Source organism: Coturnix japonica, chromosome 1 (assembly GCF_001577835.2).
Source record: "Coturnix japonica isolate 7356 chromosome 1, Coturnix japonica 2.1, whole genome shotgun sequence".
NCBI lineage: Eukaryota > Metazoa > Chordata > Aves > Galliformes > Phasianidae > Coturnix > Coturnix japonica.
Window position 1 is genome coordinate 71,562,807 of NC_029516.1, and position 282,783 is coordinate 71,845,589.

The 282,783-nt window shown below is 45.0% G+C and overlaps 8 protein-coding genes and 1 long non-coding RNA gene across 19 annotated transcripts in view; 7 read left to right on the top strand and 2 right to left on the bottom strand.

The window, feature by feature from the left end:
* The first annotated feature begins 5,530 nt into the window (after positions 1–5,530).
* On the top strand, positions 5,531–40,074 carry FSTL1 (follistatin like 1). Its single transcript, XM_015874796.2, has 11 exons — positions 5,531–5,653; positions 5,751–5,810; positions 29,034–29,138; positions 30,280–30,409; positions 30,793–30,825; positions 31,568–31,698; positions 33,893–34,011; positions 34,791–34,903; positions 36,041–36,151; positions 37,678–37,775; positions 38,037–40,074. Exons 1-11 carry the CDS (start codon positions 5,651–5,653, stop codon positions 38,079–38,081), a joined length of 948 nt encoding a protein of 315 aa, XP_015730282.1. The 5' UTR covers positions 5,531–5,650; the 3' UTR covers positions 38,082–40,074.
* A 1,823-nt stretch (positions 40,075–41,897) lies between these two features.
* On the top strand, positions 41,898–57,065 carry LRRC58 (leucine rich repeat containing 58). Its single transcript, XM_015874783.2, has 4 exons — positions 41,898–42,462; positions 49,783–49,911; positions 51,189–51,466; positions 52,833–57,065. Exons 1-4 carry the CDS (start codon positions 41,963–41,965, stop codon positions 53,039–53,041), a joined length of 1,116 nt encoding a protein of 371 aa, XP_015730269.2. The 5' UTR covers positions 41,898–41,962; the 3' UTR covers positions 53,042–57,065.
* A 115-nt stretch (positions 57,066–57,180) lies between these two features.
* GPR156 (G protein-coupled receptor 156) lies at positions 57,181–79,643 on the top strand. 5 transcript variants are annotated; one of them, XM_032447340.1, is made up of 11 exons: positions 57,181–63,395; positions 66,744–66,951; positions 67,563–67,699; positions 67,887–68,019; positions 68,151–68,261; positions 68,354–68,479; positions 68,977–69,072; positions 71,334–71,570; positions 72,423–72,581; positions 72,815–73,355; positions 73,761–79,643. In XM_032447340.1, exons 2-11 carry the CDS (start codon positions 66,847–66,849, stop codon positions 73,994–73,996), a joined length of 1,881 nt encoding a protein of 626 aa, XP_032303231.1. In that variant the 5' UTR covers positions 57,181–63,395; positions 66,744–66,846; the 3' UTR covers positions 73,997–79,643. The 5 variants fall into 5 exon arrangements, with proteins under 5 accessions (XP_032303231.1, XP_015730223.1, XP_015730232.1 ...); XM_015874737.2 differs by having other exon boundaries at positions 57,181–63,799; positions 72,815–79,643; XM_015874746.2 differs by having other exon boundaries at positions 72,815–79,643.
* Positions 79,644–89,314: 9,671 nt separating this feature from the next.
* Positions 89,315–209,624, top strand: GSK3B (glycogen synthase kinase 3 beta). 4 transcript variants are annotated; one of them, XM_015874831.2, is made up of 13 exons: positions 109,091–109,182; positions 126,424–126,509; positions 131,902–132,095; positions 152,507–152,590; positions 160,994–161,104; positions 164,058–164,188; positions 165,716–165,822; positions 172,721–172,818; positions 182,752–182,847; positions 190,833–190,871; positions 194,606–194,792; positions 199,641–199,739; positions 204,873–209,624. In XM_015874831.2, exons 2-13 carry the CDS (start codon positions 126,449–126,451, stop codon positions 204,938–204,940), a joined length of 1,275 nt encoding a protein of 424 aa, XP_015730317.1. In that variant the 5' UTR covers positions 109,091–109,182; positions 126,424–126,448; the 3' UTR covers positions 204,941–209,624. The 4 variants fall into 4 exon arrangements, with proteins under 4 accessions (XP_015730300.1, XP_015730324.1, XP_015730317.1 ...); XM_015874814.2 differs by lacking the exons at positions 109,091–109,182; positions 126,424–126,509 and adding an exon at positions 89,315–89,627 and having other exon boundaries at positions 204,873–209,617; XM_015874841.1 differs by lacking the exons at positions 109,091–109,182; positions 126,424–126,509 and adding an exon at positions 117,978–118,017.
* Positions 209,625–212,803: 3,179 nt separating this feature from the next.
* CFAP91 (cilia and flagella associated protein 91) lies at positions 212,804–241,451 on the bottom strand. Its single transcript, XM_032447349.1, has 17 exons — positions 241,326–241,451; positions 240,990–241,066; positions 238,683–238,837; positions 236,309–236,392; positions 234,966–235,022; positions 233,911–234,092; positions 232,791–232,968; positions 232,315–232,472; positions 231,877–232,059; positions 231,623–231,765; positions 226,940–227,056; positions 224,230–224,301; positions 223,411–223,557; positions 220,247–220,468; positions 218,871–219,019; positions 217,580–217,671; positions 212,804–214,776 (listed from the first exon to the last, which is right to left on the bottom strand). Exons 3-17 carry the CDS (start codon positions 238,811–238,813, stop codon positions 214,553–214,555), a joined length of 2,139 nt encoding a protein of 712 aa, XP_032303240.1. The 5' UTR covers positions 238,814–238,837; positions 240,990–241,066; positions 241,326–241,451; the 3' UTR covers positions 212,804–214,552.
* Positions 241,452–246,185: 4,734 nt separating this feature from the next.
* Positions 246,186–248,342, top strand: LOC107319774 (cytochrome c oxidase copper chaperone). The gene is made up of 3 exons (XM_015874898.1): positions 246,186–246,428; positions 247,587–247,697; positions 248,124–248,342. The coding sequence occupies exons 1-2, from the start codon at positions 246,310–246,312 to the stop codon at positions 247,669–247,671; spliced, it is 204 nt and encodes a 67-aa protein (XP_015730384.1). The 5' UTR covers positions 246,186–246,309; the 3' UTR covers positions 247,672–247,697; positions 248,124–248,342.
* A 109-nt stretch (positions 248,343–248,451) lies between these two features.
* POPDC2 (popeye domain containing 2) lies at positions 248,452–259,568 on the top strand. Of its 2 annotated transcripts, none has more exons than XM_015874884.2 (4): positions 248,452–251,417; positions 253,457–253,565; positions 255,352–255,730; positions 258,630–259,568. In XM_015874884.2, the coding sequence occupies exons 1-4, from the start codon at positions 250,927–250,929 to the stop codon at positions 258,710–258,712; spliced, it is 1,062 nt and encodes a 353-aa protein (XP_015730370.1). In that variant the 5' UTR covers positions 248,452–250,926; the 3' UTR covers positions 258,713–259,568. The 2 variants fall into 2 exon arrangements, with proteins under 2 accessions (XP_015730370.1, XP_015730361.1); XM_015874875.2 differs by having other exon boundaries at positions 255,352–255,868; positions 258,630–259,092.
* A 131-nt stretch (positions 259,569–259,699) lies between these two features.
* PLA1A (phospholipase A1 member A) lies at positions 259,700–270,577 on the bottom strand. Of its 2 annotated transcripts, none has more exons than XM_032447350.1 (11): positions 270,315–270,577; positions 269,074–269,314; positions 266,964–267,141; positions 266,234–266,342; positions 264,924–265,025; positions 264,409–264,498; positions 264,044–264,211; positions 263,278–263,367; positions 263,075–263,183; positions 261,004–261,168; positions 259,700–260,186 (listed from the first exon to the last, which is right to left on the bottom strand). In XM_032447350.1, the coding sequence occupies exons 1-11, from the start codon at positions 270,385–270,387 to the stop codon at positions 260,102–260,104; spliced, it is 1,410 nt and encodes a 469-aa protein (XP_032303241.1). In that variant the 5' UTR covers positions 270,388–270,577; the 3' UTR covers positions 259,700–260,101. The 2 variants fall into 2 exon arrangements, with proteins under 2 accessions (XP_032303241.1, XP_015730357.1); XM_015874871.2 differs by having other exon boundaries at positions 269,074–269,275; positions 270,315–270,575.
* Positions 270,578–273,029: 2,452 nt separating this feature from the next.
* The window catches only part of LOC107319776, a 19,355-nt gene continuing 9,601 nt past the window's right edge, over positions 273,030–282,783 (top strand). Inside the window, exons 1-3 of one of the 2 annotated variants that reach the window (XR_004308861.1) lie at positions 273,030–273,393; positions 276,365–276,433; positions 278,071–278,209. This is a non-coding gene — a long non-coding RNA (uncharacterized LOC107319776). The other variant, XR_001557939.2, reaches the window with a different exon arrangement.

The following is a 282,783-nucleotide window of genomic DNA, read 5'->3' on the forward strand; positions in this document are numbered from 1 at the left end:
GAATGTGCACCAGATTCTGTACTGAGGTCAGAAAATCAATTCAAGGTGCCTCACCTGTGATCAAATTACTCCATTTCTCTGTTAATTTTCAGAAAACTATCTCTGAGTACCCCATAGGAGCGAGTGTACAAACATGGCAACACCCAGGAGGCTGCTGGGGCCCGTCCAGCTTAATGAACCCTGCTGCGGCTGAGCTCAGTGGGAGGGGGATCCATGGAACAGAGCCTGATGCTGTGCCATTTGGTGGTTTCTGTTTGGAAGGGACTTGTATGGGTCTGTGCAGTAAGTAGGTGGTCCAGCTCCTCCAAGAAGACGATGATGCTTTGAGGGGGAGATGAATGCAAATAAAAAGCCCCACTTTTTCCTTTCCTTCCTCCAACCCACTTCAGTAGCTTTCCACAGCAGGGGTAATTTGGCCTCCCAGATGCTGGGGTCTCACTGGTTGTGAGGAGGTCTCAGAGACAAAACACAAGGACCCTTTCTGCTGTATGCTGCAGAGTTAATCAGTCGCAGTCGTCTACCAGCAGTCTTTAACTAGTTCTGCACAGTGCAATTATACCTCATCAAAGTTAATTTACCAAGCTGCTTAAATGTCTGTACAGCATTTAGTGAGCCTCCTCTCACCACTAGCATCTTTTCCAGCTTCTCCCCTGCTGAGGGTGCTTCAGTCTGGGTGGTCCCAGCAACACCCTGCAGCATTTTTTGGTGTTGTCAGCAGTCTGGAATAGGGTCCTTTCTTCAAAGCTCCTGGCTTTGTTTCCCAGCCTAAGTTACAGAAGTCTTGTGGAAAATGGTTTGGAGGACAAGAGGCAGCGCTGATAATGGGAAACGTCTGTGAAGGATTGGAACATTGGCTTGTAATCCCTGGACAAAACTGCCTCATTCAGAAAAGGGGGGAAAAAGCATGCAGAACAAAGCTCTTGTTTCACTTTGTGAAACGAACACATGATGTTTTCTCTGGAATGTCTCGCTGACAAACAGGCCCGGCTTTTCCAGGGACCGTGGCTCAGAAAAAGCCATAAATGGCTGAAAGGAATGTAGATTCACAGCTAATGTTAATTTGTCATTTCCAGGGGCGAAACAGACTCAGCCACGCCTTGGACAGATTTGGATTTCATGAGGAGTGGAGCAGTGTGAAAGGCCTCTTAGTACACTGGCCCCAGGGATTCTCACCAGATCTAGCATACACCACATACAGCTTTGAATGAGGACAGAGCTGATAAGGCATGGCTCCATCCTGCCTAGCATATGGTCACCTAGGTAGGTGACAAATGACACTTCTTATTCAGTTGGGGCATGCAACCAGGAAAGATTGCAAACCCCAACAGGAGCCAAAACTGCTAAGCCAGCTCTTCTGTCTTGAGGAGGCCCTTCTAAATCTGTGCCCTTCAGCTGGAACCTGCCTGTCTTTGCAAGTCCTTTTACAGACCTTTCCTGGTTTCCTTTTGTTCATCTATCACAGCCTGTTGTGCTGCCAGAAAGGAATCTGCCTTCCCCTCTGCCATGTCATCAAACAGTTCAGCAGTCTCTCTGCCGCACTGCAGTGGCCCTGAGAAGGTAGCACAACATCAGAGCTCTCCATCCCAGTCTTCCAGTTTCTGCTCTCTTGGGATAAGTTGTCCAGCTTGCAATAACAACAAATTATCCATTTTGTCTTTTGTCACTAAGGCTTCCAGTCCAAAAGCTTTTTCTCACGCAGATTGAAATCAATGACCTTTTCTTTTGGATTAGCTTTCTTTACAGCTTTGTGTACAGCTATTTATCCTGTTCTTGCACGTAAAAGATCTGGCATAAATCCTGACCCAAAGGGACAACCTGGCTGCAGCAATTAAAGGCCAACATGTTCGAATGCAGATATCTGAAGTCAAGCATTTTGTCTATACTTAAAACATAATGAAATAGCCTGACTTGCAGGAGCTCAGCAACTACATTTGCCACCTCTGTGGTACAGCTGAGGGTGCTTATCATCTCCTGGGGAATGATAGCTCAGACTGGAATGATAACATCATGCCTCTGTGTGGGGGAAAGTCAAAACCCTTTGGTTTCCACTGCTTAGCCCAATGCTGGGAGGGGAATGTATGATTTCATAACATTGCTAAGCAATGACAAGAGCTGGTCTCTAGGGCGAGCTGTATTTACTAACACACTGCACATTTTTCTTGCTAAACGGAACAGTTTCTCATTTTATAAGAGTCCTGAGGTAATGCTTGTGCCCTAGATCAGATGCCCAGACTCACCTTGCCAACTCTCAAACTTTTTCATGGACGAGCAGAAGAGCCGCCCCAAATCTGTGTCCTGAATACTTCAACTGTCCGTAGTTCAATAAGATTGTGTAGACCTCACCTCCCAGTCTCACAGATGCCTGGTGATTCATAGATCTGCTGTTCCACACCCAGCCCCAACTGACCCAGGCCCGATGTACATGACCCAAATACATCTCAGGCAGTGAAATTCCTAAATGCCTTCTAGCAATTATCTCAGGGTCTGCTGAGGTATGGGACAAATAGCTTAATGTATTTGAGAATGTTCTGTGCTAGCAGGTTGCCCGTGCTTGAAGGATGAGAAATAGCTTGCACCATTACTCAGAGTGTGGGTGGAAGAACCTCAAAACAGCTGCCCTATGGGCCATAGGCCTGATCTGCGAGCAGTCTAGGAGATGTTTTTGTATAAGCATAGTATAAGGGTAAGGAATAGTTGGCTACAGGGAGTGAGTTTGAGATGCTCTGACAGTTCTGTAATGATGCTGAAAGCCAGGATATGTTGAAGCTATTGTTTGAATGAGCTGGGGATACCTTGAAGTTAGGAGAGGTCCCCAGCCAGAGCTGCTGTGCAGAGGTTCACCCCACAGGTCTCTGAGCTCCCATTTGTCACAACTGGATTGCATGGTGCTGAGGCACACAACTATCTCCACACAAGGTCATCCCAGATCTCACTGGGCTCATTAACCTTGCTTCCATAACCTCCCTGTGTGAGAAAGACCCTCTTGGCTCTAGTATTTGGTAGGCCAGAGCTACAAGTTCCACAGCTAAGCCAGCAGTGATAACCTTTGGTTGAAGCCTGCTTCTGTACAGTGGAACGGCAGGCACTCATTCATTATCTCACTGTCAAATGTTAAGCTTGCCCCTGTGTGAGAGCAGCGTTTGGTAGGTGAGACAAGTGAGTGTGGCACATGGAAGACCTGCGTTTCATTGCACATTCCATTCTAATTGATAGATTATAATAAGCATCTGAGCTCAAGACATCCCTGGGTTGATTTCCTGCTGCATTTACGAGCACTAACACACTGCTGTTTCAGCTAATGGAGAAAGCGCTCTTAATGGTGTGAAGCAGGATTTGCCAGTGGTAAACTACTGCTTGCTGCATAGCAGTAGCTTGCTGGGGATGGTGTGCCTGGGCTTGCTGAGTCTAGTACATGATCATAGTTCAGTGATGCAGGAAATATAAAGCTGCTGAAATGTCATCCTGTTATAGGAAAGTCCAGAAGTGATCTTAGGAATTTCTCTGTAAGCCTGTCTGCAAAATGAGGAAGATAATGGGGATGAGGTAGAATGAGGTGATGATTGTTTCCTCACTTATGGAGAATGTGTTGTATTTAACAGCATGTGCTGTGAAATGCAAGCAACGCTGGTAGGTATGGGGATCTGTCAGGACTCTATGTTCAAGTGTACCTCCACAGCAGCACCTATCTGTATGTTGGTTTGTGTTATAGCCTGCATGATGGATGACTTGTCTTACCTTGATGCTGGTCTCGAGACCTATCTTGCCAGCAACTTGGATCTGAGCGTAGTTGGAGATGTTAACCACAGTTACCTCTTTGTTTTAGTTTAGTTAGCAAAATAACTCCCTGAGCTAGTCTCTTTGAGTCAAGGAAGCCTTAAATCTGATGTAGTTCACCCATCTGGGTATGTATGCTGCGGGTTTATCCCATTTCATCTCGTTTCAGTTTGAGAGTCTTACTCACTCTCTTGGTGCTATGGCGAACCTGTGATAATGGGCTTCATCCACTGCCTCTTCCCAACATTAAGAGTATGAAGCTGCCTTCTTACTTACATACCACTCAGTGTCTTGAATGGCCATGCTGCAGGCATGGTGCTCATTGACTTGAGCACAGCACTGCAAGGACCCTCATCCCTTACAGTCTCTGCTAATGGCTGTGTCTGGTACAGCAGGGGAGAAAGGAGACGTGAGTGATGTGGGTGGTGGGTAGCAGTGAAGTAATGTGGAGAGGGTGATATCATGGTATGGGCGAGAGCTTCAGAAGTAATTTATTGGCACGAGTTTAGCCTGGTTTCCTTAGGAAATGAGGCTTATACAGTCACATTATTGGGTGTATATGTGTGCACATGCTGTAATGAGGGAGAGGCTGCAGCTTTTGAGTAATCCTTATTAGGCACCAGAGAGCCCAAAGGAGTGATATTTACAATGCCCTAAGAACACAGAAAGCTTTGGTTTATTGAATGACAAAGAATGCATCCACCCATGTACACTATTTGTCCACGATTCATTTGCTCTACTTCTCGAGCAACAGCGACGTAGACACTGAGAACTACACTGCTCAGCATCAGCAGTGGAACACTGAACATCTCTCAGGCTGGATTTTCAGGCCGGTGCCACCCTCAGACAGGAGCAGAATATGCTGGGTAGGATGCTTTATGAAAGCATAATTAGGACTCCTAAAATCAAAACAGAGCAAGACAGCCAGGCTTGAGTGAGCGCAGTGAGAGAGCCAACCTCAAAACCAAGGGAACAGCCCTTGACAGCTGCTGTAACAGCAGATATTTATGTGTTTTAGAATCATAGAATCATTAAAGTTTGAAAAGGCCTCTAAGATCACCCATTCCAACCCCAAATAATCCCCACCGTGCCCACTAACCACGACCCTCAGTGCCACATCTACAGAGTTCTGCAGCACCTCCCTCTGCATTATTCTGTGGTGTTCACAGCAGAAACGTTCCGCACAGTGTATATTAGAGATAATCAAATGCCCTGCATTAAGAACAGCAGAAGTGATTTGGCCTGTTTGCCCACTTTGAACTGCTAAGATGTGAAAGTCACATGTTGTGAAGCTTTATTTATTTATTTTTTCCCTAAATGCCTTGTTTTTGCACTGAATATTAAGAGCCTCCAACAGCCCGTCTTCTTTGTTTCCCGAGACTGGCCTGTTTAGGGCTTAAATGAGTGCTCATATATCAAATGCTCCTTGGCCATTAAGGATCAGACTTTGGGTTTGAATTAGTGAATTCACATTCTTTCTACACCAGGCTCCTTCCCCATTGGACAGCCGGTCTGTGCTGCCAGGTCCAGCCCCTGGGCTTGGAACTCCAAGCTAAAGCTATTAAAGAGGATCACAGGTATTTACGTGCAGACGACCACAGCCTGTCGGACCACTCACACCGCTATGGGACGAAGCCCACTTACCCCTCCATGGGGCCGCCCGCTCCGTCTCGAGGCCCCGCGGGGCGGTGGCAGCGGGCGGGCCGAGGAGGGGCCGGGCCCGGGGCGGGGGTAGGGGCGGGGGTCGAGCCGGGGGTGGAGCCGCGGGCTGGCGGGTCGGGGCGAGGGGGGGAGACTTCCCCTTCCCTTGCCGAGCGAGCCGGAGAACGCGCTTCTGCAACTCCTCGTGTCCCGGCGGTTCCGGCAGCCCCGCAGCATGGTGAGGGGCCGGCCGGCCGGAGGGAAGTTTGGCGGTGGTTGCGGTGTCCCCTCCCGACCCGCTCTCACCGCCGGCTCTCCCCGCTCCTCTCTTGCAGATCTGGAAAACTCTCCCGCTGCTCTGTGCCCTGCTGGCCGTCGCCCGGCTGCGAGCGGAGGTAGGCGGGGGCCGGGCCGGGCTGCTCCGACGGGTCTATCCCGGGCCGGATGGCGGCGGGGCTGGGGCCGGAGGAGGGGGCGGCCGGCGGGACGGGGACTGTGGGCTGAGAGCTCCGGGCGAGGGCTGGGAGCCCCCTGCCGCTCCGGCTGCTTTTCCTTCTTTCTCTTTTTTTCCTTCCTTCTTTATTTTTTTCTCTTTCCCCTCGTTTACCGCAATGACCTTCTTCAGGCAACGAAAACCATTAGACCCCCCCTCCCCCCAACCAAACTCGTAAACCCAAAGGTCTGTTGACAGAAAATAAACGGTGCCTGAATTCCCGGCGCTGCAGGCTCCGTAAAAGTGAGGTCAGGAACAAAATATTCGATAATTGTGGCAGGGAAATGTGGAAGTGATTTGGAGCAAATGAACACAAGCTGGGCTGGGATGGGGGGGTGGGGATGGAGGGGGGTGGTGGTGGCGGCCGGGCGTGCTCTGCTCTGCGAAGCGGTCCCGGCGGGGGGACGGGCTGGGGCGGCTTCGCATTTTTTCTCCCTACATATTTGTCCCAGATGGCCGACCCCGCCCTCCAGCATCGCAGCTTGGCTCCGCACAAAAATGTATAAACACTTCTGGTTTCCTGCTGAGTGTTGCCTTGCTCTGCTTCCCAAGCCCCGTGCCGCTCTACCCGCCTTGTGGCACAGATGGGGAGCGCCCATCCGACTCCCCCACGAGCTCTGGCCCCGTCCGACTCCACTTGCAGACCTTGAGGAAGCTGAGTGACCAAGTGGTGGGATGGTGTTTCATCTGCATGTACCTTGTAAGAGACTTTCTGCTGGAGCCGTGTTGTGCCAGTGTAGTCAGTGCTCACGTACATCCCCTCCAGAGCTGTCCTGAAAAAGCCAGAATAGTTTTATCATAAACCAGCCTTAGTTGTTGTCAGTATACAGGATCCCTCTGTAGAAAGGAAGTGTCAGCAGTGCATCCATAAGGTCATAGAATTGTTCAAATTGGAGGAGAGCCTTAAAGGGAATCTAGTCCAACTCCAAGGTAAGTTTAAGTTGGATGTTAGGAAACACTTCTTTACAGAAAGGGTAGTTAAGCACTGGAATAGGCTCCCCAGGGAGGTGGTTGAGTCGCCATCCCTGGATGCATTTAAGAGCCATTTGGATGTGGTGCTCAGGGATATGATTTAGCAGAGGGTTGTTAGAGTTAGGGTACTATGGTTTGGCTGATGCTTTAGTGACTCAGTTGCTCTCAGAGATGATGATCTGGGTGTCAAACCCATGAACATTTTGGTTCAATTCCAGTCCAAGTTCAGAAAAGCATTGGAGTAGAGAACTGATGCCTCAAACACTTTATCTGTTGGGGTTCTTAGATCCTTTGCTGCTGGGTGGTGAGCACCAGGTAGCTCACAGGAACCACCATCTGGGATATTGGGACCTTCTTGTGCTCTGGGGAGAGTGGGCTGTGCTTCAAGATGGGCTGCTCACATTCTGAGGCACCTTTGGCAGTTGGCACCTTCTAGATGTTCTTCATCGCACCCCCGTGTCCCCGGCATTTAGCAAGATTCACATAGTGTTTCCCCTCTCCTAGGTTTGGAAGTGATGACTCTATTTCTTCTGTTTCCGCCGCAATCTGCACTTAGTGCCTTTCAGTATGTACAGAATATTAACGCTGAGCCTTGAGCTTCTAATCCATTTGTAAGCAAAAGCATATCTGAACATTGCTGGCTTTTTTGTTCCAGAGCTCATTTCTACAGTATTGTTAGGTGCATAATTTGAGTCTTGAAAGAAAGAAAGAAATTGCTTCAGTCGATGTTCTTGGCATGACTTTGTGCAGACTGGAAAATCTGAGACGTGCCAAAATGTGGGAGCTTTTCTTGGCCCAGTTCAGTAATAGTCACAAGAGCAATAGATGGTGAACTGTGTGCCTCGGCCGGAGGCCAGCAACCAGCCCAAGGCAGCGTGCTGTGTCTCTTCCTGGGTCACAGTGTCAGAGGAGGCCATTTGCTGGTACCAATGGGCTCCTGTGGAGGTGAGGAGGTTGTGTTCTCAGCTGGGTCTTTAGTGAGCAGATGGGTGATCCGGGGGAATCATTCATCACAAGGGAGGAAAAGGGAGAGGCTCAGAATGTCTGATGAATGCATTGCAGGTGAATCGGTAGGGCTGTAATGGCATCGATCAGGCGTTTCCTGCTGGAGCAGTTACCAAGTTAGTGCTGGGAAGGAGTCTGCTCACTGTTGAACTGTGGCCGTGAGGTCTGTAGGTTGGTGTGTGGGAATACCGTGCTTACACCAGTGTCATCGTGTGTCCCATCAGGATACTCGTTTTTCAGCGTGAATTTTGAATGTTAATGAAGAGATTTATACCAGCACGTGTATATTGGTGCAAGCTGCGGGTGAATGTTTGCCAGTTTGCTATTCATTCAGATTAATCCCCAAGACCTGTAGCTACTCCCCTGGCCTATTCTTAACCCATTTATGGCCAAATAAGACTGCCGTTGGGAAGTGTGCTGTAAGCAGTGTGAGTTGATTTAGCTCATTCTGGCCAGAAATGACTGGAGGAGGCAGCTTAGAGGATCTCTTGTCACGAGAAGATCTACTGACAGATCTGAGGGGTTACAACCCCCAGGCAGCGCAGTGATGACAAGCATTTGGGACCAGATTTATAACTGTTTCTAATAGTGTGCGCTGCAAACACCGCACGTCTGTTGTAACCCAGGGATTAATTTTTTCATCCCACCTCCTTTTCCACTCTATGTAATCTTTCCACACGAAAAACTGAAAAGAGGTGTTGGGGGCAGAAAAAGACCAAGTTTCCAGCCAAGTTCTGTTTGCTTAACTCACCTGAGCTCTTACTTTTCATCCAGCTTGACTCCTGTACATGACGGCAAACCACGTTCCCTTCCCTCCAGGGTCTCGTGTCACTCTGCCAGCAGAGAGCCTCTGTGCCCTGGAGATATGGGGCCGGTTGTTCAGCTGGTCTCCATAAAGCCGGGTGTGCTTCCTCCCATTGGGCTGCTTGCAGGGTCTGGCCAGCAGCTTGCTTTCATTACGCTTTTCCCACGTTCTTGCACTGATGGAGATGAAAAACTGCTGTCTTAATAAATTACACTTAACGAATTACAGCCAAGATCCTGGTGTAGTTGCATAGCTCTAGGACAGGGCTGTAATTTGGACCTCAGGCTGCTGTTTCGAGAAGTGTCTGTTTCCCTCTGGAATTTACTGGTAGAGCCTCTGTGATTGTTCAGTCCTTCATCTACTGATGTTTGGTCCAGGGCAGTGGAAAGAAAGGGTGCTGCAATGCCAGCGCACAGGTAACTCAGCCTGCTTCTAAGGTTTTTAATGGGTGTGCTGTGGGTGATTTGAGAGCTTGGGGGCTGGCAGCTAAAGCACACAGTTCATTTAGGACACCTCGTGTTGAACTCCGTGGCCAGATGCCATATGTTTCTTTCTACAGGGACCATAACCTCTAAGTGTCAGTGTGCGTGGTGCAAGCTGTAACACAGAAGTGATGTGCAGTGCTCAGGTGCATGTGACACCCTGATGCTGCTCTGCAGATGGAGCTGAGGTTTGCCATTGGGCCTGAGCTGCTTTTTGCAAATTCACTGTGGTTGAGTGAATGACTTTATCTGCCAAGGTGCAAATTCCTTGCTGGTAATTAACATAGGGCTGGCTGAAAGGCTTCTCTTGCCTGTTGCATTCTCCAGCTGCTGTTATTGGTACAGCTGCGTGCCCATCAGGAGGCACGGGGGCACCTTTGATCTTTCTTGCGTGGTATTACATGAGCTGAGGAATGTTTCTCTTTGCGCAGAAGAGTGTTTGTGATAAACCTCAGCCAGATGAGTCCTTCAGGCTCACAAGACTCATGTTACCAGGCTGCTTTAGCTCACACATCCTGTGAGCTGAGTGAGATGGGTTCTCAGAAATGTCTCAGCAATAGCTGGGTTGCAGCATCTCCCTTCACAGAGGTGTCAGCTTCTGCTTCACTGGCATGTCTGAGCTACACCATGAATAACCAGCACCTCTCTGGAGAGATGAATCCCTCAAAGCATTGTCTCCAAGCTCAGCAGTAAAGACTGGAATGCTGTTAATCTGTGAAGCACCTTCCAGAGCCAGCTCTGTGTGGCAAACGCTGGTATGTATATATCAGCTTTCCCAGAGGCTGCTGATTTTGCCACAGCTGGTGTATTAGGTATGAACTGGTTAGAGAGGGGCTTGTGTGCTTGCACTCCATAGGGCTCTGATTGCAACTTCTAGGCAGCATAGTTCTAAAGAGAAACAAATGGCAAATAAACAGCCCTGGAGGCTTCAGCGCTGTGTTAAAGCACAGATAAATGCTGCATGAGCAGTGACTGCCTCACATTTTCTTTCCGCTTGCTTTGAAATGTGCTCCAGTTTGGTGAGCAGCTCCCTTTGTGCCAGTACACGCTGGGCTGAAGGCACCCAGTCAGCAGTTGCCTAAGATTACATCAGTTCTCTGTCATGTAAACTGGCCACCCAGAATTTCCTATGAAATCTTATTGTCTGCCCTAACCTGAGGTCTCATTTATTACACCGTATTTCTCTGTTTTAACACCATGCCTATAGTTGCTTGGGACAGTGCCCTTAGATGCAGGTTTCCAATGACAATGAAGGCCAGCAAAACTGTCAGCATCTGCTGGAGGCACATCCTGACTAAGAAGCCCACAGCCTCAGAGCCACAGGGCCAGGTTTGATTCTGGAGCCTCTTGCTGTTTTCCAACAAGGAATTGATCTCTAATGCAGTGCTTGTGGGGCCCCTGTGTGCTGGAGCAGCCCCTGCCATTTCAGCACTGGTAATCGTAGCCTGGAGCCAAGAGCTTTCTTTCCTTCTGCATGATGTAATGTTTCACATATGTACTTTTTGCTGCTCAGGGACTTTCTTTTCCTCTTGTGTTTTGGCCACTTTTTCATGTTTATGTTTGAGGAAGCTGACATACGAGGGATTGGAATTACTGTCTCGTTTCCTATATGCAGGAAGAAGAGAGTAGTGCCTCAGGGGATTTTTATTATGTCTGGATCGTTTAGTTGTCTGGGTGAGTAAAATTCCTCAGGGAGAACCGGAAAAGGTTGTGACCCAGCTCCGCTCTGCAGCACACTCATTCAAACCCAGGAGGCTGGAAGATTGAGGTGGCAGGAGACCAAATGCTTGCATCTACGGCTGAGGCTTGAAGTTGGCAGAAAAGCCCTAGTGTTCCTGGCTGATGATGGCATTCTCCCTCTTGTGCCAGGCAAAAGGTCTGGGCTGTTCCAACTCCCAGGTGATAAACTCTGAGTGGTGTCCACCTCATCTTCCTCAGTCGTCAGCCCTTGTCTGACACTGCTGTGGAGACTGAGGCACAGTTTCTAGTGGAGATCCATTCTGCTGTCCCCAGGACCAGGGACAGGATGCACTGATAGAGGATGATATGACAGCAAGTAGGGTGAGGAAGGGGTACTATTGGGTTTTCTGCTTTTACTTTTGAATTACCTGATTTATGCCAGGCCCACAGTTAAAGTCTTGCACACGTGCAGATGTTATTCCCTGCAGTCCAAGCTGGAGCAGCTAATGCTTTCAGAGGTGCTCTTTTTGGGATCCTTCGCAGCATCCCCATTTGTAGAACAGGCTGATTCTTCCTTGTAGTATTGCTGTCTGCCCAGGGATTAGTTGCTGCTTGTATAACCCAAAGCCATTAGTGTCTTGCAAATCTAGTCTTGCACATCCCTACTAAGTGATGTCCCCTTCCTGTTCTGTGAAAAACGATACCGTGCTCTGGAGTGTCTCAAAGTCAGTAAGTTTATCTCGATGCTCCTTTTCCATGAGCAAGCAGACCATTAATCTTGTTCTATCCCAGCAGTCCTAATTATGCCCTGTGCTCGGTGATAATCAGTGCCTCCCCTGTGCAGTTGCACACAGATCGCAGGTTGATGGGGCCCCTCTGCTCTGTGCTGAGCCCACCTCTTTTCATCTCCTCCTAGCTCCCTTCCTCCTGTCAAAGCAGAACATTTTCCCCTGGCTGCCAGAAGAAACAGGGCTTTATGTGATTTTATTCTCTGTGTACTGGCACCTTTCAACCTCCTCAAATAACTTCTAAACACAACTGCCAGTTTCGGCCATGTTTAGCAAAAGATATCAGGTTCCTACAAGGTACTGTGTTCCTTTCTGTTCTGTAAAAATAAAGGCTGGTAGTGTAGAAAGACACTTTCACTGCCCTTTCCAAGGGAAAAGCTCCAGTGTGAGATCACCTTTCACTGTGGACATGAGAGGCATTTCATGAGCATTCCCCTTTGAGTGCAGTTTGTACCTTATGGTCATTGAACATAATCAGCCTCTGGAGGGGAATTTGTAGGAAACACCTTGGAAAACAGCTTCTAGTAGCTCCTCCTTGCACTTTGTGGTTTATCCTTCGCTCTTTGACTTTTCATTGCTGCAGAACTGTGTTGTGGAGGAAACTGAGCCTACACATGCCTCATCAGGGAGCACAGGACGTGGTTTGTTACCTGATGCACACTTATGCATATACATACATGCAGAGAACCAACCCTTTTGTGGGGTAACTTGCCAATAACTCCAGCAGCCTATGCCTAGGATGTGGGGGCAGAGCAGAATTTGCAATTGATGCAGATTCTTTGTGGATTTCTAATTTTCATGGGCGAGTGCTGAGTCTTGCAGCACTATGTATGTAGCCCTAAACCGCGTGGTGTTAGTGCAGTGCCTGGGATGCTTCTGACTTGGTACATGGGAAAGCTGAGGGGATGGGAGAACAGCTGGGCATGAGTGCGTCCTCACAAATCACTGCCAAGCTGCTCTGCAGTACAGCTGCCTACATCCAGGTGCTGTCCTGGCTGCAGCCACAAGGTTAGTGGTACACTAGCATTAAACATACAAAACTATTTGCTTTTTTTTCCCCAGGTCTGTGTTTACTTGCTGTAGAGGGTTGGTGGGGGATAGATTAAAGGGGTTTCTGAACAGATGTGGTTCAGAGCCTGTGGGCATCAAGAGAATGCAAACAGCTCTCTCCAGGTCTGTTTGTTCTTGTTCCTACCATCACACCACGATTTATATGCGGGCTTTGGGCAAGGCATCTAATTCCTCTGAGCTGCAGCGTTCACATCTGTAAAATAGGAGTAACAGCTGTGCTGTGCCTCACAGAAAGGTTTATGAAGCTGAATACATTCCTCTTAAAGTTTAAAGCTCTCAGTTGGAAGATGTAGCCAGCATTGCAGAGCGTTATTACCCTTATCAACAGCAGTAGCGATAGCCAGGATGATGGAGACAGTGTTTGGAGCAGAACTGTCAGCAAGTAGTTCATTGACAGGCAGTAACGATGAGCCCTTGGCAGGGGGAAGCAGGGCACCCTGTAGCCACACGGTGTGGATGAGTCTGGGCTCTGGCACAGGGTGTGCTCGCCTGCTGCCCTGACTGGTCTGTCAGATGCTGATGAGAGAGAGGAGATGGGTTAGTGATTTCCATGGCAACTAATGGAAATCACTTTTTTTTTCTTCTTTGTCTGTCATATGTGAAGGTGTTTGTAAAAAGAACTAGGAAACATATTTCTCTGTTTCTTTTTAATATTAACTGCTGACTTCTGGTCTTGATCAGTATATTAGCTGTGTTCTTCTCAGGAGATTATGAGACTTTTTGAGGTTTTGCACTGGGAGCCAGGTAGCAGCTGGGCAGCTCTGTGTGCTGAGACACTTCTCAAGGCAAGGCTCTCCTATGAGCATTAGGTCATGCAACAGTGAGGCTGAGAACTAGGTGCCCATAGTTGCAGGTAGGGCGAGTGCTGTTTGCCGTGGGAGCAAATGATTAAGCTACTCTGACAAGTTTCAGGCTGGATGAATGGGGAATAATAACGCCAATTTATCAGCCACTAAGCTGTCAAGCTTACTGACACAGCGAGGATAAAGAGCTTTGAGAATTCCAGATTAAAGGTCTGGAATGAAACACAACGTAGTTTTGTCTCTATTTTGTGTAAACAACAGCGTATCTTGTCACTAAAAATATGGCTGTCTACCAACTCTTCTGATGCTAAAAGGAGCAATTTTTCCCCATCGATTAGTAGATGATAAGGCCATAAGGAGCTATTATGCTTTGCGTCTTCTGTCCTCTTGCCTAATGCAGCCCATATATTTAGTTTTGTGATGATTTCCCTTTGCTCTGGACTCTAAAGCATGTCCTATAAGATATCTAGTCTTGATTAAGTAATTACCACAAATGGAAAATACCACTGCGTTTGGCATGTTGCTGCAGTGGTTGATTATCCTCCTGCTGTTGCACCTCATTTCTAGCTTCTGTTCATCTAGTTTGGATCTGTGGGTGGTGACAGAAGAGACCTTCTTTACCATGTGTATGTTCCCCATCAGCAAAAGTGTGGTCTGCAGGCCAAGATTGCTCCCAGTTTTGCCTTTGGGAAGCTGAACCATCCCCCTATGCAGGATCATAGAATTGTTAAGGTTGGAAAAGACCTCTGTGGAGTCCAACCATCAACCCATCCCTTCCATGCCCACTAAGCTGTGTCCCTCAGTGCCACATCTACATGTTTTCTGAACACCTCTAGGGGCAGACTCCACCTCTCTTTGTGCAGCCCATTCCAGTGCCTCACCACTCTTCCTGAGAAGATGTTTTTTCCTATACCCAATCCATACCTCCCCTGGCACAACTTGAGGCCATTCCCTCTTGCCTTATTGCTATTACCTCAGAGAAGAGGCTGACCCCCACACAGCTGTAAAAGGCTGTGTTCCTGGCATCAGCTTCTCCATGCAAGCAAATGGTGCGCTATAAAGTCCCACATGGAAGCCAGTGCGTGCTTTGTGTGCTTTGTTTCTCGGCTTAGTGCCCCATTTCTCACAGCTAGCTAAGTGTTGATGGGAAGAACTGCTCTCCCTGGTGCTGGAGGGTGTGCCTATTTATGGGTGTAACTTGGATTGGTTTATGTTTGGGCATCGATCCTTAGACTGAGGGGTGCAACAGCTTGCTCAGGCTGTCTGCCCTGCTTTAGAGAACTCAAGCTATTACTAGCAATTCTGACCCAAACTGGCTGCAGTCAGAGGTGGAGATGGACAGCTTTCTTGCTGTTTGCTCCACCCTTCTCAGAAAATGAGTTTCTAGCCAGCTAACAATACAGGAATCTCTTCCAAGAATGAATCTTGCTGGCTTGCTGTCCCAAGGGTACAGGCTCTGCTCCAAGATGTGCTTGTACAAGGCTTGGCACAAACTGGGCTGCATCTTGACCTGGGCCTTGGGACGCTTTGGTACTTTAAGTGTGTAATTAAAGATTCAGATGTTTGGGGTTTTTGTTTTGTTGTTGCTTCCACTTTTGTCTTTAAATATGGGTGTTTGTGGACTTGCTCTTCCCTGAAAGAAAGTAGAAAGTTCTGTGAATTTCTTGTTCTTGAGTCTTTTCCAGTTCGCACTTCTGGAAGGCTGAGTACACAGGAGTGAAGGTTTGTGCTTCCATAGCTAGGGCTAAATTAACCAGTGGATGTTCACACAGTGAGCACCAGAAGCCCCAAGTTTGTTCCTTCCCGCATCAGTCCCGTTCTGCAGCATTACGTGTTCCTAAGTGTTTGTTGAAAATGTTAGAATGTCTTGTGGAGAAATGCCTGTGTTTGCTTCATTATTTTTGATGAGATTTAGCTGTTATAATTCAGGCACACCGTGTACTGCCAGCAGCTATCCCAGTGGTGATGTAGGCTGATCCCTCTGCAGCTGCATGGTTTCCAACAGGGAAGGAAAAAGGGGAAATGACAGTGTCTTGGCTGAGACCAAGGTACAAAACTCAGGTAAGATGAAGAAATGAAGTAAATTCTACACGTGGACCATATAGAAATAAGTATGTATCATGGGCTATTGCTTAGTGTGTTATGAGGAGGGGAAGGAATTACAAGATTTAATGGGACATTGATTCAACTGAAGGAACAGGGTCCCTGTGGTAGAGCTCTGCTGACTTCCTGGTGCTTTGGAGGATATGAGGCTCCTGAAAGTCATTAGTGTGTACTGTAACAGAGAGCTTGGATTTGCATGTCGTGGGGAATTAAACTTGGGGCAGCTGAGGTGCTTAGTGACCATGGATGCCTGCTCCTTCATTTGGCTGGAATTGCCATCATGCAGCAGGAATTGCTGGGCAGGTCACAAAGTGTGAACTGGCAGAGTACATTTGGGTTAGGCTTTAGCACGGGAGAAGAAGCAGTAAGCAATGACACGCCAGGTGCTGCTTCACCACCTTTCGGCTGCTCTTGCTGTAGACAGTGTTTGCTCTTAGAGGGGAAACACAAGCAGCCAGAAACTGTCCCTTTTATATACTTCATTTGAGTCTATTGCTGCACCCTGAGCTTGATGCTGCTGACTGATGTTAAAGGCTTCTCATACTGCAAATCCCTTCCCAAAGGGAAGCTAATCCCAAAGCTAGTCTGTGTGTATGTGCATGTTTCATGGAGTTAAGGTTACCAAGTGCAAGAGCAAGCAATACTTGCCATGTGTAGGGATCTACTGGTTCCTATGGTAAGTGAGAATTAGTGTCAAGTCCCCAAGAGGAAAAGCTGTTGCAGACCAGCGCAGATGTGATACTCACATGTGTTCCCTGTATGATCCTTGGCCCTTTTTGTTTAGGGCTGTTTCCTTCTGGGTTGTTGAAATGACTCACATCGTACAAGTGCTGGAGCACTTAGAGGAAAAGAAGGGATGTGCAGTCAGCAGCTAGATTGGCAGAGGCTGTCATAAAGATGTTAAGGTGCTGTGAATTTTAGTACATCATTCATTGCAGGCTGCAATTATTTACATTACTTTGCTATTGCCATAGGCTAAAGGAGCACATGATGCCATTCCTTTAGCTCAGTGGGGTGACTTTTTAGAGCTGGCATGTTAGAAGCTGTCAGCATGCTGGGTACACTTTAACATCTCTACACCTTCACACTGTCTGGGCACTTGGCAAGGAAAGACTGGGAAGTATGGCAGCTTTTATCCTAGGAGAGCTATAAGACTTGCAACAAGGAGCTGTTTGCCCTCCTCTGGGGAAGGGTGGTTTGTTTTCTGTTTTTATTTCACCCTAAGCTTGCCCAAATTGTTAGAGATCCCAAAAGTTTTCTTCAAATAACCAAGCAAGAGATTCTACTCAAAAACTGAAAGGCTTAGTTGTGTTACTAAATGTTTCATTGCACAACATTAGACTTCCCATCATTGCAACACCCGAAGGTGGCCTGCAGTACATCCTCAGAACATCTGTTTATCATGGCTTAGTGTGTTATGATAATATCAGTGTTACTTCTGAAATCACACGTGAGGAAAAACAGTTCGTGTTGTATCTGTTTCCTACAGCCTGTACGTTTGTACAAGTAGCATCTAGTGTAACTTTGTTAAGCACAGCCTGTGCAATATCAAGTGTGTGAGAATAATGTCTGCACATATGTGACCAGGGCTACTTGAGCAATTTGTTCTCAGTGTTCAAAAGGCTGCCATTGATTTCCTGGTGTGCTTGAGTCAAAGCCAGCTCTAGGAACACATTTTAATAAGTGCTTTGGGCGTGTAGATTTCCTGGGTTTTCTAAAATCTGCGTTGAAAAAGAAAAGCTTTTGTCCCTTCTGAGTTTCCTATCTTGACTTCTTCCGATGCATACCATTTTACTACTGAAACCTCTCCTCTGCACAGGAGAAGAGGGTCTGGTTACTTTGGGCAAAGGAAGGTGCTTCTTTTTCTTACAGGCAGTCTGGGCTTCTGGGAATGTGATTATCGTGGCAATTCCTGCAGACCTGTTTCTACCAACCTCTCCCTTCCCCTGGTACAAGCAGTAGGCAGCTGAACCAGGCTTTCACACAGCAAAGGACTCTAAATCAAGGCACAGCAGTGATTTCTTCAGAAACTTTTTTCTTTTCTTTTCACATAACCATTTTCTCCCAGGTCTCTTCTAAGTTACTCGCAGCTAAGGAGACATTTTGTGCTGGTCTGATCTGTTCTTCACCTCTTTGGATATGTGGCTGCAAGTCTGTGATCTTGCTGAAAACCCATGATCATCATCAGCTCAGGCCGGTACACTGGGCTGTGAGCTGCAGCAACTGAGGCACAAGTGTGTTTTGCTTACTGCTGGCTTTATTAGAGGAGCAATAAATTCTTGCAGGCCGGCAAGGTGGACAGCCAAGGCCAGCAGACAGCTGTGAAAGCTAACGTCTCCCACTTGGATTTGCCAGAGGCTGCCTTCTGAAGCCCTTAGTCTGCTTTGGTTGTATATCCCTGGCAGATCATTTTTCCCTTTGGAAGTAATGGCAGAAATCCATTTGTCTTCCTTGGATGCTGCACAGTGTGCACTCTTGCTGGGACGTTTCTTGTGTCCGTGCTGAAGCCCTGGCCATGCAAGGCCACCTCACCTTGTGCATAGACTTTGCTAACAGTGCAGAGCATGCTAAGGTTATCCCGCTCTTAGCTGAAATGGCAAAAATTGTGGCCTTTTTTTCTTAGTTATGTTCATTAAATGGCAAGTTTTCTGTTGAATACCAAAATCATTTACTCTGCAGTAAGCAAGGGAAACTCAACAAGTATTTTGTGCTTGTTTGACTTAAAATACATCCAGACTCAGTGTTCTCCCCCTGCCTTTGACGTGATTTTGACGTGAAGCGTGCAGAACACCATGTTACAGCCTGCTGCGAATGAGATGTCCGTACAGTTCCACAAACAAGGGGCTTTGTAGTGAAACATCAACTCTGCCATTTCTCTAGCACTGGTGTGAAGGGAGAACCTGGCCGCTGGGAGGTGGAGCTGAGTGCTCCAGGCTCTTGCCAGGATATTACTGGGATAACATGGTATTTTCAGGCCGTGTCACACAGATGCTGTGGGCTGGGTTTCCTGCGAGGCTGAAGACTTCTTTTGCCTTCCATATTTCTATTTGTTTTCAGCATCACTGAATGCTAGGCTGTTCGGGGGGAAATTCAGCCCTGCCAGAAGAGCCAGAGCAGTTCTGATGGGTTTCTCTTCAAGAAGGGAAGTTGGAGGGAGGCATATGGTGGGGGATAGGGAAGGGAAATGGAAGAATGTCAGTAATCTATAACATGGCTTCTGGGAGGCCAACCTGAGGTGAGCAGCCAAGCTGTTGATCAGTACATGGGGAAACCCAGTGGCTGAAAGCATTGTTGCAGTCCACATCTCAAGTACTCCCTCTGCTTTAGAGCTGCCTAACAAAGCTTCCTGACATCTGGCTTCTTGTTATTTGAGGAAAACAGAGGAAAATAGAAAAAGAAACAAGCCAAAAATCCCATGGAAATAACTTTTGCCTGTGCCAACTGAGTTGGCTTTAGCAGTCGCGGATCACAGAATCATGGAATGACCTGGGTTGGAAGGGAGCTCAAGGGTTGTCAAGCTTCAACCCTCCTACTTTGTGCAGGGCCACCAACCTCCATATGTAATACTAGACCAGGCTGCCCAGGGCCCATCCAACCTGGCCTTGAACACCTCCAGGGATGGAGCATCCACAACATCTCTAGGTAGTGTGTTCCAGGACCTCACCACTCTCTGGAAAAAGAACTTCACCCTGATATCCAACCTGAATCTAAACTCCCTCAACTTAAATCCATTCCCCCTTGTCTTGCCATTATCTACCCTTGTAAAGAGTTGACTCCCCCTCCTGTTTGTAGCTGCAGCTCCAAATGCCATGAAAAATTAATTTCTGCTGAAGGATAGATGCTGCTTGCGTGGCAGTTGCTTTTGTGATCAAAGCATGTGGCACTTGGAAGCAATGCTTTGTGCCCAGAGAGACTCTGACCCACCGGGAGCAAGCACAGCAGTAGGTGCTGGGAAAGAGGAGGCCTGGGACCAGTGGGGCCGAGCTTGGTTTGGTTTTTGATGGTACTGTTTGCCTTTGTGGTGCAGGGAATCTGTAATTACATTTTGCCTTCTGCTTCATCATCTGTCTCAGCCCATTAGAACACCTGCTGGTTAATTACTTGAGAAGCTATCAAACTTTACAGTAAGAGTTGTTACATCCTTCTTACCACAGACAAAAACAAGCAAAGAAAGCCATTGCCTCTTTATGCTCCTTTGAGAGATGTGTCTGCAACCACTGAGTCCATACCCCTAGTGAGCACGTAGTACTGTACTACTTTTCCAAGACAAAATAAAAAGCAGCAATGGCAGGTTGGTGTTGAGGTATGAATGAGCCGTCCTTGTGCTTAGCTCTTAGATGCAAGCACTTGAGTGCTTGAGGAGTTTAGCAGTTCCTCATGTGGAGCAATGTTAGTGAGTGGCAAGGGATAGCCACCATCACAGGTAGAGGGTCTGTGGTATCATATAATCACAGAATATCCCAAGTTGAATGGGAACCACAGGGATCATTGAGTCCAACTCTTGGCTCCATGGGACCACCCAAAATTCAAGTAATGCCCAATATACTAGGACCCACTGACAGAGAATCCAGGTTCCCCATCGATCAGGCCCTAGCACCAGGGGATAGTCAAGTCCTACCTGTCCTGCCTTCTTCTTACTCGCCTTAGTTGCATCCTAAGCCTGCCTCTTCTATGCAAACTTCTCCTGATTCATTTTTCCACCCTTGAACTGTTTGTCTCCAATTACCATTTTCTTCTGGCATCAGCTGTGCTGCCTGTAATGGCTGATGACCTGCAAAGTGGCATGTAGAATGCAGCGTGGTCCTGTTTTTCATTTCATAGCTCCTCAACGTACCCCAGGCAGCAGCTGCCTGTCAAATCCTGCTTTAGACTCAGCAGTCTTACAGCAGAGCTAGCAAGGTCACTGCATTCAGCCCGTGCTTGGGCAGGGTGGTCAGGATCCGTGAGCTGTAAAGTAAGGGATTATTCTTAGCGGTGACTGAAGATTCAGGAGCATCAACAGACTCTGGAGAAGAGTTTGAGCACAGACTCTACAGACTTTGAGAGAAGTGAGTAGCTTGTCTCAGGCAAGAGGCACCAAGGTGACTCCCCTGCCCGACTCGGGCTCTTGCAGTGATGCCAAGAATTGTTCTGTGTTTTTAGCAGAACAGCATCAACAATTCCTCAAACGTGCACAAAATAACTTAATCTTCTTCTCAGAAGCCACTGACCTTTTTCTGTTGACACTTAAAAAAGGAGAAGTCAGCCTGAGGCAAACACCTGGCGTGGAAAAATTCAGTTCAGTGCTGGCAAAGTTTTCAGTAGTGGAAAAGATGGTTTTAAGGGGAAGCATCCAGCTGCTTTTCAGTGTTGGGTGCTACCCATTCCACCCATAACGGGGGCTGACACCTTGACTGCTGGCTCACCACTATGCTGTTACTCAGTCTTACCTTGGTGAGGATGGTTGCATGTGAATTACCTCTTTTTACAGGTGGTCCTTGCTAAGCCCTCAGCCACATCTGAGACCTTGTTGGTGCTGGGTCTGTGGTGAACCACTCTGGGCCACACTCCTGCTCCAACAGCCGGGCTGCTGGGGCCCAGAATCACCTCCAATTTTCCCTTCCCATATAGTGTTCAGTAGGGGTATGCAGTCAGCCATTTTGTGGCTTTTGTAGTCGCCTTAGGGTATGGCTCTTACCCACTGAACTTCAAATGGAATGGCTAGGATTATCCTAGACATGGAAGATTATTGAAGTACCTGGTGAATCTTAGCTATCTGCTTTAAGTTCACTCTAAGTAGTACTCCAAACTCAAGTCTTTCTCCTTACTTTTTGATTAGCAGTTGAAGTTATTGCTGATGAGTTTATAAACACCAGCACTGAGATGGGCTGTGTCTCTTGTTCAAAATATCTGGGAAGCACTGGAAATCTGTGCAATAAAACATATCTCCTATGAAAGCTCCTTTTGTCTTCCTATCTCCCCGTGTAAAATTCCTACACCCACAGCTTCAAGGACAATGCTACATTGCTCAGGCATTTAACACTGTGGAATTTGTGTTGGGAAATAATGTAATTGTATTATTATTTTTTCATAACAAAACCATTTTACTGTCAAAAGCTGGACTTTCAGTTCTATTAGCCAACTGCCAACTCCTGCATTCCCAAAATGGAACTCACCTTTGTCCTGAAGGGACCATGTTCAGCACAGCTGGGAAAGTGAGATGATGAGGAGTTTTGGAGGGAAGAAGAGAAGAGTGAATGTGTGATCTCAATGAAGAAAAAAGAGCTTTACAAGTGCCTGCACAAAAGGAATTGTTCCTTTCAAAGTGTTCAAACACAGCTGAAGCTGCCTCCCGCAAGCAGCTGTCATTCTCTTCATTCCTAGATGGATGGATGTAACCAAAGGGCAAATCCATTCTGCTTCTCTTCATCCCTAATCTTGTGTGTCACATCCTGTTGTCTGAAGGATTCCCTCTGGAAGAAATCTGGAATTTGGCAGACGTGGCTTTATTTTCCTGATGATCATCTTGGCTAAGCTTGTGTCATAACAAAAATCATGAATGCTGTCTTGAAACTTTTAGTTGCCCTCTTCTGACCGTAAAATGGGGTTATACTGCGCATTTCCACCCTTAGTTTGTCCAGTCTCTCATGTTTCCCATTGCAACAGAAGATTTCTCTATCCCCTGCTTCTTTGAAGATGTTACTGATAACAGTGGAAACACACACTGCTTTTATAAAAGAGCATTATTTATTAAGATAGACGTCTGTTACTGCTATGTATTTTCCTACTTCTTAGTGGGTATGTTCGGGGAATGAAATGTCAAGAGGGAGATGTGTTGTTTAAGTCAAAGCTTAGAAGTAGTCTGTGAGCAAATAGGTGTGGGTTGGTTAGGAATACAGTCAGACAACATCAGGAGAAAGTTCATAGCTGTGAGAGGGATTTCAAGTCAGTCTTTCGATGGGTATAAGGAAGGCAAAAAACTAACATCCTTTATGTGGTATCATGTAAATAGAGCTATATGCAGAGGGGCCGCTGGCAGCTTGGGGATGGAGGATGATCCAGGAGGTGCCTCTGCCATGTGTGTGATCCCATGGGGAGCTTTGCAAGGACTGTGTCACCCAATGAGGTGAAGGGTGTTCTAGGAGGGCAGCAGCTCAACCTTTTAGAGAGAACCAGGGTCATGTTGTTAAGTGAAAAACAATGGAGATTTGTTACATTTCCTTTTGACCAAATAAACCCAAACCCCAAAATTCTTACCCAAAACACAAAAAGGGTTTAAAGGACTGCCCGAACACTCCCACAACATGCTGTCCAGCAGAGCCATGGCCCTTTTGCTGGGCAGGCAGGCAGCTCTGCCCCACAGCACACACCCACAGTGGTTTTGAGGAAAGCCAGTGAGCCAAGAATGCATATGTATGCTGGAGCTGTGCATGCTCACGGCTTTTCATCTCCAAAACACAGCCCGGCCAGGCCGCAGGGCAGAAAGCAAAACATCCTGGGCTGAGTTCAAGAAGTGCTAGAGAAGAGCTTGTGTTTTGGAGGCAGTTCAGGCAGTGATCTCTCTTCTAGGAGCCAGGGGCTCCAGGAAGTGCAGCGAGCCTCAGGGTCACTTGTGGTGCTGCCTCTCTAGCCTAGGGACTGGTAGCAAGTCCCCACAACCTCCTTACTGCCTCCAAAGCAGTGGAAAAAGGAACAGGCGAGTGCTTGGGTTGCCGGCCAGACTGAGATGGGCATAGTCAGCTCGGCTCTAAAGGGCAGGACCAATGAGAGGGTGCTGAGCATCAGAAAGGGGCTGAGCAGAGCAGGTGAGGAGGGCATTTTCCCCTGTGAAGTTATATCTGAGAGCTGCCTCGTTAAATCAGCGCTGTTTGCTTTGCAGGAGCGACTCAGAGGAGAGGGTGCTTTCCCCACAGCAGCATCTATTTGGGTTATTGTAGCCACCAAAGGGAACTGCGGCTTTGTCTTTCTATTTGTTTTTTCAAAGTCAAGCCATGGGAATCGGCATCAAAAGTCTTCCAAGCTAGACAGGAAAAGATTCCGTGATTGCGGAGAGCGGGGAAAGGGATGTCTGCAACAGTTCTTCCTTATTTCCAGACAGTGTCACAGAGGGCCAGATGGAAGGAGATGAAAGAACAGGAGGAATAAGTTGCTTTAGACAACGAGCGGTGATATTTTAGGAGTAAAGCCATGGGAATAATTGACTTTTTCTAATTCTTTAGCTGAATCAAAGAGTCAAAACAATATATATATATATATATTTCAGATCAGTTGAAATTCTTTTATTCTCAACAGAAACCAGAGCTGGCCGAACAAAAAGAAGTTCATCGCAGCAAAATGTGGTTTTGTTTTGCTTTCTTTAACCTTCAAGCCTGTGTGCAACACTTCATGAAACACATTTTAAAGTAAAAAAGGAAGAATAGTTTAGAAGCTGTTTGGGGATTGAAACTGTTGCCCCAGTTAGGTACCAGTTTGCCTCAGATTGCATTTTCCAGTGAATTATCCCTCTGTCTGAAAAGCTTTACCCAGCCTTAGGAATTATAGGAAGTTGTTGATCGCTTCTCTTGCTTCTTAATCGGAGGATTGTCCTCAGTGCATGTGCACTGCCATTCCCTGCAGCTCATGTACTTGCTCAGCCCTCCCCTCCTTCCTCCTCTAGCAAAGATTTTTTTCTTCATTTTTACACTGTTTTTTTCCATTCCTCTTTCCAGTACTGACAAGGAGTCGTACGTGATCTCCTGCCAGCTGTCAGGTATTCACTAGTAAAAACAGAGGTTACAAGAACCTGGAGAGCTTTTTTTTCTTGCATCTCTTAACCTCCTGAGACCCCGGTTTGCACTGTGAAGGTTCTGAGGCAGCAGAGTTTTGGCTGACTTGCTTTCAGCTCGCTCTGGCTACAGGGACGCGGTTTAACTTCGCAGGCTCCAGGATAGTGGCCCAGCCTTCCCAAACTTTTGCATCCTCGCAGCTTTGTTTTACTCTGCTTCTGCTTTCAGATTTCCTTGTTAGTCTGATAACCACCCCAAAGTGGCTCTGCATCAGCAAGGAGCTGAGCAAGTCCGTGACCAAGGCTAGAAAATGGGAAGTGTGAAACTGGCTTGTGCCCAATGCTGTTCTCACCTCCTTCCCACACAGAGGCTGACTCAATGCTTCCCTCCATTCCATAGAAGTTTCCATTGCTTTTTGTAATGTGCTGTGGCAGGAGTTGGGTAAAGCAGGATCAAGGCACGGAGCTGGGAACGAGGATCATCAGAGCATTGTGTCACTGATGGGAACAAAACTACTGAGGTCTCTTTTGCAAGAAGCCCAAGGCTGCTAGCAAACCTCAGTGCTTTCAGCTCTCCATGTTCCTCTTGTGATTCCACTTACTGGAAGAGGTGAGGAGGTGCCATAGGGTTGTAAATCCTGACTTGCTCATCTCACTGTTCCCTCTGTTTGGTGCCAAGGTGATAGCTGAGAAATGTGGCAGGTCTGGGTCCTTTTTGGAAATGAATCGCTGTGTACACCATCCCAGTAGCCTCTGAGAGTGAGGAAATGGAGATGCTGAATGATAAAGGACGGGCTGCCTGTGAAAGAGCTGCAGCCCACCATAGACTTAGGGGCTAAAGGGAGTGCATGAGGTTGATTGTATATGGTGTGAACAGCCTCACATTGGGTAGTGAGGGAGGACCATGAAGTGTGAGTGCGCCTCAAAATGGGGCAGAGTGTGTTAGGGCTCTGGTACTAAGCTCTATGGGCCAGGACTGGAAAGCACCTTTTTCCTTGGGAAAATGCTGCTGGCAGAGAAAGCTTCTTTCTACTGCTGAGCCTGGGTGTGCTTGGAGAGGGGTGTAGAGGATGGGGTCTGCGCTTCTTAACGGGAGGAGTTACGAGGCTGCTTAGGTTGGGAAGGCAGGGACAAATGCGCCATCCCTGCCTGCCCCAAGGAGCCTGAGCTCCTCCTTGTCCTCTTCTTCCTTCCCTTGACAGCAGAGGCTTCCTCTGCCTGCTCCTAGGTGCTTGTCCTGTATGCCGTCCCCTCCTGATGACTTTCAGGAGTTAATGCTGGCCTTGCTTTTGTGGTTTAAGCAAAACAGGATGGAGAATTGTGGTTCTCAGAAGTCCAGCTGTAACAAAACATAGCCTGGCCTTAGGCATTTGGGGTCTGGGAAGGAGGGCTGTGCCTCAGCAGGGACTGTGGCTTGTCTGTCACATTGCAGCATGGTCCTGGCCCTAGACCAGGAAGAGAGGGGAGCTGAGCCCCTGCCGTAGGCAGCAAATCACCTCCTGCAGTCCTCTCTTTTCCAGTCTGTCCTGAGAGGACGAGGATGCCAATCTCACCTCACAGCCCCCATCAGATTAATTTCATTAATCTCAACTATATGGGGGCCGCAGGCCGAGGGCTGAGGCACCAGGGAATTCGGTCCCTGCTCCAGAAGGACTGTGGGGATAGGCAGAGGGAGGAGTGCTGTGAGGCAGCGTGGTTTTGGCCTGTTCTGCGTTCAAGGCAGTGACTGCAAAGGGGTTTTTAGGATGAGCAGCGGAGCGAGGCTGCTACAGCAAGAGCGATGCCAGGCACAGCCTCCCTGCCTTCCAGCAGCCATTTTCCAGACTTGTTTGTGACAGAGATTTCCTCTTTCCCAGACTCCTGTGTCATTGTTCCCCTTATGGGGCCTCACCGGTCATTGCCTTGTGATGGAAAATAAGAGGTTGTAGGGGCCAGAGCGCAGACATTCCTTACAGCTTAAAAGGGAAAACAGCCCTTGTACGGAGGAATCCCTGTGAGAGGTGTGCCTGGCTGCTGCTGCTAGCTAGCGGCATCTCGCTGGAAGGGAAATCAGCTGTTTGGCAGATGACTTTGTCCTCTTTATTAGGTTACTCCTTTCTGCAGTTCCTGCCTTCCTCTCCTTACTGGCTTCTGTCTGCTCATGTGGACGTGGGTGGAAATGTATGCAGTCCTGCTTGTTTCCCATTAGTGAAACTGCAGAGGAATTGCTTTTCTCCCAGATCCCCCAGGAGGCAGAGTGATGCTGGGCTGCTGTCAGTGCCCGCCTGCCCCTCACCTCCAGTGGCTCTCCAATCCATCAGCCAGTTTCCGCCTCCACTGATGGAGTGGTTGAAACCTCTGAGATGACAGGACTCAGCTGTTCCTGTGGCTCTGGGTGACCAGCTTAATGAGAGGAACCCATGGATCAGCCCCCGAGGAAGGAGTTCATGAGCTACCCTGTGCTGGCTGACAGATGGGCTGTGCAGAGAGCTGCTAAAGGCTGGGCTTCCTTAGTTCTGCTCCTCACAGAAGGGCTTCAGAACCGCAGGGAGGAGGAGGAGCAGGGTGCCTGAAAGTGTAATGGCTCTGGGCCCCTTTGCATCCAGTGCAGAGCTCATGCTGACACCTTTTCAATAGTTTGTTGTCAGTGTTGGGAACGTGTGTCTGGTTGTAGTCCCCTGAGGAATGCAGCATTGGCCTGGGCTCTGTCTTACAAACTTGACATCTTCTCCTTTCTTCTTTGCCTGATTGCTTTGGGGATTGCCTGTTTTCAGGCCTTCTGAGCTGCCCATGGACACCTGTGCTGCTCTGAGCTGCAGGGAAGGAACCAAGGCCTCCTGGAAGTCAGGGAGATGGATGCAGATGGTGTCGCTTTGGGGCCAGGTAGTACAGAGCTTCTGCAGCTTGATGGCAGATTTCCTTCCAGAGCAGGGCATACAGATCACTCTGCAGCCCTCCACTATCCTAACAGTAATGCTGCCTGTGGGGGTACGTTCAGTGTGGTGTGATACAGCATGGTTCAAAACCCATGCACTGAGATTATCTCTGATGATTGAAAACAAACCTTCCAAGTGAGACTTAAAGGTAGTTTGTGCAGGGTTTCTTCCAGAGCTCTGTAGATGCCCTGAAGCAATAGCCCTAAGAAAGAGAAATGTCAGTGCTTATTGGACTGCTTGTTCATGGCCATCCTAATGCTGGGGATGCTTGCTTGTTTCCTTCTAATCTGTTCCGTTTATGCTGCTGCCAGATTTCCGCCCTGTCACACCAGAGTGTTAGAGAGCCAAGGGATGCCGCAGGAATTAGGTCAGGTTTGCTCGTTAGTCCCAAATGCGAGCAGTTGGGAGAAATGTGCTTCCAGAGCTAGAAGCACAAATGGCTTCAGGTGACAGACCCTGTGCTCTGTGTTCCCCTCAGTGTACATGGCACCTACTCTCCCAGCACCTCTGCAAAAGCTGTTTAGCCCAGAGCACGCTTGGGTAATGGGATGGAATGTGCAAACCAAGTTTTTTCTCAACACTTGGCTCTCATTGATTTCTGCAACACATCATGTTTCTCCCTGCAGCCCCACAACAGCAAGGAGAGAGGTCTTGGCAGTCAGGAGCTGTGGCTGCTGATAGCAGAAAAGCTTTTTGCTCCTGATGAAGTGCCCTCACTCTGTGCCCGCTCCTCTTGTCCTTTACCCTCACTGTCTGGGCTCTTACGGCTCCAGCAAGGGGAGCTTTATAGAAAGCCAGCATGGTGTGGTTGGAGAGAGAGATTCTGCTCCCTTTTCCATCATCTATTTGCAAAGGTATATGTTGGAGGTATGAAGATAACACAGTGAGCAGAGGTAAAGGATGATTCTCAGATGGGAAGGGGAAAAGTCTTTGTGTATTAGAGGGCAGATGTGGTCAAGCTGTCTCGTTGCTTATTTTACATTCCTCAGATTTCTGACTCTGATGCCAAACTGTTGTGGGAGGTAGATGGCAGCCCTGAACTGGACGCTTCTAGGTGGGATGAAATAAGAGTCACGAAAGAAATGAACGGCAAAGCATGGATTAAAATCCCAGTCTCCAAGTCAGAACCCCTGGAACCATCTTCTCCTTTAAGAGTCTAAGTAAGAAGAGACCTTAGACTGGTGAAAGGAAATGGTGTTATTTGACTAGTGCAGGCAAGATAATGGGCTGTGCAGATCTGTGTTGTTCTTTTGTGTCAGGGGCAATATCTGGTGCCCGATGGCAATTTCTTCCTTCTATTTGGTATCACACCTTTCTCCAGGGTCATGTTCACCTTCTTAAATGTCTCAAGCAAAGACATTTCTGCTGCCTGGCCACCATGGAGAAAATTGGAAAGCAGCAGTCCTTGCCTCGAAGGCATTACTCCTGCCTTTTGTGCTACCTGCTCTTTTGCTCATGTTCACTCCAGTTCTCCTAGGTGATTTTCCAGGAACGACCTTGAGGAAAGCCTTTATTGCTCAGAAACAGCTCTATTGCTGTTTCTGTTTTTATTCCTGTTTCTGCCCCTGCTTATTGTCTGAGCTGTCCATCTTCCAACCATCATGTCTGTCCTGCTCTGTCATCTGTGCCTTACCGGCTTGGCGCTGTGTGCTCCAGCATAGGAGCTATGTGTATTATATCTTACAGCTGCATTGAGGGCTGCTGCTGTTGGTTTGGGTGACTCGATGTATTCCTTGTCTCTTTTTTTATGCCTTGCAGGAAGAGCCAAGGAGCAAATCCAAAATCTGTGCCAATGTTTTCTGTGGAGCTGGGCGGGAATGTGCGGTGACGGAGAAGGGAGAGCCGACCTGCCTCTGCATTGAGGTATGGGGACAGAACAGCTCCTACACCTCCCAGCCCTTGGGCTGCACTTCAGTCACTGGGGGGGCATCACAAAGGCTGGTTTGGAGCAGCTGCAAATTCACAGCAGCTCTTCAAACAGCGGGGCCTTTCACTGCATGGTGTGAGGGAAGAGCCCTGCAGCGTGTACATTGTCTGGGACTTGCAGCTGTGCTGCTCCCACAGCCTTTAACAGGCATGGCAGACTTGGCTGGAGGTCTTTTGTTGGGAGAGCCTAGTGGGGTATTGATATCCAGCTGGCTGTGGAGGGCACTGAAGGAGAGTCAGCAAGCTCCAAGACAGCTTTCCCTCCCTGGAGGCTTGTTTGAGGAGGTTACAAGCACCCTACTAAAAAATCAGCTTTTGTAAAATGGACATAATTGTGGTGGAGTGCTGTGAGCATGAATAGTTTCCTCCAGCAGGGAGCTGGAGATGATTAGAAAAGCCTTGCCCAGCTGTGAAGACAGGGTCTCCCTGCTCTGCTCCATGCTTTCAAATGGCTCCTGCCTGGCTCCTGGGAATGCGCTCTCTGCTCCTCCCTCCCTCCCAGCCCATAGCTCAGACACAGCCAGCCTGAGCTATGGGAACAGAATTGGTCCCTTAGCAAGCAGGGAGACTGCTGTCAGGACAGGCTTGGCCAGGCAAAATGAGGCAGGAGAAAGAAGCTTGCACCTTGCTTGGTGGCACTGGTGAGCTCTCACTCTGCTGTAGGTTGAGCTGTCTGCTGCTGGCTGGCAACAAGGGCTAAATCCAGAGGCTGAAATGTGGAGCAAAGCCTGTAGAGAGCTGTAACAGAGCTGAGCAAGCAGAAGCACACACCTTGGGACGGACACATTCACTGCACATAGAGCTGCAGCTGTAGGACTGCATTCAGTGTTTACACCAAGTTTTGATTTTTTTTGCTGTGCTCTGCTTCTGAGATGCTCCTGCTGTGGTGTTGCTGACTGGGAATGGGATGCAGAGAAGCCTTTGAATCTACATGTACAGTCTTATCCATGTGGCTTTTCTTGGGGATGCAGTGGGAGGGTTTGAAAGGTTTTTGGGCTGGGCTGAACCTGGTATGTGCCTGCTCCTTATTGCTGCCTCTGAGGGGCAGTAAAAGCTCTCATCTCTGGCTTTCTCACAGAAATGCAAACCTCACAAGAGGCCTGTGTGTGGTAGCAATGGCAAGACGTACCTGAACCATTGTGAGCTGCACCGAGATGCCTGCCTCACTGGCTCCAAGATCCAAGTGGATTACGATGGCCACTGTAAAGGTAACCCTGTGTCAGGGAGCAGCAAGGATCAGCTACTCTAAAAGGTAGAGAGCTGAGGGCCCTGTATGATAACAAGGCAAGGCAACCTGTCAAACAAGTGCTCACCCATCACATTACGCCTTTGTCCAGCTGTATGCTGGGTATTTTGTGTAGAGGGATACGAATTGGTGAGGTCTCTCCCGAGCCTTCTCCATGCTGAGCAGTTGCAGCCTTCCTCCCCTCATACAGCAGTTGCTCCAGTCCCTTCATAATCTCTGTGGTCCTCGTGTTTCCAAGAGCTCCCATGTTCCTCTGCTCTTGCCCAAATGGCAGCCAGGATAGAAGGAAGTTCATATTTCTTCATGTTGAATCAGAAATGTCCTCTTCTATCTTTCCTTTAACAGAGAAGAAGTCTGAGAATCCAGCTGCAAGTCCAGGTAAGAAGCCATCTCCTTGTCTCTGGTTGAAATCTGTGTGTATTTGGGAAGAGAACTGGGAACTGTGTGTAAGTGGCACAAGCGCACAGAGATTCCCCCTTGTCTCTTCATTGACCTCTGGACAGGTGTGACAATGCAAATAAGCTGAATGATCTTTCAGTTTTGCTTCTAAATACCACGTTTGTAACTAGCATACAAAATGATACCTGTGACTAGAGAGCTTTGAGAAAAAGCACAACTTGACCCCTTGTGATTTACAGTGGACAAGCCAGGACTGTGAAGAAACAAAACCTCCTGAGATGTTAGGCCTTAAAATTCAGGTTTTGGGAAGAGCATAGGGGAAGGCTCACTCAGTCTGGTCTTCAGTGTTGGAGAAGAAGGGGGTTTTGGTACCTGAGGGCTCATAGCTGTGTGCTTGGAATTGAAAAACCCAGGGACACTGATCAGAGCTGGTCCCTCAGTCTGAGATGAGTCAGCTGGCCCTCGGCTCCCCTTACCTCAGGCATCAGGGACTGGAAGGCAGTTTGGCAGGAGTGTCGTTTTCGGGCCTTGCCACATGGTGTCACCCACAGCCCATCCACCGTTCAGCACGTGGCAGCCCTGCTTTGATCTGGCCATGGATCATCTCCAAGGGGCCTGCAGACTGCCATCAGGACTGTCTGCTTGGCTTTTATTTCTGGTAAGCTCTCTGTGGTCTCCCTGCCAACATTGTTCCTCTTATCCTTGCTTTCTCTCCCGACAGTTGTCTGTTACCAGTCGGACAGGGACGAGCTTCGTCACCGTGTCATCCAGTGGCTGGAAGCAGAAATTATCCCAGACGGCTGGTTTTCCAAGGGCAGCAACTACAGTGAAGTCCTGGACAAGTACTTCAAGGCAAGTGGAGCCGGCTGCTTCTTGACCTGTCACTGTAAGCAGCAGTGCTGCCATGAAAGAAGCTGCAGTATTGAGATGCTCCTGATGAGACAGGAGTCAGAGAGGCCTGCTGTGTCCTTCGGTGTGCTGTCTGCAGCAGCTACTGACAGAACCACTTGCATATGCCCTGGGGCATCTCTGTCTCCTGTTTGATGTGTCTCAAGAAAAAGATCGTGGATAGTCCCAGTATTCCATGGTAGGGGAGAAAAGAACTGGTCTTAGAAGGCAAAGGACTGACAGAAGAGGAAAGATAGATGAGCAATACAGATACAAGGAGCAGGGAGCTGTGGCAGAGCTACTGATCCTTTGTTCCTGACAGCCCCGAGGCCATGTTGAGGTGGAAACAGGGGGTGCTTGGTGGAATATGTGCCTGTGTGGAGCATGGCCCACTTGTGGCAGAGAGCTGGTGGTTTCCTGTTGCTCTGCAGGGAGATGGAACTGCCTGTGACCCCCCTGCAATAATGCTTCCCTGCCAACCTCACCCTATCCCCACCCCTTTTATAACCCATAGATCACACGCTTCTGCCATGCTCCTGCCGCATGTCCTGCTGCCTCCCTCCCCCTCACACCCGGCTCCTGATAAAGACTTCAAAGCATTCAAGATGGAGCTGGAGGAGCAGGTGGGGAAAGGGGGAGAGTGTTTAAATCATAAGCTGTTGACAGTAAGAGATTAATGGTGCCTGACAGGAGTTAACGCTGCAAGCAAATTTGCCATGGCAATGGCACCCCCTGGTGAGGTAGAGGAGCCAGTCCCCGCACTACGGAGAGCATCTCCACCTTTGTAGCCATTAATTCTACCTCTTCTGTGGAAACTCACTTGAAACCACTGCTTCAGGAACCCTGCGGGTGTCTGCCAGCACCCTGGCATGCCCTCACACACGTGCTGTCCCCAGCCTCTATCACAGGGGACCTGCTCAGGCCACAGGGTTTGTCTAAACACGAGCAGGCAGTAAACGCTGGAGGCTAGGAGGAGGGGAAAGTTTTCCCTTTTCTCCTTGACCAGAGGAGCTTGCAGATGTGGCGTGTAGCTCTCTCCCTTCTGGAAGCGTGCCTTGTGTGAGTCACTGGGATGTGGGTCAAACACTAGGCAGACCTTGAAGAACCCTGCATTAGAGATTAGACCAATATTGAGAAGCTGCTGTGTTTTAGCATGTCTCTTGGGGATCAGGTAAATGCATACTGTTCTCTTGAAAGCCAAGAAAACTAGCTTACCCCAGTTTGGGTCAAGAGAGCTGTGGCCACTTTCAAAAGAAATAGGGAGAAAGACTTCGACATCTCGTAGAAGCTGAAATGTATTAGCGAGGCATTTTTACACAGGCTACAGCACAGGCAGATATTTTCCTAGCCCTGCATACTTCTGAACCAGAGATAGCAGCAGGCAGCATTTGAGCATTCCTGGAAGCCTTGCTCAGGGAGGCACAGTGACCTGCCCTGAGTCACACGGCAGAGGCTGACCAGCATCTTGTGCAGCAATCTGCCTGCAGGATTCATTTTCCCTTCACTGCAATGCAGCTGTCTCTGAGGGGGCCCAGCAGTTCCTGCTGCGTGCCCTGCGCTCTGATATGACATCTCCAAATGGGGAGGCAGAATACAATTACTGCAGTGGGAGTACAGCCAGGACATTGGGGCTAAAAATCCTGCTTGTCAGTGCCAGGAGTCCTGTCGGGACCCTGTGAAGCTGGTGGCAAGGTGTTTAGCTGTTGCATTAAATTGTTCCTTCTTGGGGATCAGCAGAAAATTGCTTCCTGTGATTTTCCCTTTTGTCACTGTCACAGTCCATACACAGCTTTGGATTTACACATGTTGGAAAGCTGACACCTTCTTGAGCACAACTGGTCTGCTTTAAAGCAGGAGGTATATAAGAAAGCTGTGAGCTGGCTGGAACAAAGAGAAGGAATGGGGTTAGAGCCATAAATCAAGCAACAGGAGTGTAGCTTACCAGCGAGCAGGAAGCTAGAGCCAGGTCTCCCAGTTCTGATGCTAGTGTGGATATGTTGTTTTTCTCTAAGCCTCTGTTCTTTGTGAAAAACAGGGATGATACAACCTGCTTCATTAGTGCTTCAGAAATGCTAATTACCTGTGGAAAAGCAATAAGGAAGGGGTACATTGAGTTGGCAGATGAGACCCTCTCACGTCTTCTCATCTTTCCCTACAGAACTTTGATGATGGCGATTCTCGCCTGGACTCCACTGAATTCCTGAAGTTTGTGGAGCAGAACGAGACTGCTGTCAACATCACAACCTACGTGGACCAGGAGACCAACAAGCTGCTCAGGTGGGCAGTGGGCAGGATGCCAGAAGGAGAGGAACCAGATGTTGTACAAAGTGGGGGGATGAAAAAAACAGCCATGGAAAATAGCAGTTAGAAAAACAGAACCAGCAAACGTAACTGTGTGTGAAAGGGCTTCTCACTTAGACACGAATGCCACCAAAAGGAGCAGTCCCACCCTTAGCCTTCAGGTTGGGTCATACATTCCAACTCTCTTTTGCATTGTATCTAATAGTTTTGTAGCCAGGAGGTTAAGCTGGATGACAGAAAATTTGTCTTGTTTGTTTCCTAGTGATTTAGCTTTCCAGTGCACCATGCTTGCCTCTTACTCAATAGCTAGATCCAGTGCCAGGAAGATGGTGGGAGAACACAGCTCATGGGGAGCCTGTAATTAGAACTGGTGCAGCCATCACATGAAATCATAGCTTAAAAGGTTTCCCTTTTTCTGTGCCCCTGTGTGCAAGACGATGACTGCTTGTGGTTGAAGTGTGTTTGCATCTGTACTTGTGTGACAGCGTGTAGGTGTCAGCAGGGTGCTATTCCTGCTGCCTGATTTGTTCTGAATACCAACCCCTGCACACCTCAGCCTTCCTCCAGCCAGGAGAATGGCGTCTGTTTTTCTTCTGTTTACATCAGGGAGGTTTTCTTACAGAAGACATTTGTTCCTGGCATCTCAGAACCTTCCTAGTTGTTACTAGTTTAACTCATCTGTACTCTGAAGCCAGTAGAGGAAGGAATGACTTGGTACAGCCCTGTGCGGAACATGCCTCTGTGTTTCCTTTCAGGGGACTCTGTGTAGATGCCCTCATCGAGCTGTCAGATGAAAATAGTGACTGGAAGCTCAGCTTCAATGAATTTCTCAAGTGCCTCAGCCCATCCTTCAACCCGCCAGAGAAAAGTAGGAATTCCTCACTTGTATTGGGGAACTAGTGGGTTCCTGTTAAGGGAACATTCCCATTCCCAGAGTTAATGTTGATATGTGCCCTGCCTGCTATCTCACAGCACCCCTTGTTCTCCCATCCCTATGTTGTCAAACGTACTGCTGTTCTTGTTGCAGAGCTCCCAGAGCTCATGTGATTAAAAAGGTTTGTATTTTAGAAGCAGGGACGTAGGTCAAATGGATAAGGTATGCTTTGATCGTCAAGGCCTGTATTTAACAGCACAGATATAAATCATTTGAAGAGTTAATGTCTGGATAACTTACAAGAGTTGGACCAGAACAAAGTCCTGCTATGCTCTGCCTTTCACACAGAAACCCTCCCTGATGAGCGTCTCAAAGTTCGCTATCCTTCCAAATCCTGCTCAGTGTTACGTGGAAGCAGCTTAGCGTTCTGCTGACCAGGCATGCCAAGCCATTCATCTAATCATCTCCTCAGGGGGTGTTTTCACCTGCTGGTCCAAAGGTGCTGGATTTACATCCACTACAGTGACACCAACCCGTGCTTCCTAGGGGATATTTAGTAGGAAGCCAGAGATGACATTTCTGTCTCTGAGGGCATGGTTTTCACTGAACCACCACAATTAAGTGCTTTGAGGGTTATGGTTGTATGGTTTTATAACAGAGAAGAAATGTGAGCTAAAATGAGAAAGCTTTTCCTTTTTCCTTTCTTTCTCAGGGCTACAGCAAACACATACACCCCTTCCCCAGCTCCTCCCATGTTGGATTTGTTTCAGAGTAACCAAAACTTTCACTTTGGGTGTTCTCTTCTGTGTATAGCAGATCAGGACAGTTAAGTAAACCCAGTATCAAGATCTCATTTGGGACCGAGAACTTGACTTGTGTGCTTTTGAAGAAACAAAGCAAAGCGCATGACTTTCCCTAATAATTATTTTGGAGCTAATTTCACACACCAAATTCAACGTGAATATTTCTGTCCTAGTGGTCCACCTGAAACCTTTGGTGGACTGGTGGCCTCTTCCAAAGGCATAACCCCAACTTCTCTTTGAGAGTGAGATTGTACCTCTTCTCTCAAATTATCTCCTGAATCTGTAGGGTTACTGTTGTAACTATTGTCCCTGTTCTGTGCCTTTCTAGAGTGTGCCCTGGAAGACGAGACCTATGAGGATGGAGCAGAGACCCAGGTGGAGTGCAACCGCTGTGTCTGTGCCTGTGGAAACTGGGTGTGCACTGCAATGACGTGTGAAGGTCTGTATGCTCTCCAGAGTATTTGGTTTTGTGCAAAAGGAGTTTTATTTTCTAGTTTTTGAGGGGCTTGCTCATGTTCTTTATTACCTTCTCTGTTGGTGGGTTCTCGCTCCAAGATGGCCAGGCCCAAGTTGGTTCTGTTCTAGAGATCAGAAAGTGTGTAACTGAATTGGGAACAATGGTGCTGGGTTTTGTAGGTTGAGTTTAATATGAAAATTCAGCAATGGATATTCCAAAGCAGAGCTGCTTTGCATCCTGCTGGCTCAGGGCAAACACAAGCCAAATAGGTCCCTGTCTGTTACCTTACATGTGGGTGTGAGCTGGACACTTGTATTCTATATGTATTTATATTTATAGTATCTGTAAAACAGGAATCCTGCCCGAGGAGTACCTAAATGAGACTTAATCCACTGCTGGCAGCAAAGTGCTTTAGCTTCTTGCATTAAGAACTGTAAAGCAGAACAAAGGCGACATAGATGAAGGGAGGCAGTGTTCATAGTGAGGCAGGGTTGCTGGTCTATCTGTTCTTCCCCTGGAGGGCTGTTTTTAAAAATACACAGTAAAGTTCACCATCTCAGCACTGTGCTGCATTTTTCTGGCCTTCTTCGCCAGAAACCAGAGTTCAGCATGAGCTTTGTTTTCAGTGCTGAGCAGGAGCTGTCAGCAGCACCTTCGGATCTATAGCCAGCCAGAGTCCTGTAGCTTGGGCAGAGGGGGAGAGAGGGAAACAGCAACAGGTTTGTGTGTGCAGTGTTTCTTTCATGTCTGTCAGTCTGCAGTGCAAAGCTTTGGGATTCCCTCAGCTTGGACTTGGCTACTGCAGCAGGAATTCACCTCAGAAAAGATAACTGTTATACTTCATAGAGTTGCCTGTGGAGCTGTGAGTGGTTAAGCAATCAAATGAGAGACTCTTTTTGCTGCCTGCCCAGAAACAATCTTCAAAGCTGCAACCCAGTGTTGATGCCTACCTGACTCACTGCATCCATGGCTGAAGCACACAGTAGAACAGCAATTCTTCCACTTTCTGCCCGTGTCAGAGTAGTAGAAGGTCCAGAGGTTATTGTTAGACAGATAATTAAACCAAAGAATCAGATCAGATACACCAGCAAGATGCATCTCCACTAAGCAAAGTTACCTCTTCATTAGGCACCACTCTACTTGCATAGCACTGAGCTTCTTTCTATGTATTCCCTTCAAGAAGCCAAAATGTTTGAGTTTATTATAGGTGCTACTTTTTAAATAACAGGGGAGGAGAGCAGAGTGCAGCCTCTTTCTTATCACATTGTTATCATAGTGTAGGTCAATAGGGGGACAGTCTGGAAGCCCAGGTTCTGAAGTCCAAGGCAGCCACACACCTATTTTCTTTCAAAGACCTGGCCAGACCATGCAAAGCCTCATTAAGCTTGAGGTGTGCTATGGCCTGAGACATACTCCTGCCGGTCTGCTTCTTTCTGTTTTCTATGGTTCTGTCCATGAAATCTGCATCCCCCATTTGTGATAAAACTGAACTCCATTGCTATTTGCAGGGAAGAATGAGAAGATGACTGCTCACAGACAGCAACCTGGTCAAGACTTGACTGAGGAGGAGCTAGCTAGATATGTTCAGGAGCTGCAGAAACATCAGGTTAGTATAAGGCTGGGAAGATCAATCTGCTTACAGAAAGTCTCTCCTTGTTTGAGGTGCTCCCTCTGCTTCTGCCACTTGGAGGCTTCTGTTAGATGGAGGAGCTCGGTAAGAGAGATCTTAGTTGTCTGAGGGGAGAGATACAAGTGTGGGGCTTTGAGGAATGAAACTGTTGTCACTGCTCATGGTTGGACCGGAGATGTCAGGGCACTGCCAAACCGTGTTAGTGCAAAGCTTTACTTTTTTGCTTTCTTTCTATAGGAGACAGCTGAGAAGAACAAGAAGATGAACACCAAGGAGATGTAAGGGGCCTCCACATCGGAGGAGCCCAGGAGGATGGGCCCAACCTGCTGCTCTGTCCTCCAGTGCTGATCTCAGTATGCACAAGTGTCTGCTACAGTTGCCCAGTCACAGATATTTACATTGTATAGCGATGGGTTATTTGTTTTGTAATACACAGAGAATGGGGCCAGGAAAGGGGAGCAGAGCCCACCAGGTCAGGGAGCTTTGTTGCTGGGGCCTTGGAAGTCTTCAGGGAAACTACAGCAGCCCCTGGGACCCTTCCCCAGGGCAGCAGTGGTTTCTCCCAGGAGCTTATGGGGATTTCTTGTTCCCCTAGATCTGGGGAAAGGATGGAGGTCAGTGCTGGATATGAGGGAGTCTTCAATTCACAGCTGTCAGCACCAGCACAGGCCTGGCAGTTTTTCAGCCGAGCATGTGTGCTGCTGCAGGGCATAATGAGGCAAGGGCATTGCCTCGCTTACCTTCCTCTTTGGTTTGAGCTCCTCAAAGCTGATCAGCCTCATGTGACACCTGGAAGTCATGGTGCCATGCTGCTGGCAGGAGCCCAGCACATTCCTCCTTGCTTTCCACCAGTCTGTCCCCAGCAGCTCCTCCAGTACATTGTGGGCTACAAAACAACACAGTCCCTTTTGACCTCATCTCACTCTTACTCTCCTCGCCCCCTCCTTAAAGGTGCTATCATATTTTTTCTTATCACATTCACATGCCGACTCCCCCCCCCCCTTTTTTTTTTTTGTTTTTTCTTTGTTTTGTTTTGTTTTTTATTACTTTATTTCCTATGTTAGTAATACAGCGTTTGTATGTTTCGTAGCTCTAGGTCTTTCAAGAAAACCCAGCCTGTGGGTTTTTGTTATTGACAGTGCTGTAACGCCCCGTGCACAGTTTCTATCACACTGCATTCAGTCACCACAAGCAAATGACTTGTGAGCCCTACATTACAGGGTATTTCTTACTTGAGGATTGCAGCATCCCTCGGTGAACAAAGAGGCAGGGCTGGATGTAATGAGTTCTACTAGACACAGGTTGACACTGCAGCTCTCTCTGACTTTTGCTCCTAGCACTGATTGTGTGCTCAGAGTCTTGAATTGCCCAGAGGGACATGCTAGGTTGTCCAGAAACAGAGGGACGTGGCATCGCATTAGTAGGTTATCTACATAGAAAACTGTTCAGTCGAAGTTTGAGCTGTTAGCCATCATCCTGGGTTTTCCATCTCCCTCTGGGATAAGGCAGCAGCATTCATTTCTAATTGCAGATGTGTGTTCAGAGTCAGGGCTAGAACCCTTCTTGCTGACACAATTTTTAGCGTCTCTGATCAGACCTTTTTTTTAATACCCTTTGCGGGTCATTTCCAAGTATCTTGTTTCTCAGAGCATTGGTTCTAGTTAAAAATGAAAAGCTGTTTTGTTGACAGTGACCTCTCTAGCCTCATGCACCAGCTGATTTTCTCCTGCAGTTGTCCAGTGTATTTCCTATACTTACACCTAAGCATCCTCTGTCCACATTCCCTTCATGTCCCTGCTGTGCATCCCAAGCAGTGGCACGTCTCTGAATCAAGAGGACTGCTGTGATTTCTGTCTTCCTGTTTCTGAACAACAAATTGTTGCCAGGTGTCTTGCAGTCCATAGTGCTTACTCAAGTGAAAGTCAGCCTGCATCAGCAGAAGCATGTTCTGCTTGAAAGAAGATCAGCAGAGCTCGAGTCTCCACCTTCCCTTGTCGTCACGATACTTCCCTTGAAGAAGAAGACTGAGCTGGTGCCTTGCAAGCATAGGAAAAGACATTAGACATCTCCTAGCGCCTCCCCTAGTTAGAGGCAAAGCAGCATCATGTGTTGGTTCTGGAGTCACGGGAACATAGTTAATAAATGTTTTGCTTCATTCTGCCCCAACTCTGAAGGGTAGTTGGTGCCTCCCAGCTCTCTTCCTTGCAGCTTGGATCATTGAAGTGCCTTAAAAAAAACCCACAACAGCTTGCCTTAAAGGCTTTCCCTGGATGGGAAGAACATCTTATTGTCCAGGCAGGAAGATTTCCAACTGGGAGAAGCAAAGCATGGTGCAGGAAGGAGAGACTTAGCCATGTAGAAGGGCTTCTGTAGGCTTCATTCTCCAGTCCTCTTCCTGCGGATGCTGCAGTGTGTGAGGATGGCTGCTGGGGTAGGCTGGGGAGTTGGATGTTAGCACTCAAGATTCACAGAGCTTGCACTTGGGCTGAGGCCAGGGGTTGGGCTGCTCTAACAAGCCATGTACCATATCCTAGGTCAGCATGGTATAGGGGTGCAGTGAATGTGCCCCTATGGAAAGAGCTGCTACCCCACAGCAGGCAGGAGGCTCACTGTCAACTGCAGGTTGACTCAGCTATTGAGGAAGGGAGTGCTGAGTACCAAGTGTTGCCCTCTGGGACAATTGTAGAGACTGCAAGTGGCAGGGAAGGCATTCTTTTCAAAAGACAAATTGAAGCAACAGACAAAGAAGTCCCACTCCTCCCTCTGTATTCCCTCCTGTACGTGTGTGAAATTTATCAGTATTCTGTAGGTTTCCTTAGTGCACTTATTTTACTTGATTTTGTAATATTTTGAAGCGGGGGTGGGGTTGTGGGGGGGTTGGATATTACTGCCAAATAAAAGGAAATGTAAAAAAGGACACGTTTCTTTTTATTTTACAACCCTCACGTCCTCATTTTGGTCTTCCAAAACCAACAAGAAAAAAGCCAGTTGCCTTTTGCACATCATTACTGGCGTTCGTACACAGATCTCCATGCACTTGACAAATGTAAGACGTAACCCTCTGTGGTTTCCAGATGGTGAAGCTGTAAAGAGAAGTGGGAAGCCGCAACCACAAGGTAAGCCAGCGGCAGAGGCACAGCCTGCAGCCACAGCTGCCTCCCAGCCACATGCTCGGAGCAATGGGATGGCCTTATAATCCATTCAGAACTCTTCTTGCTCCTCTAACAGCTGCCCAGCTGTGATGTGTGTCAGTTCGGGGTTCTGCCCTCTGTGGTCTCGATTCCTCCTGCTTCATGCAGACAGGTGTGTAAGAGGGGGTTACAGAGGAAAGGGCTGTTAGATCAGATCACAAGGTGAAGGTGAGTTAGGGTCATGCTGCTGAGAGAACAGCAATACGTTGTACTGGGAAGCATGCGGGGACACAGGCCATAAAGCTCAGTGCAATTGCTCTGTCCCATGGGCCATCAGAGCGGGGTCTCAGAACCTACTGTTTTGGGCAGTGTGTTTCACAAAACAAGTGGACCGAGTGGAAAACCCAGAGAGAAGTAAAAATAATGTGTTGTAAACTTGTTTTGTAAGGACAGATCGGAAGCCTTGGGCTGGTTGAGAAGCTGAAGGTTCCAGAGCTGAACTAGTCCAGCTCTAAATGTTTGTCTTTGGTTGTGTTCTGCTCTGGCTTTCATGCAAGAAAATCATGCTGACAGGTGCTGTATTAATGCGAAGTGATTCTGGTCCTGGGTGGGATGAAGAGCAAGCAGCCTGTTGCCCACCTCTAGCAGGCGCCTGTCGAGCTCTGACCTAATGCTTTAGGCAGCGAAGCACACGAGTTTATTGGTGAGTAGCTGTACTTGTGCGGCTACGTGCCCTTGCTCACAGTGCAGCTGAGCTTCCAGCACTAACAAGGCACTAACCATATCCCACCCCACACTCCTCTCCTCAAGCTCTCCTCGCTCTCATGCTCGCTCCGGGCTGGCGGCAGAATCCCTGCCTCCCTTGCGGCGGCCGGCCGGAACCCCGAAACATGAATTCGAACGCTCTGTCCCCTTCGGCCTCGGTCGCCGCCCCCCCTCAGCGGGCGGCGCGCCCGGGATCGAGCACGGCCCCGGAGAGCGGCGGGGCTATTCAGCTTCCCGGGCGGGCGGCCGTCGGTCACGGCGAGCGGGATGGCGGCGGCGGGCGGTGCGGACAAGGAGCCGGAGCTGGAGCCGGAGCCGCCTCGCCGAGGCCCGGCCGAGGGCGAGGAGGCGGCGGCGGCCGAGCTGGCTGCCGAGCTGTCGGCACGGCGCAGCGCGGAGGCCCGGCGGCTGGTGCTGTCCCCGCGGCGGCTGTGGGGCCCGCTGCCCGCCGGGCTGTCGCAGTGGTTCCCGGCGCTGGAGGTGCTGGACGTGAGCGGGACGGGGCTGGCGGAGCTGGGCGACGAGCTGCTGGCCCTGCCGCGCCTGCACACGTTGCTGGCCAAGAACAACCGGCTGGGCGGGCCCGGCTCGCTGCCCAAGGCGCTGGGGCAGGCCCCGCTGGGCCGATCCCTGCGAGTCCTCAACCTCAGCGGCAACCGCTTCGCCGAGCTGCCGCCCGCCCTGCTGGGCCTCCGCGGGTTACAGAGCCTCAGCCTCGGCGGCAACCGGCTGCACGGCATCCCGCCCGACATCCAGGAGCTCCGCAGGTGAGAGGCCGCCGCCCCGGGTTCGGGTGTCCCATCCCCCCAGGCACCTCTTGGCCTCTTGTGGCCGAGCTGTGGCTTAATGCCCGTGTGCCGCAGCGCTTCGTGCTGCCCCGGCCCTTGGTGCGTGTGGTTGGTACGAGTGTCGGAGCACGGAATGCTCCCTAGTTTGGTTTTAATAGGGTTTTAACAGAAGCTGAACCTCAGGTTTGGGGTAGCTCGTGGCTGATGGGCAGCACGGGAGGATGAAGATCTGATTGTGCCTTATGTAAATGCCAAGGCCTCTCTGCTGATCCAGAGGCGGTGTCATTAGGGTGCTTGCTTGTGATTTGGTTTTCTTTCTCTCCACCCATCCGACTGGTGGGAATCTGACAGGTCTGAAGCATAGAGCCCTGGGCTGCACTCGGGGTCACGGCACATTTGGTGCTGGGGTTTGATCAGCCTGCTGCAGGGCAATGACACAGAAACTGAGGGCTGAATCATAGTAATGGGGAACATTTTTGGGGTAGGAAGAGGTCTTATGTAGCATCCGTGTGGTACTGGCTGCCCACGTTGACCTGGGATGGGTACCTGCCACAATGTGGGAGCAGTGTTCTGACTTGTCGGTGTCACGTGGGCACCTGTGTGAGTTCTGCTGGTATTCGAGGCCTTGGACCAACCCTGTGCTTTTGGAGACTGACCTCTCCTCACCCTGGCCCTTCGCTGAGCAACAAATTGGAAGCGGTCTCTCTGACGCAAGTCCCAGCAACCTTGGCCCTACAAGACTGCGTTCATCCTGGTGCCTCAGGAGTGCTGAAGGGAAACGGTTTTGTCCACTGCGACATAAGGCAGTTTGGTATGGCACAAGGTGCTCTTGTTGAGGATCTGGAGCAGTGCTAAGCTAGGACTGGGAGGTGCTTTGAAGCGTTTTGAGTTGGGCTGCATCCTGGGTTGGGGTTGGTGTGTCGAGTGGGACTCTCAGCTTTTTATCTCTTCAGGAGCCATTGCTTCAGGGACAACAAAGAACATGAGCACAGCAACACCAGCTTCATAGGAGAGGAGGCCGATGTCAGAGATGACTTGCATTGCCTCCAGTAGCATCCGTGGTAACTGTCTGGGTTGTGCTTGGAATCCAGTTGTGACAACCTCTGAGGCAAAGGCTTCTGCTGCTCCTTGCATGCCCTCAACTGTGGTTACGATTCTCTCTCTCATTTTTCTCCCAACAAAACAAGCCTCCAGCCCAGTTTGTGTCACACAGCTGACCCCAGGAAGGCACCTGGCTGTGTCACACACACAGCACACAAACTCCCGCTACTTTCTTCCCCTGGCCTGCCCTGAGGCAGGATTCCTGTTTGTCCCGTCCTGTGGCTTTTCTTCCACTGGACATGCATGAGCCCCAGACCGACAATTCCGAGAGGGCAAATGCGGACAAAGCTATTGAGCTGTGGGTTTATCGTTACAAAGTGATGCGTCAGGTAGAAAAACTAAACTAGACCCGGCTTGTGTCTGCCGCCTCTGTAATCGCCGTTAACTTGTTGAACTTCTGCTAATGTGTCACCGTAATAAAATTGAACTTTAGCTCAAGGTAGTAAACCCTGCTCCTCCAGCTTCTTCAACTGGACATGTTCCTTCTGTTGGTGCTGCAGTTACTGGGGTTAGCGGTTCTCCTCATCTGCTCCAGCCTCTGATTATAGAGCCGAGCTGAGTTGCAGAGATCTAAAAATACTTCTCGTCTCAAGAGAATGTCCAAGCTTTGAATATTTAAAAAACTCTTATTAACTAAGCTTCGTGTCTTCCCTTTGCTCCTCGTACAGTTTTTGAAGGGGCAGTACATCAGTTTTAATGAAGATCAGGGATGCAGTGAGTAAGGAGTCCGTGTGGTGAGGCTGACAGGATGGAAAGCTCGCGGTTCTGACCTGCTGCGGGAGGAGAAACATACTGGCAAGTGCAAATGCTCTGGAATGAGAGATGTGTCAGGTGATCTCACTCACATGAAGGTAATAAACCCACAGCTTTGCAGCAAGCTGGGGTCAGGTCGTTTTAGCGTGTTCCTAGGGACTTGGCAAGGTAATGAACTGAGATGGATGAGAACCACAGCCAGTCCCGCTGCCTTACTGCTTCCAGCCTCAGCCATCCGCCTTGTCCTTGTCCCTGCCAGTCCTTGGGTGCTGCACAAGATCCTGCATTGAAAGTGGGTGCTTTTCAGCTGCTGGTGTTACCTCCTAGGCGCATTCAGGACTGTCTGCCAGTGCCATTGTGTTTGAGGCTTCGAAAATGAATGACCGTGATTGCTGTAGTGATGGCAGCAAGGTGGTGCTGGTCATAGCAAGCTGACACCAAGAATAAAGCCTTTGCTTCTTGTTCTATGCCAGCGATGTTGTAGAAGAAGCAGTGTTGCTCTTTCTTCCAGATTCCATGATCTCTAGTCTGTGGTGATCTGGAATAGCCTTTTAAATTTCTGAGAAGTAAATGTGAGCCCTACTGAATATTATGGCTGAGCCAGCTCCTCCTGTATGCTGCTGCTGCTCAGCTAGCAGTGTGAGCACAGTGGAAGACTGCATTGTACAAGGATTGCAGCGTTGGTTGTTGCTGTGAATTGAGGGTGGAAAGTGCACTAGCTGGGTGAGAGCAGCCCTCTTTGCATTGTTTTTGTGTTGCCCCAAAAAAGGTGAGAGCTGCAGCCCTCCCTCCAGCACAAACACGTGCTGTGTTTTCAGTGTGAGATGGTCACATGTCCTCTCTCTGGCTTGGCTCACAGCCCCAGCAGCTCCTCTGTGTGATGAGCATCACAGATATCTCGCTGCTGCTGGTCCAGCTGGGGGTGCGCAAAGAACTGTCATGTAATGTGGCTGGTGAGTTAGAAGTGCAGTCATTGCTTCTGCTGGGTTTGGACAAATTCTCTTTGGTGAGGCAGGATGTCAGTGTGCAGCTCTGGTCTTCAGTACAAAAAAGACATGGAGATTTTGGAAAGGGTCCAGAGGAGGGCCACAAAAATGATCAGGGGGCTGGAGCACCTCCCCTATGAGGACAGGCTGAGGGAGTTGGGTTTGTTCAGCCTGGAGAAGAGAAGGTTGCGGGGTGACCTCACTGCAGCCTTTCAGTACCTGAAGGGAACTTACTCCCAGGAGGGGAGTAAACTCTTTGAAAGGGCTGATAATAGCAGGACATGGGGAAATGGTTTTAAGTTGAAAGAGGGAAGATTTAGGTTGGATGTTAGGGGGAAGTTTTTCACTAGGAGAGTGGTTAGGCCCTGGAACAGGCTGCCCAGGGAGGTTGTGTATGCCCCGTCCTTGGAGGTGTTCAAGGCCAGGTTGGATGGGGCCCTGGGCAACCTGATCTAGTAAAGGTGTATGTTTGGTGGCCCTGCCAGGCAGGGGGGTTGGAACTACATGATCCTTGAGGTCCCTTCCAACCCGGGTCATTCTGTGTTTCTGTGTTTCACTGTTGGTTTTGGTTTATTGGTGCACATTGTCCTCACGGCTGTGTGCTTTGGGGGACATCTTGCCCTTTAAAGGGAAGAATCCTTAAGAACTTAGAGAAATGCCTTTGGTCCCCTGAATCTCCTGATGTGAGTTTCAGACTCAGTGTTCCTCTTCCAGTCAATATGCACATGCAGAGCAGCAGGAGCAGAAGAGCACAGAAAAGAAGCCGTCTCTTTCCAGGCATTTGCCATGTGTGTCCCTTTCCTTCTTGCTTGGAAACATGTAGTAAAGCCCAGTTACACAAAGGCTGGGATCAAAGGCCTCCAGCTCATCACCAGATTTATCCAAGGTCTGTGTCAAGGCTTAGATGCAATGAAAACCAGAGTATTTGCTTTTATTCATGGCAAGTATTAATCGTGTCAGACGAGCATACGCTTAAGAGCGGTTGTTGCAGTGTGGGAAACACAGGGAGTGAAGCTTTGATAAAGATACGGCATTAGGAAATCTGCTCGCTGCCTCCCTTTTTCTTCCCCTCTTCAAACGTTTTGCAAATGGTTTTTAGACAAGTGTTTGATCTCGAATTTGCATGTCAGCAAAGGCAGCGCTCTTCTCCCAGGAATTAACGAATCCGTAGAACAGGGTGAACAGGAGCAGACTGTGGGTTGCTTTTCAAATCCTCCCTTGCATGAGCCTCCAGCTGCTGTGGAAATTCCTTGTTAAAAAAGTTTCTCCTAAACAGACCTGGAGCTGTTTCAGGGTCACCGTTTCTTTTTAGATTACCTATTTAGATGCGTCTGTTTGATGTCGGCTGCTACATGTTATCCTAAAAAGCGTCTCTGGGGAAACTGGATGGGTTGCAATGTTGTCCATCTCCTGTGCCAGAAGTGGTTTTCCCCTTGAAGCGTGATGTGGAAGTGTTACGGGAATTGACAGGGCATTTAAAAATAGCTCCAAGTGGGCTCTTCTTAGTTACCGAGTGTGTTTGGGTTTGTTTTGTGGTACAGGACAACCTGGAAACATCAAGACATATTCCAGCAGGCACGTGCAGTCTCTTGGCGCCTTGTACGTACAGAATCACACAGAATCACAGAATGACCCGGGTTGGAAGGGACCTCAAGGATCATGTAGTTCCAACCCCCCTGCCTGGCAGGGCCACCAAACATACACATTTACTAGATCAGGTTGCCCAGGGCCCCGTCCAACCTGGCCTTGAACACCTCCAAGGACGGGGACGTTTTGCTTTGCTGCCACCACCTGAGCCACTTCATGGCTGTGTGAGCATTGCCCTGCTCCCTTTCTGTATGTAAAAGGATTTACATACATCTGGCTTTTCTGAGCTCCTAGGCTGGCTTTTGGAAATAGAGAAAAATTTGTTCTCTCCCTCTGTGTGCACAGTGATGCAAGAGGCCTTAGCTGGCCAGCACTGTGATCGTGCAGGTTAATGGTCCTCAGAAAATCTGGGTCCGATCTGGCTGTGAGAGGTTATGAACCGTGTTTGAGAGGTTACTTAGTGCGTAGTCCTCCTATGGAAAGCTGTGACAAACACCACGTGTTGCCTTATTGCACGCTGTTCCACAAGCTGCTGGTTATGGTATGGTGAGGGGTTTGCTGTCCAGGTGCTCTGCAGCCAGACAAGCTCCCTCACCTCATTTCCTTGCTCCAGAAGGGATGGCTCCAATCATTGCCAGCCACCGTGTTGCTCAGCCTGGTCAGGCATGTCTCCTTGAGCAGGGCTGCTGGAGAGCCAGCATCCTCACGGCCTCCACGTTGGGGCCTAGTGCAGTGAGGTGTGAGAACAGGAGTAGGTGAGCAGCAACCCGTGACCCGTGGTGTGGTCAGCCTAATTCTAATTACAAAATGCTCGTGTCTCTTTGAAATCCTCATCTGGGTCACGGTGAGCTTTCCTCAAACAGTTCTTTTGAGTCGACTTGGCTCCAGAAATGGCTGTTAGGAATTCCTAGGTCTTGCTCAGCCAAGATGAGAGACTGAATCCTTCCTAGTGAAGAAAAAGTAATCGTAGAACTGACCTAATTTGTGCATTAGAATGCATTACACACATTTAAATTGTAAGTACGAGACTAGTGCCGGTTAGTAATCTGTAGACCTCTAAAAAGCCATCCAGAAGGTAGGGAAAAGGAAAACAGTTTTTGAAGTCCTCTTTTGCTGGTAAAAGACTTCCTCTATTTGGTGGATTCTTAGTGATGCTTTGTAGCCTGGTGCTGGGGCTACAGCACCAGCTAACATCTTAGCTAGTCACCGTGCCCTCATTACGCAGCCCTTAAAAAGAACGGACTTGAAAGCTGTAAGTTTGTTGGCAGTGTTTTTCACGCTGAGTATGTGCAGTAAGCTGATCTTGAAACGTATTTTATGGCTTGAAAGGGATTTTGCTTCCCTTTTTCCCTTCCTCAGTAGTATGAGTTTGTAGCGGTTGTGTCTTTGAGCACAGAGGACAAAGAGTTAATTATTCACTTTCCTAGGACATGGAGCCCTGTACACATCTAAAGCTTATTTAAACATTGAAATCCACATTACTGAAATTCCCTTGCCCAACACTTTTCAACATGAGCTCCAGCAATGGCACAGAGCTAAAATATGCAAAGGAACTGTACCGTCAGCAGTTAATGCCTAATGAGACCCGAGCAGCCTAAGTCCATCTTGGGAAACAACGGAGGCTGGAGGACTTCTGGTTAAAATTCCTTTGTTAGGGGATCAAAATTCAATTATAAATGTTCTCCCCTTGCACACTCTGCACAACAGCCTCCATCCTGCCTCCACTCCTACAGGTTGTCCATTAGAAGAGAGGCTGTTCTTGAATGGTGTCTGATTTTCCTCTATGTACTCCATTGCATGTTGAGCATAACCTTCACAAATGCTGTCCCAGGTGATCCCTCAGGTGAAACAAGATTAATTCCTTTATTTCAGATAGGTTCAGCTTAAGGCTTAGAAGTGGCTTAATTTTGTAGCCACTTTATCATACCAGAGTGTGTACCACAGTTTGCAGTGGGCTCCTTTCCCAGCCAGAGAAGCTAAGTCTTCCTTTGCTTCCTTTCCACATGGCTGAGAACAGGCAAGGAAGACTCTGACTTTGTTTCATCGCAGGGCCTTGTGGAGATGATGTAGAAGAGAAGTCAACATCCAGTTGCTGCCACTAAGATGCCTGGTGAATACTGGATACTTCACTTGGTCAGAGGATTCTAGTGTCTCTGCTCAGTCCTGTCTCCCATCTGCTGAGTTTTGGCAGGGAGGTGTTTTTACTATCTAGGCCTAAGCTGGAGCTAGTACAGCCGGTGTCCTTGGTAGCTTTGTGCTCTGTGACATCGGTGTGCTGAAATCAGTCTGCTTGACGTGTGTGCTTGCATGACTCCAGTGTACCCTGTGCTCTCACAGCTGGAGTGCTGTGGATATGTGAGTTGTATCAGAGAGGGATTGGAAGCCACTGACTTCTGAAAGACTGCAGTTAGTCTCCAAAGAGTCAGATGGCACCACACTGTGTGACTAGCCCTCATGCAGGGCCAGTGCCACTGGGATTTTTCAGGGGGAACCACTGCTCACACTTTATTCCTGTTGAAACTGAGAACTCCCACTGGCTGCAGCAGGAGCTGTGTCAGTGCTGCAGACTGTGTGTAGGTTGCTCTTCCTTGGAAGGGCAAGCAGGAGCTTTGTAGAGTTGGTGTCTGGTGCCTGTCTGCAGATGTAACGGTTGCTGCAGGAGTCTGGAGGTAAAGCTCGACCTTATCTGTTGTGAAACAGCAGCTCTATTGTAATCTTGATGTGTAACAGTTTCTTCTTTCCCCTCAGCAAATTATTTCACACTTAGTCAGCTGTAGGTTCTCTTTGAGAAATGCGTGAGATGGGAAGGCCTGCTGCTAAACGAGGCTGGAAATGACCTTAATGAAATGATGCAGTGTTTTCTCTTTTTCAGCTTGGAGTTTCTGTACCTCGGAGGGAATTTCATTACTTCAATTCCACCTGAGTTAGCAAACCTGCCTTCTCTGAGCTCTCTAGTGCTGTGTGACAACAAGATTCAGAGCATTCCACCTCAGCTGGCACAGTGAGTATTTGCTGTCATCAGCCAACAGCTGCAATTAACCCTTTGAACTCCTCCTTCTGCTTTTATGGATAAAAACAAGTGGGAAGACCTATTTGTCCTTCAGTGTTTCAGTCAACATGGAGATCCTTAGTGCTGCAGGCAGACTGCGAAGATACAATGTGGAAATCTCAATCAAAGTGGTGTAGGTAAAGAAGTTGCCAAGTGTACGCTGCTAAGTGAACCAATAGATGCATGCAGGGAACCCTGAGAAGTACCTGAGCAGTTGGGCTTATATAGCTGCCATGCTGCTGTGATTTTAGTGATGAGTGTTTGATTCGTCTTGTTTTAGCCAAAGCCTTCCTTTGTTTGCCTTTATTCTGTACCATCCCTTGTGTTCCCTTGGTATTCCTTATTCTGGGATCTGAGAAAGTTTTAGCATTCATTAAATCCTACAACGCAGCTCTAGAGAATTAGATACTGCTTTATTATGTCTTGCATAATGGGGAGAAGAGGATGCTTCAAATGTTGTACGGGTAGTCTTAAGATGGGAGGTGAAAAATTCAGTGTGTAGTTGTAACCCCAAAAGCAGTTGGATGGCAGCATGGTGTTTTCTCAGTTGGAATTTGATGGCTTAGTGGGATTATTCTTAATGTACAATGCTTAATGAGTCCAGGTGTCTTGTAACTTGTACTAACTTGAGAGCAGCCCTGGACATTGTGCTGGAACATGCCCTCTGAAAGCTAAGGTACTGCTTGTCACCCATGCAGACGCTGGCCTGGCCTGACCTTGTTAAGCTTTTAAGATCTGGTGTATCACAGCACAGGCTGATGCAGCTGCAAGCGATGAAAACGTGAGGCTTCACAGAGCTGGCTGCCTACCAGCATTCATCTTTAATGCATGAGGGAGAGCAGGTGACTTACTCAAAGTATCGCAAGGAACCATTTTTGGTGCATGCACTGGGTACAAGGAAACATTATCTCCTGCTGAAAGCAGCCAGTCTCTGTGCTTCTGTTTTACTTTTTTACTGGATGAGGGGACCGTGGGCTGTGTATTGAGAGGCATACCAGCGTATGGAAGACTTTCTTCAACAGGCATTCAAGAGTTGAGCCAAGCTTTCTAGGGCATTGTGAGTGCTGGGGTAGCAGCATCTCCTTTAGCATGAATCTGTGCTTTAAAAAGAAGAAAATCCGAAGGGAAGAACTTGTCAAGAGGGAGGAGAGTCATCAGGTCTGTGTGTAATGCAGCTGTGGAATGACTTTTCTTGCACATCCTGACTGCGTTTCCATCTCCATCCTTAGGCTGCATTCCTTGCGTTCCCTCAGCCTGCACAACAACCTCCTGACTTACCTCCCTCGAGAGATTCTTAACCTGGTTCACCTGGAGGAGCTGAGTTTGCGAGGGAACCCTCTGGTGGTTCGCTTTGTCCGTGACCTGACCTACAACCCCCCAAGCCTTCAAGAACTGGCAGGACGCACAATTAAAACTCGCAATGTTCCCTATGCTCCCAGTGATCTCCCAGAGAATCTTGTCCGCTATCTGAGCTTGGCCAGCAACTGTCCCAACCCTAAATGTGGGGGTAAGTTTACCTTCATTGCTCTATTTCCTGATTATACCTGATGGGTTTTCTTTCCCCATTACTTGTCATGTCTCTCATAGCTCAGCCAGGCTAGATATGAGATATGCTGTTGCATCAAATTCAGTGGCTGCAGCTCTCCTGAAATGTCTTGAGGGATCCCGATTCACTCACTCTTCTTAGGAATAGCATTTAAGGTTCTAGCACTGGTTTACTACAATTACATGGAAATGTCAGGCAGTGTTTCTGTTGGAGCCCTGACAGCTCATCCCAGCGCTCCATTGTGCTTTTATCTTCTGAATTTTCTGACCCTTCTGCTCTAAAATAGCTCAGACTGAGTAACTGACAGGAGAAGTTTGGCAAACTTTTAAAATTGGGCTGCTGAACAGAAAGCTTCCTTTCCAGACAGAAAAAAGAGAGAGCTGAAGTGCTTGGTGGTTAACAAGAGCATCTTTTTAGCTGTTGCTTGGATAGCTAATGTGTAGTACCTGTGTGAAGAGGACTTGTTGATAAGCCCGAAATCCTTGGGCTTAATTTGGCTTAATGCTTAAGCTTTATTTGGAGTAAATGATCTGTGCATTTGGCCTTGAGAAGATTAAGGAAAATCATTATTATATACCCCGCAGTCATTGTGCAGTTTGTTATCTCCATATGGAACAATATCAAAAGAGGTTCAGTAAGCAAAGGTGAAGGGCTGCAACTTGTGTGTTGGAAGAGAAAGAAACGTTTCCTTTTTTAGAGCTTTGCATGGCCTAGAATAACAGTGCATTGGTTTTCCTCTTTTCTCGCTTTTCCTGATGAATTAGCACAGCTCTGCAGTGTTGCTCTGACACTGCAGGAGAAAAGATTGCTCCGTACCAGCCAGGACTTGAAAGACTGCTGGAAACTTCTGAAAATGTCAGTGTCTAAAATCACTCTCTGTGACAGGAAGAGAAGGTAATTGTGCATTACAGCAATGCTGTTGCCATGGCAAACAGCATCCAAACTCAGCGTGGTGACTTCACTCAGGCAGAATAGAAGTGGAGCCATGAAAGAGAGAGGGTCTATTTGTGGACACATTTTTGCTAGCTGGTAGAAGTGGTTTCACACATTTGTAAACAGAGTGGGTGAATTAATTCAGCATTTAAAGAGGAGCTTGCAAATTCCCAGCCTGAGATTTTTACCAAGGAGAAATGCGCCAAGGAGAGAAGTTGTACGTTTCCATAGTCCTCTGGTCCCTTCTTTCTCCAGTATCTCTTCTGCTTCCGCACTGAGTGCTGTGTTAAATGCTGACGTAAGGCATTTGCACTAAATGCAACAACCTCATGGAGCACGTGAATTACTCCTCACACAGTCTCACTTGTTGTTACTGTGCCCTCTGCCTTTCCAGGTGTCTACTTTGACAGCTGTGTCAGACAAATCAAGTTTGTTGACTTCTGTGGGAAGTACCGCATCCCGCTGATGCACTACCTGTGCTCCCCGGAGTGCTCCTCGCCCTGCAGCTCTGCCTCCCAGAGCTCCACTTCCCAGAGTGAATCTGACTCCGAGGACGAAGCCAGCGTTGCTGCACGCAGGATGCAGAAAGTCCTTCTGGGATAACAGAGAACAAAACAGGAAGAGCAGAAGGAAAAGTGTTTGAAAAGTAATCATGGGACAGCAAAGCATGAGCCCTTGGCCAGAAGGGCTCACAAGAAACTTTCCTCAAGTCCTTGTAGAGGGCAGAGCACCTTAGCAAGCCTCGGCTTGCTTGCTGTAGCGCTACTTAGGAGAACTAACTCAGTGGATACTGCCTGTAGGGCACCTGGGGTTGTTAGAGATGTCTGCTGTCTGGGTGACCCCCTCATGTGGGCTGGGGAGGGGCTTCATCCTGACTGGCAGGTCAAGAAGCGTTTAATATGTGACACTTCACAGGACTTCAGTCATCCTACAGAGCAAAGGAAGCTGGCCAGATCTTTGAACACTGTGGTAAATCAGGAACAGGCTAATGATGCCATATGGGTATGCATGGATCCCAATGTTTTGTATAGCGTTTTGATTCTTTATTGTCTCCTTTGATTTCAGTTACAGATCTTGAACCCATCCACCGAATACGGGAGCTGGATATTTTTGTCATTGTTCAGGAGTAGATTTTCCAAACTCTGGTTACTGCTCCTTTGCCTGGAGACACAGGGTCTCTGTGCTGCTGCAGGTATTACAGCCATAGAACTGAGCCGCCTTTTTTCTCCTTCATTACACCAGGCTGTCCTTAGTGCTTCCTCCTAACGGTATTCCTTTTTATTTTAATTCCTTCTGCCTCTTCCCATTACACTTGGAGTGCTGCTTTTTTCTGATGCCTTCAGAAGATGGATCAGTTGTTCTGTTGAGACTTGAGATTGTTATCTCGGACCTGTGGCCATGTGTGCCTGTGCGTGGGACCAGATGTGATGCGCTCCATCATATGTTTGGGTCTCAGCTTGATGAAGCAAATCTACTTTCATATCTGAACTACAGGAAAGGTCTTAATTGGTGTTTCCTGTCCTTAAGCGACCATGCTTCTGTGCTGCAGCAGCTAGCTCTCCTATGCTTGCTGCAGCGCTACCATCTATCTTTAAGCTCATCTATTTAAAGCAGAGAGCACCTTAGTGAATTGGAAGTGCTGAGAGGCGTACTGCAGAGAGCAGTTTTTGGATATATGTATTCTTTTCTTGCCTTAACACAGAGGAAAAGCCAGTACAAAAAAACATAACACACCTTGTCTGTTTGTCTTGCTGGGGGTGGTTTTGAAGCCCCTTCCTTACGTGCATTTGCTCTTGCTGTGATAGAGGAGTCAGGGTGTCGGACTGTCCAAGTAATACATTCGCTTACCTGAAGCTATGCTTAAAGGAAAGCCACAGAAAAATTGTGAGTTTTTAAGTGTAACACCTGTTGGTGTTTTGCTTAGTGAGAGCTGCCCGTCTCAGTATTTCCAGCAGACAGTCCTTTGGTTGCAGTCTCAGTACAGCAAATCCAGCTGTGCCTTGGATGCATGAGCAGAGCAAATATTTCATGTTAAGAAACAAAATGAACAAGCACAACTTTACTTAACACACTTTGGTCCTAAGGGGGTAATTAAAAACCTGTGCTTCTCTCTTGCGTTCGGAAAACACATGTGCCTGTTAGGATATCTTATGGCAGCTCTGTGTTAATGGTCTTGTTTAATTATGCTTGACACTTTATTAAAGCACTTTGATAATTCTCCTCTTTGTAATTAGCTTTAGCGGTTTATTTTTTTTAAGCTACAATTTTCCTTTTAATGTGACCTGACAAACAAGGTCTGTGAAACTTTATACATTCCAGTCTGTCTCAGTGTGCAGGTTTAACTTCTTGCTTTGCACTTCCTCGACAGTACTGATTGCTTCCTTGGTTGCCTTTGCAGAGGACTTGAATTTAAAAGAAATTATCTGCTTATTAACTATTGCAACATACTCTAAATCCTGCAACCAACGAGTACATGAGGAATTGAATCACTCACGCTCTTTGTCTCTCCCAGTCATTTTCACAAGGGTATCTTTAAGACAGGTGCATGTACAAAGCAACTGGGTATCACTCGGGGAAATTCTGTGAGGTTTGCTTAGAAGGAAAACCCCCCAGTTTTGAGAAGAAAACAACTGCACACTGTTGGTGAAATAGGGATCGGTGAGTGGCCGATGGCTCCTTCATCTCTTCTTTCGGATGCTTCTTCCTGTCCTGATTGAATCTTGTCGTGTGCTGTCATGCTAAATGGCAGTAAATTGATTGCAGAGCCACAATTTTAAGTTCACTGTTATTTTTTGCCAGTTAAAGTGAATGACATAAGGTGAGATTTCAAGATCTTTTGAGCTCAGGGCTGTGGAGTACTGCCTGCCTTTCTTCTCTTGAGTAGCAGCTCTCTTGAAGTGATGTATTTTTCATTGGACAAAATTAGATCCCACAGCCACTTTGCTGCCACAGTTCCTGTTTGCACGGTAACACCTATGTGTGTGACAGGCCAAGATGAGTGGTGGCTGCTTCTCATTTAGCTCCTTCCTCAGGTGCATTTTCTTGCCTAACCAAACAAGCAGCCCATCTCTACCCCATTCTAATAGTGCTAATAGACTAATCTGTTTTTATAGCTGCTTTACCGTAGCCAGGTCAAAAGTTGACAACTTATGCAATGGATATCTATACGTTTTAGACTTGATATAATGTCTCTTTAAAAAACAAACAAAAAAAAAACATTATATATATTTGTGAATATAGCTAATGATTTTTCTTTGTGCTGCTGGGATTTTAAGTGCAATTCAAGTAAGTCAGAATTTGGAACAATCAGGGACTTGTAAGAGATGTGACTTGTTAGTCGTTTTTGCCGTGGAGGTGGATGTGAGTGCTAGGGATACAGGTTGGTACTTACAGTGCCTAACATACTGAGCCCCCCAGAAAACAAGATATTCAGCATTTTTAACCCCTGAAGACTGGAAAAGGTACTGGACAATAAAGTAAGTAAGAAGAAACTTGAATATTTGCTGACAGATGGTAGATTTCTACCATCCCTTCCTTGGAGGCCCTGGGGAGCGGGCAGTGGTTTTGCCAGTGCTCTGGCTTGTGGCTCTTTATTTTTTTGCCATTTTTCAATAGTGTATTTCAGTCGCTTCCGATGCGCCTCTGGCTGCAGTCTTCAGTCAGTGTTTTGGTATCATTCCCCTAGTTGCTACAGCAGCCCAGCACGCCCTGGCTTTTGAAAATGTTCTTAAACTGGGATATAAGTGTGTGAAGGAAAGTTGCTCGTTCCACCTTCCCTGCAGGGTCGAGGGCCATGCCGGCATTGTTCCTCCGTCTCGCCATCTCCTTGCCAAGGGGAGCTGATGGTGTGCTTCTGAATGCAGGTACTGAATAGGAACAGTGGGATCACAGGGAAAAGAAGCAAAATATCAACTTGACTGGGAGCAATTTCTACAGTTGCCAGTTCTTTTATGTTTGTTATTCTTTAATAAGAGGTGAGACCTGAGGAAGTCGGTAATGAATATTTAAACATACTCTGAAGTGGCCAGATGCAGTTTTTCATGAGCTTCTGTCCTGGTCATTTTGAGTCTTTGAAATCTTGTGTTGAATTATAATGGGAGTAGGGGGGAGGGAAAGGAAAACCAGCTCCTTTTTGGTTCTTACCCTTGTTGGCTATAATGAATGGAAGGAATTTAATCCAATGAAAGTAATGAAACTTAATCCCTGCACTGTTGTCTTTGTTAACCAGTTCAAAGAACTATTTTTAATGCATCTTATTCACACCAGGCAGATGAATTTCTGCCATTGCCACCCCCCAACTGGGGGTACTTCAAGTAGACTACTTCAGAATGCACACTAATGCAGCAGTAACTCTATCTTGGAAGCTTCCATTGATTATTTCATTTGCCTGCCTGGATAAAGGATTGGGCTTTTACTGACCTGAACGTGAAGGCGAGAAAGGGTTCTCATCTAGCCCTCTGGTTGCATTTTTATCATGGCCGTTTGTTTCAGGAAGCCTTAAAAAAGTGCCTTACGTTTTTTAAGATGTATTTTGCTAAAAATGTCCGAATGCAGGATATCTCTAACATTATTTCATTATGAGCTGTAAAACAAACCATAAACACTAAAACCAAAAATGTTATTTCTACAGCTGTGTGTGTCCATTATTTGCCTGACGTCTCAACTCGGGGTATTGCTGAAGCAGAATGCAGAGCTGTGAACGTTACAAAAGGGGCCGAGAGTGGATTAGATCTGTCCTGTGCAACCAGCAGTAGGTGAAACTTGCAGAAGGATTGCTGAAACTCTTGGCTTTTGGAGCCCATTTGTAACACATCAGAGAATGTTATAAGCAAGAATTCATTTTGCTCGTGTTCCCAAGATCTACTCCATCCCTTAAAGATAGAAGTAATTAATGGCAGGATCAATCTAAGCACAAGAGAGGGCAGTTTTCCATCAATCTAGAGCAACAGTCGTGTAGTTCTTGAATTGTTTCCCTCTTCCTTATTCTCTAACTCAGAGACCTGTTGATCGTTTTTTGAATGTTAATTTCCTGATCGTGTTAACTGTGTTCCCATGTCTTGTGTAATCCCATGTTTCCTTCTACATCCTTAATAGTTTTTTGTGTTCTGTTGCCAAAATGTCTCAGATCCTGCTGTGCAGTTACCAGATGTCAGTGCAGGAATGTGGTATATTGGAAAGCCGGACGGTGAAAAACAAGAGTTGCTTGATATTAACTTAATCAGGAACTGCCTCAGACATGGTTCAACTTCGCATGTAATGCAAACCTCTCCAATGATGCAGCAGTAACTGTGGATTACTTTCCCCCCCGAGTCCCACTTCTGACCAGTATTTTGTGGTGGGAGTGAGTGTAACTCCAGTTTCAGTTCAGTGGCTGCTTGCAGGGAATACTGTGTGCAGATCCCTTCACTCTTATCTTTGTCCTGGCCTGGTGCTCTACTGGTGGCAGCTCAAGGCATGCTGTCGTACTGCTGAAGGATTAACATGTGGTCAGAGCAGAGTGCCATTGGGGTCTCTAAAAGAGTATATCCAAAAGATCATAGAATCATTTTAGTTGGAAAGGACCCTTGAAGATCACCTAGTCCAACTCCTGCAATGAATAGGGACATCCACAGCTATATCAGGGTGCTCAGAGCAAATTTCTTCTGCAGAGCTTTGCAGACAGGTAGGAAAATTCCACCTTATCAATAGTGGTTTTCCATTATTGGTGGATGGCCTGGTGTCCATAGTAAAAATGACTTTATAACAAATGTGTGTAATAATGTTGAGAAAATGCTGTGCTTTTTGCCAGATCGTGTTATGTAGTTGCTGTCCGTGGACTTAATTTGGTAATAAAATGTCATTTACTCTGGGGAGAGCTGTCCTGCTGCACCTCAGGAAGAAGAGCTGTGTAAGAAGGAAGGCACTGACCAAGTCTTTGCCAGCCAGACAGCGGGAGCAGCGTGGAACAGGGATGGACAGCAGAAATAAAGGGCCTTCTGTTTCTCTTCATAATGGCTCTCTGCCTCAAGGTCTTTTTTGGAGATGGGAGACATCTGGCTTTGGGAACATCCTTTATGTCAAGCAAACAGGTCACTGCAGTTTCTGCGCCTCTGTCATGGATCCATTTGTGCTGCAGAGTTTCTCCACTTTCCCCTGCTCCTTAGCAGAAGGCCCACAGCACTCTGCTCGTAAATCCTGCCTGGATGTGGGTACCTGAAAGCACTGTCTGCACTCAGTGCTTCGTGTGCTGTTACGTACAGTGCTGCTGGAAAGAACAGACAGGAGGATTTTAAAACACTGACTGGATGAACATAACCAAGCGCCCTTTATTGCTGCCATCAGGAGGAGCAGCAGCAAGGGGCTGCTTGAAAAACTGAGCTCAGTGTTTTCATCTTCAAACAAACACAGCACTGTGTTTTGCAAAGTTAACGTTCCCTGGTTATTCTCTCCACATATCTGGGGTTAAACCGTGCCTGTTTGTTTGTGTCTCTCTCTTTAAAGCAGCAGCAGCAGACTTCTGTGGAGAGATGCAATCATGAAAGGCCTTGCGGAAACCCCACGTGACTGGGCCGGTTGAAACATGTTTTAAACAATTCGGGAAAGTTTGAAACTATTTTTGGTTTTCTCAGTTTACAACCCCATCTGCCCACTCCTCTCTTTCAAAGCCCTGCCTGAAGATAACCCTTCGTGATGGTCTCAAGGGAAAGAGCGGCCCTAACACTGGCTGTGCCTGGTACTGTGGCCTGGTCCTCTCTGGGCACCCTGCCCATAGACCTGGTTTGCTGAGCATGTGGAAGGGAGATGTATGGCCTTAAGAGCCAAAAGCCTTCCTCAATCAGCTGCTGCCAACCTGTGTGCTCTGGGCTTGTTATGGCAGCGGGTGTTTACATCCCTGAGCTCTGAGGGCTCTTCGGCAGTCAGCCACAAGGGCATGAGCTGCTGTGGAGTGCGTCCAGGAGGGCCTTCATCTTTTGATAGAGTGCCTTAGGCATTGCACCCTGAGCAAAGTATGGAAGCTCTGATTTATTGCTGTAAACTTAGCCTGTGCTGTAGTGGCTGGAAGAGCCCTGGTGAGGTGTATCCCAGCTCTGGGCCTCCCAGTGCCAAGCAGCTGTCTGTGGCTGGTGCCTTCCTCCAGGAAAGAGGGCAGAGGGAGGCCATGCTCACCACATGAGGAGGCCAGCCTTCTCCTTGTTCACCTTGTCCTCATTGCATGTAAATGACCCCACGCGATGCCATTTGCACAGCAGATGATTAGCAGGGCTTGCCTACCTTCAGCGTGGAAAAATGAACGTGGCTTTACCATTATGCAGTTGACTGTTTGAATCCAGAAGCTTATTTCTTGAAGGTGAAACCTAATGATGCTTTGCTGGGACAAGATGAGATGCACTCCTTCTGATCCGGATGTTACTGAAATAAGAGTGGTGTTGCCTGTGGATAGAGACATAACATACTTCATGGTGTGTAAAGGTAACAGGCAGCTCCTTCCCAATGGGTGGGCACGTAGCACGTCAGAAATAGGGAAGCATGCCTCACAAATGGCTATTTATTTCTCACTGATAGTATTAAGGCACTGTCAGATGAGTCCCCCAGTGACATCTGGGATGGTGGGGAGATTTGTAGGTAATCATGAACCAGCGAATCCTGCTAATGGCTGGTTCATCACCCAAGAAAAACCTTTTCATCTTTCCAGAGACTTCTTTTCAGACGGCCGTAATAGCAGTAGTCCTGGTCAAGGCAACCACAGGAGTGGACGTGGGTCTGTGGTGGCTTTGTTCAGGCAGCACATTAATTCCTGAACTCCAGAATAATAGCCCAGCATCAAAAAGGCTCAAATGGCACTCGAAAATAAGACTGTTCTGGTCATCTTCAGCTACTGCTCCAGGTGCCAGGACTCTGTATTTTCCCAAGCCTGCTTCCAGAAACATGGGGGATCCCTTGGGTTTGACCAACTACCGCAGGAGCTGAGTTTTGTGAGAAAGCGTTGACACTGGAACTATTGGTTAGAGTGATAAAAATCCACCATTGCTCATTCATTCTTCCTGCACTGAGGAGCCTGAGCATCATCACAGGCCTGAGAGGTTTCCACCGAAAACAAACAAGCTGTCAGATGCCTCCACGATCTTTTATCTGGTAATAATTGTCTTCTCTCTGCGGATTTCACTGGCAAACATCTATTCATAAACTTTTTCAAAGGCTCCTTTTCTTAAGGAAAGAAAAAAAGAAGGGTGTGTTTCTTTTAGTTTTAAAGGAGACCAGGCTGAATGGGTTTCAAAGCTTCAGAGGGCTTACAACGTCGGGCTGGTGTGCGTAGCTCTGTGAAGTAGGTGATTATAATGCTTTTAAATGACAGCAACCTCTCGCACCAAAAGCTGCTGCGGTTGTAAAATATTTTCCCATCTCAGTTTCTAAAGTTCGGGGAAAGCAGCCCACAGTCACTGCTTCAAGTTTCTTAGTGGCAAGGAAGTGGCAAACGTGTTTATCTGAGTGCTTTAAGTTCTGTTCTAGTGATCCCGGGCCTGACTCAACCTTAAAGGATGTGGGAAATCTATTACCTGGCTTTTAGGTGTAGGATATGGACTCAGCAGCAGGGGGTGAGCCCCAGGTCCCCACTGCAACAAAAGACCACCCGAGAGGGACCGTAATCAGCAAAGTGCTTTAGATTAGTAGCTAGAGCCAGAAAAAAAGGGTGCTTCTGTTGTGATGAGAGTTAGATCCACGTTAATAGAAAGGCTTTGGGGTTTGTTTTTATTCTCTATTGTTAGAAAGAAAAACATCACAGCGACGAAGTATTTCTTCTGCTTCAGTGAAGCGCTGAGCTGAGGTCACCGTGTGACTTCATAGGTAGTCACAGACTGCTACAATTGAAGGAAACCATCATTTACCACCTGTTATTTAGCAGATGGGCACAGCTGAAACACAGCACTGCAGGAGGCTTTGTTGTTTCCTTATCAAATCCTGTGAGGATGTGATACCCCCTGAGACCACTAAGTGCTGCTGGGCTTGGGTGTTGCTGGCCGCAGCGGGTGAACCCTGAAAGCTTTGGTGGTTCACATTAGCATCAAAGAAGCTGGCTGCTTTCCCTGGGTTCCAGCTCATGCTGAACCTTTAATAATAACACACGAGGACTCAGTATTACAGGAAAGAGCAGGCTGGATTATTGGGCACACTGGACATGAGCAGTCGCCTACATAAATTAGCTGAACTCCCGGTATCCTGTGTGGGCATGTACTGGGGCCTGTGCAAAGCTCAGATGGATTCCTCAACAGCTCTGTCCTTGGAGGTCTGTATGGAGCATTGCTGTGGGACACCAGTGTGGTTCTTCCATGAAGCACTGACAGACTTTGGAGGAGTTCAGTCATTCATTCACCAAAAGAGTTGCCACCCACCAGCTGTGGCTGCCTCTGGCCCCTCCAACCTGGCCCCAAACGCCTCCAGGGATGGGGCACCCACAGCCTGTTCCAAGATGTGCTGGGTTTCTTCCTCTGTCCTGCCACAGAAACTTGTCAGAGCTTCACAGCTTTGGGAGACTCCTCCCATTGTTATATTTGTTGCAGTTAGTTTGCCAGAAGGTTTAAATATTGCCAAAGCCACGACAACGGACACTTGAATGTGCTCTGAAAGAGACTCATTCCCTCAGGATATCGCTCTCAAAAAAGGAAATGATCCCAACGAATTGGAGAGGCTCTTGTCAGAGATGAAGCGATTGGAGCAGAATGGATCAGGGAGAGCTGAGTGCACCACCTGTCCACCAGCAGCTCATTGATTGCGGGGAAATGGCCGAACAGGGGCTGAATGATGTGTCAGGCCCGAGCCCTCTGTACCTGTCTGACCTCCCGTCAGGTGAATCTGGGATCAGCCTTGTTTGCATAGGAGACAGGATAGGTGAGCAGGGTGTTGCTCGCAAACCAGTTTCCACTGGTGGGAGTAAACTTGGATTCTGAGCACAGTGGAAACCACGCTGGAGCTGAAATTCTGGCTTCAGACTGCGCCATAGCTTCTGCCCCATCCAACCTGGCCTTGGAAGCCTCCAGAGATGGGGCACCACAGCTTCTCTGGACAGTCTGTGCCAGCGCCTCCCCGCTCTCTGAGTGAAGAATTTCTACCTAATATCTAACCTAAATCTCCCCTCTTTTGGTTTATCTTTTGGTTTATTGGTTGGTGGTTGTGGATGCCCCGTCCTTGGAGGTGTTCAAGGCCAGGTTGGACGGGGCCCTGGGCAACCTGATCTAGTAAATGTGTATGTTTGGTGGCCCTGCTAAGCAGGAGGGTTGGAACTACATGATCATTGGGGTCCCTTCCAACCCGGGTCATTCTGTGATTCTGTGATCTCCATTCCCCCTTGCTTTAGAGGACATGTTGCAGCCATTGGCTGCCACATGCTGAGAAGATGGCAAACGACAGATGTTCATAGTGCTTCATGTCCATCACGGTGCTACCTGATGTAGTGTTCGGGTACGTTGCTGCAGGCTGTGTGTGTATTGGTGCCCATGAGCAAAACCAAGAGGGAGCACTCTATGCAGCACACGTGTGACTGATGGCCTCAGTGAGTGGGGCCAGGATGGACATCTCAGGGCAGTCATAGGCGGTCAGACAGCAATTCGGATTAATGAAGTCTGATGTTCCCCAAACCGAATTAAACACAACGTGCAGTTCATCCCAAAGGAAAACTTGGACTGAAAACTGAGTAGTTTACGGGGAGTTCGGCAGGTGACCGAAGCCGTGGTTGAAACAGAGGCTGATTTTAACACTGCGGTGTAATGTGAACTTTTAGGATGGAAATCCCACCTGTAACAAACACACCGACCCCACCGTCTCCGGAGAGACGTTAGTAACAGTTCCACGCGGTGCAGCCGTTACCCAGCTCCTTGGAGCGCCGAGGCTTCGGAGCTCAGCGGCAGCGAGAGCGATCACTGCGCACATCACGAGCTGTAGGGGAGGGAAACACCCGCTTGGCAGAGCTCAGCGCTTTCCAGAGGTGATGTGGGGCCGGGACGTGAACCTGGGAGCTGCTGGGGGCTTTCGGCTGAAGGAGCCGGGGTAGAAAACCAGGTCACATAGAGTTGGGAGAGGCTGGAAGTTAACGCGTGCGCCGGGGCTGCGGGAGGCGAGAGGGAAAGAGAAGGAGTGAGGATGCCGGGGGCCGCAGGGTCTGTGGGTGGGACAGGGAGCTCCCGGCCCCCGGATTAAAGCCGGGACCGAGGGAAACCGGGACCCCGGCGGGGAGACGCCGAGCCGGGCGGGAGGAGCGGGGCCGCCCCGGCCCCTCCCCGCCGCCCGCCTCCACCGTGCCGAGCCGTGCCGAGCCGAGCAGGACGCAGCCGTCGGCAGCCCCGAGGTTCGCAGCTCGGCGGCGCTCCGCACAGCCTCGGGCCGGTGCAGGTGGGTCGGGGGCTGCAGCGGGGGGCGAGCGGCTTTGGGGCCCCGCTTCGGGGAGGTGTTGGTCGGGGGGCTCCGTGCTCGCAGCGCTTGGTGCTCGGGTTGCTCCGTGTTCGGGGTGCGGCGCGGTGCTGGAGATCACCTCCGGCCTCGCAGCGGTGGTGGGCGTGAGACGGTATGATGTTTTTTTTTCCCCCTCTTTTGAAAGTGCCCGCACCCTACGGGCTGCGCCGTGCAGGGGATGCTGAGCAGGAGCGGGTTGGCTGCGGGATGCGGGGATGGGAAGTTGTGGCTCCGGTGAGCTCGCTTCCCGGAACACACTGGGTTTCATTGGAGTGGAAGGAGCAAAGGGAGGAAAGGCTGCGCTCAGCCCCCCAGCGGGGCAGAGGGTCCCGTTTGGCCCTGCAGCATCCCCGCTCCTGCTCACTTGCTCGGGGGCAGCGTGCCGGGAGCGGCTCACGACATCCCCGCTCGGCCTCGGCTGGATGTCAGCGCTGCACAACGCCAGGGCCGCGTATTTTCCACTGCCCCACGGCCACCCTGCAGCCCCAGCGGGGCTCGGAGGAGAGCGGGGAAACCGGATCCCTGGAAACTGGCAGCCGTCGCCCGGCCGCAGCCCGGGTTGAGTTGCAGCTGGCGTTTCTTGGCGCCCTTGATGTGCCGGCATCGCCTCGCCTGCGCCCTGCCAGGGCGAGCCCGGTGGGAGCTGGCGTGGCTCTGACCCACACGGGGCACCTCCCCAGGAGGCAACAGAGACTGCTCTGCCTCCTGTTTGGGGCTCAGAACCTGTCATCCGATTTCCAAGCTCCCGTCTGATTTTAAAAGGCAGGAATCATACAAATGATGGCGAGCTGTTCTGGGTTGGCAGCATCCCCTCTGCCCGGCTTTGCGGTGCCGCCACCCTCACCCGACCTGCGGGAGCACTGCTCAGGGCCAGTGTCTGATTGCAGGAGCTCCTCTCTGCCAGCTCCTGAAATGCTGAGCTCCATCTGCAGCGCTCAGACCTCATGGAAGCATCCCGCTGTGGCCTCTCTGCACTTCCATAGCTCAGCAGCGAGGAGAGAACCTCTATCTTAATTAAGTCCCACACACCTCAGGTTTGAGTTGCTCCTGTAAATAGCAAGCTAGATGGCTTTTATGGGTGCAGTTATGGAGAGCGGTGCAGGCTGTGCCTCCCTGTGGCTGCCAGCAGTGTGAGTGCCTGGAGGCCACAGCTCGGGGTTATGGCTCAGAGTGGCGCGTTGGGACAGGAGTTGGATGGGAATGGCTGGGAAGAGGTGGATTTGCAAAGAGGGGATGGAAGCAGGAGGTGACGGCATCGGCAGCATGGATGGGCAGCCAACAATGCTTCCATATCTGGAAGGTGGATGAGGATGAATGCATGGCCACTTTGTAGGGGTGGCTGGAAATGGTTCATGGGAAAGCTGGGAGGGGAGAGGAAGAGGCAATGCTTGAATAGCTGTGTTTGGAGGTGCTGCCGTGAGCGTAGCTTGGGATTTTTTTGGCCGCCTTGGGGTTGGAGATGCTGCAGGTTTCTCAGGTCAAACGAGAAGGGATCTTGTTGGGCAAGAACAGCAGAAGGGAGCAGCGCGAATCTTCCTTAGAAGCACCAGAGTTTTCTGAATTGCAAAACCCATCTCATGTCACTCATCTTACTAGAAAAGCTATCAGATGGCTCGGTGGTTTAAGCGTGGGGCCTGGCATCCCGTCCTGCTGGGCCTGCTCCCCACCAGTAGGCCCCATCTCCCATCAGCGGGGGCATAAGATTAACAGAGCCTCCTCCTTGGACTCTCTCAGGTTGGGCATTAGGAAAAATGCCTTCTCAGAAGGAGCAGTGAGGCAGTGGCACAGCTGCCCAGGGAGGTGGTGCAGTCGCTGTGCCTGGAGGTGTTGAAGATATGTGGGGATCGTTCCGTTATTTGCACATTGACTTGTTTGGTTTTCCACCTTTGGATCCATGGAGTTGTGACACTGCCTTGTTTTTGGGTGGAAGCCTTCAACACTAGGTGAATAATGATTAGGTGAGGTGAAACCTTCATCGGGCCTGCTTCGGGCTCAGGCATTTTGCGTAGATTTTTCAGCTTCTTTAAGTTTGGGGTTTTATTCCTTTGCTTTTTCAAACAAGGATCTGAAAGCAAAGAGAAACATTAGAGAGAGTCAAGATTTAAACGTCACCAGTGTTATTGCAGGATGTTTATACACCCATATACAGTTGCTCATCATCAGCAGACAAGTCATCTTGGGACTAGGAGAACCTAAAGATGCAGCTCGACATTGAGTTAAATGCAAATTGCCTTTGACCCAAGTGCTCCCAAGGGGCAGCTTCATGGGGAGATGTGCTGGCTCTTGGGGCGGCTGGGCATCACTGTGTTCACCCAGAGGTGCCCCACGAGCTCCCTGCAGACCAGTGTCCATCTGTGAGTGGTGGGACAGCCTCACCTGGTGCTGGCCTTTTGCTGTGCACGTGGTGGTGGCAGCTTTTCCTTTCCAGGAGCTTCTGACCCACGAGGTGCACCTGAGGAAGGGGAATGAATGGTGGTGCTGGGCCCTTTAGCTGTGTTTTGGGTCTGAGCTCGGGGTTCATGTGCTGGGGCAGCATCAAGGAACACTCCTAGAAAGAGTTTTTGCCTCCCTGCCGCTACCAGTAAGCAGGGACAGAGCTTTCGTGCATCCTCCCCAGCTGCTGGTGGCGGGAGCCTCGCTAAGGGCCGTGTACGGGAAGCTAATTAAAACCAGTGACAATGGTAATTGGGTAGGGATGCTTGAGCTTAAGTATGACCTCATGTCTAAAATGGTAATGAAGCCTATTAAAATCCCCACCGAAGAGGAGCAAAGGAGGCAGTGAGAGTGCATGGGGGCCGGGGTGCCAGGACTGGCACATGCCTGGCCTGGGCTCTGCACTGGGGGCTGGCAGCCGCAGTGACACCCACTGCATGTTGTTCTGCAGGGCACCCAAAGGGGCTGGGCGGGACGGTGCGGGATGGCGCCGTGTCAGCTGGGCACCCTGCGCTGAACCAGAGGCTGTCTTGGATGAAGGCTGAGGGTGTGCTATGGAGCTGGGTTTCAACTGCTCTGAGCTCTGCGATGGCCAGCCTGGCTTCGGCAACCAGGATCAGCAGCGGCGGATGCTGCAGGAGCTCTGCACTGTCACTATCGTACGTTTCCTCCAGGGAAGGGGATTTGGGAGGAGGGATGGAGAAGGGCATGGGTCAACATGGTCCCCTCCTGCTAGAGGCTGCGCTCTGGGTGTCCTTCTCCGCCCTTGGCCTTTCCCACCCCCTGCCACTTCAAAGGGCTTTTCAAATATTAATAGAGCAGCGTTTAATTAAAAGTCACCATCTGCAATAAGAGGCACCTGTTCCCAGTGCCGGGCCAGCAGGAACAACTCGGGGACGTGTGTGCAAGCGCTCGGCTCCACGTGAGGCTGCCGCAGGGACCGGCCGAGTGCAGCCCCTAATGAGAGGGCCATAAGCTGCTTGGCTCCATGGCCCTGGCAGCTTTGCTACAATTAATATTCCCCCTGCTAGGGCAAGGATTTACTCTGCTCAGTGGTAAACAAAGCGCTCCATCAATTTCACACAGTCACAGGTCGCTGATGTGCGGGGAAACAGCAGCTGTTTTGTGTGTGTGTATATGAGAGATAGAGGAGTTTGGGAAGCATGGTTTCATGTCCTTTGGTGCTGAGCAGCCATGCCAGTGAAGGGACCTCCCTCACTGGGAGCCCCAGAGATGTCCTCTTCCTCCTCACCCCTTCCACCTTCCACAGACGTCATCTGACCGCAGTGCAAAGAGCTCCCCATCCTTCTCCGCTGCCCTCCTGGGAGTCGTGTGGACGTTTCTGACCGCAGGAGTCCTGCTTGCTCTATTCTTCCTTGCCTTCACCATCCGTTTCAGGAAAAACAGGTGAGGGCCTCCCTTCCTGCTGCAAGGTCTTGCCCTGGGCTCAGGGTACAGGTATGGCAGGGATGAGCCTGAGGGACAGCACGAGACAAGCAAGGCCACCCTCATCCCTGCAAGGGGACGTCGTCCCGGTGCTGCTTGGCCGCCGTGCTCAGTAACTGTCACCACTTCCCTGCTTTGTCTCCTGGAGGATTGTGAAGATGTCCAGCCCCAATCTGAACATTGTGACCCTGCTGGGCAGTGGCTTGACTTATGCTAGTGCTTACCTCTTCGGGATTCAGGAGCAGAGCCTGTCATCGGGGAAATCAGAAATGCTCATCCAGGTGAGCAGCGGTTGCCAGGATGGGGGCCCTCACACGTGTCTACGTGCATGGACATGGGTGGGAGCGGGATATTAGTGTCAACTTCAGCCCTGTAGACGTGTCCCCAGCCTATCTCCTTTCCCTGCCTGCAGCTGCGGCTCTGCCTGCTGTGTGTGGGGACCTCTCTGGTGCTTGGGCCCATCCTGGGAAAGAGCTGGAGGCTCTACAAGGTGTTCACCCAGCGGGTGCCGGACAAGAGGGTGGTGAGTACCGAGTGCCCAGAACGGCATGCAGTGATTTGGGATGGCTGTTGCTACCACCACATCACACTCCTGTGACACTTCCACATTTGCAGATTATCAAAGACCTCCAGCTGCTGGCAATGATAGCGGTGTTGGTGTTGGCGGATGCTGTGCTGCTCTTCACGTGGGTTTTCTCCGACCCGGTCCAATGCTTCCGGAGCTTCAGCGTCTCATTGCGGGTAATGGGATGGTACAGTGCTGTGCTGTGTCCTGTCTGAGCTCTGTTGGCAAAGTTGGCCAACAGTTTAAGCTTTTGGAGGGGCTGTTTGAAAAACAGGTAGAGAGATGAGCTGTGCAGCCTTCTGTACGCTCCAGGCTAGGCTTGTGTCTATGGCCTATTATATAGGGAAGGATCAACCACAGACCTGGAAGCGGTATCTGGTAGAGATACCGAGCAGTGGTATCCTGGTGAATGACCAAAGCCAGTCTGTGCAGGTCATCTGGGTGCCACAGGAGAGCCCCTTGCCATCTGCAGCTGCTCTTGGAAACGGCATAGGCGGCCCTGAAATACCACAGTTTCCCTTTAACTGTCTTCCTCAGCAGCACCAGGTTTGGCATTTCCCTTTAGGAGTGTGCAGAGGAGACTTGCTTGGGTTTGCAGACCCATCTGCCCATTGGCCTGTCTGCTCCTGGGCAGGGCAGCAGTCTTCATTTCTGCCTTCCCATTGCCTTGTAGGCCACAGAGAAAGGCATGACCTGCTCAGTGAACCGGATGCAGTCCTGTGCATCTCTTTATTCCGATCTTTGGCTCGTTCTCGTTTTAGGGTTTAAGGTACGTAACCCATTTATTTGATTCCCAAGCCACATGTGCACTGCAGATCTCAGCAGCTTCTGTTCACCCTGAAATCCTCTCTTCTCTATTCCTTCCCTCTTGTACCCCCTGTTAGCCACTCTATCCCTGCTGCCTCTCCAGTTCTCACCTTGTAGCCACCCACACCTCATCTCTCTTCCTCCTTACAGCTTCTGCCTTAATATTTTCTGAAGCTCACTTCTTCTATGAGGTTTCTCTTGACCGCCCACCCCAGTGATGCACCGTGTCCCTGAGTCCTCTGCCACCACATCAGGGAGGTTGAGGTGCTGACGACAGGTGCTTGGTGCCTACCTGTACAGGATGTTTATCGGCTTAATTATACCACCGAAGCTCACTTTCACTGGTGTAGCGTTGTACGCAGCCATTCATATTCCAGGAGAGTTAGTTATACTGATGTAACTATGTAAGTGTAATTATAGCTGTAATTATCTGAAGTCTCATGTGTCTTTGGACTGGCAGAGGCTGGAAGCACTTCAGCGAGTAGATTTTGGTGAGCTCACAGCTTGCCCTTGTGCATGGCTTCATTTGCTTCTGACTCATCGACCATCTACCAGGAACTATAGGAAAAAGAGTAGACAGAGACCTCCAGACACTGTCCTTCTCCCCCCTCTGCTCCATTTTAGAGACATTAGCTTACCCAGCCTCGTCTTAACAAGCCTTTAGTGCTGGAGACTTCAGACCTCTCCTGGGCAGCCACTTTCAGTGCTTTATCTCCATTCCTGATGTCGTCTCCAGTAGTGTTAGGCTTCTTCAGGGCTCAGATGGGAATGCCTCTCCTGAAGGCTGTTTTTGTTCCTCCATTCACAAGGAAACTTCTTCTGTCACAGTTAACCTTAATTAGCGGTGCCTTCAGCCTGACCCCGATCCTATCTAGCAGGTATTTCTTTAGTGGTTTCTCTGGAGTTAATCAGGACTTACACTAATGGGAGAGCAGGCTCCATCTCCATGTGTATGTAGCACTTCTTATCTTCCAAGGCATTACTGTGCTCAGCCCTTTGTGAAGCCACTCAGTGTATTATCCCGCTCTTACTGGCACGCAGCAATGGGCAGCAATGGTTTGCCAAGGTCATCAATTGAATGAGGAGTGCAGTCCTCTGCTCAGGATTTAAAACAACAACAACCAAACTTAGCCCTGTGCTTATTTAAAGCTCCAATTTACCGGATGGCAGTGTTTTTGTCTGCGTCCCTGGCAGACTATGTGAATTTTAAATGGCATTTTGGTGCTTGCCCTCGGGACGTGTGTTTGGAGGTGCCCCGTGGTGAATGCTGTCAAGATCCAGTGAATGTGGTTGTGGTCCAGGCTTGATTGACTGCCTAGATCTACTTTCTCACACTGCCGCTGCTCCCTGTGGTAATTCACAGTGATCTCAGATTGAGAGTGTATCTGGGCTCTTCTCGATGCCCAGATAACAATGTAAGATTTATTAGCAGCAAAAGGCTGGCAGCTGCACTTGCTGGGTGCTGCAGGGGTAATGTAGGAGTCACATTCCTGCTGTTTGGGTCCTTGCATTAGCAAGGAATGTGTTAGATGGCATTTCCAAAGGATGCTTACGGCTGATCATGCCCTGTGAGACAGAGGAAGGCATGAAACACTCAGTGCTGTCTGCCATTGTCAGCAGGGAGGGGGCTGCTGTGCACAGAGCCCTTCTCCAGCCCCAGCACCACCACTGGAGTCAGGCAGGAAGCAGGGAAGTGAAAAGAATTGAACCGAATGGTTTCCCGGATTTCTATTTAGAGGCACCAAGGACATCCTCTCCCCTCCAGCCTACCCCCCGTCTTCTTCCGTCCTGCTGTTTCCTTCTACACATCCTTCTGAGCCTCCTTTCTGCTCCGTCAGAGGTGTGTTGTTGCAGAATGTTCCCCACTGCCGCATCCCCATGTTGTTGCGGAACGTCCCTGAAGGGACTTGCTTCTCTCATCTACCTTGGCTGCTCCCACTGCAGCATACTAGAGAAAGTATTCCCCATCTCCAGGCCGTACCCTGCCCCATGGCATTCCTGGTCCCATCTCTGCCACTGGTCCTGCCTTCCTGCCCAGCTGATGCTGACACAGCATCCCTGTCCTGTCTGCTGCTCCCTCTGGAGTGCCTGCTACACACACACAGGATGCAGGACGTACCGGGGGGCCCTAATCAGGACATGTGGTGGGAGCTGGCCTTGGGACGCCATTTTCCACGCTCTGCCAGCTCTGTGCTGAAGGCAGACCCTGGCTTCTGCTTTCAGAGTGTGCTGCTGCTGTACGGGACGTACCTGGCCGGCCTGACTGACGGCGTCAGCTCTCCACCAGTCAACCAGTCCCTAACGCTCATCGTGGGGGTCAACCTCATCTTCCTGGTGGCCGGCACCGTTGTTTTGGTTCACCGCTTCTTCCGCACTTGGCACAACTTGCTCTTCGGTATCACCTCTGGAGGCATCTTTGTGTGTACGACCACGATCAACTGCTTCATCTTTGTCCCCCAGGTACAGTGCCAGCTCTGTGATGTTAGTGGAAAAAACAGCGAGAGGAAACAGCTGTTTGCTTAGAGTTGGGTTTGGAGGGATGTTAGGGCTCGGGGAAATGAGGTGAGGAAGGGAGGAGGAGCTGAAGCTGAAGGAAGAACAGATCTGTGCAAGAGTTGAGGGATCTCACCCAGGCACACAAATACCTGATGGGAAAAAGGTCACTGCCTGCATTGGTGACCCTCCTGTGGCCAGTCAGTGCCATATAAGCACAGAGCCCCAACCCCTGTGTTAGCAGCTCTTGAGAAGCCCCCCGCCTGCACATGCTCTCTGAGCGAGGATGAGTGGCTGAGCTGCGCTGCTTTGTGCCTTCTGCCTCTGCTGTTCCAGTGCTGCAGCCTGGGGGCCTCGAGCATTTTATTTATCCTGCGTCTGTTAATTCATCGCCTTGTTTCTCCTAATGGGCTCGCTTGTCTATTGCTCGCCTGAGATCGATGAGTGCTGTGAGCTGGGCTGTGCAGAGCACTAGACAAGACAGACCTGAAGCACTGCGGGTAGACGGCTTGTCACCAATGGGTTGGGGCCAAGGCTGTGTGCAATTCTCTCTTTGTTATAGGGTTGGAGGAGGGGGGGGGGGGTGGACTTTTGCTGCATGTTTGAAGGCTGCAATACAGGCAGGAGCTGCCTATCATGGTGTTAGAAGCCAAGCTGTGGAGAGGGCAGTGTGGCTGTGCGGGATGCTCCTAGCAGCATCATTTCACTGCCTGTCTCCATGCTCATCTATCACAGCTTTTGTCCCCTGTGCCCTGTCCCATTGTCTCCTTCTCCCTGCTGTGGCTGCCTCCCCCCAGTAACAGCTCCTTGTGCCTGCAGCTCAGGCAGTGGAAGGCCTTTGAAGAAGAAAACCAGACTCTGAGCCACATGGCAAAATACTTCAGCAGCCCAAGCAGGAGCTACCACTCAGTGTACAGCGAGGAGCAGCTCTACCAGCTGATAGAGGAGAAGAACGCCATGAAGCAGCTGCTGACAGAGGTAAGGGACTTGATGGCCCCTCTACCCCAATCTTGGTGGGGTGGGCACCCCCTCATTACACCTCCACCCTCCTCCTGAGAGGACGAGCTGGTTTGTTTCATCATTCTGTGTCCTCGTCCTGAAGCGTCAAAATTGGGGCATAGCCCGTTTTTCTATTAAAAAGAAAAAAAAAAAAAAGAAATGCAGAAATGAAGTGAGAGTGGAGAAGCTTGACGCTTGTTTGTTTGATGCAGAAAAATGCCGTGATTGAGAGCCTGCAGGAGCAAGTGAACAACGCCAAGGAGAAGCTGATGAGGCTGATGTCAGCGGAGGGTGGCTGCAGCCCTGCAGTGTTGAATCCCTGCACCCAGAGCACAGGGCAGCATAGCGACAAGTGCAGCAGCGCTGGGGATGTGCCCATGGAGAACTGGTCTCTGGATGTAGAGAAGGATGGGCAGCAAACTTCCTCTGTGCCTCACAGTCCCGTGCCTCCTAACAGCGATGCTCAGGACCTCTGGAAACATGTGGACCATGAGCACAGACTGATGGAGGAGCCTGAGTGCTCACCAGAACTGCTTTTTGACATGGGAAACAGCCTGGAATGCAGCCCAGAACATGCCCAGGAGTGTGGAATGCTCGCTGAGAAGCTTCCTCTGGAGCAGGATGCCTTAGCTGCTGTGGTTGTAGAGCATCCCCCCAAGGTCAGCTATGTGAGCAGTGACAAGCTGCAGGAAGTCTTGCAGGAGCTCAGCCTGGACAGCAGGACCTGCAGCCCAGCCCTTCCGATGCACACAGGTGGGATATGGAGGGCACAAGAGGGGCACCCAGCCGTCCACAGCTCCCTCACCCCATACCCGCCCTGGCGGTGGCAGCGTGTCCTGATGCCCCCCACCTCCACTGGCCTTCCTGTATCCCCTCGTGCCTGGTGCACAGCAGGCAGCAGGCTGGGAACCCAGAGCCACGGGGAACCAGGGTGCCACGGGCTGGGTAAGGAAAGTGAGGGGGCTGGCAGGGGACTCCCCCAACCATCACTGTCCTCTCCCTCCATCCCTGCCAAGGGTTGGCTGGGGCTGCGGGGCTGGGCGCTGAGCGGCACAGAACTAGAGGGTCACCGCAACGCTTCCCTACAAGACTGGCAGCAGCGGAGTAGCCTGGGGGTGCCAGCACGTTCCATCCTGCACTCTCTTTACCATTACCCAGACTCGGACTCCAGCAGCAGCTCCGAGGAGGAGTTTCCCTGCCGCCACCGGCCGTGTTGCCAGCACTGTCTGCAGAGTCCCTGCGGCCCTCTGGGCAGAAGCAGCAGCAGCAGCAGCAGTAGCAGCACAGAGACAGATATGGAGCCTGGCGGAGCCATGGGACGCTGGCTGGAGCCCCAGGGCAAGACTCAGCCCGTTGTGAACTTCAAAGAAGATCTGAAACCCACGTTTGTGTGAGCACAAGCACCCATGCCTCAAAGGCGAGTGCCTCCTTCCTCCCCAAACACACCATGGGGAAGGAACACATTGATGCAGAAGTGCATCACTCTTGGTTGGGGATGGCAGGAGAGCTCACAGCCTGTCCCACCTCTGAGCCAGGCTTTGTGGCCCAGTGCACGTTGGAGGCTCTCTGTTGAGGCTCAGTAGTATTGGAATTCAAGCGTGGAGTCCAAAGGTGACATCTCTGGATGTGGCCATGTGTTTTATATGGCTCAGTTGCACAGTCATAGGTTACACTCAGGTTGGCGCTGAAGGAAAGGAGAACCAAACAGTCTTAAAAGAGGATCTGAAAAGGTCCCTCTTTTTTTTATCTTTTTCTTCTCTTTTTTTCTTTTACTGCTTTTCTAAATTTTCCTGGGGCTTCTGTGCCCCACTGTATGTCTTTGTGGTAGGTGAAATAGTCTGGGATGGTTTAGGTTTGTTGGTTTGTTTAACTTAATGCGGTTTGTTTCATTTTTGTCTGAGAAATACAAAGACCAGTAAATGTGTTGTTCACTGTTCCTGTTGAAATGTGTGTGAAGGCTTTTCAGTGTGTGGCTGCCACCGTAGAAGGAAGGGGAGCTGAGAGCTGGAGCCCGGCCTGCAGGACCCAGTGAAGGCAGGAAGCAACTAGTGCTGAAGGGATGGCACCAGATGTGTCCCCTACAGCCCTGAGCAGCCCGTTCCGTGCCCACCGCCCTGTGGTGCAGCCCTTGTCCCTGACCCCCAGCTGCCCCTCCCCTGGCACAGCTCCATGCTGCCTCCATCAGGCCTCCCCTCAGCTCCTCTGCTCTGCGCTGAGCACACCACAGGACCCCAGTGGCTCTTCACACCCCTTGCCCTCCAGACCCTTTGCCCTCTACATAGCCCTCCTTTGGATGCTTGCACATAGTTTTATGTCTTGAAATGGGAACGCTCCAGAGTGTGATCCCAGTGCCCAAGGTCCACATCCTCTTGAGGCCCTGGTGGACCCTTCCCCAGCTGTGAGGGCAGCCAAATGGTGGAGACTTATGGAGGGGCTGGGCTCGGATCTATGGGGTTTGTTGCTCTGATGGGATTCAGGGAGATGAAAGCTCTCCTTGCTATGGGATCCCCGGAAGAGAGCATGGGATGTGGGGTAGGAGAGTGGTGCCAACAAGATGGAAAGGGTGTGTGTGAGCAATGCCTGGTGCTTTTGGTGGGTCACAGCTCCAGCCTTCTCCCATATCCAGCAAAGAACAGATTGAATCCAGGTGGGAAGATCCGAAGCTCTGTGTGGTAGACCAGGCTGCCTGTATGTGAAAGAACAGAGAGATTTGATGGGCTGCCTTTTATTGCCCTTAGTGTTATGGGTTTATCACATTGAGCACTGCACACTGCAGGCCTTCCTGCTGCTTATCTTTAGGTTGTGGTATTTAGTACTTAGTATTTGGTTCCCCCATAGCTCCTTATACAGCTCCTTATACACAGCCTTTTGAGGAGCCTGTCTCCTTGTCAGCTGATTCAAAACACCTTAATTAGGGCTTTGCCTAGAACCTAAGGTGACCCATGAAGGACCTTTCCCCAGTCTGCAGAGAGAAGAAGTGTTGCTAACCACAGGACATTCCTGTGGCCATGTGAAGAGCAGCAGCTGATGGCCCTGCTTCTATGGACAGAGTGGGTTTTGAGAAGGTGAGAGAGCACTGACATCCACATGTCACCTCCACAGGCCTGAAAGAAGCTGTGGAAGAGTTGTCCAACAGCCACGAGGGCTTCAGTGAAGCTCTGTCCTGAACACTCCTGCTTTCCTGAGCCCAGACACCAGACCAGTCTCTTACCCTGTTCTTCACACATGCCTCCTCCTTGGCCTCTACTTCTATGTATTCCTCCAACTGCAGCTGCTGATCTTACCCCAAATCTGCTCTTAAAGCCAAGGGCAGCTAAGCTGTAGATGTCCATCTGTGAGGCATGAAGCCCATGGGTGTAAGCAGCACCCTGACCAGAGCTTTGTGCTTCAGAAAGTGATCCCATGCTTAAGGGACAGGAAAAAAAAACAAGAAAAAACAACCATACATAAATCAGTGGGTGCTGAGATGGTAGGAGAAGCCTCTCCCAGCAAGGTCTCTTGCTTTCATGTCTACACCACTAGCTCTCTCCACTGTGCAGGAGCCTGCAGCTGAGCTGAGCTGGTTTTCCTCCATCTTCTGCACCTGCAGCTTTATGCTTTTTGCTGTCAGAGCGCAACCATTTACGTAAGGATTTGTTTTTCTCTTTTTTTTCTGTCCTAGAGCTTCATGCAGACAGGATGGGAGCAAGGGACTTTGTTCTGCCAGGCAGCTATATAAAGCGCTCAGTGATTCAGCATTTACTGTGCCTTACACAGATTCCTCTGTTATCATATCAGCAGGAATGCGGGGCTAGGAGGGATCTCCAAGTCACTGTCATGTTCCCTTGCTGTGACAAGCACTGAGTCATGAAGTCCCTCTTCTTCATTTATCACAGTCCATCTCAGAAGTCGCTAGGAGTTTTCTTGGCAGGTTATTCCGTAGCCTCACTCTGACACTGAGGAAACTTGTTTCTGATTTCTAGCCCACAATTTCTTTCCCCGAGCCTATTTTTATCCATTTGTTTTCATGCCAGTGCTGCCTTCTTGTTAATAGCTTTTCTTCCTTCTTTAACCTGCTGTCTTATATGCTGATAGAGAGTGGGGCTTTTGCTTCCCAGAATCGTTTGTCTACTCAGACAATAGATCTTCTATTTCTAGTTCCTTCCGGCAGCCCATAGCTGCTGCTCTTCCTCTAAAGAGCTCGTCAAGTACAAGAATGGGGCCACGCTCACCTTTCAGAAAGCAGACAAGAAGAAATAATCATCATTAGGGCACCAGAAGGGCATGCCAGAAGTAGGCAGCTTTACTAGGGGTCAGCAAAAACATTTTCTCTGAAATCTCATAATGGAGCAGGGGGTGCTGGTACCCATCAAGGGCTGGCTTTACCAACAGCAATGTACTTGCAGAGGGAGGCCTGTTCATCCCTCACATGCTGATGTTTCCTTCCAGCACATCTCCTGCAAGTTCCAAGAGTGCACCTGCGCCTAGTCCTGGAGAGCCTGTACTTGTCAGAGCTTCCCATGGCTTAGGACACTCAGTTGCCCAGAGAAGCTATGGATGCCCCATGCCTGGAAGCATTCAAGGTCTGGTTGAATGGGGCTCGAGGAAGCCTGATCTAGTGAGTGGCAGCCCTGCCCTCAATGGTGGAACTGGATGGACTTTGAAGTCCCTTCCAACACGAGCCACGGTTCTATGAATGGCATTCCCTTTTTATTGGACACAGTGAATACAACCAGCAAGATACCCTCCCAGAGGTGTGTGCTGGTTTCCAGGCAGTTTCACCTTGTATCTAACTCAAATTATCAGGGCAATAAAGAGTACAGCAGGAATATCGTGAGCTGACGCAATCGCACCGTGCATTTACAGCTCAGCTTGGCAGATCCACGGGCAGTGGGATACACCGTAAGTGGTTACAGCAAATTCAAGTTGTTGTTTGAAAGCAGCTGCGTTTCTTTAAACAGCTCCCAAATCCAGGTGCTGGATAAAGGCGATTCCTGTGACAGGTGAACCTTTCGTTTGCTGGTGGATTATGCTTTCACAAGTGTCAGCTCATTTTCTCGCTATTACAGCATTTTTCATACCAGTTACAAAAACACATTTAATGCTTTCCTGTGACCCATTCTTTGTGACTCCCTGACAGAAAGGTCTCATTCAGCTGTCATTCAAGTGATTCAAGTGGACGCAGGGCCAACTCCCTGAGATACATTCAGGCTTCCTTAATATGTATTTACAAAAAGCCTTTTGAGTGCTTCCCGAGGGGGGCCACAGAGGCAGGTCAACCCTTCAATGAACAGGAAAATGAGAGCCAATGCTCCCAGCCCTTGTGGCTTTCTTAGCCAGCAAGGCTTGAACCCCAGCATGAATCCCAGCATTCACTGGAAAACATGGTTGAGACAAGGGAAGGTAGGAAGGAGATCAGGCAGCGGGCTGGAATACATGCGGTGAAGACTGATGTTGCTGTTGAGTAATCAGTATTTGCTGTATTTGGATGATTTGTTCACAAACAGCTGGTTTTAGTGAATCAGACCATAGTTTTGTGCACGCTCTTGCATGTATTTGTGTCCACCCTCAAAGAGGAAACGTCCCAAGTTCCCAGAATCACCCCATCAGGAACTGACTGGAATTTGACAGCTGCAAATCAGAAGGAGCCAAGAATTCTCCTCTCCATCAGAAATTCATTCATCTGCTGAAATAAGCGTGAGATTTCTACTACTAAGCAGAGATATCTCTAGATGATGGTGACATTAGAAACAGCCCCACAGGTGAGGTAATTCCACTGTAGCATTCTGCTATGCAATCAGAAGCTGGGCTGAGGGGGGCACTGTTCTACTAGAAGGGTGATGCCCCTAAGCCAGACCCAGCAGGGGCCTATTTAATTTGCAACACTGGGCCTTTCCCCTTCTGGTCCTGATGGCCACCAGTCCCACAGCAGGAGTTAAGGTCAGTTTTGCACTGACCACCCATCTTACAGGGCAGCTGGAAAGATACGGACATTGTTTCAAAAGTTATTGGTTGGATTTTTGCATGGGTGCCAAGATCCATGTTGCTGCAAGCTGAGCAACTGAGTGTTCCTCTCTCCCTTTACAGGATTGTTATAAAATGATTTCCCCCTGTGACCAGTCTAGGCTGTTCTAACGCACACTCAGAAATGAAGCACTGACTTTTAAAAAGATCTTCCTGCCCTTAGGGTGACAGATGAAAGAACAGGTCACAGCTTTGTTCTGCTGCAACGTGTCTGGAAGTGTTGAGTGGCACGCTTTCATTACAGCAACATTTCCACTTGTCTCATTGTTTTTTTGCAAGTTTGCAACCTACCTGTAGTGTATTAAAGGAACTGCTGGGATGACCAAAACAGCTATGAGACACGGCTTTGCTCATGTCACTTAGGCAGCAATAGCCGTCTCTTGGCAGCTGTGTCTGTTGAACAGAGTACGTTGGCTTCCACCTGTAACATAAACCTGGTGGCATTTCTCAGCGGCTCAGCAGGCGTGCCCAAGCCCAGGATAACATCAGTTCATTTAATAAGCCGGAATATTGGCTTTACAAAATAAAGTCATCTGTTTAAGAGAAGTCCAAGGACGGTGCTCACATCACTTCGGCAGCTTGAGCGTGCTGCTGCTTTATCTCCGCCTTTGACTTTTGTCCCCAGTCTAATACCACTGTTTTTATGACTCTGCAGTAACCAGCGGAATCAATTAATTTAGATGTTCCAGATAACGAGGAATTTGTTCTGCAGCAAAAAGGTCTCCAATGAAGACTAAAATGTTAGAGGCCCAGAGCGTGCTGCAGTTAGTGATTCTTTGATAATGAGTGAGAACAGAGAGGAGAAAAGCAAGGGTGAAAGAAGATGAAATACCTACTACTTCATTATCTGGCATTAACATCCCAGTGTGCATTAAGGCTGCATTCTCCATAAAAATACCTTGGGTTCACTTGCCTATCGTCTCCTAAAAATCGAGGTGTTATACCAAAACGTTCACACCGAGTGTTCTGGAAGAACTAAAGTGAACGTGATTCAGGATGTTTCCAAGAACATGTCTAAAATAAATGCATTTTCTCTCATTTCCATCACATCTGATGGGGGTTTTTGTTTGTTCGTTTGTTGTTTTTTATATCTGAGACGCTTCATCTCCCTCATACTGCACAAACTGCACGTGTAACTTCTGTGGCTACTGATATTTTTATGGGCCTTAGGATTCAGCAGACAAAAAGCCGTCTCCAAATGATCCCTTGAAAGCCCTCCTGGAGCACGCTCCGTCTCCTTGCAGCTGCCAGGCTTTCTGCAGGTGGCAGCCAAGCGTGCTTTTCCCTGCAAGTCACTGCATCGCGTTGTGAAATAGGGCACTGAGCTGGCAGGGAAGCAGTGTTTTTTTCAGTTGTGCGATGACCACCATGCTGGTGCTGAAGCAAGATGGCACAAGAAGCAGATGTGAAAGCCAGGAAAGGGTGAATCTGACTGAAGAATGGGTTGTGTCTTGGGCTCGAATAGCTAGAGAAGGACAGAGGATGAAGATCTTTGTTTTCTGAGTGAGGATAGAATGGATTAAGCCACCAAGGATTCAGGGTCTAAGAGCTGCTGGGGAAAAGGTGAGGTGCTGCTTGTTTTCAAGGCTCTGGAAAAAGATGGGAAATGAGAGTGTAAGGGAAACTGTTGATCACAGCCTGAACCTCTGATTAACTGTCCAAGGCAAGCAACAGGTCAGCTGTGGGAGCACAGGTGAAGTTAGTTCAGTTGTGCTCCTGGAAGGGCTGGAGCTTGACTCCACCTCTCCTAGATCCCATTTAAGGGCTGACCACCACTAAGGTGGCATCTCTTTCTGGTGATTGCTCCTGTATGGAGTGTTTGTGGTGAGCTTTGAGATTGCTGAGCATCCATCTTGACTGAAGGCCTCAGAGTTGGTGAGTCTTTTCCTTAGATGCCCTCTGGCTATCTCTTTATAACTATACTTATATTATTCCAACTATACAGAGAGAAATGTGGATAGAAAAAATTCCTAGTGGCACATGTTGCCCTCTACAGTCTGGGAGGGAACTCAGGCACCCTCGCCTCTCATCTCATCTGCTGCCAGCACATGAATTTGGCTCCAAGGCTGTCCAGCAGCACTGTGACCTCTGTTTAGAGCCAGCCTTACCTTGGACAGCTGGAGGGGGCCACAATTGCCTCTGCTAGTCCCTGGAAGATGTTCCTATGGTTGATCTAACCCTTATAAGCTTTGGAGGGACCTTGTAGATATGTACATTGTGGTATCCTTGTGAAGTTGAGTTTGCTTTAAAACAAACCAGCCAGGATCCTAAAAAACCACGTGCCCTAATCTGTGCCAAAAAGGCTCTGAAATCAAGAAGTCAGAAGCTGAGGGAGCCTGGAATTTAAACAATTTGTGCAGACTTAATTTGGCTTTCTACGGCATGTATGATTTTGTGGAAAACAGCCCTAGAAGGGACCTTGAGGAGCCAGCTGGGGATCGCAGCCCATCTCTTTGTCCTGAGGCAGGACCAATTATTTCTAGACCGTTCTTGACAAATGTTTCTCTAATCTTCTCTTTCAAGGAAGATGTTAATGACATGATCGCATACTTTTTCTTAATAGGCTCCTGCCTCAGTGCATAAAATAAACCAGGACCGTGCAGTGAAGGAGACTGGGAACTCAGCAGGAGAAAGGGCAGTTTGTGGTTCAGCTTGCTGGCTGCTGCCCTGGAGAACTGCCTTTGCTTCCAAATTCCTGGGTGGCCATTTAAGTCAGGCCTCTCCCAGGCAATTATTCCATTTTTTTCTGTTTTATAGGTATGCAGCTTGAAAATATTGCCTCTGACTTAACTGCCCTTGTTTGGTGCATTGTCTTGATACAGTACTAGTGCTTTGACTTCACTGCTTCCACCACGCAAACAGCCCATATTGTCATAGACTGGGAAACCCAGCTGGAATTCTTTCATGCAGTACTCAGCACTGGCTGTCATGAGTCACTCATCTCCCACTTCTCACCTGACCTTGCCCCGTGTGCTCTGCCAGCCTCCATCTGCCCACGCTTTGTTTATTCTGCTGAAAGTGCACGTATCAAATCTCAGCTGTGTGTGATGATCCCCGAATCTTGTATTTTAAGGACAGTTCTGTCTGTTTTATTAAGTTCAAGATTCAGTGAAATCACCTCGTCCTCATGAGGTGTGCTCTGTATAGCTCATAATATCAGTAATACCTGTAATTACCTCGAGGAAAAATCAAGTTTAGCAAAATGTGTAAGAACTGACACCATATAGGGCCTTCTTTCCTGAGTAGGAGAGCTGCTTGGTGGTCATAAGAACAACATAGGTCTCTATGCAGAGCTTCCTTCCTAACTGCTGGTGCCTGGTATGTATTTGGGCATGGAGTTGTTTCTCCTCATGTGCAGGACTCTCAAACTTCGTAGATAGCTCTCTGCCCAATACCCAGCCTGTTCCATTCTTTCTGAATCACAGCCTGCCCCTCCTTCCAGCTTTGTATAATGTACAAAATTGTTCCAGGTGTGTAACCATCCCATCATTCAGATCTTTGCTGGAGATGCTGAACAGTAGAAGACCTAATACTGACCTGTAGGACATACTGCTAATGACTGTCCTCCAGTTGGACTGTGTGCTACTTATTATGATGCTCTGGCTCTGGACAGCCAGCCATTTTTTGCCCACCCCACACTTTGCTAATCTAACCCATGCTTCTCTGAGTGGTCCATAGGGGTGTTACGGGAAACAGTGTAAAAAGACTGACTACACTTGAAGTAAATTACATCCACTGTTCTCCATCCCTCCATCAAGCCAGTCAACTAATTGTAGAAAGCTGTCCGATTGATTGAGCCTGGTCTCACCTTCATAAATCCAATTTGGCTGTTCCCAGTCACCTTTGCTTTTCATGAGTTTAGAGGCAGATTCTATTTGTCAGTGCTTCATTACCTTTTAGAATCTAAGGTGAGGTTGACCAGCCTGTAGTTCACCAGTTCTTCCTTCTTGCCCATCCTGAAAGCAAGAGTGACGTGAAGCTGCATCAGGAGATGATCAGGTTAGGGGGTTATGAAAATGTTCTTCACCAGTGAGTGGTAGGGCCCTGGAACAGGCTGCCCAGGGCAGTGGGCATGGCCCCAAGCTGCCAGAGTTCAAGGAGCATTTGGACACCATTCTCAGACATAGGGTTTGGATTTTGGGTGGTGCTGTGTGGAGCCAGGAGTTGGATTTGCTGATCTTTGTTGTTCCCTTCCAACTCAGGATGTTCTATGATTCTGTTGTAATTTGCTTGCCTCCAGGCCTTAAGAACCTCTCTTGATCACCACCATCTTTCAAAGCATTGCCTCACAGTGACATCAGCCAGCTTCCTCAGCACTCATGGGGCCCCCTCAGGGATCTGGAATTGCCAACAGACAGTGCCACAAGTCAAAGCTTCTCCTGGGGTCACTTCACCCTGCTTTTACCTTCTGTGCACTTCCTTTCTATGCATTAGTTCAGACAGGGGCTCCTTGTCCATCCATGCAGGCCTCCTGCTGCCTTAGCTTGATCTCTTTCTTGTCAGGATGAATCACTCAGGAGCTCAGAGGAGGTGCTCCTGGAATATCAAATCCCTCAGGCCCTGATTTGGAGTCCAATATCTTGTTTGACTGTGGTCAACGTAAGATGTCTCAGAGTGTTTTATGGATTTTAAGATACTTGAAAGGCTGGTGTGTGGCCATCGCTGTAGAGTTAGAAGGTTGCGTTCAAACTTCACATTCTGAAATTGATTTCACATCACACACACAAAAATATAGTTTTAAGATTACCCCTTTCAGAGTATTACCCAATACTTGTGCAGATTCCACCATTATTACCATAAATTCGTCTGTATCGGGGATATCTTGCACCAGTGATTTCAGAGGCTGGTTATAGACAAAGATTAACTTCCATCACATAATGGGGGGTTTCTTACCCCAGGGCTCCCTTTCTAGCTATGGAAAAGAGTCTCCTCCCCATGAATTTCTAGAGCAGCCCCACTTGAGAACTTGAAACATCTCCTGGAGGCAACTTTCACCTTCCAGGGACAAGAAAAATACCCCAGCCTGAGCAATAACTGCTTTGTTTAAAACAGTTTCCTTCTGTTGCTTTTAAAAGTGCCATCATTCCTATTAATTGCGTTGTCCTCTTGCTCCCATGCCACGAGGCAACGGGAAGGTCCCTGTGAACTCAGAATGGCATCACCAGCTAGATATGGCTTGAATCCAGTCTCATTAAAAAATAAGTAACTGTAGCACTTCCCTTAAGTCAGTTGTCCTGAAACGACTCCTTTACAGAAAGGCATTGTTAATCCCACCAGGGTTTTTATGCTTGTAGGCTCTTTTCTCAGAGCTGTTTGGAGCGACTACCGTTCCAGTCACGCTAACCTTGCTTGAGCTCAGCCATTTCCTTTCCGTGTCCTTACGTGCTTCCTCACTGCTGCCTGTTAAGTGCAGCTCAGCTGCTGCTGGTTTGCAGCCTCTCGCTGGGTCTGAGACAAGAGCTCATCCAAGTCTCACAGAGCAGCCAGCCAGTTGGGCGAGATCAGGAGATAAGCACTGCTGGCCCTTAGCAAAACAATGGCCTGTACGCTCAGTTCTGCTAAATACGCTAAACAAACGGAGGGGAAAAAAAAAAATAGGTTGCTTGTAACAATCTCAGTTACAAAATGTTCAGGAGGAAATGAGATTCTGGATTATTATTATTTTTTTTAAGGATTGCAATTGTTTCCATTGATTTCTAAGGCTTTTCAGTGCTTTCATGCTGCTGGTTTCTTGTTCCCAGCGTGTTAGATCTGTAGCCTGATCCTGAGCCTCTTGAAGAAAAGGTTTTTGGATTGCGTCTAATAAGCTGAAGCAAAAGCAACACAGGCTGTTTTCCTGATCAAATTAGGAGGTGTGCTCTGTTGTGAAGGGTGTAAAAAGACTTTGCTGTGCCAAGCAGACTGTGTGGAATTAGGGGGAAACAGGCATTTTTTGTAGCGAAATTCCAGTGTTTTACATACGCAGCAGTAAGCCTCTTCTGATCTTATTCCAGAGCCTACTTTAAGTTTTTGTGTTTGCAGATCTCTTCCCTTTAACCTGTGCATGAATATAAGTTTTTATATTCAGCAACACAATTCAGCTCCATGCTTTTCCAGATGTTTTAGAGATGTGGGAGGGAACTCTCCTTTAGAAACATCTGTCCCTATTTCAGGCCTATGACAGCTGTCAACACCAGACGTACAATGCGAGGCACAGCAACAATTAGTAACTATTTGCAAGCCAAAGACGAAGGAGGTAGTGTGCAATGGTCATTAGTGAGCAGCCAGGGACAGGGATCATTAAATTAATTAGTCTGCTTGGCAAAAACTCAGTGAGCAAAATGGGAATACTGTTACAGTTTTGGCCGCTTCATAATTATCTATGTGTTTTCTCACGGGTTCTACTCGCTCTCCATTCTGTCACCTTTTAAAACAGGACAAAAGTGAGGACAATCACCACCTTTAATGTGGGCTGCAAATCAAAGACCTCAGAACCCAGGAAGTATGTGCAATAATATTATGAGCTCGCTGCTATGACTGATGTACAGAATGACCAAGTCTCCTTCAAAGCCCTTTTCCACCATTTTGCTACATGTTGTATTTGGACAACTAGGCTGGAGGTTGGCTAAGGAGGTGGGAAAACAGTGAGCGTGGTGCACACATGGGCTCTTCCACCAACACTGTAGTTCAGAGAGCTCCCAGTAAGTAGTTAGGACAATTTTTTATCACAACCCTATGGAGACTGTATTAATTTCTTGCTGAGAGCGTGACCCATCTGCTCCTTGGTACGCCCTTTGCAGAAACAGGCAGGCCTGCTAGCAGCACTGGGAAATACAATAGAAAGCAGATGGTCGAATGTCTTTGGCTGCTGCAGTGAATCTAATGTGAGAAGAGCCCAATAATTTTCTAGATTTGAATCTTTTTAAACTGCTGAGGAAACGGGCATCATTCTTGATGTCAAGAGAACAAATGTCTGGAGGGCTTGTCAACGGATCATGAGAGTAACATGGCTTTTCTGGCTCTGGATGCTGTGTTTTTTCAGGGCTATTTAGGAACAGGGTGTGTCTGGACAAATGCTGGAGTAAGGGAAGCTGTCCAACTGAGTAAAGAGTTTTGTCACCCTGTGAAACTTGATGTCTCTCTCGGTGAGTAGGAGAAACCTTAAACCTCTCCAGAGCATCGGTGGAGAGGACTTTCATAGACGGGTGCATCACTTGCATTGTGAGTCACCAGTGTTTTCCATGTGTTGCAATGTTCCTGTGAACCTTCACTGGACAGCTTGGCTTGTTCTACCATACTACAGCATTGGGAAATGGAAGCTGTCTGTGTTTCCTGTTACTTTACACTGTTCAGATCGCCTGGTTCCATTGACTCTAGTGAATGTACCAGGTGTACAGGGCCTAGGTGCACCCACGCACACCCAGATCAGCAAAACATCAGCTGGTCTCTGAAGCAATTGTTGGTGAGGACACATTTTGTGACAGGAAATCATTGCAAAACTCTGGGTTCTCAGGACTGAAAGTGTCTGTCCTGCTCAGAAAAATAAACATAACCGGTACGTTCTAAACGTGGATTCGTATGGATTTTGTACCAGGATAAAAATCAAAACCAATCTTTGGGATATATTGTCTAATAATTAACGCCTGAGCAGTCAGAGAATCTCTGGTTTTCAACTAGAAAGAAAAACAACAAAGAGTACAGTTGAAGTTTGCCTATAGCCATCGGCTCCACCTGAGCCAATTAACACAGAGACAAACCAGTACAACATCATGTTATTCTTTTCATAATTCAGTTGGCAGTATTAAGGAACTGGATGCAAAGCCGGCAAATCTCTCAGTTTATCACTTTGAAGCACTACCGTATCAAAGTGCAAAGAGACCTTGAATGAGTTCATCCTTATCAGCCCAACGGAAGTATAAAACGCTACCCTCCTGCCCTCTTACTGATGTTGGAATGACACAGCAATAGCTGCAGGGTAAGCAAACAAAAAGGCAACAGAAACATTTCTTGCTGATTAATTGAAGAGGAAACAGAGGAGAAAGAAAAGGTAGGAATTCCCTGCACTGGAACGTGTCTACTGGCTGCTCATGAATGTTGGAGCAGATCTATGCTGTGTATTCTTAAGGCGACTGGATCTGAGTTTGATGGTGATACATAAGATGTAAGCAGGCAAATTAGACAAACAAAAAAGCCTCTCCACCATTGCTACTGAGCTTTTAAAAGCTTTGTTCTCCGCAGAAATAGTACCGATTTTCTAATTCACTGCCACCTTATGGCATTTTGGAGAGATAACACTTGAGTAATTTCCATCAGATGCTTCATGTTTCCCAGGCACCCTCTCTGAGAACTTGGATGTGACAGGAACACTTTGATTTTTGAATCACTGCAGCTGTAAAACCGCCCTTTGCATCCAGATTTGGAACAATATTAATGCCTAAGACACTGGATTATTCCTGCTCGTGAAAACTGATCATTAAAGCGTCAATTCTATTTATAATTGCGGATTTTAAAGGGAGGTCATTTCATCAGCCAAGGGGCCAAAAATAAATACGAACTTTGCAATGTTATCAAAAGAGAATCTTTCAATCTAAAAAAGCCACCAGCTCGCTCATGACTTCCCCCGATGAGTTTAATTCAGTGCATTTTTGACATTGAGGATGAAAGCTTAGCAGATGCCCTTCTTTATGTGTTAATGGTTTTTCTGACAGTAGCCCCAGCTAAGGAAATAATCTATGAAAAGACTAACAGAAATTGGAGATAGATAGCTTTTTGTCTCTCCAAATAAATAATAACCCTGCTGTTAAGTACACGTGTGTGGTTTCATTCTAGATGAGAAGAAACTAGGACTGATATAGTTCATTTCTTAACCATTAGGGACAAATATGGGCAGGAGTGCCTATAAGGGAAGTAGAACTACTGGGATACCTGTAGTGTGGATGGACAGGGTTGGTGTCCATCAGTAATTTCATCAGTAAATAAGAAATTTGCATTGGTGCTCAAGACTAAAAAAGCCCCAATTTTAAGCTCAGCTCTACAGCGATGTTAGTGGGGTCACAGCACTCCAGCTCCTGCCCTGTGGAAGTCCACAGGTCCTGAGGTAGGACAGGCTCCTCCAGAGGTCGTGCTGGCCAGCTCCAACCAAAACCCTCGTGTGGTGGCACCAAGGCACGGCTATGAGGCCATTTTAGTGGCTCTGATATACACTGTGTTTCACCCCCGCCATTCCCAGCCCCTCTGAAGAGCCTGTAACCCCCACACAAGGGCGGCGGCGATAACGCCCCGCGCATGCGCACTCTGTCCGCATCCCCGCCCTGCGCAGCGGGTGAGGTCATGAAGGTGAAAGGGGCGGCGCCCGCCGCTGCCATGCTCCAATGGGAGCGGGCCGTGCTGCCGGCCCTGCATGGCGATTGGCCGAGAGCTCGCAGCTGGCTGCCGTCTTCGTGCCGCCTCATCGCCGTGAACCAATCGGCGGAGCGTAATCGAGACAGCGCGCCCTGCGATTGGCTGTCTGGCTTCGGCTCCCTTCGGGTTGGCTCGGTAATAGCCGGAAGAGAGGCTTTCTTCCTATTGGCCGCCCGACTGCGCTGCTAGGGCGGTGGCGGCGCCTTCCGATTGGGCCTCCGCCTGGCTTCGGGGGGATTCGGGTGCGTCCGTAAGGGCTTCGCGATTGGTTCCGATCCGTCACAGGCATTTCCGTAACCGCCTCGGGATTGGTCCCGACGACGCTCGGGTATTTCCGTCAGGGCCTCGGGCTGGGGGCTAACGAGTGCGTCGGGCGCTTCGGGTGGCTATTCACAGAAGGCGCCTAGGGCCGTTCCGCAGCGTAGGGCGGCGACGGGCATAGGCGGCTGCGCGGCTTTGGCGCACACACAGAGCGCAGCAGCGGGAGCCCGGCACGCAGCGGAGGCAGCAGCGGGGACAAAGGGAGCGACCAACAGAAACGGGGAGGGGGGCCCGGCGAGAGGCAGCCGGCGCCAGAAGGGAGCGGCGGGAAGCTTCAGCCGGGCGGACGGCTCCTCATGCGCCTCGGACGCCCGGGGAAGCAACAGCGAGAGCCGCCGGCGCTCTGAAGCCGGCTGAGGACGAGCTGGGAGCCAACGCCGCCGCCATGGCCCGCACCGCCGCCGCCGGCCACCGCCCGCACTGCAGCCTGCCCAGCGTGAGCCGCCGCCAGCTGCCCCTGCGGGAGCAATGAGGAGCCGCGCCGGAGCCGCCTCAGCGCCGCACTGAGAGCACACACACACACACACTGCGAGCCAGCCGGGCACACCGCGCCGCTTCACACCGCTCCGCCCGCCGCGGATCCCGCCGCCGCCGCCGGATCCCGTTGCGCGGGGCCGCATCGCCTCCCGTCGGCGGATCCAGCAGCTCCGAGATCCCTCCGCCGGGGGAAAAGTAGTCCCGCCGCCTCCCTCCCTCAGTGGCGAAGGGGGAAGGAGAGGAGAGGGCAGGAGGCAGAGAGAGGAAGGAGGCGAGGAGAAAAAGAAAAGAGAGAGAGAAAAAAAAAGAAAAAAGGCAAAAGACATAAAGGGGAAAAGGAGAAGAGAGAAGCCGAGCGGCAGGATCGGAGGAGCCGGGCCGCGAGCCTCCGCCCCATGTGACTGGGCTGAGGGTGGGGGCAGCGAGGCCTAGCACCGAGCACAGCCCCGCTGCTCGCGGCCGGCCCGGGGGGCTGCGGCTGGGAGGAGGCGGCTCTCGGACCCACCGGCACTGCGGGAGGATGGCGCTGTGAGCGCCGGGAGGAGCGAGGCCGGAGAAGAAAGGAGACGCGAGGAAAGGCCGGCGGGGAGAGCGAGAGGGGAGGGGGCTTCCCCGGGGGGGAAGGGGCCGGCGGTTCATGTGGCACAGCTCGCCCTTCGCCTCCCGCTGAGCCCGCAGCACACAGCCCCGCGAGCAGCCCCGAGGAGAGCGGAGGAGGCGGACAGCCCGACGGGACGCAGCCGGAGCCGGAGACCATGTCCGGGCGGCCCAGGACCACCTCCTTCGCGGAGAGCTGCAAGCCGGTGCAGCAGCCCTCGGCCTTCGGCAGCATGAAAGTCAGCCGTGAGTATCGGGCCGTTCCCTGCCGCCCTCCTGCCCTGCCTCGCGTTCGTCTCGGGTGGGCCGCGAGCTCGGCCGGGCCTGCGGGGGACACAAAAAGGCCGCTCCCGGCCCTGCCCTCGGCCCCTGCCGGCCGTGCCGTTTCGCCTCCGCGGGGGGCTCCTCGGGGTTACCAGCACCCCTGTTCTGCCTCCTGCCTCGGGGAGGAGGGGATGAATGACGGGCACGCGGGTACGGCCGTGACATTGGTCCCAATGAGGTGTTTTGTGCCCTCTGAAGGAGGGAGATGGAAGAGGTGGGGGGGGAGCTCTGTATCAGGTGTGGGAAGCCCACGGCCCGGCCTATTAAAGGCGGAAGAAAACGGGGGGCTATTACAAAGGCCGTCCGAGGGGGTTACAAAGGGTGTATCATACGCTGCTAATGATCCCCAACGGGAGGGAGGAAGAAAATCCTCATTGTGGCTTGCGAGTGGTTGTTTCGAGCTGCCTTGCCCAGGTTTTCTCAACGGGGATATTTTGAAGAACGAGGCCTGTGCTTTATTCCACACGGGCATGCTGGAAATGATCGGTGCTTGATGGGTGCCCACCCTTTGCATTGCAGCTGGTGGGCTCGGCCACACTATATGAATGGAGAATGGGCATTGCTTCTCGGTACGACCAGAGAAAGGCCCAGCTGCGGGTCACCTACAATGAACTATATCTCTTGAATGGCAAATAATTCCTGAAGGTTTCTTTGAATACGTGCCTATTAACAGTCAGATCATTGCCGATTCATGCTACGGGCTTTGTTTTCAGTAATATTCCCCCCTTTTTTTTTTCCCCTATGGAAATGGAGGGCTGGGTCTTTATGGGACCTGGAGCGCTTGATGGGCGTTAAGGTTTGATTGATCCGTTTGATATCCCGTGTGGTCACACCTGGCACTGCTGTGTGCGGGTTTGGTTCTTGGTGTTGGAGGCTTTTCAAGCCGGGGCTCTGCCCGGCTGGGGGTTTTTTGACAGATGAGAGAAATTCTGACGTTTTTCTGCATCAAAATGTACTTCCGCTGCGGTTGAAGCCTTGAGGAGAATATTGGGCTGAGGTTCTGGAGCTGCTGCTTTGTATCTGCATGATCAGGGTGCCTGCTGCACTCCGAGTGCCCTTTATACTCTTATATGCTGCTAAAACGGGTTGTGTTTGATCTGGTTCAAATGTATTAAAGATCTTAATTCACACGGGGGGGGAGGGGGGAAGGGGGAATATTTAAGACTCCATTTTAATGTATCGATTTATTTCACGTGAGCGTGGAATAGGAAGCAGGTTTTGTCGCTGGGTATTTCTGCAGGTGGCTGTTTAACGCTATAGCCACACTTAGCCCTGCCACGCTCCAAAGCTAAATTTGCCTTATTCGAGCTGTACGGCTCGATTCTTGAAAGGTCATTGATGCTCCTTTCCTGTTTGTTTGAGGTCAGAAACCAGACAGATGCTCGCCTTCGAAGCGGGTGCTAAGTGATGCAGACTAACAAGTTTGCAAATACGATTTGATCCCAAGTGTGGAACACGGAGGGAGAAACAAAGGCCGTAGCATAAAGCACACGCACTTGTGATAACCCCCCCCCCCAGCCCCTCCTCCCCAGTCGCTCTAGTCATGTGCTCCTGGTCCTTCTGCTGTCTGGAAAAAAATGTCAGAACAAAGCAAGAGAACCGCATGCAAGGACTGTGTGGGAAAGGCAGGCGTATTTTTCACTTAATCTATCCGTGTAAGACAGTGCAGGAAGTTTCGACTTCTTATTTTCCTTTGTAAGAGAGCAGCGCCACTGATTGCCAGAAAGGGTGATATTTTACTGGTTCTCTTGAGATTGTGAAGCAGATGGAAATGGATGGATTGCTGCTCTTTGAGTCCTGTAGGCAGCTGTTGTATCCCCATCTTGATTCAGACCTTCTCCAGGTCACCAGGAAGCAAAGCCTATCCTCTATGCCAGCCTTTTTGCTCGCCTTTGTAAGGCTGGGGTGGTGGTGAAATGAGGTGGTGAGGTCACGCTTGCTTTGGTGACCACCTTCTAGCTGATCCCGGCAGTAGTTCCATTCCTTTGAAAGGATTCAAAGGACGAGGTGGAAGCATTGAGGAAGGAATGGAGGAGGGTGTGTTGGACCTTGTGTTAGAGAGCTGGAGTGTGGTGATTGCTCTTCTGCTCAGGATATGGCAGGCTTAGGCCCTGGAACAGGCTGCCCAGTGAGGTTGTGGATGCCCCGTCCTTGGAGGTGTTCAAGGCCAGGTTGGACGGGGCCCTGGGCAACCTGATCTAGTAAAGGTGTATGTTTGGTGGCCCTGCCAGGCAGGGGGGTTGGAACTACATGATCCTTGAGGTCCCTTCCAACCCGGCTCATTCTGTGATTCTGTGAAAGGGGGGAGTGGCCATTGACTTTTCCATCTTTTTAGACTTTGTGCTCGGAAGTTGTTGAGAAGCTTGAGCCTTGAATGGAAGGGGATTCCCATCAGGGTCTTGTCCTCTGGCTTCGGAGGAAGGTGACTTCCCAGGCCTCTGTCATAGTTGTTAGTTATGAGAATTTTACAGTTGCTACAAGAGTAGGAACCCTGTGGCCTTCCTGTATCACTTCCATGATGTACCAACATCAAGAGTTCCTATGAGATCTGCCAATTTTTTTGTTATTTTGGTGTTTTTGAGATCATTTTGTGTTTCTTTCCACCGCACCATATGAATTTCTGTGCTGAAGTCATTCCCAGGTAGTTTATTCTCTGTTCAGGTCTTCGTTGCTGGCTTTGTAGGTTTTCTTCGCACAAAGAAACGTGTGTTCTTAGGTTGAGCCCGTAGGAAGTGCGTGGTATGGCAAAGATGGTGGTTGTGAGAGCTTAGCTGTTATCTTAACGTCTAATAGTGCAAGAAATCAGCTTCAAAATCAGGTGATGAATATGTAAATCAGAAGCTTGCAGTTCTCCACATGCTGATGCTATCTACCTGCTGATTATAGCATAAGAGAAGAGGTATGAGCTTAAAGCTTTGCTTTTGTTCTTCACCTCAGTGTTCTTGCATTGCCTCCAGATGGATGTTGTTTCCCAAATGGGGCAAAAATCATACTGAGTAACCAAGGGTAGGCATGCAACACGTGATCCAAAATACCTATAAAAATAGAAGTCCTGAAGTTTAGTTAGCAAATTTCCATCTAATGACTATGGAATTGATTTTTCTCCTCCCCCCCCACCCCAATCCCTTCCCTTCTTCATGAGCTTTTGGAAGATGCTTACTGCAGACCAACAAAATAACTTGCTACAGTTACAAGGAGTCAAGGAGTCTTGTCTACTAGGCTTGTTGTCACTTAAAGCAGTCTCATGGCCAGTGCTTGCCATAAAGGCCTCTTTGCTCCATGTTTGAGCATCATGGCTTTGTAACAGGCTATGCAGTATTTGTTAACGTAGAGGGTGAGGAAGGCAGGTTTATTTGCTTTAGCTGGTTCTCACGTTGTACACCTGATCTTGCTTGCAAAACCTAAAGGGCAGTCTTGCTGTAATTCATTTTGGACTCTCTGGAAGAATGTTTTACTGATGCCAAATGGGATTTTGAGGAAGATTTTGTTTTCCTTCTTGGTTCACTGTTGGTTTTTGTTGCTGTTCTATGTGTGTGTGTGCTGTATACTCTTCCAACAGGACAGTAAGATGTTAACCCTCCATTTGCATGTGGCAGAACTGCTGACGTGTGAACTTGATGCATCTCTCATTATTATAGCGGTGTTCTAAAAACCATCACTTGAAGGGTTACAGCCTGGGAATTGGTTACTCCATTCGTAAACCAGTACGTAAAGGTTTGGCTGCTTTTCAGGCAAAATGTGGTGTTTAATAGGAGATGATGCTCAGGTTGAGCTGTAGAAAGATAGATTGGAAGAGCACCCTGGGCAGCTTGAGCGAGAGGAACAAGTGGGGCTGATGAAACTGGCCCAATGGCTGGGATAGCGCTGCCTTGTTTCTCAACATAGTTAGGGTAGGGCCCTCTCTTGCTTTGATAGCAGTTTCTGCCTAATTGGTTTCTGAAACTGGAAGCCGCCCATCCTGCTCTCCTTGCTGGAGAGAGGAAGAGCACTCCCTTCCAGAAGCCTGCTGAGAGCTGTGTGGCTGTTCCGAGCCCTGTCCAGCTTTCTGACTGCTGCTGTAGGAGTGGCTTTCCTCCTGCCCCACGCTTGAAAACGGTAACAATAAGAATGGGACCAGCTGAAGTCTGCTGATGGTCACCCAAAGTCATGCCTTGAAGGCTGGACAGGAGACTGATTGCTGTCTGTGGTACCTCATTCTAACACCAGCTATTTTCTCTTTACTCCTGTTGTTAGGGGTAGTTGAGCAGAAATATATATAGTATTATGTATATAGTATACTTATACATATAATATATGTATATATATATGCAGACTGCCAATGGAATCTGCCAAATAATAATTCCATTAATTCTTCTTCTGTGTCCCTCACGTTTTGGTTATGTAGGCTGATTTTTCCTCTTGTATGTGGGTTATCCTGAACCTTCTGTCACTGATGTGCACGTTTCTTCTTCCCTGTGCTGTTTTCTGGAGGTGTTTTCCTCTTATATTATCACTTGATTTATCTCTTCTATTGCTTAGCAATACAATCTCATTCACCATTTTCTTACACCCTGTGGGTTTCTATGGCTGTGTTCCGTACCTACATGCCTCCTGGTTCTGGGAGTTGTTATAGCAGTTCATCCCTTAACTTGATAGGGTCTTGCAGGTATCACACAGTGTGTGTTTATGTACTTTGATCTCTTGAATGATAACAAAAGTATTTCCTTGAGATCTGCACCTGAAGACCATGTCCATGGCTGAAGGGTTTTCCGCTACTGTTCCTAAAGCTAATTTTGAAGTATTCTATCCGTAAGTGCCATTTTAAATAGCACCTTATTTAAATGAATTCCCAGTATCAATGTCTATTGTACTCATCACAGTTCTTCATAATTCCAAAAGTTGGGTTTTTGGCTGTTGCTGCTCCCCTACCCTGTGCTCCTTGAACTGCCTGGATGAATGACACAGGCTCCCAACATTGTCAAGAAGTCCATGTCTACCAAAAGCCTGCGGTGGAAGCTCTACTCTGGAAGAATTCCAGCATTTTCTGTTGGCCATTGTTTGGATGTGAGCATGAGAACACACAAGGTGGTTGGAGAGCATTTGCAGCTTTCTTGTTGGAGCTCTTGGAGTCTTTTCATCTCAGAAGGTTTATTGACTCCCATTTCAAGTTAAAAGATCTTTATGGTTTCCAGAAATTTCTACAGACTTGCTCGTTGAGTGCTTTTCTGGACTACTTTCCTCTTTGTTCTTGACAAAAATCTTTACTCTTAAGGACTGTACTTGTGTGCTAAGTGCCAAGGTGGCCGTCTCCTACAGTTGTGTAGCTGGTGGGACATTTGGCAGCTGCCTGAATTCATTGAGCAGCCCATCTCAGCCTCAGAAGACCAACAGGTTTTAAGGTGAAGCAGCTGTGAAAAGGAGTTCACTGAAATCTTAAAGGCCTCACCCAAGTCTATATCAAATCCAAGATTTCATGTTGTCACAACTTCCTTTGATAAGCTGGATGCACAGATTCTCATTTATTTTTGATTATGCGTATTGAAAGTAAGAAGTGCTGATTACAACTCCGTGGTGTGGTGAGAAAAGATACTGCTTTAAACATAAAGACTCAAATCCATTTGGTGCTGGACAGACCAAAACTCATTGCTTTAGATCCAAAACCAGGACCCTATCCACCCCACTTTGGCATCTGATGGAGATGAATCCCAAAGTGCTGCATGCTGGGTTGGGAGAAGGTACAGGCTTGGAGTCATGATGGTCTATGCCAGCTGGTATTGTTTAACTGATTTATAGTGTAGCTGTCTATGGAGGGTTCATTGCAACAGTCTTGTGTGAAGATGAGAAAGGTAAGTGGTGGTAACAAGGCGCACCTCTGTGAGCTGCAGCTACATCAGTCACAATCAGATGAAGTGTTCCTGGTCAGTGCTGCAGTAGCTGGTTAAGAAGAAGCCTAAACATGAGCTCTTGTGAAAGCTGCTTCAAGCAAGGTTTGTATAGCAACCATAGGTAATATCAGTTATTGACGCAGAATCTTCTACTCGCATTGGTTTTGGCTTATTGTATAGAGAGAAGGGGGTAAGTCATCTTAGTGTAATTCATGAGAGAGCACGTGTTCAGCTGGATCCTATATACTCCAGCAGTGCTACCCTTTAAAATTATGGCTGTGTAGTAGGAGAGACAATGGATTCAACAGAAATCTGCACATTGGAGATCTTACTGAAAGCATTTTTACATCACTCTGAGAGTTATCAGAAACCTGAATGCCTCGATGTTGTTCTGACGTGCCTCTAAAAGGAGTGGACGGTGACTTTTGTCTGATCGGTGCTATCAAAGAATCTTTTCATTAGGTGCTCCCGCCACGGATGCGTTGTCTGTTGAGAAAAGGAAATAAAGCAGTTCATTCTGTACTTTCATCTTGTGCAGACAGGAAGTAAATCCAAGCATTTAAAGCAATTTGTGTTCTCGCCCTTGCCTTCCTTACAATGGAAGATAGGACAGTGGTATGATAGCTTCTCAATGGTGAGCACTGTAAGCTTTTTTTCCTTAAACAAAAACAGTACAGCAGCAGATCTTTCTGAATGGATGGCACCTGTATTCCTTATGAGCACTGCCACTTCTCTGCAGCAGCAGGCTGTGAGTTTTCTGATGTACCCTCACCAACTTAGGCTCTGTGTGCTTGGCATCAGTGCTTTCTCCCTTAGAGCAGGCATTGCACACCTCCACTTACTACCAAGTGATGAATCCATTGCAGCTCTTTTCTACTTGAGTGATTTCATGGTGTTTTGCTGGGTTTCTGTGTCAGTGGTGTTGGGTCAGCTCAGCTGAAGGAGTGGTGCTGGGTTTGCAGGGTGCCTTGGTGCCTGCAATAGGAAATCCACTTTCTTGCTTGCAAGAGAACTTGAGGCAAAGAAAAATACAGTTTTCTAACTTAGTAATTGACCTGAGTAGGGCCAAATGCCTTCTGCTTGGTACAACGACCTATGAAGTTGTGTTGAAAGTAGTGGGCTGCTATTATGTATTATGCAGGTATTATGAGGAGCTTAGTTAGCTGCTAATATATTTTTGTTTAGGTGGCTTCTGTTGATTGTGTATGAATGTGGAAAACAACTCTTACAGGTAATAGATGGCAGGAATGTGGTGTAGCTGTGCTGCTTGACATGTCTCTTCAGGCAGCTGGGCAGATTTGGAGAGCCCTGCTAGTAGTCCATTGCCTTACAGGAGTGCTACAGTTCATTCAGGGAGCCCTTCTGATTAGAAGGGGAAAGAAAGATGCTCCTCACCAGCCCTGCTGGATAAGTAATGCCAACAAGGGTGTGTGAGATAGGAATACATTACTACTCTACCCGCATAAAGAGAATTATCTGATGTAGCTGCTGAAGTTGCAGTGGGCTTTTGGATCCAAGCTCTTAGACAGAGAGAAATTGGGTGTTGGCTCCAAAGCTATAACCAGCAGGGAAACTGCAGCTGAATTTTTCCAACCGAGGCAGACTTCTTAGGGCTGCAACTATAGAACATCATCTGTTTTGACTTTTTTAGTAGGAATATAATTCTTGTCAGCTACAAGCCCTGTGCTTCAAAGAACCGGCTTTTGCCAGGAATGCAAGCAATTGTTTAATTTTCAGGCAGGCCGAGAATATGCTTTGCTGAAAGATAAACTAAAATTTGTCTGCTGCTGCAAAGCAAAACTGGATTGTCTTTGCAGTGCAGAAGAAGAAAAATTACATAGCTGCAGTTGATAGAGTTAAACCCTTTGGTTTTCTTGATTCACACCTTACTGTAAATAGTTACACAAAACCTATGTTATTACTTGCATCCCACCTCTCACATGCTTCATGTGGTTTAGGTATTTTAAAAGAGTAGCACCATGAATTGACCTCTACGAGTGGGTTTCTTGAGGGAGGGAGGAAGGGGGGACACGAATTCATCAGTCTAAATGAACAGCATCTTTGATTGTTGGCCAAGTAAACATGAATCATTTGCCTGAGATCTGTATCCCCACAAACAAAGTCCATGGCCACACATTTGTGGGAGGCTGAGTAGCAGCAGCAGGAAGAATGTTTTGTGCCTTGCCGAGAGAATGAAGACTTCCTGGCAAGGCATGCTTCTTGCAGGTGAGTAGATGTAAGGCTTCTGGAATGGTTTTTCTCCACGTGTCCAATTGCTCAATTGAAACTTGCAGAAGTGGAAAATAATGTTGTCCTTGAGAAGATTGCATCTGTTGGCCACTTTGCTTCCAGTCTTGCAATCTTGCTCCGAGTTGTATGTACTGGCTTGGCAGCTGCTGTACAAAAAGCGTAATACAGTGCGGTAGAAACAGAGTCAACTTGAAACGCTTCAAGAATAGAGCAGTCCTAATAATAAATTTCAACTGCGGTGAGTTTGAAACAGGTTTCCCAGAGCTATTAGTTTTGGGTCATATGTTAGTATCGTATCAACTGCAGAGTTGAATCTTGGGGAAATGCTTTGAAAGTTAGATGTTCATTTCTTTTTTTGTTATGGAGAATCAGCTGGTGAATGTAACAGAGTCAGAAACACAAAGTTTGTGCAGAATGGAAGAGCTTTGCTGTTCCAGAAGTCTGAGGCCTGAGCTTCAGGACAACAGAAGTGAAGGTAGTGGGGCTGGTTTTGGTTGAGGTTGAGCTTTGAGCCTGCTGCTCCTTACTGGGTTGGTTTGAAGACATGTATAGATGTTGTTATGCAGGTGGTATGGGGCTGACGGTTCTGCGTGTTTGCTGGATTCTTGACGTGTCTGAACAACAAAGTTCACCAGCAGATTATCTGCATGTCATTCAGTCAGTGCTTTAGGTAATTTAGTTGCCTTAATAGAAGTTCATTTTAGGGAAATGAACGTTACAGAATTGGCAAGTCTTATGTGTTTTACGATGGACTTCTCTTCATCTGGAGATACTGTCTTTGGGTGCTGAAAAGGGTTTTGCTGGGATCTGTGACAGCAAAAGTATTGTGGCTATTTTCCCCATGGCTCACATGACATATGTATGGGATTTTGGGGACACGTGGAGAAACCTTACTTCATATGCATGAATTAGCCCTTATCTTTACAGAAGCCAGATATTCATGGGGTGAGAATCAACACTTCTTGTGTGGTGTCAGTGCTTCAGTCCACTGTATTATTTTTTCATTGGCAATGATTGAGCAGCTGGTTGTTGCTATCCACTTTGATAGAGGACCAGTTCTAAAAAGGAATGGTGCAGATACACTTGTGCTACATTCATAACTTTTAATAATCATGATACATAAGAGATGCTTGTATCAAGGGAATGATACACCCCATATCCCAAAATGAATGGTGAAAACCTAGTTTTTGTTCTGAGGTGGTGGTTTTATTTAGATATACTTCTTAATTTAGACATCGTGGGGCATATAAAATAATATGTATAGCATTCACTTTATTACTTTTTACATGTATTTGTGGTGTAGAGTGAGGAGCAGAGAAGAGAGGCATGTATACATTGTCAAAAACATAGCTGGAAGGGCAGGCCATAGTCTGTGCTTCTGGGATCTGGACTTTAAACCCAGACCATGTGTGAAGGCTTTGCTTTAGTGCTTCAGCTTTAAAGCCTTTAAACACTCCTTTAAAACATCCTGTCATATCTGTGTCGACTAAGTACGTGTCTGCAGGCCAAGTTTGGGAGTAGCATTTTAATACTTGAACAATAATTGTTTTGTCAGAAATAGAGAACCTGTTTCTCATTTGACTTCTCATGATGCATTTTGAGACTGGTAATGGCCCATCCCACTGGCATTAACACTTAATTTTGATGCTGATAAGGGAGATCTGAAAGAAACCACACTGCAATGTAGTGCTCTGCCTTCTGTCATTCCAAATATCCTTTTTTTCCTCCTTGAGTGTGGTGACTATGGGAGGCTTTACACAGAATTGTAGGGGTTGGAAGAGACCTGTAGAGGTCATTGAGTCCAACCACCTGGCTGTTAACTTTTGCCTTAGGTGGTCAGCAAACCAATTCTTAAAGAACGTAATGATAAGGTAGGAAATGGGAGTTCTCACATTGATGAATTGCCATTTGTGTGCGTGTGGCTGTAAAGCAGAGTATTATCTAAAATTTAATTAAGAAATTAATTTTCAAGTAAGAACGTAGTTGCTATAACGACATGCACCGAGGGGCAGGATTCAATGCCTGTGGGTTTTTCAGGATCTATTTGTCTATATTTTTGCATGAGGACTTGTGGTGGGGGGTAAGTGGAAGAGGAATAAGGAACTTCCATTCGACCCTGGAGAGAGCAGATGCAACTGAAGTTCTAGTAAGTTCTCTAGGCACCTGTTATGCCTTTTTCCTTCATAATTCTGCTAGTATAAAACCATGCAGTGAGTTAGGTAGAGATAATATGGCGTTTATTTTGTAACACTTGCTTAAACCCTGCTGTATGAAATTACTCTGTATGAAAACAGCTCTGCTCTTTATTGCTAGTTTTTGTACTTGAAAGTAAGTCATTGAATGTCAAATAAACAAGTATGGCATAGTGCCCTTCCCCTATTTTTTATGAAAAAATGGATCTCAACTGCCGTGTTGGATGAAAGCTAGGTGAGCTGACTGAGGAGTCAGTGCTGCTCCTGAAGGTTCAAGAGTGTATTTTCTTCTGTAGAATGCAAGAGCATTGGTGCAATTAAGAATCACTTTTGTTTCTTCTTGTTGTAATATTAAGGAAACTATTCTTTGTGATAGAAAAGAGAAATAGCTGAAACCCTTTAGGAGTTGTTCAGAACTGCTGGTAGCGTTCAGATTCTTAGAGTGACCCACCCCATGGCTGCTCTTTGAAGAAAAGGATATGTAGACCACAGAACTAAAACCTCTTAAACAGAGATCAGCCCTGGAGCATGTTGGTAAATGGAGTCAACTGTGTCACGCTTTTCTTCTCCACTGCAGATAAGACAAGTTTTAGGCTTGAACTTAAGCAGCACATGCGCGTTCAGTTAAGGTCAACAGGAGCACTGTGATAGATTAGGAAACCTGTCAGATTTCCAGCAGTGTCTGTCTTAAAAATTGAGAAGTTTGCCCAGTAGTTTTAATGTAAAGTTTGTATACGTTTGAATTGAGGCAGCTGGTAGTCCATTAGAGCCATATTTTCTATCATTCTGGTTAGTTCTTCGTGGTCTAATGAATTTCAATTGTAGGTAACTGGTACTGTTCCCATTTCTTCTCCCCTTTGGGATGGGGTAGACTAGTGCTACTTGCAGCTTGCTGGAGGTTGATGGATGTGAAGGCGAGGGTCTGTAAAATGTGCCATAGCTTTCAGACTTAAGGCACTGAGAGTTGTTTCAGTTTGGGAACATTTCTGTATGCAGTGGTTTGTCTTACCCTTGACAGGTAACTCATTCTGAAAGAATCTCATTACCCTTGGAGTTGAGGTGAGTGTATGATATTTGGAAGGGCTTACTCTGATTGGGAAGGTTTTTAGTTTAGTTAGAGGCTTAAATCAGTTCTGTATTTTCTATTTGGTGTAAGTTCTATTCACGTTTGGGCCTCCTGCATTGCAGTTGAGAACCACAGAATTTCTGCAGAGGATCTCCATCTTGTTTTGTATGGTTCCTAAGGAAAACAGTTCTTTCCTTCAAGTTTTGATCCTGTGGTTTTTTGCTTCAACACAAAAGAATTTAGTGCAAATAAGGAACCGCTCAGAGCTTCAAGTGTAGATAATTACTGCAGTAAAGTCCTGGTCTGTGTGTCTTATGATAGGGGTGTATGCCCAAAAAAGCTGACAGTGTAAGTATATAACTTTGGTGTCTAATGCCAGTGCATGAAGAGCATTTGTCCCTTTATAACTTTCTAATTGCAGTAGTCATTTTAGTTTCTACTAAATAAATAGGCACGTCTGAAAATTCTGTGTTGAAACGAGATGTTGCTTGGAATATAAGCCAAGAAGGGAGAGAATTCGTAATGGTTTGCTATAAACGTGTAGTGTACATTCTTCTGGTTTTATTAGGGTTCTTTAGTTTGAATACAGAAGATTTGATGTGGACTTTGAAAATCAAAGCATCGTCAGTTGCTGTTGTAATCCTAAATCTTAAGGTTTTCGATTGATTTACACCTAACTTACTGTTAAACAAAGAAGAGGAATGTATGAAACTCGAGAGAGATTAAGGTGCTTCAAAGCAAAACTGATTATCTCCACTGGTAAGTGGCTTCCAGTTTGGTGTTGAACATTTAAGAGTAGTTCTGGGCAAGCACTTCCTCTTCTCTGCTTCACAAAGCTTCACTCATAGTCTGTGTGCATCCGAGGCTGAAATACTGAACTACTGTTAATACAGCTACAATTATTTCATTTTTAAAAACTGATGTCTTGCTTCTTTGTTCCATGTGATATTAATATTCAAAAATAGATGGATGTCATTTTTATTCTTATTTTTTTTGGTCTGCTCAAGTGTAAGAGGAGACAGGATAACCCTGAAGCTTTATGCCAGGCTTCTCCTAAGGCATAGTAACAGTACAGAACGCCTTTTATTCCTTTTATTTTTTTTCCCTCTTTAAATCTTCAGCTGATAAAAGGATTGGGCCTTTAGCTGGAAGAGAGGAGGCTCTTGCAGACACTGCAGTACTTTGCTTAAGGCTCTAGATAGCATTTGCTCTGAACTTGACATGCACAAAACAGTCCATCTCTGAGATGGCTCAGACCATCAGGGACACGCAGATCTTTTTTTGTCTGCAGCTGTCATCTTCTGAACGATGGAATAGTTTACAACTTTGGTATTGTGGAAAATTTGTTCCTCTTCCCTGCTGATAGCTGTGAGAGACTGGGGCGCTTCTGTTGACATTGTTCAGCTTCAGAACTGTGATGGTGACAAGTCGTCAAGAGTAACCTTGCATCAGAAAAAGCCACAAGGAGAGAAATGTGGCACAGCCTCACCAAGTGGTCTTTTTTCCTTATGGGAATCATTTGGATGAATTGAGCTTTCTGAGAACCAGCTTGTGTTTGAAACACAAGCAAACAAACAAAAGAACACTCCCTTCCCTGAGCTTGTCGGGGTTATTGGGGCAGCCGAGCTGAGTTGGTACACTAACTGAAATTCATAAGTTAACGCACATCTATTGTTGAAGCAACATTTTTTCACCATGAAGAAAAATGAGAAGTGCGCATTCCTCAGCTTCTGTATTTGTCATAATAGTAGTAACTTCTTTGTATATAAAGACTGTTGGTTTAAATGGTCGTGTATCACATGCTTGTACTTGCATCTTTTTTACTTTAGTCTTTCTGTATTTTTGCTTGAAGTTAAAGGATATTACCAACAGTGTTATCCCAATGCCTCTTGAAAAGTGTGGGCCACCAACCACCTCTTTATGAAGTCTGTTCCTGCTCTTGACCACCTTCATGGTAAAGAATTCTTTCCTAATGCATGGACTGACCCTCCCCTGGCACAGCTTTCAGCCATCCCTGTATGTCCTTGTGATAGTACCGGGGGATAAGAGACGGCTATTTCCATTTCCCATGCTCGTGGAGCTGCAGGAAGTGATGAGATCACCTCACCTCTCAGGTTCCTCTCTCCAGACTGGACAGTGCACATGTCCACAGCTCTCCTCACAGGACGTACCTTCCAGCCCTGTTATCAGCTTTACTCCATCTCAGGGGCAGAATCTGACACACACCCTTGTTGACTTTCATGCCATTGAAGACTGGAGCGTTGGAAAACCAATCTAGATCCATCTGCAACATCTCTCCCTCAAGAGTCAACAGCACCTCCCAGCTTAGTATCGTCAGCAAGAGGTAATTAACATGTGGCTCGTCTAGAAGCGCCATTTGGTTTGGGTAGACAATAACAATTGCCCTGGCTGTAAGCAAAGGCAGAACTTATTGAACATCTTTCAAACCACTGCCAGTGGGAAGAAAACATGAAGTCTTGAGTCATTCAAAAAGCCATCAGTAGCAGCAGTGAGCTTTGTGCTGCTCTTGTTTCAGTGATTTACCTTTTCTGTTTTCAGAATAAAACTAATTCCTATTGGCACTAACAGGAGAGTAGAATCATGTACAGGAATTCTTTGTACAGCATGCTGACAGACAGGAAAATCGTGAAGGATCATTGCTGTTTAAGGCCACTTGTGGAGAACTGCGTGCTGGTCTGTGTTGTGTGGAAATGGAGTTTCCAAAAGCAGCGACTATCAGGGGAAAGGCAAACCTGGAAGTGAAACTGACGGTGATTGCTTCAATACAAACCTCCTTTCTTACTCTTCTGTAGTTATTTTTCCTCTATGTAAGTACTTTGGGTGAAATGAGTAAACATTAAATATTGCTTTTATTCACCTCAAGTGCAATATTTGTGCAAAAATCAAGGTTACTAATTAATGTTAAAGGGGAAAAAAAACAAACACAAAACCTTCTGTCTTAAAAACATCTCAAACTCCTGTTTTCCCACCTGTCCAGGTAAGTACCTTACAGACATACTCTGAATATAGTTGCACTGTTAGGAAGAAATTCAACTTGGATACTTATCAAGTACCCAGTCCTACTCAACAAGAGCACCAATCCCTTTTGGTGTTCTTGTAAGATGTACGTGAGAAGTTAAAGCTTCTTGCTTCAAATTGTGAAGCTTTTCATAATTTTTAAACTGCCTCCAACAAAACCTTTCATTAAAGAAAACAAACAAACAAAACTACCCAACACCCCTCCAAAACTCAAACTTCAGCCATCTTGATGGGATGTTTTGGTATATATGGGGCTGGAGGCTTGCTTTTTTGTGGCCCAAAGAGAAAGCCTTACTTGTTCTTCTTAAAGAGCAGTTATGCCTATTTCCAGACCACTACAATGGCTAGAACAAAGCTAAAGTGAATAAATAGAAACATGGTCATTTAGTTCTTCATGGACATGTATGGGACTTTCTTGTGGTTAGTAGTAACTAGAGCAGCCACCTAACTTTATCAGATGTGGAGTTGTCTTGACTCGCATTGACTATACATACTTTCAGTAGCAGCGGACTTGTTTTCCAGTCTCTGTTTAAGGCTGGAAACTGGTTCCAGAAAGCAGTTTGGTTATTTGATAATAACTCTTTTCCCCTCCAGTATTTTGTGGGGTGGTGGTGGGGACGACAACCCTGTAATTGAGTTTGTTGAAGTTATATTTTTTACCATTACCCTTCATGTAGTTGAGTCGGTTCTATGGCTTACTTAAGGGGCAGTGGTAATATCTGGGCATGCTCAGAGACTACTTAGGGGAATTTCCTCCCTATTGTCAAGTCCATAACTACCTGTGTTGTGATTGTAATCTGAATTGAGGGACTGAGCGTTTATTGCATAATGAATTATGTCTCACTTAGACCTCAGACTGCTCTTAGCTGTCACAGCTGGGCTTGGAATTGGATTATTTAACATTTAGAGGATGTGGATGTAGTATAAGAGAATGTACTATTAGTCCCATGTCAGAAGATTTAGTGGTAACCAAACTGGTACGAATATACATAGGCATGCCTTAATGTAATTAAGGTACTGTTAGATTTCTGTGGGCTTTGTAGGAACAGCGTTACACTGTTAGAAGGCCTCTGTCTGTGTGATAGGGTAGAGACTTAATTCAGTGCCTTACAGTAATTGTAAAGCCAGAATATCAGAGAAGAAAGTGGAAAGCTATTTATGTCTTGGACTTTTTCTTTAATAAAGTACCTATGTTGAGTTTCTAAGTGCCTTTCTTCCTCTCTATCCAGTTTTCTATTCCTTTTCTTTTTCTAAAGAACCAGTCTTTTAAGTACCATTAAGCAAAACCATTGTATTTTAGGTGTTGGTAGAAAGGTTTGTCCTCTGGTCATCTTCTTTCAAAGGTTTTTATATAGAAAATTTTAAAGGAAAAGAAATAGAGCAGGTTTTGGTCAGAATGCCACACTTACCTCAAATAGCTGCTCAAGTCCCTGACCTACTAACAGCAAAACCTTGTCTTCACAGCTTTTTATTTCAGTGTTAGGCAAGAATTTTAGATAAGGTTACAGGGCTCGACTGTCAAAATCTGTTTTCTGATGTGTCTGCAGTTGACTTTTACCATCGTATATGCCCAAGTAAGAACAAAACCTTCATTTAGCTAGGGAATTAAGTCTACACAAGTAGTACCAGACAGCTTTTGCTGTGTTTTTTGAGTACAGATGACTTTGATCACTTTTCTTTGGATCATGGCTCTCTATCCTCACTAACCTTTTATTGATTTCAAGTTCCATTTGGGCTTCTATCAGCATGTGCAAGTGTCTACATATCATAATTTATTTTTAATGCACTGTTGTGTTGTGCCAGTTGTTTGGTTTTTTTTAGTCCTTCCTCTCTCCTGTTGACTCTCCCACCATGGTTCTTAATGCAGTGAAATGTTTTGCAGGGTGCTGCCTGCTCATAAGTGTTCCAATCTGCAGTCTACGTGTTTAAAGTCCAGCATTTATCTGCACTTCATTTGTTATTTGTAGCAGATTATATATATGTGTGTGTATGTATACACACTTAAAAAATTAAATAACGGCTTAATATGCTGTTTGAGAGATTTCTGTTGCTCTTCCGTATTGTGAAGCTTTTAATTAGCAGGCAGCAAAATGAATTGTATGTACAAAGTAACCTCTTGGCCATTTGGAGGAGCTTCCTCACTGTGTGGCAGCTTGATCATTTCAGGGTTTAGAAGGACTACACTGAACTCTTGGCACAGCCCTTCTTGAAAGCCTGGCAGCCCATGTCTTCTGGCTATGAGGTGTCAGTCTCTTCCAGTGTTGTCACGTCCATACAGCTTATGACTGAATGTAAACGGGTTGAACTTCTAAACCCTTGCTAGATGGGTGTTATAAATATGTTATATATATATATATGTGTATATATTCATGTTTTGTGAAACCAAAATACTTAGCCTTTTGATGTAGAACCATGTTCCGCCTTGTAGGAAGGCCATGAAATAACCACACTTATGACCAAGGTGCAGAACACTCATGTGAATTTTGCATGTGGTCCACCGTGGCCCTTCTGGGTTTCCTGCAGTTGCTGGTGTGTTTCCTGCTGGTGAGTCAGAACAAGATGAATTCTGGTTGTTTGTTTCATGAACATATGGATTCAAATTTAAATATTCATCTACATACAAGGAACTGAATTCTTTTTTTTGTATGTGCTTTATCATTTATTTGCTGACAATCTCAACTCTCCATTAGATTTTTAGATGAGAGCCATAGTTAGATAAGAATTCTGATGCTTTGAACTGGTATTTTAAAATATAAAATAAACACTTAAAGTGTTTTACAACATGAGCTAGTTGCTTTCTCATTAGGAAATGGCACAGAGGACATGGAGCTTATGTCTTTCTAGCTCCACATAAGTCTTGGCTTTCCTATTTCCCTGAATTTATGCTTAAAGTCCTCTAGTTTGCCTCCATTCTTAGCACACGCCCTTGATCCAGTTTTTACTGCAACAAGTAAAACAACAAGTAACAAGTTTATTCTGGAGCTCAGAATTTGTTTTGCAGAAAAACAGCTTTTTGTTTTCTCCATAGAATTCTTTGAAATACACTATGGCTGCCATCAATTGTTCTGAACATGAAGCTGTTGCTTAAATCATTCCTACTCTCAAAATGTCCCTTTTTCCAAATGAAGCTCTGTTGCCCTCATATAATCCTTGGTGATCCTTGACACGCCACTTTGTGGTGGATTTCATTTTATTTAGCAAAGTATCCCCATTGAAAACTGAATAATTACCTGCAGAATTCTGTACAGAAATAATTTTGTCTGAAAAGGTGATACTTGAAATAATGGCCGTAATTATGGTATGAAGGATTTGAGGTCTTTCAGTTTAGCTAGCAAAGGACTTGACTACATTTGAGCTCTGTAAACTGTCTTAAACAGCTAAGATGTCTGGGAGTTCTGGCTCATATGGGGTGTTAGGCTTTTAGAAGGCTGTTGGAGGGCTCCTTTGCTTTTGTATGTATAATATATCTATTCGGAGCTTGGAAGACACGGCGTGCTTAGGGAAAGCCACTGTTACTTGTTGAGGATACACTTGTTTATTTACACAGCAAAGCGGTTGAATCTTCGCTTTAACGGTAAAAATTTAGCTATATATTTAGCTAAAATGTGTGGATTAACAAATGTTGCTTCTCTAGACTTAAAAATATCTTCAGTATTTTTAGCTTGTCCTTAGAAACTCTCGGTGTTTATTGCTGGAATGGAGCTTCTTGATATGTTTGGAATACAGAAATATTGAAGCGCTTATTTTTCTCCTTTGGGAAGTTTCAATACCTGAAGGGAACTTACTCCCAGGAGGGGAGTAAACTCTTCGAAAAGGCTGACAATAGCAGGACACAGGGAAATGGTTTTAAGTTAAAAGAGGGAAGATTTAGGTTGGATGTTAGGGGGAAGTTCTTCACTAGGAGAGTGGTGAGGCCCTGGAACAGGCTGCCCAGGGAGGTTGTGGATGCCCCGTCCTTGGAGGTGTTCAAGGCCAGGTTGGACGGGGCCCTGGGCAACCTGATCTAGTAAATGTGTATGTTTGGTGGCCCTGCCAGGTAGGGGGGTTGGAACTACATGATCCTTGAGGTCCCTTCCAACCTGGGTCATTCTGTGATTAGCGATGTGGTGTGGTAGGTTCTTCTGACAGTAGCCTTAAATATGATACAACTGAATGACTGAATCAACTATCTTGGGTTTTTTTCTTCATTTGAAGAAACAAGAAGTTCTTGGGCAGTATGTTTATGAAATAAGTAGTTATTCTGATATTTTTGTTAATGTTCTACTTGACTATTAAGGTTTTTAGCTCTTTCATTGAAGAATTGTGTTTTATAAGTGTGATTATCAACTTGACCTTTCCTTGCTGTGGAGATAGAGCAGGTACATTGGTTTGACCTTGGCTGATCAGGTCAAAGTGTGTTAAAGGTGAGTTGTGCTTGCCTAATTTGGCAGAATACCTGTGTACAACATCTTCAGTCTTTTCTGATTTCCTCTTTTCTGAGCCTGCTGTAGTTAAATAAGCCTTTAGAGTGATTTCTGTACTATATTTTACTACCTCAGGCAGCTGGTTATGGTCTTAATGCAGACCAGAGAGTAAGTGAGAGCGGCTGTCATACCTATTGCACAGCTGCATCACAACTGAGGAATCCAGAATGAAAATTGGAGTAAATTATGCAGTGCGGACTGAGGTTTTCAAGTCATGAAGTTGGACAAAATAAGAATGGCAAACGCAGTGATTAGCGCTGATAAGAAACTCCAAGCATATTGGAAATGGAAGACCAGCAAAGAAGATATTACCCAGTGTCCTAATAACCCAGTTTCCCTAAACCAGTGACTTGCTTTCCCTTTCCTTCCCACTTTTGATCTTTAAATGGCCACTGCAGCTGGGGAAGGACGCTTTCTCCCTTGTCACCCAGCTGCAGCCACATAAGGCAGTGGCTGTCCGGAACTGACCCTTGCCCGGTGCTGTGAGCTCACAACCACCACGCACTTCTAAGAATGTGACCCTGCAGAGTCGTTCCTTACCCAGAGCACTCGCTGTTGAATTTCACATCCTCCTACAAAATGTTTACAGGCAGGAGCAGCAGGGTAAGCAGACAGAAATAGAAAACCAAATTGTCAGTTCTGTACATCTCAAGCACTTTTAAGCATGTTGGCTTAAATTTGACTTACTTAAAGCAGCAGGCTGTTCTGAACTAAACATAAAAGGTTAGAGAATTGCTTGTTCTGCTTTTATTGTCTTCTTGATTAAAAGCAAGAGCAATTGAATTGGTTTTTTAGAGATTCGTTGCTAAAGATTTCCTTCTCTCATTTGGAGTTACTTCCTGTCTAGTGGTGTTCAGCCAGATTGTGTGAGCACTGATTTTCCATGCCGTGTGTAGGTTGGTCCCTGCCTGTCTCCCAGAAAAGTATGAAGCTTTGGTGGGTTGGCAGCTTCCCTCTGAAAGCCTGTTAGATGGCAGTACAATTAAGAGAATGGAAGCAGTTGATCCTCAACAACTGAGGATATCTTTTGGGTTCTCTGTAGAATACAAGAAATGAGTCAGATTTATTATGAATCTGGTTAATGTAGATGGGGTCCATTTTGAATTATTCCAAAAAATAAGATAATAAAGCTTCATATACCGCCCCACACGATATGGTTTCAACAGAAATTCTCACATTTTAATTCTATTTACATTGCACCTTTGGCACCTGCCTGTTACTAAGATTTTCAGGCTTTCTGTAGGCCTTAGAAAGACTCTGGCACATTTTATCTACCTCTACTTGTGCTGCGGCTTGTCCTGCTTAAATTCATGCATAAAAGTAATAATTGGTAGCAGAGATCCCCAGTGATGGACTAAAAGCACACACCGGCTGTGTTTATAATTCAGTTTGCAGTCTGAATGTCCGTAGTACAAATAGAGCATCAACTCCAGCACAAATACAAAGGTGTAAACGCAGAATGACCTTACTCCACAAGATGTAGCTCTCACTATTACAAGTTTCCTAAGGGTGTGTTGCCAGGATTTTAAAGCAAGTTGGGTGAGACAGGGTGGGTAAAGAAATGAGGTCAAATGTAGGTGGTAGCAGAGCTCTGGAATGCTTTAAAGCAGAGGTTGAAGAGGTTTTCTGTGGACATGTATGGCACAGACTTCTGAGCTGTGGAACTAATGATGCTTTCTTATAGATCAGTCAGTTTATGTATGTATGCGCTATAACTCAGTGACCTTAGTTTCCTCCTCTCACAGGCAAAGAACGCATTTACTTCGGCTTGCTGGGAGTATAGTGTGTTTCTGTTGGTGCCTGGTAGGTATGGGCTGATGGGTTTGCTTCCTGTTGACAGCTAGTGTGCTAGAGCTGACCCCCGCTACCCTGCTTGGTGAAAATGTTGCCTTATTTGATGGGGTATCCGAAATTTCTCAGAGGTTTCTGCACAATGTCAGTAATGGCCAATGAGTCTTTTGGTGGTGGTGAGAAAAAACAAGCAGGCCTGAGTGTGACCACTTAAGCTTAGTAAGTTCATTTACTAAGTTCACCTACACTTTGCACAGTGTGCCAGTTCCCCTCCTGGAGCTGGGCTGCAACATGCTTTGTTGTGCAGAGCTTTTCTCTACATCAATGCCATCACCGCGTGTTTAACGTGTACACACATCTGCCTTTTTTTTTCTGAAGGTTGTTACGTAGCTGGCACATAGTTTGTAAATACAGTGAACGTGGTAACTTTAGATAGGGTCTTTTTAATTGAGCGCTGAGAACCTGCAGCCCCGCATGCATTGTTTTATTCAAGCTTGAAGTAATTCACTTAGGAAGAGGTAGGGCATTTTCATGTCAGTACTTCTGGGAGGTGCTGACTAAACATCCTCTTCCTCCCCCTCATCCCTGCTGAGCACAATTCATATTCCCTGGCTGTGGTCTCCTCCCCTCCTCTCCCTCGCATTTGTTGGCTGTAATCTGTTTCTGGTAGAGTGTTTGTATTTGAATTTGCTTCTGAGAAGTCTGGGTGACTTTCCTTAAAGCCAAAGGACCCACCTGCTCAGATTGTCACACAGGAAGCAGCTGAACTCAAAGCCACACTGCTCAGGCTTTCACCTTGCCCTTGGTTTCAGTCTTGCCAGATGTAGTGTTAACACAACAGCCACTTGTTTGTGTAAGCGATTCTTTCTTAACACTTGATTGGCAGTAATTTCATGTATGTACTTCTGTATTTACTTTCACAGTAAAGGATGTGGCATTTTATTTTTCTCCATTTCCTTACGCTTACGAAGCACACTTTCATTTTCCTTTTTGGCACTTGAGCTCTCTTTGCTTTTTCTTCACTCTTCTCTGCTCTCCTTCAACAAGAAACATTCTCTTTTTCTCCTTTCAGGATGGATAATATATTTTCCCTTTTTCAGTATCGCTTTTCAGGTATCTGTTTCTGTTCCTTTCCATCCTTGGCTTGTCATCTCGCACATCAGGTTACGTTGATCCTAATGCAGTTTTCTTGTTTCTATTTGTAAGGCGTGTGGGATGGCAGTCTTTCAGAGCAGCCTGTTTGATGCATTGGCTACAATGTCTATTTTTGCTGCTGCCTGTTTATCACCGCAAGTAAAGATGATGAGAAATGGTGCCTATCCCGACTGACTTAAGGATGAGTCACACCGCCTAATGTACAGACAGATTTTCAGCACTTGAACTAATGAATTTTGGTCATAATACCTGCAACAAAACACCTGATGTCAGACTTCGGATGAAGTCAGTTTTTATGAACCAGATTCCACAGGAGATCAGCGAATGACAATGAAATAATTAGTCGCAGCAACAAGATAAGTTACTCCTTTGTGTTAACACCTTACCCACAAGATAAGAGCAGCAGCACCATGTTCATCTCAGCCTTGCTCTTATTTTTGAGCTGTTGAGCAAGTGAAGCGAACACACTCAGAAGGGCATTGCTGTTGCAGGTTAACGTTTCCTAAATGCTTCTATGCTAAAGAATTGCACCTCCGGTGGACTTGGCCCTAGAAATCATTTTTCAGCCCCTTTTCTAGTGGGTGAGCAAGTTGATTGGGCTTATTTTTAGCTGCGATGACAAGGGATGGGACAGACTTCATGACTGGGGGAGAGGAGGAAGCAGGAGGGAGTGTCCCCTGTGATGGCAGCACTGCATTATGTCATCTTGTCTGGCCACACCCATGGCAGTGTAGTCAAAGGCTGAAGGCTCCTGCGTGTTTGCCCTTTCCTTGCCGGGTAGCACTTTCCTTCCTTAGCTGGAAACCTGCAGGCAGGCTAATATGTCTAATAACATTGCTGCCTATGTGACATGAGAAAAACACACGGGTGATGTTCATCTCATGTCTGCTTGTGAGGACTTGGTCTCACCAACTGAAACTCAAGCATAAAGGGAGGAATTGGGAAGCTTACCTTTCTTAAAGCTTTTATTCACCTAAGCCTGTTAGTATGATTGGGTGCTTGGGCACTGCTCAGGGCTTTCTCTGTACACGGTGCTAGTCTGCGTTCTCCACAGTCATTTTGAAAACCCATTTAAGTATGTTCTCCAAATATTCTTAGGTCTCTAAAATGCGTGTTGGGATACGCTTAATGTCTAATGCTGGGATGAGTGGGAAGATCTGCTTTTGTGAAATGCCAAAAAACTACAGTGTTTGAGGCGAGATTTTTCTAAAAACGGATCCTTATTGAAGACATTTTAAACAGTTGTGTGAATTACGTGACTGTGTTAGAAGTATATACAATTACTGTAGCACTTCAGGTACACATTTAGTATCCCTTTTGGGAGAAGATAAGAAACATGTTTTGCTACACAGAAATAGAAACACTTGAGTTTTCAGTCCCCATCCTATACAGGAGAACATAGCTTACTTGAGGCTTTCTTGTCTGTCTGCTCAGAAAACATACATGCTGAAGGCAATCCAAACAGTTGTCTGAAAGGTGTTGTAATTGCTTCTATAAACTAGGATTAGGGCTTTTAAGATGCCCAGTGGATTGTGGGATATTTGCAAGTCCTTGCTTAACCTCTAATAGAAGAATACATAGCAAGATAATAAAAATAAAATAACGTCCAGAGCAGTAAACGTGTTCAGGTAACAAAGTGACAGAGTGATGATGCACTTGGTCACCCTGCCCTTCTGAGGACACTGTCTCATCTAAGTGAGTGCTTGGCTGCCAAAGGTGGATGGAGGCTGGAGTTCAGCTCCCCAAAGTGCTTCTGGGAGAATTTAAAGCCTGAAGGAGTAGTTAGCATCCCCACCCCTTGACAGAAAGGAAGATGTTTTACCATGCTTTACCTGTGATGGCCTGATTCAGTGAAGCACTGTGAGTGTTAAATAGCTTTTCTAGGAAAGGACTTGGCTGCTGGCACACAGCTGTGTGCCAAGGTCTATAGGAGCATGAGTTGTGATCGCTCTTTCCCAGCTGGATAAACAACATGTAGCCCAAAGTTTTGTTGTGCTTATGCTTAGACTGAGATGACTTGTACACAAATTCAGCTTTGCTTCTAGTCACAGGGAGGCTATGTGGCTTCAAGGAAGGCTGAGATAATGCTGATGACTTCGTCATTGACCTCTTGATACAGATTAAGAAGCAGGTAGGACATGCTGAAGGAAGCTACTCCAAACTGGAGGGAGTTAAAGGGGCAAACTCAAGGTTTGTGCTGTAGTTGAGAGTCAGGGACAAGGAAGAATCTCAGAATCACAGAATCAGAGAATTGTAGGGGTTGGAAGGGACCTCTAGAGATCATCGAGTCCAACCCCCCTGCCAAAGCAGGCTCCCTACACCACGTCACACAGGTAGGCGTCCAGGCAGGTCTTAAATATCTCCAGAGAAGGAGACTCCACCACCTCCCTGGGCAGCCTGTTCCAGTGCTCCATCACCCTCACCATAAAGAAGTTCTTCCGCACATTCATGCAGAACTTCCTATGCTGTAGTTTCATCTCATTACCCCTAGTCCTATCCCCACGCACTACTGAAAAGAGACCAGACTCACCACTATGGCTCCCACACCTCAGGTATTTATAAATAAGAAGCAGGGCAAAAGAGAAGCAAAGAAGAAGGAAAACAGATGTGAAGGGGTGGCGAGAGTAAATACGGAGAATATACAAATACTCCAGGAGCAGACTCTGTAAAAAGAATACCAGCTATTTAAGTTGGTAGTAATAAGCATGGTTTGTAGTTTTAGTATTTACTCTGTGTGTGTGTGTTTTTTCTTTTCCTTTCCCGACCTATATTAGCTGTGTGACCGAAGCTAAGTGCTACTGTTCTTTCCTGGACTTCTGTGCTGTTCTGTCATGTCTGCCCAGTACAAAGATAAACAGTTCTTAATGTTTTCGTTTCTATTTTTGTTACTGTCCAGTTCCAAAAATTTCCCCAAAATATGGTAAACTTTACTAAAATAAGGCGTCTATAGGTGGACTACCACACATCTAAAACAAGCAAGGAAACCCTTCCTTCCTGCTTCCTTAAGTTGAATAGATGGAGAAGAAAATACTGTAGAAATAGATCGTGGACAGAAACTAACTGTTTAAAAAATAATCTCATATTTACTTTTAATAAGACAAAACAATAAGAGAAAAAAATAAGGCCATGGGGTCTGCATATTTCACTGATTCTGTGCCCAGTGAGACTAATCGAAGCATATGTGTCAGATACCAGTTTTGGGTCTGTTTGTGTTGCCAGCTTTCGACTCAATTTTGCTCTCCAAAACCATTTTGCCTTGTATGTGGCTGTGGTTTAAACTGTGTAGCTCCTTCTCAAATAAGTAGTTGTGTGCTTTAGGGCTGTCTTACAAGTTACCCCTCACAACCATGCGTTGTTCTGAAGACTTTTTCCAGAGCATCTGTTAGGAACAAGTGAACAAAGCAATTTTAATATATGTTCTCCAGATGTTCTGGCTCTACTGACACAGCCACAGTGGAGATGGTTCTGCCCAGCTGTGGAGCACCCAGTAACAGAGCAGCTCTCATCGCCTTGAGGTATTTCTCCAGGGATTGTCTGTCCCAGTGCTTTCAGAGCCTGCTTCTCTCCTCCCACCCCCATGGGGGGAGCAGAAAGTAGGGAAGCAGTTTAAGTAGCTGCTTTTGGAAGACATGGGAAGGAAGTAAGCCACTCTTGTCGAGTGGACTTGAGAGGTCCAAGTCAAGAGAACAGCAGAAGCTACAGTGAGAGCCTTGCTATCTCCTGCTTTATCAGGGTCTCCAAGGTGGAGAGGAGTACCACTGAGACTGCCATGTTTGCTGGGATTTGGATCTTGCCCTAACTAACTTGAATCCAGCCAAACAGAATCTGTGTTTACTTGATGTGGTCTTGTCTCTTCTGAAGAAACGTGTGTCTGGAATACCGGGCAGTGACTCAGTTGTTTTGTGCTCATTCTTCTGTCCCTTCTTATTTTAAGACTTGCCTGGAGGTGAAAGAGGTATTACCTTTTAAAGGTGTATTTTACTCAGGGTGGAATTCCCATGAGATGACATCAACCATAGCTGGTCACACAGCTGGGCAGTCAGTCCACTTCTAACCTGGGCTGCCTTTGCTGACATGGATGCTTTCAGAGATGGTGCTTGTGGCACAGAGGTAGGTGTATTTGTAGCAAGTTTTTCCTGACTGTAAGTGCCTGGAGTAAGATATAATTGACACAGCTAAACTTGGCTTCTTCCTGCTCTTTCTCCCATAACCCAAAACCCAAGTTCCTCAACCGCATCTAGCTTAGCATCTGTCCGTTTTTCCTCTGAATTGATGTTCTTACAGGAGTATTATGGAAATTAGTTCATTAAATCACGTTCAGAGGTTTTCCTGCTGTTAAATCAGGCAATACTTCGCAGTTAATGTTTCTCCTCAAAAAGTTGTGATTTAGAAGGTGAAAGGTTACGATACTGCGTCAAATCAGTAGTTCATGTAGCCAAATATTTTGTCCTCAGCAGCAGCAGTGATGGCTTTGTAGGGACAACATGTGGATGTTGCTCATGATCCTCCTCCTCTTGTAGCTTTCGGTCATTGTTAGAATCTGCATCACCAGCTGTTCCTTCAGTATCTGCTCATGACCCTGAGGTAACAGCTGGCAAGGAACTTCTGCAGTCTGTGTTGATCTTATCTGCTGTCATGAGGTTTTTGTAAGCTTTGAATATATTCCAGTCCTCCAACTCAAGTTTGAATCAGAGAGGCCTAGTTTCATCAGTCTTCTCAAGGGGTCACTCCTCTGTGTCTTTAGTCCTTCAGTTGTCTCCTTTCTAGATAAGATGTCAATGCAGTGCCTTTACATAGCAACAGGATAACTTTCTGCCTTGTTTTCTGTCCACACTTATTGATGCTCAACTCAACAATGGCTGAGGTCCCTTTTGAAATAGTAAATTCAGGTACTAATGAGGTATGGAAGCACATTTTGCTTTTTCCTTGTATTCTTTGACATCCCTGCACTGAAGCTCACCCATCAGACTTTGCTCTTGCCTTCAATTTTGTGAGCTCCTTTCAAAGTTCATAGCTTACCACTGCAGCAAGTTGCCTGAAAATGCCTGGCTTTGTCTTCAGGCTTCAGCTATGATGTCTCCAGGTGACTGCAGATAGATAGTGAACAAAATTGAGGCCCAGCAGTGCTGCCAGCTCAGTGCCATCGCCAGTTCTTCTGCCTACTGGAAAGTTGGCTATTAAGTCTTATCCTTCCTTATCGTTAGCCAGCTTTCTGTCCAGGGATGCTCTGTAACCAGGCAACTTGATTTCGTGCCGTATGCTATTAAAGAAGCGGTCTGGGCTTTCTGAAAATCCAAATATGTTTTCTTTGGATCCTGTGTGCCTGTCTGCTTGACGTGCCAGCATTCTAGTGGGGCAGGGTTTCCCTTTTTCAAGATGTTATTCGCTTTCATCCAGCAGACTGTGTGTGCTGTGCCCTTCTTCTCTGGGGTTTTGCCATGGAAAGAGGTCACAATTTATCAGTCTCTGTCTTAGAACACTCCCACCGAAATCTATTAGGTTAATTATGAGAGAACTTGAAAGCATATATGTGAAGTTTCATCCCCTGAGTCATTACACCCAAGAGCACGGGTTTGGTATAGCAAGAAGTGAGAAGTTACAGTGCAGCTCTGCAGGTTTTAACTGCTTTTTCTGTATATCACATTAGATCTAAATTAGGCACGTGCCTTCATGTAAAAATGTGATTTACAGTTCCATTAAGTTAATACTGCTTCTGTTGCTTTTGAAAATAATAACCCAAGCAAGCACTGATCTGTTCTTAATAGTTACCTTAAGGCCAAGTGCCTTAAGGTAACTATTCAGAATAGTCAGTTCCCTGCTGTGGCTGATGAACCCTCACCCCTTGCTGCTGTTTGGCTTTGATTGCAGTTCTAGTGGCAGGGCTGGTTTCATTCTCTTGCCTGACCCTGGTCTTTTTGGTTCCCCATGCTAGTTACTTCTACAGCTGTGCTGTGAACCCCACCAGTGAGATGATCCAGACTTAAAAGTTGTATGTCTTTAAATGAAAAACATAGCTTGGTTTCCTTTCCAGATTTCTCCATTATGGTGTAGTCACCAGCAGTTTGGGCAGCGTGATTTAGTGAGTGATGAATTACTGTAGTAAGAGCAGGAATAAGCTGCTTATAAAAAGCCCTACCTTTTGTGTTTCATACAAAATACTTTGCAGCTGTGGGTACTGTTCCAGCTGTGGGTTGTTGCATTGCTTTGGTGAGGTGAAGCTGCCTTTTAGTATGCAGTATCGATATTTAAGTGAGAATATGCAATAAGCAGTAAATATTCACTCGTTGCCATAAGGTTTAGTAATAGAATATTGCACTGCTGTAGTTTGGTTTTACTTCAGAACTACGAGTATTGATGACAGCAAGTCATTATTGGTAGGAAGTATAGAAGGTAACGCATTGCTTATCTGCTTCAGGTGACCTTCGTGCTACATTCAGATTGTCCTCGCTGATGCAGAAAGTTAAATAATGGACAGTAGAAGAATACATGCTGGTAATCCTGAAATACACTGAGCCAGTTCTAACTCTGCTTGGAGGGACATTATAGTACTGCTGCAGAGCCTTTGTGTTGGAGATGGGTTGATGGCCGTAAAACCCTAAAGCTCAATGTGGCTGATTGGAAGCTTGCAATTAATAGACATCTGCATACTAAGGAATTCTTACTGCAACAAAAAGTCCTATTGAATGCTTTACTTCTCATCGTCAGACTGTCTTAGGATGTGATAGGATACTGCACAGTATCGATCTTCTTTTATTTGAGAGGTGGATTGTCTGAGTTAATGCGTTGTGTTGAACATTGGTTCAGATGTTCTCTCGATCTGAATGCATGCACTTTGCGGACAGTGTTGCATTGATCCATCCTGACTGTGGTTTCTGTGGGGACTTCTCTATCTCACAGGACAAACAATAGGGTGAATTGTGAAATCGAAGGAAGTAACCTACAACTATTAAAAACCAGTAGATACATAATTTACTTAGGTTTCAAACCACCAATGTTGTGTTCCAGGGTGTCTTTTTTTTCTTCAATTGTGTGAAAATCTGTTAATGTCAAAATAATTGTGCTAACAGATGTTTTACCGAGTAATGTTTCTCAAATTAATGTAGAGAGGCAGACACTTGGCTCATTTTGTTTACAGTCAGTTTGCCGAGTCTGTATTTAAAGAACATATTCACATCCTGGCCACAGGTCTCCCTCATCTCAAGAAAATAATTAACTTCTTGGTTTTCAGAAATGGCCATGTAGTTAATTGGGCAGCACTTCTTGGTTATTGCATAGGCAGCTTTCTGCTTCCAACTCATAAAGGTCCCAGGCCACTGCAAAGACCAAAACCATATTTCCCTCAGGATACTGTTTCTAATTCTAGAATAAACTTTCTTCAATTCTGACATAACTTCTTATTTGGATTTTTCAGTGATGAAGAGACATTCTGAATTACTTTGATTTATTCCATAATTCCATCTATGTATGTACTCTGTGAAGTATGATGAGTGTTCATTTCTTCGTGTAATTCTAACTTCCTGGGGAATAATTCTGCTTTCTTGGTGAATGATCTAAGGGTAAAGATAGGTGAAGAGCTGTCATTGGGATAGATGATGATCACTCATTATGAACCTGGTTTTTGAGTAATTTCAGTATTGCCATAGTCTTTGGTTTTAATAAAAGGAATGAGTTTGAGTTTGAATATTCCCCAACCATCTAATTTTGAACCCACATGTTAACCCCCCCCCTTCTGATGAGCAAAAAAAGTCTAAAGGTTTTCCTTTGGCCCTCGTTCCTATCTGCTGTATGAACTATCAGGCTTAGGATAGGATGAAGTTTAAAACAAAAACCAGACCAATGATTGGGTTAAGAAGTGTATCGTTTTCAGGTCATCTTACAGAAGAAATGAGTCCTTTGAAAAGCTGCTCTTCCAAGTTCTGAAATTGCATGCCAACTCCATTGCGTTTCACTCTTTCAAAGGAAATACTTGGGAAAGAGCTGTTTTCTCCTTAATTGCCTTCTGAATTGCAGTTCTATTTGTTTTATCGAGGATCTAAAGTGAAATATTAGAAGTTTCTTTACATGTCAGCGTAAGGGGAAACAAAATCCCAGGTTCAGTTCTTAGCAGATAAAGGGCCATTGGTCTTTTTTCTTAAGGAAAAAAAGCCTTTATTCAGAAGAATGCTTTTACTAAAAGAGGAAAGTACCCTTTATAATAATTCTATATCTAAACTGCAGTACAAAGAGAATATTCTGCTCTGTGTGAGCGCCGTAGCTCAGATGATGACCGTCATCTTTCCTTTGCTGAAGTCCTTCAATGATAAATTGGGTTTTGCAGTCATTATCTTCGTTACAGTGCCTGGCTGTGATGGCTCAGTGTAATTTCCCTGTGGGTTTGTGGGTGAGTGGCTGCTACTGTAGAAAATAACTCCTATTCAAGACTTGACTTCCTGTTTCAGACAGAATACAAGCATCCAAGCGTATTCTGTATTCTCCTTTCCAATCTTCTGTTAGTGAGAACTGCATTCTTCTTGATTCTTCAGAAAAATCAACCACCACTTTGCTTTTTTTACTTCTTATGTCATGGGATTCCTCTCCTGTTCCCTAACTCGTGTGAAGTAACTCCTTTAGTCGGTCTGTATGAAGTCCTCAGTTGATTTTACATATAGTTTCTGTACAACCGTAAGGTGAGAGATGACTTTCTGAACAAAGTGAAGACTAATCCTGTGTATCCTACTGTATGTATTCAGATTAAAAGTAATTCATCTGTTTGCCAGACAGCCCTGACATCACTGTACTTTAGAGATGTCACTTCTGCCTGTTGAGGAATGGTTGTCTTGCTGGATGGAGTATCTTTGGACCTTGAGGTGGGTTTGCAAAGCCAGAGAAGAAAACGCAGAGAATACTGCCTTGGGCATGGTAAGGATCTGAGTCACACATAGGTAGGGACTGGGAGAGTTTACTAGGATGGCTGCCTCTACAGGCTCATCATGTTGTACATTCTGCCTTAACCACTTGCTGTTTGCTACTATATGAAATGAGGAAGGCGGGACGGATGAACCTTTGCTTTATGTGCTTCCAGCGTCTCAATAGATGCAAGATACTCAAACATACCTGGTTAATCTTTCTAATAAAGGAAATGTGTTACTTAGTACTTTGTTTATTTGCCCTTTACTGTCTTCAGAGGCTGGTAAATAAGCCCTCCTGTGGTGAGGCGCCATAACACTGTTCCTCTGTATTCTTATATGTGGGTGTCTGCTGCTGTGCTGAAAGTAACCTCCCTAGTTGGATCAAGATTATTGTCGTCATTATTCTCCTGTCCCAGCAGCACTGAAGGAACAATAGGCTCTGTTATCTTCTAGAAATAGGAGTCCTTTGCCTATACCTTCTAGACTCCTAGGATGAGGAGTAGACATAAGAAGAAAAGGAAGAGCAAGCAGCGTTGAGACCTTAAAGTCTGTTTTCTCTTTCCTCAGAGATCAAACGTGTAAGTAAGAAGACTTGTGGCACTGTTGGCAAGACAGCCTCAAGTGTTTTCAAAACCTGTAGAGATTTGACGCGGCAGCACTTGAAAAACCTCCATTTCTGGCTAGGTCTGCAACTCCTGCACAGGCCTAGGTAGAATTTCTCAGCGTTTACTTTCAGGAGGTTTTAGGTCAGTTTTCTACTTACTATTGCTTATTTTCTGCTTCATACCTTTAGAAGCGATACACTTTTAGCCTAGTATGGAGTAGCAGAACTGATTTTGTTCTTTTTATTCTCTAAATGTCATAAATAAGAGGAAGTTTTTTTTAAAAACAACCCTGATCTTCTTTCCATGCTACCAGCAAGCTGCCTCTATTTCAGGATTCCAAGCTGCAGCAGTCTTCCTTAACAAACAATTACAGGAACACTGTTGAGAACCTCAGTGGTGTGTTTAGAGCTTTTCTCCCAAAGCCCCATGTGCTGGCAGGAGGGAATCGATTCCCCAGGTGGCTGCTCTCATTCCTACAGAGAGAAATACTCCTTTTGATCGTGGCTTTTCTTTGTGCAGATTCTCATTGTGTAGGATGTTGTTTTAGTAAAATCTGTAAACTACAATAAAATTATGTGAAAACAACTGCTGTGGTTTAAATCACACTATTACTGGCCTCTCACTGAAGGAGAAATTCTTGTTAAAATAGGTTGAGGGTTCTGTATTGTTGTTGTGACCAGCACTGAGGCTGTACATGTTCCCCTGTGCCTTTATTCCCCACCCATGAAGGGTGTCAGCTCTGAGCAGCTGCTTATTTTCTTGCTCCTCTTTGAGAGTTAAAAGGTATCAAATAAACGCTTTTCATAACCGTCTTCATCTGTCTTTCTGTTGGGATTTTGGCTTCTGTGTTAGATTCCTGGCTACCTGTTTCCCACTGTGATTTTATCCTCGGTCTCATTGACACCATAGGTTGGTCTCTGGTTATCTGGTGTTGTTTCCTGGCCTTACAGGTAGTAGTGTGATAAGTACATACTGTGTTCCTCTCCTCTATAGAGTAAACTGGGAGTGTAAGGGAGGCTCCCAAAGCTGCAAATCTTTCCTTTTGATTAATGTAGTTTGCACGACACAGTTATGAAGGGTTTACATCTCAGACCCGAGGGGAAGATTGCAGGTCTTTCAAGAATTCCCCGAAGTTGTGTGCTATTAATTAATCGTTAGCCTTTCAGAGAGGGAAGGTGTAGAACCTCTGCCAGAGCTGGCAAAGCAAGTGTATCGGTGGGTGTCTGGATTGAGTGTCAGCTGTGCTAGAAGTCACCAATGGATGTATTGAGGATCGGCTGTTGAATGGCACAAGCAAGTGTGTAAATACGATCCGTTTGTAACTTGGGGCTCTTCGGTGCCCTGTCAGGGCTCAGTTACAGAGTGGTTATAAGTTATTATGTGTCAGCTGAGCTGCTATAGTCGTCTTTGGCGAACGTTAGCTAAATCATGATCCCTGATGATGTAAGAGGGAGGAATAACTAAAGGGAATTTCAAATGAGAGATCCTAGTACTGTATGGTCTTTGGGGCTTGCCTGGGTCTCTCTGATGGATGTCGTCTGATGCAGCCACAGTAATATTGTGCTGTTCCATGTGCTCCCTGTCCTCGCACATCTCATTCTGCTTGTAATCTGTAAGCTCTTTGGGGCAGGAATGACCTGACCCGAGACTATTCAAACAGGCACTGTTGTGATCGCTTTAGTACTCACTGCATAAGCTCTGGAATCACCTTATGGAAATGTGAAGTTGATCTATGGAGCCAAGCAGCGTGTGTGGAGTGGGCTTGTCTGCATGTGTGTGTGTGAGGTGGGTGGGCAGAGAGGAGAACAGAGAGAGGACCTGCTAAAAATAGCTGCTAATGTCTGCCAGACTGCTTATGAAACACCACTAGCAGCCACTGCTAAGATTACCTTAATTGTATGTTTCTGTATTTTTTTTCCAAAGCAGAAGTTTAAGTTTAAGCATTCAGGTGAACGCTTTGTTTAGTCATGGGAGAAAGAAATTCTTTCATGTTGTAGGCTGATAGTAAGCTAGTTTTTTTTTTCCCCTCATTTCGGTGTCCTCACTGTAGCTCAATACAGCTTAGGTCTGTTTGCTGTGCTGGGAGGAGTGCGTGGAGGAAGCTGCCAGAGATGGTGAAGCCAGAAAGGTGTGGGCACTGGCTCACATAGTGATAGGAAGGAAGGCTTCAGGAAAAAGTGAATATCCCTTAGAATATGACTGCATGACTTACTGCAGGTGATGACCTGCTGGGACTTGGTGGTGGCCATCTAGCAGCTGGCTGCTGCATTCCCTTCTGCCTCTGTTGGATCCAGAGGAGTCATCTGATGGCCAAAGCGATAGGGTCTGAGCTAACACAACAGGGCTCTTCCCCTGCTTTTTCTTCCCTGTGGGCTTTATATTTTCAGGGATTGTTCTGAGTTAAGCTTACGCTGGGGAAGATGAGCACACTGCAGTGTGAAAGTTGTGCTGTGTTTGCCTTGACTTCCTTAGCAGCCTGTAGAAAGTAGATGCCTTAGATCTACATGTGACCCTGCAGTGAACGTTTAACAAGACTATCACGCGAATGTACTTGAAGCTGAGAAGCATCTTGTTATTTTTTAAATGCTTGTTAGCAGTCTTCATCGTTAAGCTTTCAAATAGACTAAATTGAACTGCCTCTCTAAAATGGGGGCTTAGAACTCCAGTGGCATTTGGAATGATTGGACTGAAGCGTAGTAAATCTAGATGCTGTTGCTTAGTTAAATGTTATCAGTGGGTAAATAATGGGGCATTATCAACAAGTAAATAATAGGAGAAAAACTGTCCCCACATCTCTCTCTGTTCCTTGTGACATACTGACCTCAAAAAGTCATGGAACAGAATGATTGAGTTATACACTTGCTCTTTTCTTAATAACAAAGCTATTGTACCTTTCTGAGCTGGTACATCTTATTTTATAGCAGCATCATAGTGTGTATTACAGTGGCAGTGACTTACTTCTGCCTCCTATTTACTTCTTCCTCCAGTTATATCCTGCAAAAGCTTAGCATGTTTTACTTGGAGTTTGTGTGGCCATCTCAGTAGTTCTTTTACATTGGCAGCTTTTGAGATGATAGACATCTAGGAAGCTTCACTAACATTAGGTGTAAGCGGGATGCAAAAAAATATATATGTACATAGAATTTCCTTTGTTTCTGGGTGTCCAGATAGAAACAAAGGCAGCTCTGAATTCAGGATGGAGTGCTTTAAAAACCTGAGTGATCTTTGATTGGCTGTTGCAGCTAAAATTGATCTGTTTTGTCTTTGTGAATTGACACATAATTGATTGCAGCTACAGTCTGGCTATTGTCAATAGAGTCAAAAGAAGGATTGTTGCAGCTTTTCGTCGTTTATCTATCACTATCTTATATTTATTATCATTTGTTGATGATTTTTAAACTGAATGTGGATTTTAATTACCATGGAAAGCAGCATATTCTTTATTGAGCCACAATACTCTTCCACGAGGGCCATGGAGAACTATCTAGTTTGCATAATACAATGTAAGTATTGAGTTTTTGTGGCATTCTGAAGACGTGGAGAGATCATCAAGATTGTCCTGTGCAGGCTTTCTTATTTCAAGCCTGGTAGTTGTTGCCCAGCTACATGGTAAGCTTTAGAAGAGATTCCAGTTTGAAATAAGACTCTGTGCTGCAAAAATCAGGCTGGCTTTCAGAGTCTTCAGAAAATTCACGTCTTTGACATTTGACTTCGCTCTAGTTCTGTCCCAGACTCTTGTAATTTCTGTTTCTAATCTTTGCGTGTGATATCCTCACCTATAGATCAGGGTCCTCGTGTGATACCCTCACCTATAGATGAGGGTCCTCGCTGAAATATCTATTCCTTAAGTGTGTCTTTTCAGTATAATGCTCATTAAGTTTTGTCTCTTAGACTTAAATTGGTTGGTCTCTTAAAGTCGCATTCAAATCAGTGCATCTTTCTTACCTTTCCTAATGTCTGTGGTGTCTTTCTGAACCTCTGGTGCTTTGAATTGACACTTATGAATTCCAGTCACCTGAAATAAATACCCTGACTTTTGCATAGATGCATTTGTATCAATGCTCTTTTTTCTCTCCCAAATGAGCCTGCAGTCTGTGCAGAAATGTGGAGCCCAACGATCTATTCTCCACAAGCCACGTTACTGTTTCTGTACCACCAAAAGAGCTGGTATGACTTTTGATCTGGAATTATCATCAAAGATACAGGGTCATAGTTACCTGGGTCATCCCATTCGTCTTTTTGATTCTCCTGTATTCTGATTGCTTTCAAAAATCAACGCCATTTCTTAGCCAGCTCTTCTGAAGCCCTTGGACTCAAATTGTGAGATTCTTCTGATCTTACATAACGTCTGATGGCTGTTCTTTTCCTATGGTATTCAGTTTCAGTCAAGATGTCAGATGACATTTCCTGTGCCAAAACCAGTATACCAATATACTGAATGCTTCTGTCTTCTCTGGGGATGATTGACATGTGAGTTTTTGTTTGGTGTTTGTATTGAGCTGTTTTTGAAATACAGGGGTTTTCTTTTGCTAAAGCAAAAGTACTGGAAAAATGTTTCAAGTATTCCATTTGAGACTCCTTACTTGGAGTTTTTCTAATTCTGTTGTAAATTTAAGTCTATCTTCTGCTGTCTCCCAGTATGTAGTGTCTATTCAGTTCCCTGATTAAGGAAAGATACTGCCCAGTAACACACAGTTTAGAAAAACAATAATATTGTATTTTGTCCCCTGTACTCGCCCATAATTATTAGCTTTTATTGAAATCAAGCTTACACAAAATTGTGCAGGGAAACCATGTTACTCAGTCAGATTTACCTATCTAGGTATGAGTAGTATAATTGTGATGTGATTACAGCACCTGAGGACTTGTAGATCTCTTTCTTCTTTCACTCATCATTAAACAGGTATTTAAGTTGCCAGGAGTTTTGTTCCTTAGATGGACTGCATCATATCATGCAGATGATATTCTTGTGCTTTCTATCAAGACATTCTTGTCATGGAGTATTCAGACCCTTTGAGCTTCTCCATTAGCAATGAGCAAAAATCACCAGTGTGGTTCTGATGGACTCCCATGGCCCCTGGTCACTCATGTCCTATAAGCAGCGGTGGCAGCTGCTGGTTGTAACCTATTGCACTTGGCAAGGGCTGCATGCAGTGGTGTAGTATTTCCATGGAGTAGTGCCTGTTTGAATGTATTGAACTTAAAGCAAATTAAGATGAGAGACCATGGGAAGGGGGACGGTCTACAATATTGACTTAATATTGAGCAATATGTTCATAGGGAATTGGCTCTGAGAGTTAAAACAGATCAATGGAAGTATTTGAATCAAGTGGAGAAAGATAGCTATGTGATTTTAGACTCTAGAGAACATGATTTAGATGTGTGAGGTCTTCTTTTATGTCTAGGGCACCACATGAAACATCTAGTGGGATGACTACTGTGCATGGCAGCAGGGAGAAGTGTACCAGCTGGAGGATGGAAGGAAGTACAGGTAGGTACAGTTAGAAGGAAGGGGAGATGGAGGAGTTTGTAAACAGCACAAGGAATTGAGGTAGTATTTGAAGTAGGAAGAAAGTAGAAATAGACATCCTATTCTTTGTTTCTGCCCTTCAGAATGTGTGGAAGAGAAGGAAAATGGATTATATGTAGTTGAAAGAGGTAAAGAATCGTAGCTCTCTGTCTATATGTGCATTAGTGTGCATCTGTACTGCTCAGTCAGAAGTTAAACAGCTGAAGGGATGTAGAGCAGACATAACTTTGGACTTTCTCCAGGCCTATTCATTAGAATGTATAGTGGGAGTTGCGATCAATAGCAGAGGAAGTCTTTCATGGTCTCTGAGGGTTGAAGTGAATTTTACTGACTGACAGCTATGTTGAGTCACTAGCAAAAAGTCTACGTGCAGGACGCTTGCAGCTTTGCGCTGGCAGTAGGAGTCTGCAGCTGATGGGGATATTTATATGAGGAAATCCTTGTCCAGTATTGGAATCCATTGTCTTACCTGGGTAAACATCGTGTGGTGGTTTTTTTGTTTGTTTGGGTTTTGAGAAGCGTGCATCTGGTTCCTAAAACATGTGATTGTCTCATTACAGTAGCACTGATCCAGGTTCATTTGGGTTTAACTGGTAAATTGTACCAAAAAATGCAGAACTTAATACGAGGGCTGCTCTGAAAGTAATGCCTCCTGTTTTGTTATGTTGGCACGCAATGTCAGAGGTGGACGTTGGTGAAATGGCAGTAGAGGTTGAACCTTTCATGCTGTTGCTGTGCCACAGATGGCAGCAGAGGGGCAATCTGACAAAATGGCGGCTGACATGGAAGGGCAGATGGAGCAAAGGTGTGGAATTGAAATCCTCCTCATGGAAAAAATTGTACATGTTGACATTTATTGATGCTTGTTGAATGTTGATAGAGCACGGTGAGATAGTGGGTGGTGTGTCTCAGCAGTGACAGCAGCAATGGAAAGCCACATTCCAGATAGCCATGTAGAGTTATCACACCACAAAATGAAGAGCATCTTGATCAGCTCATCCACATGAATTGACAGACTGTGATCAGGGATCTGTCTGTGGAGTTCAGTATCTGGTTCAGTGCTTTGGCAACAATGGTGGGCATGTTGGAATATCACAAAGTTTATGCCAGGTAGGTCATATGAACAGAAAGAACGACGTATTCAAGTTTGTCAGGACCTATTGAATGAATATGAGGCTGCAGGTAATGGTTTCCTGGATTGCATTGTTAGCAGTGATGAGATGTGGTGTCAGCACTATGAACCGAAGTCAAAACATCAATCCGTGGAGTGGTGACGTATGAATTCATCTTGGAAGAAGAAGTTCAAGACACAACCCTCAATGGGTAGAGTGCTGCACACTGCTTTTTGGGATAGGATTTCTTGAAACACAGCCCATCAGCTCTGACTGCTACACTGCCACAGTGACTGAGCTGAAGTATTGGTCACGTGAGAGAAGAAGACAGTCTTCCTCTTGCAAGATGATAACATCAGGCCCCATACCAGTTCAAAGACCAGAAAACATTGCCAATCTCAACTGGACTGTCCTACCACACCCACTGTATTGTCTGGGTTTGGCACCTTCTGCCTTTCATCTGATAGAGCCAATGAAAGATGGGCTACGTGGGCATCATTTTCCTGGCAGTGGTGCCATTGTAGCAGCTGTGAAAGAGTGGGTCACCTCCACCGTTCAGATACTGACAAATGTGTCATGCAGTCTCATTGCTGGCAAAAATGCACAGCTAATGGTGGTGACTGTGTTAAAAAACAGTGAGTTTTTGGCTTAGAATTTGATGTATCAAATAGTATTATGGCACTCTTTTTATCTGTTGTCATTTCTTTGGAAATAAATCAGAGCCATTTCTTTCAAAGTGACCTCCATGTACTCAGCTGCTTTTTGGGTGCACAAAATTCGATTAATACCTGAGTTTGAAAGGGTAAGTGATCACTGTAAGATAAAATGATGACATGAGCCATGCTAATAGTTTACTGAGATGCTGGAAAACAGAGTTAGAGTTTGCCGTGGTGCTTTAATACTGTCATTTTTGAGAGGAATACATATTTTCTTCCCCAAAACTGACTGACTAACTTACCTAGTGCTCATAATTTGTCCATTGTAGTAATCGTGCTGGAAGGTAGAAAGTGAGTTAGAGACATCTGTGCATTTGGGAATTATAGTGTGTGAGCTTAAGGAGTTGTAATGTTTTGGTGTTTGGTCCTTTCTTCCTTCTATCCTTATATTTTCAACTTATCTCGGAGACCTTCTGCAATCCAAGGTGTTGAGAACATTGTGCTTACCTCGCCAGTGGGGCCACCAAGTCTGACGGCCTGAAACAAGAGGCAAAACAGATGAGATGAAAACTGTCTCAGCTTCGCGTCGAGACTTGCTGTGATGTGATGTTTCCTGGTGTTTGCTGTTGGGAATCTCAATTTGGAGATAGTGAAGATTGCTGGAGACGGGTGTTTCCTCTCCACCAGCTTTTGTCACAATGGGGCTAAAACCATATTTCCCAGATTGGTTCCAGCAAGCTCATTTATATGCTGTTTGGCTGGCAAGTTAATTCTTGCTGTCCAGACATTAAGAATTGACATACATGCTGAACTGGATATGGGCTTCTGAACAGTGTATACATGAGTAGCAAAACTGGCTTGGGGCTCCTGGATGCTGCTGTGACACAAGCACCTATTATTTGATTGCTTGGAGAAGTAGAGAGATATTTGCTGTTTGAGATCAAAGCTGTCAAAAGCACAGGGTGAATTTTACCTCACAGTAACTTAGCTTCAGATATTCTCTAATGTAGTACAGCTGAAACTCCAGCAGGGTCATATTTGGAAGTCTGGAGTCCTTACCGTGCTTCACTGAAAGAAGGAAATGGAGAGAAACGTCTAGGGGGCTTAATGCTCTGTAACATGCTGGTAAGGAAACCAAGCAATTCCTTGGCTAGCCAATTATTATCAGTGCTTCTATTTTGAAGCCACGAGTATTTTAATGAATTTAGTTGGGAGTTGTTTTTAATTGTACTTAAAGGAGCTCTGGAAAAGCTGCAGTGGAGCCAAGTGAGAAAACTCAGGGCTTGCACTTGTGGTCCAGGATATCCCAAAGAAGCTTCCAGCTCTGAAGAGCGTCCCTTAAGTAGCTCTCCTGAGACCAAGCACTTCGCATTTCAATGGGAGTTGCCAGAGATGAGTTTCCTTCTACCTTTAGAATCTGGTTTTGGGAGGGCTGGGAATGAGCCTCATTACTTACAATCTCAAAACCCCAACCTTGTGTCCAAGCCTGGAAAAAGAGGTGGGGAAGCATAAAACTCTCTTTCTCTCTGAGCAGTTGTTTGCCTCCATTTTGCTTTTAGTTGTTTTGCTGCTTTCTCTTCAAACGTGTAAATCTGCTTCTCACCTGGTGAATATTTTGGAGGAAGGGATCTATATATATCTGCTGTGAATTGTTTGGCAAGTCATCGTCACCCTTTGTGGTAATGTTCTCCTTTTTAAATCTGTTTGTTTCTCGGAGCAGTTGGATGCATAAAAGCAAACAGTTTGTAGAGACTCAAAAGGTAAGAGATGAGTAACAGTTAAGAGTGAATTTTTCAGGAGCAAATAATGGCAAACCAACCCACTCATGTGCTGCATTTCTGGATGCAGAAGTAATAGCAGATGTGTGCATCTTGACTTTAGGCATTTTCAAGCTCATTTTCCCATGAGCAGCCTAGGAAAGTAATGGACTGCTAAAAATCCCCTTAAAGGGGAGCACAGTTGTTGGGTTATTTTATTTGAGTGTAACAGGGGTTCAAGATAAAACGATATATTTACAGGGTTTCTGCAGAGTCTTTCAGCAGGTTTTTGACAATGTTTGTGATAAGTTCTGTGTAGCATTGTGAAATGGGTCTTCTTATAGTGGTTGCCCAGTACTGGAAGTGTGTGACAAGCGGACAGAATACTGTTAGGAAGCCTTGGATGCAGTTCAGCTGGTTCAAATGCGGACTCTGGTCATGATGAGAACAGCCAGGTGCAGAATGGGAAGGGGACGGTGATTGGCAGGCAGTGGTTCTGCACAGAAGGGTTTGGCACCCAAACACGCTGTGAGTCAACCAGATTCTCACATTGCAAAAGCTGCAAATGCTGTGCCGGGCTGCACAAACAAGTGTGTTGCAAGTGGGGTGCAAGGAGCTGCTAGCATACTGGGCACAGCTCAGGTAAGCTTAAGATCGAGTGTTTGCTTTTGGGTATCATTCCTGAGAGATGTCAGCAGTGGTGGGACAGGTCCCCAAAGAGAAGTACATCTTCAGGGTGGTAATGTCCTCTGCAACAGTCCTTCATGTGTTGGAGTGGGAGGAGGGAAGGTGGGAGGGGATTGAGTTCAGTTTCCATGCCTATGGGGAGTCAAGCTAGTGATATGCCTAACTGCAGTAAAGGTGACCTGAGTTATGGATTAGAAAAAATCTTGGTGTGTGAGCAGTGAAGGACTGGAAGGGGCTTCCTGAGGTAGCTGTGGAAGGAAGCTTTCTCGGTAAGCAGGCGTGATGGGCATTTTGAGTCTCGTTCATGTAGCGCTGGTGAGTGATTGCTGTTGAACAGCAGATTCCTTCTGGCTTTTCTTGCAGCCTGATTTGATAATGCAACCTGAACCGTCATAACTTAAGGACAACAAATTGTGGTGTGTGCTTGCAGGATGACTAAAACTTTGGTCCTGTTACAAGCGAAATCAGACTTTGAACTTGAGGAAGTACGCTGGTGATAAATGGTTCTCGTCATAGGTGATAATGGTTTTGTCTTTTTAGGGGGAAGCAGCTGTGTTACTCAGAGTTGCTGGTTGCTGACAGCTGAAATCCACAACTGCTGCATCTGCACTGAAACACATGTACCCATACAGCTACTTTGAGTCCCGAGCGCATGTTCCTGTCTGTGCTCTGCTGCACAGCATGAAGCATGAAAGCAAAATACTTTGTCACACTGCTGGTTTTTTATTGCCAGATATATACCAGTGTATCCACATGCTGCTCTACTGACAGCTTTGTTTCTTTCCGTTACAGGAGAGAGCGTAGGGAAATACTAGTGACACTGTTTAATGCCACTTGTCTTAACGTGATCCAGAAATAAGTACTTGTTCTGGTCATGCTGCAGATTTTATTGCTGAGTTATTTACGTCTGGAAGGGAATATTTCTTTTAATGATCAAGTTGAAACCTTGTCAGCAGTAAATGTGCGTCAGTAATAAAACACGCTCAATGGCTTTTCTGCCTTTTGACAGTTAAGTTTTTCTTCCTCTCTTATATTTAAGACGTATGTACCGGTGTAAGTCTTTGCCCTTTTCTATTTCATTCTTATTGGTGATCTTGCTTATGAGCATATTCTGATGATTTTTCTCTCTCCTACTTCCCAGGTGACAAAGATGGCAGCAAGGTGACTACAGTAGTGGCAACTCCTGGACAAGGTCCAGACCGACCACAAGAAGTCAGCTACACGGACACCAAGGTGATTGGAAATGGATCTTTTGGTGTTGTGTATCAAGCCAAACTCTGCGATTCAGGAGAGCTTGTGGCCATTAAGAAAGTCCTGCAGGATAAAAGATTTAAGGTAAGAGTGTGCATGGCTTCAGAATATTCTTTGTGAATGTTATCTTGTTTTCCATTTCTTTTATGGCAGTCTTTTTTATTCTTTTTTTTTTTTTTTCCCATTTGTTTTCATTAGAGCATGTAAACACAAAAACATCCAAGACTAAAGATTAAACAGATGTTTTTTGATAAAGGAATATAGTTTAACTTGAAATGAAGTGAGTCACCGCTGTTACTTTTTGCAGTAGTGCAAAACAGGAAGCTAAAAATCCTGATTTTCCTGATTTGATGTTGTGCTGTTCCCTGGTTGCAGACTTGATTCTTGAGACAATGAACCGGGGTAACAGGGGAAAAGTTTGTGTTGTACTTTCTTTTTTCTAGCACAGATTCTTCTCTAGTCATTAGCAATTAAACTGCTGTAAGGAACAGATGCCTTTGGGCTTTGTTCTTGGGCGTTGCCAGCTATAAAGTAGAAGGCTATGCCTGAATGCATTAGAAAGTCCCCAGGCCAAGCAAGAAGGTAACTGAGTACTGAGCCCAGGGCAGTTTGGACTGAGGGAGGGTTAATTCCCTTCATTATCTGATTCATAAATGTGATCTATTCTGATTGTTTGAAGACTAGTGAATCTTGTAAGTAGCCTTCCAAGAAGTTTATCTCTGTGTGATACTTAAACCAAATTAAGGACCATTAGAAACCTCATTACCTGCCCCTGCCCGGTGCTTGGTGTACTTGACTACTTTCTCTTATAGTTGATGGAGCTGCAGATAAGCTCATTCTAGAGTGAATGGTGGCAAAGGTAACAGATTTTACCATCTGAAACGTGGATTTCAGCATCTGGAGGTGAAACCCACAGCTTTCATGATTAGAAAGTGTATGGAGGGTTTGCAGAAGGGGCTTCAAGGGTAATCTTGTTGGCACAAGCTAGATGCAAAAGTTTCTGAGCTTAGGGATTGGAATTTAAAGCATGTTAAAGGAAAACTGATTATTTGAAACTCTTGTAAAAAGTTTTAGAAATACTTCTGAGAGCTGGAGAATGATGTTTTCACCAGCTCCTTTGCAGTTCTCATTTGTTTTTCAGTACCACTTCATGTCTACCTAGCTTCACTGGTTGTGTTTGTAATTCGTGTACTGTTTTAGTAGGAAAACAATCCTTTTGAAGTGTTTTTGGAAGAGTGTGCCTTTTCCTTGAGTCTTGAAATTGGTGTTATCACCATCACAATTATCATATCATAGAGAGAGACATCAGCTAAAGAGTGAAAAGGAAAGAAGTTTCTAAATTACACTAATAGTGCAGCATTATTTGACTTATAATTGAAGGAGATATTTAAAGTTCTTACATTGTTCTTAGATTTGTCAGATTTATTTCTGGCTTGTATTGTGTGTTAAAGGCAGCACTGGAGAAGCAGTATGGTAGAAGAGCACATTGTAAGAAAGGTAGGAGAATAATGGAAGCTCTAAATCTAGTCATTCCTGAGAGAGTTATTTGATCTCTTCCGCTTTTGGTTGTAGGTGAAAGGCTAGTGTGTTTCCCTTGTCATGTCCTGCTTGGTGGATATCATGAAATCATAGAAATCACTGAAGTTGGAAAAGACCTGTAAGATCATCTAATCCAGCTTTCTGCCTACCCATGAATATTGCTTACCAAAGCATGTCCCTTAGTACCACATCTGCACATTCCTTGAACACCTCCAGGTTCTGTGATGCCTAGTGACACCTCCCTGAGCAGTGTTTTCCAGTGCCTGACCATTCCCTTCTGAGACTAATTTTTTTTTTTAACATCCAACTCGAACCTCCCCTAGTGCACCTTGAGGCCATTCTCTCCCACCCTATCACTGTTACCTGGGAGAAGAGGCCAACCCTCATCTTGCTACAGCCTCCTTTCATGTAGTTGTAAAGAGTGATAAGGGCTACCCTGAGCCTCCTTGTCTCCAGACTGGATAATTGCAGTTCCCTCAGCTACTCCCCATAAGGTGTGTGCTCCAGACATCTCACCAGCTTCATTGCCCTTCTCTGGGCACACTGCATGGCCTCAATGCCTCTCTTATAGCGAGGGACCTAAAACTGACCACAGTGTAGTGTGGCCTCACCAGTGCTGAGTACATGAGAATGGTCACCTCCCTTGTCCTTCTGGCTGCATTGTTTCTGATACCAGCCAGGATGCCATTGGCTTTCTTGACCACCTGGGACACTGTTGGCTCATATTCTGCCAAGTATTGATCAGCATCCCCAGATCCATTTCCTCTGTGCAGCTTTCCAGCCACTCTGACCCAAGCCTGTAGTGCTGGCGTGAGATTGTTGTGACCAAAGTGTAGGACCCAACACTTGGTCTTATTGAACTCTGTTAGCTCAGAGAGGTTGTGGATGCCCTGTCCTTGGGGGTGTTCAAGGTTGGGTTGGATGGGAGCCCTGGGCAAGCTGATCTTAGAGTTGGCAGCCCTGCCTATGGCAGGGGGTTGGAACCTGATGGCCCTTGAGGTCCCTTCTAATCCAAGCCATTCTACGGTTCTGTGGACTTCTTCATTTCATTGGCCTCAACCTGTCTATTCAGCCTGTCCAGACCCTTCTGTAGGACCTTCCTGTTCTGAGGCAGATGAACACCTCTCCGCATCTTGGTGTTTTCTGCAAACCTACTGAGCACTCACTCAGCTTCCTCATCCACATCGTCAGTAAAGATGTTGAACAGGACTGACTGTATTACCGACCTCTGGGGAACACCACTTGTGACCAGTCTCCAGCTGGATTTAACTCCATTCACTACTGTATCAGTTCATGCTTTGGACCAAATTCTTAGCTTTTTTTAATCCCACGACTTTGAGGTTATGTTGTCAAAATGACCGTTTGCCCAAGCATTTTCATTTCTTCTCATTAGATGCTTGTAGTTTGAGAGGTCTTTTGTTTGTTTAAATAAACCTGTATTGGACATCTAATTAGAATTAATGCCTTCAATTATTTTTCTTCTTGTATGCCTCTTGTATCACCTGTCTTTGTCTTCAGCTCACTGTTTTATCCTGTAATTCCTAAGAGTAGCCCTCCCCTTCCTTTTTACATTTTGATCTGGAAGTGCATGTTCTGAAGTCTGAAGGCATATGTTCCTGCAGGCTGGGAGAAAGCTTCTGCTTAGACATATTTGGAAGGTGGAGATAAGGTATCTTACATCAAGAATAGTTTACAATTACTTCAGAGTGTGCTGCTCCTTGGGAACATCTGATCTGGGTTGTAAACGTTGGACTGAATATTTTATCAGGGAACTTGGAGTGCCTGTTGCCTGCACAGTTTGGTTGCAGTTCAGAAGCAGACCTGCTCTTCAGAGAGCTTGCTTGTGAAGTGCACAGTGGCTGTGCTCTTGCCACCTTAGCATGACCGCCTGGATGCTGTCATCTCAGCTGTGATGACTAGAATTCCCACTTCTCTATCATGAATGTGTGCTCTTGCTTTGATACCAGTTAGGGGAAACCCCACCATAGATAGCAAAGGATGGTAGAAGTTAGTTTGCCTGTTCTAAATCAGTTTTCTCACCTTTTGGGGGAAGAGAGCAGCACTTCAGTGCACCTGTCTGCACTGGTTGCAGTGCTGGGGTTGCGTCAGGAGAAGAGTATTGTATATAAATTAATTTCTGAAGTTCAAATAATCAGTGAAATTTTTAGCTGTGCCTCCAGCTGGTGTCTGCGTATGTCTGTATCGTGACAGATTTATCTTGAGACATGCCAGATAACTTCTTTGTTGTGTAAAAATGCTTTTAGAAAAGCCATCAGGAAGCCTTGAAACTTAGAGGACTCAGAAACTTCAGGAGGTCTCAATAGAGTTTGGCCCCTGAGCTCCTCCTGTGTTTTGTGAGTGTGGAGGGTGTTCATTATAAAAACGCAGAAAACACACCACAGTTGCTCATTTTTAGATTCCAAGAAGCTGAGATGCATTTATACAGGTTTGAAGCTAAGCTGAAAGCTGTTGCCTGAGACAGGAATTACCAGAGAACAAAACAGTGTGGTGTTTGTATTGTTTCTTACTTTCCCTTATTATGTCTGGTTTCTCCACTGAAGTAGAAGCATTGGTCTATGCCAGAACAAAATAACTGTAAAATCTTTGCTAATGTGTTGAGTACAGCAGTTAATGTGATGGTATGGATAGCTGCAGTGCTGCTACCTCTTCCTACTCTTTGTTGCAGATCAGTTGGTTCTTCAGCTGTGGCACTGCAGTTCCAGCATTGGCTGTGTTTTGAACAGGGTCTCAGTGCAATGTAGAATCTCACTGGTTAACAGATTACTGTGAGTCCAAATTCATATCAGGTTTCATAGGTTCCACTCGTGGCTGCTCTCCGTGGCCCATTTCTTGGCGCTCTGTTATCCTCGGCTACTTAGCATAGAGGAGATAGCTGATACACATTGGAAAATATGCTGCATTTTCTGAGGGCTTCACTCTACTGAGATGGCTGTTAGTGCAGTTGATCTCTCTTGACAGGGGTACACGGTACTCTGATCGAGTTAAAGCAAGCGTTTGCTGTGGTCTGAAAGCATGGGCTGTAGATAGTCCTGCCTGTGGACTGACAAACAAGGGTTTGACAGGCAGCCCATTGATAGTAGTTGGGAAGGAAACCCAGCAGGAAAGCTTTTGAGGAAGAGGTATTATGGTCTCTTCAATGCAGGCTTAGTCTCCCTTTGTCAGGTTCAGTCAGGATGTATAAAGTATTTTCACTTCTTACTATTTTAGCAAATTTATCTTCTGGACACCTGTTCCTGTGTATTACAGCTTTGCCATGGGAACATTCGGTGTGTAGATGACGGGAAGCCATCCTCCCTGTTGCAGAGTTGAGGTACCTACCATGTAGAGCTCTGTCTCACTCTGTATATGCCCAAGCTGCTGGTCTTTCAGGCACTTGATGTCGAGGAAGGGATGTTACGCCCTTTTACAGAATGAAGTGAGAGATAATCACATGGGTTTAGAATAAAAACTGTCTTTGTCTTCAGGCAGTGCTTGGGGTCTGAAATTAAGAGTGAAATATAATATAGAGGTTAGACCTGCTCTGTTGTATTGATGATCCTCTTTCTCGGTGGCCTTGTGTCATATGCCTGGGTGCCCACAAAAAACTTAACTTACTATTGTTAATTTAATGTACGGTTGTATGAGCTAATCTAGCTCTCTCAGATCACTTTCTAATGACTGATTAACATTCACACCATAAACTGAAGGCCTTCTTTCCAAATAATGTTTTCATAATTTATTCTGTCTCATTTCCAAGGACTTCCCAGTTCGAACTGGAAGCATCCATGGGATGGAAAGTCACAAAGGATAGTCATGATGATGAGAGATAATAACGTTTTAACACCTCTCTCCTAAGTCTTTGAGGGCTTTCACATCTTAGCTACTTTGAAGATCTGAGGGCTAATGAATCACTGTTGAGAAGACCATTGCAGAGGCGGCTCTTTTAGAAGGATGCCTTAATTTTATTGTTAAATAACTAGAAGGAGCACCCTCAACAACACTTCTCTCTTCTGGCTACTTCGATGTAATGCATTATGCTTGTAATGCAAGGGGAGAAGAAAGCTGCTAATATTTTCCTGTGACATTAGCCAATATTAGTAACTTCTGTAAAACAAGCAGAAAGAAGATTATTCAGCTTGACTGGAAGTCTTTTCAAAACTATCCCATCCTATTTCTATGTGAAGAGTTGCAGTCCCTCTTAAAAACTAGGGCCATCAGATATGATTTGCAGTATCAGAGACGCTTGGGTGCATGCAGGTTCAGGATATTTTTCCATGTTCTGATGAGCTCAAGGGCTGCGTTCTGTTTGAGAGGCTTTCTTCAAGTCTGTACTTTGTTGTATGGAGGCCAAATTTGTAGCTATGATCCAGCTTAGTTTAGCCTGATTAGCAGAGATGTGTACCAAGATAATAGCATTTCTTACAGCACTATTTGATCCGTCTCTTGAAAGAGAGAGCGAATATCTGAGTGAATTCTGCCATTTGGCTTTTGCTGTGGTTGCATTGCTTTCTTGTTCTCATCGTGCTGAAGAGTCTGGATAGACATCTAAATTCTTACTCTAAACCTCGTATTTCATTCAGTTTCCCAGTTTTCACAAGAACTCGGTACAGCTAACAAAGCCAAAAGTCTGTGTGTACCTTTGATTTGGCAAGTTTTGATGCTGCAAGTGTGCTGCTGGACTGAAAACTATAGCTTTGAGGATGCAGATCTGTCCTTTGTGTGTCCACTGACTCAAAAAGAAAACCATTCGAGGTATTGGCTTTTGATAGTCCTTTGACTCAACAGTCCAGATGGTTTATGTAGCTGCTGTGGTAATGATTATGGTTTTGTTGTTGTCTCTCGTGTCTACCAAAGCAGGTTATTCTGTAAGTCTGCTGTTAATGAAAAATGTATATTCCGTGAAATGTGAAATATATATTACACATAAACATACATACATATTTGTATATTTGGATTTCATATATGCACACACACATATATTCATACATAGAATCCCAAATTAAGCTGGAGGCTGCTTTGAGGCAGGTTTGAAAAAAAACAAACACTGATGTGGTTGCAATGCTATTCTGAAACCATGAGACTGAGAGCGGAGATTAAAGTTTAGAAGAATTCCACACACATGAAGGTATGGAAATGTGTACTTTCAGGAACAGAAATAGCTGTAACTCTGCCACATAGTGACAGCATACTGTAGCTATTCGACTGCAGTTGAAGATGCTTCAAAATGCCTGATGCTGCTCACATTAAATTTCATTTTCCAGGACGCTTTCCTTTGTCCTTTCCAGCTATGGTGTTTAAGAGCCTGAGAAGGAATGATATAGAAAAAACAAAACTGAGTGCAGTAGGGATAAGCTGTTCTTCATTCCTACTTGTAAATCCCGCAGCTGTTTTTGCTGGGACACACCTGGGAGGGGGCCTTGCTTGTACTTTATGTTCCTAGATCTGAGTAGCCACAGTGAAAGGTGACTTGAAAACTTCCTAGGATTTGAGTGCTGGGCTGATGTTCAAAAGCAGTTGTAAAATATGCACATCCTCTGTGTTTTTATGGAAAAGGTCTGTGATAGCCTTCAGAACTGCTGTTGTGAGTGCTCACATCTTTCCTTCTGGAGCTCAGCAATTTAGTGATTCATTGCTGCTTAAGGTCATATATAAATTTGAAGCTAATTTTTTTTCCATCTTGTAGTTCTAGTTAAGACAGAGGCAGAGAGCAGGCACGCCTAATGCTCCTGAGAGCTGGCTTTTGTACTGAGCTCAGGTATTAAAGTGGATATTGGGTGGAAATGGTGTCCCATTGGGAATCTTCTACACCTGTCTCCCAGTTGAGAAGAAAAGCATTTTGCAGTATATAAATAGAGGATTAGCTGGTCTTTGTTGAGATCAAAATGGTGCTTTTGAGACTGCTTAGAAGCTTGGTGCATACAGTTACTTCAAGGCTTTTTGCTGTACCTTTGTGTGTTCTCTCTTAGAAGTGCACAGCATGAGGTTGCCTGCCCACAGCAGATTTAGCTGAAGCGCTTTTACATCTAGCAGCGTTACGTACCTGTGCCTCTCACTTGCTGACTTCCTCTCTTATTTGATTAAATTATGCTTGATGCAGCGTGCCGTTCTTAAGGTGTGTTTGGAGTACGCTGTCAGGTATTTGTCTTCATTTTTTGCCATTTTTAACTTAAAAATATCTGGCTGCAATCTCAGGCTACATCAAATGGCGTGTCCCTTTTTGAATCTGGTACTTGCTTCTCATTCAGGTATTCTACTGTGATAACTATGCTTTGGGGGATGAAAAAGTGGTAGCTAATGAAGTGTAAGGGACAGGAAGGGTGGAACAGACCCACCTGCTGCTCAGTAGAGGTTTCCCAGAGTAAGGCCAGGAGATGGATCTGCTCAAACATGGTGCTTCCAGACCCAAGCTGTGCCCTCCGGTGCCGTCTGCTTAGCTCAGCCCTCTCAGCTTCATTTAAAACCTTGCAAATGAGCTGGCTTTATCCCCAGCTCCCTTCTTGAAGAGAAATACCACAAGTTCAGCAAGCAAAATGAGGAAGGCTACAGGACATGCGGAAATCAGAATAATTTTTGATTTTCTGCTTTGTTTTCCTGAGTAGATCTGATGTTTTCAAATCAACTGGTGTGCTCCTAGGAAGCTTTCAGAGCTGCGTAGCTGGTGTTTCCCTTGCTACTGAAGGCAATATGCAGTGCCTACTTCTGCTCTGAGTAGTAGTACAGGGATGCGAGACAATAATGAAAGCAAGCTATTTTTTGTTGAGCCTCCGTAGTGCAGAGAAAAGGACCTTCAGCCTCTGTAGGGCATATTCTGGAATTAGCAGCAGTGCTGGTTTTTCCTGTGGTTTAGATGCTTCCTGTTCCTGGGTAGAACTGAAGATGAGATGCAAGTGCCCGAATTGTTTTTAGTCTGCTCCATAGAGGGAATCCTTTTCCCGCTATTTCACATTACACTTAAAAAAGAAAAATAAACAAGCAAAGTGTTTGGTTTGGTGGCCTTCTGAGTTCATTCCCTCGTGTTCTTTTAATCCGCATTGTGCAGTGAAGTTTGGCAAAACTAAATTTAAGGATGCGAGAAACAGTGAGGATTTACTGGATGGACGTAACTCCTATATGATCTTCTGCAGGAAGTAAAACTGGATCTGAATTTTATTTGAGTGACTTCATAACAGTTGTATCATGCGATAACACCCAGAAAAAAAAAAAAGAAGTACATTGGAAAGATGATATACTCCATCTAAGGAAAATATTTACGGTGCTCAGTGTCATGGTTTTATATTGATGCTTGTTTTAAAGTTTAACGAATGATGCTGCAAATCCAGAGCTTATCCCAAACTTATACTACTTTTTTGGGCAGGAGCAGGGAAGGCACCTACTTAAAATCAGGTTCTGCTTCTTTAGAGTGAGATGTGACGAACTCTTAACTCAGGAGAATGCAGTCTCCTTTCTTCAGGGTGGGTTTCTGATTCTGTGGTGCCTGGAAGAGTGAACTGGGATGAGTAATCGAGGCTCCTCTATGTGTCATGATGCAAATACCTGCACTGTGTACATCTGTGTCCCAGAGTTTGAAGCCCTGCCTAATTGTTACCGACCCAACAAAGGTGTTCATTCCACTTGTCGGTTTGTGATGTTCCTTTGAAAGTCCCCAGCCATAGTGATTAGAGCGCTTAGTACTAAGCTAAACAGTCAAAATACTAACAGCCAGCCTGAGTCATTGAAGCATAACAATGCATATGTAATAGAACAGCTGGATCTAATTTTGTTTTTTTTTTAATTCGAGGGGCATTCTGATGTCAGAGAGCTAGATTGTATTTCCCTTCTTGTTTTTTCCTTAATTTTTGCCAAATGAGGATGAAGCTGGATCTTAAAAAGACATCAAGTCAAATATTCTGCCTGTTTCTGTGCTATTGTGCTGTTCATATGAAGATGTCTGCAGATCTGTTGATCAGTCTGAGTTTGCAGGCCCTTGTGCATTCATCTAAGTTTAATGGCACCAGAAAAATGACTCATAAAGGTTGTAGCAAGTTTTTTGGACTTGAGAACAGGCATCTCATTTATACCGGATGACTGTAGCAGTTCAAGAATGCTGACTGGTTGTAAATTAAATCATTTGTTGCAGGCTACTTAGTCCCTGAAAGGGGACAGTACAGCTTTAGCTGCTTCTCTGGAGGTTTTGGCAGGGCAGACATGCTTCCTGAGTTCCAATCTGTGCTGTTCATGGGGAATTTTTTTCTCCTTCCACACTTGCCTGAACTTGATAAGGCACCTTCATGGGGAAGTTTGGTTTTCGTGGTGAATTCTAGAGGAAGTTTAAAGAAGATGCTGTTCTGACTTCCCTTAGTGTTAATACCAAGTGTGGAAGTTGGCACTTTGAAGTTTACTGCTTCAAAACCCAGTGCACGGGGTAGGAAGTGTTAGGAAAGTTCAGTTCAGTGTGGTACGTGGATGTGTCTGTATTTGCTTTCTGACCTTGAGCAACTGTATGAGCATATTCAGACCAAGCCTTAGTGTTTTTCTTTACGTTGCTTTGCTGGATGTCTTTATAGTAAGCAAATCTGAGTTATCATATTAAAGATTATAAGAGCTGGTCATTTTTAGTCGAGGGAGTGACATTAAACTTCTGTTGTTTTAAAAACATGTATATGATAGTTATAGACTGTATTCTTCTGTTAGTGCAACATCACAGTAAACTGTACCTACATGTCTATGAGAGCTGTGGCTCCCTTGCTTACACAGGGGTTATTAATGCAACTCACTTGTCATTTGGGTACCTGCGAAAAGCATGAGAGCATATGAAATAAAAATGCTCTTTCCCCAGCATACTAGAAACCACCGGGGATGATTGAAGTTAGCGTTCGAAAAGCCAGAGCAAATAGTCATTGGCTTGATACAGTGCATGCTTTTTCTCTTTTTTTTAACCAAAAAGTCAACACAGGTTGGGACAGGACAGAAAAGGACATGGTTTGCAAATAACATAACTGATTTCCTGATAGGCCGTGACTCTGACTCTGTAGCTGTGAGTAACAGGTATAAAGGTTATCTACGGCTTTTTGGTAAGGCTAACAGATCAGAAGAGGAAGGAGTATGAGACATAGGAAAACTAGGGCAAACCTGGGGGTTGCCTGTTGTGTTGGAGGCACAACAGAGCCACTGCACTCATTGAGCAATTTGTGGTAGCATGAAGGCCAGCAATTAAGGAAGGATAAACAGTGCAAGGCCTCCTGGTTTGGGCTCTTCTGATGAGTGGCCTGGAAAGGGTCCGCCTTGCTAGTGGGAACATCCTGTACTTAGTGCAAATGCAAGGCACTGTGTGCAGGTAGAAGTAAGTCCCTTCCTGGCGAAGCACTGAGATGTGGCATCCTGTTCTACTGGCTTGTCTGCATGGGTAATAAGGCCGTAGGTGACTTTTTGAATTGCTTTCAAAGGTCATTAAATTCAAGTGAGATTTCTGAATTCAGCTGTCCTCCCAAACTCTTGCAATCTTAACTTACCTTTAGAGTCTATTCGAATTAAATTGGCCTGAATGTCAGTATAACTCCAGATATGGTGGCTGTGTCTTAATCTGTTGTTCTGTGCTGTAAATACCGGAATGCATTGGTAGCAGCACTGTCTTGCCTACATAGGCAAGCAGTGTTGCATCTGAAGCACAAAGTTACTTTGATGTTTTATGCTGAAGTCACTTTGAATGCAGAAGAGTTTCAAGACCCTTCTTTACATGAAGTCTCCCCCAGAATGTGGAAAGTATTGTTCAGTGTGCAGGGATGGGATGAGGAAGTGAGCAGGGGAGCAATCCTGTTGAAACACAAGGCACCTGGTAGTATTTCTCTGCATCTTTGATGAATGTGTTACTACTTAACAGTAAGGTAAGCAGGGGCTATCCTCAGAACTTTCTTTCTAAAAGTAAATTTGCAAATCTTGTTCCTGTGACACTTGATCTGGGTAGTTAAAGAAGTGGAGCTGCTGGCATTTGATCTTTGGTCTTGTCAATTCAGATAACCAGAGGCTTTTATATAGCGTGTTCATTCTTGAGTTTTGTGCAACTCCAACTCCTAGGAGATAAGGTACTGTAAAGTACAAGATACTTTCAACTTCTTAAGACTGGTTTAAATTCTTACTTGCTAGGCAGACTTATTGCTTACTACATTTTGTATCATACTTCTCCAGTTCTAACATACAACTTATAAACATTCCAGGAAATAGAATAAAGCAAAATCTGAGAGGGGTTTTGAAACAAGTTTCGTTTACATTAGCTTGTAGTAATTTTTGGGAGGTCAATTCTTAAATCTTTCAAAACTTTCAGAATTGCATTTTAAAACATTCCAGAGGAATTCACAAAATGTTATGGAGTAAGTTTGATATTTCTAGCTCGTAAAGCTGTCAGTGGAAAGCATTCAGTACAGAAATGGGCAGTAGAACTCATGTGATAAGTTGTTTAAGCTTTCTTCTTGTGCAGTTGAATCAGTTAGGGAGAAATTCCAGCTTCTCAGTAACAGCACAGAGTCCATCTGGGCTCATAGATTTTCCTTTCTGCACAACAACCCTGCTTGATTATCGATAAAACTGTGTTGTTTCTGAGTTTAGGAGGAGGGAGATAACATGAGAGGTGGACTCATGCAAGTCCCATTGCTCTACCTATGTTAGTATTTCAGGCTGGCTTTGAATATAGCTGGTTTTCAGAAAGATGTTGAAACTTATGTGCATCCTTTTTGGTCAGTGCTATGTAGGAAACCTGGACAGTGCTTTCTGTATCCAGAAATCTTCATTGCTTTTGGTAACAGTAGACTGATGACTTAAGGACTTAATTCTTAGCATTTCAGTTCTTCTGAGTTCATCAGTTTATTCACTGCAGGGCTTTTCCCTTTTGTAACCAATGAGATGAGGGCCCTGAAGATGAGCCTTCATTACCTGGCACAGTGCATCTCTGTGGCAGCCCGATACTGTAACTGCATCCTGGGGAAGCTGGGTGCTCTGCAGAGAGACCTGTGTGGTTGGCGGACTATCAGTTGTTGAGGCTTTTATATTTTATGACTGCACTTTCTTAAAATAGCTAACAGGCTTAATATGGGAGGTTAAACTTGGATATCTTTAGGTTTTAGGGTCCCAGGTGGCTTATGAACTTCTTGCAGTCTTCCTTAGAAGCATCTGATGATAACTGCTGTTGAGATACCACATGATGCAACGCCCAAGAGGCCAAGTTTTCTTGGCTTTCTTAGAACCTTGGATTCAGCAGTTTTATTTCTTTTTTTGTGACAGAATTACGTGGTAATTCTCATTTGATTTTCAGAAATGAGGTAGAGACCGTGATGCTCCTAAAACTACTCCTGTCTCATACAGTGACGATGCCACTATGGCTAATTCCCAACTACAGCTTCAGCTTTTTACTTTGCCTTTCTTGTCAGCGTGGTGGTCTCACACTGATGCCATTGGCAACCAGATGTACGAATTGACCTCTAAGCTCTGTGCTGTGTGCTTTGGACTCTGAGGCAGACTGTGTGACACAGTGCTCACTTATTCAGGGGCATAAGCCTGGGCCACAAGACGGGGCAGATGGCTGGGTCTGGGGTGCTGTGACTGCTGGCCACAGCTGGCTGCCTGTCACTGCAAAGTGCTCCTGAAACCCTAAGTTTTCTAAGGATTTTTGGGGAAAGAAAAAAGTAACTGCTGGAAGTGCGCTGGTGCTGACTAAGGGAGAAACTCCTAAGTCAGGAGTCTGAGTGCCCATTTTAGCAACTGTGAGCACTAACTCATCTGGTAAGTTTGTAGAGGATTTGTACTGCGGTATGGTTGGCTTTCCCTTTTTAAGTGGTAGATTTCTTGCATCTAGCAAAAGATCAACCAGTGACATTGCTTTGCAGCTGTTGCCTTTTAGTATAAAAATACGTACTTGAGGGAGCTTGAATTGTTTTAATATGAGGCTACAAAGAACTGGTTTTGAAACACATGTGGCTACCATCTGAAATTCAGTAGGACGTAGAATTTCTTAGGCATGCCTATCTCAGACTCAGCATTTGCACGTGGAGGTTCTAAAATGTAGCAGTAACTAATAAATGCAGTCATTTGCTGATGACAAACTTGCTACCCTGCATTCCCCACCCCTCAGAGCAGGAGCTGCCCAGTCTCTCTTTGAGTTCAGCAGTGAAAGGTTAACCTTTTAAAAGCTCAGTCATCTGGGAGCTCGTTATTACGACTTGTACTTCTGAAAGTTTTAATTATTGTTGGCAAATAATCATCTGAAGGCAGCTAATTTCACTCACCAGCTATGCTCCCTCCTTATTCTCTGCTTGATTTTCACCCCTGGTTTCTCTTTCTTGTGTCCTTACGTTTGGATGCTTCCATCAAGTTCTTAGGGAGGCAGATATTTTCATCTGGATTAAAATGAAAGCCCCTAATGACTACTAATATTAGATATCTTCTGTTAATGTGGAAGTAGTCTGAGGTGAAGGACAAATAAACATTGGAGGCAGTGCTGACCTGTACCCTAAAAAAAAAAAATCACAAAAGAAAAGGGAAAATAGATTTTGTTAGACTTGAGGATGAGAGGTTTTTTTCTTTTGAAAGTCCTTTGACATCTGTTTGCATGAAACATCTGCTGCGTCATATGTAAGAAGAGAAGGCCAAGAGTAATAAAGCATTTCATTAATGTTTAATAGCACAGCGATTAGCGATTCAGCGAATGTCTGTGCCCATGGGAGATTGGAACTTATTTGATTAATAGATTAATTGCAACCTGTTCCGGTTGTAATTGCAGGTGTAGCTTTCTACGGGTGTTGCAGATTCACTCGCACTGATGTTATAGGCATGCTTACACTTTGTTTCCTAGCTGAAGAGCTGGAAATCAAAATAGAGAAAAATCCATACAGCGAATTTCTGAAAGGAAAATGATTTTTGCTCTCAGAGTTTTTCAACAGAGATCTTCTGTGCTACCTCTGAGAAAGAATGCCTATTATCTCTGAAAGCACAGGGCTGCCTTCTAGAAACTACTTTTTCTTTCAGTTATTATCTTTCCTGCACTTTCTTATTTCAGTGTCGTAATGGACTTTAACCATCTCTCTGAATTTCACAGCTAGTTCCATTTTTTTCCAACTTTTATCCTGGGCGTGCTGTAATTCCTGCTGCTTCTGGCCTCACCCCTGGCAGAGCACGGTAGATGCTGCAGGACTGAGGTCGAGAACTAAGCAGTTCATCAGGTCACAGGCTTTGGAACAACCACTTGAAAATGATTAATTGAATTTCAGGTTGTGGTCTGAAAGAGACATGAGGCTGTAAATCAGTTTCTGTTCCAAGTTTGGTCTCGAGCTTCCTGAGAGCTGGCAGGAATCTAGAAATGGTATTAAGTCTCTGAGAGGCTCTCAAGCTCACTTCCATTCAAAGAGACCATGGTGAGCTAACGAAGAATTTGATTTCTTCCCTTCAGTTAACCACTGAGATGTGGGGAGGAAGTGAAAGAAGAGACAAGATTTTTCTTCTGTTCCCTCGAGGGACTAGAGCTTGTCGTGTGCTCTCTTAAAAATAAGCTGTTTGTCTTTCCAGCTGCAGAAACAAGTGTATCGTAGCTGTATGAAGCCTAAGTTTTCTGTCTAGGGACTGTGCCCTGCATTGGCAAGAGCAGGCTGGAGCAGGTTACATAAAATGGCACTGTATGGGTTAGCAGGTAGGTGGCCCATTTGTAAGAAGGGGCACGATGCCTGAGTTTTTCAGTAAATGCCCACACAGGGTGAAAGTAAGGCGTGCTTTAGTGTCTCTATTTTCTATCCAGCATACCTTTCTGACAGCTCTCACTGCTGCGTGGTGGAGGTGTAACCTGCCTAGCTTTCCAGGGGTTAAAGAAAACCAGCCCATATTCAAGGCAGTCTCGTGCCAAACTGATGCTTTTTACCCTGCTCTGTACCCATGGCACGGCTGAAGGTCGCTGCACTCAGTAATAATTTTTGACTAGAATAGAGCTGACACACACGGTTTGTGCTCTGACTCTTCCTGGGTGTTCTGCATTAACAGCTCTCAGGCCAGCGTTCAGAAGCGTTGTGCTCCGCTGCCTTGCTGTGCGTCTCCATCTTCTGTCACTTCGGGATCTTAACCACCAGATTTTTGCATGAGGACAAAGAGTGGAAAGTTTGGCAGCGTTGTGGAATTTGGTGGGGAAAGGAAGCCTGCATTCCTTGCGGTTGTGTGGTGACAAAGCATGCTGCGACTGCACTGCAGACAGATGTGCACAAGTATTCTGTATCTTGGGTCCCTTTGTTCACGCTTCTTTCACAGAGTGGGTTTGTTATCCTCCTGTTGCATGGGTGCTCAACATTTAGCTTTTCCCTTCTGCGAAAGGCTGGAATTCCTCCGAATCGCCAGGAGAGGTGCAAGGGAAGGGCTATGCCTGTATAGGGTGATGGTATTGAAAGCAACAGCTTCGCAATTATGCTGTAAGCCGCTGGTTGCTATCACTGATGCCTTTTTTTCCCCTCAGGGAAGCCATGAATGCTAACAGTGTGCTAATGAGTATGATAGCTGTCTCTAGGCCTTTTAGGATTAAAGGAATCACAGCATTTTACAATCAAAATCCTCCAAGCCGCACATGCATGCTGTCCATCAGTAGGGACTGGAGCAGGATGCAGCATCTGAACTTTCTGACCCACACGTTAAGCCAGCAGAGCTGCGAGTGTTTTGCAGTCACTGATGGACTAGCGCTAACTGGGTAATGGTGGCTGTTGGAAGAGGGTTTCTTTGTAACCTAGATCCATCCATGCTGGAAATACGCCGTGTCTGGCAGCGAGAGGGAGACTGGCGTTGGACTTCATTTGCACCACACATGTAAATGAGGAACACTGTGATCACTGTTGACATTTCTCTCTGCTTGAAATTGCTTGCCCACAAAATGGATTTTTCATGCCTGGCTAGCTATTAATGACTGACATGGGCAGATTCCCAGCCTTGGCCTCTGTAGTTAAGCCCTTTTCACTTGTTTTTCCTTCAGGCACTGGTTTATTTCAGTGATGGCTTGGGGCAAATACAGGATAATCTAGGAATTAACCTTTATTCTGTAAATGACTGAATCATCATATTTCTGTGGAAGGAAGTTATTTCTTTGAGCCCTAGAGTAATTTCTGACATTCTTTTGGCGACAGCAAGACAGCATTAAAAGGAGCCTTGTGACTGACAGCATTTGAAATGCGTTTTTGGAGGAATGGGTCAGGCAGCTCCAGTAGAGAAGACCTCAGATGGAAAAACCTGCCTGTGTGTGACCGCTGCCCTGTGCAGCCTTTTGTGGGTGATGGGAGAAATGTGGAAACGCTTGACGTCTCTCGAGGTGATGGCCTGAACTCTTTCTCCGGAGAGGCTCAGTAGTGCAGCAGTTGAGTGGGGGTACATGCCATTTGGGCTGTTCAAGGGGAAGCAGGAAGAAGAGGAAAAAAAACCAAACCTGAGGCTTTATCATAGCCTTCATGCCTCTTGCTGGAAACTGGTTCCTTTTTCCACTGCACTAATGCCCCCCGTGCTCCAACTTTATGTGGTTGCAAGAACCAGGTCGTAATCTTGGTGTATCAAAACAAAAACGCAACTTTATCGTGTTTCATCTACTTTGAGCATCTTCTCCAAAGCACCTTGCTGAGACTAAAGTCATTTTGGAAGGAAAAAAACAACAAAATCCAGCATGTTCTTTAGCCAAGGAAACTCTGAGAACAGCTCTTCTGAATTATATCCAGGTGATGTTTCTACACTTCATCATATATATATTGATTCTGACGTGCTGCTGGGCACTGCATGGAACTTTTCACCTCCTTTTGCTCAGATGCAGTTCAAGAAGTTTCAAATCCATAATCCTTTAAGACCCAGTCTTTTTGTGATACTTAACAAAACCTAAACAAAAACAACAGAAAGATCCGGATTAGGACTGATAAATAGCTGACATAGCTTTGGAAATCTGGATGGGGCAGAAGAGAATGTGTTGGGAGATAGTTATCCTTGTCCATTATAGCAGATTATGGTAGCGAAATCTACTGAAGGAACTTGTCATGGTGCCATTGTTTTTGCTGCTTCTTGAAGGAGTGTAATGTGTACCACAAGAGCTCCGTGTTTCAGTTAATCTGGGTCCTCTCTTGTGGAAGGGCTGGTGCTGAAGGTTGAAGCCACCTTCAGTGCTCTTTAGGCTGAAATCCTCGGTGAGTAAACTAAATCTTTCTCTTCCTGTGAATAGAGGTGGGAGTAGAAGAACTAATTCCTCTTTGAGTCTTGGTCTTTTCACCCAACGTCACTCATGAAGGACAGAGATGAACAAAGGGTGTGCACGAGTTTGATGTTTCCATCCACTGTGTGTTCTGGTCATGCACTCTCAGTTCGTCTCTTCAACATGTTCTGAAATGGTTTTAGCCTGCATTATATCTAGCTGTGTGCTCTCTCTCTTACACTGCGTAGGACATCTGTTACTGTTCTTTTCACAAAGGATTCCCTTAGTGTAATCCAGTTTGTTGTTTGTTTTTTTTTTAAGAGTATTTGTGCACGGGTAATTAGTGACCCACTTTATGTGAAATGGCCGTTATGTATTTAAGAAGCATACAGTGAAGTAGTACGGTGAGAATTCTTTACGTATTCACTGGAGAGAAACAAGTTCTTAAGAGCATCTTTCTGTGACATGAGCATCAGAAGTTCTCTGCCGCATCCAGTTGAGCTTTTGTGACTGTGTGACTATTCCATTTTCACCTCCATCGGGAGTGATGATTGAAAGCCTGGTTGGCTTTAAGACAGCTGAGGCGACTGACTAAGATGACAGTTGCTTCATTCAGGCTGTTCCTGGGATGCTAGATGTAGGTTACTGTGTAACTGGTTTATGGTTATCCCTGATGTTAGCACCCCTTGAAGCGCTGCCTGCGGAGCCGCAGCAGATGGTCGGGGTCAGAGCCGAAGGAGACAGATCTGAATGGAAGGCATCAGAGTAGGCACAGATTGTGCTTCTGCTGGGCTGAGGTACCAGGGGATAAATATAACCTCAGCCTTGCATTAGAGTAACTCCTGATTTTTTTTGTGGTGGATTCAGTCAGCATATACATGCTATCTTAAGAGCTCAAAGCAATGACTTGACTTAAGAGTGTGTATGTGTATTTTAAGGAGCTAGTAAAGGGATCGCTAAAATAGTTTTTACACATACGTGCTTAGTATGTTCATGTGTTTCTTCAATAATTCCCTGAAATAAATGGTATTATTTCCATCTTACTGGGATAAATGGTGGAACAAATCATTTATCTTTCTGATAGAATTTAGTTGAAGAAATGGGAAATTCTTGTGTTAGTTTCAGTTATGTAGTAGTATTGTTAAGCGCTGTAAAGTGCATCTGGAGAAATAAGTGTTTCATCACAACAAGTATTTCTATGACTGATAGGGTATAGATCCATCCCAGCTTCATTATGATAGTGAAAACCTGTTGTGGGTTTTCAGCTACTGAGATGACAGCACTGCATGAGTGGTGGTATGCAGGTTGGGCAAAATGAGAAGACAGCTATTCCTCTTTTGCAAATTCTCTCCATAGGATTTCAGGAGAATATCAGGGTTCTTGTAGAGTTCCTCAATCTTCAGTAGTAGTGACAGGCACTGTATGTGACTCCCTTACACTTAGAATATGATACCCATGTTTCAACAACAGCATCTCACAGATTGTGAGCTTTGAACATCATGTATGTATGAGAATGTTTTGTAGCTGAAGGGTTTTCTTCCTAAATATTCCTGAAGATGTTAAGGTTGATGGAGCTAATAGGACTAGTGCATATCTGATCCTAGTTAGGCAGGTTGCGTGATTTGCAACCTTGTGATTTAAGTTGACATTGAAATACTGTCTAGTTTTAAAACTACGGGTGCAGCAAATGAGGAAGGAAAAAGTGATGTGTAAATGTAACCACAGGAGAAAGGTGTATTATAGCAGCAGCTGTGGAATAAAATATAAGACATAGCTGTGTTGATTTTACTTGCGTTTTTTCATCCATATCTACAATTCAACTCATTTCACTCATTTTATCTGCTAGGCTGGAAGCTCCCTAATTTGTTTAGAGCTCAGTTGCAGTGGGTATTTGCAGTAAAGTCCCCAGATTATTTTGTATGTAATGAATTGTTTTTATCTTAACAGATTTTTCAAGTTGATATAAAATGGGGAAAATAGCGTTGCTGTTCTCTCTGTCTATGTCTAGTTAAACCACAGTTGAATGAAACTGGGAATTGAGTTCCCTTCTCAATTACATGTCTTTTTTTTTTTTTTGTTGGCATTTCAAGGAGAATGGTAAAGAAAAGGCTCTTCCATCATATACCTGTCTGACACCGTTGTTCTGTATCTGGCTGTGGTGGAACTCAGTTGGTTTCCACCTGTGAGCTTTTCCTTTTTTTCTCATCATATTTTTTCCTGCTCCTCATCCTTTGAGGAGGGGAATGAGAGAGCACTGTGGTGGAGATCAGGTGGCTGTCAGTGTGTTGAAATTCACTTGGCCATCAGCATGGTGGAATTCAGTTGGCCATTAGTGTGAAGGATGGAGGAGTAGAAGTGTAATGTTTGCTTTGACATTATTTACATTCTTTTGACAGTATTCAAATAGAAAGCCTTCTAACCTTTCTGGCTGATACCTTGTATAATTGTAAGATCAGAAAATAAAAATGCAAAGTTAATGTTTTCTTGCCTTTTACCACTGACACTTTATTAATGCAAGCAGTCGGTTCTTGGGTTTTGCAGTGTATTTGTAGATATTTGTTTCTGAGGGAAAATACATTTAGTAACATTGGTATTTTCAGTGGTAAAGCAATTGGGAGAAAGGCTAATCAACGTGTGATTCTTATAGCAAGAGAACTGTTACATCCTTCCAACTTCCAGTTTTCTTTGGCTCAGTTTTATAACCTCCTTTATATGAATTTTATGGTATTCAGTGCAGTACTCTGACTTCTTGAGAAGAGTTCCTAACTGTTTGCATTTCTTCTTTTTCTTTTCTTCTTTTCAGAACCGAGAGCTCCAGATTATGAGAAAGCTGGATCATTGTAACATTGTCCGATTGCGTTATTTCTTCTACTCCAGTGGAGAGAAGGTAAGAATGAAAAATGGGAAGATGCTTCCTAGTACCCATCAAGGCCGTAATGAGCTGTTTTGAGTTTTTAGAGGCAAGAAAGAGCATGAGGATACTGATAACACCGAGAAGAAGCTGTAGTAATGCTGAACAGGTTTTTGGGAACAGATCTTCATTGTGGAAATGTGGTGGTCCATGAGTAGTGTTAAATGAAATGTTAAGTGTTAACATTTCCCATGCTTGCCAAACAAAAGCAGAGGGAATATTTGAAGGTTTCCTTAATGTCTGTTCTTTTTGTGGTAGTTTGCTGGTGGTGTTTTTTCAAGTATATAGAGATCATTTAGCGTATAATCAGAAATTCTTTAAGCATTATGAGTGTAAGGAGAGAAACACTATGAAGGAGGGCTTGGTTATAGGCTCTGTATTTAACCAGCTTGGCCAGAGTGAAGTAGAACTTCATGAGAGAAGCAGAAGACAACTGCCTTATCTAACGTTTTTCAGAAACCTTCTGCCAACAGTGGAAATGTTAGAATTTCAGAATACTGTTCCGTGAGTCTTTGTCTAATAATAACTTAAGTCAAAGTCTTTTGGAAATCTTTAACTTGATGTTGAGCTTGAGGCTGGATTTTCTACCTAGCTCTTCCAGCTCCACATGGCTAATTCTTGGCAAAGCTAAGTTTTGTTTAATAATGCAGTTTCTGTCCTTTACAAGTGAACCTTAATGCTCTGGGGAGTAGTTTTTTTTCACATTCTTTTCCATTCTTCTTTGTTCATATCTCTGCCCTGTGCCTTTGAAATTTCCACTTGCACCTTGCTGCAAAATGGGGCAAGTGGGAACAGTCCCTAGTGTGTAAGTACACCCAGCACCAGCATCAACAGCAGAGTTCAGGTTGCAAGATCTCTTTGCAGTTCTGTGCAGAATGCTACATAATTGGCTTGTGAGTATTTCCATGCTGGCAGCAGTACATGGAAGCTAACTGCAAATTAGTTTGTCATCTGCTGTTTGGGAAAGGTATAGATAGCAGCAGGTCAGGATTCTGAAGTGATGAGTGTGGCTTGCAGTTCTTGTCTGTCTTCATATAGGATTTAGCATAAATTAAACACAAATTAAAACCTAACTATGACAGAAATGTTTTACATGTGACTAACTGCTGGTCTCTTTAATAAGACAGTTTGACAGTGAACTTAATTTTGGTACCTACATACTAAACATTTTCATGCTGCCATGGTTGTTCCACCTGTTGGTCCAAGTTGGAGTCTGCTTGGACTTCTCTTTGCTTACGTTCCTGCTGTTTGACACCAGGGAATCTAAGCCTGGAGGATTTTGTTTCTTTCTTTGTTGTAGTTTTGGTTGGTTTTTTGGTTCTTTTTTTTTTTTTAATTATTATTATTTTTGTCTAATAACTAAAGTTTAAATTTACATCCAGATTCTATTTAGGCTGGTACTCTTTGAAAGCCATGTGCTGAGTAGTCACTTCAGTTCATTTTAGGCACTAGGCATTTTTGGGAATGAGGCAACCTTAAAACTGACTTCGTTCTTGCAGAAGAGGCAATTATATTTTTTGTTAGAAAACTTGAAGGAACAGAAAATAGATAAAAAATGAAATAAATTTCAATTAACACTTGGCAATAGTACTGCTCTTCCGCAGCATCAAATCTATAGCTCGTTTATAGAGACTCTTTAAGAATCTCTCCATTGAACTGGTTAAAATGTCTGAACTCCCTGTATTCTTTTCTTGCCATGAACTTCTCATTGTTATTTCTAACATTTGCTTATATTTCATTCCTGCTTTTGCCAAAAGCAATCCAGCATTAGCAGCAGTGAGTTCCTGTAGTAAACAGAGTTTTGATTTTTTTGTTTTCTGTGTCTGTATGAATCTCCCATTTCTGAGCATCTTTGGAGTTGCATTACCTTTATGTAGATAAACCTTATGAAGATGTTTGCATGTATATGTGTGTGTGCTTGTGTATGCTTATCTGTATGTATATTTATACATATATTCCTTTACATATATATAGGTTTCTGTACTGATGATTAATATATCATGTTTGACTAATAATTCTAGTTTAAGGTTACTCACAAAGAACATGTAATATACATTCATAAAACAGTTGACAGGCATGGCATTCAAATTGCTTCTGTAAACTATAGGCCTCAGTTCCTTCTTCCTTTAAGTCTGCAGACATTCATCAGACCCGTTGGATAACTCAGTTCTTCCAAAAGATTACGTTAATGAATTTTCCCGAGTAGATTCTGATTTCTTTTTTTTGAGGCTTTATGAGATGACTGATAGCAGAGAACTGAATTTTGTCACTGTAATATGCCTCTTAGTGGTATAAAACTTGAGATTATGAGTAGAGACCTAGTTTGGGTAGCTTACCTCAAGGAGATCAGACCAGATCAGGAAGTAAAACTTTGATTTTGGTTCCTTTTCTTCAATTTCAAGGACTGCTTTGCATGTAGCATGATAGATAAATGTAAGTGTTGTTGTAGTGAAGAATGGAGTAGTTTTGCTGCCTGCCCTATTTAGGTTTCAGCAGCACAGAGCTTTTGAACCATGCTCCAAGTGAGGGTGGACGTGCGTGGCCTGATTACTACTCCCTTTGGCTTCTGTGCTGAGAGTTATTTCCCGATGTTTTGTAGCCCGCACTAACTTCTTAGATCATTGGCTGCTGAATTAAACTGTTCAGCTTGGTAAAACCTGAAATAAGAGTTCCCGAACTACATTTCTTTTCCTTTGTATTTCTGGTTTGGATACCTCCCGGTGGTATTTCCTAAATGTCAGGTTTTCCTGCGTGGATTTTTTTTGAGTGTTTGATTGATCCGGATCCATGCCCAAAAGAGGAAGAGAGGTCACTGGAAAGATTTCTTCGTGCATCTGATTGCATAAAAGTAAACTAAATACTGGTTTTGTTGGGTAATTGCATCTCTGGTTATGTAGCTTTTTTTCTCTCTTCAAGGTGGCTTGTTATTCAGAGTCGCCAAAGTATTTGAAAGGTAATAAATATGCAATATGCTCACTCTTCTGGAGGCTGAGCTGGCCCATCTGCATCTTTTAATTGATCTTTAATCTTATTTAGCCTTAGTGTAACAGCTTGCAGCTGAAAGTCCATGCAAACGCGGGGTAGGAATTTTCTCCCATAGACTGAGGTTTACAATTAATGTGCAGGGCACAGTGCACAGCAGTTTATAGGTGCAGCTCAGTGCACGTCTCAGATGTGCTTTGGCAGCAAGTTACTAAGCTATAAAGGAAAAGTTTGGAAGAAGGGAGCGATTGGCTGATGTGAAAGTTTGGGCTTTTCTGAACAGCTGTTATTTCTCCAAGTTCACATCCCTGTTAGGAAGAGGTGCATCCTCCACCTTCAGAGGTGTAAACATCACCATTCTTTCTTACAGAAATGACAAAAAGATATATACATATATAAATGTTTTAGTGCAATATATGCAAATGACAGAGCCTTGAGCCCAACTGCGAGTGGACAGGGATTGTGTGAATGCTTTTCATCAGCCCAGTCGAGTGGTGAAGGGCCATTGCTCCAGATGAGTTTAGTCACTATGATCCATTTAATCCTTGGCAGATCTGCTGTGCCGTCAACAAAGGAGCAATTAATGCCAATTATGATGAGTTTGTGATGTTGGTATCTTTAGTCCTTGCCTGAGGCCCACCACGCTTGTTTCAAAAAGGGCACCAGTCATCAGATAATGATTATCAGTTACTGCTGCTAGGGCTAGCAACATGCTGGGTATTTCCTTAGCTGTAGCTAGGAGCAGTCTCTGGTTTTAAGTAGATTTTGTAACTAGAAATTGCAGTTAGGCCCTCTGTAGCAGGGCTTTGCAAGAGCTGGCAGAATCCTCACTGTGGACAGTGCCTGCTGTGGGAGTGGGCAGCTCTGATTTCACTGGGTGTGTTAACTGTCCACCATGCCTGGTGCGTCACTTTTATCTTCTCAGGTCATTCTTCCACCAGTTGTAGCCATTCCTCACAGCTGGGCTTGTTCAAACTGGAGAAAAGAAGGCTGCAGGGTGACCTTGCAGCCTTCCAGTACCTAAAGGGAACCTACAAACAGTAGGGGAGTCAACTCTTTACAAGGGTAGATAATGGCAAGGGAATGGATTTAAGTTGAAGGAGGAAAGATTTAGGTTGCGCATCAGGGGAAGTTCTTTACCAAGAGAGTGGTGAGGTGCTGGAACAGGCTGTCCAGAGAGGTTGTGGATGCCCCATCCATGAAGGCGTGCAAGGCCAGGTTGGGTAGGGTCCTGAGAAGCCTGGTATAGTATTAGATATGGAGGTTGGAGCTCGATGATCCTTGAGATCTCTTCCAACCCAAGCCATTCTATGATTCTGTGATTCTCTTTCTCATGGCAGGGTATACAGGACAGCCCAGTCAGCCCAAATATCTCCACTAATTTTCATCTTTCTACAGATTTGTTGCCAGCAAATGTCTGAAAGATGTTCAAATGGCCACAGATCACTTGTGTAGAAGATCACAAATCAGTTCCACCTTTCAGATATTGGGTGGCTCCTTCCATCTTCATAGAAATAATTATCCTTGGAATTGAAACAAAAATCCTAAGGATTTTATGGGGTGTGTAAGAAATAAGATAGGCAGGGGTTCCCAGATTATCCTGAGGTGGGAACTTTTTCCTTAATGTTGTCTTCTTTAATGGGAAAAACTATGACAGAAAACTTTCAATAAAGGGAAGAAGTGTTGCCTTAGAACATGAGACTTAGAACATCACCTAATAATGTAGCCTCTTCAAGTGATTCAACAACTATTTTAGAGACAGATCCAGGAAAGATCTTAAATATGAACTGTATTGATAGGCCTGATTTCTGTGTTGTGCTGTCATTACAGCTGGTCTGGTGGGCATCTCCTGCCTCAGTGCACATCTTGCTGGAGGATAATGTTGTAGGCCAGTCTGGGAATCTTCTGACATGTAGATGTAGGAACAGAAAGCATGGAACCCATGTAATTTATGAAACTCTGTCATAGGCACTGAGGGAATCGAGAAGGAAATAATACTTCACCCAACATTTGCGATGCTAATAAAAATAGTGATATATTTCTGAAATGTGGTCGTAAACTACAAGTACAGACATGTTCTCGTGGCCATTGGATGTCACCATTCCTTCATACAAATAAGGTCAATTCCAGCATTTTTTTGCAGTTAATTTTTTTTCCAGAAGGTCATGGCTACTAAATAGCTATAGTAGAAAGCCTGAATTGTCTTGCTATGTCTATGAAAGCAGCACCAAAGGCTTTGTTAAAATGCTATGGCAGCATTTAAGATAAGAAGGGTGTGTCTCTTAATCTGCTTGGAAGTACATGTGAAGTATATGCTGGTTGTATGTAGCTGTAAGAAAACGTAAATTGGCCTTTTTATATAAAAGTGAACTTCAGAGCATGGTTCTGTGTTAAGGGTTTCTGAATCCAAAGCTAGTTTAAGGAACCCCTGTGTTGTTCATTTCTACTCAGTGGTGCTCATACAGTTGTTCATCTGAAAACTATAGCAGGGAAATGAGTTGGGATTTTTTAAAGAAAGAGAAAAAGGCCATGGTTATTTTGCTGTGAATCTTTTAAGTGTTCAGAAGCAGCATGTGTCAGCTGAGAATGTATCTGCCAAGTGATAAAAAAAAACTTATAACATTTGACACAGCTGACCATAAATGAGTTGCAGTGCTGAAGTCAAAATCCTAATGATACACTGATCTGTATTCCAGGCTCCAGCTCCTTCGCACACAATGTTTTTTGAGTGTATATAGAACATTACAACCTAAACAACAAGCATGGGAAAACATGGCTGCAGCTGAACATTTGACCTGTTGAGGAAGGCTAATAATCTCTTCAATCCCAACATCTGTAGAAAAAAAATGTGTTATTTAATGACATCTTACATTTGTTTTCAGCAAATGATTTCTATGCTGCAGCCTCCTCCAAACCATTCTGGGCTCCGTAGATGTGTGAGATAGACTCCTGGTGGGTCAGTTACTTTGGCTGATTTCCCAGCCCAGCAATTTTGGAACAGTAAGAGTGGAAACAAGTCACGTGCAGAATATGTGGTGAGGTCTGAAAAAGGCTTCTGTAATGGAAAGATAAGCCTTGATCCATTCTCTTGATCCTCAAGCAGTTGCCCTCATTTGGTGAGCTCTTTGTGCTAACCCTGTTTCCTGTTGTTCTATATCTGGGTCACTGGAAAAATATGTGTTTAGGAGGAATGTATGAGGTAGGCACACCAGATTACATCATCCTCAGAGCTTGTCAGGCCATGACTGCTTTCTAGCTCACACTGAGTCTTGTTCAGAGAAATTGAGATAATTTGGTTGTTATTTTTGTCCAGATCATGCTCACAGAGAAGGGTGCAGGTTCTTGAAACTGTTCTCTTAAGTGTTTATCAGATTTATACTAGGTAACATCAGGAGGAGGTAGGTCAGAACACTCAAATCATCTTTAATTCATGAACATAGCTATTTAGGGCACTTCTGAAGTGTCAGTTGCTTGTGGTAGGAGTGAAGTATGTTGCTTCTTACATAGCCGACACTGTAAGGCTTGCCTTCATAGTTGCATATTAAAGTTCTCAGTGGATCGCATATACAGAGCTAGGTAACATGTCTGTTGGCTGGGGGAAAGATATTCCTGCTTCATCACATGTAGATTTTAATGTGTAACATAAGTTACGCAGAAACAGCAGCATGCGAACCCCATGTCGTTTCTTCAGGTACTGTGAGTAACATCAAAACTCTTAGGGATTTGATTGGGTGGGTGGAAAATCTCCATCTGCCATCGAAGTGCTTTAATCTTTTTGTGCCTATGTCACATCATGCCACTGAAGTAGTCCTGTTTCCAACAGATTGCAAAGTAAAAATCAAAATGGAGGAGAGACAAGTAAAACAGATGGTACGAACTAAGCGGAGTTCTCTGATTCTTATAACTCAGTTCTATGAAGGTTTTAGTGATAACTTATTATTTGTATGTACCTCCTTTTGCTTGTACTGTGAGAGGATGATGAAATCACTATAATGGTACGTACTTAAAGGAGAATATCTTTTTGTTGGGAAGAACGTTGTAAACAGGGCCTTGCATGGTGACTTGACCTGTTAGGAACCATTGGAGAGAGCTACTGAGATGTGAAAGTATCAGTGTTTATCGTCAAGTAACGATGACCATAGACTTTGCACATCAGGTATTTGAGCTGTTGCAGTGTTACCACATAACATTTACATCCCCAGCAAGATCCCAGCTACTTGCTCAGACTGGATATGGTGAGAGTACACACCGCACTGTGCTCTGAGTGATTAATTAAGTAACAGTAGTGTTATTAAATTGAAGCTAAATTAGGTTTGTTTTGCAGTTGAGTGACGTTAAGATCAATAGGCAGTGGACCTACTGACAAGCTGAATACCAAGGAGCTCTGCAGAGTCATCACCCGTGTAGTGTCTCTCCATCTCACCTTATCCTATAGAAAAACCCAGTTCTTAGTGCAAGCACAAAAGTGTACTTCTGCTTAGTTCAACTAGCTTTCAAACATAGTTTTTTAGGTTGATATAATTAATTTTTGGGGGTGGGGTAATTATTAAATGTATTTGCAGCCCTGATGCTTCCCTCAGCAGACTGCATTAAAATATCAGAAGTCTTTTTAAGGCCTGTTTTACCATTGAAATAATCCCATCCCCAATTAGACGCTATGTGATTACAGTACTACGTCATTTAATTCCCTTGTTCCTTCTTTCCTTTGCTAACACACTCTGTAACAAAGTACCTTATTACAAAGCTACTTCTGTTGTTTCTCTGTATTACATTCACTCAAACCTCTAACTTAATTCCAGATGTTACAAAGACTAAAGAATCGTTTTTATCTTGCTCTGTTTCACCAGGAATTAGTTTGTAGGTTTAAGTTGGACAAAACAGGGGAATTAAAATGCTTATTAAAAAAAAATGGCTATGAATGTTAACACTGTTGCTGTCTACGAATGGATTGTAGTGATCAGTTATAATTCCTAATCTCTTAATTGTTAGGAATTAACTAAGATTAAAGCAACATTTCTAAAATATGTGGTGTTCTTAAAGTTTTTTAATGTGTATTTGTATGGTACGAGTTTAGGTATCCTAAGTTTGCCCATGTTTTTCCCCAGGGAAGTGGACTAATATTTCAAGGTGGTGTCCCATAAGGAAAATATCGAGTGGGCATCCTTGTCTTTACTTATAATTAGAAAATACCTTATGGTAAAGACAGTATAGATTAATGTGAACTTAAACATAAGTTTGATTTAGGTGTTGGAGTACAGAGGTAAGCCTAAAGGGAAAACAGTTTGCTGGCACACTTGCTAAGGATGTTTCTCAACCTGTCAGCTTTTTTGAATGCTTTTACTGTTCTTCATGCTTCAAAATAATTATTGATTTATATTTGTCTTCTATCTCTTTCAGAAAGATGAAGTGTACCTCAACTTGGTGCTGGACTATGTTCCTGAAACAGTATACAGAGTTGCCAGACATTATAGTCGGGCCAAACAGACACTCCCTATGATTTATGTCAAGGTAGGTAACTAATAAACGTGGTTAGCTGAAGAGGTATATTGTATGAATGAACTCTCTGAATGCCTGTTTTCTCACATAATTAGTTTTCTGAAGTTTTAAGAAGTATGCGTGTCTTGAGGCAAGGAGCAAAAAAAAGATCAGAAGGTGTATTAGTTAGAGTGAAGGGAGAGTAGAGGCGAGAGGCTTAAGTTTCAACACTTAATTTCTCACTTTACAGAAAACTCAGAATGGTTAGGGGGAAGGCTGGGAAGCATGGGGTGTTTTGTTTTCATAAAGCGTAGAGTGACACCAGCTAGATTCCCAGCTTCAGCTTTTGGAGATGATGATGACACAATAGTACAAGGGTCAAGAATTCAAAGGGAATGTCAGGAAGAATGATATTATGTGTTATCTTCTTCCTTTGCCTGATAACTAAGTAAGAGCTCGTGTGCCTCTGATGAAGGAATTAAAGGTGTGCTTTTGTCTCATTCCTTCTACTGGAGCTCATTGGCTTTACCACTTGTGTTGAAGAGTGGGACAAGATGTTTTTAAGCACATTTCAGCCTCAAAACCTCACTTTGGCTGTCTGTATATTTTATTGTCCTTTGCACAGTGGTTAAAGATGAATAAAACTTGATGCTTTTTGCCCAGTGTGGGACCTGTCTGGGTCTCATAATTCTGTTTCATGTTTTGTGGTGACCACAATTTGCGTGTTAACGAATTGTCATGGTGTCATAGAGTGTCTTGATTGGAAGAGGTGATTGACTCTAGTGTTGTTAACTTGAATTTGACTTATTAACATGACACACACATGACATAAAATTAGCAGTAAAAGTTTCTGATTTGTATTGGTTTCTTCAGTCTCATCTTTAAATGTGTAATGCTTAACATTAGGGTGGGCTAAACAGCAACTTTTAATTTGATAGAAAAAATATATGTTGCAAAAAGTCATTATATTCCAACAACAAAGTGTCATACCATTACCCAGTGTGCAGAGACTGTAAATTAAGTGTCTTGGCAATAGCCAGCACTGTTCCCTGTTTTTAAGAAAGCACAGAATCTTTATCATTTAGCTGGAAGAATTTCTACTGCTGAGGTAACTCCTGTGCTTGGCCTGTTGGTGGAACAGTATGTCCTCAGGTTATAAGCACCACAAAACTTGCTAGCTTAGCTTTTGATAAATTATTCATTGATTTTGGTTCTAATTACTGCTCATTATGACGACTTTGGAAAAAATTATAAGTATCCTTTGAGAGAGAATTCTGCTTCACCTGTTTCATCTTTTTGGATATTTGGGACTTCCCTTTCCATGTAGCCAGGAAGTCTGTTCTTCCCTTGCTCTTCTGACACAGCAAGCCTATTTCAGTCTTATTTTTTCAAAGAGATTATATGACTTTGATGGCATTAAAACTTTTGTAAATGGAAGATACCTTAGCAGTTGCAAATGTTGGATTGTACCCATTTGTTCACTTTTGGTTGATAAGTAGGAAGGCAGAGAGCTCCTCTTTCATGGGTAACAAAGAAGCTGCTTGTGAAACTGCAAGGATCTTTTCTAATTATCTTTTAGTTAATTTTTGTTAGCAGCCTCCAGTGTTCTGTAATAAATTTGTGGAAAATTCTGGGTTTGTTATATTGAGATGGAGGGCATACTTCATGAACACTGCATGCATTGACTTGACTGGTCAACTTAGAGCAGTCTTCCAAATGATTTTGCAGTACAGTTGCATGATAAGTACTTGACACGTCTAGAACAGGCAATTCAGAAAATGTTTCTTTATTTTTCTTTATGCAGATTTCTGGTTTTGAAAAAACAAACGTGAAAACTGAAAACATAGAGCCAGTAGTCAGGCAGTTCTTCTGCTAGTATCTTCACTGCCAAGCAAACAAAAAAAAGAAGCAAAGGGGGAGTGTAAATACAAAGATAGTGATGAAAGTGAAGCAAACATGACTTGATACCAATGTCTAGCGATTGCACCTGGTATTACAGACCACTGAAGCTGATAGGTGGAGAATGAGCTCATGAAAATGGGAAGGTGCAACTCCAGTGCAGTTTCCAGCCTATAGGCTTATTTCACATCATCAGAATGATTTCAGAAACCCTGGGGGACACAGGGAAACTACAAAATAAACTGTCTGCCTGTTGTCAACTTACAGCCTGGGTTTTCCCCATGTCTTAATGACTGTATGTGCTATATAGCCCTAACTATGTCCAACAGCTCCTTATTCCTTGCAGCCAAATATGTGGACAGCCCTGCCTTAGCCTGTCATTTTGCCATGGCAAGTTCTTGGCTTGCTGTATTTTCCATTGCTTAAGTGTTGGCTAGCCTTGGAAGGGGGAACAGAGCAAACTCCCTGTTAGCAGAATTGTTTGCCTTGCCTCATATAAAGTTGTCTTCAGTTGATGTCTCTTCTTGCCTGGAGGTTTAAAATTACAAAGGGTCTGCCCCTTCACCAGGAAAAGCTGGGAGATTCATTCAAGTGTCAGGCTGAAACACTACCATATTCCTTGGACAGCATTTCACACCATGTTATGATTATAACTTCCTTGGCTAAAGGGTTTTTTTTCACTTTTTTTTTTAATAACACGGAATACCTCATTTCTGTGAAGAGGCTGATTTATAAAGTAAACGTAAACTTTTATTTTATATATGTTTTCTGTGACTACCATCATTGTTTGCTCTGTGGTTATTTATAAATGTTGAAAAGCTGGCATAATTACTTCTTTGGAATTGTGCTTATTTTCAAGAGGACAATCTGAACCTCATGTAGTTATATGGCAAAGAAGGAGGAGAAGAAGTGCCAGTTCCTGGGCTTTCCCTGTCTCCACAGGACTGACATAAATTCAGCAGGGCCTGTTTGTTTTTTAGTTTTTTAGTGGTTCTGTTTTTTACTCTAACATTCTTCTGTGTCCATTGAGTTGTTTAGCCTGTTTTGGTTGGGAAGGTGTACCTTACACAACATTTCTGTGTTCCAGTTGTACATGTATCAGCTGTTCCGGAGTTTAGCCTATATCCATTCCTTTGGGATCTGCCACCGGGATATAAAACCACAAAACCTCTTGCTGGACCCTGATACAGCTGTCCTTAAACTCTGCGACTTCGGAAGGTAAGCTTGTCTGGGGCCTGAAGCCTGGAGAATAGGAACCATTTATTTCAAATCTAGTGACATTTTGCAGAAGAACTCGCAGTGTTCTTCAGGATTTTGTTGTTTGTAGTTCTAATAGAGAGATCAACATTAGAGTGTTTTCATTTTAGAATGAGCTTGTATGAAAAAAAGAAAGGGAATTGGTGAAGGGTGTCAAATAGGATGCAAATGAAATTCAAGCCAGTTATTTGTGCAGATATTAAAAAAATAAATAAATAGGCCATTGCATTGAGAAAATACTGTGCCGTGAAGAAATAATACTGAACTGTAGGGTCAAATGTGTGGAAGAAAGGATAGGCAGTGGCGTAGTAACCTGAAAATGATAGTGCTGCCTTATTAGTCTGTTTGTGTCGGTCTGCCAATTCATCTAATATTTCAAACTATGGGGAGGATCAAGTTCAGCAGCAGCAATTCTAATTGCAGATAGTGGACATCTGTATCCTAGCTTCCAGTGGCATATTTTTTCCAGTTCTATTGAAGAGATTCAGTGGAAGAAGGGAGTCCAGCCCTCGTCTAGAAAGTAAAACTGATACATAAGTTCTAGGTATCCATGCTGAGAAAGGAAACAGATTTGTTCCTGGTTCAGTCCTCAGACTGTGCTGTAACTTTCCAGACTAAAATAGCCAGGTCATACATGTGAGAGGTCACCGAAATTGCTGTTGCTAAATTTGCTTGCATGGAGTGAGTGGGAATGTCAGACGGTGATTACTCAAGCAGTGCATCGTCACACCTCGTGGTTTGGGAATCTCCTTCCTAGCTCTACATCACAAGCATTGGAGCAAAATAGGAATCACACTTCACCTTGAAGTAACAGTGCATAAACAGGTGGTACCTCTATTTGTTAGCAATTTGAATTGTTAATTGTAGTTTCTGTATCAGAAAGCTGTAGGCAAAACTGAGACTTTTTAAAACTGTCTGATTGGGTGATGGGTGCTCTTCCTACTTTCAAAGGCTCAGTGTTGATCTTGGACTAGTAACAGGTGCCTGCACCTGCAAACTTGTTTGTATCATTGTCTTCGTGCCCACTTAGCCTCATAATGCGCTCCCTAATACAGGAAAAAGCCAGAATATTCTGATGAAAGCTAAAGAAAATAAGAGTAATAATGGAAAGTACTCTGTTCTGATGAGTTCCCAGGGCTGCTGAACCTTGAAAGGTGGCTACATCTAAGCTCTATTCTGTTGACTTCGACTTTGTACACAAGCTTTAGAACACATCAAACTTATGGAGACAACTCCCAGCCAAAATCCTGACTCTTTATCCTTCAAATTGTAGTCAGCATTTCCTTTGCTGACTGTCCGCTGTAAGGTAGCTAGCTACCTGATGGGCTGATTTCACAATAAATCCAGTCTATGCCTTGTGTCAGCTTAGAACACAGTACTTTAGCATTTAGGACTCAGGGGTGGTAAAGAGTGCTAAAGCTTTAGTCTGCATTAAAATACTGTGAAGCTTTTTGTTTCTAAAGTGTTATTGGTTTGTTTCCATTTCAGTGCAAAACAGCTGGTTCGTGGAGAACCTAACGTTTCATACATCTGCTCTCGGTACTACAGGGCACCAGAGTTGATCTTTGGAGCCACCGATTATACCTCCAGTATAGGTATGTCTATGTATTTGTTGAAGTCTGTGCCAGCTGCGTGTGTTTTTATTCTGTAGTTAAGTGTAAAAGCTTGCAAGAGGCAGAATTTTGTTTTAAAGGGGCAGATACCACTTCTTAGCAAAGTATACATTTTTTTAGGGGGCTGTCGCAATTTCTATACTCTCTGAGATTTCTGTGTCAGTTACATAATAAAGGGATGTTTGTTTGTCTTTAATTTGGGATAAAATCTTACTCAACTAAAACATTTTCCAGCTCTCCAGGTAGATTTTGTTTAATTTAAAACTAGGTACAAGAGAGAGATCAAACTAAAAAGTACTTTGATGACTTAACTATAAAGAAGGGCTCTAAAAATATCATCCTGTTTCTGATATGCTATGAGTTAGTCCCAGGTAATTCCGTAGCTTGTTTGCTTGGCTTTTAGGGAAGTGTTTTTAGTGGGGGAGAAAATTCAGGGTGGTGTTTTGTTTTAAATTCTCTTGGCAGGTTTTACATAGCATACATGGCAGTATTTCAGATTCTGCTTGTTCTGTTAACATTTGTTGCCCCTTAGTCATTAATTGTCAATATGAAGAAGATTTTTTCTTAAGACTGCACACAGCTGCATCGTGGAAATGCTATGGAAGCTGGAGGTCTAGGCAGAGAACAGGAAATAGCCAGGTATTCATACAGCAGCCACAGAAAGTTGTTCAAAGTGAACAGCAATGAGATACCTTGTTGTGGTTAACTTCATCACTTTCTTAGGTACTCCCTCTTTCTGAAGCCTAGTGCTAAGATTTTATCTTGCTTAAGGTCTTGAGCAGTACAGGCTTGGTTTATTAGGTTCAAAAGGATATGGAGGTTGTGAACAAGCCTTGGAAAAATAAGCTTATAACTTATTTTTAGTTATTCTCCAGAATCATATTATAGCAACACTCACATTGATATAAAAAAAGGGGCAGGACCAGAAGACCAAGAAAAGTAGTGGCATAGTAAAGATAAACATGTAGCTCCCCTGGTACAAAAAGATGCAAAACCAGAAGTCTTGAGAGAGTAATGGCATGGTAAAGATAAAGTGCCAGAGCTTCTCTAGTGGTTAGCCAAGCCAAAATTGGCAGCCTCAGCCCTCCTTTTGCTCTTGGGTACACCAGCTCCCACACTTTACTATTCAGTATGCTGATTCAGCCTCACTTTGGAGACTTCATTTTGGCTAGGTTAGCTTTCTGCAGTGTTAATGAGTTGAATCAACATTACTGTTCAGTCTGATAAGCACCAGGGCACAGGTAAAAGCAAAGTGGCAGGGACTTGCAGATGAGGGGAGGCAGCTGATCCCAGCTGACATCTTTTTGCCAGCTGAGAGCTAATAGATTGACTCAGCTGTGTTATCAGAGTGCACTAAGACAACTTGTTTCAGGGGATAACTACATTAAACAAATACTTTAGGTCACCAGAAGAGACTGCTTTATAGATAAGTCTATGAAATGTTGCTGGCTCCAGCTGTATAATGACTTTAATCTTGCCTTTTTTTGCAGAAACTTATTTTGCTATCTGCCAGTCTCTAAAATAATTCTAATAAAAAATAAAGTGAGGAGTCTATTTGCTGTTTGCCAAAGCCATCATGACTTTAAAACATTGTGGTTCAGACTTTCTCATATGCCAGAAAAACTCTATCACCTGAAAATCACCTTCTAAACAAATCAGCTGAAGTAAAATTTGCACAGAATAGTTTGAAATGAGCTTTAGCAAACCATTCTTCCCCATTCCTCCTTTAGCTTCCTTCAACATAATCTTTGCATTTGGGAGCTGAGAAGTGGTAAAATGCTTTTAGAAACTACTTTTGCATTTCCCAGCACACTGGGATGCCTCTGCATCCTGGAAGTCACAACAGAAGCATAAAGTGGCTTGTAATTTCTGGGATCTTATTTTATCAAAGCACGTGAGTTAGAGAGAGGTCTTTGGGATTAGAACTTTAAAATAACTCAAACCAGGGGTAGTGTTTGCACCTTCATACTGGGTTGGTGACTTAGATACATATATGATAACATCAGTGGCATCAACACGTAATGCAGTAAATGCCTCAGTATGTGTCATCTTGCAGACCTGGAACTGCTATTAAAATAAGAACTGGGAAATAACCTGTTTAGGCTTCTGGATAGTTGCTGTTGCCAGTTAGTTGCTGAACCAGGCCTGTAGCAGCATTCTTATTGCATACTTCTAAGGGATTTTTCAATGGCCAGACACGAGTATTCATGTCATTCATTCGCCTTTGACTATGAATTGTGCGGGTGTGTCTGCGAGGCTAAGGATGGCACACAGTTATGTTCCTGCAGCTAACTAGTGGGAGCATGTGTTTTTATGCAAACAGAGCCCATCTGCTGCCCCTGGATAGAGTTTGGATAGAGTTTTAGCCTGAACTTCCTCCTTGCAGGTCCGTGCCTGTGCCGCTGTCCCAGGGTACACTGCCTGCATGTTGCTGGCTGCTCTTAAGTGCTTGTTGCCTGGCTGCTGCTGCCAGCTGAAAACGTGGGATTGCTGCCCACATTCCCTTCGAATGTCCTGAGACAAACATAGGCAGACTCTGGAGTAGGGCTGGATGCAGGTATTTGTTACTATGTGATCCTGCTTTATAAAGAGAAGCACTGAAGTCAAGCTTTACCTGGATAACGTATGTTTTTTTTTATCAGGTCGGGAGATGAGGAACAAGAGTAGTTGTCATAAAACGTGGTGCTTCTGCCTAATGAGGTTGCGCTGGTCTCCAGCACGTTCTCTCCGTTATGGCTCTGGCAGGGGTTGAGAGCATTCCAGAAGCAACATTTATAGCTGCTGGCAGGGAAAGATCAATCTGTACAGCCATATCACTGGCTTCTGCTGAGCTGTCCAAAAATAAGTGTCACAAAGTTATTCATTCACTTTCCTAGCAAGTGCTAGAACTGAGGACATGAGAAGTTCATCTCCTTCAGAGCAGAATTTCCCCCAGAGGTACATGCAGCAAGGCTGTCTCCAGATTTATTGGGAAAGAACCATCATGAGATGTGTCCCAAACCTGCTGCACAGCAGTGGAAAAGATTTGCCTCTATCTAAGGTTGTCACTCCCATTGCTGAATATAAGCATGGACGTTAAAAGTACTGCCCAGTTCTGTCACCTGTGATTGCTGTTTCATCTCTTCACTACAGAGGAAGAGATGCCCATGTTGATGACTTCCTAAGCACTTCAGGTTTTATTCTTACTCTACCTCACGTAGGCTGTGAATCTGTGCTGAGCAGATGTGCAAGACTTGCATTTGACATAGCAACACATGCCCGTTATCCCAGATTTTGTTCTCATTCTGACATTCTAAAAAGCATTCCTAAAAAACTAGCAGTGAAAAGCATTTTATGCTCTGGCATTTGGCAACCAGAAGCTGCTGATTTTACAACCTCCTAGGGCTACTGTTCCGACCCTGTTTTTTCCCTGCTGGTTTATACAGATGATTGGCTTCCAGAGAAACAGTTTTGAGATGGAGCAAATCCATCAAGTCAAATCAGAGTATGCTGGGGCAGAGCTTACTATAGGAGACAAAAGGTGTAGGGGAGTGGTTGTGACCTATAGAGTTTAAGATGGAGGAAAATTCTTAGTTTCCATTGAATTGATAAGAGCGGGCAAATATTCCTTTTTTTCTTCATGACCTCTAAATAACAAGTCAGGGAAGATGGTGTATAGCTCTGGGAACACTGCTGTGATGATGAGAGCCAGAGGCAAAATCTCACGGTTTCTTCTTGAATTTATGTTACTCAGCAGAGTTCTATAAACACCTAAGGAAAATTATTTTGTTGCCATCCCTACTTCAAGCTGCTAAAGTTGGCTGCTGATCTCTGGCCTTAAATGAGAATACTTAGAAGATTTTTTCATTTCCTTGAAGTGGGAACGTTGCCCAGGTCCAAACTTGGAAGAGAGTGAAGTGATGCTCCTGGAAAAAGGGTTGTGCATTTCAGTGTGTCTGTTGTACACAGTGATTAATTTATAGTGTTAGCAAATAAAACTGAGGAAAATGCAATAGGTTTGTAAGGAGGTATTAAATCACTTGATCTTAGAGACTTTGTTGCACAAGGAGCAACAGATCTATTTCCACTGGTTTTGCTGTGTCTTGTTGGATTCCCCTGTCATGAATACCATAAGCATTCCTCAGACTTCCCTGGCTGCTCCCTTTTGACCTGCATCCTTTTTATTCTATTCCCTCTGCAGTGCCCTCAGCTTCTTCCTGCATGCTGCTGTCAGCTGCTTGCACATCCTCTGGCTTGTCTGCAGCTGCAATGCGTTCCTGGGCCAAGCAAGTCCTGCAGGGCTGAGCTTCTTCCCGCAGCAGCAGTGCTGCTCCTTGCTGTCCTCTCTTGTTTTCCCCAAGCTGAAATGGCCTTGATACTTCAACCTTTAAGACTTGTCAGAAATTGGCTGGTGGAGTGGGGAGACATTTAGGGAGACTGGAGAGGGATAAAAGCACCAAGGCAGTGTCATGGAGAAGCCAGACCAGAAGGTTAATTAAGACAATTTTATGGAAGCCACAGTCTAATTCAAAAAAATCATGCTGATGTAGTTTCCAGATCTTAAAAGGAACTGAGTTCAGAATGCAAAATTACGCAAAACAAAGCTGGCATTTAAATATGTTCCATCTTTTCCTTTTAATATATTGTTCTTTTTCAGTCCAAAGTAAGTCTCAAAATAGTCAATAATGATTATAGCTTTGGGGTACCACTTGCTTTTGTATGTTCAGTGGAAAAATCTTCACTTTCTCAACACCCCTTGCAGTGCCTTTAAATAGACTTTTGGGTTTCAGCACTAGGCTTATTAATTAATTTCTTTACTACTTCTGAAGAAATCTGCTGACTTTTGGCGTGTAAGTCTCTAAATGTAGCTACCTATTTGGAAGGCTCTTGGTACGTATGGTTGACATAAGTCATACATTCTTTTTATCATTTGCTTGTACATATCAGTCTGATGGCCATAGCTATCAGTTAGCAGTCATTCAGAAGTCAAGGCTGTGTGTTGTTCTTTTCCTGTCGCCTTCCTCACTTTCCAGTAGAGATCTTGGCACCTTGGTGGCTTTCTACTAAATATGCTAAAAATTAAATATGTCTGATTTTCCTTATTTTATCATCTTTATTAACGATTTAGATGGGAGAACTGAGTGCATTCACAGTAAGATTGCAGATGACATCAAGTTGGGGAGAAATGTCAATCTGCCTCATGGTAGTAAGGCCCTTAAAAGGGACCTGGACAGTCTGGACAGCTGGGCTGAGGCCAACAGGGTGAAGTTCAAGAAGACCAAATCTCAGGTCCTGCACTTTGTTCACAACAATGCCATGCAATGCTGTAACCTTGGGGCAGAGTGGCTGGAAAGCTCAGTGGATGAAAAGTATCTGGAGGGTGTTGGTTGATGGTCAGCTGAACATGAGCCAGCATTTTGGCCAGGTGACTGAGAAGGCCAAGGACATCCTGGCTTGTATCAGAAATTGTGGGGCCAACAGGGGCAGGAGGTGATTGCCCTCCTCCTGTATTCAGCTCTGATGAGGCTGCACCGTGGGTACTGCATTCAGTTTTGGGCCTTGCACTATAAGAAAGACATTGAGGCCCTGAAGCATATCTAGGAATGGGCAGCAAAGCTGTGGAAAGTCTGGGACACAAATCTTATGAGGAATGGCTGAGGGTGTGGGAGTCATTTAGTCTGGGGAGGAGACTCAAGGGAGACCGTATCACTCTGCAGTGCCCTGAAAGTGGGGTAAGGTGGGAATTGGCCTTTTCTTCCAGGAAACTAATGATAGGACAAGAGAGAGTGGCCTCAAGTTTCATCAGGAAAGGTTCAGATGGGATACTGGAAAGATTTCTTCTCATAAAGTAAAGAAGGAGGCGTTAGAACAGGTTGCCCAGGGAAGCAGTGGAGTCACTGTCTCTGGCGGTGTTTAAGCAAAGGGTGGATGTACTACTTAAGGACATGATTTATTGGACATTGGTGGTGGTGGGTGGCTGGCTGGACTAGATGATCTTAGAGGTCTTTTCCAACTTCTGAGAGAGAGAAGGGGAAAATACTTTTACATTAACCCTCTCTCTTTAATATAGCATGGAAAGGGTTGTTCTAACTTCCATATGATTGCATTACCAACCTTGAATTCCTGAATGCATTCTGAAGTTACTGTTTTAGCGCTGGACTGCCTTATTTGCATATAAGATGTCTCTATAATAAATGAAGATTGTTTTCACATAAAGGAATAGCTGCTTGTAGCTGTGGTTTTTGGTATATGAATGAAAATGAATCTACAGATGTTGTTGACCTATGCCCTGCAGTGCTGTTGTCAGTGAAGTTTGCAAATGGAAATGGGAGGAAGATTAGATCTTGATGGGGATGAGAGGCCGTCTCCTAGGTCCCATAATGATTAGATTCTGCAGAATACTAGTAATATTTGCAGTATTGGCTTATCTTTTAATGTATACAGGCTTTTAATACATGGGATGAAAAAAAATGAGTCTCTTCAACATTCAGGTGCAGCAAAACCATCAGCTGTTGTGATGATACCCATACATAGCTCAAGATGAACGTGATTAAAGAGCAACATAAGGCTGGGAAGTTCTTAATTTTCATATGGCAAATATTCAGTTCCTCTTTCTATGTGGTTAGGTTTTAATGTCAATATATTATGATGTTAACATTATTTTCCAGCTCCCATTGTCTCACAGTTTGACATCTCAAATACCTACCCCCTATTGTTGTATGCCACACATCTTTTTTTTCCTAGATGTACATTTAGGAGAGGAATATTTTTTATTTTTTGTTATGTTGTAGTATGAAATGTGGCAAGTAATAAAGTAAAATTGCTTATGTATTGGTTCACTTACATTAAAAAATAGCTTTTCCTTATACCTTTCTTGCATTCTGCTTTTTTCCCCTTTTAGATGTGTGGTCAGCGGGCTGTGTATTGGCTGAGCTGTTACTAGGACAACCAATCTTCCCAGGTGACAGTGGTGTGGATCAGTTGGTGGAAATAATCAAGGTATGGAATTTTAAGTGTTTTTCCAACTCCATGGGAATCAGAATGAAAATGATCATTGTTACAAGCTTGGCAACTTACATACCGATACCACTGTACATGTTTTACATGTGCCTGTAAACTGTGATTGAAAAAATTTCTCATGCGTTTCTGAGAACTTGATAGTCTTTATTTGCCCATCTTGAAGTCAGGCATGATGGCTGTATCATTTAATTATATAGTTCTTCTTCCTCTTTGCTGTTTGCACTTTCACTGTGGTTGGAAGTGGTGCTTACATAGTGAGCCAATATTTATTAATATGTGATTCTCATTCTTTAAGAATCTAGCTCTTTGTTGCATGCAATTAGTAATTAGCTTTGAAAACAGTATTGTTGAATGTCTTTGTGCCAGATTCTTCACGTATGTAGCCTTCTTTTCTTCCTCCTTCCTACCAGCTCTTTGAGATGAGAGGTGAAAATGAGTGCTCCTTTTTGCAGACGGAAGAGCAAGACCTAATTAAACATAGAGCAAAAATATCTTTCACCTGAAAAGTCTTGTTTTTGAAGTGAGAAAGACCTAACATTTCTAAATGCATGATGTTTACATATTGCTTGTGCTCATACACATCTTGATTGATTTAATTTGGTAAACTGTGAATATTCTTTGATTCTCAAATTAGAAGCATGGAACAATAATTCATAGCTTGCAGAGTTGGGACCTGGTTTCCCAGCATCTGTCCAGTTCAGATTTGCTGCCTTTGAAATTATCCTTTCCTTCGTTCAGTTCCCTCCATGTTCAGCTTCTGTGTTGAAAGAGGCAAGGTTTCCAAAGAGTATATAATTCCTCTAGATGCTTCTGTACTCCTAGTAAGATGACAACCTTACCAAGGAGAAGTTGTGTACACATGCCTTTTTTCATGTGTTATTGCTGTCTTTATACCTATCCTATCACAGTGTCTGACACCAGCCAGTACCAAGCTGTCACCCTTCTGTATGGGGAACGTGAGCTAGTGAGGCTCAGAGTTTCTGTGGCTGGCTGTACGGTCTCACTCATGTGTGCTCTGACCTTTCTTGGCTCTCACTGTGTCTCCTCCAGCCTTTGGCCATGTAAACTTTGCTTCTGCTACAGTGGTTTTGTGTCTGTCCTGCTGGAAGTCCTCCAGTTAGCTCCTTTCCTCCAGAGGTCTTTTGCACCTCCTTCTCCTATGACTTCCTTGCTTTTTTAAGTGTTTCTTCCTTGTGTATCTCAAGCTCAGCAGGTTCACATAGGGTCCGTGTACATAGGAAACACCAGTGGAAAACTAGAACTGCTGTCCTAAGTAGAGCTGATGATGCCATGAGTGAGAATTTTCTCCTTATGAGAAGCATCTTGGAGCAGTATAGTTCTTCCCATTGCATCTCTTTTGTGAGATGTAAAAGTCTGTAAACAAATCAGGTTGCTAAAGTTCCTGTGCGATTTGTGCAATAAACTGTGCTACTTGCCTTCAGATACTTGCAGAAAAAACCCTGTTTCGATTCTTGATTAATAGGTGCAATCCCAAGAAACTACATCTAAACAAGTTTCTGCAAAAACTACTTTTTATACCATGATGAAAGCCCTCTAAAGTCCTTCCATGATTCAGTTAGAAAACTGAGAGAAGCCTTATCAGCAAAACCATAGTGCTCTTCAATTGCTTCGACTTAGACAATGTGAAAGTAAAATAATAAAGGCAATAGATGTCCCTTCATTATGGAGGTGCTTGCCAAGCAGAGAGTTGTTTTGTTCAAAGTTTTTTAGAAGCTGCTTTCATTACTTAGGCACTTTCAGTTCTGCAGTTCTGGGAGTAAACAACTACAAACTGATAGTTCTGTAGCATATATGTGCTCTGATTGTGATAATTTGGTTTCGTTTACGCTTGTCTGATTGTGTATTGAAGCAGAGGGAATAATAAAATTGTTGATGGCCTGCATACCGCCACCTACAGCTTTTTTTAAATGCCACTACCACGATTTATGATAATTCTTATTGACCAGTTCACAGAACCATAAAATACCCAGAGTTGGAAGGGACCCTCAAAGACGATTAAGTCCAATTTAAAACTGAATATATAGTGCTGGCACATTCATGTCTAACAACAGCCAAAGGATTGTTCCGTATGAAGGCTTGAAAATCAGTAAGTTACAGCTCAGCGTGATGATTTTCACCTCTGCAGAAACAGACTTCTGAATAATTTCTTTGAATGAAGAAGTAGTAATTCTGAATGATCATCCAAACCTGTGTTTGTTTGGGTTTTTTTTTCATCTGCACACAAAAATTAAGTAAAACAGCTTAAATGTAGGAATAGCTCCATTTTATAGTAAGCCTAGTCTCTTCATTTAAAAAGCTACAGTACTGAGAAGGTTTTAGCAAAGTCTGAAAGAACAAACACTTGGAGTCTTAGGGTAGTAGTTATTAAAATGTGTTCACTAAATCCTTAAAATACAATGGAAAATGTGAACTTGAGTTGGGTAGGTGCCACGAATAATTTTCTGCCCATATACTTGTTACAGAGACAACATAGATTTTCAAGGCAACAATGGAAGGGAAAATTAATGTAAACTGCAGAACTGTACTGTTTTTCAGTACTTCTGCGTATGACATGTTGTGTTGTGCATTTTGTATTAGCTATATATGTTCATAAAAGCATTGGCAAAAGGCTGACGTGAGAATACAGAGGGAATTGCGGTTGAGTATAGTGCAGCCACCAATGTGTGAGACATCAGGTTATTTAAGACTTTGTTTAGAACGGGATTCATTTAATATTGTTTTTTTTGTATGTAGTTGGCATCCACCTCTTCCATTTGCAGCCCTGAAGTATTACTACTTCAAACTTTTATTGGAACATGGACTTATCTTAATGCCAGCTGGCTATAAAAGAAGAAGAGCATATGGGATCTAGTAACTGTAGGGAGTCTCTCATGAGACCCCATGTTGAACACTGCACCCAGATGCTCCAAAATGAGAAGGGAGTGAACCTATCTGAGCATGTTCAGAGGAGGCCTCGAGGATTCTCAGAGGGCTGGAGCACCTCTCTTGTGAAGGCAGGCAGAGGGAGCTGGGCTTGTTCAGCCTGGAGAAGGCTGTGAGGAGGATTATTGAGGCCTTTTAGTACCAAAGGGGGCCTAGCAAGGAAGCCGGGGAGGAATGCTTTATCAGGGAGCAGGGTGATAGGCAAGGCAAATGGTTTTAATTGGAAAGAGGGTAAGTTTGTATTAGCCACTAGGAAGAAATTCCTTACAAAGAGATCATTGAGGCACTGGCACAGGCTGCCTATGGAAGCTGTGAGTGCCCCATCATCTGAGGTCTTCAAGGCCAGGTTGGATGGGGCCCTGGGCAGCCTGATCAGGTGGGTGGCAATCCTGCCCATGGCAGGGAGTTGCAACTGGCTGGGCTTTAAGGTCCTGTTCCAACCCAAGCCATCCTGTGATTCTAGAATAAACAGCCATGAACTTTATAGAAGGTTGCAAGTTGGGACCATTGGCTTGATGATATACTGTGACTATTTTGAGACCTGACATCTCAGAGAAACCCTTGAAATGTGTGTCTGAAATTTGAAGAAAATTAAGTATGTGAAACTTCCCAAAAGAGCTAGAATTAAAATATATATATTATATGTACCCACACATTTGGGAATGCATCTGACTTTGATCACTTCAGATTTATTTGATTCTCCCATGCAAGAGGTCAACTGAGAAATGTTCCTGCTGGTTCCTTTCAATTCAGGATGACTAAAAGCCATGGTCAAACTCATAGAGCTCTTTGGGCCAAGGTAAATTTTTTCTGTTGCTTACTCAACTGTGGATATTCAGAGCGTATTTCACAGTGCAGCAGTTGGATGCTGCATGTGCATACAAAGTTTTTTTGCATTACACTGAAGAATGACCTTGAAATGCCACACTGTTCAGTGAGTTCTCCTTTCTCATGTGTTGTGTGGTGATGTCCTTTTCAGTGATGGTGGCCATTAAGACAGACTTTGTGATACATCAATCCAGCATGGCCTGTTATTTCTGCAGGTTGCATTTTCCGCGTCTTCAGTTCCTTGCTACACTAGAAACATCTTTGTCTTTGATCAGTCTTTGAGTCTCTCCCATCAGTATTCACATACTTCCATTTCATCCAATTGCATAATGTCTTCTCCAGCCACTTCTGCTTTTAGTTTCTCAAGACCTATTGTCGATTTACCAGCAGCTCCAAAAAACTGCCTTCGTAAATCACAGCATCACATTCATATAAATCAAAAGACAAGACCCTCACACAGAATCACAGAATGACCCGGGTTGGAAGGGACCTCAAGGATCATGTAGTTCCAACCCCCCTGCCTATCAGGGCCATCAAACATACACCTTTACTAGATCAGGTTGCCCAGGGCCCAGTCCAACCTGGCCTTGAACACCTCCAAGGACGGGGCATCCACAACCTCCCTGGGCAGCCTGTTCCAGGGCCTAACCACTCTCCTAGTAAAGAACTTTCCCCTCATTTTTAGCTACTTTTTCTCTTGTTTGTATTTCTTCAGTCCTTCTGTAGCAGTACTTCCTTCTTTCCTTCTTTCTTTTGTATTTCTTTCTAGATGTTCTCAGTCTGGCTAGGAGAAGAGATCTCTTCAACAGCTTACCTTTGAGAAAAATGATGCTCAGTATGGCAAAATGCTGCCTTGGAGCTGAAAAAAAAATCTAAAAAAATAAATATCTAATTACATTCTTCTTGAATTCTTACATTGTTTCTGGAGAGAAATTATATATATGATGTGCTTTTTCCAAGGTTTTATCTTGGATGGTGACTTGTCATTATTTTTAGTTCTTGCGGACTATTCCAAATGTTAGGTTATCCTGTTGCTGGAAATATCTTGAGTAAGTAACCGGATACATTAATTTTAATTTTGAGTGACGGCCTCTTCAGAAATGTGCTAGTTCCTGATGCAGGCACAGCGGCACTGCAGGCACAGCAGTGGTCATGGTAGAGAAATGACATCTGAATGAGTACTACACCTGAGAGAGCAGTGGTATGGGTCCCTTCGCCATGGGAAAGGTGAAACTGCTCCTGTCAGCAGCCCAGGAGGGTTGCAGTTTTCACCTGACTACAATCCATTATACAAGCAGGATGTTGCTGAATACAGCTCAGAGAAGAGTTCTCAGCCTGCAAGAGGGAAGTTTTAGAGGGCGCAGTCAGTGTAGGCTCCTGTGTGACTCCCTCTCCTCGTGCTCACAGCTAGGAATGTAATCGTGGTGCCTGCAGGATGACTGAGATGTAAATCCTGCTTCTCCCACAGCCTGGGAAAAACTGGCTGAAGTGTTTCTCCAGGCTGACCCATCTTCAACCGCAGCTCCCACGGAGAGGTTACCCAGCAATTCCCCATGCAAAAAGGACATTTCTGAAGCATTATCGTTTTCTTTCTAAGATACGCGCTTAAGTGCATATTTATCTTTGGAGGGATCTTATTTAGCTTCTTCCCACTACTCTGCTTAAAGCAGGAAAAGAATCTTTGTCAAAGGAATGAAACGGCAGTACTCACATGAGCAGACCCGGCATGCTGGGAGGACAGCATCTGCCAATCTGCTTTTCATTGACTTGACCATAAATATGGAGCATGACATGCAGTGACCAACTTCTGACAGCCGTAAGAACCAGCTAGGAGTTTTTTTGGTGTGTTTTTTCTTGGTTCCTTCCGGATTGTGCGCTGAAGATAAAGCATGAAATCATCTTCCCACAGTTCTCTGGGTTGGGAGTGAGGCAAAGGGAAAAAAAAAACGTATTAAAACCCAAACTTTATAGTATCGAGAATCCTATCTGTGCGTAACTTTTTGATCTGTGACAGTTTTACTGAACTGAACACTAAGTATAGACTGCAATTACAATATATGGCTCACACTCAAATGTCAGAGTGCTATTTTGGGCTCGGTTTTTGCAGTAAAATAAATTCATTCGCAGCAGTTAATGGGGAGAGTGGAGCTGTCTTTTCCGGGAGAATAGACGAGCAGAGAGAAGACAGCTTGTTATCAACTGTGGTCCTGCATGAGGGAGTGCTTCCCAGGGACCCATCATTGATTGTACATAACACCTGTGTGTCCCTGCTGCAGGATATCATCCAAGTCCTTCCCTTCTGTCCACAAGGCAAGTCCTCTGGCATTTCACCTCCAACACACACCACAACTTGCCTGTTCACGTACCTCATGTTATTTCTTGCTTCCAGTGCTTGCTGGCAGGCAGTATAAAAAGATGATGAATAATTATTCATGTCAGTGGTGACAATGGATTTCTTCCTATTCCTGTTGTGTAGCTGTTCTTGAGGTTTTTAAGTAGAAGAAATCTCTATATTTAGTTGGCTTTCGTTTTTGTTTGACAAGACCATGATTTTGAAAGGAAGTGCATATAAAATGTGCAAGTTTTTTACCACAGACCTCTTGAAGCATTAGTTCAAAACCAACCCGTCCTTACTGCTTGAGATACCAGCAGTATGAATTTAAGTAATTAGTTGGCACATCTCTAGCAACTTACAGACGAGGTGCAGACGTGTTTGTAAAAGTAATAATTACACCATCTGGTAAACTATACACACCTGGTACATGTATCTTCCTGAGATAGCATGGTTTTCATGGGGAGGGTACTATACCGCTGTGTGGTTTCTAGAAGACTCTGAACTAAATAACAACCTTCTTCTCTCTCAAGTTCACTTCGATCCTCCCCAGCCAGAGTTTCTGAACTCTGCTTTTAGCTGATTTTGATATTTTAGCAAATAACCAACAGTAAGTAACAAGGGCTGTCAGAAAGGGCCTTTATTCTACTGAGGTTTATGCAAGCCTTGCAGTTTCCACTTCCTCCTGTGTTGAAACAGCATGCTTTTGGTCTCGTAGCCCTGTACAGTTCTGCACTGTAAAGCCAGGTGTGGACAGCAGCTGTCTTCAGTTCTGGAGTATAGATCCTTGTGTGAAAATTAGTTGCAAGTAAATGAAGATCTTCATGCTATTTGTGAATCTGGAGAGCTTCATCTGTTGCAAGTGAACGTCAGGGAAAAACTTTCCAGAAAATCATTGGAAAATCTCCCACATTCAGTTTCTGTCCTGAGAGAATTCAGGTAGCATCTGTTTTATGAACAAACATATTCCGTGGTTACTCTTCTTAGATAGTTGATGTGTTTTTATTCAAGAGACAACATTGGCTTCTGGGGATGAAGAACAAAGGCAATTATCTCTAGCCTGATGTTGTCTTCCCTTGCAAGACCTTTTCTTGTAGGCCCCTTCCATTCAGATGTTTTGTGTTCATTCCTGACACAGTATTTCTTAAAAGCCATGTAACTTCCGCAAAGTTTGGGGAAGCTCATCCATGTATAGAGATACCTGCAAGGAAGATACAGAGAAGACACAGCCAGGTTCTTTTTGGGTCTCCAGTGCCAGAGCAAGAGGCAATGGACACAGACTGGAACACATTAAACTCAAATCCAAACACAAGAAAACAGTTTTTATTACGAAGGTGATTAAGTGTTGGAGGCTGTTTCCTGGAGAGATTGTGGAATCCTAAGAGATTTCAGAAGCTGCCTGCGCATGGTCCTGAGCTCTTGCTGACCTGCTTCAGCAGAGGCTTGGACTATTCGACCTCCAGAAGTCCATGCCAGCTTCAGTGTTCTGTGAAACCTGTCAGCAAGGAACATCTGCTCCGTAGTGTTTTCAGAGTTGGTATAGCAAAAACGGTTGTTTCACAGTGTAATTCTGCCAAAAATGTGCAAAGTAATTTATTCTTCTCCTTTGCATTCCACCAGAAATAGCAGTCATATGAATGACTTCTCTTTTTAAAAGAGAAAATGTTTGCCCAGCTTTTGTGATAGCATAAGTGATTGCTGCTACTCAACAAGGTTACTCAAAGGTATTGCTCATGTACCTAAAACTCTGCGTAAGTCAGTAAGTCATGGTTTTACAATGGTGCGGCAGAGTGCCCTGGAGGGTAGGTTGGGGTTATTTCCATCCCTTGCTACAGGACCTCTTCCAGGCATTGCAAGTACCGGAACATTTTTATAGCTTATCACGTCATTCATCCTACTTTTTTTTCCCCCCCTGGATTGTGATTTGAATATGGCAATCTTAAAAGCAACCGTTTTTCTTCCTGTGTACTTTCCTCCTCTTTTTTTTGCCTTAATCTACCTACTCGCAGTACAAAGTGAAAGCATATAGACACCAGTGGCATGGCTCTGCAATCTAGAGAAGAAAGTAAATACACTGAGTGATTAATGTACGACACACATCCTTCTGTATGGGTCAGTTTATGTGTCTGAGGCTATATAACCAAAAGGTGTGGTTTACCCTTCTTCGTCTAGTATTATCTCTCCTCAAAACCTTCTTTTCGAAGCATTCTTGACATCTTAGGCGTTGTTGATTAAATGCTTCACTATCCTTGTCACCAAAGCTTCAGCTCAGGAGTTGCTCTCTCACATCATTTGTAGTTAGGTCCATGGGTTTTGTGAAATGCGTGGCTGGGTGTTGTCCATGGATCCTCTTCTATCTTTGCCTATCTGATCTGAAATCTCTCCCATCCTATGAGCATTATTTAGGTAAAGATACAGGCACTGTGAAGATTCTCATTCTGTGCAGCCTTGGGAACTGAGCCAGATTCCTGAATTTGAGAGATATGAAAAACTTAGTCCTTGCCTCCTCTTAGGAAAGCTATTAAAGATTGTGGGTTTTTTTCTGAGTGGGGGAGGAGGTGAAGGAAGGCAAGCTTGCCTTTAAACAAGCTCTCTCTTTGCGGTGGAGGCCTTAAAATGCAGTGAGCTGTGAGAAATGGTGGGACAGCAATACAAGTTATCCATAATTTGACAGGAAGTTAAATAATCCAGGGAACTTCCAAGTTTTTGCAAATGGTTTTTGTCCTGCATTGAAATTGAAATACTTTTAATTTAAAGCATTGCTTTATGGTAGATATTCTGCCATATTTTAAATCTCAAAGAGGTAGCAGCCTCCCTCCATAGTAACTGCTGGGGTTTCTTGGTTGAAGTGACACTTGTTCTTGTCCCCTTTGCCTGACTCTTCAGAGTGTGTTTGTGCCATTTCCACTCCTGTAACAGAACAGAAATGTTCACAGGTAGAATATATGATGAAATACTTCTTTTGCACTCTGCCTTAATAGCTAATATCATCACATTTTAGGTTGTTTCCTCATGGAGATAGTGCATAACATCACAGCAGTATGCATGGCAGGAGCAGGGTGGTTGTAAGCTTGTCAGAGGGCTGTTGGTCATGACTTAAAATGCTTGCCTGTGTTATAGCTGATTAAGGATGCTCCAATCAGCAGTACTGTTGTATAGCATGAAAATTACAGCAGACTTTATTCCCCATTGAAATACCATGAAGTTTGAGAAGGATTCTTGGATTTTGTGAAAATGTTTGGAAAGTAATTTAATCTTTGACGCTCGGCTTGGAGCACGAGCTCTGCCACCAAGAGACTACTGAAGCTGGGTCAGGAATGACAGAGATGATTGAGGGACTGAAGCATCTGCCATACGAGGAGAAGTTGTGAGAGCTGAGACTGCTCAGCCTGGAGCAGACAAAGGGATTTTAGCCATGTGCATTAATACGGGCTCTTCTCAGTGGTGTTTTCTTAGACAACAAGAGGCGAGGGGCACAAATTAAAACATGTACAGTTCCATCTGAGCATAGGTTGTGGAGTCTCCATCTGTGGAGATACCCAAAACCCAGCAGAATGCAGTCCTGGGAAGCCTTCCCAATATCTAACGCTGCTTGAACAGTGGATTTGGACCAGATGGCCTCAGGAGGGGAGATCCCTTCCAATTGAAACTGGAAGTTTTGTTGTTTTGTTCTCTATATTCACTTACTGATTATATAGGTTGACTTCAGTTAAGTTTTCTTGCTGTGTAATAGGTTATACTGGGCTCTTCCAGATCCACATGAATGTAAAGCATATGTAAACAATGGCTTTTTTTTTTGTCCTTTTTAGGTTCTGGGAACGCCTACAAGGGAGCAAATTAGAGAAATGAATCCAAACTATACTGAATTTAAATTCCCTCAGATTAAGGCACATCCATGGACTAAGGTAAGTCTATATGATCAGATAATAACAACATATGGGCTGAAACTAAGAAATTCAGGGAGTTAAGTGTTATTGTCTTTGTAGCTTTCAGTCTAAACTAGGTGCCGTTAACTATGCTGGAGACCCAATAGCTCTTAATATAGGTAAGGATAAAGAAGATACTGAAGCAGTGTATTGTATTATATATAGTCTTTTTTTGAGGCTGCCTACAGTGTTTTCTAAAAAAAAACAAAAACGGTGGTGTCTGTGTTTGTAGTGGATTGCAATAGATCTAAATCCTGTCATTCTATAACTTCAGATGTGTGTAAAAGTCACTTAGAAATGAGAAAGTGTTCCATTGATGCGTGTGACACTTCCGTAATGCTGTTACATAATCTGACAGTGAAAGTTGACAGTCATTTTCTTATCTGGTTCTTTCAAAAAATATTGTTGTATTTGTAGTCTGGTAGGTGTGTTGTGTAGCATTTTGGGTTTTTTTCTTTCCTGGAGTTACTTAAGACTGTTTTGCTACCTAGTTTTTAGAAGGAAGTACTACTGCAGTAAATACTGGCAATAATATAACCATGGTCATAGTGAAAACCGCTAGCATGAGAGTAAGTTCATGGCTTCACAGTTAAACTGTCCTCCACGTGTGGAGGAATGGTAGATTTTTTTACTTGAAAAGTGGTAACAGCTGGTCATTTAATTGCCCTCAAGCTTGTGATTTAAGTTAAATATCAAGTTTTAAGCTCTGATGCCTGACAGTTAATATTTTCTTGAGAAGTATCTGACATAGTTGCAGAATGTTGTCATCATACCTTAATGGTTCAGGTTTTCTTCTGCTATATTATTTATGTATGAAAGGATCTTACTCCTAGCTGAGCACATGTCCAGGTCAGACTCTTTAAGACCAGATGCAGTGTGGTGATAGAAACCGTGGGTAAACTAGCTAGAGCTAATCAAGGGTCTTTCTAATAGCTGGTCTAGTATCTAGCAGGTATATGCCAAGCCAGATAATGTTGTTTTTACGATAGATTCTTCAACATTTTGTGCACCACTTCAATTCTCATTTTCCCCAATAATTCCTGGTTTGTATTTCCATATCCTAGTTTCTGTGGATTGGTTAAGTGATTTATAATAGTATGAGAGGTGCTTTGGTCCAGTGATGCTTTTTAGTGTCTTACGTTAACTGGGAACAAAAATAGGGCAAATTAAGTCCCTGGGAGTTGGTCTCTTCCCTTTCAAATTGCACCATGGTAGAAGTCAAGTCACAAGAACAAGACCAACAGCCTTCTAGCACAGAATTATATGGTTGCATCTGAATTTCTTCAGTGAGGGTGCTATGGATACATTTCATCATTCTAAATAGATGTAGGTGAAACCAAGTTAATGTGAAGGAATTGAGAGGAGCTTGCCAGGAGATAGCATTACATTCTGCATTAGGGCACAGTTCTGTTGTGCCCTACGGCTTCTTATTCTGAACTCATTCCACGCATTCTTTGTGGCATCAGTTGGGTGCACAGTAGCATTTAAACCAGTTTGCTGCAGTTGAGTGACCTGATGCTTCATTTATGTACTTCACTTACTACACTAGTGCTAAATTAGTAAAAATGGATTATCCAGCCCTGTTGAAAAGCCCTGTGCAGCCCGTTCCGTGCCCACCGCCCTGTGGTGCAGCCCCTGTCCCTGACCCCCAGCTGCCCCTCCCCTGGCACAGCTCCATGCCGTTCCCTCAGGCCCTGTCGCTGTCACACAGAGCAGAGCTCAGCGCTGCCCCTCCGCTCCCTGTGAGGAGCTGCAGCCGCCATCAGGCCTTCCTCTGTGCTGAGCACAGCTTGGGACCTCAGTAGCTCCTCACACACTTTACTATCCAGAACCTTCCCCTTCTTTGTAGTCCTCCTTTGGAAGCTCTCTCCCAGTTGTATGTCCTTCTTACATTGTGGCACCCAAAGCCTCAGATTCCTTTCAGCAGTGCTGCTCTCCATCATCTCATCCCCTAGTCGGTACACATATTCAAGATTGCCCCTTCCCAGCTGCAGAATCCAGCTCTTGATGTTGAACTTCATGTGGCTGATCATTGCTTAGCCCTGCCAAGATCTCAATGTAGAGCCTCCCCACCCTCTGGGGAGTCAACAGCTCCTCTTAACTTAGTATCATGTGTTTGAGTCCTGCATCTAGGTCATTTAGGAAAACATTGAAGAGAACTGCTCCTAAAATAGAACTGTGTGGGACCTCACTAGTGACTGGCCAGCGGCCTGATGTGACCCCCACATCCATTGGAGCCTGACCCATGCGACAGTTCTTCCGTAGCCTCATATTGTTGTCCAGCTACATGCTGGACATTTTCTCTGGAAAGATACTGTGAGAAACGGAAAAAAAAAAAAAAAAAAAAAAAAAAAGCTTTGCTGAAATAAATAAATAATATCAGATCACCAAAGAATTAAGGCTGCTGAATACAGAAGTGTCCATCCTCTTGAAGTTTCTGTAGTTTAGAATTGGAAATATTGACTAGGAAAGTACTTCTGAACTATCATTGCAGAAGTGCAGTCTAATCAACAGGAAAAGGGAAAGGGCAAGTAGTTTTTGTTATGCGTGTAACTGGAGTGCTGTAAGTAGTTGCCAGCAGGACTTCAATTTTGAAAGCTTCAACCTCAGTAACACAAACATTTGTCATCTGGGTTAAAGAATTACTGAAGATACTGTATTTGGAAGGCTGTTATTTTTGTGATCTAGTTATAACTAGAGGACTCAGAGTTATTTTTTGTGTGGAAAAGCTTCCAGGCAGCTATTTATCAGGATGTTTAGAGGCAAAAAATGTCACTCCCTCATGTAGGCTCTTTGACACGGGAGCTTTCTCACTGTTGTTTCAAAACGTTTCAGGGAAATTTATCTGGTTTGCAAAAGTATGTTTGGATCACAATTAAAAGGATTCCAATGCTTTTACTCTGTATTACAAATAAATTTCATTTGAAATTCTACGAGGAGGCCTTCTGTTGAACGTACCTGGTGAGGTGCTCTGTTCTCTGCGTATTTCTGGCAAGTTTTGAACAAGCTGGCCCAGTGGGATGTACTATAGCAGAGATGCCTATAGCAGAGAGATTGGAGCTAAATGATCTTAAAGGTCCCTTCCAAACCAAAACAATTCTGTGCTTCTATAGTATCGCTAATACTATGAAGTATTGGGCGTACATTTTAGACTGAGCATTGTGTGCATTGGGTGTGTCTGTGTGTGTAGTCTTTGTATGTGTTTTACCACTCTGCTCACTGGTCCTTGATTGTTGAATTTTGCTGTACTTGTAGCAGGCAGTCCTGACACCTTCCTCTCACCATGGGACTGGGACATAAGCAGTCTGGTCTCTCTCATGACTCTTTTTTTCCACCCTCCCAGATCAGCCTCATCCTGTCCTACTCCTGCTCTCCTGGTTCTTGTCTGGCTTTGAGGCAGATTGTTTTGCTTGTAATACATCCAAGTGACTGCTCATATTGGAGATTCAAGAAAGAATACCAAGCGGTAAAAAGGATAAATAGCTTCTTTTGTCACTCCTAATTATAACTGATGACAAAAGAAAATGGAAATTCTTCTGTCAGAAGTCTTTGTTGGTGAACTTGCATTTGAAATTAAGTGGCAAACTCTTCCGAGTTTTGAGCCTGATCTTTTGTAGATGCACAGAAGTAGAACAGAGGTTAGATATTTCCTTAGGTGCAATTTCACATTTAGCTCAAGTTTGCCATGAAGCGGGGTCTGCCTTTCAGTTCCCTCCTGCATATTCTTGATGCCTTCCTTTTGCATTCTTGTTTATATAGTAGCAAAAACCTTTTGGGGGAGGAAAAAAACCAAACACGTTATTCAAGATTTAGATTAGCTTTCTTACCTGACTACTCATTCAGGTCCAACTGTACATACTGGGACAGGAGAATGGGGCAGACTTGCAGAGCCAGGAGAAGGGCAGGACTGTCTTTTCCAGCATGGTCTCAAGGTGTTTGATTGACTGTTGTGAAACCTTAGTTCTTTTTGAAGAGTACAGTTCTACTTTATACTTGATGTGTAATGAGTTCCCAAGCAAAGAGTGAAAACAGCTCTGCAGGAGGCAAGCTTAAAAGAAAGAAGAGAAAGCCAGTTTTTTCTGCCAATTTCATGTTTTCCAGATTCCTTTGTCGGAGCAAAGGATTTTAGGATAGTGTAAATCTCTTATCTCCATCTAATGCGTGAGAACAGAAGCCAGGTTGTGTAGGTGATAAATTGCCCTGCCTCACAGCCCTATTTGTATGCAGTAAAGAAAGTACTGCGTAATGACAAATAAGTGAGCGCTCTTTAATATTAAGACGTGATTTGCATGAGTGCAATACAGCAATCAGATGCTAAGTTTAACAGGTCTTCTGCAGCGTAGTGTCTGTTCTGCTGTCCTATTGCAACACGTCTGCCGAAGCTGTTCCTTGTGGCTGTCCTGCTGAGGCTGGGATCATTTCCAGAGGCAGATTTTTTTCAAGTTCTGTCTGAGGAGAAGGGGAGCTTGTTCCGCTTGGCTGTGTTGCTCGCCTGTAGAGCTTGCTAGAAGCCAAGCATGTTCTGGTTAATAAAGGCTTCTCGGTGCTGGGTTTGCTGGGACCTCAGTGGAATTAGCCCAATAACAAGTGTGTGGTCTCAGCAAGAAGGAGCACTGCAGACAGGTTTCTGGTTCTGTTCCCACTTCTGTGTCGGCTCATTTGTAAGCCACTTAACCCTTCTGTCATCATTCCTCTGGCTGGGGAAGTGCCATCAGACAGGGATTTTTGACTACTAAGGCGTTAGCTATTTTTGAGAGGCTTTAAGAAAAAACAGGGATTCAGTCAGAGAGGGTGGACTTCTTTTAATCTTCATTTGCATCACGTATGTTCTATGCACTTCAAAAATAGAAAACTGGTGTATTTCAGAAATCCCCTTCCAGAATTCCCAGCCTCTTGGAACAAGGCTGATCCTCAGAGCAGGAGTTCAGCGCTAGCTTTGTGTTGCCTTGTGTTCGGGTGAAGCTCAATCCAGAAGTTGCTGCTTTGCATGCATCTCCTCTTTTTCCTTCTGTGTTTGTGAACATCATGTTTCTCATAAAGCTTATTATGTTTCACTTGCGTGACTGAAATACTCCTTCATGTCGTGAAGCTGTGCTGATGGTACTGTGTGATTGCATTTCAAACAAGTTGACTTGAGGGGTCGTGTCCTACATCTGACAGCTTTGATGGCTTGCAAACAGGAGGAACTTTCCCTGTTTCTTAGTACTGACATTTTGAGAGAGGCTCTATCCCCTCCTCCCCAGCCTAGGGCATGTGCCATCAAAATGCGCTTACGGACCAAGAGGGATGTACGCGGGCTGTCGGCCTGCAGCGGGACTGTGGGTGGTTCTTGGCAATACGCACAGGGCTCCAGAGCTGGCAGGGAAATTTCTAACTGCAGTGTCACCGGCTTGATGCGTTAGCAACAGATGTCATTTTAATAAGCCTCTGCTCTCTTAGGAGCACAGCACACTAGCAGGACTCGCGATCTGCATGCAAAACACACAGCGGGTGATGGCAGGAGCAATGTCTTTTAATACGCACTGGCTGGAAGAGCACCTTGCTGTAACATTGTGGAGCTCGGATGCGTAATTAGACCAAGGCGGCGGAGCTCCATGTTGTGTATGGCAAGTCAATGAGCTGAAAGTCAGACCAGGCATTCTGCTGAAACAATGCTCAGCTCTTGCCTTGTGGGGTTTCATTTGGGGGCTGAATGCTGATGTAAGTGCAGTGAAAGCATCCTACGCTTCCCATCCTTTTCCTTGCAGAGACTGTGGATAGAAAAATAAGAATTGAAATTCAGAAAGGGTGTGAACTCTACTACGCTGGTAGGAAGCATTTCAAATCAGAGACTGTATGTGACTTGCTCTGCTAGCACACAAAGGCTTCCTCTAAATTGATATCATTTGGGGCTGAAAGCCCAGTAGTGCACCTGGGGCATTTAGGCCTGACAGTCATTGTGCAGTATAGGAGACGGTGGTGGTTCCTGAAAAATGGACAGGGAGCTGCCAGAGAGATCACACCAATAGCGGCGTAACGCAGGAAGGAAGTAGGCGATTGCCTGGCCTCACTGCCTGCAGTCATGGGCATTCAAGCATCACCAGCATGCCTGAACACAGAACCGACTTGTGCTGGTCCCTCAGCTTTTTGGTGAGGTATTAATCTATTGGAATCTGATGGAAAACAAACAAAACACAAACGCCAAAAGCTGTGGTTTTGGATGAGTCAGCATTTCCATTTGACATGACCGCGCAGAGATTTTGTAACTCATCCAAAAAGAGCCAGTGATTATTTGGGTCTCAGCCTGAAATTCATTGCTTCGCAGAAACTTAAGAGGTTTTGAGTTATGCAAGTGCAAATTTTCCTTGAAGAATATTGTACTGTAAAGCCTTTTTCTTTCATTTTCTTTTATTTTTGCATTTGTTTATCTCCAAAACAGGTTCATTTTTTAAAATGAAAACTTGAGCCTTCGGTCCCTGCTGTGGACAAAATAGCCTTACCAAAGGTCTTGTTTCATTTTAGAAAAATGAATTGCTGCGCCGGTGGGGTAGTATCTGATCGCTTTCAAAAGTTCCTGTCAGTGTTTTATTTTTGGTTTTGTTTGTGGACTTGCTGTGCATTTTGCCCGGCCGTATTTAGTCTGCATACTAAATGGTAGTCTGCCCAAACACTTTACTTTGTGCACTTAGCTTTTGTTTGTTTTGTTTTGTTTTCCTTCTTTTGGTTTGGTTTTATTTTTTATTTCTTTTTTTTTTTTCCTTTTCTCCTTTTTGTTTCCTTTACAATTTCTTTATTTCTTTTGCTTTCACCCAGATGTACCTTAAACTCAGACAGACTTTGCTCCGAAGGGCCGGATTTTAGTCCGTGCACTAAATTTTAGTCCGCAGACTAAAAAAATAATCCGCGGATTATTTGCTACCTCCATTCCCTCACTGAGAACTACCCAGACCCGAAGCTTTGGCTGCACCCCATGGCTGGGGGGCTCACAGCTAGCAGGGAGCCCTGCCCTCTGTCCCCTGCCTAGCGGTGACCATCCCCAGCTCCACACGAGTGTAGTTCTCAGTGGGTGAATTTGTCAGCCTTCCTGGTGGGGCTTTGTGGGATCAGAAGAGCTGGAAGACGCAGGGTGGGGTGGGGAAGAGTCGCTTTTAGTTTTAGCGTATTAGACCAAAGGAGAGGGGGGAACAAATTGAGGGCAAATTTCTTAATCAGTGGGTGCGACAATATGAGGGGGAAAGACCCGTAGTAGAAAGGAAATTCAGTCCATACCCGCATTCCTGAGGTGGTATCTCCAGTTCCTGAAGAATCCTAAAGAGATCACATCAGCAAACAAACTCCAGTGGTGGGGGAAGTCAATCCAAAATGGAGAATAATCCGCGGCGGCCTGAGGCACCCATAGCTCACACAAATTGAAAGCATCCAAATTGGAAGGACAGAGCCCAGATTTTTATTTTCTTTTCAGCACCAATTACAAATCGTTAGGGGTTTGGCTTTTTTTCAGAAAAAAAAACCCAAAAACAAAATCAAGTTTGCATTGTGTCTCTGGGACAGATTTACAAGTGGGATTCACTTCTGGAGACAAACTAATTCGGACCCATTGTCTGTGGACATTTATACCCAGGACCAAAGACTGAAAATTCTTTGTGATGAGAATTTCGATTACCCTTTTAGTTCGAGTTTTGATTTCGATTTTTTTTATTATTTTATTTTTTTAGTAAATGCACTGGCATTGGAACATAAATTGAATAGAATAATGTTTCTATACTATGCCTCACCATTGCACAATCAATTTATTGGCATACACTATGGTGAAGTTGGACTTGCTGCTATGGAGACTGATGTTAAAAGTTTCTAATTGTATAAACATTTTCTATGTCTCCCACACCATGGATTTCTTATAATATTGGATATATTTTTCCTTGCTGAACTTATTCTCATTTGGATTGACTCCCCCTGTTTGGATTATTTCACTGCATTATCTTTAGGACTCGTCAGGAACAGGACATTTCACCTCAGGAGTACGGGTATGTACTGAAACATTTTTTCAAACTACTAGGCCTAGCCTTGAAAAAAGGAGAGGAATGCTAGAAAGGGGTATTTGAGTTGAGCGAGTATCTCTGAAGCAGCAGACAGGCAAATGTTTTTTTAACACAAGGTAATGAAGAGGAGATAGGCTTAGATGTGCAGCTCTTTTCCATGTTAGCCACTACTTCGTGAGGGGGGGAAGCTGAGTGAGGACTCAACAGTAATTTGGGTTTTCCCATCCCTGGTTCTGGAACAGCGAGGGCGGCCCTTGGGCACTGCCGGCCCAGGATGCCTGGCTGCTCATTCAGGGGCAGGATGAGTTTAGGAAGAGGCTTGTGAGGGTTTCACTGCCAAAATGAAGAGCTTGAGAGTTAGACAGTTGAGAGAACTCCTCTTACAGACAGCAGGTCTGTTGCTCACCCTGCCTGCTGATGTGCTCCAGATAAAAACTCATCGTCTTTTCCTAAAGGAAAAACGAAATATTTTTAAAAATCTGTGTAGTGGCTGATGAATGAGCTGTCCTGAGGGAAAAACACAGCTGAATATGAAGTTTCAAGCTGTGGTAAATCAAGCTTATTAAAACACTAGTAAAGAAGATACAGGAGCGAGCCCTCTCAGTAAATATCAGAAGACTTCGCTTCAGTGGTTTTACCTCAAGACATGCTTATTTGCACTATTTACCACAGGGAAACAAACAGAAGTCACTTTGACTGCATGCATCCCAGGCACAGGAGCTAGCACAGCGTGTGTGGAACTCACACGAGTGCTCTCCAGCACCCTTGGAGGACTTGTGTCCAATTCCCATTCACCAGAGTGCACTCTTTGGCTTACAGCCTACCCAGGGAGTGCCTGTGCAAGTTCCTAACTGCAGGCAGTTAGCATGTCATGCACCAATTTATTTCTTCTAGGTGCTGCATGTTGTTTGTTCGCTTGTGGTGGTGCAAGAGCATTTTGGATTAGCTCAGCTTTTATCAAAACTGCTGGCATTAGAACTTATCACTCACCCCAAGCCCGCTGCCTTTTCTGCAGCCTGTGCATCACCTGTAACACAGAATCATAGAATCCTCAGAGTTGGAAGGGATCTTTAGAAGTCATCTGATCCAGCTCCCCTGCAATGAACAGGGACACCACAGCTAGACCAGGGTGCTCAGAGCCTGATCCATCCCATCCTTGAATGTCTCCAGGGATGGGGCTTCCACCACATCTCTGTGCAAACTGTTCCAGTGCCTCACCACTCTCACTGTAACAGATTTTTCCTTACATCCAACCTAAATCTACTCTCTTTACTTTCCCCTTGCCCTTTGAAAGACCCCACTAAAGAGCCTGTCCCCTGCTTTCTTGTAGCTCCTCATTAGGTACTTAAAGGCCACTACCAGGTCACCTTGGAGCCTTCTCTTCTCCAGGCTGGACAGCCCCAGCTCTAAGCTTATTCTCATAGGGATCATTTTTGTGTCCCTCCTCTAGACACACTCCAGCAGGTCTGTGTATTTCCTGTACTGAGGACTCCATATCTGGTCACAGTACTCCAGATGATGTCTCTCCAGCACAGAGCAGAGAGGGAGAATTGTCTTCCTCACCCTGCTGGCCGTGTTCCCTTTGATGCAGCCCAGTTGGCGTTCAGGGATGCAAGGGCAGAGTGCTGGTTTGTGTCCAGCTGCCATCTGCCATTATCCCCAAGTCCTTTGTTACAGGTCTGTGCTCCATCCTTTCATCCTCTCAGCTCGTACTGATAGTGGAGGTTTCCTTGGCGCAGGTGCAAGATCTTGCACTTGGCTTTGTTGAACCTTAATTCTCCTGGTCCCACTGCTCAAGCCTGTCTAGGTCCCTCTGGATGGCATCCCATCCCTTGGACATGTCAGCTGCACCCCACAGCTTGGTGTCATCTGCAGACTTACTGAGGGTGCAGTCAACCCCATGTCAGTGTCACTGATGACAATGTTGGAGGCTGTTTGTCCCTGCACTGACCCCTGGGGAACATTGTTTGTTATTGATCCCCATCCAGACATTGAGCCATTGACAGTCACTCTCTGGGTTCAATCTTGCAGCCAGTTCTTTGTCCATCAAACAATCCCCTCATGAAATCCATATCTGTCCAATCTGGGGAGAAGGATGTTGTGAGGTACCATATCAAAGGCCTTACTGAAGTCCAGGTAGATGACATCAGTGGCTCTTCCTTTGTCTACTGATGCAGTGACACCATCATTGATGACAGATAGGTCGGTTGAACAAGATTTGCCCTTGGTAAAGCCATGCTGGTTCTCCTGTATCACCTCCTTGTCTTCCATGCTTCTTAGCATAGCTTCTAAGAGGATCTACTCCTTGATTTTTCCTGGCACAGAGGTGAGACCAACAGATTGGTAGTTCCCTGAGTCATCCTTCTTAAAAATGGGTGTGATGTTGCCTTTTTTCCAGTCACCAGGGACTTCACCTGACTGCCATGACTTTTCAAATATCACTGAGAGTGGCTTTGGTGACTACACAAGCCAATTCCCTCAGCACTCTAGGTTGCATCTCATCAGGACCCACAGATTTGTGAATGTTCTGGTTCCTCAGATATGAACCTGGTCTTCGTTTGCAACCGCAGGGGCATTACTTTCCTTTTCTGATTAGGGTACCCATAGAAGCCTTCCTTGTTCTTCTTGGCACCCCTTGCCAAGTTTCATTCAAGCTGGGCCTTGGCTTTCCTTACCCCATCCCCATGTGGCCCAACAGCTTCCTTATACTTTTCCCACAGTACTTGTCCCTGTTTCCACTGTTTGTGCATTGTCTTCTTGCTTTCCAGTTTGACCAGCAGGTCCTGTTGAGCCATACTAGTGTCTTGCCTCCTTTCCTAACTTCATAGTTCAACATAGTGAGAGGCCATCCAGGTCACCTACATGATAACCTTCTATTTTGTTTGTTATGTAAGAAGAGAGGAGGATGGGAGCATTTTTAAGTGTGTTTATAGCTGTTCTTAGAGCTTTAACACAAAGCTGCAGTGAGGAACTGCTGTGAGCTTTGTGTTGTCATCAGCCCGGGTAAAAGTCTTTTAGAATAGAATAGTTGGTTTTCTTGACACAGCTTTCAGCCTTAGAAATACCAGATGTGCAAGAGTTATCCCATTATAGGAATGACTTGCCAGAATAAGGTTAAGGAAGGAGAAACCTGCAAGTTAGAGCTAGACATTTCCTGCACCCCACCCTCGCTTCCCTTGTTGTTCTCCAAAGTTGAACAGCAGCCTCCATAGCAACAATCTGACCTACTGCCTGCAAAGGTCCATGTTAGTAAGACTTCATTCACTAGCAAAAAGTAAAAAGAAAAATGAAAAGAGAAAAAGAAAAAAAAAATAGTGGGGCCCTATTCAATTTTTGCATTCAGTGAATCCTGCTCATTTGAACCCTTTCTCCCCACCTTCACTCCACCCCATGTGCATGGCTGGTAGCACCTGTGTGTTTTTGTCATGACTTTTGAATGAGTCCCCCCTTCATTCTTGAAGTTGTTTCTCTGAGTGCGCTCCCATGAAGTCTCTTGCTGGCATTGCTCCTTCACTTGAGTGCAAAGCTTGGCAATTAACCCTTTCTCAACCCCAGGAACTGGATTTTCCCATCCTCGCTGGAGGACGTTGATTACTACAAACACAAGTTTGTTCCAGCGCGTTGGGCAACGAGAGGTTTAATTGCTCTGGCTTACTGCTGCTCAGCAAAGGGAAGGGACGTACCCAGACAACCTGTTTCTCCTTGCTTGCTTTTTGCAGGTCTTCCGGCCCCGCACTCCACCAGAAGCAATTGCGCTATGTAGCCGTCTGCTGGAGTATACCCCCACTGCCCGCCTGACTCCCCTGGAGGCCTGTGCGCACTCTTTCTTCGATGAACTACGGGACCCAAATGTCAAGTTACCAAACGGGCGAGAGAAACCTGCACTCTTCAATTTCACCACTCAAGGTAGCCTGCAGGCATTGAGGATCCCTGCTGGGATAAATGTTTGCTGTGATGCACACATCGCACTCTCAAAAGTTAAAAATCAAAAGGCTTACCTTTGCAGTTCAGTGTCTGCAGTCTAGATGATGTGTATGTGTGGAGTACCATGCTCAGTGACCATGGAGATTGGCTTTTCCTTTTGGAGATGTCCCTGTTCCTCCATTCCTGCAGTGCCATGTTGAGGAGCAGTGGATATTAAGGTTGGCAGGGAAGTTTGTAGTGTTGCTGCATATGTTGGTTTTGGATGTGAGATAAATGCAGGAGTGTCACTGTCCAGGTTTTATGTACTGTAGAGTTTATCTGGTATCATACTGACACAGTAAATCAGAAATTAGTGCATGTGATGTCCATCTGCTGAAATGTGCCCGAGCAATGAACTTGTTCTGAATGGCTGCCTTGCAGAACGTAAATCTACTACATGAAAACAAGGGTTTAAAAAAGGATTGGAAAGATCTGTACTAAGTACTTTTAAAAAATCCTTAGAGAAAAAATAAATACACATGTTGGGAGTTTGTCCCTGGTTTCCCCCAGGCAGTGTGGAAACTGCTGAGTAATTTAATCCTCAAGTAAACCCCTCCTTTGCCATCCTAGAGAGTTGATGTGCTCTCACAGTGACTCTTGGGGATGGCAGGAGAAATTGCTTCCAGGGAGAAAAAATGCTTAAGATTCAAAAAAGCAGTTTTCTGTCACTGACAGGTACCAGTGTTAGCGTCTAGAAAGAGAATGCAGGAGAGAGGTTGGCCATTAATACATTTCCAGATGAGCCGTGTTGCTTCTCACAAGCCAAAAAATATCCAAAAACCAACAAAAAAAAAACCCCACAGAATTTGAAGAATAAGCAAATAAAGTGCTTTTAAGACATTAGTTAATAAATGTGCAGTAATAGGTCCTGTCTAGCAGCATTACTACTTATGACCTGAGGATACGCAAAGAGCTTCTGCTGCTCCTGTGGCAATGTGTTGTCATCAGTGGCCCCATCAGAGTGACTAATCCAAAGCAGAAATCACATTTGGGAAACAGATCAGGACTTTAGAAATCAGATATGTTGATAACTCGTGTCACCTCTGGTAATTCTGAAAGCAGTGAAAGATATCCTTTTGTTTTGTATGACATTTGTTTTCAACAGACAGTATTAAATCTTAAAGGAAGTGTTTTATTTGGCTATGGCCAGTTGACCGAAACCCATGGAGTAGGAGGTGGAGAGGGCTTGAAAACAAAGCTGTTAGAAATAACAATATGGATCTGGTGGTTACTGTACTGAATTGATTTTCAGAAAGAACATAGGCATCATACCAAATCTGCTGACATAGGCAGTGGTCTAAGAGAAAGCATGGAGTGTATATGGCAGATAAAGATCGTGGTCTTTGGCTGCCAGCAGTGGTTCTGAGGAGTGTGCATGCCTACTGTAGAGATGAGAGCTGTTAAGAGAGCTTTATCTGATCATTCTTACTGTCTTGTCTCTATTTTTCTTAGTATAAGAACAAATAATATGTGCTAATTAGGACTTAAAAAAAAAAATGATCATGCCCAACAAAGCATCTGTAGTAGCCAGTGCTGCAGTTCAGTGACTCCTAGACCTGCAAGACAGAAAGCACTGAAAGCATTTTGTTTTTTCTCTTAGAAGATGAATTTTTCAAACATCCTGTAAAGTGATTGCCATTTACTAAACTTCTTAGAGCTTCTCAGTGATTCTGCTGGGTCACAAATGTTGCTATCTGTCCATATTAGTTGGCCATTGAAGACTGCTGTGATTCAGCACATAAAAGCGGCTGTCATTGCTCTTTGATGACAAGCGCTTTTATGCCTGGAGTTTTTCAATCAGAAAAAAAAATATGACTTGTGACCTTTAATTATAAAAAGGGTTTTTGTCTTTTCTTTAAAAATAAAACTAATTTTAAAGGAAGACTTGATTTCTGTCCAGGCTCAGTCTCAGCGTGTCCAGAAATCCTTTGTGTGACCTAGTGTCACCTAGAAATGATATTTCTGTTTAGGGTATGCTCAGTGATGAGGTACAGAAAGAGGAGTATGAAACCTGTGTTGATTCCAGCACTCTTCTGCTCTGAAGAGAAACTGCTCTATAAGCTTGTTACACAGAAAGTTTGTTACTGTGACCAAGTAAATGGTACAAAACTAATTCCTCCGAGGCATTCTTGGAGCGCTGAAATATTAAACAGCTCGGTGCTCTCAGTATCATCATTTCCCAGTGCAAGGCATTTTATTGTGTTTGGGGAATGAAGATAATCTGGTGTTCTGGTACAACTGGATATTTTTATTGTAGTTCCTTATTGGAGATGCAGAGTGGCTGTAGGTGTCAAGATTTGATCAGGAGAAAGAGAGCTGTTTCCCCAGCTAACGTGAACCAGAATTGTCTCCTATAAATTATTTGGTATCACTGCTCTGTTCACGTAATTATATTGAAATCTTTATCTGCATTGCCTTGATCACAATACCTTCTTGCAGCAGTACTGGTTGAAATTACCGCAACCCTGAACTGCAGGTTTGATTTAGATAAGCATGCTACAGTTCCACAGCTTGTCCATAGATTGTCACTGAGGACAGACTGTCAGTACCACAGCTCAGACCTTTTGTTCTGCATTGACATGCCTCATTCTCACAGGTATGACAGCCACAAAGATACAGCAGAACAAAAATCCAAATCCTGAAGCAAAGTTATTGTTAAACTCCAGCCAAATAAGTTCCATTTGCGTTGATACTGTCGTCTGAATTGGCACGCTTCTTCTCTTAAGTGTAGTACCAAGGCACTTGAAGCATGCTGAACTTAAGAGGCTTCATACCAGTTAAGACAACACGAGGTTTTTGTAGCAGTGAGCAATCCCAGCCTTGTAGTCTCCGCACATTCCTTCAGGGAGCTTCAGAGAAACATTTGTGCAACAACAACAGCAAAAAGCAGGATGCTCACCATAGCCGGTGCTGTGAAAGGACACGTTCTGGCAGCACTAGAAGAAAGTATAAGAGGAATCAGCCTGTGTCTGAAGTGCCATTGCAGCAGTATTTTTCTGCCGGGTCAGCTGGCTGTTTGGCCGTAGGATTCTGGCTGCAGAGATGCTGTCAGAGGATAGTTGCATCCTTGAGGCACTGCTTAGCACCAAAAGGTAGCAAATGGCATTCAGTTCCCTTGACGCCTTATCACTGCTTCTGTTTGGGCAGCAGTCCCTTACTTCTGCCAGTGATGAACAGGAAAGAATGCGTGGGCAACAGAAACTTTAAAAAGTAATGAAGAGAATGGCACATTTCCTTGTAATAACAGATTTGAGAAGCAGCTTTGGAGAAGATATTAAAGTAGCAGGATTTTCTTCCACAGGGCAGCTGATAGCCAATACAGGATTAAAGTCTAGGTTTGTCACCTGTGGTCAGCTTTGATTCATAGGATTCATGTTTCTTCACTTTATTTTTCCATCAAAAGGAGGCATTTGAATTCTGAACGATATTACGAATATGTGGATTCTGCATTATTCCCATATAAGTTTGAGGATTTGTATTTATATGCTTGTATTGATTATTGAAGCTTTATGGATAGACTAGGTCCAGAATGTAACATTATAATGGATAGATTTGATAGGTCACAGGTAATGCAGCAATTTCTGATTGGTTCCAGACTGGAACTTGTATTCATAAGTGCTTAAATACAGTATCAAAATATGCATTAATAAGAGGCTTATGAACAAGTGAGAGTTGTCTGCATCTTCCCTTCCTAGCAGAAAATGAACTTAAAGGAGAAAAAATCATTAACTAGACCACTGGTCCTTTTAGGCCCTAAATTTAAAGCTTGTGTAAAGGAAGAGAAATGGTTTCTTAGAAACAAACTCCATTAATGTAAGACTGCTTACAGAAGCCCTTGCACCCCCAGAAGTCATAAGTCATCCCTGTATGAGGTGACTGTTCACATCCTTCCCACCGGATGTTGCTTTCTCCAGAGACAGTCACTCCTGATGCTGAGGCAGACAGGACCTGTCTTGTCTTGGCTCCATTCCGCCTTCTGTGAGGCAGTCAGTTCTCCTGGGAGGCTGTCAGAAGATTGTGAGTTGTTGGCAGAGTGTTGCCCTTCACCCTCCCACGGCAGTGGTTTTAAGATGCCTATTTCTCGTCCTGATACACGCTGAAGCTATATTAGATTTGGAGCCTAAAAGCCATGGTTATTTTTTCCTTGATTAATGGCTGTGTCATTTTGTTGTCCATTTAAATTACCCAGCAGTCCCATTCCCTTTGCCTGTCCTTGTACCTTTTAGAGGAGACGGCACCTCTTCTTGACCACGCTCAAAGAGATTGCCTTAAAATTGGGTCTTGGGTTTCCAGGTCCTTGTGAAATACAGCTTGAGCGAGCCAAAGAACTGAACCCCTGGAGCTCTTGGAGCCACTGTGACATCTACTCATTGCTGAGCCAGTGCCCCAAGCAGCATGACTGCTATCAGCATTCATATTGATTGCCAGTGGGTTTGTGAAGGGAATCCTTCCAGTTCTCAAAAGGCAATACAGCATCAGGCTTTTGATAAGCAACAGGCTTGACCAGTTGTTTGCTAACTGACAACCCACTGTCTTTCTCTAGGAAGTAATTCCCTGATGCTGGTACCAGCCTTGTAGTCCTGTCAGCCTTGCTACAGGGATGGCCTTGTTGAATATTGCTGTGGTTTCCCCCTGCTGGTCAGCCAAGAGGAGAAGCACAGTGTGGCCTTTGGCTGTGAAGGGCACACTTTTGCCCCCAGTTTACCTGTTACGGGACAACCCAAGGAGCTGCGCTGCATGCGGGGCTCTTTCTGAATGACAAGCTAACTGTTTGTTCCACCTCCCCTCCAGAACTGTCAAGTAACCCATCTCTGGCTTCGATCCTCATCCCTGCTCATGCTCGGAACCAAGCAGCTGCTTCAACCCCTACAAACGCTACAGCAGCCTCAGGTGAGAACGCGCGCCCGCCTGCCTGCCCTGCTCCATGGCACCATTCCCTGTGGAGGCCCAGGGTGAGCAGGAAGGAAAGGACAGGCTTCTCCAGCCCTGCCTTCTGCTCGGTCTCTGCTCATGGTCACTGGATGCTACCTGTGGTCGCTAACCCACATCCTAACCTGGGCCACTGATACATTTGTTGATGCCTCTTGCCCAGGCTTTCACTGTGAAAGAATAGTTATCTCCTCTGTTTTTTATTTATGTTTTTTAAAACATGTTTATTGTGGATTGTTTTGCACCTGAATTGTGAGCGTTCAGCCTCTCCAAAGTTAGTACTGACTTTGAGCACGATGCCTAGGAGGAGAAGGAGTGACTAGCTTAGTAGTCATGGTCTCTGCAGAGCATGGATGGAGAGGATTTTCCCCATGGGAGAGGCAGAAGCTTACAAAAGTCGGGGTAGGGAGTTGGGTCACCTTGCTCACCGCCTCTCCTCTGTAGCTGCAGTTGCTTCTTACTGAGTTCACCTGTGTTACCTTTGTGCACTCTGAGTTTTGGCCAGCACTGAGCAACTTTCTTTGTTCTGTCTCACTCTCACGTTTCTGTCAGAACCCCTTTACAAGCTCACTGTTGGTCTGCAGCCACTCCAGTTCGTATTATGTTTCCAGCGAAACCTAAAAAGCTGAGTAATATCAGTTGGGAGACTCCCAAAGCAAATCCCAGGTGCTGCCGGATGTGGCAGCGGTGATTCACACGTGGCACTGCGTCAGCCCTGAGTCAGCATGCCAGCAGGCCAAGCTCACTGCGCTTGTGCAACCCGAGGCAGGCTGCAAGATGGGTGTGCTTGCATGTGTGTCTCTTGAACATGTCAGGTCCACTTGAGAAAGGGCAGGGACCTGCTTTTGAGGTGCAGGGTGCTTACTCAGTCATGCAGGAAAATGTCTGCAGGTTGATGTTCCAGTTTCTTCAGTCTTGATGTGCTCGGTCCAGCCACTGCTGTACAGAAAGCATTTTCATGGTCCCTTTTAGACAACTGGAGCCGAATTGGAAGATCAGGCTTCTCTCTAAAAACGTGGCATCAGCTGGTAAAAGATAGAGCCTGTATAATTGATGTGGTTTGAACTTAGGAGAAAGCAGATTTGCTCTTTTAGGATTTAGTATTTTTGTTTCGTACACTTGGCAGTGTTTTGCAAATAGTCATGTTCTCTGTTTCCCTTCTGTGTGCATCTGTTGCTCAATAAGTGAGAAAAAAAAAACAGATAAAGTAGTAAAATGGATGGAAGAACTACAAAGTACAGACAGGGAATTTGACTTTAAAGTCCTTCTGAAAAATCCCTTCACTTAGTGTCATTTTAATACCTTTCTGAGGAGCTGCTCTCTTTGCTAAGATGCAGCAGTCCTGTGGGGTGAACTGGCTTAGGAACAACTGTTTTCACCCAGTACTTCCACTCCAGTACACAGAAGGGGGAAAATGCATTAGCCTGAATCCTAGAAGTGCCTGAAATGTGAAATGCACTAAAAGGAAAGAGAAAAAATAACTCTTACCTTATTGATGTCAACATGTGTAAGCCTCCTGTTCACAAGCAGTACTCACAGCTGGCACAGCACATCCTACTCTTAGTTCACCAGAAAACAGCCTTGCAGCTTGGACAGAGGCTGTGTAATTCAGTAAGGATTGAGCAACATGCAGTGTTGTGTTTCTGCTGCACAGCTGTTTTGTAGTTCCGTGCTCACGTGGGGCTCTCAGCAGGCCTTGGGAATTTCAACAGAATTACAGTTTTAAGATTCAGTCCCATATGAGGTTGTGTTAATCTGTTTTGCTTTGCATGCTGATGCCTCACCAAGCAAACACCTCTGATTGAAAGTGTCCCCTTTCCCCTTGTATATTCCGCAGCATTAAGTTCATAGCTGCTAAAGCAACATGGGAGCACCTCTCCCACCTGACCCAGGGCAGCCTGACAGGCAAAATGTGAACCTGTGCGAATAAACAGTGCAGGTTCAGAAACTGTTTTGAGCAGGGAAGAGAACAAACTCACATCAAGTTTGAGAAATCCCCTATGACTTCTGTGGCACAAAAAGGAAAAAGGAGTTGAAAGTGATTGGCCCTGCTGGAAATGGTGTGCTGGCTTTCTGTGAATCACAGTGGTGATTGATAAAAGGAGCTGTGTGGCTTTGTACACGTGGATGCTGACTTGATCAGTCCAGAGGAGGAAGACAGCTCACAGCCATGTAGCCACACCAAGCTGAGCAGTTTACCTGTTCGTGTGACAGCATTTTTCTTCCTGGCTTAGCCAGCAGCAGCAGCTACCCCTCTGTTAGCAGTGCTAGGATGGGAAGGGTGTAATTGCCATCTGCAGGGAGCTGTGCCAGCTGGGATGCTGGGGTTGTCGTCTTAGGCATCCTGCTGTGCTGATCCCGTGTAATCCCAAATGAGATGGTGTGCCTGAACTTTCAGCAATAAAACAGATTAGAGCTAGTGTCACCTGCCAGTGTGGGGTGGTTGAAAAGGCCACAGTACTACAGTAAGTAAGATTTAGTGCAAGTATGATATTTCCATTGTAAGAATTGTGGACAGCTCTGCTTTCTTAGAAGAGGGGCAGGCAGTTTTCATGCATCCATGGCAGCTACAGGAGAGCAACTCGTACATGTCAGTCTTAGAAGTTCTGCACTGAGCCCAGCATTTCGCCTTCAGTAGACACTGCAGGACAAACAATCCCTTCTCATCCTTGCACTCCTCTCCTCTGTTGCCTTGTGTGGACTCCTGCACCGTTTGCACTTCTGTTTCTCTCTTTGTCTGTCAGTGCTCGAATTCAGCCAGCTAATGCTGTCATTAGTGTTAATGGGTTTTCTCAGACTGAGTTGGTGGCTCTGTCTTTGAACCGCAGTTCAATTTTTCCTTTCTGAGATGTTTCTGGGGAGCACCACGTACCCTCTTAGAAAGTAAGAGGTATTCCTCAAGGGCAGCAGCTGAACTGGCAGAGAATATATTGATTACTTTTTCCCTCTGCTTATAAGAAGTTCAGAAGTAGCTGCCACTTAAACCGTGCTGTGGTTTCCTTGCCACACACAGAGGTGTCAGGCGGGTGGGTTACAGCAGGGCATGCCCTAACCTCAAGCCACAGGCTGCTACACTCACCTGCCCCTAGAGAGCTCTGTACCAGCTCGTAGCTTCAGTCCCTAGCACAGCTTCCACAGCAGCACAGCCAGCAAAGCAAATTTTCTGCAGTTTAGTGGTGTTGCTGAAGGTGTAGGTTTTCTTCTCCTGGTGACAAGGAGTAACTGAATGCCCAGAAACCCTCATGCTCTGGTTGTGCTCTTTTTCCAGCAGAGAGATGCTGGAGCAAGCCCTGCTCTGCTCCCCAAACACTACATCCACAACAGGCTGCAGAGTCACAGTGCTGCATTTTCTTGCAGGTTCTGAGTCAGTGCAGCCCCTTAGCAGCCTGTGCTTTGTCCCAGCTTGGGTGGGCTGTTACACAGTGTACTGAAAAGCCCCGTGTCAATGATCCAGGGCTGCATCACCATTTCTTTCTGACCCTATGCTGGATGTATTTCTCAGAAACTCCCCCATTAGTGTGATGATAAGAGGAACATGTGTTACGTGTTACATGAAGTAGCTCCATCCCCTTCTTTCTTTATCTCTGCTCAGTAGCAGTGTAATAATGTTTCAGCCTCTGCTGTCTTCAGGAGTGGGAGATCAAAAAACACATTTTTTTTCACCAAATGAAACACACACACTTTTTGTTTTTGCACAGAGAAATCCTCTGCCAACATTACAGGTTCCAGCTGGACCGTTTGCATCAGGCACAGATGTTGTATTAGCTGGGGTTTATCTCTACCTGCACATCAGGCACAGTTGGAGGCGTGACTCAGCAAGAAGCTGAGAGTCAGTTTCCACTTCACATTTCCTTGGTCATCATTAGTTTGCAAGCACGTGTGGTCTGGGAGCTGCTCCTTGACAGCAGTTCCCCACCTAGATGGGATATCCTAGTGTGGGTCACTTCGGTATGGGGGGAAAGGGAATGGGAAACTTTCCCAGCATAGTGTTATCATCCTGTGTGCACAGAAGGATTTCCCTTTCTTCCTACACATTCCTTTCCATACAAGCATCACACCCTCTCTCCTTTGTCCTTTTTGTTCCTGGATGCCAGTGCTGGTTTGATTGCCTTTTCTTGTTGCCATCATATCTGTGTGTTACTTTATTTGTCCCTCAACCGGTGCACTCCATTTCTGAACTCTCATTCACCCCATCGCCTTTTGCTTGTGGCTGCACTTCTAACTGTGGTCAGGTTGGAGTGTTTCTCTGCTGGAGAAGCATTGCTGCACCCCACCAACCCCACTTGTATTTTGTCCTGTCATTTCTGCTGGTCATGCTGACCTTCATCAGTTGGTAAATGTGTTCTGTCCTCTGTGAGCTCTTTTCCTTGTCTTCCAAATGCCCCTCTTTTCCACTCTGCCCTCTTCTGTACTGAGATAAAAGTCACTTTTTTCCTGTTGCAGTATTGATAGCTGTGTGACTAACCTTAAATTAAGTGAGAGGAATGCACGATGCTCTCTTTAGGAAACCTCACTGAATATCTTTCCCTGCTCGTGTATTTGCTGTCAAGTATTCCCTGTTTCACCTTTTGTCCTCTTTCCCTTTTTGTGGCTGTGCTGATCACATCCTGCATAGGACGGCTCCACATGAAGTCAGTGCATTTTTTCCCCCTCCCAGTTCTTCTAATATTCAGAAAGCTTTTGCTTTTTCCATGGAGAGCACCAACTGTGTGTGGTTATTTGGCCATCATACTGTTCTGTCATTCTCAGTATGTTCAGATGTTTATTAGCATCTTGGCTCTTGCTTTGCTGCTTTTCCTGCCCTATTGAAGGCCTGCCCCAGTTTGTTGGGGCAATGTGGTCCCACCAGGAGCTGAACACAGTCGGATGTTAGTGTGCTGAGATGGTGTGGTCCCACTCAAAGCCCAGCTCTGCCCAGACCAAATAGCTCTTTATACACCCAAGGAGGGCATCCTGCCTCAGTAGCAGCACGGTGGTGGGATTTGGGGTTTTCCCTGTGCGGGATATGTCACGGCTGTTGTTGCAAATGTCTGTATTCTGGAGGTAATGCTGGTTGTTCTTTCTTTCTTTCCTTCCCTCACCTGTCATTTGCAGATGTTAATGCAGGAGAACGAGTTCAGACCAATAGTGTAGCTACAGCATCAGCCTCCAACTCCACCTGAACCGGTACCAAGCAGCCAGCTGCACAGGAAAATCACCAGTAATTTGAGTCTTGCTCAGCAACACTGGTCACATTTGGAAAGAAAATTAAAAAGAGGAAAAAAAAAAAAAAAAAAGCAAGCAACCAACCAACCTGTTCATTTTAGTGTTCAATTTTTTATTATTATTATTGCTGTTCTTATTTAACCTTGTAAAATACCTATAAATACGAACCAGTTTCATTGTATCTCACTCTGCAGGGTGTCCGGGGCAGGGACTTAGGTGGGGGGGAGGAGGGAACGCGGAGCAATACAACACACCGGTGTCTCTCCCCTCAACAATCTCTTCATGTTGGAAGTTTGCTGTTGTGTACTTCAGAACCAGGACTCTTTGCCTCATGCCCTCTCCCACAACGGAAAGAAAGGAAAAGCAAAACAAAACAAAACAAAAAACGAACCCCCAAACCTCATTCTCTGCTGAAGTTCTTTTTTTTTGTTTCTTTGGGGTTTTTTTTTGTTTTTTTTTTTAACCTCTTTTTTTATTTTCTTTTTAAGTGAAGTTTCGGACTTTGATGTAGTGCACAGCTTGAATTTGGTCGGGAGCTTAGCAGGGGTCATTCAGCAGAGCTCAGCAGTTCGGTGCCAGCGAATCCACGCCCCGACTGACAGCTGCCCTGGCTGGCATGGTAGGACATAGGCTGCCTGGGGGAGGGGGGAGGCTTACGTGTGTCTTAAGGCTTGAGCTGCTAGTGGCAGACTTTCCTTTCACAAATCAGTGCTAGTGATGAAGAGACCTGCAGCTTCCTTCCGGGAGGAGCCCCTGGCACAGCTCTATATAGTATAATACACACACAGGTGGAGGCGAGCGGTTGTGTTGGAGGCTGAGAGGTGCCGCCGCCTGAGCGATCGGTCCAGTCCCAATTGGAATAGGCTTCCCTGTCCTGAGCTGTACAGGAAAAGGACACCGGGATTTATAATGTGAACTGTAACAGTCTTCTACTGGTTTATTTTGTAATATTTTTTAACCGCAGCTTTAACTCGCAGGATGCCACATTCTACGGTAGCTCTGATTTTAAATCCACGGCTAGAGTCTGTATTTAAATCTCATCTTTTTAACCTCTTTGCTTTTTTGATCTCTATTTATTGATGCGCGTTGCCACGTTGCCATTCTGTTTTTACATGGGTAGAATATTAATAAACTACACATCAGAGTGCTATCAAACAGTAATTGTACCTGCTGACTTGTAGGAAAGCTGGCTACATATGAGTGTGTGTGTATATATATTATATAAATATATACATGTATACATAGAGACGACACTGTTTTATTTTATTTTCTCTACAATCTTGCAGCAGTCTGACCGAAGAGTGAGGCGGGTGCTTGTTGTAGCCCAGGCTGCGCGTTTCCCCCCCCATGAGGACGAGTGGCTCACGGTCCCACCTCTGGCCCATCCCAGGCAATATCCCCGGGAAGACAGGCAGAGGAGCCCCCCTTGCCTTGTGCTCCTTAGGAGCCGCCTCGGTGCTTACCAGCCCTGTCTGACCTGAGGGCTTGAGATGGGCTGTTGGTTTGGGGCAGCGTTTGGCCCTTTGTGTGGCCTGGGAGCAGCTCCAGCAAACCTGGTGGCTGCGGGGCTCTGCTCACGGCTTTCACTCTGTGTTTCACCCCGTTTGTGTGGGGTTCTTGGGAAGCTCTTCTTTGAGCCCTGCCCTCCCTGTCCTACCCGATAACCATGGGTTCGGGGGAGGGAGGAGCAAATGCCCACCCTGAAACCATTAAGCCCTTACGTTATGCCCCACGTCAGTTGACCATCGGGGGGGGAAAAGCATTTCTGTGCTTTGCAGTGGCCATTCCTAAATTGTGGCTGATTGTAGAGGAAGGCACGCGGCCTCTTCAGAGCTGAAGGCTTTCTATATCCTCCCCGCGTGACGCAGTTCAAAGGGCTGAGAGTGTCCTAAGGACGGAACGCGGCTCACGCAGGTAAGTGCAGGGGCTCAGCAGAGGCTCAGCCAACCAAGTAGTGCAGGAGACCCGCAGAGCAGGGCGCAGTGTGGATCTGCTGCAGGACAAGAGCGCTGGGCCATCGCCTGTAGGCGCCGCTGCTCAGAGGCAGATATAGATGATTGAGAACAAAAAATGGCTGCTTGTTCCAAGAAATGTGGCTTTTCTTTTTCTTTCTTTCATCTCTTTTTTGGTTCTTCTCCTTCCATTGAAGCCTGGCGGAGCAGAGTGACAAGCGTTGCTCCCGTCCTGTGCCGTGTCTGTGTGCGCTGTGTGGGTGTCAGCCGGGGGTCAGGGCTCCCTGGCCTGAGGAGTTTGGTTTGTTGATTCATTTCTTTTTGTCCCAAGGATCATGGCAGGATCAGCGACTCTTTTATACGGTTATCACATCCACGGCTTTGAATTACCTTCTTTTTTTTCTTTCTTTTTTTGTAAATAAGAAGAAAAAAACACAAAAAAAAAGAAAACACAAAAAAATACGCAGGAAAAGTTAAAGGAAAAATAAAATAAAGGAAATCACGAAGCTCCTCACCAAATTCAAGCTTGTACATGATTATTTTTGGTTGTTTTTAAATCCTGAGTTTTATTGTTTTGTATGTAAATATGTGGACCCAGGAACTGTTATTAATGAGCAAAAAGTTACCGTTCAGGGCAGTGATTCTGTTTAATAATCAGACAAAATGTAGACGAGCTTTTTAAAGCCATATAGTTTTAACTCTGTACAGTAGGTACCGGCCTGTATTATTGTAACAATAACTCTAGCGATGTATAGTGTATCTATATAGTTTGGAGTGCCTTCGCTTCCATGATTTGTTGAATTTTATTTCCCCTTTTTTTTTGTTGGTTTTTTTACTTTATTTTATTTTTCTTTCCCCCCTCCCCCCTCCTGTATTAACAACATCCCCCACACAACCACATCTCCGCTCCCCGCTTTTGATTCAGAGTGCTGGCAGGTTTGGGTGGTACCTGATCCCGAGCGGAACGAAAGGAAACCCTCCTGGCCACCCCATCTCACCCGAGCCATGGCTGTGCTCTGGATGTCCCCGGTTCCCCCTGCCCTCCTCCCCTCTAGCAGTGACCGGTTTCATTCTCCACTCGCTCGCCCTCAGCAGCTCCATGGCTGGCGGCCGAGCTTGGCTTTGCTCGTCTTCCCCCTCCCCCCGCCATCAATGGTGGATCCTCTGCCATCATTGATGGATGCCCCCACCATCGTGGGTGAAGGGCCCTGTGCCGACATCGGTGATTTGACCTCACTGTTGTCGCTGGGCCCTGCGGGGGCTCTCAGAGCAGGGGGCTCCTCACCGCATCCCCTCCCCACAGTCACTTTTGGTTTCTTAAGATGGCAAGTTGAACATGACTCTTGAGTTCTTGCACCCAGCACGAAGGCCTTGTTTCTACAATTTAGTCCGCTTGTGTTGACTACCCGGTTAGTGTTCCACCTGAGGTTGTCTTGAATGGGAAAGCACTTCACCCTGTACCAAACCAAAGGTTGCTGTTTTGTTTTGGAGCATCTTGCGTTCATTCCGGTGAAGCAGAGGCTGCACTTTTTCTGGTGACACAAAAGGTCAGTGACGTCACGTTGCTGTTACCCTCTTCCCTCCACCTGGGGCTCGGTTTTGACAGCGTGTGGTCTCCATCTGTCCTCTTGGCAACGCGTAGGTCTCTGAGATGGAGCCAATGGTGATCGGGGTCCCCTCTGGGCACCCGATTCAGACCCTGCTGTTCTTAATGTTAATTAACTTACCTACCTTACTAGTGGGAAAAACAAAACCAAAATGAATGGCAAAAGAAAATTGGCTGATGGCAGATCCCTGCTCACTTTCTCCGGTTGATGACAAGCAAAGCTTTGCCTACAGCAGTGGCAGGTTACCTGTGATGTGCCACTGCTGAGCAAATCCAACCCCCCAGCTCATTGGTCCCCTCTCCATAAAGCAGACGGGCCCCTGCTCCAGGTCTGCCTTTGTGAGTCGGGGAGAGGTGCCTGGGTCCCAGCTCCTTCCCACAGGGCTCTTAGTTTTTGTTCCTAGTTCCGTTCCGTTTTGCCACCCTGCAATAACAGCAAAACGACCAGAAAGGAAAAAACAGTACCTAAGGGGTTAGCTTGAGAAAAGTAGCTTCCTTGTGTTGGTCTTTCTCAATTTATTTTTAATATATATATATATATATATACGTACATATATATATATATATAAAATATATTTATATATATATAATTTGCTTGCCTGTAAAATTTGCGTTCATTAATGTGTTGCTGATGGATCACTCGGGCCTGTACACACCGATCAGTGTGAACCGCTTCCATCTTAAAAACGAATCTAAAATATATATATATATATATTAAGGACTGTGGGTTGTATACGAACTATTGCATACACTTGTGCAAATCTGTCTTGATTTAAAGGAAAAGCAAAAACCTGTATAACATTATTACTACTTGAATGCCTCTGTGACTGATTTTATTTTTATTTTTCATTTGAAATATAAACTTTTTGGGTTTTTTTTTTCTGTTTTTTTTCTTTTTATTTTATTTTTTTTCTTTTTGTGGAAAGTAATGCTTAATGTTTTATTATTTCCACCCCCCCCCTCCCCGCCCCGTTCCCCCTTGTAAATACGTTTTGTTCTGTGTGACTCGGTTCGGAAATAGTTACCTGGTACTGTAATTTGCATTAAATAAAAAGTAGGTTAGCCTGGAAATGGAATTGAAAACTCCCAAGTGTGTGGTCTTTATTTCAAAGTCCTGCCCCCCTGCCTTCCTCATCCTCCTCTTCCTCCTTCTCCTTCTCTGCCCCTTTTGTTCCTCAGCCCCACACCTTGTTCCGCTCCGCGAGAATAGGTGGACGTGAATCTTTGTAAGAATAATGAACGATAAAAATAGAAAAAAGAAAAAAAATTAATAAAAATAATAATTAAAAAAAAAATCAATAAATCATGAGAAATAAATCATGAGAAATAAGCATGTTTTCTTCAATGAGCTGTGTTACTCCGCGATACTTCTCCAAGAGGTGCCAGCTTGTCTCTGATGACGTTTGATTTGATGGAGAGAGGAACCCTGGGACACAAGATCTCAAATTGCAAACCAAGCGATTCTTCCTTTCCTGTCCACCTATAGATACTAAACTGGTACCGACCTGTGTCCATCCGCTGGCTTTGGGTACTGCGCTCATCCTTCCTTCCTTCCTTTCTTCCTTCCTCATTTGGTCCCATCAGTAACGTTCTTTGGTGGTGATTTGTAACGTTTGTCCAGTGGACCGTTCCTCCAGCAAATCAGCACCTCGCTATCTCTCAGTTGGGTTTCCGGTACTGGATAATGTGTGTATTAAACATGACATGTCTATTAGCGCAAAAGGAATAAATAAATTAAAAAGAATAAATAATTAAAAAAAAAAAAAAAAGAAAAAAAATTCCTTTTTTTTTTCTTTTTTTTTTTTTTTTCTTTTCTTTTTTTTCTTTTTTTCGGGCTGGCTGACCTGGCCAAATCCATCCTGTTGCTTATCCTAAAGGCTCGATGCGAGGTCATGTGACTGCTGCTTCAATAAAAACAAGTTTATATTGCACGGCGGCTCCTCTGGCTTTGTTTGGGGATGTGAGGGGTGGCAGCTCTGCGGCCAGGCTCGGGGTGCTGCCCATACACGGGCTGATGTGGAGCCCCGTGGGGCGGCTGTGTTTCCCCAGAGCCTTCTCTTCTCCAGGCTGAACAGCCCCAGCTCTCAGCCTCCCCTCACAGGAGAGGTGTTCCATCTCTTGGACCATTTCTATGGCCCTCCTCTGGATGCACTCCAACGGGTGCACATCTCTCCTGTACCGTGGACTCCACATCTGGATGCAGCACTCCAGGTGAGGCCTCACCAGCACAGAGCAGAGGGGCAGGATCAACCCTGTTGATCTCCTGGCCATGCTGCTTTGGATGCAGCCCAGGATATGGTTGGCTTTCTGTACCTACAGATGCTGTTGCTGACGCATAGAGAGGAGGGAAAAAAACTAAGAGATTTCATTCTTAGGATGAGCCCTGAGGCAGCTCAGGGGGAGAGAAGCAAACACAGCCTCGTAGCGCTGGTGGGAGCGGCTGCTTCTCAAACGCTGCAGAGGTGAAACGGTGAACAAGCAGATGCTGCTTGCCGAGCGGGTGCATGGGAGGGCAGCAGGGTGGGTGCTTGTCCTTTAGGAGTCACATCGGAGCACGGCTCAGTATTGCTGCATCTGTATTCAGAGCACTGGCGCTGCTCATGCTCACTGCAGGCGCTGTCACCAGGAGCAACAGCAGCGGGTCTGTGCTGCACAGCTGCCATTGCTCAGCATGGTTTGCAGCACTGCACTGCTGGCCTCTCCCCAAGGAAAGGGATGGACGGCCCTGTGCCCAGCACTGACATGAGGGTACCAGGATGAGTGCACAGGCGGCTGCTGGGGAGGGTGGAAGGGCTCTCTGAGCCCTACACAAAGGATGGGGCTCTGGCATATGGGGCTGCGCTGAAAGAAGTGGACTGGAGCAGGCTGCAGGAGGTGGAGAAAAGGGAGAGGGAATGATGCTGTTGGAGCAGGAACCAGAGCAGCCTCTCCTCCCAGGTTCTGGAAGGAACACTTCCAGGAGGCGGCTGAGTCAGTAATAGCCGCATCTGAGCCCTGCAAAGCCTTCAGTGTGCAAGGATGGTACCTGGAGTTTTATGACCCTGTAGCTGCGAGGGCTGAGATGAGCCCAGCAAAGCAACAGAGCCTGAGCACCCGTGTGAGACCAGAGCACAGAGTGCTGCTCGGAGAGCAGGAGTGCAGCTGCTTGCGTGATGGCTGTGCTGCAATTAAAGGAGGCGGGAGAGACAGAGGGTTGTGGGCTTGATGTCAGTAAGCAACTGGGAAAGGTGTGCTGCCTTCATGTTATCCCACCAATAGGCCTTTCTGCTGGTTGGAACTGTACTTACTGAGAAAGGATTTCCTCACCCCTTCCTGCCGAGAGCCAAGGCCGCAGGGAAGACCTGAGGCCATCTTGCCTTCGTTCTGTCACTCCAAAGAGGCCAATTGCCAGCCACTCTCACTGCCCCTGCGGAGCCTGTGTGCAGTGGTCCATCCAGGCCCCATCGGGATGCAGAAGAGCTGCATGGCACTGCCAGGCTCCTCCCAGGAGGAAACCGCCATCATCCAGGTGCCTGCGCTGTATTGCTGCAGCCCTGGAGGCATCTGCTGTGTTTGCTTCAGATGCGGCTCCTCCCAGGGCTGTTCTGGTTGCTGCGAGGAAGGAATGGTGCATTCCTGTGCTACTGATTTATGAGCTCAGTTCCCTCTCACTGTGCTCATTTTCTTCCTCCAAAGCACATTCTGCAGCCCCACGTGTGGTGACTGAAGCAGTTTCCCACAGACACCTTGCCGTGGCCTCCAGTAGCCATGCAGTGCAACGTCACGTGGAGAGGAGGGCTTTGCCCTGATGGAGTCCTTTAGATCTCACCAAATACCACAGCACGTTTAGCTCAGCCTGCACACAGCGCCCACATCCCCTGCTCCTGGCTGCCGTGCTGAGCTGCATCCCTGGGGCAGGTAGGGACACTGCTCCCCATGTCCATTCCCACACCTGTTGGAATGCTTCTGGTCCGTGTAACCACGACAGATTGGACGACATGCCACACAGGACGTTTATTTCCACGTGAAATCTCAGAAGCACAGGGAGCGCTGCATTGGCTTGCTCTTCCTGTTCTCCTGTTGAGCTGCATCAGGTTTTCCATGTCTCTCTTATTACACCGGATCTTGTGATTCGTGTTATCCCGTCTTTCAACCAGGCTAAATTTGTCCAAGGTGGCCTGAGGCGAAGGAGCCAATGCGCCGCACAGACTCTCCTCCCACACTTTGTGATTTCGTTTTCTGTTTCTATCTTTGTTACCTTTGTTTCCAATGGGGATTTTCCCCAGTCCCTAAGCCCTGCCACACTCATCCTCACTGCATCCTCACCAAAACCCATCACCCAGCCTTGACTCCTGCCAGACTCTGCAGCATTACAGAGGCTGCCAGCCTCCCCTTCAGCCTGGAAATGGCATTGTGGTGTGGCAGTGTCCCCTCTCCAGTCCTCTTAAGCAGCTCAGTGGACTACAGGGGTACTCCATTTGCTTTTCTGTCTCTCTTCTATCTGCTGCTTATCTCCTTCAGTCCATGAAATACTTCCACGGTGCTGGAAGTACACAGATTTCAGCCTAAATGCATTGGTGTAAAGGAAACTGTTGATCACAGCCTGAACCTCTGATTAACCATCTGAGGCAAGTGATGGGTCAGCTGTGGGAGCACAGGTGAAGGTAATTCAGCTGTGCTACCAGAAGGGGTGGAGCTTGATTCCACTTCTAGATCCCATTTAAGGGCTGATCACCACTGAGGTGGCATCTCTTTTTGGAGGTTGCTTTTGTGTGGAGTTTTTGTTGTGAGTCTCAACATTGGTGAGCATCCATCACAACTGAAGGCCTCAGCACTGGTGAGTCTCTTCTTAGATTTCTCTGGCTATTCATTTACCCTGTAATTACAACTATACACTTGTATTATTCCAACTATACAGTTGGCACCAAGAGCTATTACTGTTACCTGCTGAGTAAGTTATAACTAGTGGGATGGTAAGTAAGCATTTGAGGTGTTTGGTCATGGCTGTGCCTGAGTTTGATGTTGAGATTGGTGTAAATGTACTTTTGAGATGCTAAACCTGGAGACCTGGGGAGTTTTGACAGGTGAGTGCTGGAGAGCTGACAGCTCCCTGCTCGGATGCACTGTGTATGAGCCTGCAGCCTGCTGGCATCCTGAGCCTCAGCACCCCCTGCCTGCACAACAGGATGTGCCAACATTCTTCCTGCATCCCTTTCAGAGACGAAGGGCAGAGTGAGTAATGCTGTCCTAAGAAATAAGGTACCATATAGAAGTGGTGTCTATCAGGGTGAGAAAAAGCACAACGCCCAGTTCTGGTTGTTAGTGATATAGGCTGCCTGGCTGGTAGAAGCCACTCTGCTGAGGTCAAAGGTGCCTTTCCTAAGTGCATGACATGAAAAGATGGTGCAAAGTCTGGCATCATTAGCAGCTCATCAAAGGGGAGTTGCATTCGACTGCAATGCCAGTTAGTGGTGGTGTTGATACAATCACCTGCTCTCTGCTTTACTCCCTTAAGTCAAGCAGTGGGGTGTGCTTGAGAACAGCTGTGCTTAGGGGCTCACCTCAATACATCCCACTGCTGGAGTATTTTGTGATTCCTTGTTATCGATACAAGGAAGCTCCATCAATAGCTCAGGTGCAGATCACTGTTGGCCTGCACCAGGAATACAAACAAGAATACCAACAGTGGTCTCTCACTTGAGTTTCTCTAATAATTAGAAGAGAAAAATCAGCTAATGAGGTCCAGTGGTAGTTGGGTGCAGGGGCTGGACTGGGAGTGTCACACTGTTGTTTGGTTCTAGGGCAGCATAGCTGGTGGGTGGTTGAAGGGACCAATAATGAATGTTGCACTCTGGATGCCTTAGAAAAAGTAAATGTAATGTGCTTCTATCTCCTTCCCTATGCCCTGAGCTCAGATCACTGAGGGGAAGGGGAACTCACTGTGTTTATATCTCTAGGAGGCCATGCCATCCTTGTCTGGTCCATCAGCAGGGCTCACTGCTGGCTCCTATGGGCTTTCTTCGTGCTGAGGTTTACATGCTTCCTGTGTGACTTGGGGCAGAGTGAGAGCTGTCAGCTGCAGTCTGTCCATTGGCTGCCCTGCCCACAGCAGCGCTGGCTGTCTCAGCAGGAGGAGTTCCCCTGATGTTGCTAGCAGACGTCTCCTGGTGCCATGCTGGATTGGCCAATAACTCTTCCACGCTCCCATGGATGATGTGATGAGCAGCGTAGATGTGTTTTCTCTGGGACCGCCTCACTGCACAGGAAAAGAGGTAAGAAAGGCTTTTCCTTGGAATTGTGCAGCATGGTGTTGTTAGTGGGGGAGATGGGAGGGGCAGCTCGTAGCCCTTCTGGAGCTCTGCAAGAGCCCATCTAGGGGAAAACATCCCACCCCAATAACTTTGGTGAAAGTGTTCTACTGTCACCCAATAGCAGCACCCAACTCTGCATCTCCCTTGGAAGATGAGCTCCCCCACCAGTGGAAAGCGCAGCCTGTGCCCACCCTTTCCAGCTCAGGGCACAACCATGTGTGTTAGCGGGCTTTAAGTTAGCTTCTCCTCCAGTGTCTGTCAATTGCAGCGTGTATCTAGAAGAGTGAAGCTGAAACCTGCTCTTTGTGTTATGATTGTCTGCATTGAGAGAGTTCAAAGAGACATGGAGATGGATTCATTAAGCCACCCATTCCATCATCTCCCTTCTGCACCTGTAGAATTGCTCTTTGCTTTGAACTATTAACTCAGTAATGTTCTTTGTGCATATTTCTAAGAGGTGGGCTGGGAAGGCTTTACCCAAGCTAAATCACTGACCCTACCATTCATCTCTCTTTGCTATTCTTTGTTCTCTCTTTCTGTCTCTAGACTTCAGACACTGATTAAACAATCATGGGAATGAAATCCTGTGTGCTTATTGGAGGACAAGAGGAATGTCCAAGCAGTGAGAGGTCATTGCTATCATGCTGTTTCCCTGCAGAAGCCCGAGGCTTCTTGTTTTGGTCTGTTGCCATTCAGACAGCCCTCATTGCTCTGCATTACTAACCCAGCCTGTTTATGTTTATCCATATTCCAGGTCCATTTTGCTGACAGCAAATACAATGGATCTAGCCTGGGTCTGGTAAGCGAACCCTCACCAGCCAGGTCTCAATTCCCAGCAGAGCTTCCTCTGTCCAAGGCGCTTTGGCTTCAGTTGCACGTGCATGAACTGCATGTGCTATATGGGGAATACACTCCTGGTGTTGCTGCAGTCCCTTCCTCCATCTACAAGAAGGAGGTTTAAAACTGTTGGCTGAGTTTTCTCTTTTTAAAAGCAGTTTTTCTTTCCCATGAGCACATTGACCTTTGGTGAGGGGGAGGGTTCAGAAGTGATGTGCAGAGGAGTCCCAGGATGAGCCAGCTCTGGATAATTCCTGCTTTTATGCATAGGAATGGGAGAGAAAGGGGGCAAGGAGAGGAGAAGAGTCTACTTAATAGCAAAATAGAGATGCTTAAGGGAGAGCTGAAGTGTAGGCACAGTCTGAACTTGGAAGCCCTCAGATCTCTTACACAAATAGACTCACTCCTCTGGCAGGCCACACAACAGTGCTCTCAGATCACTCCCTGATAGTTTCAAGGAATGTGTGTGCTCAGGAACGTGCTGGGTCAATAAAACACAGTTTCATAATGAATAAGCTGGCTCACAATGGGAAAAGCTTTAAAAGCTTCCACAGAAATGCAATATACCAGTGTGCTCATGAGATCTAATGTTGCTCTTTGATAATATTTCCTTTGGATTCACAAAGAATAGTTACCAATTCCGCTTCCCTGAAGGTCTCGCTGTGAAGGAGATCTATGGCAGAGCCTATACATTAAAGTACATGTTTGGTACTGAATCTTTTGCGAAGGCTTCTGTGCCAAACTTTGCTTGACTATGTTTGAAGGAGCTCTTGGGAGCATTGCTGAGATGCTTCATCCACCAGCTGCTTTTGCATCTGAGCATAGTCTGTATTTCCATTACTGATGGTACCTTGGTACATTCAGAATACTAAGCCATGTCCAGGTCTTCTCTTTATGTTCTCCTTTGTGACACAGACTAATCTGTGTGTTCTATTACCTATGCTGCAGGCTTCAGTGACCACAATTACATCACCTTGCTTTGGAAGGAGTGCAGAAGCAAGGCTAAGGAGAAGGGAGCTGATTTAAGCTTACACAGAACTGTCAGCTGCTGAACAGATGCTGGTGTTGTGACAAACACACAAACCAGGAATAAAGAGGTTTGCACAATTTCCAGATCATAAAGAGTATCTGGAAGGTTTGTGTTTTCATTTAAAATATTAGAATAAATCAAGCGCCTTTGTTTTTGAGGCAGAGAAGTACAATGAGGCAAGGACCACTCCAGACTCAGCAGTGATGCAAGTGCTCTTTGTTAGCTATATCATCTTTATATGGATGACTGGTTTAGTCAAAGCCTTCTGGGCATGCTAGTTGGTGGAACATTTGGAGTCAAAAACAGCCATTTATTCGTGACCATCAAGGGTAATGCATGGGTTTCTGGTGTCCTCCCTTCCTTCCATATTTTGAGATATACTCTTCCATCTTGACTAAACAGAAATATCTTTAAATTCAGCAAGATTATCTCCTTAAAGCATGGTGCCACTACAGTCAACCTTAAAACCTTATTTGTGGTTTTAGCTTTTAATTGGTTGGGACTAAAAACCATTGGAAAGGATATAATATTCCTTACACATGTTGAAGTAATCTGCTTGTTAAAGACTTCTACAGGTTTCCATGTAACAGACAGCTCACAACCATGCTCCCTAAAGATTGTTTTTCTGTTTGTTTCCTAATGGACAATGCTTTTTTCTTTTTTTCCACTTCCACAGTTCTACATTGCAGTCACACCAAATTGCATCAAATCTGATTCAGGCCATCAAGATCATGAGAAGTTGGTGGAAAAGGGACTAGAGGGCTCAACTTTCTACCTGTGGGGCGTCTCAGAGAACTGAGACACCTGCATTTTTATCTTGTGGTGAGCAAGAGCGAGGGTGGAGAAGCAGTTCAGCAACAGCGTAAAACCTGGCTCCTCACCTTTTTCTCTCATAGACATCTTCTCAATCTCTGGGATCAGGAAAGCGTAAACCAGCTCTGCTACAATCTCTTCTGACTGTAGGTGAGTTCGACTACAGAACAGATGCGGGGAGTAATATTAGCATTTCATTTTTCTTTCCAGATTACCTCTGCAAGTATGCAATTTCCTTGTAAATTTTATCGCTGTTTTCGAGTGAGTCATGGCAGTAATCATCAGCTCAGTCTATTTATCCAAAATAATGGATGCACTGCCATGACAGTGTGACTATTACCCTCTGCACTGCCAATGGCTTCAACACCGCATTGGAAAAGCAGCATTTCTGGGGAGAAAATCACCCTAGACTCCTCAACCTCTGAGGTATTTAGGAGCCCAGCCCTTACTGATGACAAATGGAGTTAGACCCACACGCAGCTCCAAGGATTTGAGTCTCACAATTCAGTTTTTTTGGCCCTTTGCTGAGTTTGCTGAATTCTTCCCTTTTGTGACTTTGCACCGATCCCTGTGCTCTTTACCATGCCAGTGTTCAGTGGGTTCCCAACTGGCCTGAGGGCTGCATGCATTATCTACGCTTCATTCTCCTCGAGGATTTTGACATTCTGGTCGTATTCATCTAGTTACAAAACAGACGGCTGCTGTACCATAGGGGAGTCACTGTGCCATTGGGGTTTTTATGGCTCAGATCCAAAGAAAGGGCATAGAAATTGAATTAGAGGTTTGGCAGGTCCTAAAAAAGCATTCATTCTTGATGCCCCAGCCAAATACAAAACCATGGTGTTCTTAACAAGTTACTCTGCCCGGAGCACTATGCATATGACCGAGCCCATGGAAACTGGCACTTTCTTAAAGAACAGCCACCTCAGAAGGAGAGATTTCTGTACAGTTGTATCTTTAGCATCTCTTTCAAACTGTTTTTCTGTAATACTGTAAATAAATGAAAAGACCAGCATGAATGGGCATCGCTTTAGGCAGTTCCCAGATTCACTCAAAGTTCAGTCACAGCATCACATTGGCATGGAGGAGTCTAAAAAGGCTGATTCACAGATCCCACAAGTGATTTCCAATGGGAATCTGGCACATGCTGCATAAAAGTAAAGCTCTGATGAATTTATATGCATGTACCAGACAGTAACAGCATGGTTCCCATACAGCAGTCACGCTAATGAGGTGGTCATGAACAGTACCGCTCTATACTTCCTTTCTCTTAGACTGAACATGTAACCCCAAATGCAGGTAGCTAGGTAGGTTCTAAACTGCTGTAAGTGACCTCCAATGTTCATTTTAAGAACATACCTTCTTTCCAGTTCGTAAGCAATGTCGTTGATTTCTTCAGCCATCCTCTGAACTTCTTCCCTTGCTTGCTCGTCAGCCGTGTTCTCCATGCTGCTCAGGATAATGTCTTCCAGGTAGGAGTCAACAGTGCTCTGGTGCACTTTCACCACCTGGAACAGAATACCAAAGTGGTGCTCTTACTGCTCGTTGACTTGCCAAGAGAACGGAACCAGATTTCCAGAGAAATGAAATCAACGGATTTTCACCAGTCCCTCTCAATTTCAGGCAGGCCAGCCACACGTTTGGCTTCAGAGGCCATTTCTGGGAAGAATAACTTGAGTAAAAAATTCTTCTCTAATAACTCCACCTGAGAACAGATAGAAACAAGTGCAGGAAAGAACCAGCCATAGATGCAAAACTTATCATCAGATACACTTCTGCAGCAGGTTTGCTATGAATCCAACAGCAGTTGCCTCTTCAGTTCTCATGGGCTCTTGAACAGCTGCCAAATAACAAATGCCAGTGTTGGCTTCAGTAAATTAATCAGCTTTCATTCAAGCAAATCCTGAAGGAGAAGCTTCCACTGAGACAGAGTAAGATACGTGAGTAACAAGGTAAGATTATTGGTTTCCTTACAATGGATGTAGACCAAAGATTTTAGAAATGGGGCTTTTCCCTCTGCTAGTTTGAAGGGCTGAAACTGATTGCATTTTGACCTTCCTTGCTTGCCACTTCAAGAACCAGAAAATAGAAAAAGCTAAAATTAAAAGAGAAACAATCCTAATTTCAGACTCTCCTGGTATTAATTTTGTCTCATCAAGTTTGAAAATTATTGGTTCAGACAATTAGGATCCCACTCATTTGTTTCGACTGTTTTGTGCAGTCAGGAGCTGAGGAATAGGAACAGGACTACACAGTACTTATGGGATAGGATAATCTCAGGGCTAATTTCTGGACATCACAGTTATTCATTATTGTTTCAAAACAATCTTATGGCACCCTTTGTTATTACAGCCCACTTTGGGCGACAAAGCTATTCCAAAATCTTCCTTAAAGGCATTTTTCCTGGGAGAGCCCATAGCAGTTCTGCTGGACAGACCAAGTTCTGACAAAACATTAACCCTAAAGATGATGTAGGTTCATCTGCTCTTTGGAAGTGTTTGTGGAACTTTGGAAACTTACATCCATTCAAGACATGTAACCGAATGCTTGTCAGATCTCTCTGCAGGGGTGCTCAGATCATCCTTACCTGAGTGCAGATGACTCTTTAGGATACAATCACTTCCTCTTCACTAAGCCCTCCCCATAGCTTCCACCTTACTGAAATCTGAAGCACTTCCCTTCCAGCTAAACCTTCCCACAAGCTGCCCGCAATTCCACCTGTCTCATTCTCTTGCCTGTCTGAAAATCTCATCTTCCTCCTGCCGCTGCTTCTCTTCCAACTGTCGGCGCCCACTCTCCTCTGCTTCCCGCATCCGCCTGGTCCTCTCAGCCAGCATGACAAAAGCGTGGATCTTCCGTTCTTCTTGCAGCCTCAGCAGTTCTTTGGTTAGGAAATCAAACATGTTTGCCAGTACCCTTCCTTCTTCCCGGGCCAAGTTGCTTTCCATTGATGACAGCTTAAAAAAAAAAATTATATATATTTTATATATTATATTTATATATATATAATGTAATTATATATTATATATATAAGAATTGTGTTACAAGCCTCAGGAATGTCCCTCTGAGTCTCAGGACTACCGCAGGCATGTGAAACAACTCTACAGCATCCCCTTGCACTGACCGTGGGCAGTTCTGCATTCTTGTTTCACGTGCACAGACCTGGATTCCACACAGTGTAGCCTTCCTGTATGCTGGCACTGATGGTATGAAGAGGCAAAATGATGGGGATGGCCCTGGTCCTGTTACGCTATGACGAGCAGCACCTTTGCTTGGGTGAGTGGGAAGAAATAAAATACTATATGCACCATATTCCAGCTATTCTGAACTGTTTTTATGTCTGTGAGTATAATCAGAATGGTCACCTGGGCCTTTTCTCTGCTACTGGGAAACTGCTCCAATTCCCAGTCTGAGAAAAGGGAGATAAAAAGGGGCAATGTAATGGTCACTTTGCATACCCTTCATCTTTCTGTGCTAAGCTCAGCTAGAAAAAAATAGGATCAAAAAATGCAAATGCAGCTTTTAACATCTGGAAAGTAAAGCCTCAATTCTTATAAACCGGGACCTTGAGTCAAAGTTTAGGAAGCTGTACGGTTCTGAGTACAGCCATATTTCTATGCTATTTTGAGGACTCATTATGTCTGTTGGAGTTCACAGCTGTCCCAGAGGAATGGTTCCTTTTTGGTTAGACATTCAGTATGCAACCGAAGTGCAAAGGTGATACTGGAATCAAGAGGTTTAGGTATTGAGCTATTCCCTAAAACTATACATGTGAAGTACTAGATGCTATCACATTCAAATCAACAGTGATTAATACTCAGTTTGCAGAAGTGCTCATGGGAGCTCAAAGCTCCTGGCAATGGAATATCAGGAAGTCTGTGACAGAGCTGAGAGACCAGAGTTCAGGTGTTTGTTCATGACTTGTTTTATGGGCCTGGTGTGTGTGACTGCATTTCAGAAAGTGACAAGATATATGGTAAGTGCATTATCTCCAGCATGGACTATGAAGCCACAGTCTTAGGCAAGAAAGAATGTCTTGAGCTGACTGGCGTTCTGTGTCTCTGTTGGAATAAACAGGCAATAACAGAGAAGACTTGAATGTAAAACTCAGAGTGTACTGGAGGTGAAATATGCCAGACAAGTAAAAAAAATAGTATTTCTTAAACTGCTATGCTGTTTGTTCATGCAGCTTTTAAAAGGGATTAGTGTTGCATGCACCTAGATGTGCCAATGCTCAGCCCATAGATGATAAGGAAGGAGGACAGCAATGCCATAACTGCACCATCCCACAGGGATGAATATCAAGGAGCTAACAAGTTTCTTTCTTTTTATTGTTCAAGGTGCTGTGTTTAAAACCGATGTGAAATGGAGGAGAGTGATACAGGAATGAACCTGTCTTAGGATTTTGCTATACCTCAGGTTTGAAATTTACATCTTTGACAATTTTATCTGGAATTTCAGTCTTTCTTCTACAGAAAAACGCCTCTTTCTATATCAGAGAAGTTAAAAACCTGGAGAAAAAAAACTGTGACCAGCTAGAACTAAAGGGCTGTGACTCATCAGTGACTTTCCAAAATAGGCATACGCTTACAAAACCATTGCACATGCATTCCAGAGTTTTAAAGTTCTAAATATTTAAAGACTTGAGCCTTGGACTGTGTGCCTTCTGAGACTTAGTTAAAAGCGCAGAAACAAAAAAGGAAGAAAAAAGGCAAATGCAGAGGAGGTAGGTACCAGCAGAGGGGGATAGCGGCTCTCCCAGAAGGAAATGTTGAGATCAGAGGTCAGCGTATTTACTGTTTGCTCTCTCTTTCTTCTGAATGTCATTACCTCTGAACAACTTTCTCTTTCATTCTTACCCAGAGAAGGAGCAAAAAAAGCTTTCATTTTATCTTTTTTCTCAGTAGATTAATCCCACATTCTATGATTTATACTCGGGCTCCCTATGTATTATGGAGCAGTGCAAAATTATAAACAGCAAAATGCAGTCACCTAATTCATTTTTGTTTTAATTGGGATCTGAGGGGAAATTTTGTTGCTGTCCACTTAGCAAGATGCAGTATCTTGACTTTATCTCTGCCTGACCAGTGGATGCGGTGCAACCTGTAGCACTGTCTCACAGCTGGTCAGTAGAATACCAGGAGAGTGGTAAAAACTACACAAACTCCTGCACAACTCTGGGATGGACTTCAGTATCTGAGAGGGACAGAATTCCTTTATGATCTCTTCCAGTCTAAGACCTCCATTTGATTACCTTTTCTCCAGAAGGCCATGGCCCTGCAAGGAAATAGGGTAAGAATTTGTGTCCCTAGCATTCCCTAGATTGTTGGTAGAGGATGGGGCCTAGAATTTCTCTCTTCTCTGGAACAGTGGGAAGGACAGCAATAGGACATCACTGCTAAATTCCTAGAAGTCTCAATCCCCCCAAGATTTATAAAATAAATCCACTGATTCTTTGTGCCTGAAGAGGAGCCTCAGGGAGTGCCGAGCTACAAATGGAACTGGAAAATGGCAAAGTAAAAACATGCATTTGTTAAAAAGTATCTGAATAGTGCAAGTGACTAGCAGGCACTGTGATGCCAGGTCATAGCACCAGTCAAACAGACTGAAACGTGGGTAAACTGAGGTTCGTCTGAAGGTGCAGTTTGTTTGTTCAGGGCCACAGGCTTATAAATAAGCAAGTAACAGCCTGGGTCAGGGTGCATCAGACTGCTCTTCATACAGTGCAGGCTCTGGGGAATCTCAAAAATGCTTCAGCCCTGGAGATTTAAGTTATTTGGGGTACTTTCTGTGCTGCGGATAATAGAAAATGAATAAGTGAAAGAGCTGATGCTGCTGCAAGCATAGTGCTCTGCTAGAGGACTGTGGTGAGTTAACCTCTCCATCTTCATAGGCATACCTTGTGCATTTTCAAGTCATGCTGCTGCCGTAAGGCCTGGATCATTCTCTCTTGTTCCTTCAGAAGCAGCTGTCCATTCCCTTGAAGTGCATGAGTGGTGCGCAGCTCTTGGATCAGTTCCCACCTCTTCTCCTTCTCTTCAAACATCTTTTAGATAAAGTTAGGCAATCAAGCATATTAAATGGAGGATATATTCAAAATGTTTTGCCAGCAGAACACTCTTTTTCTCCATGAATGGGACAGATTAGTTTAGTTGGAAGGGACCTACAAAGATCATTGAGTCCAACTGCTTGACCACTTCAAGGCTAACCAAAAGTTAAAGCATTATTATTGAGGGCATTTATCCAGGTGTCTTAAACGCTGACAGGTATGGGTCATCAGCTCTAGGAAGTCTGTTCTAGTGTTTGCCTACCCTCAAGGTACAGAAATTTTTGCAGATATCCAGTATGAACCTGCCTTGACACAACTTTGTGCCAATCTCATGTGTTTGTGTGCCTGGGATCTTGGCATAATCATGGCAAAACATACTTATAGACCACATCTTGGCAAATTCTAGACATTTGAGTAATTCTGTTATGAAGCATCTAATTAAACAGCTGAATGGACGGTAGGGAGACGCAAATGGGTAGGAACCTAAATGTTCCTGTAAAAAAATATGGAATGGAGAGCAGACTTGAAGGACTTTAGAGGACATACAGGAGGACACGCTGCATAACCCTCTTTACCCTCCATTAGTTCTGAGGAGGAAAGATTGCAAACACCTCTAGTCATTCCCTGTGTCATAATGAAGGGGGACATAAACCAAGAGACACAAAATACCTTGTTCTGAATAGCTCTGCCTCGGAGCAATTTCTGCAAACAGATCACTGCCAGTTCTCTCTCCTCTTCTTCCTGACAAAACAAAACAAATACCCACATGATAACTGACAATTTATTTGGAGGCTGAGATTTCTAAGGAGTATCCACCTAGCTATCAAAAAGTCAAATTAATATCCAGTTTCTCAATTTTGTGAATATTTTTCTACTAATGAAAGGAATATGAGTCAGAATAATGTATACTTCCATGTTTTATAAGAGGTGAGGGAGCAAGACAATGTAATGGGGTTCTATCTGAGATTTTAGAGGGTCTCTCAAGCGAAGTACCTAATAGTAAGATGTTGATGGATAAATGACTGTATGTGTTAAAAGTACTGCTTATTGCTTGACTGAGTTGGCAAAATGACCACAAGCAACACAAATTCACAGGTGAAGACACTAAGGGGACAGAAGAATTATTTAAGGAGCTGCAAGAGAGCTGTTAACCATAAATAAAGGGATTAAAAAGCAACATATCCATTTTTTTGGTCTTATATTTCTTCCAGTGCTGACCTTTATTGGGGTAACTTGGTAAATTAAGACTCAGGAAGTAATAGTTTGGAAGTAAAACAAATTACTCTATGGTGCAATTTGTTTCTTTGAGAAGTCTACTAGTCTAGTACTGTGTGACTGATACCAACTTGGAAAAATGATAGTATGTAATGAGAAAGAGAATATGTCCACAGGAGAAAAAAGAAAAGAAAAAGAAGGCTTATTTTAATAGAACTGGCAGCATTTTTTCTTCCTGAGGGATCTTGCTGAATTGACAGCAGCAGGAGAAGAAAGCTCATCGTGTACCTGGGAAAGATAAAAAGAAAACTAAAAATTGAAACGAGAAATATTTTTTTTTTAAAACAAAGAGGCTTGAAAAGTGGCATTTTAGAAGTGCTGGAAAGAGTATGGGATGAGAAAAGTGGTGCGGGCTTGAAACAATATATATTTTCTACTTAGGTGTTGCAGATGAAGTAATCCGAAAGCAAAAGGAAGCATTTCTGCCTTTCCATACCACCAGCCAAGAAGAGAAAAGATAAACTAGCCAAAGAACTGCCTTTTGATTTGGTGTGTTCTTCTCCTATGGAAAGAAAGAATCAATCTACAGTCTAGTTAGAAAGCTAAACTGCACCACATCACCTGGCTGCAGAGGTGAGGCCTACAAACCCTCCAGACATGGAAATGGAGACAATCAGCATATGTGCTATACAGGTAAGGCAAATTACTGTAAGATTTAGTTTGTTTTTGTGCCATGTAATCTTCTGTGCTTGGAGTTGTACTGTTTGGTGCAGCAAACAATGCTTTAGCGAGGGTAATCATCAACCTTTTCATCCACCTGCTACAAACCAGCAGGAAAGAGTGACCTTGCTTTCAGCGCTCCCTGCAGCCAGCTGGTAGGTGAAAGCTTACTAGGATTCTGTAAGGTAGGTAGGTGGTGTTGCAGATGCTCCTCAGTGGCTGAAGTGGACTGATTTTACAGATCTCTTCACTGGAGAGCTCAAATCACCTATGTGTTAATATATAAAGATATTTGAAAATCAACCAAACGTTGGCAGAATTAGTCTAAGTGCAAGTGTATTGTAATGGAACTCTTCCAAAAGAAAATATAGTCTGAAAATAGCTTCAAGAATGACTACAACTGAGGGATAATTTTTTCTTATTTCTTTCCTTGTAGCTAAAAAAATCTCCTAGTCTTGTATCTAAATAGCGTAAATGTACTACTCCAATCCAATACCTGATACCTTGGTGTTAGTAAAGCTGTAGAAAGCTGTCCCCAAGCAGATATTCTTGTTGCAATCATCTTAAAATGGACCATATAAAACATAGATAATCATACTGCATGAGGGAAGACGGCATGGATTGGCTTAATAAGACATTTTCTCTCTTGCTTTCACGGCTGTGTGACTCTCCAAAATTCACAAGTTTAAATGGTGATCATGACTGATTTTTTTTTTTACTGCCTCAGGAAAATGGTGTTAATAAGCAGACAAAGTAATTCACTGGGGCAACCATCTCTTAATTGCACTACTTCAAAAATGGAAAAGAAGTTGCAGCTCCCCGAAGAAGCTGTTGTTTTTTATTTCCTGTGGCACATCACAACACATTATGACACATTACTGCTGTTCTGATCTTGACAGAAGAATGAAGGTGAACTGTCACCTAAGCCAAGCATGCTCATCAAAGACTGAGTCCTATGCAATGACAAGAGCTTCACTTCATCAAATTAATGATGTGCATGCTCAGTGCTAAGTACCCAAAGTCTCACGGACTTCAATGGGACTAAACTTAATAGCTCCACTGGATTGCGATAGTGTTGTCAGATCAGAAGGATGGAAGACGCTGAATAAATTCATGTTTGCGCAGGTATCTGACTGCTTTTTTGTTCCCAAAGAGCAAGGGTACAACACATCTACTAATTTATTTCTTTATAAATGGAAGCTAATTAAAGGATTTAGCCAGCAGATAAGGTAAAAGATTTCCAGTTCTTCAGTTGCTAGAATCTTTGTAGAATAAATAAATAAGAGAGGCTTAAGAAATACTGTTGTATTTCTAAGACAAATAGACAACAAAAAAGGATAAAACTCTCTTCTTTCCTTCTCTGGGCATTCCTTCAACAACCAGGTAGGGAATAATGGAGAATCAAAAGAAAATAACTGAATAGTGCTAAAATCGTTAAACTTACAATTGATGGTTTTTCCAGAATTGGAGTGGGGGGACGAGGGACAGGCTTTTCTATTTTTTGAAGGAAGTGAAGAGGCTTCTTTGGCTCCTTGACTTTATTCTTCTTCTCCAACAGCGCCTGAAACAGTTGTAGAGTTAACTCAGAACTGAGTCAGATAGAGCAAGATAGTAAGGCCTTTCCGGTAGATGCTGGCTACTCCTGATCACACCGACTGCAAGAAGTTCTGCATTTTGCAGGCTTATGGCTTCCATTTTGCACAACACAGCAATCGAAAAACTATACAGTTTTATAGCATAAAGGAATATAGGTGGTAGATGATGCTATTGCTTGGTCAGAAGATACCAATGGGAATTTCTAAACAATTCGTATGGAAGTGAGAGCTATTTTATGATATTTACAAGTCAATCATCAGCAACTGTATAGAGTGACTCACCTGAAATTGGTGTGAACCAATGAATTCATGTTTTGAAACACCTGTGGTCATTGTTCAAAACTCGTCTTGCATATTGGAGCTGGCCAGGATAATTAATGGTTGCAGGAAATAAGAGAGTCTTGTAGGTAGAGGGGGTAAAATGTTTTAATAGTGAAACTTCTGAAATGGTCCATGTTAATAATGTAAAAATCAAACCCTGTAAACTATATATGAGCCGCATGAAATGGTTATAGCTCAAAAATGTTAGATTTTTCTGAACCCTTTCTTGTATTAGATGACCTTAGAGCTTTCTGGCATGAAGAATACAGTAGTGCTTGTGATGATTTATAAGGTGTTTTGCATGACAGGAAAAAATGTGAAAGAAAAAATCCCTTATAGTTGTGATGATTTTCAAAACAGTGGCTCCTTTGTTTATTAATACAATGTTGCATTCACAAGAATTTTTTCTGATAAAACCTTTTTCTCTAAAAATACTTCTTGTTAACCAGAATAACAAAACACAGCCAGAATTACTTTTAAACCCAGAAAATCTACAAATGCTTCTGACAAGCAGGAATTCTTATAAATGTAGTTTTGAGAAATACTGCTGTTTCCCAGAAGTGGCTGTAAGCTTTCATGTCAGCACAAACTAGTGCTGCTTTGTTATCCTTACTAAGTCAAAAATGGTTACCATTTGCTTTCTCAAATCTGAGGTTTTAAGTTATTTTAAGACTTCAACGTACAAAAAGGAGGAAAGTGTGTTTTTGGCATTGACCTGTTCTGCTTAACTTAATAAGTTACCGTTTTTCCATTCCAAATAGAGAGACCAGAATGGAAGAATTGCTGCACAAATATTTTCTTAAGATTTGGAAAAACGTGCTAATGTTCTGAGCAATGTATTTCAAAAGGTACTGCCTACCTCTCATATGCTAACATTTTTGAGGTAGACTATGTTATTTCTTTCAAGTAGTAGGTTCAGAGTCATGGTAAAGTCTGACTGGATTGGGCAGTGAAGGATCAACTAAATCTTTCACCTCCTTTTCATTTTCCTAATAAATGCAGTGAACGGGAAATGGCACCTCTGCTGCTGGCCAAACACTTTGCTCTTTTGGCTGGCTTCTTGACAGGAGTGGCCCGAGGAACAACTCTCCATTCAAGGAAACCATCTGTTAGATTTCTTCATTTTCTATCTTCTCTTTAATCTTCTTTGCTCACAGGACACGGCGTCCTATTTTCATAGACAGCAGAGTGTACAGTTGGGTCTCTTCCTTCCTTTTTGCCCATGAATGAGAAAGGTGAGATCACCAAGGCCAGACTGAATATGTACTTTGCAGTGCAGCATGGCTGCAGCATCTTGGCTGTTCAAGTCTGATGTGATAGCTCTTAGAGTCTGCCTGAGAATCAGCCAATTAACAATGTGCTGGAGAGATGAAATAACTGCTTTAACAGGTTTACCTACTCTTTGAAGCTGGCACGGATTTTCTCCAGAGATATTCTTGGCCATCCTATTTCTCCATCTCCTTCCAGCAATAGATTGAAGGAAAATAGACACGATGAGAGTTGCACTTGATGTTGAGGTGAGATATTCTCTGTTTTGATGTCATCTGGATCCAGCACTTTGAAAATACCTGACACTTCATCTGTCCTGAGTTATCGGAGCATCATGGTCAGCCTACAGTCATGCATTGCTTTGCACTGAGATTTATCCTAGTAGCTCTCCTGTTCCTTGGTGTATTCAGTTCGCTAGTTGCATTTATTTTTTGTGATAATTAGCTACATCAGAGCATCATCTCTTTCTTGAACTAAATTAATGCCTTTGATTATCACTTAAGGTTGTATAATGGTTCACTTGCATTCCCTTAAGCATTACTTTCTATGCTGGCTAAGAACTGGCCTTCCTTGTCCTTTTACAGATTTGATTTAAGGTATAGAACATAGCCGTTACTGTAAATCCTGTTTCTGCCACATTCTCTTGTTTTAGAGAATTATTCAAAGAACAAAGAGGGTAAATAATACTCTTGTGGAAGGTTTCAGGATACTCCTCTAAAATCCTGCTTCTAAATTCATTCCTTTTTTGATTAGTCTCAATTCTGGAGGAAGCTGTTCTTCTGGTCATACACCCTTTCTGTAGTTCACTGGATAATCTCTTGTCCCTTTTTATGGCCTTTAACCTTAGGAAGATGCTCAGTATGGTAATCCAAGAGGAGCGCAATGAGGAGATTTAGTTCAGCTTTCCTCTTTTTTGGCCAGCCAAGTGGTCTGACTGCTGTCCTCTCAAGTGCTAAATTCTGTTAATCAAGTACTCTGCCTCCTTTACTGCCCACTTCTTGACAGCACCAGTAGCTTATGAGCTGCACCTGTCATAGAGGCACCTGCTAAGCCAGAGAACATGCTACAGCTGCTAAAATTAGGAACACAAAGGCTCTGGTGGGAGAACTAATCAGCAACATCACCACAGAGCTCAAGAGCTAACCAAGGCAAAAATACTTGCAATTCTGAAAATTGACTGCTATGATAAAATTTTTTCTTCTCTTGTTGCTCTGCGATGAAAATCTATTTAATGGTGGTTGAATCTCTAGCAGTGTGTCACTACTTTCTGCTAATCTGGACTGACTAGCTTTGTGTCTAGTTCTGTATTTCTAAAATTAGTAGTTAAATTTTGTGCAGTAGATTTATTATCTCTGTCTGCAAATGAAATGCTTTGTGATTTTAAAAGAACATATATTTTCCCTTTTTATGGAGGGGAAATGGGCTTTTGTTGTGCTATCCTCTCAGCTGGTATAAATCAATGCAGCCCAAGTGATGTACCACAGAAGAAAAGATGCAGCATTGTCTGCTTTTGTTCTGTGTACCATTCCTTTTGACTATCATTTCATCTTTGAAGAGACTTACTTACGTCTTACTACTTACTTACTTACTTACTTACTACTTACGTTAGTAGCCTCTGTTAGAGCATATTTCTCACCGGTGGCTACAGTTCAGATATTCTGCTGTGGTCTTTCAAACCATGAGAAGTATTTTGAAAACAGAACGCAATTGTTGTAATTAGATTTCAGTCCTGAAAGCTCAGGCTAATGTTTTGCTGCCCATGAGAGCTACCACAAGTGTCATGATCATGAGTATATATGGTCACTATCTTATGTGGAAAGCACCCAAGCTCAAACCTCTTCAATAGTGTCATGTTCTCTAAATGTGTAGTCAACCAATGTCCTTAGTTCCTGAACACTTTCTGTAGCACCCCAGACTTTCTCAATGATTTTGAGTAATAGTCAGATACAATACTTAATCTTTTACAAGGTCCAGTGGAATTTAAACTTGAAGTAATTAGATGGTATTCTCAGAACCATGTTTCAATTTAAATATTATTCAATTTTCAATTAATTGCACTAAACCAATAATGCAATACATATAATTTCCAAATTTGAAATATTTTTCACTAAAGAAAAATTTGTAAAGTAAAAATAAGTAAAATTTGCCAAGCTCAGTATTTCTTATACATGCACCAGCCAGTAAGAATAAGCTTGATTTTAGAGAAAGGTAACCCGCATAAAGAGCATACTTAAAGGAGTACTTAATTTACTAATATTGTGATTGTAGATGCAAATAATGTGTTTCTTTCCTCAGTGGTTAACTGCATATATGGACATCTTGTTTGCAAGAACAGTTGTGATAAATTAAGATATACAAAGCACTACGATACGATACTGTTGTTTAGGAATAACTAGTATAAATCCACCATTCTGATCCAACTTTATGAGTGTGGCCATTCTCAGTCATGCTTTGCTGCATGTGTTTTTACAGTATGTACATAGAATGGACATTCTTAAAATGTAAAGAACTTTTAGACTGTGGATTCACATTTGGTTTACTTATTATTAGTTTGACAGTGTAACCAGCAGGTTTGCCGCGTGCAAGGGACAAAAGAGAATGAGCAAATAGCAGGACACAATTTCTAACTGACATAGCACATACCAGTCCAAATGTCAGATCTGTAGGAAGACAGAAGCAGCTATGCTTGCTTTCTATGAGGCCGAAGCAGAATCACAGATGCTCATGAAACAAAGTACTGACACACTGAGTTCCAGAGCAGTGCTGGTCATGTCTACAACAGACTGAATGTCTCATACACTCTGTCCTTGAAGTTGTCTTAGACAAAATGGGAATTTAGGGCAACAAATTGGGAGGTTGCTTACACGTTTGTCTTCCTACAAGGGTTTCTGAACAGTTCAAACTTGAGTGGAACTGACATACTGCTGGATGCATCTCCATACCTGGTGAACCAGTGCCAGGTCCACTTCTAGCCTTGCTGCTCTTTTAACATATCCTGTCTCAGTAATTTTGATTTTAGGCTTTGGAGCATTAATGTTGGCCTGGGTGACGGACTCTGGAAGAGCTGCTTCCAGTTCGCACAATCCTAAGAGAAACAAAGAGCAACTAAGTAATAGAGTGATGGAGAGCAAAATTTGAAGTTTGTTAACATTTTTAATAATTATCTCAAGCAACTAAGTCTTCCAAAATGCCTTACCTGCAAAGGTGTTAAGGTAGAAGTTTTTTACAATGTAGCGTTCAGAATGGTTGTCTGGGAAATAACCAATCCTAGACAAAGGAGCATATGTTTGTGATGCAAAGTTAGTGTAGTCCTTGATGATATCTCGTCTCTCCAGCTTCCCCATCACATTCTTGCTCTTAGCTATCAGTTTCCTGAGCACTGAAAAGGATACACAAATGTAAGAACTTTCTTCATACAAATAGTTTTTAAAAGCCTCAGCTTCAAAAATTCGCAAAAGTTCCTGCTAGGTAATATAAAACAAGGCCAGTTTGCTCAGAGCACATGCTGGCCATGCATATCTATATTGTGGTTGCTGCCTGTTTCATCTTGAACAAAGACTGCAACTTTGTGAAAATAGAAAGGGCTTGTTTGAAAACTGTCTCATACTGCTCCTTCCCTGGTTTTCAAACATACTCTGTGCAAAATCATGCTGAATCTGTTTTATTTTCTCTTCTTTAACTTTCTGATGATTTTGCCAGTGGTAATCCAAGCGTTTGGCATCCAGCTCATTTTGTTTCTCCTCTCGCCTCTGCAGCAACTTCTTAAAGACTTCCAGTCGAATTTCATGCAACCTTTAAGGAAAAAGAAAGGCCAGGTATGACTTAGAGTACTCTGCAGTGTTCTGTGCAATGTACCAGCTGGGGGCTTTGCACACAGTTCATATCACGTATCTCATTTTTAATCTTTCACTTTTAGAAGTGGAAACCTGCTGATGAAAAGACTGCTCTAGTAGCAGACTCATGTTAAATTTAACAAAAATATCCCTTCTGAAAATCAGGGGATTTTTGCAGAAATCAAAGGTTTGTACCCTCCAGCCAATCCACTAACCCTTCTTTCTTTTCTCTTCAGGTCATAATTAAAAGAAAGAAAGTTTATAACTGGACTCTCACTTTTCTATTTCCTGTTCTCTAAAAGCCCATTCCTTCGTCTCCATTTCTTCCATCATTTTTATCCTCTTTGCAACGTTTGAGGGACTGTCCATGGCTGGAAGAGCTGCTTCCCATGCACGTTTTTCCCGGGCACGTTCAATCATCTCCACTTCAGCTAGTCCTGCTGGGAGCCCCCGACCTTAAAGAGACAAGAAGCAGTAGCTCTTTAGAAGAAATGTCAATCCAACAGAGCACTAAATTATTAGAGGGCTTCATAGGCACAAACCCATATGTTAAAGAGATGCAGGAGGGCCAACAGGCAGAAGTAAATACATCCAAGGCCAGTGGAATTCTACAATGTGAGAAATGGTTGGACTTGCAGTTGCTTTAGCTTAGTTGACATGAACGCTATCTCTTCATTCCTCAACTGCAGGCTGGAATGAAGGACATTTTCTGAGAATGAGCACTTACTGTGTCATCCCCAGTACCCATCACTACTGTAGATGAAACACTGGAAGATGAGGACCACAGGCTGTACTCTTCCACAGAAGCAGTCTTATTTTCTTACTGATGTTTAGCTCAGAACAACCGAAGAACAGAAGATAAATGCAAAACTTCTACTAGTTCATACTTGTAAGATGTAACCCTTTTATACTGAGTGGTCTCAAAGACCTTTATTAAATGTCTCAGAAGAGCGCTATTAAATATGTGAATGCCATACGTATTTTAAAAATAGATGAAATAACCATAGAATCATAGAATCATTAAGGTTGGAAAATACCACTAAGATCATCTAGTCCAACTATCAGCCCATCACCATAATGTCTACAAAACCACATCCCTCAGTGCCACATCTACACTTCTCTTGAAAACTTCCAGAGACAGTGACTCCTCCGCCTCCCTGGGCAGCCTGTTCTAATGTATTACCACTCTTTTGGAAAGAAATGTTTCCTAATGTCCAGCCTGAACCTCTCTGGGTTCAACTTCAGGCCATTATCACTTTATTGTGCCCTAAAGGAAGACAGCAAATGGCTACCATACCAAAGGTTCAAATAGATTTGAAACCTGACATTGAATAAAAGAGAACCTAATGCTGAAGGGAGGTATAACTATTACAATTTATCTTGATTTTGCAACTCACCCCAAGTGAGAGTAGCAAGCATCAGAAGCTCGGGGACTGAGCCACTGCGAACTACATATTCAGGGGAATATGGATCTGTCTGGGCTTCACCATCCCTGTAATCAGTCTGTGTGCCGAAAGTTCGTATTTTGGGACCAAAGATATCACTGTCCATTGTAGATAAATAGGCAGTGGTCTCTGTCCTAAAAAGGGATGAAAATGGAAGAACATTTGTCACATTTAAAAGAACAAAACAAAACAGAGATGCGACAATAAGTCAAAGGTACTACATTCAAATGTGCATCAAATTGTTTCATCTGAATTTTGCTTTCATTCATGTAAAATCCATTATCTTCAGTAAAAGCAGACCGAGGTAACACTAAATGCTTTGAAAGCTCCCTCCTTATATAAGCAAACCAGAAATGTTCCAGTTTCAGCTCTCTTGAATTATTACATGCAGATATTCCTTATGTATTCATTCTAAAGCACTACTTTTAATAGGCACAAAATTTAACTGATGGCTGAGTATAAAATGAAGGAGCACTGCTTCAGTTTAACTTATATGTTTGCCTTTCCAACATTTCCAGAACAAAACTCAGTTCTGGTGCAAGCAGTTGCAAATTCCATTGACTCTACTTGCATTCTTCAAAATTTGATCTGCATTGCAAATCACATCAGACCACCACATTACTCTACTTAATGGATGCTCTATACAATCGAACAGTAAAGAAATAAAATGCCAGGAGAATTTTCAATAGTATTGCTGTACTGGATAATCCTCTGTAGAGGTATATCTTCCAAGATTCAGAGATGCTTGGCTTTATGTTTCAGGCCTCATAATCTTAACAATACCTCTTTCTTTTTCTGCTCAGAAAGCACTGTTTACCTTCTGCAAGCAAGCACCAAACCAGGCAGACATCTGCTCACCCAGGAATTCTCAACAGTGAACAAACACTACCACTTAAGTTTTTCCTCTCTCCCACTGCAAAAACCGTTGATCACTAAGTAGTTAACCAATCATTTTCAGGTGAGCTGTGGCCTATTACAAAAGTTTTGTTCCAGAAGCCAATACTTACTTTTCAATCACATAAGAAGCATCTAGTGGAAGCCGCTTATTAGGAGGGACAAGAGGGCTGCAAAAAAACAAAGAGGCAAGTCAATAGCCACAAGACATAAAAGATTATTATGGCTTAGAAAAACTGCATTTCATTAATTTTAGTGGAGTCACACTGGTTTTCTACAACTCAGGATCTGAACTTGCACATTGTGCCTGAATATTCAAGAATACTTTCACAGCCAAGTAATACTACAACAGAAGAAATGAGTTCTATTCTGACAGAGCATGAAAAAAAAAGTATTTCCTGATTCAGAATCTTGATTTTCCTTACAGCTTTCGATACTGATCCAGATGTGATTTCAGGAGAATTACAGTGATCTGTGGTGCGCTAGGAAATGGGGAGTCACTGATAGCAAAGCAAATTAAATCAGTGATTTTCAACAGCATAGAGATCCTGGATACCAGTGAACTACTTCCAAGTGGTCCATTAGAAAAAAATACAAAAGCAGACCTATTGTAATTGTTAGATGGTGATGGACACTAAAGCTGGATATGAAGACAAAGTATTCATACTAAGAATTCTTATAGTTTGCATATTGTTGCTCCATATCAGTCCTCCTAGGCCTCTGAGAGACATTATGACTAGAAAACTATGGCAGGGGGTTTGGAACTAGACGATCTTCCAACTCAAACCACTCTATGATCCTAAGTCAATGTTACAGCAAAGCTAACCTAACATCAAGGTACCATCAGAAGGAATGGATTCTATTATAGTAGCTTTAATCAATGTTATTAACATACAATTTTTATGGGATTTAAAGCCAATAGCTATCTCTACAAATGCATTTAACACAAAGAACAAGTGAGTAAGTTGAGAATGTTTGTATGCTAGCTGTTGGTTTAGATCTTGATTCCAGTGCTGACTGTGGTGTAATCCTGGCAGGAACAGAGCAGTACTGCAGTAGAGGACGTGGATGAGAAGTTAATTAATGATTCCCTTTAATCCCATTCTGCTCCTGGAAAAACACTGGGAGTATAAAAGTGCCTTCTGTGCCTTCTCTAGAAGGCATCTTTCCAGGAGTTTGGAGAGCCATGGTGGTTTCGTTTGCCTGAAGCCTTCTGCAAATAATTATTAAGTACAGAATGCCTCGTACAATAACTCATTACCTGAAAATTCTGGGACAGTGTGAATGTAAAGAGACAGAAAAGACAAAAAAAAAGACACAAAAAATAAAATAAAATAAAAATAATAAGTAGAGAGAGGGAAAAATAAAAAGGAGAAAAGACTTGGACATTTAAATAGTATATAAACTTCACAAAATCAAGCTTCACAACTCTGTTTCAAATCAGCTCGTTGCTTACCTTACAAAATATTTGTAGCGATTCCTTCCATTAACTTCAGGATCTTCATACACCATTTGGGGTGTCTGAAGAGAAGTTTGACCTCTGAAAGCCAAAATACAGGTAAAGCAGTACAGATTCTTTACTCGTTAAATACATTCAGAGCAGTTCTGACTTCTTTTTCTTATGGTTCATCATTCATTTTTTCACTCTACTTTTCTGGTTGCACCTTCCAAACATGCATCTTACAAATTCCACAACATCCTCATGTGTATAGAATTACATTTTGCTTTTTTTCATACTTACATATGTAGCAAGACAATTTCACACTTTATTGTGTTATTTCCTTGGCAAAAGAAAATAGAAACCACCAGCCAGTTTTAATCAAAGTTCTTTCTGTACCTGTCATGACAAGGCCTAAATGCTTAACTTAAAACACTACTTCTATCGGGAGTCAGGGGGCCGAGCTCACTTCCTTAAAGTGAAAAGCTTCCCATAACAGAAAACATGTAATGTAGTGAAGGTATGCGGTGTAGTGACCAAAGTGGAAGACTACTATTTGCTACCTTCCAAAAGAAGCTACGGATTTTAAATAAGTGTGAAAAAGCTTAGTATCAACAATTTCAATTTCAGTTCTTTAATACAGGAATAAAACTATGCTATTCATGAAAATGTTGCAAAAATTACGCTGAAATAAGTACATCAGTTGTGTTTCTTCGTTTTTCCTCATCTTGAATTTAAAGTATTCAGACTGTTTATGTTTATCACTATAATATCTTGGTTTTCTTTCTTTTAAAGCCACCAGGTCTTTATTTTAAAACCAGGTAATCTACTAAGGTAACCCGTCAGGGAATGGGTGGAACTGAGTCCTTTGAAGGCTACATCAGGATTGCTATTAGATTTCACAACTACTCCATACTCCAGTCTTAGTCTTCTCAGCCTGCAACCTTGAAAAATACGAAACTGAATGTGAGTTAAAAACAAAACTGTGGTGTTTTTCCCGTTGTTGTTATTGTTTTTTAAGTAGTGTGTCATGCTATTAAGGTCAATCATTGAATTATCTGTAAGGCCAGTCCTGAAGGTAATGTTTTCCTAATACCTGTTTTGGTCACTTACAATGATTTTGTAATGTATGGGATTCTGGGTACTCGAGTTGATTGCTGCCACTTAATTTTAAATACAGAGCCACATTGAGAGAAATGAAGTAAATAATGCATAATATTGCTCGACAGCTGGGATCAAAACAGGGACTGCATACTGACATCAATTGTCTTCAAAGACCTCGTAAGCCCTGTGAGCTGTGCTGTGGAACTCAAGGAGCCAACCATATGGCTACAAAGTACAGCAAAGCCTGCAGAGTGATGCTTCCTACATCCCCTGTGACATCCAGTTTACTGACAAGGTCATATCTTTCCAGCATTTTCAGTCACATCATGTAACAAAGGAGAGAAGATGGGTTCAAGATGCTTTGCGATAATAGTAGATACTTACTCAGCACTAATCAACCTATTACTGTAAAGTCGTGTTTGAAATTCTAATGAGTTAACTGAGCTGATGGCTAGTTCCACTAGCTGACACTATGCATGAGTGTTGCTGTTAGATGGATTTATGTTTCATTCAGCACAGGTGGGCACTTATTCTTAAGATCTAACTTTATTAGCATAAGCTATTCATCCCGTTATGATATGTTATAGGCACAATGGGAACCCAGTGAAACAGCCTCTTTTATTCCTCAGATCCTGCCTCTTCCAAGTCCTTGACTTACATTTGCTGACTTTGCTGAAATAAACGAGCATTCATTCCTGATAACCTTGCAGAAGCAATACAACTACTGAGAAGACAGCTGGAAAATAATTCTGTCATCTTCAGTATCAGCAGCACTGTCAACCAGTGCAGGCTGAAATAGAAAGGATGTATTTATATTATTATTATTTTTTAACTAATTGCAAGATATTTTGAAAATATATGTAGCTGAAATGTAAATGTAATTTTAAAACACTAAGGGTGTCAAAAAGGTTCCAGTTACAGAATAACAAGCAAAAGCAATCCAACCAGCTGCAAGTTTCTGGGACTAAAAGGAAACAGCTGCCATTGAAGTAACATGTGAGCCAGTGAAGACTTTGTCTGATCTATAAGAGATTGAATTAACACTTCATTTTGCCAGCACCTACTGCAGAGCAGATAGCACGGTGATGAAGGAATGTGTAATGTCCACCCTATAAGAAACAGAGGGGCAACAACGCTCCACAACAGCTGCAATCTCTTAATTTCAAGGGCAAATAGTAGGAGCAAATAAGTAGGAGCAAATTGCAGCCAACACCACTTCAGTGCATCAGGGTTTTTGTTGTTTTTGTTCACACATTTGTTTTAAATTACCCAAGCATGGAACACTTACGCTGCAAGCTGCTGAAGAGCCTTCAGGCGCTGCTGATTCCTCCCTCTCCATCGTTGGTCAATAAACAGAGGCACTGCATCTTTGCCTTCCAAGCACAGATCATTGCCCAGGAAATGGATGAAGCAAAGCATACTTGTGAAAATTGGTACTTTTACCTAATGTTTGTGCAGACACAAAGAAGAAGCGGTGCTTTAGTGATTTCAAAGAGCATTAAAATGATCAGAATTTCAGCTGGTGCTGGTGAGTGTATGTATATACAAACAGTCCATAGAAAAGGCTGGTGTTATTTACAGAGCATTTGGGAGGAGGAAAGAAGGAGGCATACACATGCTAATGACTGCAGCCGGTTAGATGGTACTTCTCAAGGTGTGGAGCGTACCAGACTAGCAGCAGATGCACAGATATGTCTTCTAGCTGTTTTCCAGTATCTAAACTTATACTACAAAACCAAAGGTCTAACAGTTTGTTACATAAGGAACTTAGTAAAACTGTGAATATGCAGTAATGTGAACTTCTAGCAGATTACCCCATGTAACTCCCTCCCACTTGGTGTGCTCTAGAAACCAAGAAGCATATTCCACTTAGAGAGTAAAGTTACATTATCTTATAGTACAGTAATTTTAGCATGTGCTAAAAATACCTCGATGGGAGCTAGCATGCAAAAAAGACCACATTAAAAATCCACTCTCTTTCTCCTGGAGCACTGATTTCCTTGGGTAGATATGCCTTAAATCTGAAGATTTATGGTTACCAGTAAATCTTTGTAATTGTGACTCGATTATAAGTTATGTGGATACATTGGCTTCTATAAAACCTGAAATCAGTTTTGAATTTCACATTACCCCTTTCATTTCAGTGGGTAGTAACTTGCACGCACATTGGATAACAGTGACATTTCAAGCACATTAAATCACCAGAGTCAGTGTGTCAGATTATGAAGATCTGGGCAACCTTCTATGAGTAACTGCATTCTGGGCACGATACTTTATTATTGTTTTATTTCTCTTGAAAGGGAATTCAGTTTCTAAGAGTTCAGAAGTGCTTATAAACTAGTATTAGCTCAGCTTCTGCCCGCCCCATTTTGTGATGCTACAGACCAGGAATCCTAAGTTGTATTGTTTTGTACAGCACCTTACGCACTCAGTGATTCATACACTTAAAACACATTTTATAGAAATCAGTGTATGTCACCGTGCCCCTCTGCAACATTGCATCTATGACATTTACAACCTTTGTAACAGCGTGTCTGTTTAATTCTTGTGCCTGAACTTTTGACACAGCCATACTGTTGCAAGGATCTTTATGATGACTGTTCCAGTTGTCTCTGTGCAGAGGGGTGGACAAGCACACACCTCTGTCAAGTAGATGTCTGTTCACATACACAAGATCCTGACATAACTAGGTAAGAGATACCCAGAAACATTCTTTTTTAAAAAAAATTGTTTCATTATTGGGAAAGCTTTTGGGGAATTTCTCCTTGATGTATAGGAATGGACTTTCAGAGTTCCAAATATCTGCCTTATAGGCTCAGTCAAGCGCAGTTTCAGGAAGGGTCTTTGCTTAAAATCTAATTCATTGTGCTGCAGTCTTCCTGTAGCAAGTCTGCTTTTCTTGGCATTCTGCCTACATGCAGCCTCGTCCAGAGATCGATCACTGCTGTCCAAAGATGTGACTGCAGTTCCCTAAGGATGTACCCTAGCTGGTTTAAACTAGCCAGGTTGAATTCTGATAGCAGGACAGGGGGAGAGCAAAGCATTGGCTAAGTAAGAGCTTAGCTGTGAAGCTGAGCTATGCAAACCTGACATGAAGAATCAGGATGGGTTTGCAACCTGTAACAGGCTGCTTAGCTGTTGCTACCTCGTAGATTTCAAGCTGTTCAAGTATTGTACCTTGAGCTGCAATGTAAGTACTTCCCAAGGAAAGGGAGAGGGCACTGTGAAATAACACACTTTATTAGCTGTATTTGAACAACAGCTCAACAACTGTCCAGTTGTTTCATTAGATCTTAATGCCATATGCAAGCTATTGTTTATCAGCATTTGATGATGCATTATTAAAGACACATATATTCAATTTTGGGAATTATCCAGGATATGAAACTGGGCATTTCTAGGCTGTTGCTACAATCATCCCAGCTAGGTACCCTTGTGTTGTATTTTATATCAGGTAAAATTCCTAATCTTCCTTCCTTTGCTGTGTAGGTTGTTGCCTTAAGGGAGCAGCAGAATAAGTAAGATTCTATCCATTTGTGCTCATCCTTGTGGAAAACCAGGTGTAGGGGCGAGCTCTCTTTGCCAAAACCCCTACCAACTTCTCCCTGACAAGCTCAATGTGGGTATTTGCCTCTGAATGGTCCTTCTCACTTGGTAGTGCGTACAGAGGGTCTGAAAGATAAACCAACAAATGGATGTAGTTACACACAGGAGGAACCAGCACGGGACACTGCTCAAGATCCTTTCTCTCTTTAGAAGTCTGTCCAAAGAGGTTAAAAACCAAACCCCCTGTCCCCCTCCCAGGCCCCCGCCACAGGTGTAGACAGGCACCTGAAGGCCGCGGCCTCTCCCCGCGGGGATGCTGGGCCTGACCACCCCAGTCCCCCAGCCCCGGGGGCCGCGAGGAGAGCCCGTTTGCTGTGGGGAATACCGTGGAGGCAGTGGAGAGTCCGACCGAAAGCCACCGTCTCCCGCGGGATGCGGAGACGCTGCGCGACTGATGGCGGCGGCCGCCTGCCGTTACCGGGGCAATAGGCAGCGCCGGAGGGGACGGGTCGGGCACTCCCCCATTCGTGACGTTACAGCGCTGAGAGGGAGCGGAGGTGGCGGGCTTTGTCCTGCCCAAGATGGCGGTGGGTGGGGGGTAGTTCTTCCACAGCGCGGCTGTTATCCTCATAGATCTTCCACCACCACCTCAAGGAGCCTGTCGCAGCTTTATACAATGGGCTGATTAATAATCAGCTGCCTGTAATGGCCCTCGCTTATTAAGGAGCTTTACAAAGCGATACATTGCAATTATTAATGGGGTGGCAAACATCACTTAGTAGGTTTTCCTAACGTTTCCCATGATCAAGATCTGTTTTCCTTTCTCTTGTATCTCATTGCGTAAGAACTTTGTAATTTCCACAGTGAAATTTTCCATGCTGAACATCTGCCTTGAGATGATGAGATGTGTCAACTGTATGTTGGCTCTTTGTCAGCTCCACCCTCTCACGTTTTCCCTCTTTTGGGTTTTCGGAGAGGATAGGATACAGGTGCCTGGACTTAGGGTTTATTTTTTGTGATGAGGGAAGGACTGGATGGGAACTTAGTAGAGAAGGAGCAATGAAACAATTACATTGTTGATACAGGAGTACAAAATGTCAGGATGTAGCCTAAAAGATGAGCTGTGGAAGATGAGGAAGGTTCAGTACTGCCACTAAATGCAGCCACTTCACATAGGTCTCAATGCAAGATGCTGCCATCTTAATTTTGCATGTGCTGCTTGGCCTCACTGCCTCTGACCTGTGGGCAATGGCAGCTGGAAGGTTGTGTGGGGAAGCAGCTCAGGAGAGTGGTGATGCTGGAAACTAACCTGCCACAAAATAAAACACATGTTTTCAAATGGCTGCATAACTGCCTGTGAGCAATCAGAAACATTCCTCTGTTCCTTAGCTTAGTTTGCAGAGAACCTGACTGTTGGTTTTCTCCTTAGCGCTGCAGGTTGAAGCATCATTTTAATTTATTATTATTATTTTTCGGTGATAGCTTTTTGGGGACGGGATGGTGTAGCTGAGCTGGGGTCCTGTCCATGTGATCATTTCTTACAACCATTTGGCTGCGTGGGGACAGCAAGTGCTCAGATGTATGGGTAAGCTGTCCACAGCTCCATGAGTTACTGTGCAGTGACTGGTGGAGCAAACTAATGCTGGCCCGGTGCTTAGCATGTTGCAAATGTATGGTGAAGTACACTAGCTAACCAGCCATGAAAGAGGCTGAGCTAACTGCATTTTACTTCCTATTAACCTTGAGGCAGGACAGTGTAATTTGCTGCAAAGATGAATTATTGCCGCTCTGTTGATGGACTTTTTATGCTGTGATAGTTTGCTGATGTGCTTGAACTGTAAAACCAGACAGAGAAGTGGAAAGCTGCAGTGAGGAGGCATCAGCTGAGAGCAGAAGTTGCTGGGCAAGGAGAAGATGAATTGGACACAAAAATATGATATAGGAGGAGAGGTTGGCTGGATGAGCAAAGAAATGTGTAGAGAATCAGTGCACAGAGGACAGAGAGACGGGATGAGCAGACAGTAATATACGTGGTCTGAAAAAGAAAATGGGAGACTGGGTTGAGGAGATGAAAAAGCGAGGAAGGCTGTAATATCTCCTTGGTCTTCCTTCTGCCCAGAAAGTTTAGAAGGGAACTGTATTTTTGATTGTGGCTGTTCTTCTGTAATCCAAAGCATCTGTGAAACCTCTGGCAAGACATCATCTGTCTGGCTCCAGGCTTGGTTATGAAGGCGTTCCTCTTCTGCTCTGTTTTTAGCAATAGCCAAACAACCACGCTGTTGTGCTGCGATGCTTCGTGCTTGTTTTGTTCTGTTTCGTTTCTGGTTGTTAAAAATGTATATCTGCATGTCATAGCCAACGAAGTCATGGCATTAAAAGCACTGTTGTAATGCCCGAAAGAAAGTCATATATTTAAAGCGTGTCACCGTCAGATGGAGCTGCCACTTCCCAAGCTTGCCACAGGATGTCAGCCTTTCTCCGTGTAATGGCTGTCACTGACCTTAGCTTGGGGGCTCCAGCCAGAGCTTCTATTAAACGTGAATTGCAATTACATGAATATGACCCTTGGGCTCACCCCAGATAAGACCCACTATCCATTCCCAGACCGAGCTTCACGTGGTTCTCTAACTGTGTACAGTGTTAGTGACATGTTGGCTCCTGTGAAATCTGTTGCTTTGTGGATCTAGGCTTTGTCTCAGTGCTGGCTCTTGCCCATGGCAATGCATTATATCTGCTGTGGAATACCTCACTTATGACATCTTCTGTAAAAATGGCCTTAGAGTACTGGTTATGCTAAATTTAGCTTTGTCGAGTTGGAAACTTTGGTTTCTTTTGCTGTTTTTTTTTTTTTTTATTTTCTAAGAGCTTGGTTAAAACAGGCATCTTGAGATAAAACCACTGAAATGGAAAGAAAAGCAGAGATGAAACTCTTTATGGGAGACCTTCTGTTCTCTCTTTCTCTTCTTTTCTTAGTACAACTGCTGGCATGTTTCCTGAACTAAAAGCAATCTACAAACGAGGATAGCTTCAAAAGTCAAAGCTCAAAGAAAATGAAGCAGCAGTGCTTTGTGGTCACAGTTAAAGGATCCACTCCAAAGCCTGCTGGAAGATTTCTATAATGGCTTTGATTAAGGGGAAGAGGAAAAAAAAGCAAGTAAGAGAAGGGGAAATTAAGGACATTTTCAGGCAGAGGGCAGAGAAGCGCAATTTCTGACAAAAGCCCACTCACTCATACAGTTAGACATGCATGCTCATAAACTTCATTTCACTTAAATGAACTCTGGTGGAAATTCTCAGTGATTAGGGAATGAATGAGGCAGATATATGGTTGTTTTGCCAGCCTGGTGTTGTCTACTGGTTGTCTAACCTCAGTAGCAAGAGGATCTTGACGGAACTGCTTAGGAAACTGGTGAATTCCTAATGTTCTCATTTTCCCCATGATATATAAATGGCAATTCCAACAATTAGATATATAAATGGGAATTCCAACATGTCAGCTTGAAGTGTTCAAGTTCCAGTGTACCAAGACATCTAACTTCAACAAGAAACCCTTGCATTTATTCCCTCCCTTGCTTTCCCAAGCAATGGTTGACTGGAGATGTATCCATCCCAAATCTGCTTTTCATGAGGGTTTGGATTCAGAAATATTATCTGTTTGTCTTTTTTTTTAAAATAACAGCTACATTTGCTGCTAGCAAATAATTACTTGGCCAAACCTGAGGAGGAGTGGTACCAAGGTGGTTCTATATACCACATTCTAGTTTCCTCTCTGAGGCAAATGGACAGTCCAATACAACAGGAGAGGCGCTACAACAAAGGTGTGATAATGGAAGGGCTGTCACAATAGAAAGGTGCTATGAAGGAAGGAAAGAAGATTGCTCATCCATATCATCAGATTCTCTAAATGAGGTCTAAGAGAGCCAGGCTCCTCCCTTCACCTGTGCTCCCAGGGTGACCGGGTCCTTTCCCCGGGTGATCAGTCAGTGGTTCAGGCTCATCAGTTCCCATGTGCTCTCAAATAATTAGTGCATCGTGATCTTAGTCCTCTCTATTAAAACTTTTAAAAAAGTATTTGCTTATCATCCCTTAATTGCAATCCACTGAGTTAAGTTGAGGGCTAGCACACATCCAAAGATCCAGGGGAGGCCTATTGGAAATGAAAGGGTAAGGCAGCTTTGGCAAGACACCCAGGCTATGGCCAGAAATGAGCTAGAATTAGAGGGAGCTTTTACACAGGTTGAGGAAGGATGTGTAAAACTCAGTCACTGATGTAGAAGAAATGGCTGCATTATCTACATTGTTTTGTAACTTTGCCCAGCAAATAAGAGCTAAGGGGAGTCTAAATGGATTTAGAAGACATGTAATGTTTCCCGCTCTTGACGAGCAACTTGTGGTGCTATATAACATATGTATTGATGCAATATTTAAGAGGAGTGAGATGCTGGGACACGAGTGCGCACAAGAACGCAGCCAAAATCAGTCATGTATTTGGAAATGCTAAGTATTCCTTCCAGGCTTTCATTTATCTCCTGCAGTTTGTTGTGACTGTTAAACTGTTTGCTACAGCAGAGCTCACATTCCATAAAACATGATCAAGAGAGACTCGAACAGATTAAAGCAAGCAAGATTTGCTACTGACGCTGACAACAAAATGGCACTGCACCAGGTGGAATAAAATATTTAATAGCAGTGGGGTTGACTGTAATGTATATAGCAAGCAAGAAACGGACTGATACTGATAACTCACTGGTTCTATGGTGGATCAACATCTGAGCACCATTCATTGGGGTTATTCAGTAACACTGCCTGATTTGAGCAAAATGATCAAGGTGAGACATGCCTTAAAGGTAATCACGATTCTACCCTAATCGTGTTTCTTTAGCAACGCACTTTCCAGTATGAGGCTGTTTCCAGGCAGCTTTTAATGCTGATCTGCCAGGAGGGGACAGTGCAGTGCTGGGGTATTGAATTGGTCAGTGAGATGAGTGAGTTGTGCGACGCCATTTCCAGAGGCAGGAGGCAGCCTCCTCAGGAGCCTGTGCTTCGAGGAGCTGCATAGACATGGGGCAGCAGGAAATGCCTCATCTCTGATGGGATGAAAATAAGCTTTGGCCGTGTGGAAAACTGTGTTGAGCTGTAGCACAAGAACGGATCCGCCCTATTTCAGCTCCAGGCCTAAAGCACAACCTGAGGTACTGAGCAGAGCACCTTGAGGGCGCATCGCGCATGCGCACCGGCACGCAGAGGCGTATTCAAGCCTAGGAACTACACCTCCCGGCAGGCGCAGTGAGGAGAGCTTAGTCCCGGAAACAGAGCTCGGTGCAGGCCCCGTGTCTCCTGTAGGCCGCGATAGTAGCGAGCCGCTCGCCATGTCGACGATAGCGGCTGCCAGCTGCGACTCTAAGGGCGCTGGGGAGGCGCGGGATGAGAAGAAGCCGCTGAAGCCCTGCTGCGCCTGTCCGGAGACCAAGAAGGCGCGGGACGCCTGGTGAGTGGCCTGGCCGCGGCCTTGGGTTGCCTAGGTGTAATGGGAGGGCTGGGACCGGCCGCTGTAGCTGCCTGGGCTTCGGTGCTGCCGGCTCTGCGAAAGTCAGGGGTGTGTGTCCAGGTCCCCGTGAGAAGGAAGGGCCACGAAGATGATCAGGGGGCTGGAGCACCTCCCCTATGAGGACAGACTGAGGGAGTTGGGTTTGTTCAGCCTGGAGAAGAGAAGGTTGCGGGGTGACCTCATTGCAGCCTTTCAGTACCTGAAAGTTTACTCCCAGGAGGGGAGTAAACTCTTCGAAAGGGCTGATAATAGCAGGACACGGGGAAATGGTTTTAAGTTGAAAGAGGGAAGATTTAGGTTGGATGTTAGGGGGAAGTTCTTCACTAGGAGAGTGGTTAGGCCCTGGAACAGGCTGCCCAGGGAGGTTGTGGATGCCCCGTCCTTGGAGGTGTTCAAGACCAGGTTGGATGGGGCCCTGGGCAACCTGATCTAGTAAAGGTGTATGTTTGGAGGCCCTGCCAGGCAGGGGGGTTGGAACTACATGATCCTTGAGGTCCCTTCCAACCCGGCTCATTCTGTGATTTGTGAGAAAAGGGGGTTTGGTGAAAGTTTTGTGTCAGATGGAGCGGCCGTGGGTGGTGATGCTTCTAGTTGGGCTTACCATAACCAAGCTGAAATGGTGAAGAGTATAATGTATTTTAGTACTCCCAGTTTGATAGTTTGTGCTTCTGGCAGTGGAATCCTTGCCCAAGGGGAGAGGAAGTGCACTACAAGCTGCCAGAGAGCTGGTCTGAACTGGTTTTGTGGTGTGTTTTGTGCTGCAGTGATGGCAGGTTTATTGATAAAGTCAGTCTAATTTGCCTTGTGTTGTAGAAACCTTGTCCCCCTCCTTACTGAATAATATGAGAATTTGATGTCAAGATGAGCAACCCAACAAAGTGAGGCGACAGGCATGTACTGTATAATAAAATCCCAGTAGACCTGCTCACTGTGGACACTGGTAGTGCTGCCCTAGACAGAATAGGCAAAAAAATCTCTGGAGCCTAATTGTTACTTATTTGTTTTTAATTGTCCTCAGCAGTTTGTCAGCTGTGTGGTTTTGACTAATAGTAGGATAACGTTCTGTTGCTGAGCCTTGGAAATGTTTTTGTTTTGCAGCATCATTGAGAAGGGGGAAGAAAATTGCAGGCATTTAATTGAAGCTCACAAAGAGTGTATGAGGGCTCTGGGCTTTAAGATATGATTGGGATGAGCAAGATGACGTGTGTGGTGAGTATAACGTACAGAAGTGCATTTATTGCTTGGTTTCTGCCTCTAAAGTATCCTGGTGTCTCAGCTGGTGCCACTGGAAAGTACAGGGTACTGTCCATGATGACAAAGGGCAAATCTTCCCTAAAAGAGGGAAGGCCAAGTAAACCTTATTGACCCTGGAGTAACTGCTGCTCTCCTTGTGAGGGTGGTGAAGCCTTCTGGGAGCGCTCTTGAATGGTGAAGTTTGATTCTGCCTCTGTTCTCTTTCAAGAAATCCAGAGTTCAATTTAGATTTGGAATTCAGAAAGAAACTCTGGATCCAGTTTAAGAGTGGAGCATGGCTGTTTGTATACAGTACTCTTAATGTCTCAAGACTGTTGAACTGTCCCTTGCTATCCTGTGGGAATCCATGTTTAATGAAGCTGTCTTTCCTCCCTTTTCTAGATGATGACTGTTGTGTGATCGGTGTACTGGAAGGCTGGAAAATAAATTATTTCTGAAAGTTGCTTCAAAAGACAAATATGATAAAAGAACCTATTTATAATGAGTCTTTAATGGTAGACTGTGTATCACATCTGCAGCTTTTCCACTGTTACCTCTTTATTGCTGCTGTAGAAAATATATATTTTTCCCTCTTAATAAAAGTCTAAAAATGACCAGTGATCCTGACTTCTGGTTTTTTGTTTGCTTTCAGTAAAAAGAGAAATGAATGGCTATGGTCGTTTAAAACATTGAGTTATAGGAATGGAGAGCACCAGGAAAGCTTTAATTGAAATGAGAACAGGGATCAGTCAGACCAGGCTGAACAGGTGGGCCTTCAGTGTGGGTTTTCTGCCTGATGCCAATTGAGAAATCACGCTCCCAATATTGTTGTTACTGCTTTCAGCGAAGTCATGTTGAGGCTTGTTGGGGAGCTTGTAACTCTTAAGTGTAACTATTTCTGCAATGACTACTGCAGTCTTAAGAAACTAATTTTCCTTAGAATCAAAACTAGGTTTAATTTCCCCTACTGAAAAGTAGAAACAATTTGCTCTAAGGTAGCATGATTGGTTATTTCCTTTCCTCCTGCTGAGCTTTCTTTTCAGAAACTGAAGAAATCTGTGCTTTGTCTCTGGGCTAGCAGCAATGAGCCCACAACCTCTGTTAAATGGCAGACTTGCAGGTTGTATGAGAGGAATTCAGACTGCTTTCTACAGTGTTTCATAAGCAAAGGACAGAGGCCCTGTGGCCTTGTATCCTGTGTGGAAATGGTGGCACAGAGTAAAGAGCTGGGCAGGGGAGAACAGAATGCTGTTGTAATTAAGTATTGTTGGTAAGGCACTACAGAATAAATTGAAAACAATTGTCTAACTGTTCCCTCTCTGACTTTAGGCCAGATTCTCTTGATTCCAAATTGTTTTGAGCTTGATATCTCCCTTCTAGTGTTTGTTTAGCTTTTCTCCTTGAGTCAGTATTGGCTTATGCATTCTCAGCTTGGATGAACCTCATATCTGTAGATGAGATGGCGTGTATTCCAATTCTAGGCAATGCATTAGAATAAAATCTCGTTTCAGAAAACTAAGGAAGTTCTTACACATCTTATGTGATGTATCTTAAATACTCTCAGTCTTGATATTCCATTTCCCCTTTGCATCAAATGCCAGCTTGCCCTAAAAAGGCATTCCTTGTAATATTCCTTATAACATTTTTCATGGCTGCATTGTATTCACACCCTGGGCGAAGCTTTATTTGTGTTATTTCCTTAGCATGTGGCAACTGGTCGAGGTACCTTTGCTGCTCTCGGGAATGGTTCAGCACTGTGTTGCACATAGACTAATAATTGCAGAGAGCAGTTGTGCTGGCTGAGACCATAATATGTTCTTTAAGGCTTCCGTGAAGCATTGCTTGTGCCTCACCCAGTTGATAGTGTTATCCTAGAGGGCTATTAGTGGCAGAGCTGATTGTGTTTCTTTAAATGAATGATGCCAATGGGAATGGCATGTTAGGCAGGGCAGCTGCAAGCTCATCCTGAAACACAACCACCCTTGGAAACCCTATCCCTACCCCACTGACCCATGCAGGCCAACTTCATACTGTTGACTGACCGTGCTGGTTGCGTCAATGCCTGAAATGTTGCTGCTTCCTGGCAGTGGGGTGGATCCTGCTGGTGTGATTGATAATGTGTTACTCGAAGCAGGGGAAAAGCTGCATTTACACATCTTGCCCATGGCTGACAACACAGGCCTGTTACTCATGGAGTGAAAGAATCCTTACTCAATTGGGATGTCCATGCAAAGCACGCTTCTAAGTGCTACGCTCCAGGACTTTTAGACAATATAATATCTTCACGACAGATAAAGCTGTGTCCCAACAGCTCACTATCTTTAGCCCTATCCCTTGTATTCACAATTGTGCTTTGGTGCTATACCTCAAGCCTTTAGATCTGAAATGCTCTGCCAATGGAGATGCTGTGTTGCAGAGCCCATTGCTGGAAAATAATGTCCTATGGAACAGCCTCTTCTGCTGAAATCCTGGCACTGCTGCCTGTCGCAGCAGAAGGAGACAACCTTTCTCCTTTTTTGTTCTGTGTGAGGGTCACTCTTGTAAGAGCACAGCACAGTGCTGAGCCCTGCAGATGCCTGGAGTTCTCAGTGATAAAGCCCGTTGCTCTCCCTCTCCTTTCCCCTCGTTGCACTGGACTTATCTGGGTGCCTGAGTTATGTTAAGTGGCGGGTGCGTGCCTGTTCTCCATTCCCCTTGCTGCTTTTGCTCCTTGGATTTCAATTCCAAACATGGTTATCCCTCTGGGGTCCCTCTCCTCGCTGCTGCCAAGTGATAGACGTACCAAATCCAACCCGGCCGCCCTCCCCGCCGCGCTCTCACGGGCTCATTTTCACTGCCAGAGGGCTGGCGACAGGAGCATTGCAACCAGATCTCTAACTGGGCTCAGAATTTTCCAGCTAATGGCCTCTGCTTTCTCTTCGCCTGTGCTTTTTCAGCTTCTGTTTTGCCAGATCTGTTTTGCTTTGGCGCAGGTAGGGAGAGGGCCGGCCTGATTTGTGAGCCACAAAAAGTGAGCTCTTTGGGGATTTTTTCAGGAGTGAAAACATCTAGCAGTGCTTTAACATGTTGCCGTGAAGTGTGCTGCTGTGGGACCGGCCGGCACTGAGGAGTGGGAGGAGGAACAGTCACCCAGCAGCTCTGCTTTCAGACCTCTGCACTCTTTGCATATGACAGTTGCTTTTTAACTCCAGCCGGCCGGGGCAGGATGAGCACCAACAGCCCCTCCTGGGACCAAGCTGTCCTCCAGCCTCCTGCCTGTGATGCCTGGAAGGAGCACATGGAGGGAGCGGCCTACCATCTGGCCAGCTGTATCGTCCTCCTGGGCTACATGGGCGGCAGCGGCATCTTCGGGTCCCTCTACATTTTCGGCCTACTGGCTCCGGGCTACTTCTGCTATGCTCTGTGGGGCTGGCTGAGCGCCTGCGGGCTTGACATCTTAGTTTGGAATGTGCTGCTCGTCCTCATCTGCGTGCTGCAGCTGGCCCACCTTGCTTACCGGCTTCGCAGAGACACCGTCCCTGAAGAGTTTGAGCTTCTCTACAAGGCCATGTACCTGCCCTTGCAGGTGCCCCTGGAAGTCTACAGAGAAATTGTGAAATGCTGTGAAGAGCAAGTGCAATCACTAGGCCGAGACCAGAATTACGCAGTGGAGGGCAAGACGCCCATCGACCGGCTCTCCTTGCTGCTGTCTGGCAGGTAAAGCTCTCCCGGTTCCCAGCAGGCCCACAGCAAAGCACTGAGGCTGCTGTTCGTAGTGTTCTCCCTCTGTACTAACTGGGGTGGTGATTATATCCTTCCTCTGAAAGGGCTTTGTTGATATATATCTGCCTGCTGCTTTGGCTGATATTTTTATTTTGTTCAGTTAGCCTTTGGGCTTTTTGTATATATATTTCAGGTAATGATATGCAGCCAGCACAGCTGTGCTTTTGATAATGCTGGGGGATCCTTACCTTTCTTTATCTTTTGAAAGTTATTTTGTTTCTAATGGGCGCCATAGGAGCAGGTGGTGTGTCTGAACCTATGTTCTCTGCGGGTTCCAGACACAGCTCTGTGTTATGGGTGACTGAGTATGCCAAGCAGAAGCCTTTGGTTCACCTGCTGCCCTGGCCAGCAGTATTAAGGGAGACCTCCCTCCCCATTCCCTTTACCCGAACCCTCAAGGCTCAGTTTTTCCACTTCAAGCATCATTTTGTCAAGAGAATCCATTTCACCTCTGCAGGCCCTCCCCTTTTTTTTGTATTGTCATGCATCCACACTTTTCCTTCTGGACCATCAAAGATGACCTCAGGGACCTTTAGATAGTTGCAGCTGATTGTCTGCAAGCTATGTTCATTTGCTATTTATTTACTGGGGGGTTTGATTGCAGAGCGAACAGTGCTGATGAGGTACTGGCATTTGTTAACCCTGGAGCCCACGGCACACCCCCATGATCATCTTTTTCCAATTTTCACAATCCAAATGCAGAAAATGGTAGTGATATTAACTGCTGCCAGGCACTCAGCGTTAATGTCAGGAGAGAGTAAAAAAGGAAAGAGACCTGTAAGTGTCTCACAAGGATTTTTCTTTGGGAAGACGAATCCAGCATTACCTGGAACTTGTGGTCTACTGCAGTGGAGGTGAGGGGGTGCATGAGGAAGGGTTGTCCTTGCTTTTTTGTGTGTGTTTGTACATTTCTGGGGGGTGTTCTGGGACTACCAACCCAGGCAATGTACTGGGAGGAAACTGGGTACGTGTATTTCCGACTGGATCTTCTGCTGCTGCTCTGTGAGCACAAAATGCTGTAGCATGTAGTAAGCCAGTGCTGGTGGGGTTGTTCTGCTCTCATTTGCTGTGGGAAGTATGCATCTTGCTATGGGATGTTTTATGGAGGTGGGATTGGATTTACATTTCTTGCTACCCACTTTATGCAGGCTGACCCTGCAGAGCACTGCTGTTCTTGTGATGCCCTCTCTGGAATGGAATAATAACAAGATAAGGTGGGCTGGAAGCATAGGATGTGCCTGGAACTTGCAGACTTGCAGTCTTGCAGACCTTGACCTTCCCAGGCAGTGCATCTAACTAACTGGAATTCAGCAACAAACCAAGCCTTGTAACTCCTATAAGCTGGAATTGCCCCTGAACTCATGCTACTGCAGAGCATAGCAAGGGAGAGATAAGAGACCCCAAATCATGCAGCAGGGTGATGGTGCTGAGCTAAGAACAGAGCTTCAGCCTGCCCTGCCATTGTTCCAGGCTGTGCAAATGATGCTTGGAAGACAAGAGGCTGTGAGATTGAATGTGCAGCAAACTATGAGCTTGCAGCATGATGCCAATGTGATTCTGGGACAGGACTGTGCAGTATGGAGGTGAGGATTGCTTGCCCTCATGCAACTCAAAGGAAAGTGGGAAGATGCTGGTAGAAAGAGGTATGGTCAGGCTGGGAAGTACTTGAACAGCAGCAGTCTGGTGGGCTGAGAAGTCCTGGTTTAGGATTGGCATTGCACCTGTGAGGGCTGGGTATGCAGTAAGAAATGAAACAGGTGGAGAGCAGGGCAGTGGCAGTGAATCTTGTTTCCCCTTGAGAAAAAGAGAGACAGCCCCAAAGGCTGGAGCATTTGCAGCAACCTTCAGTAGGCTGTGGGACACGTGTGAGGCAGGGAGAAGGCCTCTCCTTGCAGGTGGGACTGTCTGTGTGGTCAATTTCATGGGGTATCTGCTTTGCATTCTAAGCCTGTGCATCTTGCCTGTACCTGCAGGGTCCGTGTGAGCCAGGATGGGCAGTTCCTCCACTACGTCTTTCCATACCAGTTCCTGGACTCTCCAGAATGGGAGTCACTACGACCTTCTGAGGAAGGAACGTTCCAGGTAACCCTGAGAGTCACCCAGGCTCACTCCTGGTTTCCCACAGCCAGTCAGCAGCAATGCACAGTTCAGCTGGTGGGGGAGGCTTTGGGTTGCTGGCATGCTGCTGTCAGAATGCTCCCTTATACCAACACTGAAGTGTTTGCCCAGTGGGCTGCATTGTTCTGTGGCAGGGTGGCATCTATTTGGGGTGAGGAAGCAGAAAGGATGATTCACGCCTGAATATGGTCCTTTCTGAGCAGTGGAATCCCTTGCTGGGAGACCAGAACGATTGTTATTTGCAGCAATTGAGAGGGTTTTGCGCTTGCTGTCAACACCACAGTATTTGTTGTTTGGCTTTCCTTCAGAAGGAGATTATGCAAGCCTGTATCCCATGAACTGCCTTTAACCCATGAACTGGGGCTGGCTGATAGCTGTCAGGATGTCAGTCTAGAGTGTGCCACTTGGGGCATATGAGGAGGGGCTTTGCTAATCCCTGGGGAATTATGCTTTTTTGAGGGCAGCGACGTTCAGACTTGGTTAAGCCAAGGCAGCTCCCCATATCTGCTTTCCTCAGGTCTGAGTTTGGCCTGGATACTGTGAGGGGGTGGGAAGGTGATGGTGACTGGTTCTGAGACCCCTGCCATCAGTGATCATTGCAATCCTACCAGAGGAGCAGCAGCAGGGAATGGCTGACCCTGTAAGTGTGGCACAGGCTACAGCTTGTTAACAGAAGAGATGTCAGGCCAAGGTACTGAGGTGGACAGAGAGTAATCCTTACCATCTCACTAAGGAGAGTGAAGAATTATCAGGCTGCATGAGACCAGAATTCATCAGGTGAGGTTTGACTGGTCCATGTTCCTGGCAGAACATTGTTCTTGATGCCCATGGTGACATGCTATCTTGGGCAAGTGTTAGACCCTCCCTCATCTGTGTCACTAATAAGACTATTTCATCTCAACCTTATTCCAGCACCACAATCAGAAATAGATGAAAGAAAAATGCATATTTAACTCTGGATCTTTGCTGGAAGAGGACATGGAAGGCTTTTCTTGCCCACGTTTTCCCCCGTGGCTGACTGGGTTGAGCAGTTCTAAGCTCACTGAGAAATGGCAGGGGCCTGACTCACTCCACTTTTTCTCATGGCTTCTGCTTTGGCCACATCTTCTTCCCACACTGCTGCTAAGCTGCTGGCTTCCAGTGCCTGGAGGAGTCAGGTTTTGTGGCTGGCTCATTCTCCCAGAAGCTCTGATGGTGCCAGAGGGGTTCATGAACAAATCCTGTCCTGTTGGCTTGGTTAGGAGAAAACTGTTCTTGCTGCAGCTCACCAGAAATTGGTTAGGGAAAGGAGATTCTTCTCTCCGAAGTTTCTGTGTGACCCATACTCTCACTAACCTTGCCCTGGGGAAGTTCTCAGGTATTAGGTCCTGTATTTCTTTCATAGGGCAGCTGCTTGTGTGGCAGCAGTGTTAGATATCAATCCCAAGGACACGCACTTGCAGCCAAGCTATGTTCAGCTTCCCAATGGCCTTCTGCCACGGTGAGTGGCCAAGGAGACCCCTGTGTATGGAGTGAAAGGGAGCTCCTGGGATATTTTGGTTCCGATGCTTCTTTGCATGCCAGTGTCTCCATTACATTCAGACGTTCTTCTCTGGCCCAAGAGTGTTTCACCCTGCATATGTTTCTTCCATTTTTATTATAATTATTGCAATATATGGTCATGCGTTGTATATTTTAAAAATTATTGTTAGCCTGGTCTTATAGCTATTGTAAAAAATGGCAATAATGACTCCCTTACCCTGCCCCACAGGTCACACTGACAGCTGAAACTGACTGCAGCTACATCACCTGGCCAAGGCGACAGCTGTACCTCCTCCTGAGGAAGGACCGCTACATTGCCCGCCTCTTCTCCTCCCACCTGGGCTATGACATCTCAGAGAAGCTCTACTCCCTCAATGAGAAGCTCTTTGCCAAGTTCGGTCTCCGCTTTGACATCCGCTTGCCCAGCCTCTACCATGTTCTGGGGCCGGCCTCCTCAGAAGGGGAGCTGGAGGAGGCTGAGGAGCTGCCGTGCTCACCGCAGCCTGACCATGGGCTGGACGGGGCCTTGGAACCCCCTCCACAGCCTCCACCACCACCACCACCTGCTTCGCGCCCTCGGTCCTCCCGGCCTGAGAGCGACCTGCTGGGTGAGGACTCCACCAGTCTTGTCTTGGAAGATTTTGCTGAGTTACCAGGGTCATTTATGGACTATGTGAGTGAAGGGGAGTATATGAAGTGAGGGTGCTCCCTGCACAGGCATGTGTCACCCCATGTGGCACCCCCGCGTAAGTACCCACCAGTGGCAGCAAGTCCTTCCCCAGCCTCTTGCCCTTGCTTGCCACAGAGGTGAGGAAGAGTGCAGATGGCTCCCTTGAGGTCAGGGGCAGAGATACAGCAGCCCCAAAGCAGAGCAGAAGATAGTGGCTGCTTGGCCCTACCAGTTCCCTCCTGGTGGATTCCCGCTGCCAGCACAGGACGCTCTTACTCTCCTGTTACAGAGGTTAGAATACAAGTAGTTATAAACCCACACCACACAGCCCTTTTTTTCCCCAAGGAAATCACCCCAAATGCACCTTGATTGCCTGGTGCACCTGCCTGGTCATCATGGTGTTGGGAAGGACTGAGATAATGCCGTGAGATCTGTTGCACTTGACAGCATTTTTTTGCCAGCTGATTCAGAGAACCCAAGGAGATGTCCTTGATCTGCCTAATTTTAAGCAGGGGGAGGTAAAGGCTTACTTACAGGCATCAGACACACAGTGGGGTTTAAGGACTGGTCACCAACCCATAGGAAGCTCCTCCCTGCCTTATCCTCTTCCCCTGAGGAGGCAGCTATAATGGTGTCCAGGTGAATAGGAAGTATGGGTACCTGCAAGGACGGCATGGGACCAGCCTGCTTGTGTGAGGTAGAGCTGTGACTGGAGATACTCTGGTGTGGAAATGGGGAGGGTAAATGTGGGTGAGAGACTTGACAACCTCAGTGAGGCCAGCACAAGTAAAACCACCTCCAGAGCTTAACATGGATGGACAGTGGAGAGCACTGTGCATTGTTCAAAGTTTCCAATGACCCTGAGCCCTGTCAGGCCAAACGTAAAATGTTGTTTTTAAATGCCCCAAGCTCTACTTTCTGGTAAGCGGGAATAAGATGCTCCCCTCCAAAATACCATCTCCTTGCTGTTGGGGGAGGAAATTCCTGGGCTTGGGGACATGGGGGCAGTACAGGCGAACAGAAATAGCTAGTGGAGTGGCTCAGTCTTGAAATTCAGATACAAGTGGCCGAGAGATAAATTCCATGCTGAGCTACATTTAGCCAGCTGCTGCGCACCAGCTGCAGCCCCCAAATGTGCATTCACGCCGTCTTGAAGTGCTGCTTTCTGGCAGCCAGTTGCCAGACTCTAAGTCTGGACCTGGGATTTCTTTCCTAAGAGTGACCACTGCGTGAGTCCAAGCTGAGTCTGCAAGAAAGCTGAAAAGACTTTTTGAACGCTGTGGAGCTGAAGATCTTCCCATCCTATACCATTCTGCTTTGAATTAAGTCATGTGCCTGTTCCTGCATTTCCCTGTCTACTGCCTTGAAATCTGGGATATGATGGAACTTGCTTAGCAGTCCTCCTCATTTGACAGTTAGGCTGTAGGCTGCTGGAGGGACAAACTTGAAGCTTTTTCAGTCCTTACTTGGAGAAGCAGAAACATGAATCAGTTATGAGACAGTCATTCTCTTAACTGTCAGGCATTTCTGTTGCATAGATGCAATCAAAAATAGATGCAGTTAGTGCTGTAAGTGGGGTACAGGCACTTTGTGTTTTGCTTGTATGTTCTCAGCACTAGGATATCCATTCTCAGGTCACTGTGGTCTCACAGCTTGCCTGGGGCTTTCCCCTGTCCTGAGCTCTCACCTGTCTCCCCAGTGACTTTGATCCTGAGTAAATACCTTCTGGTTATCTAAAGTCTCTAAATTCTTCTTGCTGAGTACTTCTGCAAATCACCTTTCTTTTCATTGACTGTTGTCACCTTGCTATGCCACAATGCAGGAAACAATTTTTGAGTGCTCACAGTGATTTTTGTACGGCCATAGAATGACCTCAGTTGGAAAAGACCTGTAAGGTCATGAAGTCCAACCATCAGTGTGACCTACTGAATCCCATCACTAAACCACATCCCTTAGTTCCACATCTGCATATCTCTTAGATACATTCAGGTGTGGGAACTCCACTGCTTTGGACAGCCTATTCTAATCCCCAGTCATCATCTTTGTGAAGAATTTCTTCCTAATGTCCAACCTAAACCTCCTCATTGCAACTTGAGGCTGTTTCAGTACAAACCTTTCCTGTGAGATGTGTTTTTCTGCTGTAGCAAACAGACTTATCCCACAGAAGAGCACATGCTTTTTCAGGAGAGCAGCTGTTGCAGTAATTTGCCCGTTTAAGAGAGACAGGTTCAAGGGTTCTGTTCAAAACTTGATTTAGCAGCAGACTGCTGTACAGCCCAGTGTTCCCTAGCAAACGAAGCTTTAATCCCTGGATGAAAATCCATGCAACCAGAAGCCACCTGCCTTTTCCCCCTTCCGTATTGCATTTGCTCTGGCTTGTTCTATAAATGTTTGCAAGATGTGTAGCTGCTGCTACTTAGTTTTGCATCTGTGAGCTGGCTTTCTCTTGGGTGGGCAAAATGGATGGGTGCTCAATGGCCTGTAGCCTGGTATCTACATTAGTAGGGATTTTTACACCTGCTTTGCGAGCAAAACTAAAGGAGCTTTGGGCTTTGTTCCAGTGGTATCACAGAAGGTGCTTGGAAGTGCTTTGGTTTTGCTGCCTCAGTGTGCTTGGATAACACTTTCTGATTTATCATGTGTGGAAGAACTATATGGTTTTGCATGCTAGTTTAACAGGAGGGGGGGAGGAGGAAAGGTAATGGTGGGGTTTGTGAGGTTTGTGTCTTGGAAAGGTTTGCAAGACAAGTAAGAATTATGCCTGTGACTAACAATGCTTTCTTTCTTTGTCTCTTCCTCTTATTTTTCCTTCCTGCTCCGCTGCTTGCTTTCCACAGCCTCTGAGAACCTCCGGAGCCACCTTCCTGCTCCCTGCAAAGGACGAGCTCCCCTGGCTCCCACGCAGACCCCCGAGCTCTAGGGAACAGCAGGCTGTTTGGATCCCAAGCCCCCCTGGGGGGGTGTGTGTACTCACACTTTTCTGACTAGATGGACACTGTAGCATGCACCAAAATGTCTGCCTGCATGGACACGGACACTCAGGAGCACATGAAGCACACGCGTGGGACTGCAGTGACCCTCCAGCACCTCCCACTCCACAATGTTTGCTTCAACCTGCCAGCCCCAGGATGATGATTCCTTGGTTTGGTTTCTAATCCTGCCTCTCCAGGGCATGTCGGCAGCCCTGGTACCATGGCACAGCGATATGGCTGCAAGCAGCATGAGCTGCTCATGGGATCTGCGTTCCCTTTGATTTAACAATCCCCATTAAAGATAGAGGATAAGTTGGTGGTGTTTGAAGATTTGGAGAGGGTGATAACGCTCCTTAAAGAATGTGAGGTGGTTTGAAAGCCATGGGGAAAAGGACAGTGGGAATTGGGGTGCCTGGTGGCTTTGGCAATGGGCGTGATTCAGAAGGCATGATATGGAGACTGGATCTATGACATCACAGTAGTCATCCGCTCTAGTAAGGCCAGGAAAGCCCTTCTAGGGACTAGGTTTCTCACTGCTGGCAAGCACTGCTTAGCAAAGACATTACTAACTGCTGGTGAAGGGTCAGTTGTTTGAGTTGATCCTTTTGCAATAAGGAAGAGGAGAAACTGGGACTCAGGTGAGAAGGAGAGTCTGAAATGGCATTTTTGTACTGAGTGGGGCTTGTTCTCAGGATGTGCACACAGTGAAGGAAACTCACGAGAGCAAAAAGCATCTGGGGAAAGCAGCCACTGGTAGGGAGGAGGTAGTACAGCACCTTAGGAGGAAGTGTGGAAATGGATTTGGTAGCGTTAGATGGTGGTTGAACTTGATCGTATAAATCCTTTCTCATCTAAGTGATTCTGTAATGCTTCCCTGTGCCAAGACTGAACTAAAAATGAACACCTCGTTCTGAACATAAATAATACGTTGCACCTTTAGTACAAAGATCTCAGGACACTTTAATAAAACACAAATGAAATCATCCTGATACTCCCTGTGTAGGAAGAGTGAAATTATCTTCTTGTTTCATTGCAATTCCAATCTTGAGGTTAAATGACTCACCTATCTCATTTTTCAGACCTGGGAACAGAATCTGTGAGATAAAAGTCCCAATACAGTCTTTTTACTGAGAGGTCTTGTAACTGCTTAGTTTTGCAATCGCTAATGTACTGCTTGCTTCTTTTTCTTGATATCCACTCCTAAAAGCAGGGAGTAAGGAAAAACAAACACACCCATCCAGTCCTGTAATGAAAGCGTCATCCGTCAGCAGAGAGCAGCAGCAGGTTTAGAGCTCCTTCACAGCTTTGGGTATGCAGGTGGGCTCCAAAAAGCAGTGCTAGGCACAAGCAGCAGACAGCTGGAAGGAGAGTTCTGTGTTGTCATAAAGAGTGAGGATCCAGGGCAGACAGAACATGGTCCTGCTGTAGAAAGAGCACAGGGAAGTCAGACTGTGTTTTAGCAGGTAGGGGTTGCTGTCCTAACACGGGGGCAAGCAAGATGCAGATGGATCTTGTGCTGCTTTGCAAAGGTATGGTGAGCATGTGATGAGCTGGGATGAATCAGCTGGGCTTTGCTGCTCTGAGCAGTTGTGTGATGAGTGCAGTTGTGAACTTGTGCACAGCTTCCCACCTGCACTGCATCCAGTGCTCAAATGGCACAGGTCAGCAAACTTCAAGGCCATGTGCAATGCTATCCCATTCATAAGAGGCAAAAAGCCACATATTTGCATATCCATCACTGCTTTGTAATTCTTTGCTCTGCTAAGCATGCTAATGAGGAATAATCATTACCATCAAATGCCCAAAATCTACAAAGGGAATGACTATTTTCTCTGGGCCTATTTTGTTGCCTCGTGCTCAATTTCCCTTGCTGCCCTTCAGAACAGAGTCTTCAGACTCTGGTTTCCCTGCTTTGGAGTACCCACTGCCTTGTCTCAGCCTGGAGCCAAGGTAAGTGTTGGCTCAGTAACAATATGGAAAGAGTATAATGCATCTGTACAGACCCAGTTATTTTGCCATCTGCAAGAACTTGGGATCTACAACAGTCTTGGCAAGTGTGTGGAAAGTGTAGTGTCATGGAAAACTACCTAGGTAGTAGGAAGTTATTTATATGGGGATGCAGAAGGGTGGGCGAGACCTCTTTGCAAGGTTATCAAAACTGGAGAGAGAATGCATTGGTATAAACTACAAACTTCATCCTCAGCTCTGTGCGTCCCTGGGAGATATTGCTGTGACTTACTTGTTACCAAGAGGCAGTGGAGCTGCACAGAACTTGCCAACAATGTGTGACTCATCCTTCCTCCAAAAGCGATTCTTGGGGAGGTATTTGAGTGTCATGCTGTTTGTCTGGCAGAGGGGAGCCCTGTGGGCCAGCAGCCGTCTGCCCACCTCCTCCTGCTTAGGTCTGCAATGGAAGGGAAGAGATGTGAGGATGGGTGTTCCACCAACCTGTAGATGTAGACTGAAACACTGGAGGAGCCTGGAGCACTCATCTGAAGCCCTTGGAGTACAAAGACTCATCTGTCAAAATATAGGGCGTCACAAGAGAGTCAGCAATCGAATGTATCTTTCTTAGCCTTCTGTTCATGTTCCATCACTGTAATCAGGAGTACTTCCATATAAACATTACTGTCACGTGTTAGAAACTTTACACAACTGCATAAATCATGGGAGGAGTATGGACAGGCTCACAGAAAATAGAAGTGTTGGGAGCTAATGAACACAACTCACCTTTGGCTCTGAATGTCCCTGAAATGTGTTTAGCTAGAAATAGGGAAACTACCTTCAGGAATTGGTGCTGTATGTCTACATTGCCTTTTTTATGCTCTTCTCAAGGTATTTACTTTAGGCCACGTTGAAGGTGGAATGCATGGATAGATGAATTTTTGCCTGTCCTTATGCTCTTTGCCAGGTAACATGAGCTGAGGAAAGCCAGAGCTGCTAATTGCCGGAGCCTGGTGGCAGGCTGTGTGCCCTGAAGTGATGCTGCCCATTCACTGCTGGGACTGACGTTTTGTCAAAGCCTTACGCTGCCTTTGGGTGCATGTAGGACTCTGGCTAACCAGAACTATGTTTTCATGGGTATGGGGGATGATGCCATGTTACATAACATGGTGCATAAGCAACACCAGTGCAGCAGGGAGATACATCATGTAGAAAGCTCTGTACTCTGTCAGCCCCGTGGCAGCTGTCAGCCTTGAGGACTCATCTCCTGGGAACGCAGTGAGCAGCAAGTGTAGGGTAATGGCATCTGGACTTCTACTTGTGCAACCTATTGTATGGAACCTGCTTTAGGTGGGGTTTGGATCTGATCATCTCCTGAGGTTCCTTCCAACCCCTGTGAATCGATTCTTCAGAGGGCACTTAAGTGCAGCACAGCTGCTGTCTTCCAGGTCAAGGGTGTCCCTGGGTAGCTGTAACCCTTCTGTCTCACTAAAACCGGAGGGTACAGTAAAGCCTTGGGATTGCCTGGCTGTCTCGCTTCCCAGGCAAATTTCTCTCCTGGGTTCACGTGCCTCCTGCTGCACACATGACTAACACTGTCTGACAGCTGCAAAAGGAAGCGCTGCATGTCTTCTTGAACAAACTGTGGGTCCTGATTTGACCTGCGTGTTGCTATTTCCTCCTTCCCACACCTTTTAGAAGGCAGATCTGGCTTCTGAGATTTCAGGGCTGCTTGAATCTGCCTTTGCTTCACTATGGGGTTGGACAGATGTGAGTTCCATCAGGTTGGAGTATGAATTCCAAATTGCAGTGTTAGTCTGGAAATCCATAATCAAGCAGCCGTGTCATGCTGAACACCCTCCAGGGGGCCTCCCCCTCCCCAGTTCTCACCTATCTGACTGTGCAGGGATGTACCTGTTTTCTTTCTGCAACTGCTGTCATCAACTGAGCATCAACAGAAATGTTTGATCCAAGCCCATCAGTCTAGAACCTCCAGTGGATGGGGTCTTGCTGTAGCCAGCTCCGTCTGGCGCAGTAGGATTAATAACTGAGAGTGATTTAAATCAGCACCAGGCATGGGCATGGTGTAAAATAGGAATCATAACAGTACAAAGGGGATCCCAGAGTACATCTCTTGGTTTGTGTAACTGTGGACTTTGTCAGAGTCACCAAGTAGTAGTAGCACATACCTGATTCTTGAAAGCATTTAAGGTAAACTTGTAGGAGCTTAAGAAAGACTGTGGTTCATCACACAGTGGCTGCACTTAGGGAGATGTTCCATCCTTGTGCCTTTCCTGGACTGGGGAAAACATCCTTACACATGGAACTGGGAAAAAAGCAAGCCAGAAGCATGCACTGTAACTCACATGGTGATCTTTGTCGTGTCCTTGGTGCTGTTGCTGAAGAAAGTTATTTCAATGCTGGTGATTGCGTTTCTTTTCTTCTCCAAGCGGAACTCAACGAGGCTGTGGTGAACTGAGCAAGAGGTAAAGTACGTGGGAGTGAGGGCAGGTGCTGTGCGTTAGACCTACCCTGCCTAACAAACTAACTTTTCTTCTTCGCCACTTACCACAGAATGGTGCTGAAGAACTGGTCATTAAATAAGCGTTCACTTCCATAGGCAGCCTTCTCATGTTGACAACTGCCTGCTCCAGCAGGCCTGTGGGAGGAAACAGAGCCATGGGAGAGAAAGCCATGAAGGACCCAGGACAGAAACAGAATTGGTTCCAATTCACCTTCACTCCCAACTTCACTGTCTTGGAGGACAGACCCTTTTTTTTATACTAGAGCAAGCAGAGGTTTGTGGCATCTGTTTGACAGGTTAACAGGCCCTATAAAATCTCCTCTGACTACTGTAGCTAACCATCAGCATTGACCTCTTAGTGGCTTTGTGCAAATGGAAGCCCACACAAGGTATTAGGACAAAGGACACCTAAGGAGCTGGGAGATAAGTAGTAAGTAAGAGTAAGTAGTCTGTACAAGATTGAGACTTTGGGGTTGGGCTAAAACTTCCATCTGCTTCTCTAAACAGGACGCTTTTAGAGTGAGTTGCCCATTTGCTAGGCAAGAGATTGTGGAGGATGTCTTTTATTAAGAGCCCTGTGAAATGTTTAATGATCAGAGATGTTCAAGACACCGGTGTTCTACCTTGGATAATATATGAGCATCAGGCTTCTCTACGGAAGTTTGAAAATGATACAGTTTCTCCCTATCCCCAGATAGCTCCCATTCAGATCCTGCTTGGAAAAATCTCAACCATGTCCTGTGCGTTTCGCTGGCACTCATCAAGAATGTATTGTCCCCTTCTCCATGAAGGTCTCACGCTGATACCGTACCTATTCTGGGACAGGACAATAGGAAGGGATCACCACAGTCCACGCAATGTCCATTCAAAAAATCCTGATGACTCGTGCAAGGGAACGCCACGATGGGACAGGAATGTTTCAAGGCACTGACATAGAGATGTACTGCCCTCATGTGATCGCAGATCAGATACTTGTAGCCTGCAGGAAGAAATGCATGCAGAGAAAAGCAGCTGTCAGCCTTTCAGCTGGTTTTGGCTTTTCTGACGGTTCCTAAGGAACAAAAAGTCAAGGAATAAAGATTCTGCAGCCACTTCCTCTCTGCAAAATAATGTTTTGTAAACACCTCTGTGATCTCACCACAACAGAAGGCACACAGAAACCTAGAGTATTCTCACCTGAAGAGATGAATCGGGGGCATCCTGGCTGATCTTTGCCTCCATTGACAAAATAATCGATGTGGCCTACAGGGATCCGGATCCCAAAATCTGAAAGTAGATGGAATGCAACTTTATTCCTATGCTTGGCTCTACTACTTTCTCACAGTGGCACCTTTCTGTTGTCACGTGAGCAAAAGCAAAGCAAGGTTTCATTGCAAGTGGTAAAAAGCACACGGAGCTTGTTCTGCAGGAACTCACTCTGCTGTAGCAGGGTTATGGAAGAAATACGTGCTGGAAGATTGCCCCGTGTCTACAACACTAAAGCTCCCACCTGTTGTTGTGATGTGCTCTGGGGTGTGGATGCTTGCCAGTGCATTCATCTCTGAAGCCTATCTAATCGGGGAACATCCTCAGACTGGACCGGAACTTGTGGTCAGCTGGCATATATGGAACAATGACCTGCTTGCTTCTTAGCAATAATGATGGCAGGACAAACAGACACGGTGGGCTGAAGAGGAAAGAAGCCAGCTTACTGTCAGCATCGGTATGAATGGCTTCCACAAAGAGGGCATCCCCAGGGTCCAGGCGTTCTTCCGGGCTGGCTCTGGTGTACTTAGGGCCTGCGGGATCCAGGCCTGCAACAAAATCAAACACCTGAACAACAAACACTCCTCAGACCCTCTCTTTCTTATTTCTGGACCAGTAATTTTATTTAAATTCAAATCTGTAGCACCTTTCCTAATTATGCTGTTATCTGTAGTAGTGCTACAGTCTGAGCAATGTCACTGGAGATCTCGAGCTTGGTGATGAATTCAGCACTGTAGGTGTTAATCAACCTAAGCTTTACAAAGGTTCAGTACTGCCAAACAGTCTTAAAACAGAAATACTTCTGAGCCTTCTCCCCATAAATAAAACCAAGTTCTCAAGCAGCCGCTGATGTTTTTGCCTGAAACTTGCTCCTGGAGCAAATTCTGAGGAGCCAGAGTAATACTGCAGATTTTTCTTTGGCAATAGCAAGGAACAGGTTAAAGATCACGTTTTTATTCTGGCTGATGTTTATTCTGTTCACTTTGCTTTGGAAAATAGCCTCGCAAGACCTTTTTCACTCCCCAGGCACCAACAACAGTTTAAGAAGCAGTTCTGCTCCTTGTAACACTGCCTCAGAGCTGGCCACTTTAATTGCCTTTTGGACTAAGTCCCATTAATTCTCTATGGAGAAGGTGCTATCAACAAAATACAAGCTGACGTGTTTGAATTTGTGTGTGGAAGCAGGGAGGAGGAGAAGGGAAAGAAGTTATTTCCTTCCTACCTAAAAATGAAGGCTATCAGAGAGATAAGGGGCCAGAAGAATGTACTGCTTTTTTTTGTCATCCATGTTCTTTTGCCTTGTCTCATGCAAAAAGCTGAGAGGTTCCCTGCTCACTTATACAGAGCAAGTTCATGTTAAAGGCTTTAGCATAGAATAAGAAGTGTTATTCAGTACACCTTAAGCTTCTTCCTGAGGAGGGAGAAATGAATTAGATACATAGACCTACAGAGCATTTATTACGTTTGAACAGCGTAAGGCAAAGGTCTCTGACTGAAGTTAAATGTTATGTTTTCTTGGGAAGGAGTCTGCTTCTACTCATCTGAAAATGAAGCTGATGAGAACATGCTGGTCTCTTCTGTGTATGCATTCTTTTGAATAGAAAGGATTGTCAGGATCTTTTGAAGCTAGGAAGAAGCCCCAAAGCTTGGATTGATTAAGCCTACATACTTAAAAGACTACTATGTATGATACCCCTTCCCTGACATTTAATTCGCTTCACTGAATAAGACGTCAGGATCCAAGTCTCAGTTTTACCTGTTATCCGTCCCAGCTGACCATCATGGAAGTGCCCAACCAGTCCCCCAACATGTGCACCAAGGCTCACACCGATAATGTGAATGGATGTTGCAGAGACTCCCAGGGCCTGCAGATGATCATACAAATATGTATTTCTATGGAGGAAAGCTGAAATAACCAGAAACTCCATTACCCTTCTCATGTGGGATTGCTTTTGAGGTATACAGTGAAGAACAAACTAGATGTGGGAATGATGGCTACTGCCCTTTCTGCTTTCCAGAGTCTTTCTTTTGGACCATGGGACCGAGATGAAAAATGCTGCCTTTGAAATATGTGAGGTTACATCCTGCAGCAGTACTGAGGCTTATGAGAAACCAGAAGTAGCCTTCTGTGGTGTAAACAGGAGAGACTGGACAAAAACTGCTTAAGTAGCTGGACTACAGCTTAGCACAAACACAGGACAGATGCAGAGGACCAGAGTGGCCCAGTAATTTGTTCACTCTGTGACCAAATCAGTAATGAGGGGTGACAGACCTCTCTCCTTCCAGCCCTATCTCTATCCTCCTGATTTCACAGCTGCTCCAGGAGTGTGAGTGCACACTCTGGCGCATACCCATGATCTCCCACACTGTACAGTCAGGGTCTAATGGTGCAAATGCTACACAGAGTTTATTCATGGCTGGTAAATGCAAAGATATACCATCCTCACTGCATAAGTGTTGTTCAGCTGTGCTGTACATGAGCTTACCAGGAGCTTGCTGATGAAGTGTGAGATGAAGAGGGCCAGCTGTGTGACGTTTTCCACTGCAGAGTAATAGGCTCCTGTAGAACCATGAACCCAGTCCACTGCAATCACATTTACCTGACTTATGTGCAGTATTGCACGGACAAGCCCTTCAATCCAGGAGGGTTTTGTACCCAATGCCCTAAGGAGTAATGAGAAACAAATATGTTAGGTGTTTCCTAAAGGAGGGCGCGTGACAAAATATTGTTCACTGATGATGGAGCTTCATATATCTCAGAGTAGACTGTCAGGCAGCTGCCAAAAAGTTGTCCTGGTGCCAGACACATATACCTGGCATGTCATTGCAGCAGTGTAGTAACAAACACTGTCCAGAATGGGTTGATTCAGAAAGGTACCAACCAAGAAAAACATTTGTAGGGCTCGGGCTGAAATCTTGGTCTTGCTATGGTGTTCCTGTTAGCCACCTGTATGGGAAACCGTTGATCACAGCCTGAACCTTTGATTAACCATCTGAGGCAAGTGATGGGTCAGCTGTGGGAGCACAGGTGAAGGTAATTCAGCTGTGCTCTCGGAAGGGGTGGAGCTTGATTCTACCTCTCCTAGATCCCATTTAAGGGCTGACCACCACTAAAGTAGCATCTTTCTGGAGATTGCTCCTGTGTGGAGTTTTTGTGGTGAGCCTCAACATTGGTGAGCATCCATCTCAACTGAAAGCCTCAGCACTGGTGAGTCTTTCCTTAGATACCCTCTGGCTATCTATTTACTCTGTAATTACAACTATACCCTTGTATTATTCCAACTATACAGTGGGGAAGAGGTTAAGTAGAGAAGGGTGGATTTCTGGGGATTGTTCCTGTGTGGAGTTTTGCAGCAAGCCTTGGCATCAGCAATTATCTATCCTTACCATGAGCCTCGATGTTGGTAAGCATTTGTTATCTTCTTTCCTATGTAACCTCTGGTTATCTGTTGACTTTACAATTGTACAATTACAACAGTACACCACCATAGAGCCCACATGGAAAGAGCAAACTGACCAGGAACATCTGGCCCTGTTCTGCTGCCAACCAGCAAGAAGTCCTGGGTCAAATCACACAGTCTGTCACTGCTACATTGGGAAAATGAGGAGGCTCTGTACTATCCACTTCCCCTATTACCACCTGGGACAGGGGTGTGCTGTGTTGTGTGAGGGCAACTGCTTATTTTCTGGAAAGACCTCACAACCTCAGATTTGTTCTGGATAATTTAGGAAAGGCTCCTCCAGGAATGTAAAACAGCCAGTAGTCCAGCTGAAGTGCCTCTACACCAATGTTTGCAGCATGTCTCTCATGTCCCTGAACCTTGAGGTGGGGGTAGGAGCAGCAATACCCTCCTACTGTAAAAGAAGAGCAAATCTGAGGCCACCTGATAAGGCTGAATGTATACAAGTCTATGGGGCCAGATGATATGTATTCTAAGGTCCTGAAGGAGCTGACTGATGTGGTTGCCAAGTCACTCTCCATCATACTTGAAAAATCATGGCTGTCAGGCAAAGTGTCTGGTAACTGTAAAAAGGGAAATGTCACTCCCATTTTTAAGAAAGGAAGAAAGTAAGAGCCAGGGAACTACAGGGCAGTAAGCTTCACATCTGTGCCTGGGAAGATCATGGAGCAGATCTTCCTGGAAGAGATGTTAAGGCACACATGAGATGAGGAGGTGATCCAAGACAGCCAGTATGGCTTCACTAAGGACAGATCATACCTGACCTTTTATGAAGGAGAGACAGCATTGGTGGACAAAGAAAGGGCATCTGATACCACCTATCTGGACTTCTGCAAGTCTTTTGACATAGTCCCACACCACATCCTTACCTCAAAATTGGAGAGACACAGATTTGAAGGGTGAACTATTCAGTGGCTCTGTCCCACCTACTGCCTCACAGGCAGTTCCAGGTATGGTTTGACACTGAGCACACCGGGCTCTTCTCTTAGCAGGTGTTTCAAATGTAGTCACCACTGGGGAGAGTCTGATTGTCAGATGGGCAGGGGATTTCCATGCCAGCCCAATGCAGGGCCTGGGAATGCCATTTGTTTAGTTAATTAATATAATTTTCACCATAATGCTCTCTTTCTCTTACCTGAACCCATGGATTATTATCTTCGTTTCCAGACTGCTATTGAAGCTGGAGTTCTTGATGCCATCATCAGCCAAAATTAGCTCCCCACAGTTAGGGCTGGAGGAGGTGAATAGAAGAAACCGGACATTAAGCTTACTGCCATGTAGGAAATTTGCCGTCTGGAAATCAGCACAACGATGCCCTGAGGTTCTGTTTATGTTCCCTGCAATGAGAGGGAGCGAGAAGAATATTTGGCCTGTGCCTGTATGGTGGAAGAAAAAGCTCATTTTAATTCACTAGGAATTTGGCTTCTATTAATAAAGAGCAAAAGGCTAGAACATAGATTAAAATCAGCCTATTCTGGCAAACAAGTATTGCCTGAAGAAGCTGTTCTGCCCTTTGATGGAATTGGAGCATTGACTGGGGAAGAAAACTGTGGATGTCTGTTTTACTGAGAATTGTTTTACTGAGAAGTGAATTAAAACAAAACAAAAAAAATCCATCAAACCCATAACTAGTATAAAACTGTGCAAATTTAGGCTATAAGTCAAGGAGAGACCTATATAGCAGACCTACGTGGTGTGTATGGCTAGCCAGTAGAACAGGTAATAGATATTTTACAGCAGTGACATGGAGTGTGGCATAAGAGTAAACAGAAAAAAACAAACAAAAACCCCCAAGATTCGGTACTCGGATCTCCCCATGTAGGATGCAGCCATCCTTTACTGTTGTCTTTTCTGGTCTTTCTGTGAACCAGAGAGAAATGGGAAAGACTTTCTCTGGCAGCTGTTCAGAATAACTGCTGCTCATGAACTAGCTTTACTTAAAGGGTATGCTTAGCAAAAGCAGAGCACATTGGAAATGGCATCAGGGGAGGAGGATTGTGAGTTAAAAAAAGAAAAAGATCCCAATTAAAGCAAGAAGTTGAGGTATTACATCTATTTATTTTCCCTCATCTACTGCAGATTAGACTTGCCCAGCTTTCAAATTGGGAGTTGCCAATGCCAGAGTTCAAGTAGTCTCTTTTCCACCTCCCTACACACAGCACAATTCTGGAATGCTTTTTTATATCATGTTAGTGAAGTAAAATCACTGAGACAGATGGGATAAGAAAGGACTTTTCCTGTGCTGGCCATTCTCCTGATGTCTAACTGGATTACAGCAAAGACCTCTTGAAACACAGGTATGCTGGGGAGAATTTAAGTCAAATCCTTTTGTGTAAAGCCCTCAATCCCTTGCCATGCATTCATGTCTTTTCTTACCTGCTTGTGCTGAGCTAAGCAGCAAGATGCCAGCAAGGACAAAGAAGGGCTTCCTCTTCAGAACTTCAACCATCTTCCTGCTAGTCCACCACAAGTATGAGGATTGTACACAGAATAACAACGGTGGTGGGTTGTACCTTCTGCTTGGCTTGGTCAATGATCAACCAGGCTCGGCTCTTTTGGGAAAACGAATGTGGGCATTCTCCTCTGCTCTTGTTTGATGATTAGTCAAAGTCTGTGTCAGCAGAGGCTTCACTGGTATTTTGGTTAAAATAGATGTTGACACCCCTTTCCTTCCTACTTTCTTTTCCTGAAGGCAAGAGAAGTAGCTGCAGGGTTTCGTAATATGTTTGTGCCGGGAAGGCTCCTAGCAGAACCTTGCATCTAAATATTTTCCTATTGCATCACTGTCTTTCTTTTTGGTGCATGTTGGCCTTCCTTGCAGGAGAACAGGCAGCTTTGCCTTTGACTGTTTTAAGTGGCAAGAAGCAAAAGAGAAAGTTAATTCCCTCCCCAGGGGGAATTTACTCTACAGCTGCTTTACTTGAAGAACAAAATGAAGAAACTGATTTGGCTTGACTGGAAAGATGACCAAAAGCCTTTCCAAAAGCACCAGGCACAATTAACTGGCAGTAACAGTCATTTCCTTACCCCAGCTTCCTCTGGCCAAGGGTACTAGGGAAGAGCGCCTGTTTTAGGTAGAGCTTTTTTTTCCCAGCTCAGGTGAATTGTGACACTGCACAACTCAAGCTAATTTGAGATTGCAACAGAGCCCAGCCCACTCCTTTGTCATTACATCCATAAATGCACTGATCTGATTCACTTCTTAATGAAGAAAAAGGAAATAAGGTTCTATAATCCTACCAATAAGCTGTGCCATTTCATGCAAGCCTTTCTGCACCACTATGTGTATGTACTGATTTATTGAACGCTCTATCATGCAAGAAACTCTAGCATGGCTTTGCTCATGGTGAGTAAAAGGTGGTTCTACCCCACTGTTGGGATACTTGACATCAAAGCTCCTTTTCTGTCCTTAGCCCCTTGTGCAGAAAGCACAGCTTCAGGTGTAGGTATCCCCTGCATACTGCTCCCAGGAGAAACCAAGGGCTTAGTTCCCAGCTCAGCAAGAAGTGATCCAGATCCCTGACTTTTGGAGTGTTCTGGCTATGAGAAAGCAGGAAGAAACCGTTAAAGACTGGCTTGGCAAGTGAGGCGGGGAAAGCATGGGTGACTCAGATTGGATCCTCAAAAAAGAAGGGAAAACAGTCCTTCCCTGGAGTCTTGAGTGAACAGGTAAGAATTGCTACATCAGGGTGGACCAGAAGATACATTGCTCCCTATCCCTACAGAGGGGTCAAGGTGGAGGTCAGAGCCATGGGGTCAAGTTTCCCGTTCCCTTTCGCTACCCCATAACACCCTAATTGGTCTCTACAAATAGAAGCAGTTCCAATTGGAAGAAGTCAGCCCTGCTTTTGGTGTGTGTGGGTGACCTTCTGGGGTTCCTTCCATTCTAAAACAACCTAAGAGCAAGTATTGTGTCAAAGAATCGCAGAATGTTTTAGGTTGGAAAGGATTGTAAAGCTTATCCAATTACAACCTCCCTTGCCATGGGCAGGGTGGTCACCCACCAGATCAGGCTGCCCAGGATCTCATCCAACCTGGCCTTGAATGCCTCCAGGGATGGGGCATCCACAGCTCTCTGGGCAGCCTGTTCTGGTGCCTCACCGCCCCCCAAGTAAATGATTTCTTCCTAAGGTATAACCTAAATTACCCCCTTTTAGTTTAAAACCCCTCCCCTTGTCCTATTACTATCAGACCAGGTAAAAAATCAGTTTCTCTCTTGTTTATAAGCTTCCCTCAAGTACAGGAAGGCCATAGTGAGGTTTCCTCAGAGCCTTCTCCAAGCTAAACAAGCCTAGTTCCCTCAGCCCTCCTTCAAAGAAGAGGTGCTCCAGACCCTGCTTCAGATTTCTTCCTGCTCTCTCAGATCACATAACCCACAGGAAGGCTGCAGTGGGCAGGGTAGGAAACAACACACTTCAAAACAGTTTCATCCAAAGCCGCTGGCTTTTGGGAGGACGTTTTACATGTCAAGAGGGCTAGTCAGCTGCAGGGAGCTGGTGAACCAATGTGCTGCAGGAAGTTACGACGTTTTTGGAGTACTCACTATGACTTGCCCAGAGAGGTTGTGGATGCCCCCATCCCTAGAGGGGTTCACAGCCCAGTTGGAAGGGGCCCTGGGCAGCCTGAGCTGGTGGGTGGTAGCCCTGCCCACCAGATGGGCTTTGAGGTTCCTTCCAACCTAAATAATAATTCTGTGATTCTATAGTAGGTCTGATGCCATCTGGGGACAGTTCTATGCCGTGCAGGTAGGTAATTATGTATATGCTAATTAGGATGGGTGATCAGGAGTACAAATAACTGCTTTACTGGTGTGGACTAAAATCACCGAGGTGAGATTTCACACCCTCTGTTTGCACGCTTCTTTGTGTTGTGGCCTACGTGTAAATGTTTCTGCTGTTGCATGTGGGTTTTATCAGGGTAAAATAACTTGTCATATCCATATAAGAAAATCATAAGTCATGCTGGTCTCACAGAATCGCAGGAGTTGGAAGAGACCTCTGAAGATTTTCTAGTCCAACCTTCTGTCAAAGCAGGTTCCCTATGGCAGGTTGCATGGGAGAGCATCCAGGTGGGTCTTGAATATTTCTGGAGAAGGAGACTCCTCAATCTCTCTGGGCAGCCTGTTCCAGTGCTCTCTCACCCTCCCCGTAAAGAAGTTCTTCCTCTGCTCAAGTGCACACAGTACTTCAGTAGCACCTTGACTTGTCATGCAAATTTCTAGTCTTGCAAACTATTTTTGCAGCCCTCTCTTCCAGTATCTGCCCTTACCTTCTGAATCCCAGCCTCCCCACTCTCACTTTCTAGTGCCCAGGTTTAAAATACTGCTGCTGTACGCCAGTCTCTAGCATCTGGGAAAGGAAGTGAGAGAGGAGCACAGAACATAATCCATCCTGAAGACTTGCATCTTCACTCTCCTGTGGGAACTATAGAGAGATCTCTGTACTGCCTGTATAAGGTGAATAAATTTCTCACTAACTGCACCAGGGAGCGGATTGCTGTTGAATGTGTTTCTTGGCAACACTGTGGGTTGGGGTTTTTTCCTGACTTCTAGAAGTGTTTTAACCCCTGAGGGTGGTTTTCACAGGGCTCAGTGAACCTCTCTGACAGTTCACCACTTTCAGAAGTGGAGGTTCCAAATAGACCATTATGTGTTGGCCTGGGTATTCTCTGGATTTAACTCGTTGTACTGGTGGCAGTGTAATTTGTCAGCAAACAAAGAAGAAAAAAGGGAGTGAGCACTGCTGGCTTCATTCAGGAATCATGCTGGAGGAGCAGGACTGTAAGGCTGTGAAAGGAAGCTGAAATCCTGGGGTTATAAGTCTGTGTTACTGTTCCAGAGATAGGAATGATGGAGGTGAGCTCGAGTTTCTGTTGTTTGTGAAGCAGAAGTGAAAACTATGTAATCCAAGGAGAACTGCCCTGAAGTGAAGTTAGCTAATAATGCTTGTGTGTGTTTAGGCTGTTATTTCAGGATTTCCTTTTGCTTTATCAGTGTGTAGCATTACCTAGTATGGGAGGGGTGTGAGTGCAGATGTTGACAACTGTACCACACTACTTAAGGATGGCAGGCTGCCTGTAACGCTGGTAATGCTGTGCTGACAGTCTATGTATATTCTTATCCTGGGAATAGGAGAACTCAGTAGAGATGGAGATTTTCTTACAGATGTGTTTGTTTACTAGGTATTTGTTCACTCCATAGAAAGAATCTAAAGTAAATGCTCTGACAAAAAGAAAACACCCAATGAATTAGTTACAAAAATAAGAGTCCACGTACTTACCTTCACAGCGAGTTTTCCAAATTGTAAATGTACCCCAGTGGATTCTTCTTGTTAGAAGTTGATTTTAGATGCATCTCCTCAGAGTTTCCTTGGTATCAGGGGGTAAACTTTAAAGGGCTAAGAAAACTTGTTTCAGCTTTACAATCAGTAATTGACTGTACTTGGCTCAGAGCTTCCATTTCAGATCTGTGAAGAAACAGACCTGAGCTGCAAAACTTTGGATTAGATTCTGTCCTTTATTCAAACACTGGACTTTAGATGCATTTCCAGAGTTGGGTGGGGATCTGAAAGTTGTGAAGTTCCCATGCACTCCCTCTCAGTGGTACGAGGAAGAGAATCTGAAGGGCAAGAGCAGGAGTGAATGAGGCTAATATCTTCCATCTTTAAGACGTATGCGTTTTGGTGCCAGGAGTGCTGTTGTGTGTTCTTATGAACCAAGCTAGATCATCATCCCCCTTAAACAACCAAGCAGATCGGAGAGTGCTGGGGAAGACTAACACAGATCCTTTGTCATGGAGGTCCCTAGTCCAAGTAATACTATTTCAGTGGGGAATAGACAAAGTATCTGCCATCAGATAGGAGTTCTGTGCCCTTAGTTTTTCTGTTGGTATTTTTGTATGTTTGTTAGCTCTGTGTTTCTAACCAATAGTTCAGAGGTCTCAGAAGTTCACAAACTACTGATGGGTTAGAAGAAGATAAAAAAAAGATTTTATAAACAAACAGAAAGACCCTCCTTTTGCTTCTGCACTTAAGCGTGGTTTGAAATGGCTCACATTTCAATTAGAGATTCATTCAGGTTGCAAGGAGAAAATCACAGCATTAGTGTGACACATATAGGAAGTACAGAAAGAAGATGTGGATTTTCTTCTCAAACTGTTGTTCTACCCCTATATGTATTTCTTAAAAGAATTTCTGTTTGCCTCCAGCTGGGGAAATATGAGGGGAGATTTAATTTTGCATCTGGCCTCTCACAGTCTAAAACATATTAATGTGTTCTCAGTCAAGCGATTCCCATTCCACTGTCAGCTTAAACAGACTTGTTGCCTTAGGAACAGTAAATGTTGGTGGATGAATCACTAGGCAAGGAGTTAAAACTACCTGGATCCTTGCATTTGTTAAACAAAACTGAGCAAATGCCTTCTCTGGACTTCAGCTTCCCTCTTGATACAGTGAGAATGAAACTGTATGCAATCCCACTTCACCATCTTTGGAAAGGAAAACTAGGTATATATGAAGGATCCACTTTCATAGTAAATATGCAAGTTACCCTTTTGTCTGGTGTAACTCTTATTTGCATGCAGTAGAATGCATATATATACACACATAGTTATATAGTTGTATTGGTCAGGTAGAGTGTTGCTCATTTTTAACAGTAGGTGGTGACTGCAGGTACCAATACCATACCAATGGATGCCAGTGGCAAGTGGACTACTGCAGAAGTCTGTTCAGAAGCCTGCACTATTCAATATTTATTTATTGTCTTGGACAAGGAAGTAGAAAACTGTATAATTGAGTTTATAAAAGGCTGCTAAATATGGAGTGCAGTTGATCTGCACAAGGGTAGAGCTGCTGTTCAGAAAGAGCTGAAGGAGTGCTCCAGAGTGAACCTCATGAAGTTCTGCAGGGGCAACAAGGCGTCCTGTGCTACGACTAAGACCCTGCAGCGGTGTAGGCTGAGGACTGCCGGGCAAGAGACTAGCTTTTCTAAAACACTGCTGTTTTTATCAGCAGTGTGCTGAAACATGAATCTATACTGCTCCCTGGCAGCAAAAAGACTAATAACATCCTAGGCTGTTAGAAGAACTTGAGCCAGTAGGTGAAAGGAAGCAATTATTTCCATTATTTGGCACTTGGTAGATGGTATGTGCTATCCTCTGGGGCTGGAAAACTGCTGGTAAATGTGAGCAAGTTGAGCAGAGTGCCATCAGCATGGTCAATGGCTAGAGCAAAATTCATTTTGTGAAGCAGACCATAAGGAGAGTGTGGAAGGTGAGTGCTTGTTCCACAGTGGAGAAAAGTGTTAGCTGTTGGTGTTGGCAGTATGGTAAGCTGTAGCTGCAACCTAAGTCTTAAGTGTTGGCTTGTACTTGGAAGCTGAAGAGGGGCTGTAGGCTTGGTAACTTTGGCTGTCTTCTGCTCTCTCTTTAGACACTGTTCAAAAGGAGATCAGCAGCTTTGTAGCCAAGTGTGAAGATGACAGTGTTGAAAATGAAGGAGGTAAGTGCCTGCGTAGTGGAGTGGTGTTTGACTGCTTGGCTTCTGCCTAAAACTTGTTGATGTGAAGCTATAGGTGTTGCCATTGGCTCTGGGAGCCCTCTGTGCTTGCCCTGTGTGGAAAGAAGCTTGAGGACATTGTGGCTCCAGGTGTGGAGGGGGAGGATGTGTTATGTGATGTCAGTAGGGCTGTAGGTTGGGGCAGTTATTGGCGTAATGCAGGTGTGATGATTGCTATAAAATCAGATGTTTATTGACAGAAGAGCTTAGCAGACTGACCAGTGTCTCTTTGAAACACTAAAACTGAAATTTGCTAGCATTTGTTAGCATTCATTAATAACACACCTCTTTCTCATGCTAATACTTCTGTGCCATACCTTAACAAATGATAATGGCTTATAGTGGTGATGTGTCTGTGTCTGTAGGCAGAACTGTTATTCTGCCTATTAAATTGTAAACACTATTGAACACTGTGAACACTGAACTGTGAAATGGCCTCCAGGAAGAATCTCAAAGTCTTGGTCTTTGTGGCAGCCATGTAAGGGAGGTAGGAATTATTTCCCGACATAGCAAATGGAATGTCTGCTTATGGAAGCGCAATCAGCTGGCTGCAATAATCATAAATTTCACCTGCAAGTAAATATATAATAAATCTTCCCAACAGTTAGTCTGTCTATGAAGTTTATAGTGGATAAGATGATACAAAGGACTGTTTCTGAACTTTGAATCCATTCAATGATGGCAATTAACTTACCTGGGTTTGAGAGGCTCACTGTGATTCACTGTAGCCCAGGCATGCTCTGATTCTACAGAGCTTTCTCTTTGAAGCTGATGGGTGAAAATTGTTCCAAGTAGATACAAATCACAGGATGGCTTGAACCAGTCTGTCAGTTTACTGTCACCAATAATGGGGGTCTTCTTGTGCATGCTCTGATGTCCATCAGACCGCTCTGTGAACCATGTAGCAGGAAACTGATCCAGCAGGAAAAAGATAAATGCCTTGTGAACCAAATGATGGTTTGAGCCAGTGGAAGAGAATTCAATAGTGGAAGAACGGCTGTCTGTTCTCTTGGAAGCATTCCAGACACACTGAAGTTGTCCGTAAAGTGATGTTTTGAAGACTAGTCCAGCTGTTTCCAGTGCCTGTTTTTCATTCCTCAGAGTGGGCAGCCTCCTTTTTGAATGTCGTTGCATGGAGGTAAATAAGTTAAATTGTGGACAAAAATCTCTTCTGTATCTATCTGAACCATGCCCATGCAAATAAAGCCTGCTCTTGGTACTTGTTGTTATTTTAACCAATCAGTTCTGAGTAGTACAGTGTTAAGGCATGTTTATGAACACGGTGGTGAGAAGGCTAGTAACAGAGAGGAACTTGTAGCGCTATTAGAGATGATAGGAGAGTTTGAGGTTAGATGGAACATGAGGAGGTTAAGTAGTCCAAACTCCTGCTTAAACCAAGGTCAACATTGAAATGAGACTCTGCCTTACCTACTCTGGTTTTGAACACCCTCAAAGATGGAGACTGGGCAGCCTCTCTGGCAACCTCTTTTATTGTCTGACTGCTTTAATGCTTAAAATCTTTCCAATCTGAATCACTACTGTTTCAACTTCATGTCTGTTACCTCTTGTCTTCTCACCAGGTACCACTATAAGGAATGTGTCTCCATCTTCTTGATGATCACCTTGTAGATATGGGATAGCTGGTGCTAGTTACAACTCCCAAAGAAGGTTTTTCTCCAGATGCGAATGGCAAAGTTCACTGATAGAGCTTTAAACTAGGTATGAAGGAGGGTAGGGGTGAAACCAGGGTCACAATAAATATTTCTATTGTTGCTGCAGAGCCCAGACTCAGGGCAGATAAGAGTGCATTGCGCTAGGGATCTAAATCAAAAAGGGCTGACAAAAAAAACTCTCTTTAGGTCTTTTCTGAACCTAACAAAAATGCTGCAATTGGTGGTGGACCCCCTGGCCTGTCCATCAGGCTGAGGGGGTTGACCTGAGGGACAGGGAGGATTAGGAGAGGGTCCCTGCTTGATATCATGGGCCAACCACCCCTGTCTACTTTCATCCCCAGGTCCCCCTAAGCAATAGGTCTGCAGCTTTGGATGTTGTAGGGGAGGTAAATGAAGATGTGTGGGAAGGCTCCCCTAAGAGGTTACCAAGGGTGAAGCAGTCTACTCCATGTGTTGAATGGAGTAGGTTCATTTGCAGACTGGAACCAAGCTGTAGGGAAGTGTGCTGCTTTCCTGGGGCCTGTGTCAGGGACATAACTGGAAAACATCCAAAGCTGGTTCACTCCATTGTTTTCTTCCCATTACTCATAGTTCAGGTGTGCAGTGATGAAATAGTTCAGAGAAGCTTGCTAACTATGAAAGGAGATTTCAGGGGTTATGGGTGAATAGTTCAAGGAGTGGGAGTGCAAATGATGTTTTGTTCTATGCCTTCTGGGGCAGTGAAGGACATGGAGTGGGCTAGAAAAACATAGGTAATGAATAAATGCCTCAGAGGCTGGTGTCAAGGCAGGAACTTTAGGTTTTTTGACCACAGGGCAGTTTACTTGGCCCCTGGCCTGTTGTTGTCTGTAGATGGAACTCACCTGCCCTGCAAACTTGCCCACCAGCTGCCTCAATAAGCTGTAACTTGCTTTAACAAAGTATAGGGCTGGTACTCTGGTGCTTGTCTTCCTCACTTCCCTAAGGATCTGGAACTCCGCTTTTCTTGATCACTACAGCCAAAGCAGGTATTCATGACCCTGGCCAGGCAGCCAGCTTTGTGTGGGGCTCTGCAAGCAGAGCTGAGGACCATAGCTTCCAGGAGCAGGACTGCAGTAAAAGTTGGGGTTAGCAGGGGTAGCAGTGCGCACAGTTGTCGCTTGGTCAGACTTGTATCTCTACCTTAAAACAGGCTGTTAACACCCACTAGGTTGTGAGGAGATAAAGCGTACTGTCTGTGGCACACTGCTTCTGGAACATAATTTTATAATGCTCTTCAGCATTTACTAACATCCAAAACAGCAACAGGAAGATGAGCTTGTGTGCTCTTTTTGCTGTCTCTGGGTGCAGTTTGTACTCTCTTAAGTATAAGGATGTGAGACACTTGCTTACATTAACAAAATTCTGAGGAGCTTTGCCTTAGGTTTTCACTCAAGGAGCCTTTCCTTCTTGAAAGGATGTGCATAAGGGTGGCTTTGGGTACCACATGGACTACTGTCATTTAAGTACAGCCATGGGAAAAGCCTATGTACCCCAATGATGTTAACTAAGTTTGTTTAGTCAAGCTTTATATGACCCAAGTAATTCAGCTCTTGCCTTATTTCTGTAAGAAGTCTGAGAAAAGGGTCTGTGAGTCTCAATGCTTGTCTATCTTTTTCTAGAAGTGCTATGCCTTTCCACAGGTAGAATCCCTGCTAGTTCTGATTGAAAATTACATATTTGGAGGTTTCACTTGAGCTGGAATTATTAATTTTAAGAGAATATTAAACTAAATAGCTAATATAACTAAACTAATAGAGAAGATTCTTGGAGATGAAATGAGAAACAGCATGAAGGTTGAAAATGGGTAGAGAATCTCTATATACCAGGGCCCAGAGCTCTTTGCATCCAGATGGTGTTGCTTTGGCAGGGACAGGACTTGTGCTGGGGCATGACTTGGCAGTATGGGATGCTGTTCCCAGGTTGCCTCAATACCCACCCCTTTGCTGAGCAGCATGGGGAGGTTTCTAAGGAAGGGAATTGATCTGGAAAGGGGGATTCTATGTTCTGCTATGCCATGCTATACTATGCTACACTGTAGGAAGAAGGTTCCCACCCACTTACTCAGACAAGTGATGTGGGATTGGCTTATCCTGTGAGATGGGATGTTTGTCTGCTGATGTATTCAAGCCTCCCCTCCTCCTCTTCCACCCCCACCCCTCCCACCCCCCCTTTTTTTTTCTAGAGGAATTAGAAATTGGCTGATTCACAACGTCTTTATTATCTTTTGATCATTAGAAGAAGGACCTGGATCCTTAGGGAAAATGATCTCAACTATATCATCATGATTTAGGTTAATGCACAGCTCAGGAGGCAGAATGGGCCAAAGCCTGGACCTAAAAGCAGGCTGTAAGGAAGGGACTTGGAGGCTGATGGCTTGTGTGGCTGAAGGCCAGCCTGTAAGGGTGGGAGACCTCTTCCTTGTAAAAATATGTGCATGACCCAGGGGTGCTGCAGATCACATTTCCCATTACATGCGAACTGCTGGGGACATGAGCTTATGCGTCAGGCTCTAGGAACCCTCCCACTTCTCATTCTCACCACTTTTCCCTTCTCTTCTACCTGTGCTGCTGAGGTTCCATGTAGTGGTTTTATGATCACTGCTTTTATACAGCTGCTGTCACATCTGCTCCAAAGCTTGCCAGCACCCACAGAAATGGCTCTCACTGGCTTCCAGTGGGTGTGGAGCTGCTTGGTGCTTGTGGCCAGCCTAGCAGTAAAAGGTCACAGGGAATAATACCTCATTTGGGACAGCTGCCATGTGATGCTTGAATGTGTCAGTGCATGGAATACAGACAGAATATTTGCCTTATTCCCCCTGTACTCTACTGCATTCTGATAATAGACTGGTAATTTCAGCACCCAGCAATAGCAAGTGGATTCTATTCATCATCCCAGTGATCCAGCGCATCATAATCCAATCACCATCCAATGACCCAGTGCATCATAACCCAGTCATCATCCAATGGCCCAGCACATCCTAAGTACAGCAGGACAGAGGTTTTAACACCTGTTCTGCCCACTTTGTGTAACACTGATATTATTGTCATTTTGGAGCACGTTTCTGTCAAGCTATGTCAAAGCTTTCAGTGGCTTGGGGTTGTGTGATCTTAGTACACGTCATTGGACAGGTTCAGGAGCTGGCTGGGGTGACATCAGCTGGAGTCAGAGCTTCCACGCAGAGCTGCAAAGCTGTTCCACATGTACCAAGGTACCAAATAGATTGCCAAAGTAGTTCAGTCATCGACTGCCTTGGGTTTGGCTTGGCAGTCACTAAAACCATAGAAACTAAAGAAATATGAGTTACAATGTGGGGCTGGAGATTCCATAGAAAGAAATACCGGACTGATTTGCAAAACTGGGACATCATCTTACAGCACAGGTGAGCCTAGATGCCAGCTCTCGGGCAGAACCACAGCAAAGCTTGACAAGCATCTCTTTTCCAGCAATATCTGCACTTAACTGCAAGTTCCCCCGTGTTAGTATTTCCAAGTGCCGTGTACGAGCGGCCAGCAGGCACCGCTCGAGCATCAGCCATCACTCGCATCTGTGTAGGAAGGGCTGCTCGCAGCTCTGCCTTCCGCACGGGGTGCTGTGGCTGCAGCCCAAAGCTCCAGTCTGGTCTTTTCAGGGCATGGCCCGAAGGCTCCGAGCTGAGCAGTCAGTGTGTTTTCCTGCTTCCTCACACAAGGTTTGCACGAGGTTTGTACTTGGTTACTGCAGACCTCTCTTGGATTTCTGCTTTTCGGTATACCAAGAAGTAGCAATGACTATCGAAGCAGTGCAAAGGCTGTATCAAGCAGGCTGGCTGGAATTAAAACTCCCAGCCACTGAAGTAGTTTAAACAGATACAGCTGGAATGGAGACAGAGGTGGGGGTGAAATGCATAGAGATGTTCTTTATTGCCTTAGAGCAGGGCAGGGCTGCACAGCAATAACGGGAGGGATAGTCAGGAAGAGGGCAGAGAAGGACTGCAAGAGAGACAGCTCTGAAAGCCAATTGAGTGACCTTTCTGCTTACTGAAGTGAGACCATTTCCTCCGTGTGCTGACATTTGCTCCAGCCCTGTTCTCCTGTTGCTTCCTTTGCCTCTGCTTTGCTTTGTAATTGCCCTTTGTGTTGCTGGCTTTCCTCACTCACCTCCATCTCCTTTCCTTGGGCACTGCCTCTCCAGGAATCCATCTGCAGCAGTCCAGCCAGTACGGGAGGAATAAAAGGAGAGCTGCAGCTCTGTTGCTGCCCGGTCTTCCCATTCCTGTAGGCTGGGTTTGCCTTACTCCACATCTCACACCACATAGTGCTTCTCTTTCAGAAGGGGAAGATCCAGGGATCCTTGTTTTGTTCCTTGTCTTCTGCCCATTGTAGACCTTTGGGGGTACTCAGAGTTTGACCCCTATAGGTTCTCATACCCTGACTCTGTTCTTGAACTTCACTTCTTTGCTTACTGACATGTTGTGTATTGTGCTGCCGTGTTTTTGCTGTTGCTACTCACAAACAGCACAATGGGAGTTGGACTCAGTTTCCCCTTCTTTCTCCCCTGCCTGTACTTTGTCTTTCATTTGTTCATTGTGAGCTGCTTTTCCTTCAGCAGTCACTTGTGGCT

Bases quoted from the DNA above. Each gene is read 5' to 3' on its own strand.
- FSTL1 (XM_015874796.2), top strand. The intron at 34,904-36,040 runs GTAGGAATTCCT...GTGCCTTTCTAG, and splicing joins CTTCAACCCGCCAGAGAAAA to AGTGTGCCCTGGAAGACGAG. The intron at 37,776-38,036 runs GTTAGTATAAGG...TTCTTTCTATAG, and splicing joins AGGAGCTGCAGAAACATCAG to GAGACAGCTGAGAAGAACAA.
- LRRC58 (XM_015874783.2), top strand. From the start codon at position 41,963: ATGGCGGCGGCGGGCGGTGCGGACAAGGAGCCGGAGCTGGAGCCGGAG. The intron at 42,463-49,782 runs GTGAGAGGCCGC...TCTCTTTTTCAG, and splicing joins GACATCCAGGAGCTCCGCAG to CTTGGAGTTTCTGTACCTCG. The intron at 51,467-52,832 runs GTAAGTTTACCT...CTGCCTTTCCAG, and splicing joins TCCCAACCCTAAATGTGGGG to GTGTCTACTTTGACAGCTGT.
- GPR156 (XM_015874737.2), top strand. From the start codon at position 66,847: ATGGAGCTGGGTTTCAACTGCTCTGAGCTCTGCGATGGCCAGCCTGGC. The intron at 67,700-67,886 runs GTGAGGGCCTCC...TGTCTCCTGGAG, and splicing joins ATCCGTTTCAGGAAAAACAG to GATTGTGAAGATGTCCAGCC. The intron at 69,073-71,333 runs GTACGTAACCCA...TTCTGCTTTCAG, and splicing joins TTCTCGTTTTAGGGTTTAAG to AGTGTGCTGCTGCTGTACGG.
- GSK3B (XM_015874814.2), top strand. From the start codon at position 89,540: ATGTCCGGGCGGCCCAGGACCACCTCCTTCGCGGAGAGCTGCAAGCCG. The intron at 89,628-131,901 runs GTGAGTATCGGG...CCTACTTCCCAG, and splicing joins CGGCAGCATGAAAGTCAGCC to GTGACAAAGATGGCAGCAAG. The intron at 165,823-172,720 runs GTATGTCTATGT...TTCCCCTTTTAG, and splicing joins CGATTATACCTCCAGTATAG to ATGTGTGGTCAGCGGGCTGT.
- CFAP91 (XM_032447349.1), bottom strand. From the start codon at position 238,813: ATGCTTTGCTTCATCCATTTCCTGGGCAATGATCTGTGCTTGGAAGGC. The intron at 232,473-232,790 runs GTGAGAGTCCAG...TTTTCCTTAAAG, and splicing joins AGAGAACAGGAAATAGAAAA to GTTGCATGAAATTCGACTGG. The intron at 224,302-226,939 runs GTAAGTTTAACG...TTGTTTTGTCAG, and splicing joins TTCTGGAAAAACCATCAATT to GAAGAAGAGGAGAGAGAACT.
- LOC107319774 (XM_015874898.1), top strand. From the start codon at position 246,310: ATGTCGACGATAGCGGCTGCCAGCTGCGACTCTAAGGGCGCTGGGGAG. The intron at 246,429-247,586 runs GTGAGTGGCCTG...TTTGTTTTGCAG, and splicing joins AAGAAGGCGCGGGACGCCTG to CATCATTGAGAAGGGGGAAG.
- POPDC2 (XM_015874875.2), top strand. From the start codon at position 250,927: ATGAGCACCAACAGCCCCTCCTGGGACCAAGCTGTCCTCCAGCCTCCT. The intron at 251,418-253,456 runs GTAAAGCTCTCC...CTGTACCTGCAG, and splicing joins TCCTTGCTGCTGTCTGGCAG to GGTCCGTGTGAGCCAGGATG. The intron at 253,566-255,351 runs GTAACCCTGAGA...CCTGCCCCACAG, and splicing joins CTGAGGAAGGAACGTTCCAG to GTCACACTGACAGCTGAAAC.
- PLA1A (XM_032447350.1), bottom strand. From the start codon at position 270,387: ATGGTTGAAGTTCTGAAGAGGAAGCCCTTCTTTGTCCTTGCTGGCATC. The intron at 269,315-270,314 runs GTAAGAAAAGAC...TCCACCATACAG, and splicing joins GCTTAGCTCAGCACAAGCAG to GCACAGGCCAAATATTCTTC. The intron at 265,026-266,233 runs GTAAAACTGAGA...ATTTTGTTGCAG, and splicing joins TCAGCTGGGACGGATAACAG to GCCTGGATCCCGCAGGCCCT.